This window comes from Chiroxiphia lanceolata, chromosome 29 (genome assembly GCF_009829145.1).
Source record: "Chiroxiphia lanceolata isolate bChiLan1 chromosome 29, bChiLan1.pri, whole genome shotgun sequence".
In the NCBI taxonomy this organism is placed as follows: Eukaryota; Metazoa; Chordata; class Aves; order Passeriformes; family Pipridae; genus Chiroxiphia; species Chiroxiphia lanceolata.
Genome location: NC_045665.1, coordinates 2426628 through 2693398, shown reverse-complemented (window position 1 = coordinate 2693398; position 266771 = coordinate 2426628). Strand labels below are relative to the sequence as shown.

The following is a 266771-nucleotide window of genomic DNA, read 5'->3' as shown; positions in this document are numbered from 1 at the left end:
GTTCTCTGAAGGACAGAGAGTAAAGCAAGGAAAGAGGAACGGCTCGAAAAAGAAAAGAGCGATGACAATTCCGAGGGAATGCTTTATTGGAGCAGAGGGAGGGACGGTTGGGAGGATAGTTCGGGGGCAGAGCTCTGTGAAGAACGTGCCAGGTAGGACGGCAGCCTCGAGGGACCTGCACGGTCACACCAGCCTCTGCCCCGGGCCTCACGGTCCCCGGCCGCCAACCCTGAGCACCGATCAGAACCGCCAGCGCCGCTCCCCGCCAGCGCCACATCCGCCGATCCGCCCGAGTCTCGCTGTCCCCGCCAGCCCCGGCTCTCGGCTCCGGGCGGGCCTCCTCCTCTCCTCCTCCTTTCCTCCTTTGCCTTCCTCTCCCTCGCCTGCCCTTCTTCGACAATTCTGCTCCCACCTGCTTTGGACTTCATGGAGATGCAGTGTCCATAATTGAGCACTGCTGTTTCCCTCCTCCTGCTCCTCTTGTTCAGAGGACCAGGGAACAGTCTGTCACCCCTGAACCTGATGTGCTGGAATCAGCACATCTGCAGCAGGTTGGGGGACACTCAGAGGTATAGCCAAAAGTTCATTCTCTTTCCCATCGCTGTCACCTCCGCAGGAGGACATGAAGGACCACCAGAGCAGGGTGTGATCTAGTGCCATGTGCACTGGAAAACCCAGGTCAACTCCCCAGGGCATTCATCCGAGACCCGCCAACCACTCTTGGTTGGCACTCACAATAGCACCCCTACTTCTAGCACTGGCTTCTCACCCAGCTCACAGAGATATCTTAGCCTTCCCTGGAGAGACACGGAAGGACTAAACAGGGTGTCTCTGTTTGCATTGCACAGACAAGTCTTGAGCACACACCTGGTGTTGGTGTGGGGAGATAACCCTAGAAAACACAAATGCTATCAGCCTCCTGGGGGAGCCTTGAAGTTATGTGGGACAAAGAGTGTCTTGGTGTCACATTGCATTTACGGTACTAAAGCCTGACAAAGCCCCTGGATGCAGTCCTGGGATGTGCTTCTGTGGACAGAGCTCCCCGTGTCCATTGCTCAGGTCGTGGGGCATGGCAGGTAGTGGTAGAGCAGGCGGTACCCCACAAGGACTGAGGTGCATCCAGGTTCCAGGTGCGGCAGCAAGACCCCTAGGAGACACTGCCCCTGCTGCCGTGTGTGTGCAAGAGAAAGACTCGTGTGTCTGAAAACCCTTGTGTGACCGAACAGTGAGCCCCCACCAGGGCACCACTTTCCAGTACTGCTATGCTATGCAGCATGTCATTCCCAGTCTGTCCGTACATCCGGGGTTGGCCCATCCCAGGGACCGAATCTGGCACTTGCCCTTGTTGAACTTCCTCTGGTTGATGATTGCCCAAACCTCTGATTTGAGGTCTCTCTGCAGGGCCTCCCTCTTCCATGAGGCCCTAGAGTGTCACAATGGTCCCTTGATTCCATGGGAATCCGCAGTGTTCAGTGTTTCGTGTGTTTACACGAGGCCCCATATTGTCACAATGGCCCTGAAATGAGAGAGGATCTTTCTAAACGACTTAGTAAATCAGAAGTTTTTTCCTAGATAAAAATCTTAACCAACAAAGGGATTTGCTTTCTTGTCGTGGTAGCCGTCTTTTCTTTTAAGACTACAGTTAGTTTTAGGAGAGAGAATGTAGATGATACATGGAAACGAAGAGTGTATCGCAAGCCCATCTTCAAGAAATCAGCTTACATGCCTCAGAGAACTTGTTTAATAAGAGATTGTTCCGTTAAGAAGAAAGTCAATTATACATTGTTTAGGCAAATGGGAAGTTATAAGGCTTCTGACTTTCAGGTAAAAATGTAGAAAAAGGAATAACAATTCTTTACTAAAAACATATAGAACAACAGCACCATAAATGAAAATTTCAAATAATTAAGTACTACTTCCCCTTTCAGTGCAGTTATAACCACACCCATCAAGAGGTGCTGGCAGGTTCTAGCAAGGCAAAGGTACAGCTTTCCCCAAGCAATTCAGTTGTTATTCGAAGGCTATTAGCTACTCTTTTGCATGGCTAACCCTGATTCTAGTGAACCACACACACTCCCCCTCCCAGTCTGTCAGCCTCGTTCTCAATGGTAATGGGAAAATTCAAGTAATAGTTTGAAACTTATGAGAGCACCATGAGGAGGTAAACTGCAGGGGGACAATTCTTTCCTGGCCCCTTTAGCATAGGAGCAATTCTTGGATGTAGGTAGTATTGGATGTGGTATTGTAATTTCAGTTTTGTGCTCCTAAAAGTGTGTCTCAGTGCTTATACGTGGGAAGGAAGGCAGCAAAACCAAGTGCTTCAGATGCAAGCTATAGGTGCTCATCCTAACGGAATAAAGCACGTAGTCCTAGTGTTTCTGCTGCAAATAATCGCGTACCCAGGGAATCAAAGAGAGAAAAACAATCTTTCTATCAGGCATCTTTTGTGTTGTAGAAATCTCCCAAGGTATTCAACTTGTCTAGTGGTCTCCTGAAATTTTTTCAATCTATTTAGTATGGGCAAGGAAAGCAGGTATCCCCAGTGTGGGTGTGCAGATGATATACTACCTTGGGGAGGTAATGACGAATAAAAGTGTTCTGGCACTTCTGCGTGGGAACGATTCCTGGATGTTTTCTACTTTGGAGACGGGGATCACAATTCTTTTGAGATGGGCTCAAAGTTCCTCTCTTTAGCAAGGGAATCATTTAAGGATGCACACACTAGGTGCTTTAGAGGTGAATTTAAGTGCTTTTTCTAGCATATGGTGCTATCAGTCAGAGCTGTTGAGCAGCTAGAGTGGGAATGTAAAAGGTAAGGTGTTGAACTTTTTGTCCTGGTCCCTTCGTTGTCTGGGCAGTTAGTGGTGGGGTTCAGTTTTAGATATTGACTGTGAGGATGTAGGATTATGAAGGTGTGATAAACACAGGTCATCCCAGGAAAGAAGAAAATGAACAGATTGTAAAACTTAATTGCATCCCCATAAAGACATAAAACAGACTAACCTTCCATGTCTTCCTAGCCAGGAATTATGTCCATACTGGGTCAGGTCAAAAAGTTTGCTGGTGCTTCTTATCGAAGAACATATGAATTTATAACTTGACGTAGTGATAACAAATTAGTCTTAGCTTTGAAAATAAACATATGTCGAATACCTGGAATAGTGATGTAAAGTGTATATGCATGTAATATAATGAATATGTATGGAATGTTTGAAATAAATATCAACCTCATACACTGTATCCTCATGGGAGATTCAGGAACCAAATTCCGTCTCTCCACCCAGCACTGCTTGCTTCTACTATATACTACAGAGTTTCCAAACTCTAATTTGGAAAAATTATTTTATCTGGAGACTCTGTTTCTCACAATGGTACAGAGAGCTGAGGAGGAAAATGCAGATACCGGGGGTGTGGTGCAGTTCATTAAATGGGTGCACTTTGGACGTGGAACCAGCAACAGCTCTCTCACCTCGCATTTTTTTGAGCTGCATTTTTACTGGGTATTTTCATTTTTGTAGCTGGACTCTGTGAGAGTGAAAAAATTTATTAGTACATAAAATAAGGATGGAGTTCATATTGCCTCTCAATTGTGATGTAAATAAGAATTTGCACATGAAATGGGAGATCAACAAAATCTTTTTGCCCTGAAATGTTCTTATCTGAAACCTGTGAGGAGAAATTTTCACCTTTGTAGCTAGACTTTGGGCTGGTTTGCGTATACACAGCGCTATCTGGTGGAGTTGTTGAACGGTGGCAGTGGGAATGTCCGACTGTGTACTTGAGAAACACTTAAATGTCTCACCCCAAACCACTAAATGTGAAAATCTGAATGTGAAAATGAGAGTTACCACTCTCGAAGAAAACGTACCAGAAGGGGACGGACTCCAAGGAGTGTGGTATACATCGAATCGTTTATTACAGTTCTTTCACCATTTATACACGCTGTTACATCAGCAATAAATTCCTATTATTGGCTTTTCTCTGTATCTACTTTTTCGTTAAGCATTCTCTGTCCATGAAAATTAACACTACAACAGTTTCCCACACACAATTATATATCTCACCACGTCTGCATTTATCTTGCCAAGTTCCCCTTCTAAGTTTCTCCCAAAGTCATATAATCTCTGTTCCCTATAGACCTTCCCTTCCATTTACAAACTTGTATTTGTACTACAGTCAAGTGGCAGTTACTTTTCTTTTGCAGCCAGTAAACTGCACACACAACCGTGGTGCACTCTGTTGCCTTAAGTTGGAGAAATAATTCTCTGCACAGTTTCGTGTATTACAAGGCAAAAAGCACTTCTTTAATTGTGGTGCCATTAGCACGCAAAAATATATTTCACACCCCACTGGCATAGGCCTTTACAACTTTATACTATCATCTAATTACAATATTCATTTTCTAATTACAGTATTTGGACATTACCACATCCGTTACATCCATCCCCAAAACCGTTCCTCCCATTGAACCACCCTCACCACACCTCCCGGGTTTGAGTCTGTGGTCTCAAAATGACCATCCCTTCATCTTCATCTTTGTCATCTTCATCATCTCTGTCCTCTTTGGAACATCTTCAAGACCTCTAGGTAGCTTGTACTACTTATATCAGAAGTGGTGTGACTCTCTTATATCTATTTCTTAGAACATTTCTGCGGATGGTAGCTCTTCAACTTGCTAAAATCTTTTGTCTGTTGGGATTCTTGACAAAGAATGTTAAACAACATTTTTAGAACTCTTATACAAAGATGCTTAGCAAGCTTAAAGTACTATCGAATAAAATCTTATACAATATGCATTTTGAGGCATCAACCGCACTTCCAGTCTCTGCTATATGTAGCCTCAAGCACGTTCAGTCTCACAGGATCTGAAATGTCCATGTGCTTCCTGCACAGAAAAAATGTGTCCAGGAAACTGCTTCTGTTTCGACATGCCAGGGAGTTTCCTTCTCTGCTTTTCCTACCATCACATTCTTTGCACTCTTGCAGTCTGAATCTAAACTGAACAGTTTCTGGCTGCATCTCACACAGCCAGGACAAAAAGCTCTTTCGGACCTTTCCCCTTGTGTTTGGAAACCTGGGCTATGAACTTTCCTTTCATACTCTATGTACTGTCACATTCTTTCAATCTTGCAGAGATTCCTGTCTTGCAGAGATTCCTAAACTGTCAGTCGTAAATATTGATCACAGAAGGTATCCACTCAGCAAGCTGTTGCTATCTCCACCTTGAACTCCCAGAAAAAAAAAACAGTGCTAGGCATCACCTTTCCTTTGCAGGCTGCGAACTGTACTACGCACACATGCACAAAGGTGTTTTTTCTTTCCAGATGAATGTGTCATCACATTTTTTTCACTCTCAACGAACCCGCTACAAACTGGCAAAAATCTCAATCACAAAGTATGCTAGATGAGAAAGATCTTGTTGCCTTGACCTCACATTTACTTCACATCCTTTGAAAAGCAACACACACCCTGGAGATGAGATAGGCACTTTTCTGCTCAACTTAATCATAATCTCTCAGTCTTGCAGAGCTCATCTTCAAAAGTTAAAAAGTCCAGCAATCACTCCCATATAAAAATCTTAGTAAAAAAGCCATTGTTGGCCTTAACTTTCCTCTTGCAGTTCATAAACTGAATCACACTGTGCAGTTCTCTGCATTTTCCTGCTCACATTATGTACTCTCATACACTTTCAGTCTCGGAAAGATGAGATATAAAACTATATCTGTTCAGCAGCTAGTCCCTCAGAAAATGTTCCAAAAGAAATTCAGTCCTGGACTGAACCCTTCTTTTGCAATTTATAAAACTTAACTGCCAATGAGACATTTTGCCTTCCTTCCCAGCTACATGCAGGATCACATTCTTTCAGTCTCAAGGAGCCATGGTCCAAAATTGAAACCCTCCACTAACTACTTCCACACTAATGGTGCCAAAACAAAGATCTTGTCACTGTCGCGGGTTCACAAACACCACACGATGGCGGTATGGACTTGCAAAAGAAGTAAATGTACCAGAATTATCGCTAAACCGGCTAAAGTGCAGATCCAAGTTGAACAAGTCTAGTCACTACCCTCAAACAAATCGTGTCAGGCCAGAAATATTCCACTGACCTTCCCTTTCCATTTGCAAACTTTTTTTTTTGTGTCACACTCAAGTAGCAACATGACCCCTTCCCAATTATATGCACCAGGAATTCTTTTCACTCTCTCAGAGTCCAGCTCCAAAATTGAAAATATCTAGCAAAACACAGATCACAAAAGTGCCAGATGAAAAAAACTGTTGCTGGTTCTACCTTCAGCTGCACGCACTGAACTGCACCACACACCTCGATACTCTGCGCTTTTCTTCTCAACTCTGTGTAGCATTATAATCCTTCAGTCTCACAGAGTCAGGATCCACATCTGAACTGAACCACATCTCTGACACTAAAAGACAAAAAGTTCAACAGCTTGGCTTTTACATTCCTGCTTTACCAGGTCAACACTTCCATTCAGTAACACTGTATATGGGGAAAAGTTATTAAATTCTCCAAAACACTCTTTAAATCACCCAAAGTGTGGATGCAAAATTGGTTTCCTTGCCAAAGAGAAGAACTATGTCCACACCTTCAAAATAGAATACATCCTGGTATTGTTCCCATACAAAGATAGCAGAACGCTGTTACAGGGGTTTTACCTCTCCTAGGCAGTCTATTCATCTGCACACCGGGTGACTCAAGGCTGGGGATAGCTGCTTACATCGACCACCTCTGAAATGTGGAGACAACCTGCAAAGTTGAATACATCGTGATATTACTCCCACACAAAAGGTGCCAGATAAAAAACTCTTGCTGTTCCTTTCACTCCCTGAGTACCCAATCATTTGCAGCACAAACACCGTCATTTCTAAGGAAGAGCAGTCATCCCCTTTTAGAAGTTGAATTTCAAAACCAACTCGATAATTGTAAATGTCGGGAACCGCTCTCACTCACAAAACGTATCAGGACAGAAAGCTGCTCATGGCTGCTGCAGCCTATCATCTGCACTTGGAACACTGGGTCCATGTCCTTTCCTTCCCTTCTGATCCTACCCCTTCCTTGTGTCTACTACTCCTCCCTTCCCCTGCCTTGCCTATGCCAAAGTTGTTTTGACTTGTCTTGCTTTACCTCCCCCTCCTTTGCCTTACCTTACCTACACATATTTTCTTTTCTTGCCTACCCCTCCCTTGCTTTCCCTTCCCTTCTCTTGCATTCCCTTGCATTGCCTTGCCTTGCCTACTCATTGCTTGCCTTTTCTTGACTACAACTCCCTTGTCTTGCCTTGACTACCCCTCCATTTCACTGCCTTGCCTACTCCTTACTTGCCTTACCATTCCTGCCACCTCCTTGTCTTGCCTTTGCTACCACTCTCTTGCCTTGGCTTACCTTGCCTTTCACTTCCTACCCCTGCTTTGCCTTTTCTTGCCTTCCACTCCCTTGCCTGGGTTTGCCTTGGCTTACCTCTCCCTTTCCTTCCTTCGCCTTGTGCCCTGGTTCTGGCCAGGGCGGGGTGAATTTTTTGCAGTAGGTGAAAGGTGGCATGGCTAGGACCCAGAGGTTATTTTATATCTCCTCAGGTCAAAACCAGGGCTGGGGGGAAGGAAGTTGCTTTTTTCCAGAAGGAAGGGCTCTCATGTGCTCGGGGCAATGTGGCTGTGGTTGGGTCCATGAGCCCCGTGGTGAGCGTTTTTTGTATGTGAATCACTCTCTCTTTTATTCGCTTTTTTTACTAATATTCTTGCTGCTACCGTTTGTTTCCATATCTTATTGCTGTTTTCAGTAAACTGTTCTTTTCTCAAGCCATGATCTTTGCCTTTTGCGTCTCAAGTTGGAGGGGGGCAGGGTGGAGTTGCACACGGTTTTAGTGGGGGTACCAAATTGAAGAATACCATGAGAAATTCATTTTGTGCCTAGTGTGTGGCACAAAGGTTTGAGATAACAACAGATCTGCCCAGAGTGGGTTGGAAACAAATTTGGTCTGAACATTTTTTGTATAGTTGCTGTTGATTGTATAATTAATACCTGGAAGAAGAAGGCGACTCCTGTCTGGTTCTATCCTCCTATCAGGAAGTTGTAGAGAGCAAGAAGGTCCCCCCAATCTTCTTTTTCTCCAGACTGAGCATTCCCCCCAGCTCCCTCAGCTGCTCTGATGACTGACTCTCCAGACCCTTCCCCAGCTCCATTCCTGGCTGTGGACATGCTCCAGCCTCTCTTGCACTGAGGAGTCCAGAACTGGACACAACACTCAAGGTGACTCACCAGTGTCCAGCACAGGAGGACTGTGTGAGACGCTGGATTATTATATTCATTATTGGCTCAGACCAACTCAAGTATGTGGGCTGGGGGGGGGATGTTAAGGGACAGGTTGAATTTCACAAAAGTGGAATAGTGCCCTGTTCCATATTCCGGCCCCTTGGAGCCCTGGAGCAGCTGTCAGTCACTGGCACAAGCAGGACCGCTGCCCCACACCCCATCTTGGAGCTCCAGTCCAGCCCCAGAGTGCTCAGTGAGCCAAAAGTCCCACCTGGGTGCTCTGGCCACAGAGGGCCAGAGCAGATAAAGCCAAAAACATGTGGTGTCCACGTGGTCTTGCCCCTGCCATTTCCCGAACTCCTGGGAGCTGGTTCTATGCTCTTTCTTTTCCTCTCTCTCTTTCTAATCTCTTCTTCTAATCTCCTTTTTTGATATTTGGGTTACTTAAAGCTGGAGGGGTTGAATTTTGTTGAACTGTGCAGGTTAGCATGTGCTAAGTCATTGCTTTGTGAAATGCTTTATTTTGGTTGAATGTTGCCCTTTAAACTTTCGCTAAGTCCCCTTATTTTCTAAAGTTTGCCAGTAAAAGTGTGTTATTTGACCTCCTGAGAAACGTGGGCAGCATTGGATTTGGGGTGAAAGGGTGATAAAGGTGGTGGTGGGCATAATATGGGGGTCCCACTTCTTTTTGGGGTGCTGTGGAGTTCTTCAATCTCCATTTCAGGAGTTTCCCTGAAATGTTTGCCTTTCCCCCTTCCGCTTTCTACTTTCTTCTTCATTTTGGGGTGTCCCTCCTTTATCTGGGGTTTCTGCCCTCCATTTTGTGTCCCTCCTTCCTTTTCAGGTTCCCCCTTCGTTTTGGGTCCCCCCCAGTGCTGGGGTGCCAATCAATTTCAGGATGCCTACTCCATTTTGGGCTTACTCCCAAATTTTGGGGTGTCACGCCTCCATTTCTCTGTCCCTGTTCTCCATTTTGGGATGTCCCCTCTCCAAGAGGCACCACTTTGGGGTACCTCTCTCTCCATTTTGGCCCCCTTCCCCCATTTTGGGGTTTCCCCTGCAGTTCGGAATTCTCCCTTTCCATTTTAGGTTCCCTCCCCACTTTGGGATCCCCTCTCCATTTTGCAATCCTTCCCTACATTTTTGTGTTCTCCCCCATTCTGAGTTCTTCCCCCTCCATTCTGGGGTCTTCCCCCTATATTTCGGGGTGGTCCTCTGTACTTCAAGATTCCCCCATCATTTTGAGGCCCCCCCTCCACTTTAGGGTCCCCCCAGTCCCCTTGATGTTGCTTCCCTCCATTTTGAGTGTGTCTCCCTATTTTAGGGTTCTCCTCAGAAATCTCACCTTAGGGGGCTCTGACATGGGAAGATGAGTACTGGGACCCTCCTAAGCCTCCTCTGCACCCCCAAACCCTGGCTTCGGGGGGCTTGGCCATAGGGGTGCTCAGGCCATGGGATACCCTGGTTGTAGTTGTTGCAGTTGGTCTGGGGGGCTGAAAAGGGGACTCACTGAGGGAGGTGTTTTGGGTTGCCTGTGTGGGTTTTAGGGTTTCACTAGGGAGGTTTTGGGGTGCCCCTGAGAGGTTTGGGATGTCACTGGGGCCTTGGAGGGCTCTGTCACGGGAGAAGGGGGGGCACCCTGGAGATGATCTGGGGGGTGGTGTGGTACAAAAGGGGTGGTCAGATCTCCAGCTGGGATCCCCCCAACACAGACACAGACACGGGGAGGGCGGAGACACAAGTGCCACATACATGTGAGATTGTGGGAGTGCAGGGGATGCTGGAAGGGGTTAGGCCTGAGGGCCTGAGCACACTGTGTGTGTGTTAGCACATGTGAGCATGCACAGCTCTGTGTGTGTGAGACCACGTGAGTGCACACAACTGTGTGAGTGTGCGCGTGTGTGTGTGTGTGTGTGAGCACCTGTGGAGAACCCTGTTACTATGGGGGAGGACCCCACAACAGGGGTCAATCCCGATAAGCCCCCTGCACCACCGTCCCAGCAATAAACCCCCAAAAAAGTCCCAAACAATGCCCCAAAATGGATGGGGGACCCCAAATAGAGGTGGGGGGAAGCAAAATGGAGCAGGACACCTCAAAATGGAGCTGGGAGGCATTCTCAGGGGCTCCCTCCCGCCCCCCGCTCCCCCCCCTGGAACCTGGCTGCAATGAGGGGGAGTTTGGGTATTTTTCGGGGGGAAAGGGGGTTGGGAGTCAGGGAATGTTTTGAGTTCAGAGGGGGCTGATGCAGTTCCTCCAGTGCAGAGATATTTGATTTTAAGCTTTTTTATTTAGGTTCTTTATTTTATTTTACTCAATGCTTTATTTTATTTGTCTTTATTCTAGCTTTGTATTTTAGAGTTTATTTTAAACTTTATTTAATTTTAGACTTTATTATTCATATTAGAACCATCACCCCAGAAGCATCAAATGTTCATGCAATGCATCACTATATGGACAGTATTCCTTATGAGAAAAAGCTTCAATTCTTTGTAAAATACATAGTTTATTTTCTCCTCATAACCAGTGTACCTTTCTGATATGTAACAATGCTTGTTTTAAAATACCTTGGAGAGGGCCAATAATAGAGCATTTTTTAACCTACTTTGTTCCAATATTTTAGTCACCCTGGGCAACAGTGGCACCTGAGAGCCATGAACTTGTCAGGTCAAACAAATGTCATTTGATGTAATTTGTTATTTGAATACTGAAAGCCTGACAGGTTAAAATCATACATGTGTTTATCCCTTGGCCCCTCTCCTACAAATTTTATATTTTTATACTATTTTGATTAGTTTTTACATTTTTTTTATCACATATAGGCTATTTTGGTTATTGACAACTCAGCACAGGACATATGCCTGTAGCAGACACTCTAATACTGCTGCAGCTCTGTCCCAAAGGGAGACACATGGAAGGTCCCTGTCGATGCTGTTCTCTCGGAAGCTTTGTGTTGAGTAGAGAACTTCTACTGCAGGTGGAGTAGGAGCTTCAGACAAAGTTTATTAGAGAAGCCCTCCCACTGAGTCATGAGGTGCAGAAAGGGTTCCCTTGCTTTTTAAACTCCTTCTCAGACAGGAGCCTGGGTGCAGCTGAATCCAATCTTAGCCACAGACTGCCAATGGTTTAAGGAATTATAGAGGTGCGATTGAACCTTTGTACAACTTTGTGCTGCAGGACTAAGGATGGTAAATCAGATATATTTATATAAAAATATTTATTATGATAAATGATTAGACATAAATATTTTAATCTGAATTATTTACTACACAGTATAGAAGCTAAAATTACTAGTATAGCGTAGTATAGTTCACTATATCCAAGCATTTATATCAAAGCTACCAAAAAAGAAAGAAATAGTTACTAATTAGAGGTTGATGTAACTCACCCATACCAACAGCTGTGGGTATATGTCTTTCACTCAGCCTCGAGGAGTAACCTTGAAAGATGTCCCCGGCTCAGGGGAGGAATCTCCACACACACACGCTCCATGGAAGGTGTATGTTAGAAGAACTTGCCGTATGAAAGTGGACTGGACCTTTATAGTACGAAGTGACTGACTGTCAGGCTCTGGCCCAACTGTGATAGCTTAGCATTTTTGGATGATACTTTACCGTATCTGCCAAATCTTTGCTTCACTATTGGGATGTTAACTTTGGGGTAATTTGAGGTAGATTAGTTTTAGCATAATTCAACACCAAACCCAGCATGATACACCCCGTCTCAGTCCAGCACTAACATCCTTGCAAATAGGGCACTGTTCCGAGTTGCTTGACCACATTCCAAGGACAGAGCATCCTGCTACAACTGCATTGTGGCTGTTCTTTCTGGCTGCTCTGTGCAGGGTTGAGGTGTGTTGAGGTACTGAGGGTTTTGTAATAAAATAAAAGGAATAGCATGACAGACACTGCCTTGCTTTGACCAATGTGCTCGCAAAGCTGCGTTGCCTGTGGCGCGCATGGAGCTGGAAATTGCTCCAGCCAAGGCTCACAGAAGGGGATTTCCTGCTTCCATGGGCTGTCACAGAATTGGAGCGAAATGATAAAGGGAATCACAGAACAAGACTGCTTCGGGTTGGAAGGGACCTTAAAGACCACCTAGGTCCAAACCCCTTCCAACAGGTTGCTCCAAGCCTTGTCCCACCTGGCCTTGAACACCTCCCAGAGATGGGGCATCCACAGCTTCTCTGGGCAACCTGTGCCAGTGCCTCACTACCCTCACAGGAAGGAATTTTTTCCCCCATATCTCATTCTCTGGACTTGTCCCTCCTTGCACACCCTTCCTGTGCTGGGGGGCCCAGCGCTGGAGGCAGCACTGCAGGTGGAGTCTCAGCAGAGCAGAGGGGCAGAATCCCCCCATCATGTGCTGCCCAGGCTGCTGGAGATGAGCCTAGCATAGCATTGGCTTTCTGGGCTCCCAGTGCACGTGGCTGGGTCACGTTGAGCTTCTTGTCAACCCACACCTCCAAGCCCTTCTCCCTGGGCCTGTGTTTGTGCCTGGGGTTGCCTGGATGCAGGTTCAGCACCTGCCCTTGGCCTCACTGAACCTCCTGGGGTTGTCACAGACCTACTTGCCCGCAACCCCCTCCTCCGCCATGGGCATTAAACACACAGAGCCTGAAACAACATGTTTATTTTGGGGCAAAGAGGAGAAGTTTCAGTCTGGAACCCTCACCCCAGGAGCAGTGTCCCCCAGTGCAGAGACACCAACAGTAACAGACTTTTCCCTATGTCCAGGGTTTTCTCCATCCCTCCCAGACTTCAGACAAACCTTCCCCGGCTCAGCCTCAGCACTGGGTCACTGCATTGAGAGCTCATCCCTGTGTCAAGGTTGAGGCAGCTGGTTCTCTCTGGTGGAGAGTCAACCCCTCACTCCTGGGCTGCTTCGGGCGCCGCGGGCTGCTTGCTTTGGTTGTCACCCTTCTTTTTGTGCCCCGACACGATATCATCAATACGGAGGAGGAGAACTGCAGTCTGCAGAGAAACCCCGCACCCAGGGCTCGTCAGGAGCTCAGCACAAAAAACAAAACCCAGCCTGCCCAGCTCACATGCCATGCAACCACCAACCTATGGTTCTTTCAGCACAGGAGAAGGGACACTGTGCCTTGCAGGCACGTGGGAGCAGCAAGGGGCTGCTTTACCCCCCACCACGGAAACAAGAACGCCCATCTTTTCTCGTTGACTGACAGAGAACAGACACAGTGTCCCTTTGAGGAACAGCCTTTGATCCAACACCAGTGAGAGAATGGCAGGATCTGTAATGAGGGGGGCAGCTGACACACGGCAGCCCCAGTCAGCATAAAGCGCCCAGGGCACTGACAATTCCAGCATGCTGCTGGCATGGGATTGCTCACATGCAGCTCTGTCTGGCCCTGGAAGCAGCCTGTCCCTGTGAGAACCATCTGGAGGAAAAGGTGGGATGGAATATGCTGAATTTTAACCACAGGACCAAAACCCAAGCTTTGGGAAAGCCTGAGTCTGGGCTCCCACATCTCTCATCATCTCACCTTTGACAGCAGCAAGCTCAGACACCTGCACAGCCCATGCTGGATGTGTGACACCCACCCAAGCACCCCAGTGCAAAGGGAGGGACATCCTCCTCTCGCAAGGGATATGCCACAGAGGCTCTGGAGTTCCCACCTCTCCTTACCTCCACGGCTGTTTTGTAGGTCTGCAGTTTGACAGCCAAGGGTTCCCAGATCCCTAGCTCTTTCATGTCAACCAGGGCTCCAGTCTCCCCATTCACCCCCCATGTCTGGCTGCCTTCCTGGGTGTGCTTGGCCTGGAAGCAGAAAGACAGGTGTAGGGTGAGACAGCAAATTCCCCTCTAGAAGCTCACAGCGACCATGGGCTCAGGAAACAGTAACAGGCCATTAGAACAGTCTCAATTTTGGAGTTCACACAAGAACGTTACTGGCAGCCTGACAAAGGCATTGCTGTGAAGGGTGACTGATCCCTAGGGCTGTGCAGAGCGGGAAGGGGCTGACTCCCTCCTGGTGCCCCATGCCTTACCCTGAGTGAGGTCAGAACACGGATGGTACTGGCACCACAGTTCTGGATCAGCGTCCGGGGAATGACCTCCAGAGCCTGGGCCACTGCACGGTAGGGCCACTGCTCCACACCTGTCATGCCCTTGGACCTCTCGGTCAGTGCATGGGACACAGCCATTTCGGTGGCTCCCCCGCCCGGCACCAGCTGTGGGTCCATGAGGACATTCCGGCACACCTGCATGGCATCCTGCAGGTTGCGCTCCACCTCCTGCAACAGGCACAGATCACAGGATTGCTGAGGTTACAAAAGCCCTCTAAGATCAGAGTCCAACCATTCCCTCAGCGCTGCCAAGGCCACCACTAACCCATGTCCCCAGGTGCCACACCCACATGGCTGTTAAACCCCTCCAGGAATGGGGACTCTCCACCACTGCCCTGGGCAGCCTGTGCCAGTGCCTGACCACATTTTCCATGAAAAAATTTTCCCTAATATCCAATCTAAACCTCCTCTGGTGCAACCTGAGGCCATTTCCTCTTGTTCTGTCACTTGTTACCAGGGTGAAGAGCCTGACCCTCACCCGGCTACAACCTCCTGTCAGGTAGCAGTAGAGAGACTCAGAGATCCCTGTTGGGACCCCCAGCTCCCTCAGCTGCTCCTTGTGCTCCAGACCCTTCCCCAGCTCTGCTGCCCCTCTCATTATTAACTGGAGCACCACATCAGCTGAAAGCTCAGCCCACAGTCTGCTGGCCATGACTTACTGACACCACGAACGTGGCTGGGACAGGAGGTGAAGCAACCCATGCTTACCCTCCTCACACTTACCGCTAAGATTTCCTTGCTGGCTCCCCGCAGGATGATAGTGCAAGCCTTGGGTTCTTTGCAATCAGTGATGAAGGCAAAATACTCATCTCCTATTTTTTTCACTTCAAAGAGCCTGGCACCAGTTCCCACATCCTCCTCCCGGAGCTCATCTGTGCGACTGACGATGCGAGCTCCGCAGGCCCTGGAACACCAAAACATCACATCAGACACTCACAGATAAGAACTGGGGAGAAGGAACAAGATCAGAACACGCCCATGCCATGCACAGCAGGAACGGGTTCCAGACAGGAGCCGGCACTCACCTGGCGATCCGGTTGTTGTCAGTCTTCCGCACCCTGCGGATGGCGGTAATGTTGGCTCTCATCAGGTAGTGCTGGGCCAGGTCTGAAACGAGATCTTTGCAAATTTAGTGATGAATCAGTGGTATTGTGACAAATTTTATGTGTTTATCAGTGATCAACTCAGCTATTCTAGTTCCAGTCTTTAAAGCAAAAAGGATTTTGGAAAAAACCCTAAACGTAGCTTCTTAAACCAGGCTGCAAGGCAAAATGGCAGCACAGCTCTCAAGAGTTTAAGACAGCCTCACTTGTATTTTGGTATCTTTCCAAAATGTTGAAAAAGCAAAATATTATTGTAAGAGTCCAAGTTCACATGGCAACGCCAAGGATCAACTTCAATGCCCGCAGTGTACAACTACTTGCTAGAAAGCTAAAATACAAACCAAAACTAGGTTCCACACCAGGTTTGGGGAGGAGTTGTGCTAATTTGCTCCTGGGGTTTTTTTTTGGTTTCTTTTCAAGTTTCTGAACCGTGAATTTAACACCATTTAACATCATGAACCTCAGTGAAATGAATTCAACACAAAGAAGGATCATGTGTGCTATTACCAGAAACTCCTTTTTCTGTGATGACCAGATCTGGCTTGACTCTTATCAGATCCTCACACATTTGCTGAATGTACTCCTCCTCCATCTGCAGGATGCGGGCAAAGTCTTCCTCTCGTGTAATTTCAATGTCAGTCTGCACAAAAGACATGTAAACAGCTCAGTGTGTTCATCCCAACCCTTCACCATGTTAAGACACACATCCCCCACGTCAAGCAGCTAAACTCCTCCAGTATCACCAGGGAAAGAGCCAGGGATGTCAAAGAAACTGTGACATCGTGTCAGCCGAGCCTTAGCATTAGCTCAAGCTCAGAAATATTTCTTTGGCTCTTTACCAGCACACAGATACACAAACTGTTGTAGCTGCTTCAATGAGTCAAACTGCTGTGGCCTCACTCCCGTTTTTCTGGACTCCACAGCAGAATTAGCCCACATGTGCAGAACGCCTTTGAGAGGCACAACACAGAAAGCCTTTCACCACTTGTGCTTTTAACAAGCCATCTGCATTTGTTCACTTTACATGTCCTAAATCAAGAGTGGTGGACATCTCCAACAGGACCCACATTACCTGGCTCTCTCCTTTCTTGTACTCTAGAGAACAATCCAGAAGGACAATGCGTGGATTCTTAATAAGACGACGCATTTTAGGATGGGTCACATCTTTATTCACCATGATTCCACGCAAAACACATGAGTCTTCACTAAAACCACCTGGAATCTGACAGACACAAGGAAGGGGGGAAATGAGACGAGTCAGTTTAGTCCACAAAAACCTGTGTATCTGAAGGTTTCTCCTGAAACTGTCTGTCCCATGTACAGAAAAGGGAAAACCTCTCCCAAGTAATCATAGCGCATCCAGGTCATGATACAAAGTTTAATTTTAAGTGCACGTTGACTTAGATTTCAAGTGAGAAGCTGTGGAAGAGCTTAAGAAACTTTTCACATCCTACTGCCTGGCAACGCGTTTCGTCTTCCATCTTCCAAATACAACTGAAATTATCTTTTTGACAAATATTCCAAAAGGGTTGAAATAACAGTCCCTCTTTGCAGTGCAAACCAGCGAAGCCAACAGCACTGACTGAAATATCTTTGAGGGTGGTTATGTCTGTGGACTGCAGAGAGGTAACACAAAATTCTTCCCACTGCACCCCACAGTCAGCTAGTTCAGAACAAGAAAGGGGGACACAGGGATAAGAAACAGTTCAGGACACACTCACCTTTTCTACTTTTGCGTATTTTTTAATATCAATTTCCCTTCTGCCATTTTCTTCAAACTCCACAGTCTTAACGGCATCAAGAGCGATGCTACAGGCCAAGTCAGACCAGCGGTTTATTGCCTTGGTGTTTATCGCACTCTTTATTATTTTAAGCATCATCTCTTTGTTGTTCACATCCACTGGAGTGCTGGGACAAAGAAAAAACAAAGAGCAAACTGAATATTACTCCAAGCTATTTGTCCCTTTGAGTCCCTCTCCAGTTATGTTAATTGTATTGTAACATAACCGCCTAAAGCAGCAGCTGCTTGAAGCAGTACAGAAAGCCCACATCCCTCCTTTCTAACTCCCACCAGCCCATACTTACCCAATTTTCTTCAGAATACTGATCATGTCATCCAAAGCCTTACGATAAGCCCAGATGATCACAGTTGGGTGCATCTGCTGTTCAAGAAAGTGTTCAGCAACAGAGAGCATCTCTCCAGCTAAAAAAAAAATTAAAAATAAATCAAAATCCCTCAGATAAATTAGGAGGATAACTGCCACTCAAGACAGAAGAGCAGCATACCAGACAAAATGTATTTTCTATCCATGCAAGGAGCTCTAACATTACCTATACCTTTCTTTACCCTTAGTGGTGGTTATCCCAGGGAAAGCACAGCTTCCCAAAGCATGGAGCTGATCACCTAAGGGTCTCATGAACAAAGCATGCTCTTGCACAGTAAAAAAAAAAAAATTATCCATTTTAAGGTGGGCAAATAACTCATTATGGGCCCTGATAAGCAAAGAGGGCGAACTCCAGCCTCTAAACAAACTGTCTGAGTCAGCCTCCTTACCAAGGATAATGACAGATGTGGTCCCATCTCCGACTTCTTCATCCTGCGTGCGGCTGATCTCTATCATTGATTTTGCAGCTGGATGCTGGACTTGGATCTGTGCAGGAGCAAGGGGTATGGATTTGTTCCAGAATACTAAAGCAGAAACATCTTGCATTGCTCAATGGAACAAATATCACAGCTTTAATACAGTTTTAAAGGCATTCTGCACAACCACAGCAAAGCTCTTCCTTCTTTTTTGACCAAACCCAAGCCTTTGAATTTGACAACGTTGTGTCCCTCACAGTTTTTCAAGCATTAGAGTTTTTTGGATGTTCTTTTAACAGCACTTGTACTAGAGAGAAAATAATTTCTTGGTATCATTACGTGGCATTGTGAACATCGCTGTCTACTCAGAAGATCTTGATGCAACTGATTATAGCTACAATTACCAAAGCATTTACATCAGTCTTATAAAAACTCCATGAAAACTTCCCATCCCAGGATCAAACCTACATTTCTGCAGAACAAGAGCATTTGCTGGAAATGTTTCACTCCTCCCCAGTGAGCACCTTTCTTGGTGGAGCTTATTAGTACTTGCTGGCTCTCAAGACAGATGAGATCATACAGCTCTATTGGCACCCAAGACTCCAGAATATTCCGACTCACGTGTTAAGCAAGACAACCCTTCAGGAGAAACTTACTTCTCTAAGAATAGCATTGCCATCGTTGGTCATCACAATGCCACCCATGGGGTCCAAAAGCATCTGCAACCACAAGAAAACCAATACTTGTGCTGCAACATTGGTGATGCAGCTGCCTAGAAACACCCCAGAGAACAGCGCAAGTTCTTACCTTCATCATAGCTCTTGGTCCTAAACATGTTCGGATAATGTCAGCAATGGTCTAGGGGAAACCAAAGAAATGAAGCACTACAGGTAAGCGTCAAAAAGTCTAAAAAAACCCCATAGTGGGTCTGAAACCAGCAGTCCCTGTGAAATTTAAGCGACCCAACAACTCTGCCATGGTTGAGATGCAGACAAGGTTTAAGAACTGTCTGGAAATGAGAACGCAGGGATTATAAGGGCACTGGTACTACACTGTATTATTATCTCAGTCAGATGTCAAAACCGAGGTGCTTTCAGACTTTGCAGAGAAAGGAGGTTTGGTGGGTTAAACCCCTCTATGTGCAGTTATAGGGCACCCCTTACATGAATAGTGCAGATGTTTTATTTTTTATACAGAATTTTTATATAAAAGTATAAAAATATCTTCTGTTAACACAGGAAATTATTTTCTATGTTGCTTCTTCTATTCTGGGTTCATATAGACTAGAGAAAATATGCTTCAGATCCAGCTTTCCCTCAGAAATATAAAAATACACACACACGGAGAAATAAAGAATAATCAAAACAGCCTGATACGAGAATTTGGTACCTTTGCAGCAGTGATGTTTCCTGTCTGGACTTTTCTTCCAGACTCACGTTTTGTGTTCTGACCTAAAGCACACAGAAAAAATGAATTTAATCAAGCACAATCAAGCACAGTGCAGTAAGGATGCAGCCACACTTCTCAGTCACACACATATGACATGTGACCTATTCTAAATTCAGAGATTACATTATAAATACTGCAGTTATGATGAGAAACACACTGACAGAGGAGCGTCAGCAAAAGCACTCCCTATTATAACAGAACTCCTTGTGAGCATCCTAACTGAGACAAAGCTCTGCAACCCTGAAACAGAAACCTATTGCCCCAGAAAATCAAACTGCAGGGACTCACTAGGATCTGCCAGATCCCACATGGCCGAGGAGGTGCTGTTGCACAGCACTGTTCAGTCACAAAAAGTTACAGAGGCCTAGGCACAGTTCAAAGAACTGGGCGAACATGAAGTTAATCCATTGACGTTGCCTTTGGCACATGAGGGTGAGCAGCCCCCGGGGTACCACAGGCTCACAATCACAGCTGCGGACCAGCTGTCAACAGGCTCTGCCCTAGAGCTGAAGGCTGCTCTTCTGCTACTACAAGCCTGGCCCAGGTACGCACAGATTTACTCAGAAGTAGGTGCATCCACATGGAGAGGTGTAAGATAGAACAAAAGGGGCCCTGGGCTCCAACAGTCTGCCTCCTAGACTAATAGGGAATGGAGCAGATCGAGAGATGGGAATGCGATACCCAAGCAGAAATAAATCCTCGTGTTAGAGAGTGGTGAGAGAATCGTAAAACGGTTTGAGTTGGAAGGGACTTAAAGACCATCTAGTTCCAAACCCCTTCCACGGGCAGGGACATCTTCCACTATGCCAGGTTGCTCTGAGCCCCGTCCAACCTGGCCTTGGAACACTTCCAGGGAGTGGGCAGCCACAGCTTCTCTGGGCAACCTATGCCTATGCTAGTGACTCACTTCCCTCACAGGGAAGAATTTCTTCTCAATATCCCATCTAACCCTGCCCTCTGGCAGTGGGAAGCCATTCTCCCTTGTCCTAAGTCCCTCTCCAGCTCTCCTGGAGCTCCTTTGGGCACTGGAAGGAGCTCTAAAGTCCCCCTGGAGCCTTCTCCTCTCCAGGTTAACACCCCCAGCTCTCCCAGCTTGGCTCCAGAGCAGAGGGGCTCCAGCCCTCGGAACATCTCCGCGGCCTCCTCTGGACTCGCTCGGGCAGCTGCACGAGCTTCCAATGCTGGGGGGCCTGAGAACTGGGGTTCACAGGGGATTCAAACGGGGTAGCACAAAGAAACTCGCTGAAAAGGCCCGACAAGAAACGGGAAAGAGAACCGGAGAGCTGCCGGGAAAGGCCTGACAGCAGCGGGGGCCAGAGATCTTCCGCGCAGGGCACATAGAGCGGCCAGGCCGAAGCTGTGGGTAGGGGACTACCAGAGGCAGTTCAGACGCGCCGGTGGCGGCAGCGGTGCCCGGCGGACCCCTGGGAGCAGAGCGGGCCCGCCTGGGCCGCGCTCCGTGAAGGAGCGCCCGGCCATGAGGGGACCCAACATGGCGGCAGGGAGGCCGAGCAGCAAAGCGGGGTGGGGGCGCGGCGCTGCCCTTCCCTCACCCTCCACCCTGGGACCCCGCCGGGGGGGCCGGGCCGGGGAGGCAGCACTCACTGAGGACCAGGACGGGGCGCGGGCCCATCATCGCGGCGGCTGGAGAGCGGCGGAACCTTCTGGAGCCCCAGACCTGCCGCCTCACGGGGCCGCCACGGCACGCACCGCCCCGCGCCCCTCGCCGGCCAATCGCGACGCGGGCGCGCGCCCGGAGGCCAATCAGAACGGCACCACCTCACCCCGGGAACGCCCACCGACCTCCGGCTGTTGAGTGACACCCCGGGGCGGGGCGGGGCCGCGAAGGAAGTGGAGTGCGCATGCGCATACCCGGGGCGCGGCGGGGCAGAAGGAGCTCCTACACACCGAAGGCCACCGGGGCCGAGATGCAACGGCCAAGCTCGCTCTGAGAGCCAAAGTCCTCGACATCCCCTTCCCCCCTCAGAGAGTGGTCCCGGGGGAGCGGCGGGTCCTGAGGCGGCCCCGCCTGTCCCCGCACAGCAGCCCCGCCCGTCCCGCAGCCCCGGCCCCGCCCGTGGCTCCGGTGTCCCCTCACGGCCAGGGCGTGCCGCCCCCCCAAACCGTCGGCAGCCATTTTGTGTCCCGGACGGTCCTTTAGTGTCGCCCACAGGGACAGCTGTTGACAACGGCTCAGAATTCGGAGCTCTAGGATGAAAGGGCATTGGGGCGGCACATGGAGCCAGCGAGGCGGCCCTGGTGAGGTGCACACGGGCTGTTCATGGGGGAATATGTGCATAGAGGCGGACCCGCGGGCCTTTCTGCCACCAGAGGCAGCTGCCTGAAAACACGGGCACAGGGGAGCTCTCGAGGCTCCCTGGAAATGCCGGCAGGTTTGTTTTGTTACTGCCTTTGCACCAGGGAGGTTAGGACTTGTCCTGATCTCTGGGGACCCAGAGGCTGGACCCTGTCTGGGGCGGGGTGAGTTAAGCAGAGCATCCCCAGTGCAGGAGGGGACAGTCTGGGGATCCGCGCACCTCATTCTTGAGGAATTTAAAATCCTCCTCCTTGCTCTCCTCCCACATCCCTTTACAGAGCCTCCATGGCCCTGGGCAAGCTGGTGTGACAGAGAACAGCATTGACAGGGTCCTCCAGTACTGCCCCTTCCGGTAGAGCAGCAGCTCTGACATCTTCTATCAAAACAGGTCTGTGGTGCACCAGAGCAAGCTCCTTCCCATAGGGCATGCAGCAACAGAGGGGCCCCGAGACAGGACACTCTGGAGAAGATACAGCAGGGCAAACGGGGGCTGGGAGGTAGCACAGGGGGCAGAGCCCCACAAACAGACCCTCTGGGCACTTACACACTCGTATCGCCGTGCCTACAGAGGAGCAGGGGGGGATTCCTGCTTGAAAGGGGCTGACAAAGCATTTGGGGGCTTTTAGTTGGGTTTTTTACTGTTTTCTTTGTTTCTTTTTAAAAACCCAGAAGACACCCAATCACAGCGATCAAGTCCCTTTGCCGAGAGGGTTGAAGCACAGCCCAGGCAATGCCTGGCAGGGGACAGTGCAACCCAAAAGCACCCACTGCTCTGGGGGGGTCATGACTGTCCTTTCCCGAGCTCTGGCGTGCTGGTGGCATTTTTCTCCACTCAGTTCTTTTTGGTCTTGGGGGTGTCATACTTCCTCTTGCTTGAGTACCACAGCAGCAGGGGGATCCCGATGGAGGGCAGGGTCATCACACCAAATGCTGCCCAATCCAACTAGAGGGAGAAAAGTCAAAACAAGTCAAGTCCAGAGGAGTCTTAGAGCAATGAGGCCAGAGGAGGAGACTGAGAAGAGACCTTGCCACAGCCTGCAGCTTCCTCACAAGGGGCAGCACCAATCTCTGCTCTGTGTGACAGGTGACAGGAGCTGAGGGAACAGCATGGAGCTGTGTCAGGGGAGGGTTAGGCTGGATATTAGAAGAAGTTCTTCCCCCAGAGGGTGATTAGGCACTGGAATAGGCTCCCAAGGGAAGTGGTTACAGCACCGAGCCTGACAGAGCTCAAGGAGTTTGGACAACAGTCTCAGGCACTTGGTGGGATTGCTGGGTTGTCCTGTCCAGGGCCAGGAGTTGGACTCCAGGATCCTTGTAGGTCCCTTCCAACCTAGAAGGTTCTAAGATTCTACTCTCCAATTTTCTGGCTCAAATCCCACAGTGCAGCTCTTCCACAGAGAGAGCTGGGGTGGGAACTCTTGGCTGCTTCTGTGATGCTCCTATGGAGAACTCACAGGGATTAACTGCAATACCACTGGAGCTCTCCAGGTGACTGCAGGACAAACCACACACACCATGTGCAGCAGGAAGCCACTGCGCTGGGCTGCAGCTGCTGCAGTGCAATTTCCATTGTCAGCTGAAAGGTACTTACAAAGTGAGGGGAGAACCTCCTGTCGAAGTCACGCTGAGCCAGGATTCCTCCTTGCCCGGGAGCACTAGTGAAACCAACCTGGAAAAGGCAGGGAAAAGACAAGCTTTACCACTTTCCTTCTTGGGGCAGAGCTGGGCAGGGTGAGAGCTCAGGGACATCACCCCGACCAGGCAGCTGCAAGAGCACTGTCAGGGGTATCTGCAGGGCTCCTCTAAATCGTCCACTTACCACGACCTGTCCTCCCTCCTGTGCCAGGTACGTGATGGTGGCAGAGGTGAAGTTGAAGTAACCAGCTTTGAGAGGCCGCAAAACCACGGTGTGGGACACGTTACTCGCTCTGGGAGCCGGGCGTTAAGGAAAACGGTTGGATTTCATTACAGGAGGAAAACACAGGTGGAAAAGTCAGTGCTGCTGACAGATCCGAATGCTTATGGTCACAGACAGCCCGACCCACCTCCCCCGAGGCTGACCCAGCTGCTCCTCCCCAGGCAGAGGAACTTAGGGACCTGGTCCTGTCTGCAAGGAGCTTTAATTTTACACAGCACCATCCAGAAAAGCAGGCATTTGGATTGGGCACCCTGTCCAGGCTCTGGCATGTGGGAATTTCTGGGACAGGGCATGAAGACAGGATGAAGCTGCAGGATGCTCAGGGGGAAGAAAATTTCAAACCATTAAAAGATACGGAGCGATCCTGTCCCACTTGACATTGAGCATGCCAGAGACGATGCCAAAATCCTCTGGGGGAAAGGAATCATCCGACAGTTCCACATCCAGGGCAGCACTGAACACAACAAAGGCAGGGATGAGAATGGAATCTTAAGACTTGGCATCTGCTCATGGGATCTGCAGCAAAGTGGGCTGACAGTTCCCTCCTGACCCAATGGAAGAACTGATTTGTGAAAGAGGAAAAGTCACCAACACAACATGGCGAGGAGAGCTGAGGTGTCTTATGGAGAGACTGCAGAGAGAAGAAGGCACAGCTGAGAGAAACAGCCACAAAGACAGGAAATACGCTGGTTTTTCCACAATAGAATTTGGCAGATACCATCCCACAGACACACGCTTTGGCCTAAATAATAAACAAATCCCACCTATAAAGTTACAGTATCTCATTAATATTGTACAAGTCCAATATTGCAACACCATAAATACTTCTCTCAGCAGTACTGCACTCAGCATACATGACTCTGCCTTTAAAAAAATCTAAAAAAAAAAAAAAAACAAACCACTTTAATACTCTCCTGCATTTTGTCCAATCAGCTTTTCATTCTGAGAATAAAGCGTTTTACCAGCATTGTGGAAGTTCTGTTTTACTTTTGTCAGGTCTTTAGAGAAGTCCTGACAGGAAAAAGGAATTTTTATTAAAAAAAAAACAAAAAAGTGCAAAAGAGCTCACAAAGCCAGTCAAGAGAGCTGTGTGCATGGGGAGCAGAGTGTCCCAGGACACCACAGGAGCTACATGTGCATGCTGGACTGACAGCTTGAGCAGCCACGAGGGGAAAGCAGGGACAAGGGAAGAGGAAGGGAAAGGCAAATTGCAGGGTCAACCCTCCAGGCACTGCTGGAAAGCTCAGAGTTCAAGGGAGCAAAGGCACCAGCACATCATGGAGCTCAGAAATCACCTCCTGCCTTGCAGCCACACACAGAATGTTTGCTCCTGGTTCGTACTGAAGCCTGGACAGGACTTACCTTGAGCCAACGTTGTAGATGTTGTACTGCAAAGTCAAGTCCTTGCCCTCCACCGCGTATCTGTTTAACAGAGATTTGGAGGCCAGGAGCCTGGCACCATCCTCACAGCGGGACACAGACACCAGGGCACACAGGGTGAGGAGCAGGAGCTTCATCTGGAAACACAGGTCAGTGGAATGTCACTGATTGTTTGAAATCTCTGAACTCTGTTCTGGGAGGCTGTAAGAACTGGCATAGCCATGTCCCAGATCTGCAGCCATGGAAGAAAAGTCAACAGTTTCCTCCCTTTTCAAAGCCCCAGCCAGTATCATGGCCCTTTACAGAATCATCGAACATTCTGAGTTGAGAGGGACCCACAAGGATCATCGCATCCAACTCTGGGCTCTGCACATCTCAGTAATGAGCAAAGCTCTTGGATCACAAAGCCTCTTCCAGTAACTTTGAAAGCTCTGGAAATTAACAGTTTCACCAGTTTTAGCACTTAACAGTTAATTGCCCTTGTGAAGCCTGGCTGCTTTCCAGCCCTATCTTACACAACAGAGTTAGTTCTTCGCAGAAAGCACCAGCTCCTCACTTCCAACATTTGTTCTTATTTACTATTTCCAGCCACTGAGGAAACACCAACTCCCTCCAGCAGCCTCATGATCCCCAAAAGTCCCTCTCCAAGCCAGGTGTCCCAATTCACCCAAACTCAGTGCCCCAGGAGCTGCCCTGTTGAGAGGACAAGACCATAGGGACATTATAAACAGGACCCGTGAGGACACTTGGTGGGGCTGAGAAATGCAAAAACTGCTCCAATGTCAGGGGCTCCACTCTCTACAGTCACAGAGTGGTTAGGCTTGGATGGGAGATTGTGAAGCCCATCCAGTTCCACCCATCTGCCATGGGCAGAGACACCTTCCACTAGACCAGGTTGCTCCAAGCCTTGTCCAACCTGGCCTTGAACACTTCCAGGGATGGGGGAGCCATAGCTTCTCCAAGCAGCCTGTGCCAGGGCCTCACCACCCTCACAGGGAAGAATTTCATCCCAGTATCCCATCTAACCCTGCCATCTGGTAGTGGGAAGTCTTGTCCAATCACTCCAGGCCCTTGTCCAAAGTCCCTCTCCATCTCTCCTGGAGCTCCTTTAGACACTGGAAGGGCTTTAAGGTTTCCCTGGAGCCCTCTCTTCTCCAGGCTGAACACCCCCAGCTCTCCCAGCCTGTCTCCAGAGCAGAGGGGCTCCAGCCCTCAGACCATCTCCGTGGCCTCCTCTGGACCTGCTCCAGCAGCTCCACGTCCTTCCTGTGCTGCAGGCCCCAGGGCTGGAGGCACCATACAGGGGCGATCTCACCTCAGCAGAGCAGAGGGGCAGAATTTCCCACCTCACGTGCTGCCCACACTGTGGGGATGAGCCCAGCACAGCGTTGGCTTTCTGGGCTCCCAGTGCACATGGCTGGGTCATGTTGAGCTTCTTGTCAACCCACGCCCCCAAGTCCTTTTCTTCTGGGCTGTTCTCCATCCATTCTCCCTCAGCCCGTGTTTGTGCTTGGAGTTGCCCTGGCTCACGTTCAGCACCTGCCCTTGGCCTCGCTGAACCTCCTAGGTTTGTCACGGACCCCCCTGCAGCGCTGCAGCCCGGCCGGCTGCCTGTGCCAGAGGCCCCTTTCTTCCCCCCAAGTCTTGCCCTGCTCCGGCCGCATAGCAGCGTGTCCAGCCCGGGTGGGCTGCTCCTGCCCATCCGCGCAGCACAGGGGCTCAGTCCGGGTTCACCCACCGCTGCCCGCGGGAGACACCGACCCTCTCCAGCGACAGAGCCTGGCCGGTCCCTCCCGGCCCCTCAGAGCCCACAGCCGAGCCTCCCCCATAGACCCTCCCCACCGCCTCCCCGTCCGCCCCGAGCGCCGAGGACACGGCTCCGATCGGCTCCGATCGGCCCCGGCGGCCGCTCCGCCCTCACCGTCTGTCTCCGCCGCCGCCACAGAGCCAGGTCAGCCCAGACGCAGCGGAAGTGACACACTGAACGGCGCCCCGGGGCCTCCCATGCCCGCCGGGAAATGGAGTCCGGCCTCGCCCTCCAGCGGGGACTCCGCGCCTGCGCAGAGCGAGAGTCCTGTGCTGCCCCCTAGTGTCGGAGGGCGGGACCGGGGCGGAGGAGGATCGGGAGCAAGTTCCGCAAGGATGGGACGCACGGCCTCCTAGACTGTCCCTCCCTGCACTGGGGTCGCTCTGCTTAATTCACCCGCCTCAGACAGGCTCCAGCTTTGTGCTGCCCTCGGATCAGGACGCGTCCCGACCTCCCTGGTGCAAAGGCAATAACAAAACAAACCTGCCAGCATTCCCAGGGAGCCTCGAGAGCTCCCCTGTGCCCGTGTTTTCAGGCAGCTGCCTCTGGTGGCAGAAGGGCCTCCCGGGGCCTCCTCTATGCACATATTCCCCCATGAGCAGCCTGTGGGCACCTCTTCGGGGCCCCCGTGCTGGTTCCATGTGCTGCCTCAAACGCTTCCTTGGAGCTCCCCACTCACAGTCTTTACCAACGACTCTACCTGCACCCTCTTTCCTCTTTCCCTGCTGCCCCGGGCAAAGCTCCTCCAAGCTGCTGACTATGGAAAGCAACCCAGAGGTTCAACCTCTGTTGGCCATTGAGGCCACATAACCACAGGTTGGGCTTCTCCCTCCCAGCCCGCCCCTCTGCAGGGTTTGCTGCAGCCAGGACAGGCTGGTCCCAGTCCTCAAACACTGACACAGCACCTGTCCTGGGCCTGAGACCCTCAGAGATTTTTCTGTGGAGCAGGAGCATTTGCTGGAAATGTTTCATTCCTCCCCAGTGAGCACATTTCTTGGTGCTTCTGGTCAGTATGGAATGGCTCTCAGGACACAAGAGGAGATCACACAGCTCCATTGGCACGCACAGAACCGTATTCCGGAAGATTCCGACTCCCATGTTAAGAAGGGATGACGCCACACACTAATCAGGGGTTCCAAGAAGGTAATGTGGTTGTTGGCTGTGTCGGTGTCTTAAGAGCGGAGAAACATGTGGCAGGTGTGTTAAGCAGTTCCCTTTGGCTTTGCAGGTGCTGTGCGGGCAGCCTTTGGAATTGGAGGAGCATTTGAGGTGAGCTGGGCCATAGCAAAGAGGAGCTGAGGACCGCTGATTCCTCGCAAGCACAGTGGTAGTTTTGTGTCTTTTGGTACCTTTGGTGCCACAGGCGATGACGGCTGCAGCATCCTGTGCTGGAATGGGCGCAGGGCAGGGGAGCAGGAGGCCATGGAGCTTTTGAGGCCAGGGTTGTTGTGGTGACGGATGTGATACTGACACTCCAGTGCGTAACTTTGGCTGGAAAGAAGCCCCAGTGCAGCACATTTTCCAGAAGTTGATGGCATTGCTGCTCCTTGTTGACTCTCTCCCTCCCAATGGCCCAGCAGGATCTCTCTTGAGCAGTGCAGCTCTGGCCAGAAGTTGTTCCTAAGTGTGGAACACAAAAACCCCTAGTCAAGGTAAAATCATGTGTTTTGGAGACTGAAAATTTAATGGTACTACTTCACAGCTGTGCCAGTTGAGCTTACTGCAAAAGGAAAATCAAACACTTCTATCATGGGAGTATCTTTCCTGGGTGTGTATAACCACACACACCCCTCTTCAGTACAAAGTGAGTTACTGATGTTTGTTCTTTATTTTACTCTTTAAAGTTTTACACTTCAGTTTTATTGACAAAGCAACTGTGGTGTGCAACAGCAGTGCAAGGACTGGAGCTGTTGGGGGCGATATCCATTTTTTCTGGAGAGGGGAGTGTGTCTGTTTTAGGCATTGTTAATTTAATGAGCTGCCGGTCATGGGAGCTCTTTCCCTTGTCTTGTGCCTCTTTGGGAGATTGGAGTGAGATGATGTCTGTTGAGACAACCAAATGTCAGAGTGAGGGATGGGCAGTGGTGCAGTGGAGGAGCAGGTGTGGGGAAGATGAGGGGGTCCATGGGGGACTCCCACCCCGAAAAGTGTCACAACCCAAAAACGCATGAAAATTCATGGAGAGTGTAAATAGAAGTAAGGCCAACTAGTCATTCTACACAAGTGTAAATACATATACGTAAATGTGTCTCTGTCTAAATAGTCTCATCTAACTGAAAATAGCTGAGATATAGAAATATATTTATGCCCTAAACCTATCTGTGTCTAAGGAGCTGTGTAAGTGTGAATGTAAATGTGTGAGTGGGCACAGGCAGGCAGCTGGGACAGCCACAAATCCATGACTGAAACATAAAGAGTAAATTCATTTCCCTTCCCTCACTAACTGGGGGATCCCCAAACAAGCCCCAAGCAGAGGCACCCAGGTGGGGACACTGCCATGGTTAAATTCGGTCCATGCCAGACGATCCCTAGCTGGTGTTCCCAGCGGCAAGATCACTGAGCCATGTCCAATCCTCCTTGCCAGTGTCCTGCTTTTAACCCATTTTCCCCCTTGCTCAAGAAACCGTGGCTGCTGGGGCTGGAGATGTGGGATAGGGAATTTACAGAGATGCATAATGAAGCTTAAAGAAAGAACAAACATGTAAACATATAATGCTCTGAATTAACTGTCTCATCCCTCCTGTCAAGGAATTAAACCACACAGCTAGTCAGGCATCACTGAGAGGTTGTGCGATTCAATGTATGAAGTCCTGAAGATGCTGAGTGTTGTCCTCCATGCTGTCTGATCCAGCAGTCCTGTCCAAGTAGCACATCCTCTCTAGCTCAGAACAGCATTTATGATGTTGAAGAGTGTAGCAGAATGCTCTGCCTGGATGGGAATAGAGCAGCTCAAACTTCATCTTATGTACAAGTTTTCAGTGGTGGATTAAGCCACCAGGGTCTGCTGGTTTTAGTGTTCAGGGCTGAGATCAACTTGACCAAACTCTCAGGAGCATATGCAGGACAAGTGCTCCCTGAGTGAGGCCAGGAGCAGCAGGGGTGTGCAGGATCTGATATGGAAGCGAGAGGCAGAAGTGTCGAGCAGGAGAAACCAAAGAGCTGATCACACCTTTATCAGCAGCAAAGCATATTTTGCTGAATAAGCCTGCCAACACATAATGTAAAAATTAATGTGACAGTCAATGACTTTATCCTATAAAAGGCCAGTCTCGCTTTTTCATGGTGAGGACTTCACTTCCTAAGGCATGTGAAGATTTTTCCCTTGAGTGGGGATGCCCCTCAAGGTTATGCCTCCAGGCCGAGTGAAAGACATTTGCCTACAGCTGCTGGTATGAGTGAGTAACATCAATCTCTACTTTATAATTGTTTTTTCTAACTTTAATATAATCGCTTCAATACTGCCTCAAAAATAGTACTCTGTGCTAGAAGTTACAGCTACCTGTCCTGTGTACTAGATAATTCTGACTAAGGTCTTTTTGTCTTAGCATTATCATTGTAATAAAATTAAAGAATTAATTTATTTTATTTATATAAATATATTTACTTTGCCATCCTTAATCCTGCAGGACAAAGGTGTATAGAGGTAGAGTTACACCTGTGTGATGCTTTAGGCATAAACTGTTGACCAAGTCCGGGGGAGGGACTGGATTTAACCACACTCAACTCCTCTATGAGAAGGAGTTTAGAAAACCAAGGGGTCCTTTTTGCACCTTGTGACACAACGGGAGGGCTTCTCTAATAACCTTTGCCTGAATCTCCCACTCTGCCTGTGACGAAGAGGGAAGTACTTCATCAGTAATCAATGTTGTAAGGTTCCTCGATATATAGCAGTTACTCCCAAACTTAAGGCAACAGCTGCCTTGAATGTCCAAGCTAAACCTTGCATGAGGCCACCTGCCAGCTGCTCCATAGTCACTACTGCTCTGAAAGAATAAGTTAGTTACAACAGAAACCTACACACAAGTTTATATATATTGGTCCTGCAGAAATGTATTCAAAGTATGTGCTTGCTCTGTGGCCTGCAAAACTCGAGAAGCCAGGTTGTGATAAGGGAAGAAAACAGGACTATCATCTCTGTCCGGTTATACATACAGTGTTACTCCAACTCCTCCAGATAATATTGCTTCAGGTTTGGGAACTTGAGATGGAGCAATTGGCCACAGAGATTGAAGGGCTGTGGTTTGTGCTTTTTCAGATTTAACTTCTATTTAATGTTGGGCTTGTGTTATAGGTTATAAATCCAATAAGAGCATTTTTCTTCCTCTGCTCCACTGTAAGAAAACGGAGTGAGTGGGGGGAAGGGGGTCAATTAGCCTTACAAAAGAACCTAGCTGGCCAGACCGCATTCCTAACGGATGGCCCATCAGAGGCTGGGGGGAAAGGGGAGGAGTTTTGGGAGGGGGTGGCTGGCTCTTCTCCGAGGGGAGAGATCGGACTGCGGAGTTCTCTCTCTGGGACAGAGACAGGGTCTGTGTCTGGGCATTTTTTGGAGAAAAGGCCTGGAAGCTGGTCTTTCTGGCTTTTCGTCCTGGTGAGGCCTGACCACCAGCCTCGATGGGCTCACATATTGCCTTGTGACTCCAGCCGGGACCTACGGCGTTTTCATCGGAGAGTTGTGTGCTCGCTGGGAGAGAAGGGAAGAGCCTTGAAACACCGTCATCTGAGAACAACAGTGAGTCCCGTGGGGGTGGACTGCTTTTCCTTCTGCCCTTCTTCCACTGGGGGAAGGGTCTCCGTTTTCTTTTCGGCTTCTCCCGCGATCCGAGACCACCCCCCAGACCCCCTCCCTGTGCGGTGACCGCCAGAGCCCGACAGCGCCCCCTGCAGGTCAGCACAGAGAACTGCAGGCTCTGCACCTCCAGCGACCCAACAGCGCCCCCTGCCGACCGTGATTAGAACTGCGCTAAAGGACAGAGAAGTATTCAGACTTTTTTCTTTTGTTTGAAGAGGACTTCTGAGTACAGGACTATTGTTTAGTTGTTTTTGTGTTCTGTTACTGTTCTTGCCAATATACATATATCTTTTAATAAAGGGTTGTTATTTCTTCTTTTTTTTTTCCACACTTCCTTGATTAAAGCCCCTTAATTTTTGAATTTACAATTGCTGAGAGAGAGGAGTTTGGTCTGTCTCATAACTCATCCTCTTTAGCAAACATTCCAGTGTCTTCAAACTGAGACAGCTTGTGACACCAAAACATAGTTCCAATGCTAACCCCCTTGATAAGGCACAGGAAATCATCTAAATACCTGAAATACAGGAACTTGAGAATATGATGCTAACAGAGGATGTAGAATGGGAGAACATGGAGTACAGAACCACACTGCATTGTCAGGGGTTGTTATAGGAATGGTCACTTACAGATTACTAAATTGCAGTCCCAGCACAGAATCCATTCCACTCACCCTGTGGAATTTTGGTAGAGATGCCATCTAGAAGAATTTCAGTCCTCCCCATGTTTTATACTGGAGGTGTAAAGTCACGCTATTTTGGCCTGTGATTCTTTCTGTTTCTTGCAATACTCAAATTACTGCTTTAATTCATATTTCCATTGGGTTATAATAGCAGAGCCTTGTAATGCCTTGGACCAAAATCCTATAGATTCTGACTTTTCAGCCTAGTTGTCTGCCACAATGCCCATGACAGTTTATCATCGAGAACTGTTACTTTCAATTCAAAAGGATTTCCTTGCCTAGAAGTATATAATTGGGCTTGCTCAATCAAAGCATTTTTGCAGGCATCAGAGACTTCTTTTTGTTTCCTGGTCCATTACCAAACAACTTTCTTTGTGGTCATTTTCTGCTGTTATAGCATCTTCCAGGTAGTGTCTCACTGTGACATGATGGGGGAAAAGAATTTTTTTGCATAGGCGCTAACTTTTGTCAATGATGAAACATTTTTGATGTTATGACCCTACTTATTTCTGATCATGGGACACTGGCTTGCACTAGATCATTCCACATTTGCTTCCTCATCACACACGAGATAACTCTTCCGTTTTGCTGGCTGATGGATGATTGCTACCCGCACAGCTGGTTCTGAAATTAGAGCCCAAATTTCCCCTGAAGTATTTGCTAGGACACCTATATTACCAGTAGCATTTATGACTGCTGGTATAATCAAGGGTTTCAGCAAAACAGATGCCCCTCTCAAAAGCTGTATTACGATACTTTTAGTTACTGCTGCCTCATCCAGACGAGATCCTGTAATTAGCGCATGAACTGCAGGAAACTAAAACCTTCTTCCTTGTACACCAGCTTCTGAGGGATGGCATTACTTTGGCAGTGTCTGCATATGCTGTTAAAACTGCTGCACACAACCATTGATACAGTGTAGGGGTGGCAACATTCTGCCAAACAGGACCCCTGATATTTTGTCACTGAGCACGTCCCCAGTATATCTGATCCTCACTGCCTATAGGGCTGAATAGATTTTTTCACCCATTAGTAAGTGGACAGACGCAGTGCCGCTATCCCAAACTTGCAAAATCCATGCCAGTATGCCTTCTCCTCTCTTCTGCTGAAAGATCTCTAAAAATTTCCTTTTGGAGTACAAGTGCTCCAAATGCGCACCCCTCCAACAGGCAAGATCCCTCTTCCCCCTCCATTTGTATGAGGGATGGTGCTTCTACCACCTCCCTTTCTGCTAAACCTAGCTCAGTCTCAGAGTCTGAGAAGTCACTCCAGATGTTTCCATCCGATTCCTCAGGATCCCATGAATATGATTGGGAAATCAAAACCTTACTTCTCCCATATCTGTACCTTTGTTTGTGAGCAATGTGTGCCACCAGCTGTTCTACAGTGCATTGCTGCTCGTAGCACCACTCTGCTTAAGTAGTAATTACATCTTCTACGACTGCCTTTACATCTTGTAAAGTCCTGACTTTTTTTTCATCTCGCACTTTGCTCTGCAGTGCTGTGGCTTCGTGGTCTCAGATTGGTAGCCAACAGAAATCCCCATCTCCCTGCAAATATGCAGGAAGACTTTGATGTCCCTTCCCCCCAGAATGTGTGCAGTAAATACTTCTGTGCTCGATCTTAAGACAAAGACAAAGGAAGCTGCAACCTGTGACTATAGATGATCCATAGTTTATCCATAGCTTATCCATAGCTTTAGGTTGTGGTATATCCAGGAAATGTGGCTCTGTTGCTCTTCAAAGCGTATCAAAGCAGGTGACTGGCACCTGAGTGGATACTGGCTTTGGGGGTTCACTACGCAGCACCCACATCTGCACACACATCCTGACTCTGAGTGGGGATCAGTTCCTGGCACACTAGGGGAAAGAGATCACTTTCACAGCGTTTTGGTGACCCTGATGGGGTGGCCATAAGACCTTGCCTGGATCATCCTGCTGCCCCTGAGAACGAAGAATTGACCCGAACAGGATTCCAGCATCCACTAGCCAGTTGGTTGGAGACTCCCCCTGAATCCTCTTCAGCATCATGACAGTGAGCAACTCCAAGGTGCAATGCTCCAGAGATATTTGAGCAAGGGTGGAAGGGGAGATGGAATTCTTGGATTGGCAAGTACACTGTCGTTCCTTTTTCAAATTCCTTTTGCAAAAACTTGTAGGTTTATCAGTGTGACCTATCAGTGGGATCAGTCTCCATGTAAGTCACAAGGAGACACTGGGCAGTGAACCTTAATCAATCAGTGGGATAGGAGCAGTGTAACTACTGAACATCCAGATCTAAGGGTAAAGGACTTGGGTAACTTAAATATTATTAAATTGAATGATAGGAACAAACCAATCCACAGTTCCTCCCTGTAGCCCTCTAGGATGCATACTGAAAAATTAGATTAAATTTGGGGGTGATCCAATGACAAAAGAAAAAATTAAGAGATTTTGTAGTCAATGGTGGCCACATTATTAATTGGAGGATGGGAAAAGAGGTCATTGCAGTTTAATATTATCTTACAGTTGATGTTGATTTGTCAATGGCTTGGTAAATGGGGTGAGGATTTTTTTATGTTGATGCTTATATGACATTGTATAGAGATCCAGATACTCATAGAAAGAGTAAATTGGGAGGAGATATAATGCTGTAAATTGAGGAGAAGGAGAAAAAGCAAGGGATTGTAATGTTGCAAAGGGGATGAGCTGGAAGAGGTACAAATGTTATCCCCCTCCTTTCCACACACCCTCCACCCCCCCATATAACACTGGGGTAGGAACAGATAAAGAGGACACAGAGCAAAACAAAAAACGTGCAAAATGAGATTTTAGTCCTATTGCAGGCCAGATTTTGGGACATCCCCAGGCGGAAATACAGGCATCTTTAAAACAACCAGTGGGGGTAGAGCTCTGCCAGTTTTTGTACATGTTCCTTTTTGCTGCTCAGGGTTTGTTGAGTTGGAAATCCTGGAGGAATATATCAGCTTTTGGCAACAGTCAGGCTGACTCATAACCTTACTGGGGGGATAGCAGGCTGTACTGAAAACTTTTTTACTGCAGAATGGTGTTAGAGAAGGAGAAAGAAGAGGAATGGGCAGAAAGTTTGGGGGTCTGAAAGGATCCACCCCCACCTTCCTTGACCTGAATATGCTACTTGTTGACAGGAGGGGTCAATTAGAAGATGTAAATGTTATGCTTATGGGAGGGTTTTGACGATGAGGGAAGGGGGCCATATACACCATGATGCCCCCTTCTCTTGCTGGAATGAGATATATTTTGTAACTTAAATGCACAAGCAGCCTTTTCTGAGATTTCCATGCAGCTTCGCATTCTACTTGAGACAGACTGGAAAGCTCAGATGTGCCTGTTAAGGGGTAAACTATGAGAGGACATCAGAGAAAATATTCCAGATGCCATTTCAAATACGGTGATCCTCACAGGCTTCAGAAAAACCAGGTAAAGCAAAGAGTGTGTCTCCATTTAAGAGAGAAAGCTCAGAAAGGAGAGCTAAACCATTAAGAGTAAACCAATATCCTATAAAGACAGATGCCCAGAAAAGTCTGGATCCATTGATAAACACACTCTTAACAATTCAGCATACTCAGACAATGTCAATCTGAATTTTAGATGCCTTCCTACTGGTAAAGAAACCTTGTTCTCAAGTGTATAGATTAGTACAAGACTTGAGAGCAATCAGTCAAATAAGCACAAATATACACCCAGCTGTACCAAATCCTTATACTTTGTTAGCCTCGGTGCTTGAAACAAACTCCTGTTTTACTGTTTTGACCTTAAAGGATGCTTTCTTTTGTATCCCAATTGTCCTGGTTAGAACAGCTGGGACCGATTCATCACTGAATGGGTATAGCCCAAACTGTGTATTCTATAGCCCTCCATGCCATTTCCCAGAAACTGTTGTCAGTAGAGGCCTGCGAGGGGGGGTGGGGGGGGGGAATGTTCCTGAGCACCCTCATATCCTTTTATGGAATGAGCACCCTCATACCCTTTTATGGAATTCCCCGCTCTGAGGGGAGGACTGAACATTCCCACCTGAACTGGAGAGTATATAAACCTGGAGTTTCGGAACCTTTGGGACCACTCGTGGGATCCAGAGGAGGACCGCAGCTCATCGCTCTCAACCTGCAGCTCTTCACCACCCTTGGCCGGACTACAATTACCACTTTTGGTTGGACTGCAGCAGCTCTCCCACCAGCAGGTTTTTCCCCTCTCCCTTTGTTTTGGACTCAAGGGGGGGCCCAGGTAGCACCGCTTCGTTTGTGCCCCGGGGTGCTGGGTTGTACATTTGGGTTTTGTGGGTTATTGCCTGTTGCTTGTCTGTGTGGTCGTACTTATTGTATTATTTTATTAAATTGTTATTCTGACTTGTAATCTCTCTTTGAGTTGGCTTGGTTTCCTCTGCTGGTTAACTTTCAAACCAGCACAATTTTTGGCGCCCACTCGTGGGGCAGAGAGAGAGAAGTCAGAATCACAATTTCATTTTAAGCATTTGTCTATTTGGATATAGAAACTCCCTGATTACCATGTTGTTTGATGCATTCACGTGGATGTTGTATCTGAGCATGTTCATATTTCCACAAATGGGGAACTATTTACCTGTTTTGATGCTCTCTTTAAAACCAGGGAGAGGGATCCAAATTGCTTTATTAGTTTACTATATTTATGTCATCATAACATCAGAAGCAATGAGTTTCATTGTAAATGTGTATTCAGTCCTGTTTGCCTGTCCTGGTTTGGGTTGCTACCTCTGGGGCCTCATTAAAAATCGCACCCAGCCCTTTGGGGAAACAGGGGGGAATGGTTGTTTCCAACCTCTCACCTCCTTCTTCCCCTTCAGACCTGCTACAACAGTTTTTGGAAATATTGAGTTCCCTTTTGATGTTAAGGACAGCATAATGTTATTGTTAGTGTTGTTTTGTCTGCTCTGTACTGTTTACACCATGTTTAGGGTCAGAACAGGGCCTTCTAGGGAGGTTGTTTGGACACCTACCCTGGGAGCAGATAATGCTGAGTGGCACGGGAAGTGGGAGGACATTGGCCAGTATTTGGAGAAGTTTTCTCCTCCAATGATCTGGAAATTCACCCCTGAACAACTGCAGGATCCTGTTAGCATGATAAGACTGGTGAAGGGAAAATGCTCTGGCAGCTCCAGAGATGGTCAGCTCACAGCAACCTGCTGGGCCCTGGCCACTGCCTACCGGACACTACTTGACATGGTACAGTGCTGTCAGGGGGAGGAGAGAAGGAGCAGATCCACAGGTACCACGTCCACCCAAACCACAACTGAGTCAGAGGGAGAAAGAAATGAATCAACCGGCACCGTGTCCACACAAACCATCGAGGAGCCAGAAGAACAACCCAAACCAATAGCAGTCGCCCCTGTCCAGAAAAGGAAATCAAAGACTAAATCAGTCCGTATAGCAAATGATGATGAAGAGGCAGGACCTTCACATCCACCGGAGGAGACAGAGCCAGAAATAATCACTCGGTCCCTATCCCTGGGTGAGCTACGTGAGCTCCGGAGAGAGTTCACACGACAGGCGAATGAGTCCATTCTGACCTGGCTGCTCCGAATCTGGGATGCCGCAGCTAACGATACAATCCTAGATGGGAGTGAAGCCAGACAGCTGGGATCCCTGTCTCGAGATGTAGTCATTGACCAGGGGATTGGAAGGAGGCAGGAAACTCTCAGCCTCTGGCGGCGACTGTTGTCCAGTGTGAGGGAGAGATACCTTTGTAAGGAGGACCTCCACGTACAGCAAGGACAGTGGAACACGATGGAACAAGGTATCCGGTGTTTAAGAGAATTAGCTGTACTGGAGATAATCTTTTCAGAGGATGAAAGATTCCCTAAAAGTCCAGATGCTGTACAGTGCACATCCCAGATGTGGTTAAAGTTTGCACGACTCGGGCCAGAAATGTATTCCCGCTACTTAGCAACGCTGCAATGGAGGGAAGGAGAGGACAAGGTGGGCGCGTTGGTCAGTAAACTCAGGATTTATGAAGACACTGTCACCGCTCCACTGCGAGCCCATGTCTCATGTGTGGAAACCAAACTGGCCGAACATGTTCGAAGCCTGGAAGAGAAGATTGAAGAGGGACACCAGAAGCTAAGAGAAGAAATTAAGGAAGGGATCTTCCATATCGCGCCAGGACAAACAAGAGTCTCTGCTATTAGGAGCCAGCGTCCCCCAGCTAAGGAGAGAGAACACACTCCACGTGGCAATCTATGGTTTTACCTCCGTGAGCACGGAGAAGATATGAGGAAGTGGGATGGGAAACCCACCTCTTCCTTAGCAGCCCGGGTACGTGAACTGAAAAGAGGAACAAGTACCACAAGGAACTCTTCAAGGGTAAATGTTGCTCCAGTCTCTCGTGGGCAAGACTCCAGACGGTACAGGAATGATGATACGTCTGATCCTCTTGAAGGGACCTCCAGGTCATACTCACAAGAAGAGCACAACGAGTACCATGACCGGGATTAGGGGTGCCCTGCCTCTAGCCAGGTAGAGGAGAGGGACAATCGAGTCTATTGGACAGTGTGGATTCGGTGGCCTGGCACACCAGAGCCACAAAGATATAAGGCTTTAGTGGACACCGGCGCACAATGCACTTTAATGCCATCAAGATACATAGGGGCAGAATCCATCTCTATTTCTGGGGTAACAGGGGGATCCCAACAGCTGACTGTACTGGAAGCTGAAGTGAGCCTGACTGGGAAGGAATGGCACAGACACCCCATCGTGACTGGCCCAGAGGCCCCGTGCATCCTTGGCATAGATTACCTGAGGAGTGGGTATTTCAAAGACCCAAAAGGACTTCGCTGGGCTTTTGGCATAGCTACTGTGGAGACAGAGGAAATCAGACAGTTGAACACCTTGCCTGGTCTCTCAGAGGACCCCTCTGCTGTGGGACTGCTGAAGGTTGAAGAACAATTGGTACCGATAGCCACAGCAACAGTGCACCGTCGGCAATACCGCACCGACCGAGACTCTGTGACCCCTATACATAAGATGATCCGTGACTTGGAGAGCCAGGGGGTGGTCAGCAAGACTCGCTCACCCTTTAATAGCCCTATATGGCCAGTGCGTAAGTCCAGCGGAGAGTGGAGGCTGACAGTGGATTACCGTGGACTCAATGAAGTCACACCACCCCTGAGTGCTGCTGTGCCGGACATGCTGGAGCTCCAGTACGAGCTGGAGTCCAAGGCAGCCAAGTGGTACGCCACCATTGACATTGCCAATGCCTTTTTCTCCATTCCTTTGGCAGCGGAGTGCAGACCACAATTTGCTTTCACTTGGAGAGGTGTGCAGTACACTTGGAATCGACTGCCTCAGGGGTGGAAACACAGTCCCAGCATTTGCCATGGACTGATCCAGACTGCACTGGAAAAGGGCGAGGCTCCAGAACATCTACAGTACATTGACGACATCATTGTATGGGGGAACACAGCGGGCGAAGTCTTCGAGAAAGGAGAGAAGATAATCCAGATTCTCCTAAGAGCTGGTTTTGCCATTAAACAGAGTAAGGTCAAGGGACCTGCTCAGGAAATTCAGTTCCTAGGAGTGAAGTGGCAAGATGGACGCCGCCTAATTCCAATGGAGGTAATTAACAAAATAGCAGCCATGTCCCCACCAACCAGCAAGAAGGAAACACAGGCTTTCCTAGGCGCTGTGGGCTTTTGGAGGATGCATATCCCCGAGTATAGCCAGATTGTAAGCCCTCTCTACCTTGTGACACGGAAGAAAAATGATTTCCAGTGGGGCCCTGAACAACAACAAGCCTTTGAACAAATTAAACAGGAGATTGCCCATGCGGTAGCCCTTGGGCCAGTAAGGACAGGACAGGATGTGAAGAACATGCTCTACACTGCAGCCGGGAAGAATGGCCCTTCCTGGAGCCTCTGGCAGAAGGTGCCTGGGGCGACCCGCGGACGACCGCTGGGATTCTGGAGTCGGGGATACAAAGGATCTGAAGCCAGCTATACACCAACTGAGAAAGAGATCCTGGCTGCTTATGAAGGAGTTCGAGCTGCCTCAGAAGTGATCGGCACCGAAGTGCAGCTCCTCCTGGCACCCCGACTACCAGTGCTGGGCTGGATGTTCAAGGGAAAAGTTCCTTCTACACATCACGCCACCGATGCCACATGGAGTAAGTGGATCGCTCTGATCACGCAGCGAACCCGGATAGGGAATCCTAATCGCCCTGGGATTCTGGAAATTATCACCAATTGGCCCGAAGGTGAGAGTTTCGGACTATCCTCTGAAGAAGAAGAGGAACAGGTGACACGGGCTGAGGAGGCCCCATCATATGATAAGCTACCAGCAGATGAAAGGCGATATGCGCTCTTCACGGATGGCTCCTGTCGCATGGTAGGGACAAACCGAAAATGGAAGGCAGCCGTATGGAGCCCCACACGGCGAGTTGCAGAAGCGACTGAAGGACAAGGTGGGTCAAGTCAGTTTGCAGAGCTTAAAGCCGTTCAGTTGGCTTTGGATATAGCTGAACGAGAGAAGTGGCCAAGACTCTATCTCTACACTGACTCATGGATGGTGGCCAATGCTCTGTGGGGATGGCTGGAACGATGGAAAAAGGCCAACTGGCAGCGCCAAGGGAAACCCATCTGGGCGGCAGAGATGTGGCAGGACATCGCTGGCCGGGTAGAGAAGCTGAGTGTGAAGGTCGGTCACGTAGATGCTCATGTAGGCAAGAAACGGGCTACTGAGGAGCATCGTAACAACGAGCAGGCGGACCGAGCTGCCAGGATTAAAGTCTCTCAGGTAGATCTGGATTGGCAGCACAAAGGAGAATTATTTCTGGCTCGATGGGCCCATGATGCCTCCGGTCACCAGGGGAGAGATGCAACATACAGATGGGCTCGTGACCGAGGGGTGGACTTAACCAAGGACATTGTCTCACAGGTCATCCATGACTGTGAGACATGTGCTGCCATCAAGCAGGCCAAGAGGGTGAAGCCTCTATGGTATGGTGGACGGTGGTCAAAGTACAGGTATGGGGAAGCCTGGCAAGTTGACTACATCACGCTCCCCAAAACCCGCCAAGGCAAGCACTATGTACTGACCATGGTAGAAGGAAGTACTGGATGGCTGGAGACATACCCTGTGCCTCATGCCACTGCCCGGAATACCATCCTGGGCCTTGAAAAACAAGTCCTGTGGCGACATGGCACCCCGGAGAGAATTGAGTCTGATAATGGGACCCATTTCAAGAATGGCCTCGTAGACACCTGGGCCAAAGAGCACGGCATTGAGTGGGTGTATCATATCCCTTACCATGCACCAGTGGCTGGAAAAGTTGAGCGGTGCAATGGACTGCTGAAAACCACCCTGAAGGCACTGTGTGGGGAGACTTTCAAACACTGGGAGCTGCATTTAGCAAAGGCCACCTGGTTGGTCAACACCCGAGGCTCCATCAATCGAGCTGGCCCTGCTCAATCAGAACTTTTACATACTGTAGTTGGAGATAAAGTCCCTGTGGTGCATATGAGAGGAATGTTAGGGAAGACTGTTTGGATTAGTCCCACCTCAAGCAAAGGCAAACCCATCCGAGGGATTGTTTTTGCTCAAGGACCTGGTTCCACCTGGTGGGTAATGCAAAAAGATGGGGAGACACGTTGTGTACCACAAGGGGACCTAATTTTGAGTGAGAATGGTCTGTAATGTTTCATTGTATATATATATATATATATGTAAGTGTATATAGTTTTAAGGAGACATAGTTTTTAAGGGGGTTAATTTGGGCATGACATGGACGGCATAGAATAAGGGGTGGATAATGTCCTGGTTAGAACAGCTGGGACCGATTCATCACTGAATGGGTATAGCCCAAACTGTGTATTCTATAGCCCTCCATGCCATTTCCCAGAAACTGTTGTCAGTAGAGGCCTGCGAGGGGGGGTGGGGGGGGGGAATGTTCCTGAGCACCCTCATATCCTTTTATGGAATGAGCACCCTCATACCCTTTTATGGAATTCCCCGCTCTGAGGGGAGGACTGAACATTCCCACCTGAACTGGAGAGTATATAAACCTGGAGTTTCGGAACCTTTGGGACCACTCGTGGGATCCAGAGGAGGACCGCAGCTCATCGCTCTCAACCTGCAGCTCTTCACCACCCTTGGCCGGACTACAATTACCACTTTTGGTTGGACTGCAGCAGCTCTCCCACCAGCAGGTTTTTCCCCTCTCCCTTTGTTTTGGACTCAAGGGGGGGCCCAGGTAGCACCGCTTCGTTTGTGCCCCGGGGTGCTGGGTTGTACATTTGGGTTTTGTGGGTTATTGCCTGTTGCTTGTCTGTGTGGTCGTACTTATTGTATTATTTTATTAAATTGTTATTCTGACTTGTAATCTCTCTTTGAGTTGGCTTGGTTTCCTCTGCTGGTTAACTTTCAAACCAGCACACCAATGGACAAGCAAAGCCAAACAATCTTTGCCTACGAATGGGAGAATCCTATGACTGGAAGAAAGGTGCAGCTCTGTTGGATGGTGCTCCCCCAGGAATTCAAAAATAAGTCCACCTTATTTGGTGATTTTGGCAAAAGAACTGGAATGATGGGAATAAGGTAATGGTGTTTCTCTTTTATAGTCTGTAGATGACATCCTAATTGGAGCTGACAAGGAACAAACCTGCTTGGAAGTGACTATAGGCCTGCAGAACTTTTTGGGACTTGTTGGGTATCGAGTTTCAAGGAAAAAAGCTCAGATTGCATAAAGATAAGACTAATACCTTGGCTTTAAGGTATCAAAAGGACAATGAACTCTAGGAGAAGACAGAAAAGAAGCAATATGCTGAATTGCACTTCCTAAGACTAAGAGATAACTAAGAGGATTTCTGTTAGTGGCAGAATTCGGCCCCATATAGATCCCAAATTTTGGACTAATAGCAAATCCCCTTTGTTTGGCCATCAAAGGCCCTGAAGAATTGCTGGAGTGGACCTGAGAATGTTGAACCAGCTTTGACATCCTAAAAAGGATGCTCATGGGAGCGCCAGCTTTAGATCTTCCAGATATAACTAAACCCTTTCTGTGATATGTGTGTGAAAGGCAGCAAGGAGCCTCTGGGGTGATGACACAACCGATGGAAGTTGGCAAAGGCCAGTGGTATCCTTTTCCAAGCAGTTGGATGGTCAGCATGCTTATGGGCTGTAGCAGCCACCACACCAATGATACAGGAGGCTGAGACATTCACTTTGGAGCAGCCTGTAACTGTGCTGGTCCCATATGCCATGCTGGCTGTTTGGAATCTAAAGAGACATCACTGGATCTCTCCAAGCCAACTGGCAAAATACCAAGTTGTGCTAATGGACCGAGGAGAAGTAGACATGTGTGTGACATCAACTTTAAATGAAGCCACTTTGCTCCCTACTGAAAAGCGAGAGCCTTTTCAACATGACTGGCTGCACACCATGGAGCAGGTAGATGCAGATTTAAGGGTTGGACCTGTACAAAACATGGACTGATGGCAACAACTTTGTGCAATGCAGGTAAGTTACCCCTGGAGGATGGAAAAGAGCAGTGGCATCCCTGGGGTCTGTGGCACGGATTCCTGGGATATAGTCCCATGGATCATCACCCCATGCCTGCAGGTTCCCTGCCCTCGCCCAAGATGTTCCCTTCTTGGGTATGTAGCACAAACACTGGTGGTGAGGGTGGCAGTGCCCATCCTGCTGGTGGTGAGGGTGGCAGTGTCCCCCGTCCTGCCCTGCACTGGAGGTGCTGGACAACACCACCACTATCCCCTATCTCAGCCAAGACTTCAACTGCCAGGAACAGGCTGAGAACAGTGACAGCAAACTGAAGTAGGTGGGTGGTACTGCAGCCACCCAGCAGTGAGGACAGGGCCCAGTGACAGCAGGATAGTGCCATGGGACAGCGGGAACAGGGTCCGGGTGGTGGAATGTGGCTGGAGCCCCTGCAGCGCAGCAGAAGCTCAGAGCCCCTGGGTGGGGAGGGGCTGGCAAATAAAGCACTCAGTCCTTGAGTTCATGGTGGTCATGCTGCCCCCGCCTCCATCCCTGCTGTGCCCCCAGCCGCTCAGTGTTCCCATCCCCAGCACCTTGGTGCCACCATGTCCATTCCTAGGGTGCCCTAAGCCCCTCTATATCCTTGTCCGCAGCCCTGTGGTGCACCCATTCCCATCCCTGTGATGCCCCCAGCCCCATGCTCCCCCCAGCCTCAGCCCCATGCTGCCCACCACCCCTTGATGACCCTATACCCGCACATGGTGCCATCTCCATTCCTATGGTGCACCAAGCCCTGTCCCTGTCTCCACAATGCCCCCAGCCCCTTGATGCCCCCATCTCCATCTCCATGGTATGCCTAGCCTTGTTCCTTGTCCCTGGGGTGCCCCTAGCCTTGTTGTGCCCCCCATCTTCACACCTATGTTGCTCCAAGTCCCTCGATGTGCCCAGCCCCACGCCTAGGGCGTCCCCTCCCCATCCCAGACCCTCAATGTCCCTGTTCCCAACCCCACAGTGCCTCCAGCCTCAAGCTGCTCAGGGTGGGGGGTACAGAATGGACAGACAGCTGGACGCAGGGGGGTCCCTGCTTCTCCGTTTATTAACAAGCAGCCTTCGTTTTAAAAAAAAAAACAAAAAAACAAAAAAACAAACACAGACATACAGACAGGCAGAGGCGGCCCAGAGGGGCGGGGAGGCCGCCCACCCATGGTTCGTTTGGTTCCTGACACCAGAGAGGTTCAAGTAGCCGAAAAGGTTCAAGTTCACCATAAGGCACTTTAAAGCCATGATAGGAGCGGAGCTCCCCCAGCCCCATCACCCCTCCCGGCACCCCATGGCAAGGGACAGATGTGGGGGCCGGGCAGCGCTGGCGGGTGGCAGCGGAGAGGCCGGGGGAGGGAATATATTACATCATCTTTTTAAATATAGATAAAACTCTTATTGTAGACAAATAGTGCCGGTCCCCTGCTCCCCCGGGGAGGCTGCGCCCTGCGGGGGGCATGTGCAAAGGGCAGAGGGGTGACCGTGGGGGCCCGGTCACCCCAGGGAGGTGGGTCCCACAGGGCCGGGGGGTTTCGGAAGGGGAACGGGGCCGGGGAGGGGCCGGGGCTGCCCCGCACCCGGGGTGGGCTCACCCGAATAGTGCAACCAAGAGAAAGCAGCCGGGAGTGCAGGGGCGAGGGGGGCTCGCCGGGGGGGGGGCTGCTCAGAGTGGGGAGAGGGGGACAAGCTATGCACAGCGCAGGGCAGTTGGTACCCCCACACTGGGGAGAGCACAGGAGGCTCTCTCCAGCTGGGGGGGGGGGGGTGTCTCGGTCCATGGGTGCCCCTGCCCAGTCCTGGCATCCCCGAGGGGAGTTTGGTGACAGGACACCCAAATCCTAATCCCCCCTTCAGCCACCTGGGCATGACCAGGTAGGCCTGGGCACGGCGGGGGGTGGTAGGGACCCCCCACCCCCTTGTGCAAATCGGCTGGGGGGGTTTCCCCCTTTGCATAACTGGGAATGAACCGTGATGGGAAAAACGGGAACAGAAACCCTGGTGGGCACAGCACAACTCAGCACGGCATGGCCATTGCATCGGCCCTATGCCGTCTCCACTGGCACAGTGCCATCCAGTTGTGGCCCTTCCTCGCCCTCCGGCTCCTCTTCCTCCTCCTCGGGCTGCCCTGGAGCCCAGTAACGGGCGATGGAGAGGCGCAGCCCTTCCAGCCGCCCGTTGGAGAGGTCGAGGCCGGGGGGACCGGCAGGCGGTGGGGGTGGCTCATCGCGGCGCCGGCGGCGGGTCCGCACCTCCAGGCAGTTCTGGCCCTTGAGGTGCCGCTGCAGGTGGTCATCCTTGGCGAAGGCCTTGTGGCAGAGGTTGCACTCGTAGGGCCGGGCACCTGTGTGCAGGTGCATGTGGTTCTTCAGGTCATAGCTGTGCAGGAAGCGGGCGCTGCAGTGCTGGCAGGAGTAGGGCCGCTCACCCGTGTGTTTCCGCATGTGGATCTTCAGCTTGTCGTTCCTGGAGTTGAGACACACAGGGAGACATTGGCACGGGGCAGCTGGCACGGCACCCAGCCACGGCAGGCAGGGAAACGGTGCTGGCAGCCCCATAGCAGGGATGCTCTGCAGGGCGCAAGGGTCCAGCTGCTTGAGGGGTAGGGGACCATTTTGCAGCTGCATGGCTGGGATGCAGTTTGGTGATGCAGGAGAGGTGCAGGGGGGACGCTGCTGGGTACCCTAGGGTGGTCTGGCAGTGCTTACGGAGGGCCGAAGACCCCACCCCAGACCTGCACCACACCATGCCAGGCTGGCAGAGGTGGTGCCGTGGGAGATGCCAGCAGGTATCAGGCCTGGGTTGCTCTGGCAGCACAGAGTGCAGAACATCCCACAGACCTGACTGCACCAGCATGGATGGCAGGGGGGCACTATAGGGGATGCTGCCAGGTACTTTGGGTCAGTCTGGCAGCACTCACGAGGTGCAGAAGGCCCCATGAACCTCACTGCACCATAACAAGGGCTGGCAGCGGGTGCCATGGAGGATGCTATTGGGTACCCTGGGTTGATCAGAGCACCCATGGGGTGCCAAAGTCCCCTTGGATCTGCACCGCACCAGTAGGGCTGGCAGAGGAGTACTGTGGAATGTGCCACTGGGTACCCCAGGTTGGTCCAGCAGCACTCAGGGGATGTAGAACAGCCCACGGACCATGCCAGGGCTGTGGCCAGGCCTCAGCAGGACTGACAGGGGGAGTGTCATGGGGGATGTTACTGGGTACACGTCCCGCAGGGAGGGTCCATCCAGCAGCACTCACCGTGTGAATCGGACCCCGCACACCTGGCAGGCGAAGGGCTTCTCACCCGTGTGTGTGCGCATGTGGCGAGGCAGCTTGCCGGCGCCGTGGATGACCTTGTGACAGACAGGGCACTCCTGGGGCATCTGCGAGCGGCGCTTGCGCACCAGCTTGTCAGGGCTATCCAGCCCAGGTGTCAGCGACTCGTGGTGCAGTGAGCTCAAGTATGCCATCAGGTCGGGGTCAATGGCATCATCGTCAGAGGTGGCCTCCTCAGGGGACAGGGGGGGCTGGTAGGGGAAGGGGAAGGAGTGTGGGGGCAGCTCTTCCTCCTCAGGCAGCTCGAAGCTGTCATAGGGCAGGGGCAGCCCCTCAGGTAGGGGGGGAGAGGGCAGTTGTGGGGGCGGTGGGGGGCTGCCGCAGCCCTCAGCCGCCTCAGCAGGTGGTTCCTCGGCATGGTTGTTGAGCCGGGCACCGGGGGCTTGCAGAAACTTGCGGGTCTTCTTGCTGCGCCGGGCTGTGGGGCGGGGTGGTGGCGGGGCAGGCAGCTCACCCTCGGGGAGGGCGGCAAAAGCCTCCAGGTAGCGGCGAGCACGTTCACAGTCGCTGTCATCGGGGCCAGGTGCCTCCAGCCCACTGCCCTGCAGGATCTCCACACAGGCAGCGATGACACAGGGGATCTCCAGCAGTCGGGCAGCGCGCAGCACCTCGCCCATGTTCGCACTGCTGATGGTCAGCGTGGCTGTGTAGGCGAACTCCAGCAGCGCACCCAGCGCCTCTGGCCCCACAAAGTCCAGCTCGCAGACCTCCTGCCCTGGCCCCGGCCCTGCAAAGAGCTTCTTGAAGTAGCGGCTGGAGGCAGCCAGGACAGCACGGTGGGTGCGGTACTCCAGCCCCTGTGTCTTGATGGTGACATCGCAGAGCAGCCCCAGCTGCCGCTGCTCGTTCAGGCAACTCAGCAGCTCGCTGCTGTGCTCAGGGAAAGGGATGCCGATGAGGTCGTCCTCTGGGCTGGCCATCATCCTCACCTGTGGGAAGGATAGGATGTTGCCTGAGCGGTGCACAAAGCACCTGGGAGACAGCGCTTGGAGGAAAACACTGCGGTTGGAGCATTGCTGTCGCAAAGCCAGGGTACAAGGAACCCTCCATGCACATGCTGGGTGGCACTGGGGTTTCAGTGGGACACTAAACCGGGGCAGGCTCAGGGCCTGTGGTCTGCCCTCAGCCCCTTCTGTTCTCTGTCGAGGTTGGCGGGTGCAGCCCTCCCGCCGCAGCCCCCCGCGCTTCCTCCATCAACACCAGCACCAGCCACCCGCACCACCACAGCAAAGGGGGAAATCTCAGCGTGGTGCCTTTGAACGTTGCCAAGGTGCAGCACTTCCTGTGTCAGCCCACCCACCACCACCCCCGGCTCCCCCGGCAAGGCCAGGCACAGCCACCAGCTCCCAGCCACCCCCACCCCCATCCTGGGAACGCGGGCCTCACCGGCAGCAGGCGTGGGTGGGCAGGCGAGTGCCGGGAAGAGAGCCCTGAGGGCCGGGGGCCGCCTCGTGGAGCCCAGCCGGGCTGGGAACGGGGGCCACGCTTCCTGCCACCGCAGATTAGGATCAGCACCCGCGCCGCCGGTTCCTGCCCCCGCTCCTGGTGGGGACTGGGCCCCCTCCCTCCCCCTGTGCCCAAGCCCGGGGCCACTCCTCGCCCAGCCAAGCCCAGCCTGCGCCAGCCAGGCCTTTCCCACGCTGTGGCTGGCAGGGCTTGGCTTTAGACCTAACCCAGTACTGCTGGCACTCACACCAGGGTCCTCACAGCACAGCACCAGGGACCCACGTGTTCCTCTGCAGCCAGCACAGGTGGGTGATGGAGCCTGTGGGAAGGGGGAGCCCATGACCCCACAACAACCTGCAGGCAGGGTACAGACAGCAGAGGCAGCTCCAGGGCTGCAACCTGTCTTGCGACACCACGCACAGCCATAGGCAATGCCCTTGCAGCCAGATGGAGCTGCTTGCTGACACTGGCACGGTTTGGTGACACCTGCATGGGAGTCCAGTGACTGCAGCTTGAGGGAGGCAGAGGCAGCACTGCCACGTTGTGGTTCTTGGTGCTGTCAGAGCCATGCCAAGCCAAGCCATGGTGGATGGCAGCATGTAGCACTGGCCGTTGCTGAGCCGTACAAGGCAGTGCTGAGCCACGCCAGGCCCATCCACCCCAAACCCACCACGGGTGCCAAGCCACACTGTGCCGTCGGCGGGCGGGTGTGGGGGGACGTGCCCCCTCTTGCCCATGGAGGGGTGGCGCGGCCGACGGCCCCCGGCACAGGGGCCCATCCCCAAGCCGGCCACTCCCTGCGCTTGGGCAGCCGCCAGCTGGGGCTGCCTCGGCAGGCAGCTGGGAACGGCCCCGGAGCAACTGGCTGTGGAGCCGCCCCAGCCGCTGCCGAGCAGGCCCGACCGGCAGGGCAGGCAGCAGCCACCCCTGAAACTGGGAGCCGGGCAGTGCCGACCGCCTGGGATGGGATGCTGGCGCCAGCGCCCATGGCTGAGCCCCCCTCCTTGGCAGGAGCCCGTCCCACCACTGGCCGGGGTCCCCTCTGCCTGCTGAGGCGGGGGTGAGCGGATTAGGGGTGATTAAACCATCAGGGCCCTGGGAGCCAACAGGCAGCGACAGCCCCTGGTGGGATTAGGCAGGATTAGCCGCAGGGGCAGGATTACAGGGGGGGGGGTGAGTACCCCATGCCACAGCTTGGGCAGCTGGAGAGGGATGACAGGGACGTGGCACCTGCCAAGGGTGGCCCAGAGCCCCACAGATCCCCAGGGCTGTCACAGGCAATGGTCACGGGATGGGGTGGTACCATGTCCTCTGTTGCTGCCTCCCCTAGCAATGGCACAATGACAGCCTCCCTCCTGCCCCAGTCCCCACAGCATCTCCAGCCCCACAAGACACCTGGGTGCTCACAGGACTCTGACAGCACCCACTGACACATGTCTGTGGGGGTGCCTGGGCGCAGGGCAGCAGCTGAGGCCCTGTCATACTCCAGTGAGGTGGCAGGGTGCTCTGAGGAATGGGCACAGCCATCAGCCTCACCATGTCACAGTGCAGGCAGGCACAGCCTCAGTGCTGCCAATGTCACAGAACATGCCAGCAGAGGCAGGTGACAGAGTTGGGACCCCCGTGAGCAGCCGCTGGGCCAGATGCCAGCGGACACAGCAGGGCTGGGGCAGGGCGGGGAGGGGGGTGGCAGTGCCGGCGGGCAGGAGGGGGATTTTCCATCACACCAAACCACCCGTTACGGTTCCTCCGCTGACACCCCCCCCCCCGCACATCCTCCTCACTGGAGCGAAGTCACATGCTGAGCGGGTGCTGCCGTCGAGGAGATCACCGCAGCGATAAGGAAACGGTGGGGGGACGAGGTGTGAGGGGGCCAGAGCCACCCCCAGCCCCCCAGTATTCCCTGGCCACTGCCAGAGATGGTGCCCAGGGGAAAGCAGGTAGCGATGCCCACCATGCCGGGGCTTTCTCAGTTACGTCAGTGCTGTGGCCAGGCACGTTTCAGCTGCAGCAGCCTCAGAGGGCTGAGGAAAGGGGGGAGTCACTCCCCACACTGAGCTGGCTCCCGTGCAGGGCAGGTTGGCAGCAGGAACAATGCTTGCCTGGGTCACCCTGACATCCCTCAGCCGGCCCGCGCTGCCTGGCACAACCATGGCCAGGCCCCATCCACCTGCCAGCTCCCTCCATCCTAGGGTCCTGGCCACCCCAGCAGAGCCATGCACAGTGGGGTGGGGGTCAAGCCCTGCAGCACCCATCCTGCATGGGGACAGGCTGCGTCCCATGCCACCAAGCCAGGATGGCACCCTGTGCAAGGGCACAGTGCCAGCCTGCACTGAGCACTGGCCACAGCTTGAGGACAGTGGAAGATGTGGGGTGGGAGGGGGTGTCTGGGGGGGTCTCCCCACCTGCTCCCTCATGCGAAGCGGGGCAGAGGTCCTGGGGAGCACAGACACCCCCTCCCAGGCTGCTGCCAAGTGCTGCTGCTTTTGGTCACAAGTCGCAAATGCTGTCGAGGGACTTCATAGCCACACTGGGGAGAATGAGTCACCCAGGAAGAGGAGTGCAGAGCAGTGTTGCCCCAGCCCCCAGCCCTGCAGGGCCCCTCGCCCTTTGGGAGCTGGGATGGGAGCCCAGGGGCCTGGGCTGTGCAACCCCACCCCCCCCCCACCGCCGCTGCCCTGCCTGAAGCCAACTGGGAGCAGCAGTGGCCCTGGCGCCGGTGGGCACAGCGAGGGCGGTGGCGTGGCTGCGGGGTAGGGGGTTGCGCAGCCCCTCTGCCAACCCTGAAGATGGCAGCTGGGGCCTGGCCAAACTGGTGACCCTGTGGCAGGCACATGCCAGGAGTCCCATTGCTGGAGGGTGTGGGAAAAGCAGCACTGCCCTTTGTCTTTGCTCGTTCTTCTCTTATTCTTTCAAAGGGAAAATGGTTTGGAGAGGGAAGAGGATAAACAGAGTCCCCCAGCCCACAGCACTGAGAGCAACCCCTGTGGCACCGCTCAGCTCCCCACTGGTCAGCTCACACGGAGAGCTCCCAGTGCCCGAGTACCTTCAGCGTCTCCCAGGCACAGCCGTTTGCTGCCGCCATGGCACATCAGCCATCGGTACTGAGGAAGGGGGTCGGAGCACTGTGGCCCAGGGCTGCCTCAGCACCCAGCTGGCACCGTGCCAGGGGCCCAGTGCCAGCCCAGCACGATAGCTGCCATGGAGGCTGGGCACAGGCATCCCTGTCACAGCAGAGCGGGACCAGCAACATTGCCAGTGCCAATCCCAGCACCTGCAGCAGGGACAAGAAGCAGAGTCCCCACGCCATCCCCCGACCCACTGGCACTGTGCTGGCATCCTGGCCCTCTCCTGCTGCCAAAACCTTTCCTGCCGCCACGTCTGGCTGTCTGGCATTGCGACTGTGGGGTGTGGGCCCTGCTCTGCCAAGCCAAGGTGACCCAGATCTCGCCACCTGTCCCTTCCTGTCCCATCCTATCCCATCCCAACCTACCGGAGCAAAGGCAGCGTAGGGCTCAGGCAACACCAGCATCCCAGCAGCCTCTTGGCTGGCACTGAAGCAGCTGGCCCAGCTTTTTTAGAGCCCAGTGGTACCACACTGGGTCCCCAATCCCCTGGCACCTTCCCTACCAGTGATGGCGGAGCGGGTGCGTGGCTCACCTGGCCTGTGTCCTGGTGTGGCTCGGCACTACGTCGCAGCCGGGCTGGCGGCCTGCGAGCGGCAGGGAGGGGAAGGCACGGTGCTGTGTGAACTTGGCCCTGCTCCCCACTGCACTTGAGCTCAGGATCCCACCTCAAAAGGAGTCTACGCCCACACCCCGGGTCACGCACCTCCCAGCCCCGCTTCCCAGAACACACACGGCATTAACCCTTTGTGGCCGGTGCTGTGTCGTGGGGCACCGACCCAGAACCAGGCATGGGGCATCCCCTGGCCCACTCCCACGGGAGAAAATGAGAGCACCACCAGGAGAGGTACCCCATAGCATAAGCATCCCTCTCCTGCCACCAGCATTGCCTCCAGGCCACCTGCCCCTGCCCCCCATGCTGAGGCATCACACAGGTCCTCACCTTCTGTGCCACTCCAAGGCAGGGCGCTGGGCACTGGGTGCTCCCCGCTGGCCGTGGCCGGCCTAGTTGAGCCAGGAGGGCACTTGCGCTTGGCAGGAGCGGGGCTGCCACCACGGGGCTGGGCTGGGTGAGCGTGCTGCAGCCTGCCCGGCCAGCCCCGAAGCCACCCCTCGGCCCTATGGATCTGTGTCCTGCTCTACCCTTGGAGCAGGTTCCCAAGGTCCCACGGGGAATGTGGGATGCGACGACAGCCTTGCTGGACTGTGCTGCCTGGTCCCCTCCACTCCCCCAGGCTGGGGCACCCATGGGCCCCCCTGGCCAGGCTGCAGGTTCGCGCAATCCCCCCCATAATTACACCCTCTGTGTCCCCAGCTAAACAGCAATTAGCAGCCCAGAGAGCGCGCCCCACACCCCACCGCTGGCACCAGCAGCCGCCCAGGCCACCCACGCCAGCCCAGCCAGGGGCACCTGCACCACAGCACCCTGGCATGGCCCCGGATAGGCCCCGGGCACCGTGCCGGTGCTGCTGACAGCAGGAGGCCAGCAGAAAGGGGAACAGCCCCACACTAGCCGGGTAAGTGAAGGGCCTCCAGCCCAGCCCTAGCAATGCTCACAGAGAGCTGGGTTATGCAAGAGCCCACAGGCGGGCAGAAGGGATGGCAGGCGGGCAGAGGGGCAGTACCAGCATGCTCCGGCATGGCATCCCACCTCCCCCATCACCACGGACTGTGTGCTGGGCAGGAGCTGGCTGTGGGGCTGCGGGTCAGCCCAGTGCCTGGAGCGCAGGCAGCACCCAGCCTGGGGCAGCAGGGCTGCAGGCAGCACTGCCCACTGCACTGCCACACTGCTCTGGGCTGACTGGCTGCCCCAGTGTGGGGCACAGCAGAGGGCACAGTGTCCCTGGGAGGGAGGGAGGGAAGAGGAAAGGGAGGGAGGGAGGGATGCGGCACCTGCTGCCAACCCTTCGCCTGCCCTTTGTTCCCCATAAAGGAGGGGAATGGCGCCAGCCCCCCTGGCCCAGGTGTGCCAGGTGCTAAGGGCGGGAGATAAGGTGGGCGAGGCGGGCAGGGAGGGGCACAGCATGGCATGGGCACGCAGCCCTGAGTCAGGGTTCCTTGCTGGTGGCCAGGCCCCACTGGGATGAGTCACCATGGCCCCCCCACCCTGGGGGTGTTGCAACCGCCCAGGCGCTGGCCACAAACTGCTGCTCACCCTGGCTGGGGGGCAGTGGGCTGCCTACCGGGGGGGACCAGGTGGGGAGGTGCTGGCCTTTGGGGCTGATGCGCCGACCTTCATCCATTCCTCCATCCTCCTCCAGGCTCCACCCTTGCCTTGGCCAGTGGCACCCTGACCATGTCACTAGTGATGGGACATGGCCTCATCCCAGCTCCTGCATGGCACTGGCTCCTCTTCTGATGGCAGAACAGGCACCACAGCCACGGGCATCCCCATTTCCTGCATCACATCCTGACCCAACTTGCCAAGGCAGGGGGTTCCATGGCCACATGCTTGCCCATGGGTGGCCAGTACAGATGTGGCCAAGGGCATGTGGCCCCCGTGGGTCACCCCCAGGCCCCCTAGCGCGCCAGGGAGAGGTCACACAAAGCTGGACATGGGTTGTCCCTGGCTGCTTGCTCCCTACTCAGGGAGATGGCAGGAACAGGCAAGGGGAAGGAAGGAGGGAAGGAAGGAAGGAAGGAAGGAAGGAAGGAAGGAAGGAAGGAAGGACGGAAAATAGGCACATTTCACCTGATAGCCAGGGGGACAGGACTGCAGTCAAAGTGAGTGGCTCTCAGAGGGGTCCCAAGCCCAGCCAGTGCCCAGGCCACCCCTGCCAGCACCAAGAGAAGCATGGAAGAGCTGGGCATCCTGCACAACCCAGCCTGGCCAGGACCCTACTGAGATGGAGCCAAACTCGGTTGCTCATGTGTCTCCCTGCAGCCCGGTCTGGGCACAGGGTTACTGGTGGCAGCAGGACGAGGCTCTGCCAGCCCCCAGCCTGGGACAGGCAGGCTTGCCTGTAGCTGGGCCTGCTCGCTGGCCCCAGGGTGAGCCAGCTCTGGAGCCGCTGGCCCTGCAGGAGTCATGGGAGCCCCTTGGAGGGCAGCCAGACTGCCTGGGTCCCACCACACTGCACAGCCCCAGGGGGTCCCCTTGGCTGGTGGCACCTCCTAGTCAGTGTAAGGTATGTGTCCTCACAGCACCTCAGGGACTGAGCATTGCCAGCGGCACCGGCCAGGCCCCAGCACTTCATCCTGGCACTGGCGCTGTGCTGGTCTTGGTGGGGTCACTCGGCAAGGACAGTGCCAGCCCACAGCCCCCCCCCTTCATACCCCCCAAAATAGCCTGGCTTTCCGCCCCCACGGCAGCTGCCTGCTGCCAGCTCCCCGCTGCCCACGGCTGATCCCAGGGAGGGAAGGGGGGCAGGCGGCTCTAATCCCCCCCCAAGCCCCTGTAGCACTGCCAGCGGGGACATGCCCGCCACAGCCACTCCAACCCATGAAGTGCCACTGGGGAGACCCCAGCCAGCCCTGCCCTGTGGGGAGGGCGATGGCCCCACAGCTCCATAGTGGAGCAGGGCCCAGGACAGTATCTGTGGAGCTCCACTGTGGGACACATGGCTCTCCCCAAGGCCCACCATAGCGGCTGCCTTGGCACCACCCGAGCAGGAGGGACAGGAATCCCTTCTCCTTTCCTCCTTGGCCTTGCAGCGAGGCAAAAGCTCCTGCACATCCTTGCCCCCAGCTCTGTGCCCCCAAGGATGCCCACAGGAGAAGAACCAAAGCAAAATTGCTGGGGTGCCACCGTGCCCAACACATGCCAGGCAGCCCAGCCACGCTCCCCATCCCGCCAGTATCTGGGGTGGATAGTGCCTGGCACCCACCCTGCCCAAGACCCAATGCCTGGCAGCAGGACCCCCTTACTCACCGCCCACTTCGGCCACTGCCCATGAGGCCTGGGGACACGGCAGGGACAGCCAGGCAGAGTGGAGCACGCAGTGCAGCCGAGGCTGCCAGGAGAGGCCAGAGCTCGCCTGACCTACTTCTCCTTCCGCATCACCTGCTTTCATTTTCCCTCACCCTGGCTGGTCCCCCCCGCCCGCCCATGGCCCCGCCAAGTCACGCCACCAACTCTGGGGACACAGGGCACCCAGGCCCCGTGGCTCCCACTGCACCAGTGTGCATGCCAACTGGCTGCCCATCCCTGGGCATGGAGCATGGCCAGGCACCAGGCACGCTGAAGGTCACTAGCCAGAGCCCTGGCATCCCCCCACTGCCTGCACGGCCACCCAAGCGTCACCTTCCTGGCACAAAGCGAGTTTGACGGGCTTCAGCCCAGCCCCTCGCCGGGTCCTCTGGCCACCCCAGGGCTTGCTGGGGTGTGGACACGCAGCTCCCGGGGCATGTCGGGGACGCCAGTGCTGCCACGGGGAGCCAGGCGGGCGCCAACCCTCCAGACGGGGCGGCCGCTCCCGCCGGCACCCCGCCGGCTCCCGCGGTGGAGTTACCATGGGAAGGCAGCTGTGGTGGCGCAGGGGGAGCGCAGGCTCCCGGGGGCTTCCGCCAGCAGTCTGTGCGCTGCCAGGAGAAATTTCTCCCTGGTTTCATCATCCACCGCCTGCCCCGAAGGAGAAGTCCCCGCTCCACGCACGGGACAGCAGACGCCCCTTGGGGCCTGGGGGTGCAGCGGGGGCTGCGCTGGCCCTGCACCCCCCGCTGCCGCCCACTCCCCGCCCCCGCGTGCTCAAGCCTGTCGCGCTCGTGCCACGTGTGCACTGAGGGTGCACGGCACCAGCTGGCAAAGCCACGCTGCCACAGCCCCAGGATCAGCACCGCAGCGCTGGGGGCAACCTGCGCCCGGGGAGGGGGTCTTGGAGGGTCCTCAGGACCAAACATCGATGTGTATGTGTCGCCCCACACCTGTGACCTTCCCGCGCTCACCTCTGCACCCCCCGTCCCCAGCACGGGCACTCCCAGCCCTGTTGCCCCACACTGCACTGCCCCAGAGTTTCCCCTTCTCCAAGCACCCGCTCCAAGTTCCTGAGCTCAGTCCCTCCCTCTGTCCCCGGCACCGGCATCACCACCGCAGCCTTGAGTCGCCGCAGTCGCCGCGTGCCTCCACCAGCGCGGGGGGTCCCAGCGCGCCCCCCGTTCCCACCAGCTGTGGTGGCTGGAAACTGAGGCACGGGGCAACTCACCCCACGGCACAGCCGGCACTGCGTCCCCTCGCCAAGTGAGCACAGCCACGGGTCAAGGGCGGCTGCAGCCCAAGACGTGGATCTACTCCGGCGGGAGGGTAAATACCGCACCCCGCCCCGGGCAAACAGTGGCTGGGGGCAGCCAGCCAGGGGGACGAGGACAGGTACGGCAGGGCTGGGCGCACGGGGCAGAGTCCACCGGTGTTCGGCAGGTGCTACCAAGGCACCGATCCCGGTGGGGACCGCTGCACAGCCGAGCAGTGAGCCGCCGCTGCCAGCGTGCAGGCCCGGGGGTCACCGGCGTGGCACAGCGTGTCGGGACACGGGGACACCCTCCGACTCTACTGGCACCGCCGCACTGGGGGTTCCCTGAGCTGCCTTCCCCGTGCGACGGTGCCGTTCCTGCCCGGTGCACCAGGGACGCCGCCAAGCTGCTCACCAGGTTGGGAAGGGCAGTGGGACGGCGGCAGCTCTCAGTCACCCGTGGGTGACCCACGGGGGACCCCGGCTGGATTTAGCAGCACCGCAATAGGACCCCAGCGGAGCCTTGGCAGCCTCCCCGGCACGCAACGGGGACCTGCCGGTATCACCGATTTCCCGCAGCCCTGTGCGCAGCCACTGGGAACAGCCCACGAGTGACCCCCCCCCCCGCCCCACGGGCGACGTGTCCACCAGCTCCGGCGGCGGGTGGAGACGGAGGGGACACCGCGCGGTGCCCCGCGAGCCGGCCGTGCCCGCCCACCGCATCCCGGATCCACGCGACTCACCGCAACCGGGCGGCAAAAAGCGGTCACCGCGCCGCTCCCGGTCCCGCTGCCAGTGGGTCGATAGCTCCGCGCAAACCCCCGCCGGTGGGTCTGTCCGCTCCCCACCCGACCGCCACTCACCTGCGCGCCCCGCCCGAGCCACGGGCCGCTCCCGGGGCCGCGGCCCCGCCTCCGCCTTCACCTGCCGCCGCCGCGCCCCGCCCGCTCCCCCCCCCGGGCCGCCGCCGCCGCCGCCGCCGCCGCCGGGGCTCCAGGAAGCGCCCGCCCCCGCTCGTCCATTGGGCAGCGCGCCGGCGCTCGCGCGTCCGATTGGTGGAGCGCCCCGTCAATCAGCCCCGCGCCTCGCCCCGTGAGGGCGGGGGCCGCGCGCGCCCCCCGGGACCTGGGGGGAGCTGAGTCAGAGCCGGGAACGGGGCTCGGCCCCGGACCTGGAGTGGGGGGGAACAGCCCGGGACGGCCCCGCCGGCGCCGAGCGCGGTGCCAGGCGCCGAGCGCGCTCCGCCCGCTGCGGCCGCCCCGAGTCCCGGGGCCAGCACGGCACGGCCCGGCCCGCTCCGCCCCGTGGGCACGGGGGGGGGCGGGGAACCGGGCATGGGGTGGGGGGTTTGAGAAGTGTGCACCGGAGGGGGAGTTTGGAGTACTGGGAAACTGAGCGTGGCGGGGAGGTACAGGGGTGGAGAGCCGGGCTTGGGGAACCGGGCACCGAGCAGCGAGCGTTGGGAGGGTTGGAATGCAGGGCACGGGGGGATGGAGAGCTGGACACAGAGAACGTGGCGCCGGGGGGATCCGGGCAGTCGGCGGCACGGGGGGCAGCCCAGCGTTCCCGGCGGCGCTGGAGCGAGCGCGGCCCCCCCAAACTCCCCCCCGGGGCGGCCCCTCCGCAGGTGCCTGGGCGCGGGCCCCGCGCAACCTGTTTGGCCGCTGCCGGCCCCGGGAGGTAGCGGCGGCCCCGGGGCTCACCTCGGCTCACCCCGGCCCCCCCGCGCCTGGCTCGGAGCGCGGCCGCTGCCCGGCGCTGGCGGAAAGTGTGAGGAGCCGCCGCCGGCCCCGGGGCTGCCAAGGCAAACAGGGCCCCGCGCAGACGTTATGTCAGCGGGCGGGGGGGCGGCGGCGGCGGGAGCAGGACCCCCACCCACCCTCCCGCCGGGCCCCGGTATCGGGCACCTGCCGCCGCGCCTCGCCCGGCCGCCCGCCCGTTTCGGTCCCCCCAGCTCCGTCCGTCCGTGCACCTGCATCCCTGCCGCGGGCACCGGCCCGCCGGGTTCGGGGCTTCCGCGGGGGCAGCGGGGGCGCCCCGCAGAACCACCCCCCCGCCTCGCCGCTCCCCGCCCGCCCCCCGGGCTGCCGCTCGCCGTGGCCGCTTCGCTCTGCCGGAGCCGGCGGCGACGCCCCCGGTGCCGTTCCCCCCGACGGCGCGGCCGCACTCACCTCTCGCGGCGGGGCCGGGGCCGGGGCCGAGGCCGGGCGGGGGCCGCGGTCTCAGCCGGGCCGGCGGCGTGGCAGGAAGGACCGGGTGGTCATCGCGGCCCACGGCGGCCGCCTGCAGAGGGCACTGCTGGTCCCCGGAGCCGAGCCCCGTGGGCGGCACCGACACGCGTGGGGACATGAGGGGTCTCTTGGTGCCGGCGGCACCGTTTATTGGGGTTAAAAACAGCAGACGCGGCATGGGAAATCGGGGACCCCCGCAGCTGCACTTGCCTGGGGTGTCCCTGCGCTGCCACGACGGCTGAAGGACCGCCCGGGGCCTGGCAACCCCACCTTGGGCGACTTTGCACCGACTCCTACCCCAGGGGTGCTGACCTGCCCCCCCATTCGCTCCAGCTGTGCTCACCTGCCCCAGCACCTGCCCCACACTCCAGCGGTGTTCACCTGCTCCCCACCCATCCAGCTGTACTCACCTGCCCCACACTCCAGCTTTGCTAACTTGCCCCACACCCATCCACCTGCCCCATATCCCAGCTGTAGTCATGGCCCCACCCCACCCCAGCAGTGACAGTTCACTTTCTTTCCCCTCGCTTGCTGTGACACCCACACAGGCCCACAGCCCGCCTCCTGCCCCCCACTCTGTCCCACTTCCCTTCTCTCCTGCTCCCCCCAGCCCATTCTGCCCTGGCTGCCACCTCCTGAGGCCTGGCCTGGCCAGCGGGGACTCCTGCCTCACACCTTGGGTTTTTTTGCAAAAATAGATAAATTAATATATATTTAACTATTAAAGTAATAAAATTAAAAGAATACATTAAATAGCGCCCTGTGTCACTGAGAGCCCCATGGTTGGGGGCAGCAGGTGCTGGCAGGGTGGTGAGCCAGGCACAGGGGGCACTGCCCCTCAGGGCTAGGGCAGAGGGTCCCCAGAGTCAGGACAGTCCTGCTGCAGCACAGCCCTGGAAGACAAAGGCTGGAGGGTGGTGGAGGGGCCCCCTAGCTTGTGCACCTGCTCTGAGCAAGCTCCTTGACATCCCCCCACAGGCCCCAGCCCCTCAGCGCAGCTGGTTCAGCAGGACCTCAAGCCAGCACGGGCACGAGGTGATGAACTGCCGAGAGTAGCAGGGTCCCCAGCCCTTGGCAAAGCTGATGCGGATGCTGTGGGGGTCGGAGGGCCCCTCCCCGGGGAGCCGCCAGCCCTCTTTGCCCCCCACCTGCTCATAGTCGAACACCTTTGCCGAGTAGCCAGGTAGCACCTTGAGGACAGTGAGCCTGCAGGCCCCGGGGGGGCTCAGGGTGGGCGAGCTGACGAAGATGGGGTGCTTGCTGCGATTGTAGGCCCAGATGCCGCCTGGCTCCCGGCTCAGCAGCAGCCCCCGGCCGATCTTGCCACGTGCCCGCCGGACAGCACGGCTGCGGTGGGCAGCTGGCAGCTGGGCCAGGCAGAACCCGCTGCCCCATGGCAGCTCACAGAAGACATTCACTGATGCCTCGTGCACGGCATAGAGGCGGCCCACACGTGTCCGGTGCTCCCAGTAAGCCAGTTTGCACCAGCAGCCATCCTTGATGGTGCTCTGTGAGAGGCTGGTGTCTGGCAGGGGAGAACAGAGCCATCGTCATGACCGAGCCATGCAGCTGGATGGGCTGAGGGGAGTGGGCACAGGGGGGTCTGCGGACAGAAGGGTGTACTGGCACCCCGAGGATGCCTCAGCACAGGCTCTGGCACTGGGTGTGAGTCACTGGAGCTGTTCCTGGTCCCCAGGGACCCTGGTGACGGGTGGGGCGGGCAGGGGCAGAGTGTGTGTGTGGTGGCGGCTTGGCAGCCTTGGTGGCCAGCGGCCAGGCAGGAGCTGTGGTCATGTGCGTCAAGGCACATTGTTTGTGTCCCCATAGGCAGTGCTTCCTCTGGTGAGGAGCCTGGCGCTGCCAAAAATAACAGGAGCTGCAGTGGGGGGGCCGAGCCCGGGCTGCCCCTCCAGCAGGAACCCCTCATCCCATGCTGGAGCCTTTTCCTCCTGCTAGGAGTGGCTGCTGGCTCTGTTCCCTGCTTTTCAGGTTCTGTCCCCTCCAATCTCTGCTCCTGACCCAGGGGTTCAGCCTTGCCCGGTGCCCTCCTGTCCTCTGGGTGTGGCATACACAGTGTGGTGGGACTCTCTTACCGTGCCAGTCCCCACCTTTGCAGCTGAACTCTAGGAGCTGAGTGCCAGGGTGCTGGGGCTCGTCTGGCCAGGAGGGACCACAGCATGCCTTCGAGTAGGGGGGTGGTGGGGTCTCTGTGGAAGGGAGAGAAAGCAGTGAGGGGCTGGGCATGCATTCTGCCCCTCTCAGAGGCCCCTAGAGCCCAAAGAGGGCCCCAGGGAGCACAGCTGAGAGCCTGGGTGGACAAGGGGGCCTCCGGTGTTGCCACCAGCACTCACCAGGTACAGCCAGGCGGCTGAAGTGGTGGGGGTTGCAGCAGAGTGCAGCCAAGTCCCCGCAGACCCCCCGGTGCCCAGTACAGTAGCAGAGGTGCTTGAGCTCATGGGGCTGGTGAACGTCGGGCCAGCGGAAGAGGCGGCAGAGCAGGACTTGAGGGGGGAGCCCCTGCTTGGCCCCTCGCACATCCCCCCGTGGTGCCCAAACACAGCTGGACTCCCAAGCGCCCCGGCTCTCCACTGCCAGCACCAGCAGCTCCAGCTCCTCATCCTTCAGCTTCTTGAAGAGGGCATGAGCTGCTGGTTTGAGGGTGCTGGGGCTGTCCTCAGGGCCTGCTGTTGCACAGCGCTGCCGCCACAGCCGCCGCACGAGCCCCGCGCGGCGGGAGCGGAACATGGGGCGGCAGTGGGGACCACCTGCAGGACAGGGACAGGCATCACCTCCGTCACCTCCCGTGAGAGGGCTGTGGCTGCAGGGGGTCCTGGTGGGGACCTGCTGCATCCTCCTGTGTCCTCCCACGAGGCTGCTTTGCCTGGATTTGCTGCTGCCTGTGCCCCACATTGCTGCCGTCCCCACCGCGAGGGCACGGCTCCACTTCGAGGGGTACTGGCATCCCGGAGACCATATCAGACGTGACTCCAAAAACAACCCTCCACTGCTGGGGAACCTGCCTGTGCTGACGGTCCCCGTGCCCCTGCCCACAGCACCCGCCCACTCCTCTGTGGCCCCACCGTGGGGCTGGGTAAGGGGTCCCTGGGGAAAGGGGTCTCACTCACGGTGGGTGGCGCAGGAGGGCGCGAGGCTCCGAAGCGGCGCATAGGGCTGTGCTCTCAGGGCGGCCGGCACTGCTCTGCCAGCCGTGCGTCACTGCCTGCACTTTTTCCTGTGCCGGGATGCTCTCCCCTCCCCCGGACCTCCCTGTTTGGGGAATTCATTGATTCGCCCCCTCTCGGCCAGCCCTGAGGCTCAACCACGGCCAGAGCCACCACACCAGGACAGGGCATGGGCACCAGACGTGTGGGCTCCAGTGGTCAGGGATGCCCAGCACTGAGCTACCAAGGCAGCTGGGCACAGCTGGGAGCCCAGACACCAGTTCACACCCACGGGGGCAGGGTCCGGCTGGAGGAGCTGATCTGGGCAGGGGGAAGTCATGTGGCACAGCAGCAGGGCACCATCCTCGCAGACCCTGTTCCCACTCATGTCCACACAGGGGTTGTAAGGACCACCTAAGCCCCTTATGGCACCTTGGGCAGGGGTCCCTGTCTTCCCATAGCCCTCGGCCCGACCAGGGCCCCCCACTGCGGGCGCTGGGTGAGGGTGGGAGCCTGCTCCACAACAAAAGAGCTAATGTAAACGGGACCCTTATCCCGTGCTGGGCCAGGCTTCCTGCTCCTGACTTCCCGCTGAGATAAGGGAGGCCACGCTGGCGCCAGTGCTGCCGCTGAGGACGAGGACGGGGTGTGCAGAGCCTTCCCTGCGCAGGCACCAGCACAAGGAGCATTGGGCAGAACGGGCTCAGGGACCCACAGCCACCCCCCCAGTGCCACCAGCCATGACCTTTGATGCAGCTCCCAGCCAGGCTGGGCCCATTGGAGACACTTTTTGCTCCTGCTGCTTCCTGCAGACTCTTGGCAGCACAGGACTGGGACGTGAAATGGCTGGAGAGGATGGGGAGGGGAAGCAGGAGATACTGGAGAGCCCCAGCTTCCCACTCCTGCCCCTTGGCCCCAGGGGATGTGGGGACCCTCAGCCCTGGGCAGGGGTGAGAGGTGGGCTGGGGTGCCTTGGTGCTACGCAGGGCGAGGGCTGGAAGGTTTGAGGACGCACATGCGCGCGCGCGCACACACACACACACGCTCTCTCCCAGAGCTCTCTCCAAACAGATGCAGCCAGTCAGGCGCTGCTCAGGTTTACTGGGGGTCTATGACTGTGGGGAGTGCAGCGTCCCAGCACCGGGGGTCCGTCAGCTCCATCAGCACGTGGCGACAAGCACAGTCCTGGGGAGGGCAGAGAGGCACAGCAGGTGAGGACCCACTGATCAGCATCAAGGCTGCGCCCCCCCCAGTCCCCAGAAGCAGCACAGCCAGGCCCCCTGTCACCCCCCAAGCACCATGACCAGGACCTTTTCGCCCCCAAGAGCACCATGGCTGGGCTCCATCACCCACCAGGCACCACGACTAGGACACTGTCACACCCCAAACACCACATCAAGTGGGCAGCTGCAGGCAGGTCACTCACCCACAGAGGCAGGGCGGGCAGGGAGTGCTGGAGGTCCTGCAGTACTGAAGTGGGGGGGAGGGGGCATTCCCTAGTCCAGCAGCTCACGGATGCACCAGCTGCAGAGAAGGAGGTAGACGCACTCCCGCAGCAGCCGCAGCAGCCAGGAGCCCAGGCGCAGCCCCAGGGAGGTGGTGGCGGGCGCTGGCACTGCCAACGCCCGTGGCCGTGCCCGCGGAGCGCCCAGTGGATGGGGTGCCGTAGTCCAGAGGAGCTGCATGGCTGATGAGGGATCAGCTGGATCTGATGTGAGCGGGAGAGGCAGCAGTGCAGATACGCAGGGCCCTGGCAAGCCCTGGAACCTGCTACATTTTCCATGCTTCCAAAACCTCCACAACAGTGGGTACAGCGAGGGGGGCACGGCCTGGGGACCCTTTTGTTCCTCCCACTCCTGCCACTGCCCCAATGGGGCCCTTGGGACCCAACGAGGCCACGCGCCAGCGCAGCGCAGACCACAGCAGGTTTATTCAGTGCTGACAGGCAGCAGGTTTATTCAGTGTCATTCCCGGCAGCTTTCCAGAGGAGCCTCCCAGAGCATGGCCTTCACAGCCGGGAGGTGCGCTCCTCTTCCTCGTTCTCCAGCTCGTAGGCAGGCCGGTAGCTCTCCCGGCCCCAGGCGTCGGTGCAGCGCAGCGCTGGGTTCTTGCGCGTGTTGGCCATGCTCCCCAGGGAGGTGTAGCTGTGGAGGGAGGAGGTGGCTGTAGGGCTGTGCCTGGGGGCATTAGCTGTGCCCACAAAGAAGGCAGCACTGGGCACTTACCCCTTGTCATAGAGGATGCAGTAGGGAACAAAGAGCTTGCGCAGGAACTCCCAGATGTCCCGGTAGGTCCAGTCCTGCAGGCAGAATTGAACACGGATTGAGGCAGAGGCCTCCAGGGAAGCAAGCTGGACCCTGCTAGAGCCAGATGGTCCTCAGAGCACCTCTTTCCGTCCCAGTGCCTCCTCATACACAGGAATAAGGCCTGCCCGACAGCACCAGGCAGCCTGGCTGCAGCAAGAGGTACCCAGAGCCACGCCATGGGGCAGCAGGTGTGCTGGGGAAAGCAGGAATCATGAGAGAAGCCCTCCAGGATAAGGTTGGATCAGTGCCAGCTCCCAACCCCATCATTTTACCTCTCCCAGGCCCCATGGAGACAGTCCCAGCCCCAAAGCAGGTGGAGGCCCCGTACCAGCAAGGGGTTCACCCGCATGTACTGGGGCCAGTCAGGGTCTGTCATGCACATAGGGGTCAGGGTGCATGAGTAGGGGTCTGTCCGCCGCGTTCCCATCAGGACGGCCTCCAGCTGTGGCTGCTGCTCCTTTAGGTGGGCCAGGGCCTCCCGGATGGAGCCCTCCACAGTACAGAGCTGGACATCGTACCTGCGCAGGCAGGGCGGGCAACTGTCTACAGGCAATGCTGCACACCCCCTGCCCGGCAGCCCACCCTGCTCTGCCTCCTACCTCTGGACAGTGGCCTGGATGAACTGCTCCATTTCAGGGAAGGGGGACACGATGCGGATGTAGAGCACTTGCAGCCTCTCCTGCCTCACCGGGAACCGCCTGCGGAGAGACCCAGCACAGCTGGGCCCTGGCCCACAGCAACCAGAGGTAGGGCAGTATCCAGTCCCCATCAGACAGGCCCCAAGAATCCACTCATTCCCCCAGAGTGGGGCAAGTGAGAGCCCCAGAGCCCTGGCTGGGGTGTGCGGGATCCCCCAGCCCTGCCCCAGGCTGGAGCCCTGTGGGCAAGTACCTCTGCACAGCAGCGTGGACAAGGTGCAGCAGGGCCGTGCAGTCCTTGCCCCCGTTGAAGCCCACGCAGAGCTGGGCCAGGCTGTACTGGTCCAAAGCCTCCTCAATGGTTTGTAGGGCTGCTGCCACCTTCTGCCCAAGGGCCGAGCCTGCTGGGATGGGACAGTTGGTGCCTGCCCAGGTCACGCTGCCTCAGCACGGCCCCAGAGCCTGTGGCACCTCACCATCTGGATGTCTTGTTTCCTGGCACACAGTGGAGCCACTGCTGGCACCGCAGCAGAGAGCTTGTGCAACCCAGAGGTCTGTGCCACAATGGGACAGGGATCATGAGGGCACTGGGGAACTGCAGCACTGCTGCTGTTACTGCACACTGTGCTCTCAGACTCTGCCACTGCTGACCCTAACTGGGCTTACAGGTCCCACTCCCACCTGTGTGGGACAATGCAGAACCAGCAAAGCCTTAGCACGCCCCAATGAGCCCCCCAGCACACCACAACAGGCAAGCTCCGCTCCCAGGCCAGCATTCCCACTGCCCCCAGCCCTCCTGGGCTGAACAGAAGTGCAGAGGCACAGGTACCTGACTCTGCCAGGCTATAAACTTCCGTAGACGCCCGAGAAACGCAGTCTGTCACCAGTGGCACAGCAACACCCGGTGGCAACTGCCTCATCAAGAAGCCATACGCCTCCTCCAGGTCCTGCTCCGACTCAGAGTCCAGTGTCAGCTTCACGCGGTAGTAGTTGCTGGCCCAGTCCGGGTAGGAGCCCAGGCTGACGCGGCCCTGGAAAGCAGCATGGGCCTGGTCCAGCACGGGTACGATGAGGAGCTCGTCGGCTGCCACGTAGACGGCGCGGGAGTGGAATCGGGTCCGCTCACTGCGGAACACGTGAGCAAGGCCGTCCAGGGCACGTTCCATCAGCGCCGGGATGCCCGGGAAGATGTACACGTTGCGCACGCTGACCAGCGGGTAGTCGAAGGCGCTGCCGCGGCCATCCGTGCCATAGTTGAGGCGTGCGGACTCGGGGACCCGGGCCAGCTTCATCTCAGGGCACTGCGCCTCTGTCCTGCCGAAGAACTTGTGCACCAGGGCCACCAGCTCGGGGTGGGGGACGACATTCTCCTCGAAGGCCTTGGCCACGGCCTCGAAGGTCACGTCGTCGTGCGTGGGGCCGATGCCGCCCGAGGTGAGCACGAAGGTGAAGCGGGCGGCGAAGGCGGCCACCTCGCTAGCGATGGCCTCCACCTCGTCGGGCACCACCGAGATCCGGGCCACCTTCACGCCTAGGGCGCGCAGCCGCCGACACATGAAGAAGGAGTTGGTGTCCTGAGTGTGGCCCTGAGGGGGGACGGAGACACCCGTGACGACCCCCCAGCCCCGTGCACAGATCCCGGCCCGCCGCCCCCACCCCCGGGCCTGCTCCCCCCACTCCCCGGGCCGGCCCCAAGCCGCACCTTGAGGATCTCGTCGCCGATGACGATGATGCCGGCGGTGCTGGCGGAGCCCCGGGCTGGCCCCTCGACCGCCATGGAGCGGAAAGCAGCGGCGCGCAGGGCCCCGGCCGCCCGCAGCGCCTCCCCCCGCAGCGCCCCCCACATGGACCCTCCCGGACACTCACCCGGGCCGCGGCACCTCCCCGCGCGCTCATCGGGCCATCCGCCCGTCCGTCACGGGGCCTTGCCGGCACCCATTGGCCGGGAGGCGGGACCGCGGGGACGGAACCATCGCCGGGGGGAAATGGGGATGTCCCCCCTCGTGGCCATGGGCTCGCCCTGCGAGCGGGGGCCCCGGAAGCGCCCCCACCCTCACGGCCCCGGGATTCTCCCCGGGGGACACCAGGAGTCCCCCCAGCCCCTGGGAAACCCTCTGCTATCCCCGGGAACCCAGGCCAAGAGGCTCCGCGGTCCCGGGAGCCCCTCGACCCCCCTAACCACCAACCACAGACAGGAGCTCCCAAAAACATCACTTTATTGAAGCTTCGGAGGCCTCGCAACAGGAAAAACCCCCGGCACCGGCGCTGAGTCGCCACGGCGGCGCCCAGGGCCAGGGGGTGAAGCCCCCCAGGAACGCCGAGAAGGAGGAGGAAGAAGGTGCTTTCCCAGCTCGAACGGGCTGGGAGCCCCGGCAGAGCGGGGCCCACTCACTTTTCCGGCTTCTTGGGCAGCGGTCGTCGGAAGAGCAGGATGTGGGGCTCTGTAGGGGGAGAGGGGCGGTCAGGCCGGGCCCTCTGGGCGCTTCCCGCCCCCCCGCGGGGCTCACCTGGCTCATGGATCATGTAGTGCACCCAGCCCTGGCTCTGCTGCACCCCCAGGTTCCGCCACTCCGACTCCGACAGCAGGTGGGTCTTGGGCACCAGCTTGGCGATGTCCTTGGGCAGCATCACGTGCCTGCGGCCCCCACGCGACCCCCGGTGAACACTGGGGCGCCCCCGGGTCGCCACACCCCCACACTCCCCAGGGACCCTGACCCGGTCACCCCCACAGCCTCTAATTCCTAGGATCAGGTTCTTCCCCTCGGGGAACCGTTAACGGGACCGACTCCGTGACCCGACACAGAGCCCTCAGCGGGCCCCCTCCGTTACCGCGATAACTTCCCTCTTGCTCCACAGGGCAACCCCACCTCGCCCACCACCCCCCTTCCACCAGCGAGCCTTTAACGGCCTCTCCCCCCACCATGCACCGTTACTGGGACATCCTCCCCTCACCCGTCCCCGCGGGAAACCGTAACCGAGCTCCCTCCCTCCTTACCAACCACCCGTTACCGGCCCCCCCCGCTCCCCCGGGAGGCCCTTCCCGTACCGGTACTCGAACTCCTCGTCGTCGTACTTGTCGGAGTAGTAGATCTGTTTGTGCGCCATGACGGGCCCTCCGCGCCCCCTCGGCCCCCCCCCGCCCCCCCAGCGGCCGTTGGTTCCTCCCCCGCCCCTTTTCCTGGGGCGCTTTTCAAACGCCGCCGCCCCGCGCTCCCATTGGCCGGCACCGCCCAGCGGGGGGGCGGGGCGCGAGCCCATTGGCCCGTGCGTGCGCGGCACTTCCCGCGGGCCGGCGCGCGGCCCCGCGATTGGCTTGGGTAAGGTCACGTGACCGACGGGGGCGCGGCGCGCGTGGGCCGGAAGTGAGTGGCGGCGGGGGCGCGCACAGGGTGGGGGGGCGCGCGCAGGAACGGCACCGGCGGGGGAGCGGCGGCGCGAGACCCGCGCGAGGCCGATGGTGCCCGGTGAGCGCGCGCCGGCCGGGGCGGGGCGGGGCGGGGGTGGAGGGGTCCCCCCCGCGCAAGCGCCCCCGCGGCCCGAGGCCGCCGCAGGCCTAGGGCCCCGCGGTGCCCGTCCGGGACTTGAGTCCGCACCGCTCGCCGCCGCCGTCCTTCTGCCGCCACCCTCCCGAGGTGCCGTCGCTCCCAGTGCCGCCCTTCCTTTCCCAGCCGCCTCGTGTTCCCGGCGCGGGGGAGCCGAGCCCGGGGCAGGCCCCGACCTTCCTGTACGAGGCCCGGCAGGGGCTGGAGGTGGCGGTGCCGATGCCGGGCTGTGCCGTGCTCCCGGGACGGTCCCGGAGTGACCCACCCGGCGTGGCGGCTGCCGTGTGTGCCCGGGGCTCGGGCTCGCATCGCCCTGTGCCGTGTTGGTGCAGGACACGGCAGGGACGCAGCTCCAGGGGCGCTGCGGGACCTGGGGAGACCCCCGAGCCCTGGACCGGCAGGACCTCCGGGACGGGGGCAATGGCTGCGTTTGGATGGTTCCTTGGCCGCCCTGCCTTTTGTGCCTCAGACCAAGGCGGGGTGACTTTCCTGAGCAGGCCGGGCTGTTGTGGGCAGGGGTGGCTGTCCCCCTTTGTAGGCCTTTGTCTGCTCCCCAGCGCTGCGTTGAGTCCATCTGTTGTAGGCTGTCTCTGCCTCTTCCCTTGTAATCATTGGATGGGGCCACCCACACGGAGTAGACCCCAGACATGGGTTCTGAGGAAGCATCACCAGGGCCCTGCTCATCACGTTGGTGTGACAGAAGCCTCTGGCCAAAGGGCAGCTCTTGGCAGTGCTTCCTGGGGCCGCCCTGGGCTCGGCCTGGGGCAGAGGGGCCAAAGATGCCATCCCTTTCCAGCCAAGTGGGGCAGAAGGACCCACCCTTTGGTGGGAGAATGCTGTGGATGGGCCACCTCAGGAGCTGCTCAGAGTAGTGTCCCCTCCCCAGGAGGGTTACTAGTGACCTTTGGCAAGGCTGAGCACCCTGGCTCAGGGCTCTGACACTCCTTCCCTGCCACCAGCCTTGGCCCCTGGTGTCCCAAGGGCCCAGTCACCACCTCTGCTCAGCAGTGAGGGATGTGACATGGTGCTGCAGGGGTTGATCTCTACTGCCAGTGCCAGGCAGGGCCCTCTTATCTCACTATCTCCAGAGCAAATAGCCACAATGCTTGCCTGGGCTCCAGATAAGGGTGTGATTGCTGCTGGGCTGTAAATCATTCTGCTGCCCTGGACTGCTTGGCTGTCTCAGCCTCAGCTGGGTGGTGGGGGTGGGAGCAGGAAGAGCAGCAGCTCCGGAGCTGCTGCTTTGCTTTCCTTGTTTTCCTCTCACAGACCTTGCTGCCTCTCCCAGCTCCCCCCTTGTAGCCTCTTTCCAGGAGTCCCTTTTTTGCTGCTCTGCTGGGAGGAAGGGGCACAGCCCTCTGTGTGTCATTCTGCATCAGGGATGGAGGGGGGGGGGGGGCAGCTCTGCCCCTGGGCTGCCTCTGCTCCCCCTCCTTGCGTGTGGCTTTCGGGCGCTGGTTTTTGGGCTGGGCAGGGGTCGGCTCCAACACTTGTCTCAGGTCATGGAGTGACTCTCAGCCCCTGACACTGTTTGCCAGTGTGGGTAAGGCCTCAGCAGAGCTAGGCTTAGCCTTGTGCTCCTGCTCTGCTGCATCCCAGCTCTGTCTTCCCTCTGATGGGAAGCAGGTAGCTTCCCTGGCTCTCTCGTCCTGTGTACCAGCAGTGTGTTGTCACAGCTGCCACGGCCCTATCCGACTGCAGTCAGCATGGAGGAGCAGGGTCTGCCTCCTGGTACCAAGGCCCCTGCATTGGCAGGCTGGGGCAGGGCTGGCTAACTCCCTGTTTGTCCCTGAACCGCAGGTCGGAGTGCCAGACGAGAGGGGCTGTGCGTCTCTGCTCCCTGCCTGGGGCCTGCCCTGCCCTCTGCCAGCGATGGAGTACGTGGTAAGGACTTCGGTGGAGGACTAGGTGGCTTTGGTGGTGGATCCTGCCTGCCCTCTCTCCCTGCTGGGAGGGCCTCAGCCTCCTCCGCGGGTCTCCACTGGCCGTCTCCCAACCCCTCCTCAGAGTGAAGGAGAGGTTAGATGTCGTGTGCTGCAGCTGTGATGTTTGGGGGGGAAAAAATCAGCTGTTGGCTGGATTTGAGAGTTTTCCTTTGCTTCCTTCCTGCCTTGGAGGCTTGAGTTTGGCTGTGGTTGGACAGAGGGGGGTCTCCTGCCCAGGGGTGCGGTTTGTACGTGCGGCCGCCTGTTCCTTGCTGCGATTTCTTGCCAAACCATTGGCGTGTTCCAGGTCTCTGACTCAGCTCCCAGTTTGTGTTTCCTGGGAGGATATTGGTAGTGGGGCCCTGAGCGTGCCCTCTCTGCTTCTTTTCCTTGCCCTTGGCTGGAAGTTCCAGTCCCAGGTGCCTAAAAGTAGCTCATGTCCCTCTGTTTCTCACAGTCCAATGTCTTTTTGTGGTGGCAGGGCACATGGAGCAGCTTCCTTGGGGACAGTTGCTCCAGCTGCTCTGCTGGAGGGGCAGGAACTCCTGCTGCCTGCCTGGCAAGGGATGGGGCTTGGGGCTGCCTGCTCAGGCAGGGGTAGGTTTTTTGTATCTCCACGCGCCTCCAGGTTTGCCTTCTGCACTGGGAGCCCACTGGGAGGGAGGGCTCTGATGCCCTGGGGTGGGCTCTGGGGCTGAGGGACTGTGGTGGCAGCACTTCTGGTCTCCAAGGGCTGGGAGCAGCAATGCACCTTGTCACATCACCACAGGTGATGTGGGCAGGCTGGCCTCAAAGGTCCTGAGAAAATCAGGAATTACTCCAGCTTATAAAAGCAGAGGTGTGTCTGAGCAGGGGCTGTGGCTGTAGGGCTCATCAACCCTTTGCTGCCTGGCAGGGATGGTGGCTCCAGGCCCTGAGGTGGTGGGAAGAGGGCGAGGAGACACTCCTGCCCCCAGGCAGTTCCCTTCTGCTCTTAATCCTGGCAGGCCCTGGGGTAGTGTCAGGGCCTGTGGAGCTGCTGTGCTGGATGACCCCAGCCCCACACCCACTAGTGGCCAGCCCCTTGTGGGCAAACCCTGCTGCCCCCGCAGCCATTTGACACCACCCAGCTGGGCTCCCCTGGCACAAGGGCTGTGCTGGCCCCTCACTGGGCGGGTGGCTTCCTGGCTCCCTGGCCCCAGGCTTCCTGCTTTTCTTTAGAGCAGTGGCGCTGCTGGCCACGGGAAGGTCACAGCGCCAGCCAGGGGCCCCTGGAGGGGATGAGCACTGTGTGGGACGGCCAGCATGGGCTCCCTGTGCCCACAGGACCCTTAGGCTGAGGTGGGGGCTGGCATTTGCAGAGCTGGTGTGTGTGGCCCAGGAATGCTGCTGTGACAGACCCACTGTCACGAGCCATAGGCCCTTGCATCGTGCAGAAGGCAATTTCCAGCTGCATTTTTTCCTTTCCCTATCCCTGTGGCAGTGTGCCAGGCTTTGGGAAGTGGGGCAGAGCAGCTGCCAGTGCTGAGCAGTGCTGGGTGAGGGCTCCAAAGCCAGGGGAGCCCTTCGCTTGGCCTGGATTTACCTGGTTTTAGTTTGGTGGCCATTTTACAGAGCATGTAGTGGTTGGGAAGGCTCTGGCCTGTGGTATGTCAGGGGTTGGTTCTGCCCGAAATCGCTACCTCATCCCACGGGTGGTGGAGGGGGAAGAGCTCTTATTCCTCGGTGGGGCCAAGGCTGTAGAGGACAGCATGGCCAGGCTGACCCAAGTTCCTGCTGCACACGAGTACCCCAAAGATGGGGGAACAGGGAAGACCTGCCCTTGAGCCCTCTGATCCACAGGTGGGAGCCCTGCCTGGCTCCCCGTGGCTGAAGGGGCCAATTTTTGCCCCCTGGCATGCTCCCGCTAGCTCCGCGTGTGACCTTGAGTTTTCTGCTCCAGATAGACGCTGGGTCCCCACCCCTCGCCGGGAGCCCCTCCTGCGCTGCGCCCCAGCCCCAGCGCAGCCCCCGCTGCGGGCAGAGCCTGCCCTGCTGCCCGTGAGTCAGCACTGCCCTTCCAATCAGCCGCAGCCCTCTCTTCTCCTCTCCCGGGAGGAGCCGCCGGGATGTGGAAAGCAGCAGCAGCAATGAGCTGCAGCCTCTCCCTCCAGCTCCCTGCCACGACTGGGGGTCCATGCTGAGACGCTGCCTCGCCCAGGGCACAGCCCACCTGTATCCTGCACCTGGCCGGCCCTCCAGGCGAGATCCGTGCTCTCTCAGGACTGGATGTCCCCAGCACTCCAGGCAGCTGCAAGCACTGGTGTCCTTTCAGCATCGCTGCTCCCCCCTGGCAGAGCCTGGCGAGCCAACGGCGGCTGCTCGCCGCCGGCACGTGGGTTTGCGTGGCGCTGGCCGCCACAGAAGGACCTTTTTCTTCCCTCCTGGATGGTGCTCAGAGCGGGGCTGGGCTGGGCTTGGATGCACTCTGTGGCAGCCTTGTCTCCGGGCTTTAAATATTCATGCTTTTGATTTCCTCTTAGCGGGCCGGCGAGCGGGTAGCTCAGGGGCCGGAGTGAGCGGCTGGGGCAGAGGGCGGCTGTGCCGGACCGAGCAGGGCAGAGGGAGCTGGATCCGGCCTCTGGATGAAGACAATGGGATTTGCTGCCGGCCTGGTGCTGGAGTGGCAAGGGGCTTGAGGATCTGCAGGCTGGGGACAGAGCGTTCTGAACTCCCCTTCCCGTGCCAGCGGCTCCCCAGGGGCATTGCTGCGGCCCCGTTTCCTCCCTGATGCGGCGTGTTGCTCTTGGTCTGAGCGGATCCGCTCATCCTCGCTGACGCCGATCGCGATCGATAGGCTGTGCCTGCGCCAGGCCGCCCCTGGTCCCGCTGCCCAGCGCCCCGGGCCCTGCTCTCCCTGCCAGCCATGCCGGGCTGGTGTGGACTTGGCGTGGAGCTCAGCCGAGGCTTCTGCTTGGGGGCAGCTTCCCGGGGGCTGCAGGCACTCAGACTCTCCGTGGGGCCCCTGTGAGGTCCAGCTGGCTGCCTCCACCCTGCTGCCACTCTGGACAGGGCGGCCCTGGCCCTTCTCACCTCTCTCCGCCATGGATCTCCTGCAAAAGAGCAAATACAGCCACCTGCGGAATGAGTCTGTCTCCTCTCTGGAGGAGGCCGGGGGGGAGCCGGGGGGCCCGTCCTCCCCTGTGGAGTCCCTTGCAAGCACGCAGTCTCTGCCTGGCTCCGTGTCTTCCTCCTCCTCCCTTGGCACCGCGGCGCCTCTTGGGGAGCTCTTACCTGAGTCGGAGGACAGCCCTACCACCCTTTGCTCCTTCTTCCCCAAAATGGCCAATCTGAAGCTCTCCAATCCTGCCAACCTGCTCAGCTTGCGGGGCTCTTCAGCTGGCAGCATCCCAGGGGAACCCAGGACCCCTGGGTTGTTGGCATCAGTGCCAGGGGGTGCTGCCAGCTCTGGCTCAGCAAGGCCTGTCACTGTCTGTTCCCAGGATATGAACAAGCTGAGCTGTGGGAAGAAGACACGTGTGGAAGGCGGCCAGCTGGGGGGTGACGAATGGACCCGCCACGGCAGCTTTGTCAATAAACCCACCCGTGGCTGGCTACACCCTGATGACAAGGTCATGGGCCCCGGGGTCTCCTACCACGTCCGGGTGAGTGCTGGGGACTGGGTCAGAGTGGGAAGGGTCACCATGGGGATTTGGGGACCTCCTGGCATGCTCCTTGGTGGGAGGGAGGGCAGTGGGGTGGGCGCAAGTGGGCAGTGTGATTCCCAGGGAGGTCACCACTGCGGAGCTGGGGTGCTTGGGGCCCCAGCCCCCTCCCTGGCAGCATGGGGGGTGAACCCCATTGCCGGCCAAACTCACCTTGCTCTCTTGCCCAGTACATGGGCTGTGTGGAAGTGCTCCAGTCCATGAGGGCTCTGGATTTCAACACCAGGACACAGGTCACCAGGTGAGCTCTGCCTCTCTCCAGGGGCTGCTGCTTTTGGGGAGGGGTGAGGGGGGTTATCTGAGTACCACGCAAGCCCCTGGTGGCATGTGGGGCTTTCAGTGGGGGCCAGGCTGCTGCAACCCATCAAACACTAACACCAGTGCGGTTTCCTCAGCTGGCGCTGCTGGGGGGGCTTCCACTTTGTCACCCTGTCACTCCTGTGCTGGTTCCTGTGTCCTCAGTCCCATGGCTGGGGGGGTCTTTGGGGGGCCAAGCTGTGGGGGACTGACATCTCTCTGTGCTCCCTGCAGGGAGGCCATTGGGTTGGTGTGTGAGGCTGTGCCCAGTGCCAAGGGAGCCGTGAGGAGGAGGAAGGTGAGGCCAGGCTGGGGAGCTGCTGGGGGAATGTGCATGGTTGGCTGGGCATGGGGCAGAGGATCAGATTCCAGCCTGGCTGGCTGTGGTGTGCTATGCTGTCAGCCCGGGGCTCTGATCTCCCACTGTGGCTTGGGCCAGGGCCAGTGGTGAGGATGAGGTGCCCGTCTCTGCTGAAGGGGTAGTGGGATGTGCCCTGTTCACGTGCCTGCTGGGCTGTGTGTGGCCTGAGGAGCCCCTTCCCACCCTGCCCTTTGCCCCCAGCCTTGTGGCCGCTCCCTGAACTCCATCCTGGGCAAGAGCAACCTGAAGTTTGCTGGCATGCCCATCACCCTGACCATCTCCACCAGCAGCCTCAACCTCATGGCCTCAGACTGCAAGCAGGTGAGAGCGGGAGGGGTGGAGGCTGGGCTGGTTTTGGACTAGCAGGAATCCTTGTGTCCTCCACCCCAGGTCTAGCAGGGGATGTCCCCAGCCTCCCAAAGGAATCTCTGGGTGGGCTATGTGACTTGCTGAGTGCCCACCTCCCTTCAGGCCCCAGGGCTGAAGAGGTGGGAGGAATATCCCATGTCCTTTGTGGGATCTCTTCTGGAGACTGTGAGACCCAAGTCCCCCTGCCTGAGGCCAGGTCTCCTGGTTTTGACCCTGCTCTCAGTGGCCCTAGTGATGTCCCAGTCCTTTTCCTGGAGGCCTGTGGCTCATAACCAGGGTTTCAGAGGCTTGTGAGCCCCCATGGCAGGCCAGCCCTGGGGGGAGCAGGACATGCCAGCCATGGCTGGGTGCCCAAGGAGCTCCTGACTGTGTCCAATGACCTCTCCACCTTGCAGATCATTGCCAACCACCACATGCAGTCCATATCCTTCGCATCTGGGGGAGACCCGGTGAGTATGCAGAGTCTCCATCCCTGCTCCCTGCTAGGGACTGGTGCCTCTCATGCCCTTTCTTGAGGTTTTGGGCCCTGTGCTCCCTGCTGGAGCCCTTTCTCACTGCTGGTGTCTCACCCACAGGACACAGCTGAGTACGTTGCCTATGTTGCCAAAGACCCCGTCAATCAGAGAGGTGAGGGTCCTCAATGCCAGAGCCCCATTTTGGGGGTGTTTAGGCCCAGCTCAGTGCAGGGGGAGGTGCTCGGTGACCCTTAAGGAAGCTCTGGGGTGTACGGGGCAGGCTCAGGGGTGAAGAACCTCACTGCTGGAGTTCTGCAATCCCATCCCACCATTTTCTGCTCAGCCTGCCATATCCTGGAGTGTCCTGAGGGTTTGGCGCAGGACGTGATCAGCACCATCGGTCAGGCCTTCGAGCTGCGCTTCAAGCAGTACCTGAAGAACCCCCCAAAGCTGGTGACCCCTCACGACAGGTCAGGGCAGGGTTGTGTGAGAAGGATAAAGGTGGGAGGGTGTCTGAGTTCAGTTTTGGAGAGGGAATGCAGCCTTGGCTGCTGTCGTGGACTTATCTGTGCTGTGCCTTCCCAGGATGGCAGGGTTTGATGGCTCTGCCTGGGATGAAGAAGAGGAGGAACCAGCCCCGGATCACCAGTACTACAATGACTTCCCTGGCAAGGAGCCTCCCATTGGGGGGGTTGTGGACATGCGGCTGCGGGATGGGGCTGCTCAGACCCCAAATCACTTGGGGGCCACGCTGGTGAGGCTCTGGGCACGTCCTCCTTGGAAAGCTCCATCTTACAAGGGAGATGCAGGGACCCTGACTGGGCTATTGGTTCTGCTTGGGGTTATCCCACCGTGAGAGTCATGGGATATGTCTCCCCAGTGTTTCTGGCAGCCCTGGGTGTGGGGAGTGGGAAGTGGAGGGAGCAAGAAGGGGAGTGGGGGCTCACCACTGCCTCTCCCTGCAGCCTGTGGGCCAGTCCAGTGGGGAGCATGACCCCCAGAAGCAGCACACTCCTGCCCAAGGTAACGTGACAGGTGTACCCCGTCCCAGTCTTCTTCCCTGGGCCCCGAGCTGAGGGCTGAGGTGGGCTGGAAACCTACTGACCCCAGTGCTCTTGGTTAGCAGGGAGAGAGAAATACCCAGCTCCAGTGGGCACATCTGGCCGCGTGGACCTGTTTGATGACCCATCCTATGTCAACGTGCAGAACGTGGACAAGACACGCCAGGCCCCAGCCACGGGCATCACAACCACAGCCAATGGCAGCACACAGAGGGACCTCTTCGACATGAGTGAGTGGGATGACAGCTGTGGCCAGGGCAGGGGTGGGTGGCTGTGGGCTTAATCATGGTCTCCCTGCTCCTCTGTTCCTTCAGAGCCCTTTGAAGATGCCCTGCGTGTACCCCCGTCCGTGCCCGTGGGGCTGCCCCCTGCCCAGGTGGTGGCCTCCATGGAGGAGCAGCTGAGAAGAGAGCCCTGGTACCACGGGAAGATGAACCGCAAAGAGGCTGAGAAGCTGCTGAAGGTGAACGGAGACTTCCTGGTGCGGGAGAGCACCACCACCCCGGGCCAGTATGTGTTGACTGGCCTGCAGGGTGGGCAGCCCAAGCATCTGCTGCTTGTCGATCCTGAGGGAGTGGTGAGTGCATGTTGGGGCCCAGGATGGAGCTCGGGACAGCTGGGGGGCATTAAAAGAGACACCAGGGCATTGGGGTTCTGCACCACTCATCAGGGGACAATTCTCAGCTGGCTTGGGGGATGGAGAGGGCCTGGTGGAGCGTGGGGGTGAGATGCAGTCTGTGCCCAGCCCGTGCCATGGAGGGGGGTGGCTTTAGCCCCCCGTGGGCTCCAACAGCCTCCTGAGAACCCCTTTCCTGGTGCCCCAGGTGCGGACAAAGGACCATCGCTTCGAGAGCGTCAGCCACCTCATCAGCTACCACATGGACAATCACCTGCCCATCATCTCAGCTGGCAGTGAGATGTGCCTGCAGCAGCCGGTGGAGAGGAGACTGTGAGCGCCCGGTGGGCCCCGTGCGCAGCCCCCCCAGTGCACAGCCCCCTGGCCCTGTTCCCTGCCCCAGGGAGCCCTCAGACTCTGTTGGGTGTTCTGCCCGGGACTGAGCATGGACTTGGCTGAGGACAGGGCCTGTCTCCCTTCACCCTGTGAGACTGGTGGCCATGGGGGGGCTCAGGCTGTGAGTGCCTGTGGGATGGGGGCTGCTATTGCACAGCCCCTGCCCCTCCACAGCCCCTGTGCACAGCAGCTCAGCTCCCACCAAAACCCAGCCCTGCTGCTGTGCCACAGCCACTCTGGTGCTCTCCAGCACGGGCTTGGGTCTGGCAGGTCTGAGCCCCCCCCTGAGCTGGAGGCAGCCTGGCCTTGTCTCTGGCCCCTGGGCCAAGGAAGGGGGCCCATGGGGGGCTCGACTCCCCCAAGCACGAGGCCTAGCTGGCCCCACAGTGACTGTACCGGATCACTTTACGTGTTAACTCTGTGCCTTGACCCCGCAGGTCCCACACACTTATGCAAGGGCAGGGGCTGGGGACAGAGTCCCCCCCCACTCCCCCCTGCACCCATCCCCCCTCCGTGCCGTGCTCATGCTCCAGGACTTGTGCCACGACATCCCCTCCCTGCACGGGCGGCTCTGTCAGCCTCGGAGGGGTGGCGGGAGGACCCCCCTGCATGCACAGCCTAACTCCCCCCCAAGCCAAAGCGCGGCCCTGCCTTCCTCGCAGTCCGGGGCCCCCTGGCCCCACTATACCAAAGGAACTGGTGGTTGTATATTAAAGTTGGTATTTCTCTAGGCCCTGGCTGGTGTGAGCTGGGGGAGGGGATCACCGTGGGCGGGGGGTCCCCCACGGGCTCTACAGCGGGTCCTTTCGCCTTTTCCTCCCCTTCCGGCCCTTGTAAGTGGTTCGGACCGTGTGTTTACCTCCCCTCCCCCTTCGCGCTTCACTTGGTTTGGTCCGAGCGGGGATGGGGGGGAGGGGCGGGGTACGCGGTAGATTGACGCATCTCGTGCGCGCCGTGATTGGCTCCGCGCGTTCGGCCCCGCCCTCTACGCACGGTGATTGGTCCCGCTCGTTCTGCCCCGCCCCCCGCGGGCCGCGATTGGTCACGCGCGGGTCCCGGTCACGGGCCCGGTTCCGGTTCCGGCGGGGCCATGGCGGCGGCGGCGCGCGCGCCCTGAGGGGCCATGGCGGCCCCGCACGCAGAGAAGCTGGAGGGAGCTGTCCCGGCCCCGCCGCCCCCGCCAGGGCCCCCGCACCCCGCGGGCAGCGCCGCCGCCGGCGGGCCCGGCCGCAAGCAGGGGAAGGCAGGTGAGTGCCGGGGCCGGGGTGGGTGGAAGGGGGGGCCCCCCCCCAGCCGCCGCTGACGCGGCCCCGCTTATCCCCGCAGGGCTGCAGATGAAGAGCCCCGAGAAGAAGCGCCGCAAGTCCAACACGCAGGTAAGGGCCGGGCCCGGGGGTCCCGGGGAGGAGTCCCCAGCAAAACCCTGACCGCCGCCTTCTGCCCGCAGGGCCCCGCCTACTCGCACCTCTCGGAGTTCGCACCGCCGCCCACCCCCATGGTGGACCACCTGGTGGCCTCCAACCCCTTCGAGGATGACTTCGGAGCCCCTAAGGTGGGGGCGGCGCCCGCCCCGTTCCTGGGCAGCCCCGTCCCGTTCGGCGGGTTCCGCGTGCAGGGCGGGGGGATGTCGCCGCAGGTGCCCCCCGGCTACAGCGGGGGGCCGCAGCCCTTGCGGAGGCAACCCCCACCCTTCGCCCCCGGGCAGATGGGCCCGGCCTTCAGCATGGCCCCCCAGAACCCCAACTACGTGCAGGGCGGGGGCCTAGGCTTCGCCGGGCAGCCCTTCAGCCAGTCTCTCGGACAGAACTTCAGCCCCCCCATGGGGCAGCTCATGCAGGGCCCCGTCGCGGGCTTCGGGCCCATGATCTCCCCCACCATGGGGCAGCCCCCGCGGGGTGGGGGAGACATGGGCCCCGGGCCGGCCCTTAACCCCCCCGGAGGGGGCCCGGCGGTGGCTCAGCGCTTCAGCCAGCCTGGCAACCTCTTTGGACAGTCGCCCCTGCAGCGCCCCGGGCAGAACATGCCCCCCCTGCCACCCACCGCCAGCCCCTTCCCCGGGGCCGACCCCACCTTCCCCGCAGGCGGCGAGGAGGGGGGCGGCAAGAATCCCCCGCCCAGCACCTTCGCCCCGGAGCAGCACTCGGGCTCTCCCGCCACCGTCAACGGGGCACAGCCGGGCTTTGCCCCCAGCAGCACCACCCATGGCACCAGCACCCCCGACACCAACAGCCTCCCGCTGCCGCCCCCCGGGAAGGCCCCTGGAGCCACCTCCAGCCACCAGCCACCCCCGGGGCTTGTGTACCCATGCGGGGCCTGCCGCAATGAGGTCAACGATGACCAGGACGCCATCCTGTGCGAGGCCTCCTGCCAGAAGTGGTTCCACCGAGAGTGCACGGGCATGACAGAGAACGCCTACGGGCTGCTCACCACAGAGGCCTCGGCCGTCTGGGCCTGCGACTTCTGCCTCAAGACCAAGGAGATCCAGTCTGTCTACATCCGGGAGGGCATGGGACAGCTGGTGGCCGCCAATGATGGCTGAGCTGCCCTCCTGACGCTGTGTACAGCTCCCCACGCCAACTTAGGACCAAACCCCCATTTTTTGTAGCTGTCACCCCCTCCCCCTGCCAGCTGTGGCTGCTCCCCCGGGCACTGCCAGCCACTGGGAGCCGCCAGGGGAGAGTGCCCAGGGGACCCGGGATGGATCTGGCTGTGCCATTGCCAGCCCTTTGGTATGGGGAGGGCTCTGGCCCTGGTGCACCGGCCCTGGGAAGGCTGAGGCTTCCCAGTGCCCCTCAGCACTGCCCAGTTCGGTCAGTGCCCTCTCAAGGGGCTCCTCCCGCGGGTGTGCAGCAGTCCCGGTGCCCCGTGTGCATTCACAGGGCAGTCTCGGTGCTTCCTGCTCCCTTGCCCACCCCCGGTGATCCTAGTACCCGCTCGCCCTCTCCTCCCGCCCCCCCCAGGTTCTCTCCGCTATAGCCAGTCGTTAAATGGAAACTTTTGTACCGTCGCTATAAAACTGTGAAACGCGCGTGTCGCTGTCTGTCCGAGGGGAGTGTCCGGGGGAGGGGGTCGGTGTCCTTCCGGTACCGGGGGGGTTCAGGGGGGTCGGTGTCTGTCTGGTACCGGGGGTGTTCAGGGGTGTCTATGTCTGTCCGGTACCGGCGGGGTTCAGGGGGGTCGGTGTCTGCCCGGTACCGGGGGTGTTCAGGGGTGTCTATGTCTGTCCGGTACCGGCGGGGTTCAGGGGGGTCGGTGTCTGCCCGAGGGGAGGGGCGGTGGGATGTTGCCCGGTCCCGGCGGGGCCGCGCGCCTGTCCCGCCCCCCGCGTGCTCCATTGGCCGCTCCCGTCACGTGTGCGCCCCGTTCCCGGGGGCGGTGGCGGCCCCGGGGAAAGTTCCCGGCGGGACGCGGCGGGCGCAGGTGTCGGGGCTGGGGGGCGCGGGCGGGACCGGCCCGGGCGGGGCCGCGTGGGGCGAAGCGGAGGGGGGATGTCACCGGCACCGCCGTCACCCCCGCCCCCGGGCCGCTTCTGGGTTCCGAGAGGCTGGGGCGAACGGGGAAGGGCGGGGGCTGCTCGAGATCCCCCTCCCGGTGCCGCTGCTTTGCTTTGGGGTGGTGGGATTTCGAGCGGGGTCCCCGGTGTCCCCACGCCGGACCCCGCGTTCCCCCGTGTCCCCACGCCGGGCCCCGCGTCCCCCGTGTCCCCACGCCGGGCCCCGCGTCCCCCGTGCACCTGCCGGGCGGCGTCACCGACTAAAAATACCCCGCGGCGGCCGCTGGGGTCGGGGGGGTGGCGCGGCGGGGCCCGTGCTCCGGGATGGCTCCCTGAAAGTTCCGGAGGGTCCCCGGCCACAGGCATCGCTTGGGGGACTGGCTTGTACCAGGACCGTGGCTCTCCCGGTCACATCCCGGGGGTACTGAGAGCAGCCGGGTCACGTCCCGCTGTCCATCCGTGTCCTTGCAGGTGGCTCCGGGCTGTCCTCATGGCGGAGAAATCGGACTCCCGAGACTCAGAGAGCAGCTGGGTGCTGGCGGGCAGCGAGGTGAGGGCTGGGGACTCCCAGGGCCCACCCCGCTGCTAGGGATCTCCAAGGCAACCCCCGCTGCTAGGGATCTCCAGGGATCTCCCTGGCAGCCCCACGCCTGGGGACGCCTGGGGCAGCGCTCTAGGGCTGGGAATCCCGGGGCAGACCCTCGGGGCTGGAGACCCCAGGGCAGCCCCGGATGCTTGGGATCCCCTGGGACAGCACCCCACTTCTTGGGACCCCCTGGGCAGACCGTCACAGCCTGCCCAGGGCTGTGGGCAGAGTGGGGCACACAGAACTTGCGGCTGAAGGTGTCACCCTGCGTTTCCCCCCTTCCCCCAGGGTCTGCCCATTGACGCAGTGGGTCCAGAGCAGGATTCCCACAGGACTGAGGATGAGGAACTGCAGGAGGAGGAGGAGGATGAAGGCACCCAGGGCACAGCCACAGGCAGGCAGACACCATGGGGATGGGGCAGGCCTGGTGTCACCCCCTGTGCCACCGTCTCACCCCCATGCTCTATCTCTCCCTAGCCATGACCACCAATGGTGCCACCACCTTCCCTGGCCAGACCCTGTCCCCCGAGGTCAGCGGGTGGAGTGTGAGCCAGGATGGGGGGCCTGGGGGGCTGCTCCCCCCACGGGGACACCCCACACACCAGCACCTGTGCCTGCAGGACCCAGAGGAGTGCACGGAGCCCGGGGCATGGGCAGTGCCTGCCCCAGATGGCTCCACGGAGCCCAGTGTGACTGAGGGTGATGAGCAGGAGGAGCCTGATGCTGAGGCTGAGCCACAGTCCTGCCCTGGCACCCCTAGAGCAGGTCAGGACCTCACAGGGCAGTGCTCAGAGGTAGACCCTCCCTGGAGGTCTCCCCATCCCCCATCAGGGCCACAGACAGAGGACGGGAGCTGCACCAGCAGTGACAATGACACAGAGGGGCTGCGGCGGCGGCAGGGCCACAAGCCCCGTCCTGGACCCCCTACTGCCACGCACGCCCTGCACCGGAGGACACCGGACACTGGTGACGAGGATGGGCTCAGCATGAGCAAGTACCTGCTGGGCATCTTGGCACTGGTGGCTGTGGGGGTGCTGATCATCACTGGTGAGTGGGGATCCTGGTGGCTGAGGCCCCAGGGACAGCGTGGGGTCCAGACATCCCCCTCATTGTCCCCTTCTCTCCTCAGGTGGCATCTACGACCCAGTGGATGGTGAGTATGTGGGACTGTCCCACCTGGGCAGGGGGACATCCCACAGCAGCCTGGACACTCGGACCCACATTCTCCTCCACAGGCCCTGTGGAAAGCGTGGGGAGCTGGGACTTGGCTGCTGGAGAGCAGGAGTCACTGCTGTCCACTGACAGCAATGTAAGGAGAGGCCCTGAGCAGGACTGAGTCAGGGCAGGGGACGTCCCAAGCGCCCCCAGGCCTCCCAAACTTCCTGTCCCCCAGGACTCACAGCAGAAGCCGCCTCTGCCAGATGCTGGGGACCCCCAGAGCATTCAGTCCATGAGCCAACTCCTGGACAAGCTGGCCAAGGAAAACCAGGAGATCCGGCTCATGCAGGCAGAGCTGCAGGTGGGTGCCTGGCGTCCTGGTGTTGTGTGCCGGTGGTGCTCTGCTGCTCCCACCTCTCTCACAGTCCCCTCTCTCTGCCCCAGGCGCACAAGGATGAGCTGCGGGCACTGCTGCAGAGGAGCGAGGGCCAGGCAGCTGCAGCGGGGGCGCAGCAGCAGGGCCTGGCCAAGGAGAACGCGCGGCTGCGCGCGGCACTGGAGCGGGAGGTCAGTGCGCTGCAGGACGCCCGGGCTGAGCTGCAGCGCCTGCAGGCCACGGGGACACCGAGCAGCCCCAGGGGGCCAGCAGCAGAGCAGCCCCATGCCACAGGTGTCCCAGCGCACGGCAAGGCCACGGCACGATGGCACGGTGAGCTGGATGTGCTGCGGCAGGAGCTGGCGGACACCCTGAAGCGTGTGCGGGGCTCTGGGGATCTCCAGGGGCTTGTGGAGGAACTGAGCGCCCTGGAGCAGCGCCTGGGCCAGGTGCTAGAGGCGGAGGGGGCCGGGTCCTTCCCCACACCCTGGAAGAAGCCGTTCAAGGTGGAGAAGGAGAGCAAGTGGCACAAGCAGCACAGTGCCAGGGGCACCCCGCATGAGCAGGAGAGAAGGAAGCATGGCAAACCCCAGGGGCACAGGAAGGACCCCCGGCCCCCCCGGGAACACAAGCCAGGCAAAGGCTGGGGGAAGCCATCTCACAGCCACCCCCAGCAAGGCTCCCGTGAGCTGCGCCTGCTCAAGCGGTACCGGGCACCACAGGGCTGCTCAGGGGTGGCTGACTGCGCCCGCAAGGAGGGTCGGGAGGTGCTGGGGGCTGTGCTGGAGCCAGTGCAGAAGGCGCAGTTCCTGCGGCTGCTGGAGAGCTTCATGGGGCGCCTGGGCTTGGGGGGGCACTTTGTGGGGCTGGCAGCACGGCTGGATGGGGTCTTTGGGGCTGACGGGGTCTTTGCCCACGACCGCCTGCGGTTCGTTGACTTCGTGGATGATGTGGAAGAGCTGCTGGAGGAGGTGGCGTGGCAGGAGGGGGGTGACAAGAAAGCGGCCGATGGCTTCGAGGAGTACGTGCTGCGGCACTACAGCGGGTGAGCTGGGGCAGGTGGTGCCAGGGGGCCTGGGGGATTTCCCCCCTCGGCACCCCATCCCACCTCCCCTTCTCTTGCAGCACCTCCAGGAAAGAGTGGGGCCGGAGAGCCCCACAGCACCACGGCATAGGGGGGTAGAGCCAGGGGACAGCACTGTAGTGTGCCAGGGTGGCTCCTCACCACAAGCCTTCAGTCACGCAAGGGGCCCCCCATGGGCTGTTTTTGGGAGGCTGGGAACTACTGTTGCACCCTGTAGGGCCGAGTAGGGCCAGGTCCCTGACCAAATGCACTGTGTGATGCTTGACTGCCACCATGAATAAAGTCACCACTGGGCAGAGCTGTGTGGGTGTGGGGAAAAAGGGGGTGGTGTGGGAGGGAGGGAAAGGGAGGGTGCTGAGGGAAGAGGGTCCTGGGGAAAGGGGGATTTAGAGGAGGAATAGGGAGTCAGGAGGAAAGGAGAGAGCAGAGGGGAACGGGGTGCTGCGGGGCAAAGAAGGGGTGCTGGGAGGGAAGAGAGGAGTGCAGGGGGGAAGGAGTGGGGGGGGGGGGGGAGAGGGAGTGCAGATGGAAAGACGGGGCAGAGGGGAATAGGTGGTGTTGGAGCAGAAGGGGGTTGCCGGGGGAGAAGAGAGGGTGGTGGGGGGAGCTGGGAAAAAGGGGGTGCTGGAAGGAAAGAGGGAGCGTTGAGGGGAACAAGGTACTGGGGAAAGGGGGATTCAGAGGAGAATGGGGTGTGTGAGGAGAAAATGGGGAAAGGGAGGGCACAGGGAGCAGAGGGGGGCTGGGGGTACGGGATGCTCTGAGGGGCGGGGCAGAGCTCGCCGTGTCCCGGGGGGGTTGCGGGGCCCCCTCGGTGCGGTGCCGGCCCCGCCCGGCAGGGGGGGCCGTGGGACGGGCGGAGTCACCGGGCCGGGGCGGGACCGGAGCGGGACCGGGGCGGGTCCGAGCGCTGATGGCGGCGCCGCGCGCGGTGCTGCTGCTGAGCGGGAAGAGGAAATCGGGGAAGGATTTCGTGGCCGAGGAACTGCGGAGCCGGTACCGGGCGGGGCCGGGGGCGGGGGCGTGGGCCGGAAAGGCCCCGAGGGCGAGTCCGGTACCGGAGGGCTGGGTCCGGTACGGGGGGATGGAGAGATCGGGACTCGGCCGAGCGGAGCCGGTGCCAGTGCCAGTCCCGCTGACCCCTCTCCCGCAGGCTGGGCCCCGACGTCTGCACCATCCTGCGCCTCTCCGGGCCCCTCAAGGAGCAGTACGCCAAGGTACCGCGGCCGTGCCGCACCCCGAGCCACGTCACACCGCGCCGAGCTGTGCCAGGACACTCCTTGCCGTGCTGTGCCGTCTAGCACCATGACATGCAGTGCCACACTGTGCCGAGCTGTGCCATGCTGCACTACACTGTGCCCCTCCCCACCATGCCGTGCCATGCCGTGCCATGCCATGCCATGCCATGCCATGCCATGCCACACTGATCTGTGCCAGGGCACGTACTGTGCTGTGCCTTGCCATGTGCGTGCCACACCACAGTGCCGAGCTGTGCTGTGCCATGCCATGCCATGCCGTGCCATGCTGTGCCATCCCATGCTCATGCCATACCACACTGTGCCATACTGAACTGTGCTGACCCATGACATATCACACCTGCCCTTGCTGTGCCATGCCATGTCATGCTGTTCTCCATGGCCCGGACCATGTGCACTGACCCTCCTCTCCCTGCAGGAACATGGCCTCAATTTCCAGCGGCTCCTGGATGCCAGTGCCTACAAGGAGATGTTCCGACAGGACATGATCCACTGGGGCGAGGAGAAGCGCCGTGCCGACCCTGGCTTCTTCTGCCGGGCAGCGGTGGAGGGGGCAGTGCACCCGGTGTGGGTGAGCTGTTGGGGGGCACGAGGGGTGCCAGGGGGGCACAGGGTGGGCGCTGAGGGAGCCCCCGCACAGGTGGTGAGTGACACACGGCGCCTCTCGGATGTGGAGTGGTTCCGGGACGTCTATGGGGACGTGGTACAGACCGTGCGGGTGGTGGCTACCGAGGAGACAAGGAAGAGGAGGAACTGGGTCTTCGTCACTGGTGAGCAAGTGAGGGGCAGCTTCGCCAAACACAGCACCAAAAACAGGGGTTGACCCACAGGCACGGGTCTGCTGCCTCCACTGCCACTCCTTGGCAGTGGGAGCCAGAGGTTTTGGATCCAGCCCCCCAGCTCTGGGGGGGGGGTGAGGCCACAGTGGGAGGGACAGACGGACAGATTGTGACTGTCCTCGGGGCCTCCCCGGGCTCTGCTGCTGCCAGGGGTGGACGATGCCGAGTCTGAGTGTGGCCTGGACCAGGGAGTAGCCTTCGACTGGGTGATCACCAACGACGGGGATGAGCTGGCCTTGGGCGAGCAGCTGGAGACACTGCTGCAGGCGCTCCACAGAAGCCTGTAGCTCCATGTCCCTCCACTGAGGCTTGGGGACCACATCCCCCCTCCCCAGCCCCCCAGCATCCCCCCCTCCACCTTTTGCCAGCACTTCCTGTTCTGGAATAAAGCTCCGATATGGAGAACCACTGCCACGCTGGGGCCGTGTCTCATTTCTGAAGGAGGGACACACAGGTGGTGTCCCCTCACCCCTGCCGTGAATTCACCAGTTTTTGAGGGCAGAGGTGCATTTTAATTACTTCTGCCTGGGCAAGCTGGATGCTTTGTGGTGTCTTTTAATAAGGTTTCCAGCAGCCAATTCCCTACGGATTATCTCTGCTTCCCAAGCTCCTACCCTGATATCCACTCCTCTCCTGCAACAGCTGGGCACGGCCGGGGGGGTGTTCCTGGGTGGGCTGTGGGGTTGTAGAGGGGGATTAGGGCCCTGTATACACATCTATAGCTTCATATCCCATACTCTGGATCTACCATCAGCCTGACCCCCACCTTGGGGACGTGCTGGGGCACACACGCACACACGCGCACACACCCCTGCCATCCATGGCGTGACCCACCCTCAGGATGGAAGCACACACTCCAGCTGCTGCTTGTAATCTCCAGCCTCTCTAAGGGGATTGGGGGGTTCATACAAGGGGAGGGGGGATGCCCATGGGGGAACCCAGTGGGTAAAGCTGGTGAGGGGTCGTTTGGGACTTGTGCGTCAAGGCACACCGGTCCTGGCACCCGGTGCAACCCCATGCACTACAAGTCCCGAACGACCCCGCAGAGATGCAGGAACCGGGGGTGTGATGAGGGGGGGAGATACAAAGCGGGGAGCGGGCGGGGATGATGTCAGCCTGCGGGGAGCCCCAGCGTGGCCAATGGCGCTGCGGGGCCGGGCCAGCGGCAGCGGCGGGGGCGGTGGCGGTGGCGGCGGCGATAGCGGAGAGCGCACGGCGCCCATTCATGATCCAGCGAACGGGGCCGGTGGCCAGTAAAGCGGGACCGGTGCCCTGTAAGGCGGCGCCGGTACCGCCGTTATGGAGACATCGGGGCATCTCCACGATTCGGGCGTGGGGGACTTGGAGGAGGATGGTCGGTGTCCCTGCCCGCTACCGGGGGATGAACGGTCACCGCCGCCGCCCTCCGCGCTGCCGCCGCTTCAACACAGCCTGTTGCACTCCTCGCCTGGGTCGTTACGGGCCCCTCCTCCTCCTCCCGCCGCCCCCGCCGCCCTCCACCCTTCCTCCCGCCACGGCAGCCAGCTCAACCTCGGCGACCACCCAGCGGGCTCTGGGGTGACGAGTGGCAAACACCGGCAGCCCAGCCCCTTGGTCCATCGGCGGGACAGCAACCCCTTCACCGAGATTGCCATGAGCTCCTGCAAGTACAGCGGAGGGGTGATGAAGCCCCTCAGCCGACTCAGCGCATCCCGACGGAACCTTATCGAGGCTGAGCCAGAGGCACAGCCCCTGCAGCTCTTCGGTGCTGGTGGACCTCCTGAGATCGTTGTCTCGCGTGAGGACAACCATGCGCCCGCCACCCACCGTCCCACCCGCCCGCCCGCCCGCCCGGCCCCTGCCACCTTTGCCAAGGGGCCCAAGCGCAAGGCACAAAACATCGGCTACCGGCTCGGGCACCGCCGAGCGCTCTTCGAGAAGAGGAAGCGCCTCAGTGACTACGCACTCATTTTCGGCATGTTCGGCATTGTTGTCATGGTCATCGAGACTGAGCTCTCCTGGGGGCTCTACTCCAAGGTACTGACGGGGCCAGGGGGCTGTGTGTGGGGCTGGTGGTACCAGACAGTGGCTGGTGGGGTGAGCATGGAGCTGTTTGCCCCGTCTAGTGTCCCACGGGATAAACACAGAGCCATTTGGCCCAGCTGGTGTCCCATAGGACAGACCTGGAGCTGTTTGGCCCATCCAGAGCGCAACAGGGTTGGACAGGCTGGCAGGGGACTGATGGAGTGTCCCCAGGGCCTTAGTGGATGCTGCAGCCACAGGTGTTGGACAGGCAAACACAGGACTGAGGGCTGCCAGGGCTGTGTGCCAGTGAGTGCTGTGCCGAGTCCTGCCCCACACACCCGCAGCGATGGGCACCGACCCACTGAGGTCTGCGGTGCCTGTTGCTGCCATGGTCAGGTGCTCCTCAAAGCGCCCTTGGTGGTGCAGCAAAGCACCCCCTCCCTCCTCCTCCTCCTCCTCCTCCACACCCCTTCCTTCCATTTTTTTTTTCCCTTCTTTTTTTGCAGGACAGTGTCTTTTATTTATAATTCTCCCCCCCACATCCCTTCCAGCTCCTGCTCCCGGGCTGCGCTGGTTGGCAGCGATATGAATAACTCTTTGTATAGACATCTGTCATGTTATTTATACCTATCCAGAGAGGGGAAGGCATCGGCACCGCATCAGCACCCATGGGCGTCAGAGGGACGGTGCTGCCAAGGGGGCTGGGGGGCACCCAGCGGGGGTCCGTTTGCCACAGTGCCACCGGTGGAGGGGAAGGAGCAAGGTGGGAAGGGGGTGCTCATCACTTCCTGCCATTATCCAGCCTGGGCAGCGGGGAGGGGAGTGTGGGTGGAGGAGGTGGGGGAAGGGAGGGACGTGGCTGGGGGTCCCGTGGGTGTGGGGGACCCTGCTGCCTCCCCACAGAGCTGCCTGGTGGGGGGGCTCCTGAGTGCCGTCTGTCCATGGCTTACAGCATCAGTGGGTGTGTGGGGGCTGCAGGCAGCAGTTCCACTGCTCTGTCCGAGGCAGTGGGAGGCCTTGGTGCCAAACTGGCATCCCTGGTTCCCCTGCTAAGGCAGAAGGATGCTTCACTGCCAGAGCCTTTTCCCGGTGATTCCCACTCTCCTTTGGCAGGAGCAAGGCCAAACCACTCTCCCCCACCTGCGCCTGTACCTGTTGAGCCGCGGCCACCCTTGCAGGCTCCATGTGCCTGCTTGCCTGGCACCGGGGGGACTGTCCACCCTCACCAAGCTGCCAGCAGCACCGCTGCCACACTCACTGGCCCTGGCACACTGGGCTGCTTTATCAGCTGGGGAAGACTCTGTGAGTCAGCGCTGCCACCATGCAGCAGCTGTGACCTGCTGCTGCACCCCTGCCCCACTGTGGTGCGAACGCTTGTGCTGACAAGCGCAGGGTGCAGGGGAGTCCCTGGGCCCTTTTCTCCCCAGGCCTTTGGCCAGATCTACAGCAATGGGGCTACTGGGTGTAAATTCACCCCCATCAGCCACCGCTGTGAAAACAGAGCTTGCCGGCAGGGACACAACCTGCCGGCATGGGAGCACCTATATAGGGTCAGGACCAGCTGCTGTTGTGCGGACTGTGATGTCGGTGCTGCTGGCACTGGCCCAGCTCCAGCTCTGCCCCATAGCCCCAGCCATGCTACCACATGCTCCCAGCCAGAGGGTGCCAGGGTTGATTTGGGAAGGGAGGACACAGTGGCCAGGGTTTGCCTGGTCCCTGTCTGTCACTCCAGTGTGGGCAGGACAGGGCCTCTCCTGCCTGTGGGACGGCACTGCTGCTTCCAACCACTTGAACGGCACTGCTGGGGTGAAGCACCTTGCCACCCACGTGGTGCAGTGGGACATGTGCTGCAGGTGCCAAGGTCTTGCCTCATTTCAGCCAAGATCCCATGTTGCTTGCTGCGAGCATGGGATCCCAGAACAGCTCTTTGGACCTGACACTGGCAGGAGGCATTGGTAAATGTAGTGGGTAACATATGCCAGGTGAGCCAGTGGATGCCCGTGCATCAGGCAGGGTTGGTGCCACTGGGAAGGCTCTGGCCAGAGCTGCCTTGCCACATTTCTGCCCTGGAGTCTGCCTATTAATAGCTAGTATTTGGTCCCAGCACTTCTCTCAGCACCAGCCATTATATCCACACAATTGTGCGGCTGGAGCCAAGTTGTTAACAATGCATCACCGCCTCCGCAGCAAATAGTCCCTTCTCCGCGTGCAAACACCCCTCAGGGATGAGGAACACCGGTGAGAAGGAGCCAAGGGAACCTGAAGGCAGCCCAGCACACTGGCGAGCCAAGGAGGGCCTGCTGTGAGCATGTCATGAGTGTGCCGGGTCTCACCATGGTAGGGATGGGGGAAGGGGGTGTGGGATGGGTGCAGCAGCAAGGCAAGTTGGTTTAGGGATAACAACGTGGTGAGCTGCTGCCAAAGCCCTTGCACTGGTGGAGTCAGTCTGTGGCTGCACCCACATGAGCTTACCGGTGTCCAAAGGAGACGGTGAATCCTGTTTTTCCCAGTGGGGTCCTGGGGATCAGCCACTTCGGCCACCAGTGAATCAGGAGCTGGTTTAATTTACATAGGACTAATTAGCAGGAGGATCTAGGCCACCCATTTGGGTGCCATAATATTGGGCTCAGGCTGGATGGGGCTAGGGTGCTGGCGTCACACATCTCAGTGAGGGGAGGCTGGGAACTGCACTCAGCACAATTAATTTTAAAAAAGAGTTTTGGAGGAAGAGCCCACGGTGCTGGTGGTACCAGTGGTGCTGGATGCCAGAGGTGCCAGTGATGTTGATGGTGCTGATGGTGCCCTCGCTACCATGCCAAGCTGCTTAGGGTGGGGGCTGAGGCAGCCAAAGTGCTATTGAGGGGGAGATAGTAGGTGTTGGGGGTCAGCACCTTCCTTGGGGTGTGGAGCCCAGGGCCAATAGTGTCCCACAGCTGCACACCCCCTAATGCCTTCCCCACTCTTGCCCTGCAGGACTCCATGTTCTCCCTGGCCCTGAAATGCCTTATTAGCCTCTCCACCGTGATCCTGCTGGGCCTCATCATTGCCTACCACACACGGGAGGTGCAGGTAGGTGCTGGCATCATCAGTGCCAAGTGAGGGGGTGCTGGGGTGGGCTGAGGGATTTTCCAGCCACCTGGGTGGGACATAGTATCTGAGCTCACTACCTGCGTGGAGCCTCCTCCCTCCTTGCTAGGGCCTTGGGGGGCAGTGAGCCGGGTGCCCGGTGGATCTGCTGGTGGCTGGGGGAAGCTGTGGCCAGGAAAGGCTTGGACCAGCCAAGGTGCCAAGGAAAACTGTGAAATCCTTACCTAATCAGGGCTGCACATTCTCTTCCTCCTTGGGAAGTTAAAGGGCTCCCAGTTTGTGACAGGAAGGCTGCACTTCCCCACCGTAACTAGCTTCAGCACGATGCCGGCCTGTTTTGGGCATGGGAGGAATGAATCACCAGTCAGGAGAAGGAGCATCCCGGGAAGGGATGTCGAAGCTCCCAGTCCTGAGTGTACCATAATCCCAACTTGTCCCTCTCGGGGCTGAGTGCCAGTGTGGCTTTGCCAGCATCCTGGTCCCTGCCCACCTCTGTCCCTGCAGCCCCCACTCCAGCTCAGCCTGCCTGCATGGGGACCAAGCCTGGGGGTGGGTTGCTCAAAACAAGTACTTGGGAGCTGTGGTTTTTGCTGGAATAATATTTACCCTGGGGTGGCAGCGGTCAGGGTCAACTGGGCGAGCCATGCCCTGGTGCTCGTGGCTTCCTCTGCTTGTTGTTCCTGGCAGCATGTTGTGCAAATACAGCGTCCACCCTCACAGCCGTCAGGTCATCCCCCCTCTCCCGCCTTGACCAGAGCCAAAATCCCACTGCTGTCCTTCTCCACGCAGAGACCAAACCTCACTAAAGTCCTGGCTGCTCTGGCAGGCCAGTTACACTGGCAAGGAGGGGAATGAGATTGGTTTGACTCGAGCTGCTCCAGGCAGAGATGTGCTGGCTGCTGATCACCCTATTATCTCTTAAGTGTTGTAAAAGCATTGCTGATAATCCAACTGGGGTGGAGTGGAGCTTCCAGAGCTGTAAATCCTCAGCTTCTTGTCCCTCTCACCCAAGGAGGGGGCTGTTCTCACACGGCCATGGCACTGTCAGACTTCCCAGCCTCCGGGAAACAATGACTTCAGTCTCTTCCCTCAGTATTCCATCTTTCTCTCTTACCCAGAGAAGCTGTGGCTGCCCCATCCCTGGAAGTGTCCGAGGCCAGGTTGGAGCAACCTGGTCTAGTGGAAGGTGTCCCTGCCCATGGCAGGGGCTTGGAATGAGATGAGCTCTAAGGTCTCTTCCAGCCAAAGCCAGTCTGTGATTGTATGACCCTACTAATTGTGTTAATTAGTCCTTTCGGATACTTGAAGATCTTTCTGTGCCTCAGTTTCTCTGGGGCTGGGGCACCCCAGCAATGTCTCTGGTGCTGGGTGGAGGTGTGGAATGTGCCATCCCTTGCCAGCATGCCATTATCACTACAACACATGAAGGAATGCAGTGCTGGCGAGTTTGCCAGTGCCAACCAAGGCGTTTGGGGAGACAGAGCCCCCCTCGTTCCCGTGCTTGACTCCCAGGGCTGTGTGCGCATTTTGGTGAAGCTTTTGTCCCCGTGCTGCAACTTAGTGGTTTCTTGGCGTTCACTTGTCTGGAGATGTGGTGGCTGACACACTTGCTCCTTCTCCTGCTGGAGCCAGTGATGCTGGGGATGCCCCTTTGAGTACCACTGGACCACACCAAGTTTCCACGGAAACCCACAATGATGCTTCAAAGGTGCAGAGCTGAGAGGGGCTGGCTCAGGGGACACCTGCCTGGATCCCCCCTTGCTCCTTCCCTACCTGAGTTGGACTATGGCAACCCCCCACTATGCAGTCAAAAGGCCTTTTTCCTCTTGCTAATTTGTTTATTTTAACACCCTTTTCCAGGAAGGAATGGGCTGTCAGCTTGCTAAATGCCTGAGGATCTCCCTTGACAGCTTGGAGCATTTTTATAAACATTTTCTCAAACAAAGCAGCTAAAAAGAGCAGAGCTTTCCCTACAGAAAGGGAGGTGGCCGGGACGGCCATTCCAGGAGTCAGTCCCAGTGGCTCCTGCTATCCCCAGGGAGAGCCCCAAGGGCCGTGCCCTGCCAGCGGGGTGGCTGGCACAGGTGCACTGGGGCCTCTGGGAGGGCAGGAGGATTGTTCCTGGGCTCAGTGCCAGCCGGAGCCATGCTCCCCACCCACTGCCCTGGCTGGAGTGACTGCGATAGGTCCTGGACCCCTGGGCACGCTTTGTGCTTGCAGGGTCAAGGACATGGACTGTAGCACCAGCTGCCACGTCCCCTTTGATCCCTTCCTGGTGGCATCTTTGCCAAGTGCTGCTTGCAGAGGGGCCCTGAGAACGTTCCTGCTGCTGTGGGTGACACCAGTGTCCCCATTGCACCAGGGAGAAGCCAATGGTAGCCTCAGAACAGACCTGCCAAGGCAGGACAGGGTGGATCACTTCCAGAGCTCTGGTGGCATTCCAGAAAGGCCAGCCCAAGCTGCCATCCCCCCCAGCTCCTGCAGAGACCCTAACTCCATCACTGATGGTGGGAGAGGAGCTGGTGTACCCAGGATGAACCGTCTGTTGCCATGACAACTGGATCCCATCTCTGCCAGCAGCTGGATGCTGTGACTGTGGTGTTGCCTCCCCAAAAATTGCCCTGGAATTCAGGGTGTGGTGGCTGTCAGTGACACCAGTGCAGCACCAGTGGGAGCAGAGGGGCTGGGGTGGCTCATGCTGGTGCTCTGTGGCCCCACAGCTCACCCGTCTCTGTTGCCTGGGTGAGGGGGCCATTCTGGGAGGTGGGCTCCTGCCAGCTGGTGTTTCAGTGAGCTGTCCCCATGTCATGCCTGGGCACATGCTCAAGGCCAGGCACCTTAAAGCCTTCTGGAGTGTCCCCAGCACTGCAACTATCCCTGAAACACACTGGCAGATCAGCAGAGGTGCTGGTGATGGCTCATTCCCACCCTTTCCTACCCTGTCCATCCTCAGTGCTCCTGGCCATGCCACACCCAAGCTCCTTTTGGCTCTAGTGTCAGACCCATGCTGCCTGTAGTGAGAGGCCAGTGGGGCAGGTTGGCTGGGGCCACCAGTAACCACGTGGTTTTGCGTCTCGGTAGCTCTTTGTGATCGACAATGGAGCTGACGACTGGCGGATAGCGATGACCTATGAGCGCATCCTCTACATCAGCCTGGAGATGCTGGTTTGTGCCATACACCCCATCCCTGGGGAGTACAAATTTTTCTGGACAGCCCGCCTGGCTTTCTCCTACACACCTTCTCGGGCAGAGGCGGATGTGGACATCATCCTGTCCATCCCCATGTTCCTGCGCCTCTACCTGATCGCTCGAGTGATGCTGCTGCACAGCAAGCTCTTCACCGACGCATCCTCACGCAGCATCGGGGCCCTCAACAAGATCAACTTCAATACCCGCTTCGTCATGAAGACACTCATGACCATTTGCCCCGGGACGGTGCTGCTGGTCTTCAGCATTTCCCTTTGGATCATCGCTGCATGGACAGTCCGTGTGTGCGAGAGGTGAGAGAGGTTTGGAGTGCATAGTGGTTCAGGATGGGCAGTGGTTTTGGAGATGTAGCATTTCTGGATGCTTGGTCGATCAGGATGCTCAAGAGTTCAAAACGCTTGGTAGTTTGGGATGCTCACTGTTCAGGAGGCACATCAGTTCAGGATGCGTGGAGGTTTGGGATGCGTGGCGGTTTGGGATGCGTGGCGGTTTGGAACGCTTGGCAGTTTGGGATGCACGGTAGTTCACAATGAGCAGCAGTTTGGGATGTGCAGAAGTTTGGGATGATCAGTGGTTCAGGATGTGCAGCAGTTCAGGGTGATGTGCAGCAGCTCTGGATGGTCAGCAGTTCACGGTTTGGGATGCATGGCGGTTTGGGATGCTCAGTGAAGCTGCGATGTCCCAGCACCCTGTGGGAGGGATGCAAGGCTCTGGGGCCTTGGCAGCCACGGGTTCCCCCCACCAAGCCCTGTCCCCAGGGCAGGAGGTAGAGCAGGGTCAACCCTGTCCTCGCAGCACAGTGCCTGGGCCAGGGGACGGTGTGAGGTGCCAGGAGCCCCGAGAGTGTGGGTGGGGGACATGGAGAACAGCAGGAGCTGGGGGACTGTGTATGGGGAGAGGCCAGAGGTGCCGCTGGTAAGGGGCGGGGCCTGGCTCAGGCTCTGGCATCACTGTGACTGACTGCCATGACAAAACTGCGGTGAAAAACCCACAGCCAGATGGCATCGTGCCAGCACTGGCGTGCCTGGTGGGTACCAGTGCATCTCCATCTCCCGAGGACCTGCCACCACTCTTTGTCCACCAAGGGAACCAGGGGGCTGTGGTGGTGGCATCCCCAGTGCTGTGCCAGAGGGTTTTCTCCATGGCCATGGTGCAAGGTGCCGGCAGCAGACGTTCGTCCCCTGGCAAGGAAGGCAGGTCTCCTGCAGGGTGTCCTGTGTCCTGTTGTGGCAACTTTGTGTCATCCTTGGAACTGACATGCAAGGGATTACACCCCAACTGGCATTACACAAACAGGGTCACCTGGGACACCCAAATTGCTTCCAGGTGCTTGCAAGACGAGAGGAAGGCCACTCCTCCTCTTCCCCGGGGTGAGACCTGTTGCTCTGGTCACCCACAAAGAGGCATTAGGGCAGATGTAAGTGCTGTGGTAGAGGTATAGGATGGCACCCTGAGATTTTCAAGCTTTTACAGGCTATGTTTGCCTTCCTGCCTCCCTGGATCCAAGCTGGATCCTTGGGTGCTGCTTAACTGCGTTTGGAGATTGTTGTTAGTGAATCCTAAATAGGGCACAGGCTGACAGGCACCCGGGACACACACAAGAGGGGTCATCTCACATCTTGCGAGGCTTAGGCAGGAAAACACAATATAAATAAAGAACCATTAGAGACCAAAAAAAAAAATCCCAGAAATGACACAGATGAGGTGCTGCAGATCACCAGCACAACAGTTGGCATCACCTCCCTCTGTCTATAGGGTGGCAGAAGCGAACCCAGGTGGTCTGGAGATGCATCAGCCCTGGGGGAGGCAGGACTGGGGGATGCAGAACCTCTGGGACATGCTCCACGTGAGAAGGACACACTGTCCCTGGGGCATGCACGAGCCCTGGGTGTCACACAGCTCCCACAGGGGCCACCCAGAATGTGTCCCCCTGTCCCCACTGATGGCAGGTTGCTGCACCAGCACTGGAAACCAGTTTTCTCTTCCTTGCAGGACCATTCCCAACCAGCACCTGCCGGGGGCCAGGCAGCTCAGAGGTGGTTGTGTCGCTCCAAGACATCGTCCCCGGGGCTGGGGGTGGCACGGCCATGGCACGTCCCCTCGGCACCGTGGGCTGCTCCAGAGCCTGTGGGTGCAGCATCCTCCCGTGCGCGCCGGGGGGCCGCAGCTCTCCGAAGGCAGCGAGTCGCTTAGCAACCTCGCCCGCCCGCTCGCCTGGCCACCGAGCACAGCCGCCTGCGGTGCCTGCGCTGCCGCCAGCGCTGCCGGGCCTGCCCGCCGACGGCGCGCGCGTGCGCCCGCACGTGTGCTCGTTCGTGCAGCCAGCCCACCCCGGGGCACCCACCGGGGCTGGGGCTGCCCAAAGCCGTGGGGTTAGTTCAGCCGAGGTGGTGCTGCTGCGGCGTCTGGCGGCGCGGTGCAGGCGGGGGGTGACACTTGTGTCAGCCACAGCGACGGGGTCGCTGTGGCCTCGAGGGGGGGCAGGCGGGCGAGGGGACAGTGGGAAGCAGTACTCAAGTCTGGCTGATTGCAGCAGTCCTTTGGCATGAGCGGGTGGCCCCTCTTCCTGCCCACACCAGCCGTGGTGAGTGCCAGCCTCTGGTTTATCAGCTCCTTCTGCCTCAAGTGCTGGTCAGAAGAGAAAACGTCCATCTGTCCAGCTCGGCTGTAACCCCCTTGTCCAGCCTGATGCTCTCGGGGTCATCTCCCAAGACATTCCATCCAATGTGATGAGCTGGGCTCAGCCCTTCACAGGGGAATACACTGGCCGGGATAGGGGGTGCATGCCACTGCTGGCGCTGGGATTTTGGGGAGCCCCACTGTGGTTATGGGCTATAGCTCCCCTGGCCAGCTGCCCAGAGCAACTCTCACCGTGGCTGAGGGTGCTTTTTCCTGCACCAGGATCTCATTTGAGTATCCAGTTACTTGAGGGAAAAACATTTCGGAACAGGAGAAAACCCAACTGCTCTGGGAGCAATGAGCCGGGAGCTGGGATTGCCAAAAGCTCCATCTGTTTTCCCTCTCATGACTCCGTGAAAAGGCTGGGAGAAGACTTGCTGGGGAGGCTGAAGGGCAACTATCCTATCCATGGGGGGACAAAGGTGCTGCCTGCCCCTGCCCAGGGCTCAGGGCCAAGTCCTGCTGCAGACTGGGCCAGGCCCCGCTCTGCTGCCAGGAGTCAACGCTGCATCCCCCGGGAAGCATTACTTGCACAGTTTGGCCAGGTTTGCACCAGCCCTGGGGAGCAGGAGATGTCTGGGGCCCCCACGTTTGCTGGAGGAGCTGCAGCCGACGTCCAGGACGGCCAGAGCAGTTGCTGAGCTCATAGCTCAGCAGGGACATGACCTGGAAAGTTTGCAGCACATCCCTGAAGCTGCAGCCACTCCACGTGTGCTGTGTCTTGAGTGTGTGAGCCATTCCCCTGCACCATCTGAGAGCCAAGTGGATGCTGGAGGCTGGGTAGAATCCGTCCCTGGCGGTTCTTCTGGGGCTGCTGACGGCAGTCCCCTGGGGCAGCACAGCCCAGGCTGCAGCAGCGCGAGGAGCAGGGGAGGACAGCAGCAGTGGGGCTCCTGCAGTCGAGGGTTTTGCAGAGCCACAGCTGTTTCTCCCATCAGCCGGTTCTCGCCACAGCACCACATGACACTGGGGACACAGGGAGCGGGATGGGGATTTGGTGACAGGTCTGACTAAAAGCAGAAGCCCTTTCCATTGAGTTTTTGCTCTGATTTTGTCCATCTGGGTTTTTCTGCACCAGAAATTGTGCAACCACTGCTGCTATGGGACGTCCTGCTGTGTTGTTCCTAAACCCCAGCACAGCCTGTGCCAGGGGAGCCACTGTGCCCAGGCACCCCTGTTTCTCCCACACCCATCCCTGTCCCCTGCTGTGACACTCATGTCTGTGTCTCCTTGGCAGGTACCATGACCAGCAGGATGTAACCAGCAACTTCCTGGGTGCCATGTGGCTCATCTCCATCACTTTCCTCTCCATTGGCTATGGTGACATGGTCCCACACACCTACTGTGGGAAGGGAGTCTGCCTCCTCACTGGCATCATGGTAAGGGCTGTGCCAAGCCAGCTGCCCATCCCACAGGTTCTGCCTGTCCCCATTGCAGCAGTGGGGCCACTGGATTTTAAGGGGACCTATTTCCCAGCTGTTTTGTCCACGTACAAGGTGTGAGGCTTCAGGTCTGAGGTCTCACAGCCTGCAAGCTGATGGAGCAGTCCCAGCTGGTGAATTTGGGGTGGATTTGGACCCGCATTCAGTAAGTGTGGAGGGAGCCACACACAGTAGGGCCAGTGATGTGCCCAGGGAGAAGAGGGGCCCCTGAGCATCTCTTGGCCTTCCTGGTGCACACCACCTTCTGTCACTCAGAGTGATTCCAAATGCTGCTGACTCCTGCTAAGAGCTGGAACCAGCTGGAAGCCCTTCACCCCCTGCCAGCATCACTGCTCTGCCATGGCTTCCCTTCCTTCTGGCCAAAACGTCACCATCTGCCAGGGCCTCAGGCATACCTGCTCCAAGGTGCCCATGAGATCTCCCAGCTTGTGGGACTTACCAGCCAGGGCTGCTGAAGGAGTGGCCAGGGGCCTGGTGGCCATGGCTCCTCCAGAGATTTATCCCAACACCCAGCACTCCGGCTCTGCCCACCTTAGCTCCAGGCCCTGGGGATGGAGCCATCCCTGTTCCCAGCTAAGGGCAGCCCCATGAGAGCCTTCAGCCAGGGCGGCTCCACCATCGGGGATTAATTTTATATTATCTGCAAACCCTTTGATCCATCTCAGATGAAGCCGGTTCTATTGGTGGGAGCCAAGCAAGGGAGAACAATTCCCTATGGGTGAGGGCCATGCAGCGATTCCCAGCAGGGGAGCAGCCACTGGCTTGGCCAAGGGGGTCCCGGGGCCACAGGCTCCCAAAGCTGTCCCCCAGCCCACAGTTACTTTGAAGTGAGACACCATCCTTCAAAGTGTCCCCCATCCCCAGCACAGCAACACCCCCCCCCCAGGAATGCAGATCCTGTACCCACTGAGGCTGGGGGCTCTACTGGGCTTCCCAAGCCACAGCACCAGGGGTGGTTGCCCCACCGTGAAGAAAGAAATGGTAGGAGCTGAGAGAGTGCAGTGGTCCCACTTGCGAGGATACGGAAGGATTCAGCTCAGGGCATCATGTTAATTAATGACTCTATTAAATTAAAGAGCGCTTGCCAGGCTGGCATGGCTCTGCCAGAACGCTGGAGGGAGCGGTTCAGCCGGTGTGGGCAGCAGTGGGCAGAGCTCAGGAACACAGCAGGGAGGCTCTGGAAGGAGCACCTTGGCTTTCCAGAGACAATGTGTGCTGGGGTTGATGGCTGCTGCGCAGATCCGGCCCTAACAGCCAGGATAAGCAAGCTCCCAGCTGGTGCTGTTGGAAGCTGTGGTGATTTGAGGGGTCCTGATTTGGGGCCCCTTCCCTGCTCTCACCGAGGTTGCCTGGTACCTCCCCACCGCTCTCCCACTCCCCCCTCTTTGGAGTGGGGGGCTCCCCATCCTACAGGGCACCAGCATGGGGCAGATCCCTGGCCTGTGATGGCACAGGCTCACCACTGACCTTGTCAATAGCCTTGGTCTCTCCCGTTAATTACCCAGTCCCCCATCAGCCACTCAAGGACACCCAAGCTCTGTGATATCTCCTTGTTAGGGTAATGGGGAGAGCGTGTAGCTTTAGTTAATTAGGGGATTGCAAGGGTGAGGGTGTAAGTGCTGCTGTTAAAGAGGGTGACAAACCATTTCCCCAACTGATATCCCTGAACAGGGTGCTGGCTGCACGGCACTGGTGGTGGCTGTGGTGGCCAGGAAGCTGGAGCTCACCAAAGCTGAGAAACATGTCCACAACTTCATGATGGACACACAGCTGACGAAGCGGGTAAGGTGCCACGGGAGGGCAGCAGGAGCAGGGGGCCATGTCATCTTCAGAAGCTGGGGATTTGGGATACCATGGCAGGAGGAAGGTGTCAGCACCTCTGGGTGTGGGTCCTGTGGGTACCACAGTGGAAGAAGTTGTCCAAGTGCTATGGGCGCAGCTCAGGTGCAAGAGTTATGCTGAAAGCAAACACCGTCAAGCTCTGTTCTGGGAATTTAGGCAATGCAGGATGCTCAGTCACACCCCAGAAAGGAAAAGCCTATTTTTTTTCCCTCTTGGAGGATACAGACTCCCTCCTTTTGCAGAGCATGATCTCACTTCTGTCGGTGTCAGGAGGACAACCGGATTTTGGTAATTCAGTGCTCACTGCAGACAAGAGCCACTCTGTGAGGCTCCTGCCATTTCCATTCCCAAGGAGGGACCTAGAGCCTGCAATGGGGGATCTATGGGGTCGCTGTCATGCCAGGGTCTGGTGTCACATCCCTGGTAACATGTGGGGGCTGCAGGAGGTCTCTGGTCTCAGTAGCCTCATCATGGCAAAACACTGGCAAACCAACAATGGCATATGATGTAATGAGAATGGAGCCCCCAGCAGAGCCACATCCCAGCCAGAGCCCTGACACCCCAGGGGCAGTCAGGACCTTGGTGTGACTGAGCCGGAAAAGCAAACAGCTGGTCAGCCCTCTCCTCTGGCCATGGATATGGATCTCTCGGCTCCATGCCAGGCAGACGGCAGCCAACTCCTCCTGGAGTGAGAGCAGCAGAGATGCGGTATAGCCAGGGAGCCTGCGGAAGTTGCGGACCGACCGGGACCTGCCAAGAGTGGCAGATGGATGCAGGAATCGAGAAAAACTTTGGGATTTTTTTCTTTTTCTTGAACCTTAGGGTACAATTTCACATGCAGGCGAGGAGCCCAGTGCTGAAGCATCAGTGCAGAGCAGGGCGGTGGTGCGGGTGCCAAGAGCTCTGCCTGCCCTTGCTCTTGCTTGAGCTGCCCATCATTCCTTGAGAGGCTGAGCGCCTCGCTCCAGCTGGGGCCAGTCAAATGCTCTTGCGACACCAGTTCATGGCAGAGCCAGACAAATGTCTCTGTGAAATCCCACATGTTGGGGCCTGGTGACCTGCAACCAGCTCTTGTTTTGCAGATCAAGAATGCGGCAGCCAACGTCCTGCGGGAAACATGGCTCATCTACAAGCATACCAAGCTACTGAAGAAGATCGACCATGCCAAAGTCAGGAAGCACCAGAGGAAGTTCCTACAAGCCATTCACCAGTAAGGGACCACACACTGGGCTGGGGGCATGCTGAGCCCTAGATGAACTGAGGCCTAGTCCCTGGCAGGGGTGGGGGGAGAGTTTTCCATTGCCTAGGATGTAGGCAGCTCTCCAGCTGCACTTTGAAACTGGGTAGGTGTGCAACCATGTTGCTCTTTCCTTCTCCCCAGGTTGCGGAGTGTGAAGATGGAGCAGAGGAAGCTGAGTGACCAAGCCAACACCCTTGTCGACCTCTCAAAGGCAAGTCCCTTGTGGCTCAGCCAGACTACCCGAGTGTTTCTCTTCACTCAGAAAAAGTAAAGCAGACCTGGCTGACCGCAAAATACTCCAGCTTAGTTGGTGTCAGCCAGGAATAGCTGCTGTGGGATGGCTGCCCTTGGAAGGCAGGAGGAAAAACTCATACCCAAGCCAGGGGCTCCCTGCACTCGCTTTTGCAAGGGGTGCCACTGCTCAGCAACACAGGGCTGGCAGAGTTTCCTTGCTGTGATGTCCAGGGATGAGCCAAATCATCGTCACAGAAGCCTGGGAACTCTCGGGGCTAAAGGGGTCAGCTCTGCCAGCAGCAGCAGCACTAACCCCTCCAGCCATGGTACTAACCCCTCTGCTATCCCCTATGTCCCCTCCCCAGATGCAGAACGTGATGTATGACCTCATCACGGAGCTCAATGACCGCAGCGAGGATCTGGAGAAGCAGATCAGTGGCCTGGAATCCAAGCTGGAGCAGCTCAGTGCCAGCTTCAACTCCCTGCCACTGCTGATGGCTGACATGCTGCGGCAGCAGCAGCAGCGCCTGCTCACTGCCGTCCTGGAGGCGCGGGGGGTTGGAGTGCCAGTGGGCACCCCCCAAACGCCTCTCTCTGAGAGCCCCATTGGGGTTAGCTCCACCTCCTTCCCCACCCCTTACACAAGCTCAAGCAGCTGCTAAAATGCAGCCCCTCAGCCCCCCGTGGACAGGGGAAGCAATTTCCATACAGGTCACAAGGTCTCCGTGAACTTTCTTCTGGTCCTTGAACCGCTGCAGGACCCTTCAGCCGGAGCCGGTGGGACCAGCAGTGCCGAGCAACGCTTGGAGCTTTGCCAACGCCTTGGTATCGGGAATCGCATCCCTGTTCAGGTGCCTCTACACGTGGTGAAGGAAAGGCGACAGGAAGGTGATGCCTCGGGCCATCCCATGCCGTGGCGTCTGGTGGCAGACAGAAAACCCACGCTCAATCTCAGGTCTTCACATTTGAAAACAAAACAAAACATCAAGTCAGAAGCACTGAAGCAACGGAGACACCAGAGGGAGAGTTTTTCGCTGTGGGGCACTCCCCTCTCACCACCGCCAAGCCCCACCAGGCAGATGCCAACGTAGGGATTCCTTACACAGGCTCTGGCCGATGCTGCCCATGCTCCATCCCATATCCTTGCCAGGACCCACAAGAACCCCCCCTCACGTTGCCAGCTGGGTGACAGTTCCTGGCTGTAACCTGCCTGGGGGGTTCTCTGGAGCTCTGAGTGTTTTCTGTCCGGGGAAGAACAAGGGACACTTCTTTCTGGTCCTCAGTGTCGTATCCTGTCTGGAGACATGTGCCAGAGCCGGGACAGCAGTGCCTACAGCGTGCAGGGCCACGCAGGGCTGCCCCTGGCCAACGCGCCGGTGGCCAGTGATGGGGCTGGCGGGCCAGCCCTGGCGCCAGAGAGTCTTCAGGTGCTCACATCACTGCCTTCTGGGAGTCCCCCAACACTTTGAGAAGGCAGTGGGTTCTTTGAGGCAGCCTCAGAAGTACTGGATGGAACACTCCATCAGCTCCAACCATCTCCACTTGTACCAGGAACATCCACACTCGAGCCCAGCTGGCAGTGTCGAATCCACCGGGGCCAAGCGGGACCTCACTGGCAAGTGATGTGGTAGCCAGGGTGGGTGCTTCATCTGTTTAAAACAAAGCCCATCGCCTTCATGCCACTTCTGCTGGGTTTGGTGGGGAGCAGCAGCACCCTCTGGAACCGTCTCGGCAATGGCACTGCCACTCATGCCTGACAAAGTGCAGCCCCTCAGGCTCCATTTTACTTTTTTACTGGTGTTCAGCTTCCTGAGGTACCCTGGGCATCATTTGGCTGCTTCTGGAACCAGCTACTTTCAGTTCTTCTTTCACCGTTTCCCCCTTTTTCCTCCTCAGTTCTGCTTTCCAGAGTCCATGCATGGAGCCGTGCAGGGCTCTGACTCTGGGGCTGGTGTTTGCTGCTTTCCATGAAAACTCAGCAGAGAATATTTATATATTTTTAAACAGATGAAGGAACCGCGTAATTACTCTGTGCTATTAATTACACCTCACTCAGCAGTGTCAGTAATTGTAATCAAAGTCACTGTGTTACTCCAGGTATACTCAGCCTGTAATGTTATTCTTTGTAACTTTTTCCCTTCCATAAATAACGCTGAATTTTGTGCACATGCAGGGGCAGAGGCACACCACCCTCTCACACCACCACCTCCCCACAGCCAATGCCGAGGAATTTCTTTGCTGCCGGTGGTGTGAGGTGGTTATACTCCTCGTGCCCTGCAATTAGAGTTGCATAGAAAACAAGCAGTAGTTAGTGAGGAGGGCTGCCAGCCCACTGGCCCCAGGAGGAGGAGGACGAGGAGGAGGAGGAAGGCTGCAAGGCAACAGCAGGAGTTCTGTGACATTAGCTCCCAGTGCTGCAGAGGTGTTGGTAGCAGGGGAGCAAGTATGGTCATCCCCATCCTTCATGTGGCCATCGCTCCTGGTCCTCGGCCAGCAGGAGATACTTGGCTTCTGAGAACTAGCTGCTCTTTCAAGCTCTTGTAATTAGTGTCATTGATCTCCTAGGATGGCTGGGAGTGCCTTGGCAGCCCCCAAAGGTCTATTTTTAGCCCAGCTGCTGCTCCCTGTGTGCCTACGGGTGCCCCCCAGTCCACCTTGTCCAGCAGAAGCTCCTGCCCATCTCTGTTGGGAGGTTTCCAGAGTAACAATGGAGAAAAGGTTACAAATTCTGCGAAAGAGCCTGAAACGCAGCATTTTCCCTGGCCTGCAGGCAGCCAGTGGAGAAAAATGCTTCCTGGGCCTCAGATCGAAGCAAACTGCCCATGGAATGTAGCTGTGCATGGGGTGAGGTGCAGAAACGTGTTCTGGAGTGTCAGAGAGCCAGAGGAAGCATAGATACTCAAAGATCGATGTTGCCAGCAGGAATCCAGGAACCTCCCTACAGGCTCATGATCAAGTCTGGGAAATCCAACCGAGTGAGACAAGAGGCCTGCTGTCAGCTCGCAGGCCTTGAGGTGCTAGAGGGGGGAAAGACCATGGCGAGAGGGTTGGGATCACAACCGGAGCAAGAGACCCTTGTCCTGGAGCAGAGCTGCTGCTGTCACAGGATTTTGACAGAGCTGGGGGGGTGGATGCCTGCACACCCCACACCCTGCATCCCCTGGCCTCATGTCAGCACAACCTGCACCCCAATGACCCTTCCGCCTGGGGCCTGGCAGCCCTGGGTCTGCACCCTATGCCCTGCATCTTGCATCCTACCCACCCCTGCACCCCCATCCCACACTCACACACCCCCACCCCACCCCTGCATCCTGCACACATCTGTATCCCCATCCCACCCCTTGCATCCCACCCACCCCTGCATTCCCCATCCCACACCCATGAACTCCCATCCCAACCCCCAGAGACCCCATCCCACCCCTTGCAGCCCATGCACCCTGCAGCCCCCACCCTGCACCCCTGTATTTCACCCACACCCATGCCAGTGCCTCAACACTGGTGCCAGTAGCCCTGACCCATTGCCGTTGGCACTGGATTCCACCAGGGCCAACACTGAGACTAACCGCCATCCAGCCCTGCTGCCGGGACTGCAGGCCACGGGGAGGGCAGGCACAGAGGAAGCCATCAGTGCAATCCAGCCCGGGGTGCCCACCCAGAGCCACCCTGCTCCCTGCCAGCAGCTCTCGGTCACCAGCAGCCTCAACTGGCAGGACTCCAGTGCCTGGCTCCAGTAAGTGCTCCCCAGCTGGTGCTGTCTGCACACTTGAGATCATCCCTTTGGATGCCCCAAACGGCATCGGGACAAACAGAGAGAAGAGCTGGGATCAGTGACCAAGGTGGAGGAAAAGCACAAGAGCAAAGCTGCAAGTTCTAATCACAAAGAGGTGCCGACCTCCTGCAGCTGAGAAGCATCCGACCCCATGCTCCAAAAGGGGTCAATCCCTGACGCCCCTCCAGGACCCACCTAACCCAGCCAGTCCCATTTTTGGCACAGCCTTGGGGTTTTTTTTAGCTCCACGACTCTCCTTCCTGCGCCGCCTGCAAGGAAACATCCTAGAAATACCAGAAAAATTCCTCGTCCCCTCTGCAAACTCATGGACGGTTCTGTCCAGACTTAAGGAGCTTTGACCTGGGTTTGCAACTTGCCTCTGTACTGCTCGCTTCTTTTTTAATGATAGGGGAAAGCATAATAGTTTATTTTAACTATGAAATATATTGCTATATTATAATGGTTATGGTAACTTTCAATTATGCTTTTGTACCCAACACAGTTGTCGGCAGGCAGCGATGCCAGGCTGCTGCCAAAAATGTCTGTTTCTGAGTACAGCTGCTGCTGATGGTGAGGATGGAGGACAAGGGGCAGGGAGGGGCATGGAACCCCAGTCGTTATCCTTCATCCCCCAGGTGTTCATTCCCATTACCTGGAAGCTGACCTCTAGCAGGTCTGGATCTGTGTAGCCCACTGGCACCAGAGCTTTGCTTCTCCCTAGGAAAAGGTCTGACACCCTTTTCTCCCTGGAAAGCCATCTCCACCAGGTTGTCTTCTCCAACTGAAGGAGTGACTTGGCTCCCTGGGGAGCTGTGCAAGAGTCAAACCTCCCCCTTTCCTCCAGAATGGAGGCTCTTGAGGAAACAGTGGTGCAAAGCGTGCTGCTTCCCTCCTCTAGCCAGGCTCTTGGCACATTTCCATAGAATCATGAAATTGGTTGGAAAAGGTTGGAAAAGTCCCCTAAGATCGTTGAATTCAATTGTTAACCCAATACTGCCAAGGCCACCACTAACACATGTCCCCAAGTGCCACATCCAAACATCTTCTAAACCCCTCCAGGAATGGAGACTCCACCACTGCCATGGGCAGCCTGTGCCAGGGCCTGACCCTTTCTTACTGGGAAGAAATTTTCCCAATATCCAACCTAAACCTGGTACAACTTAGTGACATTCCTCTTGTCCCAATCTCTTCTTCCTCATAACAAGTGGACATGGCCAGTTCAGGCTTCACTCCCTGCCCTGGAGAGCTGCAGCTTTTACTCAGTCTCAAGCTGTGATGGCGTAGGAGGATGAAACCCTGAGCATGAAAGAGAAATGCAATGAGGTTGCAAGGACTGCTCCATCTCAGCCTTCCAACTGGGAACAGGCTGTCCTGAGTTGTGGCTGTCCCATCTCATAGAAGTGTTCAAGTCCAGGTTGGACAGGGTTTGAAGCAACCTGGTCTAGTGGAAGGTGTCCCTGCCCATGGTGGGGGCGTGGAACGAGATGAGCTTTAACTTTCTTCCAACCCAAACTGTTCTGTAATTCTGTGATTCTGTGGACAGCTCGAGCCTCAGAGAGCACCTCTTCCTTACCGCCAGCCCCTGAGCTGCTGGACCTGATCCCCATTGGATCGTAAGTCTTAAACTGCTCTTTGGCAGCCCTAACACTTCTTCCCGGCCAGTCTAAACATATGGAACATGACATGTCCGGGAATGAGCAGCACCTATAGGATCAATTCCTGTTGTTTTTGTCCAGAGAAAGCCTAAAAGCCCCTTCACTGGCCCTTCCCAATCAGAGCTGCAGTCACTGCCATGCTGTCACCGTTACCACTGTCACAGCTGTGCTGGCCTGATCCTCCCAGGCCAGTCAAACCCAGTAGGGCCCTAGCAGCAATGAGCTGCCTTGAGTTCTGGAGGCTCCTTGCTGGACTCCAGAACTGAAATCTCCCCACAGAAACCAGCTCTGATGGAGGAGAGGGGCTGGTTCCTCTAGGAGGCCAGGGCTAAGCCTCCACTGCTGCCAGCTGAGTCGAGGGGTGCCAGGGCATTTCTGGAGTTCTTGGCCCTCTGCACTGCTCTCCCTTGGGCTTCTCCGGCCCAGCATCTCCCTGCCAGCTCAGAGCCCTGTGCCATGGCCACCAAGTATGTTTGCTGGGGGGGAGGAGATTCCTCAGGAGCTTGAGAAGGGGAAGATGCTGCTGCCAGGCTCTGCACTGGTCCCAGCTTCTCCTCGCTTGACTCCAAGTTCCCTCCTGAAAGGTATCCAAAGGCCTGAAGGCTGTAGAGAGGGGCTTTTGCAGGAGAGAGAAAAAGCTTCTCTGTGGCATTATTTATTTTCCTGTGGGATGTGCCACCTCAGAGCCCTGTGGGGCACTAGGCAGGGCTCCAGAACCACCTGCCCAGTGGGTGCTCTTGGCCAGGGGCTCTGGTGCTCCAGGTGCTGCAAACTGTGCACCCAGCTCTGCTCTTTCTTCTACCTAAAGTGTTCTTCCCCCTGCTGGGGTCTCAGTGCTGCCGACACGCCCGCCAGCAGGAGCTGCTTGCATGTCTCTGTGGTCAGGATCCGGCCCTGGGGTCACGTCCCTCCTTCAGGGCCAGTCTCTTGGCTAGGGGTCAGGAGCGAGGACTGGCCTATGTGACAACAGCCTATCCCCATAGCATTGCCATAAACCTGAGCTGTACCCAGAAACAGGCATGTTTTAAACTATGGCTTTAACCTGTTCACTGTAAAAAGTGCCTTGGACTTTAATCTGAAGAGGTCAGTATCTATAAGTATTTACCTGTGCGGGTGTGTAAGGATGCAGTTCTCTGTGCAGAGTTACACACACAAATATATGATCTATACGTACCTGTGCCTTGGCCCCTCTGTTCCAACAGCCGTGGGAGCTCTTTTCTTTCTGCTGCTGGGGCTGGAGGTGGAGTGATATCGGAGGCACTCCTGCCGCAGGGACCCCTTGCCGAAGTGAAACTCTGCGCTGCGAGGGTTGTGCTGGGTGCAGCTCAGTGGAGCTGATCTGTCCTGTGCATCCCCAGGAAGCAGTTCTGTGCTTCTCCATGTCTGTCTGTGTGCTTTGGGAAGACCCTGGTGAGGGGATACATCTCCATTCCCTTGCAGAGGGATGCTGGGGCTGGGATCACATCTCTGGACTGCCCACGCCAGGAGCTGCTGGGCACTTTGTAAAACCACAGATGCTTGTTTTATGGGAGCAGCAAGGGGTTTTCCAGCCACCTTCTCCCAAAAGGGAGTTTTGGTTCCCATGTGCTTGGGCTGTGGCTGAAGGGGGGAGCATAGGAGGTTGATGGTGTGGCAGATGCTCTGTACCCTAGCTCTGCATTGAGGCTCCCCATGCTCATCCAACTCTGCCCAAACATCAGAGCAACACCCCTCACCTCTAAAGAAATGAGGATAAAAGTTATTTGGGGTGCAAATGGCACAGAACCAACTTTCCCAGAGGAAATGCATTGGTAGAGATAAGGGGAAGCTGGATCCTTCCCACCAAGCACCACTAAATCCAGGCAACAAGTCTTTCTCAGAGCCTGGCAACGCAGCGCCACTGTCTAAGGGACTGGTGCCCCAAAATCCATTCCCATATACGTGGGCCAGGGGGGTGCCAACAGGAACAACTCCCGTGGCTAAGCATGGCTATGATTGTTGTGAAGCCAGTAGAGGAGAAAGAGGAGGAAGGTGGTGTGCAGCAGTTGAATCATGATGAATTGATAAATTGGACTTTTTTGATTTTGAGCTAATACCTCTAAATCCTAAAAATACCTCCAGCAGTCCGGGGGACTCTCTAATAGGTGATTAAGCCCCTGGAGTTTCATTTCCAGTATTAATGGCTTAGTACAGCAGAGCCCTACTGTACAAAGGCAGCTTTAGTTCTGATACTGCCCACGAAGACAAGGCAAAATGCATTCAGGCTTTGTGTGCAGCATGAAATCTGTTTTTAATGGCTCAGGATTAAGGCTTCTCCAAAGAGAAAGGGAGTCATAATCATAAAGTGGATTTCCATCTCCCCATGTCCATTTGCCTTTTGCTTTCCCAGTTCCAGGAGTGAGAAGGAGGGAGACGGTGCCATTGGTGTGAAATTCTGGGCATCTTCACGCAGCCCAGTGCAATGTGTCTGCAGCAGCACCGGAATGTGCATTGCCAGGAGGGGAAGTGCACTTTGGAGAAAAAGAGGGGGGGGAAGGGAATAAAAAAGAAAGTAGCTATTGTTTTGCTCAACGGCTCCTTACAGATAGAAGTTTTTATAAGCAGTGGGAAGCTACTGGCCTTCCACAAGGGAGGGGAAAACCCCAAGCAAACAGCTCCACAAGGCAAGGGTTTGAATCGGCATCTGCCTGCTGGGAGTGAGCAGGATGTGGGAGGCAGCTCTCGGGGGCGAGGGAGGGGCAGGCAGGGAACAGGGGCTTTGGATCAGGCTCTGCCTTTTCACGAAGGCAGGAAAATGCTCTGGCGCTGAGCTACGGCCTCTGCACGCCAGCACTTCCCCAGTCAGGAGCCGGGAGCCTCACTCCCTGTGGAGAAGCTTTTGCTTCCAGCTGGACAACCCAGATCTGCTCCCCAGCTCCTGAACCCAGGAAGAAAAACCTCCAGGAAACCCCCTCCTGTACTTGCTGCAGAGCTAAAATGAGCTGGGGAGCTGTTTCCATCTCAGATGCACTCCTTTTCCAAGGCTGCTCCACTGCTAATTCATCTCCCCAGCCTTGGGATTCCAGGCACCAACAGGCTCATTCGTTACTGTTAATTATCGGTGCAGTGGTGTGAGGTCTGCAGGCCAGATCACGCCTTCCAAGGGGCCTGGGTAACATCAGCCAAACAGCTTGGCTCTGCCAAAACAGCTCCTGGGTCCTCCTGAGCCCAGAAAGGGAGCCCCTGCTCCTTCTCCAGGCCATCCCAGTAGGATTCATTAATCGCTGGAGCCTGTGAGGGTGCCACTTTTGCAGGGTCCCCTGCCTCGTGGTGACAGCAGGGCTGAGGGTCCCCTGCCCAGGGTGACAGCACGGCTGGGGTTGCGTACAAGGGCTGCTGGGTGACTTTTACCTTCTGGGCTTCCGGCTCAGCCGTAGCGTTTGCATATCAGCTTCCTCTTCTCTCCCTGCAATTCCCGGGAACACCCATGAAGGATGCAGCTGCCTGATGAGATGCCAGGCTAGTGTTTAATGGTATTTGTGTCCCTGTGCGTACTAATGGGATGGAAGAAACCACCTCAGTTTCCCACAGCCTGCTGGCCTGGTGCTCGCACTATAAGAAAGGTTTCTCAGCAGGGACTGGCTGGCAAATGACATTTTGCTACTTAAATGGGTATTTTGGGGTTTCCTGCTGGGGAGCAGCAGCTGTGCTAGAGCAACAACAGTCATCACAAGCCAGCTGGTGGCAGGGGCTTTGCTGCAAAACCTGTAGACAAGTTGTCACTTCATCCACGATGATATTTCAATAGAACCAGTGACCCAGGGCCAGGAGTGGGGTCCAGTTCCTTGGTCTGCTGGGGAGAAGCTGTAGGGGGACAGGAGAGCCCACACCAGAGGAAGCTCTCGCACATGTCACAAGGACCAAAGAATTAAACCCATAAATTGGCACTTGAGATGTGGTCAGGTGCTGCAGGGGGTGAGGTTTCACGTCACCACCTAACCTGGAGCAGCCAGTGCAGAGCCTGGTTTCATGGAATCACGAACTGGTTTGGGATGGAAGGGACCTTAAAGCTCATCTCATCCCACCTCCCTGCCATGGGCAGGGACGCCTTCTACTAGACCAGGTTGCTCCAAGCCCCGTCCAACCTGGCCTTGAACACTTCCAGAGACGAGGCAGCCACAGCTTCTCTGGGCAACATGTGCCAGGGCCTCACCACTCTCCCAGGGAGCAATTTTCCCCAGTATCCCATCTAATACTGCCCTCTGTCAATGGGGCATTCCCCTTTGTTCCCTCCCATGTCCAAATTCCCTCTCCAGCTCTCTTGGAGTACCTTTAGGCATCAGAAGGGGCTCTAAGGTCTCCCCAGAGCCTTCTCTTCTTCAGGCTGAACTCCCATTCTGTCTCCATAGCAGAGGGGCACCAGCCCTGGGAGCACCTCCATGGCTTCCTCTCGATTCTCTCAAGCAGCTCCATGTTCTTATGTTGGGGCCCCAGAGCTGGACACAGCCCTGCAGGGGAGGGTCTCCAACCCATGCAAGGTTTTGGACCTCCATTCAACACTTAAGAGGCAAAAAGCAGAGAAGTCATTTTACTGCAAATGAAGTTGAGTTCTTTTCTATTTGAAAAATAACTGGATTTGGGTGAGAAGCAGTGAGCAGTTCCCAAGGGAGGTCAGGCACAGTCACAGAAATCCCCATGAAGTCTCAACTACTTCAGATAATCCCACCCAAGCCCTTTGCTGCAGCTTGGTGTGCAACAGACACTGCCATGACTCCATCCTGCTCATGCTGCCTCAAAGAAAGTTGTAGGAGCTGGAGGCTGCCCCTTTTCCCAGGTGCGGAAGAGGCACTGTCAGGCTTGCATGATTCCCTGTGGCTCCTCTCTTCCCTCCATGCCAAGCTGCACTGGCACAGGGCCAGGGAGGATGTTGCTTGCTCTAAAGCTGGCACTGAATGTTGGTTGAGAGCAACAGGTTTTGTACTAATTAAAGACGAATCAATTAGGCTGTAAGATATTCAGTCACTTGGTGCTTCTGACTATTTTTTCCTGCTCCTTCTCTTTTTTCCTTAATATGCTGCTGCTGCCTCCAGGGAAGCCATGAAAAGAAGCAAGACACATTCCAGTTTCTTGCTTTCTTTTAGATTAAAAAAATACTGTTTGGGAGGAAATCTGTGCCAGGCTGACCAATTACAGTGCTGTACATGCCCCCATGATCTGCAGCCGGCATCTCCTCTGCCATCCATCACTCCCTCCAGCCAGCCTCCTGCATCTCCAGCAGCACATGGTGCTGGCTCTGGCAGCAGTTCAGTTTGTGCTGCATGAAAAAAGAAATCTGCAGTGAATAAAGAAAAAGCAGCGAAGGAGGTGTAATGGGATCCCGTGGGAGGCACGAAGGAGTCCTACACGCGAGGAAGCCCTTTGGAGACCCAGCTGTGCCAGGTTTTCCCCTGTGAGACGGTCCATTAGAGTCTCTCTGTGCTCAATAACACATAAATCAGGAGGAGCAGAGAACAGCAGCCGCTGCCTCGGGCAGCCTCCAGTTAGCCAAGTGCTGACCTTGAAGAAAACAGGGGCTTTAGCAAGTACCACAAATGACACAGGCGAAAATCAGGCACTGGTGTGGTGAGGAGTGGCAGGGGAGCAGGGGGGGAAAGCCCTGTCTGGGATGCACAGGATACTTTTACCCTCAAGTTGATGATTTTCCCACCTATGGCTCTGCCTCGGGGATGGATTATGAAATCCTTTCAATTTGTCTGAGCACATGATAAAGCCCTCTTGCAGATAAATCAGATTTAATATTAAATATGAAAGGGCAAAAAGGGGAACCTGGGCTTAGATGACGATGTAAAGGTCACAGGAGGGAGTATTAATGCCATGTCAACTGACACATATTAGGAAGATCTTTGAATTCCGGCTTTAGGGAGGATTCATTAATTCAACTGATTCACTCCCTGGGAACCACATCAGATGTGCCAACTCAGAGCAGTGACAGGAAACCCCTTCTCCTTGCTGGTCCCCCTCCAAGAACAAGCTCTGAGAGGTGCTGCGTGGCTCGTGGTCTGTCCAGGGTCCCCCCTATCCCTGTCTGACCCCCTGCAGCAATGCTTTGGCCATCACCCAAGAGTCGACACCTTGGTAAGGGAGGGGCTGACCAGCCTGGAGTCCAGACAGATACAGTGTCTGATGTGTGCTTTGAGCGGCCAGTCTTCCCACAGCCCCTCTCTGAGCCAGAGGAGCCACTGGTCATTGTGGAAGGGAGGAGCCACCAAAGGGTAGTTTTGGCCGCATAGATGCTGCCATGGCTCTAAAACCACGTGGAAAGAGCCCCTGAGCATCCAAGAGCTCGGGGTGAAGGCCATGCTCACGAGGCACCTCCTGCCACACAGGTGGCTGTGCTGCAGTCTGCCTTCTCCTGCCTTTTTAGCAAGGGTACGTTTTGTACCAGCCAGAATAAAACCGTGCTGCTTCCCACCGCTGCAGCTGCCGTGGGAGTCAGCATGCCGGCTCCTTCTCCTGCTGCAGCTGTGTCAACCCCACCTGCCCTCCCCTGCCGGGCTGCAGCTTCCAGCAAAAGACAAAGGCCGTGGGAGCACAGTGTCCATCCCTGGAGCACACTGGTGCCCGAGGGGGATAAGCATCGAATAGACAAAGGTGCCAGGAATCTCCTCTTCCCCTCTGCTCTGCAGTGGGAGCTCTCAGGATGAGTAATCCCTGCTGACATCTCGGGAGCACAGACATGGCAGCTCTGGGGCTGTACCAGAGCTCAGGTTCACTCCACTCAGAACAGCGAGGCAAAAGTTTGTGCAATTCCCTGGATAGCTCTGCTGCTTCCCCAGCTGGGAACCTGACTGTTGGGAGCAAGAGAGGGCAAAGCAGGGGGAGAAGTCCCTTTCTGGAAAGCAGCCCCTTGCTGTGGAGGTGACAGGCTCAGGATGGGGCAGCACCTCCTGTGCTGCTCCTCCTGCTCCATGTTTATAGCTAAAATAAAAATCCATTGGAAGAAAATAAACCTTTTTCCCCCTCCAAGGGGAACTGATGCTCTGGATTTATGGAGATTTTCCACATCAGTTCCCAGCTGTGTCCGCAGCCAGAGAGGAGAAAGTGCAATGCTTGGAAGGACGTGGAAACCAGCTCAGCCCAATTCCTCACTCCACACAGAAAGAGCCTGGAGTGCTTGACAGGCACTTCTGCAGGGAGGCCAAACCCTAATTGCACCTCTTGCCTGTGGTGTGAGAGCAGAGCTTGGCCCTAGGGCGGAGGGGAGTAGGCACCGACAGGGTCCATGATACAGCACCACTCCCAGGGCTGCCGTCCCTTAGAAACCCCTGTCAGCTAATCAAGGACTGCGAATCTCTCGTGTAGGAACAGGCTGCCTCCAAGAGTGAGAAAGTGATATTTTAGAGCATCTAATAAAAGAGTTTAAAATGAAACTGTGGAACAATAGCCTGAGCTGAGAGCCAGCATCAGAGCAGAAAGTCAGGCGGGGGAGCTGTGTCACAATTTATTTCCTCTCCTTTCCTTTCCTAAGAGGGAAGCAAAACAAAGCAGACACCTGAGGCATCTCTGGCTGACACTGGAGATTTAGTGAATACTGCCATCCCGCGGGGAAGCCTCTGCTCAGCCCCGGGGAAAATCATCCTCTGCCAAAATCAGCAGAGCAGCCTCATGTAAGCTGGTGATCAGCTCCTTATCTCCAGCACAAACCATGCTGTTTTCCCGTGGCTGTGATGTCCAGAGGGTGCTGGAGCTTCCAGCAAAGCCAAGTAGATGCTGTGGCTGTGTTAATGCTGGGCCTTCAGCAGCTGGAGGTCTCCCATCTCCCAGCCCCTTTCCATGGAAAAAGGTTGGGAGTCTGCCCAGTTTTCCAGAAAGGAGAACAGAGAATGAGCTCATATGGATGAAGTGGCTGTTTGTCACATTGAGGGTGTTGCAATTCAAGAGGACACATGACTTCACAGGCAGCCTCTGTCACACTGAGGAAAGCAGCGCTGGAACCTTCCCATCCCACCCTCACACAGGCCAGGATGAATCACAGCCACCCAGGCTGGGGCAAAGCCTGGGAGTGATCACCAGAAATTAAAAGGGGGTGAAAAAAAAGGAAAGAACAGATCAAGGAGTCGTTGTCGTGTGCCGTGGAGTTACTTGTGCTTCAGCAAAGTGGGTGGGAGACATTGCTTGTGTGGATTGTGACCCCCATGTTTGACAGGAGGGTTTGTGCTCCCAGATCCTCCAAGGAACAAAGATATGACAGCTTCAGTGGGCATGCTGGGTCCCTTTTTAGGCAAGGAGCCTCCCCATTACCAGAAAAAACCCCACACCAAAACCACGCCAGGAAACACAAGCCCCAAAATCTCTAAATCCAGAAATCACCTGAAAAAAAACTCTCCCAAACCCTGAACAATCCACAGCTTCAGCTTCAGAAAAGCATCACTGAATGTGAGCAGCAGATGAGCCTGGCAATTCTGGGGCCTGACTCACCATTTCTGCACCCTGCTGTGACCCCAGGATCACTGAAACACCTTTGGAATGCTGCAGTGAAGAGGCCATGGTGGGAGCAGGGGCCCCACCTGAAGGCACACACAAGCTACCATTCCACTGGACACACAGACCAGGGTCCTCTGAGGAGTTTGTCTTCGTGTGTTTTGCCCATTCATAGGCAAGTGTAGGCAGATGGACCCCTAAAATTCATCCAGACCCCTAAAATTCATCCAGACTCTGTGCCCATCCCTGCCAGCTCCCCTCCACACCCACCACACTCGCAGAGGAGGGTCTGGGGGCTCACAGATGATGGTCCCAGATGTGACAATTGCTCATTGGTTGTTATAGAATCATGGAATTGTTGAGGTTGGAAAAGATCATTGAGATGTTGCCTAAATCAGAGAAATAATTCTCTGGACAATTTTGAGTATAGAAAGGTAGAAAGCAGCTCTTTAATTGTGGTGCCTTTGGTGCACAAAATATATTGCACATACAACAGTATAGGCCTTTACAATTTTTATAATATCTAATTATAATATCTGGGCATTACCTCATTAGATACACCCATTTCCAAAACTGTTCCTCCCTTTGTCCCACCCTCACCACACCTCCCAAATTTGGGTTGGTGGTCGTAAAATGACCACCCCTTCATCCCCATCCTCCTCCTCATCTCTGTCCTTCTTAGAACAGCTTCAAGGCTTCAGAGTAGTTTTGACTTGGTTATATTCAATGGTGTAACCCTGTTACATCCTATTATGTCTTATTCTGAGTATATTTTCTACAGATAAGATGTTTTTCACCTTGCTAAAATCTTTGTCTGTTGGAATTCTTGACAAGAAATGTTTAACAACACTTTAGGAATCTAATACAAAGGTGAGATACTGAAAGAGCTATACTAAAATTTTATATAATATAGAGTTTAAGGCATCAGAGCCCAGCTGTTACCCCAGCACTGCCAAGGCCACCACTAAACCACATCCCCAGTTACCACATCCATACCTTTTTTGAACACTTACAGGGATGGTGGCTCCACCACTGCCCCAAGCAGCCTGCTCCAGTGCCTGAACACCCCTTCCACGAAGAAATTTTCCCTAATATCTAATCTAAACCTCCCCTGGTCTTGTTACCTGGGAGAAGAACCCACCCCACCACGGCTGGTCCAGACGTGCATCTGAAAGCTTGGCTCCCAAGCCTTCTGGTTTAAGAATAATCCATACCCACAGGCACAGGTACCACTGTGCCCAAGGTGCTGCTCCAAGCCACTGGCAGCCTCTGAGCCACGGGAGCCCGGCAGTGCCTGTGCCAGATAGGAAATGACACACGGCAGACAGGGACAATCTGTTCTCTGACGGTAGTTTTCTAACTCACACGATCTCGTTTGGAATGTGTTCGCCTGGGAAAGGGAGGATCCACCGGCAGCAGAGTCCACGCCTGGTTTGGGGCTGGGGAAGGGAATTGTCTCCGTCCGCCTAGAAGGAACCTGGGACAGGGTGGGACATGACCCGGGGCACTTCTAGCACTAAAAAGCATGCATAAAAACGGGGGTGACAGCAGTCGGACGGGAAACGGGGAGCCTGTGGAAAAAAGAGGAGCCCCACACTGGGAAAGGAGAGACTCTGGTGGGGACCACAGGGGGATGGGGGAGCCCCGACGGGGAAGAGGGGGTCCAAAGGACACACGGCAGACAGAGGGCCCACAGAGAATGGGGGTTCCACGGGTCACGGAGGGGCCTATGTAGGAGGGGAAACCCCGCAGGCCCCGCGGTACCGAGGGCCAATGGGGAGCAACGGGAGAAAGGGGGAGAAGGGGGGGGGGGGAGAGAGAGATACTTGCTGCGCATGCGCAGTAGGGCCTATGCGCGCCGCCGCCTCGGCGGAGCGCTCCTATAGCGTAGGCGATACCTCGGGACACAGCGGAAGCGGCGCTTCCCCCAAGCCGGAGGAAGGGGATGCGGTTGTGCCGTCTCTCCCACAGCGGAGCGCCCGAGCCGGGCCCCACTGGGACGGCGGCGCCGGCACCGCCAAGCGCTGCCCTGGTCAAACATGGCGGCCGCGCTTTGCCCCCAGTCAAGATGGCGCCCGCGCGGCTCCCTCCGCACTTTGCGCAGGCGCGGGGGTAAGTGTTCGTCATCACCGTGCGCCGGCAGCGGCGGCAGCGGCGGCAGCCGCGGGGTAAGGGGGCGCGGGGGGGAGGGGCGGCCTCGGGCCCCGCCGGAATCTCGAGGGGTCCTCCTGGATCCTTCCTGGTCCCTAACGTCTCTACTGCCCGCGGTGTGTCCTGCAGCGGCCACCAGGCCTGATGAGGCGGCGGGACTAGGCCGCGTTGCAGCCTCGCGCGTGAGCGGCCCCGCGGGCTTCCGGAACGCGGCGGGACCGTGTCCCGGCTGTCCAGGGGGCTCTGCCGGGCTCGAGCTCCGTGGGGCGGAACGCGCGGAATAAATCGCTCCCCTCGAATCCCGGCTCTCGGTGCTCGCCGTCCCTCCCGTGCGCGGTGCCGTCCGGGCGAGCCCCTCGTCACTCCTTCGGCCCTCAGGGGGACGGAGTGTGACCCGGGTGTGAGTGGCACCCGCCCTGCGCGGTCCCCGGGGTCTCCCTTGGGGCTGCAGCTGAAGGTGACGGCTGTTCCCGCAGCCCTTCTCTCCGAGCCGCCCCCCTTGTGCCGACCGGGACCCCACGAGTGCCGGGGCTGCCTCTCCCAGGCGCCGGGAGAAAGAGCTGCCCCACGGGGTTCGCCTTCCCGTCCCAGGTTCCGGCGCTGAGAAGGAATCTCATGAGCGCTCTCAAAGCCAGGCGGTGTCTGAGAAAGCCCGAAACTCGGCCAGTCCCCGCTGCGAGCGCCTTGGGCGGGGCTGCTGCGGGAAACGAAACCGAAATGGGCCTCACAGCCATCTTCGGCGGTTGCCCGGCGCCGCCTCCCCTCGTCGGCACACCTGCGGGTGGGGGTTTCTTTTTTTTTCCCTCTTTATTTTCTCATAAAATAATTTGGCGTGCGGATGAGACTGAGGTAAGAGAGTTTTTTTCCAAACCCCTCTTCCTGCCCTTCACTCGGAGAGCACTTGTAAAACGAGGTCACTGAGCAGGGGCTCCCCCCGAGTTGGGGAGGAAGGAACCCGGCTCCCCGTGTTTATTGGAAAATAAGTCCCATGGTGGCAGCCGAGTGAGGCGGTTTAGTGAAAGGGAAATTTGAATTGGCCTCGGGGTATGTTTGGTGAAGACGGGGAGCTTTATAAAGATGGGACTGGCACAGGAAGAACTGTCTTTGTGACGATGGGTCATGAGGGAGCAGGCAGGTCATGAGGGAGCAGGCAGGATGGGCCCTGTCTCGTGCTCCATGTCTTTATCCTCTCAGTTTCACAGCCAGCTGTTGTCAAAGAATTGGAATATATGCTGTGCTGGGTTCCTTATTTTTAAAAAGCATATTGAAAGTTTAGTCTAATGTCCTGCACCCTGGGGGAGCGGCACAGCTGTGTGCGATAGGAGTGGAACTTGGGTTGCAGTCCAAAAAAACTGTTGCCAGCTGCACACCTGTCCCAATTTCTGTACATGTTATCTGCGTGTGTAGTGTGATGCTTTACCTCCGCAGGTCACCTAGTGCCCAAGGAGAAAAAGACACTTGGGGTTTCAGACTCCTTTGGCCAGGAGTCTGAAAATTATTGTTAGCCTGTTGCAGCTCTGCTGTCTGACCACGTGAGCTGCTCCAGTTCACCTCCTCGTGCTTCTGTCTGTTTCTCAGGTTGCAAAGCACGTGTGAGATTCTACTCTCCCTCAGGGCAGAGAGGGAGTGGAGCTCACTGTGTTTGGGAAGCGCATCTTGAACATCACGTGCTGGAATCTCGTCCAACAGAAGCAGAGGGTCACTCTTGGCAAAGTTGCTTCTCATGGTTGACTTCACCTGCTGGTGCTATGCTGGGCAGACAGAGTTTGCTGTTTATGTTTGCAGGAATAATTTAAGACTCCTAGAAAAGTAGAAAACAGGCTTGTAAGGAGAAGATGCTTGAAATGCCTCAGTGTCAGGGAAGCTGTTTAAACTGCGTTTTTGGAATCCTGTAGTTGTGTAACTATCACCAAATGTGATGAAGGAAACTTATCCAGCACCGATTTGATGTGATTAAGTGACACTTCTTTATTACAGCGCTGGGAACACGGGGGAATCAGCTCCTCCTAAACGTGTTCTCCCAACAACAAAATTTGTACAGTTTATATACTTTATAGTTACATAAGTTTCTATTCTTCTATTTCTTTTTATACTTGTCATGCCTAACTAAGTTCTGTTCTTCTATTTAGTTATATAGTAGTTATGGTCCAGCTGCTCCACTCTTAAATCTAATGAAATGATGACGAAATGAATGAAAATCTTTGAAATGATTGGTTCTTTCAGGTATATAGCGTTATTCTACAACAATCGTTGGTCTATGCTATTTAGCTATACTAGCTGGGATAGGCAGTGTCCAGACCAAGACAGGGAGAGTGTAGGGGACTTCAAAGCCACTTTGTATGGTCCAGTGAGATTCCTGTGGTTCCATTCTTTCAAACACAACACCCCTAACAATTCTGGTGCACTGTGCTTCTCTACCTTTAATCACAAATACTTCTTTTATGTTATCAAATCTTGATTATTTTGTCAAACTGTTTGCAACACAACTGCATCCTGAGTTGCTGCATTTTATCTCCTCAGGGCAGGCAGCTCCACTCCTGGCGTGCCAGCAGCCCGGGTCCCCCGCGTGTCCCAGCGGAGCGCTATGATCAGAGGTGCTGGGCGAGGCAGAGGCTCGTATCTGACTCGGGCAAGGCATAACCACCCCGGCACTACGCGAGGTTTTTATAACCACCCTTGTACCCCACAAGAAACTAACCAGGGCACCTTTTTGCACCAGCAGTTCCTGACGGAGCAGGACACTGCGGTCTGCCCGCTGCAGGGGCAGGGACCACACGAGGAGGCTGTGGCACCGGCTCCTGCAGGGACACATCGGCCTGGCCGCGGCAGGGCAGGGGGCTGGAGGTTCTCTAGTCAGCGGCAATACCGTGGGAATTCACCACGGTTTTGCCCTCCACGGCACTGTCATCAGGAGAACCCAGGGAGAGACTCTGACACTATCAGGCTGAATTTCCAGAGACTGTCTCTTGCCAGGCAAGACTGCGAACAAGAAATTCTGACTATTTTCAGGCAGCTCGGGGAGGGAAGGACTTGCACAGTTCATGATCTCACACACAAACTTAAAACTCAAAAGAAAGAGGTCAACCGCATTTTGTATAAGCTCCTCAGAGAAGGCAAGTTGCACAAGGGGGGAGAGACGCCACCGCTGTGGAGGATTGCCAGCCCCAGCTCAGGGAGAGAAAGAAACCCTGCTGACCACAGTGCTGGCTGCACAGATCCAGCTTGTGAAAGCAGAGGAGGAGAGAGGAGCACACTTGGCTCAGGAGACACAGAGATGGCTGAGACGAAGGAGAAAATCTGCAACTACTTGTTCAGCGTGCCAGAAACAACGGCACTCAACCTTGCCAAAAACATTGGGTTTTCGAGGGCCAAGGACGTTAATGCATTTCTCAGTGCTCTGGAAAAGCTGGGAGATGTCCACAAGCAGAACACAACCCCCCCACGGTGGTCCCTGACAGACAGGAAACGTGAGAGGATGCAGATGAGGCTGAAGGCCAGCACATTAATACAGAAGGTGAATCCCACACCTCCTGAGTCGGGTCCTCCCCCTTCCTCTGTCCCTGTGTGTCCCCAGGAGGTGACAGCAGCTTTGCCAGCAGCGATGGCATCAAAAGCAGAAAGTGTAGAAAATGGACAACAGCCTTTGGGGCAGCCTGGTCAGGGCAATGGCAGTGACACGAGAGCGGACACGGCTGAGGACACCAAGCCTGAGTTCTCCAGTTTGAGTAATTATGATAACTCGGAAAACGGCAAGTGGACCACGGATGATATCCCAGATAATCTGAACACTATCAACAAGCAGCCTGACAAGTCAAAATGCGTCATGAATTCTCAGTCTTCCCCCAGTTATGCTGCCCAGTTTGAAGCCGCTTTGCCATGTACGCCCGTAGAGAAATTGATGGCTTGTCAGGAGAAGAACCCAGTGAGTGGCCTTACTGAATATTCCCAGTACACGTACCAGCACTGTGAGTTCATCATGCTGGAGCAGAGTGGACCCTCTCATGAGCCACGGTAAGAAAATGTCCTACCTTTTCTGAGCTCTTTTTGCTTAAGATGATCTGACTTCAACTAAGTTCACCTTCTCAGCTCTGTCCTGAAGGGCCTGCTCATTCGTGTTTCTTTCATTTCAGAAGGATTAGCCTCGTTGATTCCTTGCATCAGCTTAAGAAATAAAACAAGGCTAAAATTTAACCCGAGGTAGCCCAGTTTTGGCAATCCAGCACCTCATCCTAAGTAGTGAAGATGGGATTCATCTCTTCACTAGGTCCCATCTCATTTAATTACTTGCCTTCAATTTGATCGTATAGAGGGAAACTGGTATTTCTGAGCTGTCTCTCAAGATGTTCTCACCCTAGAAATGGTATAAAAAGAGCTCAGAACAAAGTGTTTGGGTGTAGATGTCCTGGGTTAGCCAAAGTGGCCCCGCTCTGAACGTTTCTGTGGTGTAGCAGGTCAGAGCAGATTCTGGGAGCCAAGCACATATAGCATGGCACTAGAGTTGGTGGAGTCAGTCTCTAGAGTCCTGCTTTCCCTTGCAGAATCATGGCTGTTCTGGAGCACCAGGGAGAGGTGAAAAGCACCATATGTGCTATGCTGGAATATGTCAATAGATCCACTAGACAGGAAAATTGCCCTCATTTCTAAAGACAGAGTCTCAGGGGTTTGTTGTTTCAGTTTTAAGGAGGGATCTGAATGGATTCAGCCCAATAAGCCTTCTCTAGATCTGGTTAGATCCATTCTCCTTGGAAGCAGGTTTCCAGGGCTGGAGGACAGAAGATAAACTTTGTTAGAGTTCACGGGAAGGAGAGGGACAGAAATGTCAAAGACGAGAGGTTTATGTGAGGCAGCACCTCTCTGAGATGGTGTGAATGCCCTGGGTAGCCAGGGAGAATGCCAGAGGGAGGAGTGACCCTGAATGACCAGGTGCAGATGAAACAGTACAGGCTGCTTTCGAGCTTTCTTATTACTGGGCAGGAGCCACAACAGAACTACTGTCTGCATACAGCCATTACCTGTTCCTGACACTTGTGGAACAAGGCAATTCCTCCTGTTCCTTCAGAACAAAACCTGGAGCTGTTCCTCTGTCATGAACAGCACTGGAAATGTGATGAAACGAGGCTCAGATGCAGCGCTGTTGGCGTACCCTTGGTGTTTGCCTTCTGCACACGGCTGCCTGGGTTTGGTCTTCCAGTCAGGAGCTGGCTGTTCCTCCTCCCTTCAGTTCCAAGAGCAGCCTACTTGCCTGCTCTGAGAAGACCACACTTTTGCCTCTCGATTTACTTCTTTGGTTTTCTCTTTTTAAAGGTTTAAGTTCCAGGCAGTGATCAATGGGCGCCAATTCCCACCAGCAGAAGCAGGGAGCAAAAAACTGGCTAAACAGGAGGCAGCAGCCAATGCCATGAAGGTCCTGATGAGTGAAGCGGAGAATGGAAGGCCCAGTGGGATTAAATGTGAGGAGCCGCTTCCCTCCGACAGCTCAGAACTGGAGTTGGTAAGTCCTGTTTTCTTTACCTTGTGAGGCTGCTCAGGCAATGTTTAGTCTGAGACTGGTTTCCTCTGTCTACTTTGCAGCCAGAGCCAGAGCTGTCATCTGCAGCAGCTCCCCTCAGCCTGCTTCCTGGGAAGCACCCTATCAGCATATTGATGGAGTATGGACAAAAGTCAGGGAACGTAATTGAGTTCCAGCTGCTGTCTCAGGAAGGCCCACCTCATGATCCTAGGTATGGCATATTCTTGTCAGCTTTGGGGGAGGATGGAAACTCTTTCTTCACTATCCTTACCCTTCAGCATGCTACCCTCGTTCTTGGACTTGTCACTGACCTAGCTGAGTGCTCCTCTTATCCAAGGATTCTGGGCATGGCTCCTCCAAGACATCTGCCTCCAGAAGGAGACCCAAAGCAATGCCCTTTCTCAGAGAAAAAATGCTGTTTCTTCTACCAGAGCAGAAGCAGGTTCCAGTCCTGTACCCTACCTGGTGGTGCTCTAGTGGAAGTGTTTAGGGCCATAATAGTAGATTTCAATTGGAGATAAGCCAGAAGGATTTATCTGGAAGTGGGAAAAGGGGATAATAACCAGATTGAGGCACCTATGGTTAACATTTTTCATGTGCTATAATGTCCTGTCAGGTTCAGCTACTGTGTGAAAATGGGTGACCAAATTTTCCCTGCTGTGGTAGGAAACAGCAAGAAGGGAGCAAAGCAAATGGCAGCTGAAGTTGCTGTGAAGATTCTTTCTGGAGAGTCTGTACCCCATGTCTTGCCTGAACAGGTACAAAGAGCTTCTTTATAAGACCCAAGCGTTTTGAGTTGAATGTTCCCCGTCTTTTATTTCCTATTCCACTGGATTTCACCCCAAAAGGTCACATGCTGGCTCTAGCAGAGGTTTGCTGCTGCTCTTAGCCTGCCGTAAATCCAGCTGCTCAGTGTTTAACAACCTTCTCCTGTCTAACTCCACTCTAGCCTGTCACGAAGCCCCACAGTGACCAGTCCGTGCGCAGCTGTGGGCCATGGATTGCCGCTCCAGATGAATCCAAGGTGGTGAAAGCAAAGGGTGTTGGGGAGCTCATCAAATATCTTAATGTCAATCCTGTCAGTGGCCTGCTGGAATATGCCCGCTCCAATGGGTTTGCTGCAGAGTTCAAACTCATTGACCAGTCAGGACCTCCCCATGACCCCAAGTAAGTAGCTGCACCTGCCCGGGAGGAAATTTTGCACTGCTGCTGTTGTCCTGGAGAAAAGACAGAAAGATCAAAATTGCAGTTTGAGATGGCAACAGGGCAAGCTGCTGCCTCTACCAAACCTTATGACTGGATGACAATAAGCTCCCTCCACTCCCCTCCTCTCTCCACTGAGAGAATTTAAAAACCAGACTCAAATGCACAGGTTTCTTGGTTTCTTCATAGGTTTGTCTATCAGGCGAAGGTTGGAGGCCGCTGGTTCCCGGCTGTGACTGCACACAGCAAAAAGCAGGGCAAGCAGGAGGCAGCGGATGCAGCGCTGCGAGTCCTGATCGGGGAGTCGGAGAAGGTGGAGCGCATGGAAGGGATGAACATCACTGAGGTAAATCTTCTGCCACAGGTGGGACTGTGTTTGTAGCCCTGCCTGTCCTCCTCCCTTCAGTCCAGCAGAAAAGTGCCTTCAAAATCAACTGTGATGTCTTTGTTCTCTGCAACTGTAGATAAGCTGATGTGGTTTTCCTGAAGTGGGTTAGATGTTTCCTCAGGGCACAGGCCTATCCTTCCGTCCTACTGGCTTCTGCTTTAGGGCTAAATTATCATCAAATTCTTCCTCCAGCTACTCAAGTGTGTTCCTGTGGTAGAGTAGGAACATGCTCATTTTTAATTATGTGACTTTTTTTATTACTTTCAAACTCCTTCGTGCTGCTTTAAAAATGGTGTGTCAGCCCATAAAGACTCATGTATCAGATAACATAAGCAAAACTGTCCGTTGTGTCAGGATGGCTTGTCCCAAACCTGGGCTGCTTTAAATCGCCCTTAGAGCATTGTGATCTCTGAAAAGCCGCATTCCAGCCGACACAGCTGAGCACAGCAACTGGGGCTCTAAATAGCAAAGCCATCAGGGAAAATTTTGTCAGTCAGCAGTGCTGGAGGAGGTGAGTCCATCTGCAATGAGAGTGACTGTGCACTCTCCTCACAGGCGGCCAGAGGAGGAGTTCCTCCAAAGCCAGGAGCAGATTTCCTTGGCTGAGTCTCTGGGAACAGGCAGGATGGGTTTGTTGCTTTGCGCTGTGGATTTTCCCTGGCATTCTCGGGGGGCCATTCCTCAACCTGTGCCTCTTGCTGCCAGGAAGACAGCTTGCTGCTGTCTCTGATGTGGCCAGAGCAGAACTGAAAGCCTTGGACGAGGTTTTCCTAGAAATACCCAAAAGAAGTTCACGCATCCCTTGACACAGAAGTGTCTGTGTAACAGCTCCAAACTGCACTGCCCAAAGCTCGTGTTTTCTGCGTTCTGTCCTCTCCTTGGAAAGCTGCACTGTGGGTTAGTTACTCCTTGAGCTGTGGTGTTGTGTGGCCTGCTCATGATCTGTGGTGGTGTGTCCCCACCCCAGCTCCCTGTGAGTGGCAGCACCCTGCACGATCAGATGGCCATGCTGAGCCACCAGCGCTTCAACAGCCTCACCGCTCGCATCCAGCACAGTCTGCTCGGGCGCAAGATCCTGGCTGCCATCATCATGAGGAGAGCAAATAAGGGCTTGGGAGTGGTGGTCAGCATTGGAACAGGTATGAACAGCTTCCTCCAGCACACTCTGAACTCTCATTTCCGTGCAAGATTTCCTGTCAGCCACGGCTCAGAAATGGCTGTGGCTGTGAGCCTCTTCAGAGAGGGCACAAAATGTTCCTGGGGCTCAAGTGGTGTCACAAGCGATCTAGTTAAAGAGAGAGAACAAAGCAAATGTGCCTGCAGCTGTATTGCTCTTAATCTTCACTTGCATTGCTGCATGCTAGTCTGTGCATCAGAGCGTGGATTCCTCGTGTGGTACAGCACACGATCCCTCAGCTTCTCACAGCTGCATGTACCTTATCTCCCTCCCTACTTAGCTGCCAGCCTTCTACCAGGAGTGGTGGGCTGCAAAGCCCTCATGAAGGGTCAGTGCCCCTGAACCTGTGGCACTTTTAGTCTGTCTGTCCCTAAAGTAGTGTGTGCTTTTTTTCCCTTTATTTTCCTAACTGCTTGGATCGAGATAATGATTTAATAGCCAGGGTGCTGCTGCTGCTCAAGAGCCCAGAGAAGTAAGACTTGACGCAAGATGAACCTCTCCCTCTGTCTCTGAAGCTGTGTCTTGACTTTGACACTTGCCCTGTTATTTATTTATTTATTTCAGGTAATCGTTGTGTGAAAGGAGAAGAGCTGAGCTTGAAGGGGGAGACAGTAAATGATTGTCATGCAGAAATCATTTCTCGAAGAGGCTTTGTGAGGTGAGAAAAGAGGAAATCCAGAGGAAATGGAGAGGCCTACCAGGAGATGCTGACCCATTCTGGAGGGGTGAAGCTGAAACAGTTCCTTGCTGCACTGAGAGGTGCTGTGATCCTCCGACACTGTTTATCCATGTGTTGTTGAAAAGAGGGAGGTTATTTCTGATAAGAAGGGGCCATGCCTGAGTGGTGCCCAAATTAGTACTGAATAGGAGAATTGCCAGGAGCCCAAGGACTGCATCCGAAGTTATTAAAATAGAGCCTCCTGCTGAGGCTGCTGGACCATCGTGCAGGGTGCTCTCCAGCCTCAGCACAGCTCCCACCACCAGCCAAGCACTGCAGGCTGGGTCCTCTCCTGGCCTTTCTGGGTCTGGGTATAGAAGGATTCAGGAAAACATACTGCATCTGTTTGCCTTGATAAGTCAGCAGTCCTTTTTCAGAGGCTGTAAAGGGTTTTCCCAACTAAACTGCACAGTTGTCTTCTCTGTATAAACATTCACTGTGACACTTAGTTTTTAAAAACTGAAGTGAGATGAAGCTGGACTGCCTGTTCAATGTTTGCCCTTCAGTTCTGAACAGCAAAGCCAGCTGCTTCTTTCAAGCCTTCGTGAGCTGCCGCTGTGCTCTGCATTCCTCAGCAAGGGAAAGTGTTGAGGGCAGGTCCCTGGGAAGTGATGAATCAGGATTGTGTCTCACTTAATGTCTGTCTCAGCTGTTAATCTTGACAGCGATGGCTGCTCTGGCATAGCAGAGCCTGTCAACATGCTCCACCTCTCCTTGCAAAATCAGTCCCTGCACAGGCTCTGCTCAAGGACTCTCTAGGAAGCTGCAGTTTTTCTTTAGTCCTTGACACTGTGTTGGAGACCTCAAGGTTTTTCCCTGTCCAGAAGCAGCCGTAAAAGACCCTTATGGGGTCGTGGTAATACCACTTGAGTTCAGCTACCCACAGGGCCATTTAATCTTAACACAAACTTGGTGCTGATTAAAGGTGTTGGTTGAAGACCTTGAAGTCTTCTTCACACTGGGAACAGATGCATGCAAGCAGCAGCCAGCCAGGCTCCTTCCTCTCCTGCCAGTGATTCCCCCTGCTCCCTGGACAGGATACTACTTTTCTACCACTTGTCCTCTTCATGGCAGAAAATCTGCTGGACTTTTTGCCCTTTTTGTGCATCAAGCACTGTTTGCTGGCCTCCCAAGCATCCTTGGCTACAGCTCCTAGTCTCCACTCTCCCATGCAGCAGGAGTGAGGGATGTGGGAACCTGCCTGTTGATTGAAGCACTCCTTGTCTGAGGACCAGAGCAGCTTTTTGACAGGATGGTGTTCTTTTCAGGTTTCTCTACAGTGAGCTGATGAAGTATGACCTGTCTAATCCTTCCTCTGCAGAAGAGAGCATTTTTGAGCCAGCAGGAGGAAAGAGGCTCAGAATAAAGAGCAGTGTTACCTTTCACCTCTATGTCAGGTTTGTGGGGAGGGGTTGGGTGACCTGTGTCAGCAGCACTGTCACCCCCCCTGGCCCTGGCTGTTTCCTGACAGTCAGTGCTAATGGAGGAGGGTTTGTTTTCTAGCACAGCCCCGTGTGGAGACGGAGCCCTCTTTGATAAATCCTGCAGCGACCAGGCGAGCGTGGTGGGGCAGCCCCAGCACCAGCCTCTCTTTGAGAACCCCAAGCAAGGCAAGCTGCGGACCAAGGTGGAGAATGGTGAGTGCAATCACTCCCTGCATGGTGAGATGGCTCCAGTCCTCTCCTCTGAGCCTTTCTGGTGCTCCAGAGCTTCCTTGCCCTTCTCTGTGTGCTCTTGTGGAATCTGAAGCACTCAGGAACCAAAGGAGGTGGGTGGATGGAAGAGCATTATCAGAGTCCCTTCCCTTTCCCAGCTCTGCCCGTTGGAACTGCCACACTTGTGAAATTTGCTTCTGAAGTTTGCTGCAAAACTCCAATGTCTCTGTCCTCTTTTTCAAGCGCTGTTCTATTCTGCTTCAGCCATGCTGAAAATTACTCATGTGTATTCAATACTGAATGCCAGATTGTTCCCCGAACCTGGTGTCAGACTCGGAGGTCACTCTGGGTATCCAGAAGATTCTTGTGCGGTTTCTGATGGGATTTGATTTACTGAATATCTGACTCTGTACAGAAAAGCTTTCTTTTCTCTCGTGCAGGGGAAGGTACCATTCCCGTGGAGTCAAGTGACATTGTGCCCACGTGGGATGGGATCCAGCACGGGGAGCGGTTACGAACCATGTCCTGCAGTGACAAAATCTTGCGCTGGAATATACTTGGCTTGCAAGGGGCACTGCTGTCACACTTCCTGGAGCCAGTTTATCTCAGCTCTGTCACGCTCGGTGCGAGATCCTCTGACCTTTCGGGGGCGGGGTGGTACAACTGGGCTGCAGTGACAAGTCACCTCCCTCCCCTGTGTGATGGCAGAGTTTGTTCGTGGAAGCTGTGGGAGTAACAGACTGAAACATCATTCTTGGCTGAGCTGTTTGGAAGTGAAAAGGGAGTCTGTGGATTTTATGCTGTGGGTGGAGTGGGTTCTGGATTTTTAGGAGGCACATGTGATCTAGGAGAGTGAGACAAAAACTGTATGTTTATGTCTTCAGAGAGAAATGTAGTCTGTAAACCTATGTCTTACACACCCAGGGTACACACAGCTGTGCTGATCCACGTGCCATGGACTTTCAGGAGCCTGTGAGCAGTGCTGTGGCTCTCAGGGCTTGGCTGGTCCATCACCTGTGCCACCTTCACCTCTATCTCCACAGGTTACCTGTACAGTCAGGGTCACTTGACCCGTGCCATCTGCTGCCGCGTGGCGAGGGATGGGAACATACTAAAGGAAAAGCTCCAGGCTCCATATCACATTAACCATCCTGAGGTACTGCAGCTGTGGCACCTCTTCACCCTGTTCCTCTGCCTGTGGGTTCTGGAGTCCCAAGGCGCTCTGCAAGGGGGTCACTAGGCAGCAGTCTTGGGATATCCTGAGTTGGGAGGGACCCACAATGCCTCATCGAGTCCAACTCCTGGCCCTGCACAGGGCAACCCCAAGAACCTTCCCTCTTTGTCACCCCGCAGTTTGGGGGTTACTAGCAATGTCTTGGTCTGGCAGAAAGGAGACCAGAGTTGCCCCTGTAACCTTCAGCTTAGTAAGAACCTCATCCTCAACGCTCTCTGAAGTTTAGGATGAGCTGAGGGATGGAAGGGGCAAGAGGACCAGGTTAAGGAACCCTCCTGGCTCTCCCGCAGGTTGGGCGAGTCAGCGTGTACGACTCTGCCAGGCAGACGGGCAAGACCAAGGAGTCATCGGTGAACTGGTGTCTTGCTGATGCAAGCGAAGTTGAAGTCTTGGATGGCACCAAAGGGAAAGTAGATGGGTAAGAAGAGCCTTTCCTGACACTGCTTTTCTTGCTGAGGAAAGGGGGGCAACTCTGAGGTGGAGAGTACACTCTGCGCTGTTACAGCACCCTACACGTGGGGAGGGCTGGAGGGAGGAATTTCAAACGGACATGAGCAAGCACTCCTGAAGGAAAACAAGAGTTGCCCAGCCTGGGCCCTACCACAGAGCTCTGCTGAGCCCAGAGTTCCCCCATCGTGGGATTTTCCCCAAGCCCTGTGTTCCTTCTGAGTGTCATGTCCCTCATTGCTGCCTGTGTCTTCCTTCTCAGCCCAAAGCTGGAAGTGTCTCGTGTGTCCAAGAGGAAAATGTTCTCCTTGTTCCAGCAGCTGTGTGCCAAGAACAACCGTGAAGACCTGCTTAAGCTCTCTGTGTACTCTGATGCCAAGGAGGCAGCTACGCTGTACCAGGCAGCCAAGCAGTGCTTCTTCAGCACGCTGGAAGAGCTGGGCTATGGCAGCTGGATCCGCAAACCCCAAGAGGAGGAGAATTTCTCTGTCCTTGATACATAGGGAAGCGCCCTGCAAGGGGTGGGAGGTGAATGTACACAGTCTGCACTTGTCCTTCTTCCACCACCACCTTCTTGGAGTGGAGTCAGGAGCGTGCAGCAGTTTCCCCATAGGCCTGGCTGCCTCCTCCCTGACCCTCAGACCTTGCCTTTTTAAAATGTGCATGTAAATGATTCTCCTTTTTTTAAAGTGAGGGCAGGCTCAGTCCCCCTTAGCTTTTGTAGTTTTGTCTCCCCTTTTTTTGTTTTTAAAAGAAGGCACAAGAAACCAAAGGGATTCTCAGACTGTGAGCTTGAAACCTTTGAACCGTACACTGCAGATCCCTCTGGCAGGTTTTGAGGCAAATTTTCTCTTTTGAGGGGAAAAAAAAAACCCAAACAAGCTGCCTGGCTGGCTTTCTCTGTCTCTGTTGGAAGGTGACTGGCAGCCTGGCCAAGCTGGGACACAGGACTGACCTCTGCAAGGCGCAGCAGGACTAGCATAACATTCTCCATTAATAACAAATTTCTGTAGTATTGGCCATGGGTGTGTTGATTTCTGCTGAGGGGAAGAGGGGCCTGGGGTGGGGTTTGGAGAAGGACAGAGGTGTGTTAGCATTTGCTAAACAATCAAGGAAGCTGGGTAGAGCTGTGGAGCCTCTTGCCTCAAGCGAGGGGCTCATTGGGCAGAGCTGAGCCCTCCGGGGGCTTGGGCCAGCCTGGAAATACAGGGGCAGGGCTCTCCCAGCTCCTTCCCCAATGCTGCCTCTAGGATGGCGTGTCTCTTTTCTAGTCTCAGGAGGCCAGTGGTGGCTGCGGGCCCTGTTGTGTGTCTGAGCTGAACCACATGCCAGATGTGCTGGTGGAAGGTGAGAAGCTGTTGGAGCAGCCCCTTTCCCTGTGCATGGCCTGTGCCAGCTTTGCCTGAGGTGAGAGATGACACTAGTAACTAGGACAGAGACCAAAGAGCTGTGGGCATGGAAGTGCAGCCCAAAATGAGGAGGAGAAACCCTGAGTCTAGGAGCAAGGCCCCAACTCTGGCTGTAGATCTCCACAGGACAGCCAGAGGCAGCCAGGCTGGGGCCAAGCAGGGTCAGTGCTGGAAGTCTGGCTGTCATAGGTCCAGCCTGTCTGCAACTGCCCTCAAACACAGAGCTGTGAGGGGTGGAACTGCCTCGGCACAGAGAAGGGCAGCAACAGCACAAAGACAGAGCTGGAGGCTCTTCTGTCTGTGGCTGCCCAGGGTGCTGTACCTGAGGCTACTGGGGCTCCTGTTGTGCTCCCCACACCCTCCCAGGACTCCAGTCCCTACTGGGGTGCAGCAGGACCCCCCTGTGCTGCACTGACCCAAGACTGGACCAAGAGCAGAGGGAACACAAAGGTGGGATGAAGTGGGACAAGCCCCTGGTATCGGGCTGTTTTAGGGGCAAAGCTCCTAATACATTTAAGTACTGGGGTGCACCCTGAGAGCAGGAGCTCCAGGACCAGCAGCTGGAACAGCTGGGATTTCTCAGGCTGGGTGAAGTGCTGGGATTTAAATTAATTTCTAGCGTGCAGCTTCCCCCAGCCCTGTGTGCTGCTAGGCCCTGCCAGCCCTGCTCCCCCCAGCCACAGGGATTAGTGGTATTTATAGCAAACACTCCATTTCAGTTTTCCCTGATGAGGCCAATTCCTGCCAGTCAGGGGAGCGCAGGGAGCACTGCCGGCCCAGCCACAGCCGCCAGCCCAGTGACCCACGGCTGCCAACAGCTCCCAGCTTGTGTTGATTAATTGTATTTTCCCTTTCCTTGCATCTTGTATCTGCTCTTGGCTCCAGAGCATTGAGCCTGGAGTGGAGCAGAGGACAGTGTCAGAGCTGGAGCAGCCCCTGGCACTCGCTGCCCTGGCCCTGCCTGCAGGTAGGACCTAAAAATAGCCTCCTCCTGCCTGGTCCATGTGCTCACCTCGAGGAGCCAAGGCTGAGCAGCTCCATCCCCCTCCCCGTGCCTGTGTTCCCTGTCAGTGAGGCTCTACCAGGCTCCTGGGAGTCCCAGGAATGGCACAGGGGTTGGCAGGGCCAGGCAGGGGCCAAGGGCTGCCCGCTGGGGCTCTGGCTCTGCATGGCCTGGCAGGGTGAGGTACAGGGAGCGGCTGGTGCTCCTCGGAGCAGAGGAAAGCACTGGGCATGTCCCCATGGAGCTCCCTCCCTTGGCAATTGGCATTTTCCTCTTCCAGAGCCAATTTCTCCCTGTCCTCTTACATCAGTCATGGGCAGCCAGAGGCCCCCTGACCCTGAGTGCATCCTGCTCCCTCTGGCCCACAGAGCACAGAACTGTATGAAATGACACCAGATGGCACCAACCCTGTCCTTTGTGAGTATTTATTGGTTTGCAGGGGCTGCCTGAGCCCAGCACCCGGCCCTCTGGCCCTGGGACTGGCCGTTCCCCGCGCTATTTGGAGGTGGGGGTGCCCTGGCCAAGCTGCAGCAGGGAGTTGGTGGCGTAGTTCTGGAAGAGGGGCTGGAGGAACATGCCAATGGTGCCAAAGACACAGACGAAGACGAAGATCCACAAGAAGAGGCGGTCGATGACCATGGCCACGTACTTCCAGTCCTCACTCACCTGCGCAGGACCGGGAGAAAGGCCAGATCAGGCTGGACCTTGGGCATCACCCGTCACTGCCTGGACTGGGAGTTTGGCAGCTCTCAGAGCCCCAACTCTGCTCCCTCGGCAATGCAGCTGCCCGGGCTGCCTGCAAGCCTGCTCTGGGCCCCACGGGGCTTGTTCCCCCCGCTGCCACCAGCACTGCTGAGCCCAGGAATCTCATCTCCCCAGTGAGCAGAGTCGGGACGGGGACTCTGCCAAGATCTGCAACCGCACAGTACCATACAGAGCCAGGCCTCCTGGCACCCTCCAGGCTCTTTAGAGCAGCTGCTTCAATCTGGGGCTGCAGTGGTGGGTCGGAGACCAGCGTAGGACCCTCTACCCAGGCAGAGGCTGTGATACATCTAGGCATGGACCCTCTTAGTGCTTGTGCACATCCCTTCCCATGGAGCAGCCACGAGCCAGCACACATTCTCCACCCCACGGCCCTGCCTGCACCCCACAGCTCTGTCTGCACCCCATCACTCTGCCCACCTACCCTGAGCCCTGCCCATCTCCAGGTGCATCCCCCGACTTACGCTCTGGTCATCGTCCTCGCTGCGCATGTGGTCAGCAATGAAGCGCACGCCATCCACCGCCTCCTCCAGCCCACAGCTGCAGCTGGGTGTGGGGGCCGGTGCCTGCCCCTGCCGCTCCCGGTAGCCGTTGAGCCCCTCAGCCTTGGCAGCGCCAGGGTTGGCGTAGCAGGCGCAGGTGCGGGTGCCAGCACGGAGGAAGAGGGTGGTGGCGGCTGCGCGCTCCTGGGTGTGTCGGCGCTGGCGCAGGCGCTGGCGGGCACAGTTCTGCCGCGGCTGCTTCATGAAGAGCAGCACCGGGAGCTTGTGGAGGAAGAGGGTGCGGACCCAGGGTGGCATGGTGTGCGTGGTGGGTGAGCGGTGGTGCACGTTGAGGACGCAGACACTGGTGACAATGGAGAAGGTCACCAGCACCATGGTGAACATGAGGTACTTGCCCACCAGCGGCACATCCAGCGAGGTGGGTGGCACGATCTTGGAGATGAGCAGGAGGAAGACAGTGAGGGCAAGCAGGACGGAGATGCAGAGCGTCATCTTCTCCCCGCAGTCGGACGGGAGGTAAAAGACAAGGATGGCCAGGGAGGTGATGAGGATACAGGGGATAATGAGGTTGATCGTGTAGAAGAGCGGCTTGCGACGGATGATGAAATCGTAGGTGATATCCACGTAGGTGGAGTCTTCAGGGTTCTCGTTGCGCCGCCCTGGCAGCGCCACAATGTCCCACTCGCCACTGGGCGTGAAGTCATCCAGGCTGGCCACCTCGCTCTTCAGTACCAGGTCGATCTCAGTACGGTCGTAGGTCCAGGAGCGGAACTTCATGGTGCAGTTCTGCTGGTCGAAGGGGAAATGCTTCACCTCGATCTTGCAGGCGCTCTTGTAGATGGCGGGTGGCAACCAGAAGATGCTGCCATCGTAGGAGATCACAGCATTCGAGTAGAAGGACACCTCATACATCCCATCGGCACTGGGGCAGAGAGATGTGCTGTCAGTCCTGGGGGTGTCCAGCCTGACATAGCCCCTGGCCCTGCGTGGGGTCAGGGCATGCAAGCCTCCCCCAAAAACCACCTACTTGTTGTAGAGCACCACATCAGGCAGCCAGATGTGCTTGGAGGGCAGGCGGACCTTCTTCATGTTGTCAAAGTCCTCTGGCTTCCAGGTGAGGCGATAGTCCTCCCACTCCTGGGGACAGGGGCCATCAGCCCAGCCCGGCCACAGAGTGGAGGGGGGGACAGGGCAGAGGGGACATGAGGGCCCAACACAGGAGGTATGGGGGGCTGGGGCGGGACAGGGTGAGCATTAGGTCCCACACAGGGTATACTGGGGGTCCCCGTGACAGGGCTGGGCAGGGGGATAGGAAGTCTTGGGTCAGGGTAGACACTGGGTGTCCCAGTGCAGGGGGGCCCAGGACAGGATGCGGGGGGGGGATCCCAGGGCCACAGCAAAGTCCAGGTTGCCCACCTGGGTCAGCCAGACGTTCGTGGTCATGATCTGCTCCCGCTCGTGCTGCAGAGAGAGGGGGGGGCAGTCACTTAGGGTGCTGGGGGGGTTCAGGACCCCCTCTCTTCCCCAGCAGGTGGGGAAGCAGAGCCCTGGTCAACTCACCACGCTGATGAGCTGCGCCAGCGACACCATGAGCTGCACGGTCACCAGCTCGGAGCCGTTGGTTGCTGGCCGGATCAATTTGTTGTACCGCGCGGGGTCCAGCAGATATTCCACCAGCCGCTCCTCCGTGTCCGTGCCCAAGCTCCCTGGGTGGGGCACAGAATGAGCGCCCGGCACAGGGGCCGGGGACAGAGCCTATGCCCGGCCCGGGGCTCGGGGTGGTGGGGTGAGAGGGCGTGGGTGTCATCGCCGGACAAGGAGTGGGGAGGGACAGGGAGGGACGGAGGAGGGGCCCAAGGGACGGCAGTGCCTGGGGACGAGCAGCTTGGAGGGGGATCTGGGCAGGGCTGGGGGCTCCCCTCTGGCCTCCCTTGCCTGTCCCTCCTGTCCCTGCCCGTCCATGACACCCCCTCCCCCGTCCCTGCCCGTCCCTGCCCACCCCCGGCGAGGCCCCGCAGAGCCCCGAGGGGGTCGGAGAGCGCCAGCGGCACCGAGGCCGGTACCGGGTCTGTACCGGGTCTGTGCTGAGCGGTCCCGTGCAACAAGCGCAGCCTCCGGGCCCGGCCCGGTCCTGTGCCGGTGCCCACCCCCCCGACCCCCGGCACTCACGTCTGAGCGCGGCGAGCAGGCAGAGGACGCGGAGCAGCGCCATGGGGGCGGCCCCGATGCCGCCGCCAGTGCCTGGCGCTGTCCGCGGTGCTGACCGGGCGCTGTCCGCGGTGCTGGAGCCGGCGGCGGCCCGGGCGGGGCGGCCCCGGGCGGGAGGCGGTGCCGGGCGCTGCGCCGGGGCCGCCCCGCGCTCCCCGCTCCGCCGCCGTCACCGCCGCCGTCACCGGCCCCGGGGCCGCCCCCCCTCCGCCCCCGGGACGCGGCGGGGGGTCCGGGCTGCTCCAGCGGGGTCCCTGCAGCGGGCGGGGAACCGAGGGCGGGGGAAGAACCTGCGGGCGGATCCTGAGACCGGAGTCCTCCTGGGACCCACCGTGCAGCGGGAGGGGGGGCCCAGGCACCAGGACTCCTCCGGGCTTCAGAGACCCCCTGTGCCTGCTACCTCCCTATGCCCCGGTGCGCCCTGGTCGTCTCGGTTCCCCCCGGTGCGCCCCGGTCTCTCCCGGTCCCCCCCTATGTCCTGGTCCCCTCGGTCCCCCTGGTCCCTCCTGGCCCCCCCGGTCCCCACTGTGCCCCGGTCCCCCCAACTCCTCTCCGGCCCCCCCCGGTGTCCCCTGGGCTCAGCCCGGTGACCCCCGGTTCCCCCACGTGACCCCTCCCGGGTGGAGGTGGGGCTCCCCACTGACCCCGCCCCCTTTCCCCGCTCCCCGGGTGCTCCCCGTCCGTCACTTCCGTTCCCGTCGTACGGCGCTTCCGGCGGGCTCGGCCCCTCCCGTTCCGGCAGCGGCACTTCCGGGAGCGGGGCCGTCCCGCCGCCATCTTGGGCCGGCTCCGGGGCTGCGGCGGCGGCGGCGGCTGGAGCGGGTCCCTCCATGGGAAGATGCAGCGGGCGGGGCCGGAGGAGGCGGCGGGGGCGCAGGCGGCGGCGGGGGGGTCCCGGGCGGAGCGGCGCCGAGGTGGCGGCGGCCCCCGCCGGGCGGCTCCTGAGGCGGGAGTTGCGGCTGCTCGAGTCCATCTTCCACCGCGGCCACGAGCGGTTCCGCATCGGCAGCGCCTGCCCGGACGAGATCAGCTGCGAGTTCGTGCCAGGGGCCGGAGCCCGCGCCGGCGCCTCCGCCTCCCGGGGGCCGCCGCCGGGGCCGGTCCGTATCCACTGCAACATCACGGTGAGGCCCCGGGGGGACGAAGGGCCCGGGGACTGCGAGGTTACCGCGGGGGCTGCCCCGGCCCGGGCGGCTCCCCCTCCGCCGCGGGGGCTGTGCCCTCGTTCTCTCTGCCTCCCATGGTTTTGTTTTGGGGGTCCCCCAGGGGGGCCCTGACCCGCCTGGAGAAGGGGCACCCGCGGCTCCTCCCGCCCGCTCTGACTCCTCCTCACTGGGCTTTTAGGGATTCTGGGTTGCGGATCCCCTCCTGTGTCACAGGTTACAGCTGTTTGGGGGCTCCGTGTGAGGAGCAGCAGAGCCTGGGAAGCACCCGGCGCAGAGTCTGTGTCCGAGATTTTCCAGAGGGGCGGATCGGGAGAGCTGCCGGAGGCTCTGTTCCGTGTTAAAGGTGCTGCCGGGCTCTTCTCCCGCAGCCGCTGGGGTAGAGCTGCGAGAGGAGGGGCCCCTGGGCAGCCCGGGATGCTCTCGGTGTCCTGTCTCAAGTATCGATGGCCCCGCGACCACTGGGGGTCCAAAACGCTGCCACCTCGGGCTGGGGGATGGGAACAGAACTAGCCGAGCACGGTCAGAGGAGGGCTTTGCTCTGCCCTCAGCCCCAGGGTATGCTCTGCCCTCAGCCTCCGGGATTATCCTAGAGGGGGGATATCACCTGTGGCCTGGTCTCTGGTTTGTGGGGCTGCAGCCCCCACCCAGCCCAGCTTTGTCTCTGCCATGGCCTCCCTGCCACCAACACTCCTTCTCCTCCTCCCAGGAGTCTTATCCAGCTGTGCCCCCGATCTGGTCTGTGGAGTCGGACGATCCCAACCTGGCAGCTATCCTGGAGAGGCTGGTGGAAGTCAGGAAAGGAAACACGCTGGTGAGACGCCGCTGCCTTGGGAAGGGGAAGGGGGGGCTGGCTGCTCGTGGGGGGTAAATCCCTGCTTGTGTGTCCTCTGCCACCCGAGATGGGGGTGTGACTGCTCTCCAGAAATTTGAGATGAGCAGCTCTGGCTTTTTTTGGTGCTGGGGTGGGGTTTTGCTGCTCCGAGCAGGAAGGAGCAGCCCCGGGGCCTTCCCTCATTCACTGCAACGCTGGGGCTCAGTTTGGTGGGGGGGGCCCTGCACCTCCATGACCCTCTCTGCTCTCCCAACAGCTGCTGCAGCACCTGAAGAGAATAATCTCTGACCTCTGCAAACTTTATAACCTCCCCCAACACCCAGATGTTGAAATGCTGGACCAGCCTCTGCCGGCAGAACAAGTGAGTTGGCTCGGGAGGAGGCTCCCAAAGCTCAGCAAACCAGGTCCCTGGAGTATGCATTGGATGCTTCTGGGGGTTACCAGAGGAGGAACACGAGTGAGGGGTTGGATTTCTGTCCTGGGTGATGCCAGCCAGCTCCACTGACCCTTAGGGCTGTTTCCTGTAAAGGCTCTTGGTTCCGCTTTGCTTTTAATTTGGTTCTGCCTGTACACCCCTGTTTGACCTCACCTTGGAAGCACCTGGGGTATTGCCCCAGGATGCTGACCGTGCCATCTCTGTCCTGTCCTCACAGAGCACACAGGAAGAGGTGTCCTCTGAAGAGGAAGATGAGGAGATGCCAGAGGTAAGTGCCCTCTTGCTGTAGGAGGAGATACGCCGGAGAGCTGAGCACAGGGAGGTGCTGAGAGGTGTGAGGGCACAGGGCCAGTGCCTGGGAGGAGCTCCTGGAGTGCAGGCAGGGAATTTTGATTTAGAGGCTGGATAGTTCTCAACGTTTTGATGCTGAGCCATATCTGGGAGCCACCTATTCACAAACCCCACGGGAGTGCAGAGGCCAAGTGGCACAGCCGTATCCTCCAGAGGCATGTGGGTGAACTGTGAGCAGAGCTGCTTGGACAATATTTGCTGTTCTCCAGAGTCTGAAATTCCCTCAGGAGAGATGGGATTTCCAGGTTGCTGTTGCTGGCAGGGGAGTCACCGTGCAAATGGGACTCCCACAGGGGGCTGAGTGAGCCAGTGAGCTGATTGCTGGGAGCAGCAGAGGCAGCCACCCTTCACTGCAGGCTGGGGGCATCGTGCTGCAGAACCCACAGGCTCTGGTTGTTTGGTTTGCAGTTTAGAGAGCTCTAGAAGTGGGTGGAATAATCTTGAATCTCCATGGTGACATTTAGCGATGCCTCACACGCTCCTCTGGGGTGTGAGCAGCACTCCTCTGGGGTGTGAGCAGCACGGGCACTGAGTCAGCAGTGCTGTGGAGCCTGGGGGCAGGTCACTGAGCAGCAGCACCCAGCAGTTTGGGAGGGGTTTAGCAAAGTTAATTGATTGCTAAATCCGGGCTAGGCTTTGCCAGGGGAACAGGAGAAGGGTTAAACTGGCACCAGCATAAGCTCAGGGGTCTACAGATCTACTGCTTTGTGGTAAATCAGTGCTGTGTGAGGCCTCATGCTCCTGTGGGCTGGAAAATACATCCCCAGGAGCTGAGCATTCCCCCTCGTGCCTTCTGCTAATGCCAGGTGTCATTGTGGAGGGGAAACACTCTCATGTAGAGCAAAGGTTTTGTGCTGAGCGGTGGGATTTGTTGGGCTGTGTGGAGCAGCAGAGCTGCTCCCTGGCACAGAGATTCATTATGCAGGTTAATCCACTCGAAGGATTTTCTAGGAGGATCTGTTCTCCTGTGTGACAGTCTAAAAATGTCAAAGCCCTTCCAAAAATGCTGCTCAACTAGAATAGCTATGGGCAGCCTGGAGAGGCCAGAATAAACACTTGTTCTGAGGATTAGTGCCAGTGCTGAAGCTGTGCATTATTCCCACAGTCATTTCCAGGCAGCTGAACGCTGTGTACATGGGTAGAGATCTCTGCAGTGGGCCTAAATGGCTGCAACTGGTTTTTACTGGTTATTCACATCAGGTTCTGCCATTGATGAGTGGTGGTGTGGGAAGGTGTAAGGGGCAGAGGCTCTGCCAGGGTAAGGTACCACATTGGGGGTGTGCTGAGCTGATCTACAAAGAGCCCTCAGACACACTGAAATGTCCCCTCTTGTTGAGGGAAGAACAGCTCTTATTGAGCTTGCATGAGCCTAGTGCAGTGTCCAGGCCTTGTGTGTTCCATTCTTTTTGTGCCTCAGGTGAGGACTGGGGGCTTCCCGGGGTGAAAGAGTTGCACTAGGAATCCTTGCTGGGTCAGGGCAGCTCCGTACTCAGAGCAGGGAGGAGCCAAGGCGCATCTCTTTGAGGTCTCCTCTTCCCTTCCCAGGACACTGAGGACTTGGACCACTATGAGATGAAAGAGGAGGAGCCGGCAGATGGGAGGAAGACGGAGGATGAAGGCATTGGGAAGGAAAACCTGGCCATTTTAGAGAAAATAAAAAAGAACCAGAGGCAAGATTACTTAAATGTACGTGTCGCCTGGCAGGCAGGCGGGTTGGGGGAGCAGAGGGACCCAAGGGCAAGAGCGACTGAGGCACCTGCCAACCCTTCAGCCCTAAATCAGGGGCCATCCCCAGCCAAAGGTACAACAGTGGCTCTCAAGAACTGGTGGGGCTGAAGCAGAGAAGTCTGTGATCTGTCTCTGCAGCTCCCAGAGGGTGCCCCCAAGTCGTTGGTGCTATGTGGGGTGGCCCTCCTGTGGTGAGATTTGGGCATCCCCTCTGCCTCCAGGAGCTGCACCTCACCTGAGGCTCTAGAGGCAGCTCTTGGATTTTGCTTTTGTACCTCTGGGCTGAGATTTTTAGACAGTAGAGAGCACACGAAGGCATTTCTGCTGCAGCTGTGCTGCCTGGGGTGGCGTATTTGGAGCAAGGGATGGACTGAGAAGTGAGGGGCAGACTGGTCTGCTACAGAGGCTGGACAGGGTTGTAGCTCAGGTGTTGACCTCGTAGAGCAATGGCCATGGTGGGTGCAGCATAACAGTGCAACTTCCCCCCTCCCCTTCCTCGCAGGGTGCAGTGTCTGGGTCTGTGCAGGCCACCGACCGGCTAATGAAGGAGCTCAGGGATATTTACCGATCACCAAGTTTCAAGGGCGGTGAGTGCTGTGGGGACCTCCAGGGAGGAGAGTTCCTCCTTGTTCTGGGGGCACCTAACGGACCTGGGAGCTGTTCTGCTCAGCTGGGGGGAGGGTCTCTGGCCTTTGGTGGCTGTGGCTTTGTCAAGAGTGAGTGAGCAAAACCTCTCTGTTGCCCTCTCTGTTCTCTGCCATTGCTGGGTGGAAGTGAGGAGCATGCTGTGGGTTGGAGGATTATCTGGCTTTGAGTGGGATGGTGCTCCAGTCCCTTTTCTGAGCGCAGGGACTCAGGGAAAGAAACTGCTGCCCTCAGGACTGTCCTGGATAAGTGCTGCTTTTCATGGAGGCACTGCCCAAGTGAGGTAGTGCTGCAGGGTCCAGGGGATTTGAAATCTGGGTAACCCCTCGACCCCCTCTCTGTTTTCCCCTGCAGTGACCCACCTCTGTTCTTTTTGCAGGATACTATGCAGTTGAACTAGTGAATGACAGCCTGTACGATTGGAACGTCAAACTCCTGAAGTAGGTGGCCCAGCTTGGGATTGTGCAGTTATGGTGGGTCTTGGTGGTGGGATCAGAAGGTCCCTGTGAGCAGAGGGGACGTGAGCAGGACAGGGCAGCACCCAGCAGTTCTTGGGTTAGCCTCTCTCAGGCAACTGGCTTGCTGTCTCCGTGTCAGAAGGGGGCTGATACCTCCAGGGAAAGATGAGATAATGTGAGGGCTTGCAAGTCTCTGCTGTTCCTAGAGTCCGGAAAGAGGTGCATCAGACAAACCCCAAGCTTTCACACCCTCCAGACACCAGTGCTGCCTTTTCCTTGGGCCAGGCAGTCTTTATTTTTAAGCTGGCAGCATGCAAAAGGGGTGTGATGGTCTTCTCTGCAAAGCAGGAGCAGAATGCCAGCAACCCGTGCTGGCACTGCCCTCGGTGAGGGCCTGGGGCCCGCAAGGCTGCCTGGCAGTGCAGGTACGGCGGCTCTGGGGTGAGCTGACAACACGGCTGACCTGAGGTGTCTGGCCCTGACTGACTCTCTGGGGTGTTCCTACCGCAGGGTTGACGAGGACAGCGCTTTGCACAACGATCTCCAGATCCTCAAAGAGAAAGAAGGAACAGATTTCATCCTCCTCAACTTCTCCTTTAAAGTAAGGTTCCCCCTCCTCAAGAGGCACCTGCCTGGGTGAGGCTTCAAAGAACACCTTTCTCAACGGCTTTGCTTCCCTCCTCTCGTTCCAGGATAACTTTCCTTTTGATCCACCGTTCGTAAGGGTTGTGTCCCCAGTGCTGTCTGGGGGGTGAGTAACCATTTGCCTCTCTCTGCTCTGCAGAGCTGCTTCCTGCAACAGTTTTCACTGGCTTTGTCCAGCATCATGACCTCCCTGACATGGGTTTGCCGTAGGGAAGCAGAGACTCAGATGGTGGATTTTTTTTTAGTGTATTTCTTCCATCTGAGATCTGATCAGAGATGTTTCACCTCTGGAGCAGTGGGTGGGTGTGGCTGCATCCGTTTCTGCAGTAATTTTGTCTGATTCCTTCCCCAGGTATGTTCTGGGTGGCGGTGCCATCTGCATGGAGCTGCTCACCAAACAGGTGAGTGCTGGTCCCTGCAGAGGCTGGGGGAGCTGCTCTGCCTGCCACGCTCCGCATTCCTGCCGGATCCTACTATACCCTTGCCTGGCACAGCTGGGGGAGGCTGTTTGGTTGCATTGAGGGGCACAGCCCCTGAGGTGGGTCTGGCCTCACTGCATGTTGCTCTCCCAGGGCTGGAGCAGCGCCTACTCCATCGAGTCGGTGATCATGCAGATCAGCGCGACGCTGGTGAAAGGGAAAGCACGAGTACAATTCGGAGCCAACAAGGTAAGTAAGACCTGGCTGGTACAAGAGAACGGTGGGTGATAGGGGAGAAGCAGATGGAGGCATAGCCAGCTCTGGCTATGGGATGGCTCGCCCGAGGTTCCTGCTGGACTGATCATCTCTCTGCCTTCTACTGCAGAACCAGTACAGCCTGACAAGAGCACAGCAGTCGTACAAGTCCCTGGTTCAGATCCATGAGAAGAATGGTAAGGGCTGAGGGAGGGGACCTGTGTTTCCCCTTGCTCATTTGGACTCCCCAGACGAGCTGCTTGAGTTTTATCCTACTCCAAGTGCAGAGGTGACCTGGAGGCAGGGGCACCTGTTGGAATGCAAGGTGTGGGTGCAGCATGCTGCTGCCCTCCCTGATGCCCAGGGCTGGGCTCCTGCGGCTGTAACTAGAGGCAGCACCTCACTGAATGCTTGGACTTGATCTGAGAGGTCTTTTCCAACCTAAACAATTCTGTGATTGTCCATGGTGTCAGGAAGTAACCCAGAGGGAAAGCTTTCTGCTAATCGGGGAGACGTGGCCTTTTGGAAGTGGGAAAGCAGCTTTTCCAGGCACAGATTCCCATTGCCCATGCAGCTTCCTCCCTCACGGATCTCTCTCCTCATTCCAGGCTGGTACACACCACCCAAGGAGGATGGCTAGTGCCGATGCTGCAGGACCAATCTGATTATCTTCTGGATGCTCTACTTGGATCTTACTGATGCCTCTTGGCTTTCTCCCAGGATGTAATAGCTCTGCCTGTTGCGGGACAATACTGGCTGTTCAAAACTCTAAATAAAACTGTTTAAGGAGTTGGACTGCCCCAGAACACTTGCTGGGCCCATGCTAGCAGGCATTCTTGTTAAAACAAACTCGAGCCTCTTGTATCGCTGGAAACTTTTGACTCTACTCCAGTCTAGAGCGTCCTCCTTACCTATGCTATGGATTTAATTTATTTTCTTATTTCATGTACACTGCTTTTTTTTGTTACAGTGTATGATGGATGTGTATGGAAAATGTATCTTTGGAGAAAAATTACAGTTTGTTAATTTGAGAATGCTGGTCTAACTCATTCTTTGCAAGCTGCTGCTGGGTGGGTTGTGCCCTAAGAACTCTGCTGCAGCCCTGGTGCCAGGGTGGGGAGATGGATGGAGCCACGGTGGGCTCAAGCCCTGCAGGAACGGCTGGAGCAACTGCCTTGGAAGAAGAAAAGCCTGTCTCCCCTTGGCCAAACCCATCTCTTCATAAACTGCGAACTTGCAACTCGAAGCACAGAGGGGGAGATCTGAGGCTGTCCTTTGCCATGCAGTGGAGGACGGGGTTATGGGTGCAGCCCAGGACTGCCGGCTCCCACCCCAGCTTTTCTTTCTCCTCTTGCCCAGCAGTGAGATGAGCAGAGGCCCAACTGTGCCCAGCCCAGAGCTATAGCCCTTTGTCCTCTTTCTCCCCACTAGCTGTGGGTGGGGTCTGAACCCCTCGCCCCAGTCCCTGCTGTGCTGTGGATGCAAAAACTGCTGCGGGGAGGGGAGTGTGGGCACTGCTCTGGCCACCACTGCTCCTGACCAGGACCTGCTCTGGCAGCGAGCACCTCATTCTATGGTGGTTTGTTTTACTTTCCCTCCTCAAGCTCTTGTTCCTGCTCACCTTGGTGCTCCAGCCCTCCATGGATGGTGTTGCTGCATTTGTGGCCTGTTGCCTCGAATCCCCCCAGCTCTGTCTTAAGTCTGCTGGAAGGAAATTTGGGTGTCAGAGCTCCTCTAACTTGGGCTGTGTCCTCGGTTGGAGGGCAGAGCTGACGCACTAGTGTCAAAGCTGGGACCATGGGTATTAATTCACTGTGTTCGAATAAAAATTATTAGAAAATCAAAGGGCCTCAGAACTCCATTATCTACTTCAGCAGCTGGTCCCCTGTCCTGCTCGAAGCCTTGGAAATAAAAAAGATGCTGTAGGAGGGGGATTAGTAATGGCTCTGGCATCAGCTGGGGACTATTTTTAAATGCTTTGCTGAAGGACCCAAGAGTTTGTGATGCTGAGCAGCTCTGCCCTGTTTCCTTCTCCACCCCGGACCAGAGGCTGGGGGGAGCTCTGCTCTTCTCTTTAGCTCGGGAACCTGCTGGGTGGGGTGTTAAGCTGATTTAATGATGGTGTAAAACATTTGTGGGGGTTTCTCTTTGGCGAGGTGTGGACTACTCTGCCGAGCCTAGGGTTGGGTTGGGATTGGGTATGCTGAGTTGGCTAGGAGACCTCGTGGGCGCATGCTCTCAAATCCTGGCGGCTTTCTGGGCTGGGATGAGCAGAACTGAAGAAGGCCCTGCAGGACCCTCTCTGTCAGTGGAATGCTGACCTGGTAGGCATTGGGGCTGGAAGCACAGCAGGAGCAGCCTGAGCTGGCGTCTGGCAGGCACCTACCAGTCCTGTTTGTTTGCACCTGCCTGTCCCACTCCAAGCTGGGTTTGGCACTCGTCACCCCTGTGCTGGCTCAGCGCTTGTTTTGTCTTCTCAGGGAAGCAGGTGCATGGTGGTGGCATCTGTCACCACTGCCAAAGGCAGTCCCAAAGCCTTTCCCTGCAGGAGCTGGTAGAGGATAAGGGCGCAGGGGAGACTTCCCGGAGGAGGCGCATGGATGGCATATCACTGGTTGCGCTGCTGCAGCACCAAACCACTGAGAGGGTGCTGCCTGTGCATCTGTCCTGTTGAGGCCCTGTAAATGATTGAGGGAAACTTTAAATCTGCCAAGGAAAGAAAAGGAGCTGGCACCCAAGGGAAGCAGAGTTTTCCTTGAGCTCGAGAAGGTAAAACTAGAGCCTGCTGAGATCCCACTGGCAGTTTGGGTGCCAGCCCATCCCTGCGAGGCACATCCTACCCAGCAGCGCCAGCAAGGAAACTGCCATCACTTCCTATGCAGTGCCAGCACCAAGCACCTCCCTGCACCTGGATTTGGGCAGCACGTTGGTGGTTGGGGTCAGTTCTCCCAGTGATCCCTCACAGAGAAGCCTCCCCCGGGAGGGGGGAAGAAGGCAGAGAGGAGGCAGCTGGTCTGTGGGGATGTTCTCTGGCTCCTGCAAGGAAGAGGAGCCTGTGTCCTGATCCCAGACTCCCACCCTGGGGACTTGGGGAGCAATTTTACCTGCAAAACCCCCTCCCCATTCCGTGCTGTTGCAAAGGCACGGGTAAGTGCCCCCCAGCGCTGTGCAGCCCGGCAGGAAGCCAAACCGCTGGGCTCAGCTGGGTTTTTCCGGCAAGGTGTCAGCACAGATCTTGGCTGGTGTGGCGTGAACCGCGGCTGCGGCAGCAGTGAGTGCATTGGCGCTGTGCTTGTGACCCGTTAGGCTGTGCACGGGAGGCTGTGCACAGGGTCCTTGTACAGGGGGCTGTGCACAGTCTTCATCCATAGGGTCCATAGGATCCACGCCCAGGCTTAATTCATAGCGCCCACGTTCAGATCTCATCCGTAAAGTCCATAAATTCCACCCATAAGGTCCACTGAGTCCATGCGCAGGCTCCACCCATGGGGTCCATGCCCAGGGGCTGTGCAGGGGGCCCGCGCACAGAAATCTGTGCTGTCCGTGGGATCTCTGTGCGGGGGTCCGCACACAGTGTCCGTCAGTGGGTTCCATGTGCGGTTCCATGTGCAGTTCCTGTGCCATCAGCCGGGCAGGGTCCCGAGGTCTCCCAGCCCCTTTGGGACGGGCCCCCCACCGAAGCTGCCCTGCCTTCCCTGGGCTCCTCCTGTCCGCCGGGGCCGCGACCGCCTGCCAGGCCGGTCCCTCGCTGTTCCCCGGGGCCGCCCCCTCCGGATCTGGGCGGGGAGCGCCGGCCCCACCACCCCCTCCGGCCCCTCCGGCCCCGGCCCGGCTCGACCCGTCCCGCCGCCGCCGCATGGGGCCCCCCGGGCCGGCCTGACCCCTCGCCGAAGCCCCGTCGCCCTCGGAGACGGGCCTCGTCGAGGAGCAGCGACTGGATCCCCCGGCTGCCCGGACCCTTCGGAGCACGGAGAGACCCCTCCCGGTCCCGTCCCCGGCGGCAGGGGACTCCCAGAACCACACAAGGACTGCCCAGGCCGGACCCCCTCGACGCCCGGCGAGACCCCCCTACTCGACCCATTGCTGGATCAGAGAGCCCGGCCCCTGCCGGAGCCCTTCCGAGGGGCGAGGAACCCCCGAGGGGACGAGGTCCCTTCCCCGGGCCACGGGAGCCGGCACCCCTGGGGACCCACCGGTTGTCCCCGCGGGGGCGAAGGACGCCTGGAGCCCCCTACGAAGGCCCCGGCCCCCCGGCCCTCATCCCCCGTCCCGGGCTGGCCCCCGGCCTCAGAGGATCCCGTCTCCGGGGCTGGGGGCAACCGGGCTGCCCAGTGCCCCCCGGCTGAGCCGGCCCTGAGCCGGCGGGGTGGCCGTGGGGTGTCGACGAGCCCCGAGGGGGCTTCGGCACCCTGCAGCGCCCGGGTCCCATGGCGGCCAAGTGGTTCAAGGAGTTCCCATCCAACCTGAAGACGGTTTCGGAGAGGGCTCGGCCGGGCAGCGGGAGCCTCGGGAAGAGCCGCAAAAATTCAACTGCTGAGCTTGGGGGCTGCCGGGCGGCAGGGGGTGGCAAGGAAGGGGGCAGCCGGCTGTCACGGGACAACCTGCAGGGTCTGCTCCAGGCTGCCACTGGGAAGATGCGGAAGAATTCTCGAGCGGAGGGAGGCACGCCGGAGGGACCCCCCAAAACCTGCGGCACCTACATCAACCGCCTCATCAAGGTGGAGGCTCCCGAGAAGAATGGGAAGGGATACCCTGGCCCCCTGCCCGCTGGCCTGCCTGCCCCCGAGCAGGACAAGGGAAAGACCCCCAAGACAGAGACGGTAGGGAAGGGACCGAGGTGGGGGAGGGGGAGACGCACTGTGGGGAGCCTGCAGCAGTGGCAGCTTTAACCGCTTTGGGCTTCTGACTCATTAGCCCGCTGACTCCGGCCTTTCATCCCACTCGGCTCCACTGCTTTCAAATCCCTTCAAAGCTGCCTTCATCCCAACTACCCTTCATCAGCCGGGCAAGGGTGAGAGGGGTCGCCGGGCCCCCTTGCCACGTCCCATGTGTCCCATCCTGCCCTGACCCCAGCACTCGGCTGCTGGTTGAACAAAGGCTGATGTAAAGCTTTTCTGGGAAGCTAGACTTTCACCCCTGCACAGCCTTTGGGGGACAGGGAGCTAGATGGGGGGCGGGGGGAGGGGGCGTTGCTGTCACACAAAAGGGTCCCAGAGTTCCCCCCAGGCTCCTCCCCACCGCTGAGGTGCATAGGGATGGACACTGCCCCCACCCAAAGGTACCACTGGATGCACCCTCCTGAGGTTGTGACATGGCTCCATTTACCCCAGAGGAGCCGCCATCCTCCCCTGGGGACCCCAGTCTCCTGTTCCCAGCTCTGTGCCAGTGGCATCCCTGACACCCCTTCTGGGTCCCCTGCCCTGAGGCCAGCAGTGCCTGTCCCCTCATCAGGTCGTCATCCTGGAGGACTATGCTGACCCCTACGACGCCAAGCGCACCAAGGGGCAACGGGACGCTGAGCGCCTGGGGGAGAATGACGGGTACATGGAGCCCTACGATGCCCAGCAGATGATCACAGGTATGTGCCATGTTGAGCTATGCCACGGCACCGCAGCTGGCACCACTCCCCAGCCGGGAGTGCACAGCAGCCCTTGGAGCCACCCGGCACGGGAGGCTTCAGGAACAGGAAAGCTGCTCACTGCTTCCTGTGGCTGTGTGGGGCCAGATAAGGAGTGGGAGCAAGGCCGGACACTGACTTGTGCCCGCCGGCCCCTTGACCGCTGCCATGACCTGCTGCCACCGCCTGATGGGTGCATATGGCCAGCGCAAAACTCTCAGTGACCCCAGTCATCCCAGGGTGGGGGTACCGCCCCCCTGAGACTCCTCCGTGGTCATGCCCCCCAGATGGTGACCCCTCAGGGCCGGTGTGGCGACCGTCCAGCTGGCCACAACAACAGGAACTGACTGGGCCGGAAGCTGGAAATAAAAGATTTGCTGCTGATGGTTTTTTTCCGTGCGGGGCAGCCCAGGCTGTTTCGTGGAGACTGGTGCCGTGGGGAGAAGCAGGGGGTCAGGAGGGGCGAGCCCCCCGGGGTGGCCTCCCGCGTGGCTAGGCTCCAGCCTGGGGTGTAGCATCCTGCCCCTGCAGGACCCAGCTGGCCCCACCACCATGGGGCTGTGCCTGTGGCGCCAGGGCCGCGACAGCAGACCAGGCGCCATGAGGATGGGCCCCTTCCTGCTCCTGCTCCTCCCAAGCTGGTTCCCAATGGGGCGTTCCCAGTATGGGGTCCCCTGTGCACATCCGTCTCCAAGGGCTGGTATTGGGAGTGGGGGGGGGCCTAAGGGGACACATCCTGACCCACCATCCCTCTTCCCCACAGAAATCCGTCGTCGGGGCTCCAAGGACCCCCTGGTCAAAACTATCCTGCTACTGGACGGTCCTGGCGAGCCGGGGGAGGGGGGTCCTAAACTGGAGCCGGCCAAGTGGCTGGGGGGCAAGGAGGTGGCAGGGAAGGGGTCACAGCTCTACGACACCCCCTATGAGCCTGGGGAGGGGATGGCTGGGGGGACCCTGGAGCGCAGGGTGAGGGCCAGTGACGGGCGCCTGCCCGAGAACGACGAGCGCCCAGCAGGAGAGTACGAGCAGCCCTGGGAGTGGAAGAAGGAGCAGATTGTCAAAGCATTGTCAGGTAGGGGACAGGCATGGGATGGGAATGGGGATGACAACAGGGACAGGGATGGGGACAGACTTTTTAGCAGGACAAGAGGGGATGGTTTTAAACTATAAGGGGAAATTTAAATTAGATATAAGAAGGTTTTTGTGCTGGAGGGTGGCGAGGCACTGGCACAGGTTGCCCAGAGAGGTGGTAGATGTCTGCAAGGTCAAGTTGGATGGGGCTCTGAGTAACCAGATGTAGCTGAAAATGTCCCTTTTCATGAGGTTGGACCAGATGGGAACAGGATGGAGAAGGGGATGGAACTGGGGCTGGGGAAGGTGCCAAGGGGATAGGGACAGAGCTAAGGGTGGGGATTAGAAGTAGAAGTGGCCTAGAAGGGCTTTTGGAGGCTCATATCTTATCCTTCCCAGTCCAGTTTGAGGGCTCGGAACGTCCCAAAGAGGAGACGCTACGGCAGCACCTACGCCAGAAGAGCTGGACCCCCAAGATGCTGAAGCCGGCGGGGGCCGAGCACAGTGAGGGGGAGCGGGTGGACCCTGCCCTGGCACTGGAAAAACAGCCGTGAGTTGCAAGGCCAAGCCATGTGTGAGAAACGGTGGGCAGGGGGGGCAGGGTGCCCAGGGCTTTGCCTTGGCTCAACATCCCTTCCTCGGTGTCCCCCCACAGCTGGTACCACGGGGCCATCACACGGGCTGAGGCGGAGAGCCGGCTGCAGACATGCCGGGAGGCGGGGTACCTGGTGCGCACCAGCGAGACCGGCAGCGGCAAGTACTCCATCGCACTGAAGTGAGTGTCAGGGTGGCCACAGAGTCGGGGGGGTCCCGGTCCCAGCGGGGGGAGGGGTCCCGTCCTAGGGGGATGTGGTGAGGGGTCCCACCCTGGGGGATGCTGCATCCCCACTGGTTGTTCACACCTGAGCCCTGATGGGAAGGGAGCACCCAGATCCCATGGTATGGCACCCCCAGACCCACAGGGGGACCCCAGGCATCCTGGTGTGGCACTGGGGCGGGAGGTGGGGGGTGGCGTGTACCCCTCCCCGGCACATTGTCAGGAGCGCCAGTGGCGTTTCCTTCCTGAGGAAGTGGAGCCCCTGGAGCTGAAACAATCAGAGCAGGACGGGAACAAACAGGGGTGGATGTGGCCGCGGGGCAGACGGGCGCCGGGGGGGCCGGCGGCAAAGCTGATGCCCGCTGGCCACCCAGGACCAGCCAGGGCTGCGTCCACATCATTGTAGCCCAGACCAAGGACAACAAGTACACGCTCAGCCAGACCAGCGGCGTCTTTGCCAGCATCCCTGAGGTCGTGCACTACTACTCCACTGAGAAGCTGCCCTTCAAGGGGGCCGAGCACATGGCCCTGTTGCACCCTGTTCACTGCAAGCTGCATTAGTGCCCGCTGATGCCCCCCCAGACTGATCTGCGACCTCCACCCCTGTCATATGGGGCAGGTCTGCCCACGGAGATGGCCACATGCCACGGAGATGGCCACATGCCACAGGGAGGGTCCAGAGGGAATGCCTCCGTCAAGTCATGACCTTGATCCTGGACTCCAGTAGGGCTGTTGGGATTTTGCCAGGACAAATCCTGACCACCCTGTGCCAGAGCTGACAGGCCACGGGGCTGCCCAGGGTGGGGGAACGCAGTGAGACTGGGATGTGTAACAATATAGTAAAATAAATTTGTTGGCTGAGAAGGGCCAGCGGTCCCGGATGGCTGGGATGGGGCTTGTACCAGGAAGAGTCGCCACAGTTTCGGGGCCCAGGGGTACTGGGGCTCCCCCAGCCACACATCTGCATCCCGCTAGGCTTTTTATAGCAGGGGGCCGGTGGAGGGGAAGGGGAACGCTGTCTCCAGGGCGCCTGAACACCCGCTACCCTCAGCCTGCGGTTTCCTCCCCGGGTGCAGCTGCAGCTCTCTGGGGCATTGCACAACCCAGTGTGGGGTGGGCACTGCATAGAAAAGGGGGCATGGCCTGAGGGTTCATGGCATGGGGTTTGTGGTGGAGGGGGTGCACAGCACAGGGGATACAGCCTGGGAGGCACTGGAGGTACAGGAGCAGTGGGGTACACAGTGCAGTTGGGGTACACAGTGCAGTTGGGGGGCACAGCAAGGCAGAGGGTGCATGGACTGGGGCTACACAGCCCACTCTCACCTCCCCACACTGGAGTCACTCCCAGGCAAGGGGGCGCTGCAGTGATCCCTCCATTACTCCCCCCCACGGCATCCATTCCGGTACAAATCCAAAGCATTTATTGGAGTCACATTGTCTTATTTCCCCAACATATGCTTTAAAAAGGAGCCCCGGGGGGGTCAGAGCAGAAGTATGAGGCTGATCCAACCAGGCCCCCCCCTCCCTCCCTGACCCCCTGTGGCACTGCAGGGACTAGGCCCTTCCCCTGGGATCCTCAAACCTGACCCCGGGCCGGCTCCCACGCTCCGGCACAGCCGTGTTTCCAGTGCTGCCACCACTGGCCATCCCAGCTTAGCCATGGCTCTGAAGGTGCCCTCCAGGACCCAGTTTGGGGCTCCCCTCCAACTGCTTCTCCACAGGGGTGGCACTGATTCCCCTCCTCAGAGGCTGCTCCCAGCCACAGAGCCACCGGATAGTGGGGGGAGCTGCTCCCAGAGCCACATCACAGCCTTGGGAATCCTGGGGCGAGCAACCCCCACCTGACCCCCAAAGCACCTGCCAGCACATTCAGCCCCTGGCTACTGCCTTGAGGAGGAATAGTCCAAGTGGGTGACATGGAGCATTCCAGGGGCCTTGGGGGTGGGGCATGAGAGCAGGGGGGTGTCACTGACTGGGGGACTAGGGAGGCCCAGGGGGACCAGCATATGCTGCCCCTCGCCCTCCGGCTTGGTCCCCCGCTGCCTGCCTGTCCACCACATCTGCCTGTACCTGCAAGGGCAGAGAGTCTGGGTCAGGGGGGCCAGACAGAGCCCCCTGGCCAGGCACCCCGCAGCACTCACCTCACCACGATGCCAACAAAGAGGGCAATGCCCAGGAGCAGGCTCCCCCCAGCCACCAGGAAGGCATAGGGGGATGCCACAGGGTGGGCACTGGGTTCCATGACAGACCCTGACACAGAGAGAACGGATGGGCTCACTGCATGGATGGGAGACCTGGGTGGTGTCCCAGACCCCCACCCCCAACCCAGGAACCCCTCCTCACCATCAGCACCATCAGCACGGTCCTCCCAGAAGAGCTCTGGGGGCAGTGTCACCTCATAGCTGTCATCTTCCATGGGGAACTGCAAAAGAAAGCAGGGGTGCACAATGGGATGGGGCAGCCCCCACGCCCTTGGTATCCCCTTGTCCCACATGGGGACAGGAGTATGTGGTAGCCCCCAGGGCTGAGGCCATCCCACCTGTGAGCTGAAAGGTCCCTTTTCAGAGGTGAAGTCCCTGGGGTCTGCAAGACAAGAGGCGAGTATGAGGCTGGGGCACCCCACACAGAGCCTCCACCCTCAGGGCTCTGTGTCCCACTCATACCTGTCCAGGGGGTGCCCACAGCCTCCCGACTCCACTCGCTCCATGCGCCATGGCCAAACTCATCCTGCGCCCTCACCTGCACCACGTGCTTCGTCCCCCGCCACGCATCACGAATGTCCAGCCACGTTGTCATCACCTGATCCACCTAGAGGGGACACGGGGCTGGGGACAGCCTGGACAGGGACCAGCAACAGCTGGATTCTAGGGAGAGGGGTCTCACCTCCATGAAGGCTGGGGCAGGCTCAGGGCGGTAGCGGACCTGGAAGCGGAGCCAGTAGAAACGGGGGTCCCAGGACAAGGGGTAGGACCAGTTGACCCGCAGTCGCTGAGGCGCCTTCTCCAGCGCCTCCACCGTCACATTGAGGGGGGGATCAGGCTTCACTGCTGGGGAAGGGGGCGCTCAGGGCCTGGCACTGTGCCCTCGGCCACCCCAGCCCCCAGCAAGAGGGACAGCACTCACGGACACCGCTGAGGGTGATGATCTTGTCTTCGCCGGCCAAGCCACTGGCGCTGTTGCTGACACATGTGGACACCACAAGGTGTTTGGTGTCCTCGGTGCCAGGTGGCACCTTCACCCGGCAAACAAACTTCCGTGCCTTGGAGAAGTAGCGGCACCGCTGCTCTGTGGCGTTCTCAGCCGTGAACCTGTGGGGCCACAGCTCAGTGGGGGCTGCAGCACGCACCAAACCAGGCATGGGGCAGCTGCAGGGGATGCATCCTATGCTGTGGAGTCCCAGGCAGCACAGGGGAAAGGCTCTGTGGGGAGGGAAATGTTCCGTGCCATGGGGTCCTAGGTAACATGAGGGAAGGGGTCAGTGGGGAAGGAACACATTCCATGCTGTGGGGTCCCAGCTCCCAGTAGCTGCTAGGGAAAGGGTCTGAGGGGAGGGAAGCATCTTGAGCCGTGGCATTCCAGATGGCACTGGGGGAAGGGTCCATGGGGACACGTTCTGTGCTGTGGGGTCCTAGCCCATGGTGGATGCAGCAACAGTGGCTCACCTACGCTTCACCCAGAGCATTGCCCGTGTCCCCGGGGATGGCTTCGTCTGCTGTGGCCACTCGCACAGGACATCCTTGTCATGGCTCCGTCGGTAGCAGGACACTCGAGGGGTTTCGGGGGGCTCTGCAAAGCAAGGAGGTGCTGAAGGACAGGGGCCATAGCGGGCAATGCTGCCAGGGACATCCCTACCCCGGTGTGGACCCACCTTCTACCAGCAGCTGCAGGGAGCGCAGCAGGCGGTTCCCCACAGAGCAGATGTAGCGCCCCGAGTCCTCGTAGCGCAGCCACCGCAGGAGCAGCACGTTGCCCTCCGCTAGCCGCCGTCCACGGCCCCCCGGCACTGCTGCTCCCTGCTCCTCCACCTGCCACCACACTGTGACATTTGCGGGCACCTCGTCCCCGCAGATCAAAGTGATGTTGGCTCCCAGGCGGCCCAACACCACGTCCTGTGACAGTCCTGTGAGGGCAAGAGGGGGTCAGGTGATCAAGATGAGACCTCGAGTGCAGTGAGTGTCCCCAGATGAGGGGGGCACCCCATCATCTGCTCCCCACGTCCAGTGGCTGCTCAGGGTCAAGGCACTGAGCTGGAGAGAGAGGCAGCAGTTCCCCACGGAGTGGGGCACCAGACCACCGTCACCGCCGTAGGGACGGGCACCGCGGCATCAAACGCGGTGTGTATTGAGGGGTCTGGCGATGGAGAGTACGGCTCAGGGAGGTGGCAGACCGGGGCGGGTAGTGCCGGAGGGGTTAAGCGGCAGCGCTGGCTGGCGGCCCCAGTCAGGCCTGAGCTCCCTCCAAAGGTCAACGGCCGGCGTGGACCTGCTGTTCCCTTCGGCTCCTGCTGCTGGGAACGCACCCTGCACCCAGGACACAGCACCCAGGACACACCATAGGGCATCCAGCACCCACCCAGCACCAGGACACAGCACTCAGGACACAGTCCCCCAGCCCCAGCATCCACCTTAACCCCCCTCTCCAACACCCCCAAGGGTGCCTGGTATTCCCACCCGCCAGGCTCCTGCGGGGCAGGTAGGGAACCGCATGTGTCTCCTCGCCGTGTCCGGACCCGTGAGGCCCCGGTACCCGGAGAGGGTCGGGTTCTCCACCCCCACCCTGCACGGTGCCGGTAGTACTCACCGGAGGGGCCACAGGGCCGCCCGGCGGCGGCGAACTGGAGGAGGAGAAGGAGGAGGAGGCGGGGGAGGAGGAGCGGCCCCGACGGCCTCGCCATGCGCCCGGTCCCGGACAGAAAAACATCAGCGGGGCCGCCGGTGCCCGCGCTTGTGAAACCGGGCGGAGGGGCGGGGGCGGCACGTGCGCCCGGGGGGGCGGGGACAGCGGCACCGGGGGGCGGACCGAGCCGCCACCGCCCCCTCCCATCCCCAGATCCTCCCCCGGTATTCCACCGGACACAGGACACGGCAGAAGCTACTCAGAATATTATTTTCTTTTTTAAATAAAAAAAAAAAAGCTGGCTTTTGGTTCTTTTTTTTCTCAGTGGAGCCATAAAATGATACAATTCCGCCACACAGAAACGAGTAATAAATTATCCACCCCTCCACCGAAATAACCCCAAACAGCCCCTAAACCCCCTCCAGACCTCACCAACACCCGCCTCAACAGGCTCATCTTTGGTATTGCGTCCCCGGGACCCCAACACCCCCGGAGACCCCTGGGGGATCCCCCAGTGCCCACCCACAGCCCAGGAGCGCTCAGTCCCGCGGGAGCTGGCAAGGAGGAGGGAGGAAGCAGAGGCCGAGGGTTGCGCAAGACCCCGCGTGGGAGTGAATCACGGCAGCCGCCAACACCCCAGTCCCTGTAGCACGGGAACGCTTCCCCTTTCCCACCCGGCACCCGCTGTCCTGCTGTACCCCGAGGTGGAGGGACAAGGAGGGTGACCTTCCTCCCCTCCTCGTTGTCTCCTACCCAACTGGACAAGAAACAAGTCGCTCTGTAAACTCGGAGGGCTTTTCCTTCCTTTTTTTTTTTTGGTTGCTATTTTTTTTTTGGTTGCTATTTTTTTGTGGGTGTTTTTTTCCTTTGTTTATATAAAAAGAAGACACGTGGGTGAGGGATGGCGAGGGGGCCACAGGCCCCCCAGGCCCCTCCACCTCTGGCATGGATACATTCGTGTGTGATGGGGCACTTGCACTCTGTGGAAGTGAATACTGACAGAGGAGTGAATGGGGGATGAGGTCAGTCTGTCTGTCCATTCGCTCCAGGGAGGGAAAGAGTATATTTTTTGGCTACAGTGTGATAGTCCAGACTCCTCCAAACCTCAGCATTGATGCCCACACGACCTCTGCTCCCACCATGGGACCCTCTCGATGAAGGGCTTTGCCCTCCCCAGAGTCAGGGGGAGAGGAAGGGGGGCCTCGGCTGCACTGGAGGGGATGTGACCCTCCACCCTCACACCTTGAGGGTCTTGTCAGCTGTGCCACTGGGACTGCCAGCACCGCTGCCCTCACTGCTCTTCTTCTTCCACAGTGTCTCGATCCAGCTGGTGCTGGGGCGGGAGGCAAAGCTAGAGAGCGCCAAGGAGCTGAGCCGCATGTTCTTGCCGGACATGATTAGCTCTCCGAATCCCTCCTGGTGGGAGAAGGCGTAGCCGGAGCGGCGTGAGCCCACATGCCCTGCGTGCCGCACGCACCGGTGCTGCGTCTTCTGCTTCTTCCGAACCAGCTGAGTGTAGCGCACCTGGGACACAGGGACAGGGTCAGGGACCCGTGGAGACATCTGGCCCCAGGGAGAGGGCCCCACGTCCCCGTCCCTATGGCCACGCACTCTCACCGTGTCCGAGAGTTCAGGTTTCAGGTCCAGCTTGAGGAAGCGAAAGGCCACAACAGGCATGATGCAGACCACAGTGGTGAGGGCGATGGTCAGCCAGACTGTGGGCTGGGCTAGCGTATTCTGTGCGTTGCCTGTGGGGGGGAGCATGAGTCCAGCGAGAGCCAGGCTGGGGCAGCACCCTGCTGGGGTTGGGGGCATAGGGCAGCCCTCCAGGGACTCACCCACGAAGCGGAACTGGTTGGGGAACATTCGGAAGAGGCCGTCACTGTGCATGGTGAAGAGGATAGCGAAGTAGGCGGCCAGGCTACCCCAGATGAAGAAGTGGTTGATGGCTGTCCAGAATCCCGTGTCCAGCCCAATCTGGAGGGATGCAGGAGGAAGCAGGGCAAGGGGATGCCCAAGGTGCCTCAAGGGACTGGGGCTGAGCAGCCACATCCCTACCTGCACACTGACAACAATCACAAGGGAGGTGGCAACGGTGACGGCAAAGGACTGGTAGTCAGCCAGCTGGGCACCGTCGTCACGGGTGGCATCAGCGAAGACGCCGTAGGGGATGAAGAACATGAGGACGGATGTGTAGATGCCCTGGGCGATGCAGATGAAGAACTCCCGCTTGTTGAAGAGCAGGTTCAGCTGCCCAGGCTCGTAGAGCTTGGGGTACTCCATGCTCCGCTGCTCTGGCACATCCTGGGGGAACAGGATGCTCTGGGCACCTCCCTTTAGTTGCAGGCAGGCTATGGTCCACAGAGGGACAAGGACAGCCTGGCCTGGGCACCCAGACAGCCCTTCTTCCCACAAGAGGGGCACAAAGGGGAGTAGGGCCAGCTCCTCACACACCCACGGACCCTCTCACTGCTCCCCGCCATACCTGGTCAAAGACACCCATGGCAAGCACGGGCAGCGACGTGTAGACAATGTTGTACAGTGTGATGAAGTACTGGTCATACACGGTCTGCATGGAACAGAGCGCTCAGGGGGGCATGATACCTGCCCACCCTGTGCCCCACCCAGCCCCAAAGTCCATGTGCCCACACTTGCAGGGACAGGAGAGCCGCCTCCAGCCCCCTGGGGTTGCCCACCCTGACATGGGCTCCTCGCACCCACTACACGCTGGATCCTGGGCTGTGCCTGCTGGCTCAGGATGAGTCCCTAGGGGACCTCAAGGATCAGGACCTGCTTTTGAGCCAAGGGGTCCTGCAGGCAAACCCTCTCCAGCTCTGAGTGTGAGAAGCCACCAACTCACCTGTGCCGAGAAGCCGCAGAAGAAGCCAAACCAGAAGTGGACCATGGTGAAGGCGAAGTTCTTGTAGAAGAAGTAGCAAAGGAACTTGCACATGCGCAGGTAGGACCAGCGCCCGTGCACCAGGAGAAGGCGCTGCAGGAACTTGAACTGGGAGAAGGAGTAGTCAGAGGCCAGCACGGCCTGGATGCCCTCCTGCCCGCTGATGCCCACCCCAATATGGGCAGCTGCAGAAGAAAGAGAGACTGGAGTGAGGAGGGGGCTGCCAGGAGCACAGGGTACAAGAGTGGCAACCCCAGCACAGGGACTGTGTTCCTTTGGGGCACAGAAGGGTGAGGACAGAGGCTGCCATAGGCCTCAGGGTGGTGCAAGGGGGGCCCTGTCCCTCCCATGGTCCCCCAGACCCCATGCCTTACTCTTGATCATGTTGACATCATTGGCCCCATCCCCAATGGCCAAGGTCACAGCTTTCTTGTACTTCTTCACCAGCTCCACCACCTGGGCTTTCTGCAAGGGTGTGACACGGCAGCATATAACAGCCTTGCAGGCACACGCTGTCTCCAGGAATTCCACCTCCATGTCTGCCTCCAGCGCGTGGGCCTGCAAGGAGAGCAGGGGACAGTGAGGTCAGAGCCCGCAGCCGGGCACAGGGCCCTGTCCTGCCTGCTGCTCCCAGGGCCCTACCAGGCTGTGCCCATTGATGACCAGGGCATATTCGCCTGCAATGGCTTCCAGCACAGAAGTGAGCTTGGAGGAGGAGAGTTTCTCCTCGTAGGAGAAGCCATTGCCCACAGAGCGCGATGCATCCATCATTTTCTCTCGGGCTTTTCTGAGGAGAGAGGAGGGATGGGGGCCATGGGGCCCCGACTCAGGGCCCTTTCATATCTCCAGCTCCCCCAGTTGTAGCTGTGCCCCAAACTAGCTGCATGTGTGTCCTCTGCCCCCCGACCCTCACCTGAGCTCCTCTCGCACCTCCAGCACAGTGTGGCCTGTGACCACGAACACCTCTGTCATGTCATCTGTCAGCATCTTGCAGGAGTAGCCAATGTTCACAGCTGTTTCTGGGGACAGGAAATCAGGGGATGAGCCAGGGTCGGCTCAGGAGAGAGTGTCCATCCCACCAGCCCCCAGGCAGGTGGGATCCAGCCCCCAAACGTCCTCATCTCCAGCCAGACCCAGACCCTGCCCCAGCCATGCCTCACCCTGCTTGTCCCCCGTCAGCACCCAGATCTTGATGTTGGCCAGCGTCAGAATGGCGATAGTTTCGGGGACCCCCTGCTGCAGTTTGTCCTCAATGGCTGTTGCTCCGAGCAGCTGGGGGACCCAAACAGGCAGGAGGTAACCAGGGACTGCCCCCAGCCACCATCCACTCCTCAGTCCCCAGCCCACCTACCATCATATCATGCTCCACCTCGTCGTAGAGCCGAGCCAGGCGATCCTCACGGGCCTCAGAGGCACTGCCAGCCCAGCGCAGACGCTCCGACCAGTCCCTGTAGTAGCTCTCCTCCAGGTCTTTGTAAGCCAGCACCAGCGTCCGCAGCCCCTCGGCAGCATACTCCTGCAAGTGGTCAGAGCTGGGAGTGCTGGCAGACCCTGACGGTGTCCCCAGACCCCGACGGTGTTCCTAGGACAGGGCACAAGCATGGCTCGGTGCTCCTGGGCAGCCACTCTTCCCTCCCCACCCTGCCCCCAGGACTCTGCCCCACACACATTGAGGTGGTCGGCGGTGACGCTGGTCAGGTCGTGGTTGACAGGGTGCAGCCGCTCCAGAAGGATGGTGTCAGCGCCTTTGCAGTACAGCCGGATCCTGCCCTCAGGGCAGCGGACTACAGAGTGCAGGGGACAGGATGCCTGGCTTAGGGGTGAAGGAGCAGGTCCCGCTCTGACCCCCCAGCCATCACCCAACAGTCACATCCCCGTTAGCGTGGGACTGGTCCCCCAGCACACCGCACCGAGCCCCGCACCACAACCCCACGCAGCCTTCCCAGTCCCTGTGCCACACACACCCAGCACCTCACCGATGACAGACATGCGCTTGCGGACGTTGTTGAAGTCCAGGATGGCCAGCAGCTGGTAGGTGATGGCTTGACCCAGCTCGTGCACCGTGATGGTCTTGGGTGTGCGGAACCGGAAAACGAAGCCAAAGTTTCTGGCAGCCGTGACCAGCGCTCCCTCGTCCGGGGACTGTGCCTTGTACAAGAGCTCCCCTGGGGACAGCACGGGGGTCAGTGCCAGTGTCCCACGCCCCACAGGGACAGGTCCTGCCCCACGCCCACCTTCGCTCTTCTCCTCGGACATGACGGTGTGGCAGAGCGAGAGCAGGCGGAAGAACTCGTGCACGTGGGGGTCTCCCAGCTTGACGGCTTCCAGCAGGCTGGGGTCCCAGAACTGGAACCGCGGGTCCGCCAGTGGGTTGAAGGAGAAGTTGACTGGCTCTGGCCCCTGGTGGGGGCAGGGACAGGGTTACTCCCCTGTGGCACGTGGCGTGGGCAGACACCAACCTGGCGGCATCCTCACCTCTCCCAGCTCCGCCTTGTGACCCAGCACATCCTGCATGTCACCTGTGAACCAGGGTATGGAGTTAACCACGACAGGAACCCAACGCTGCTGCCCCACCAGCAGGCACATCCACGGGGGCCACGGGACAGCAGTAGCCCCACAATGCTCCAGTTGAGCCCTCTTGTCCCCTGGCTGCCCCAAAAGGTCTGCAGGAGAGGAGTCAGTGCACCCCCACCCTGAGGGCAGCCCCAGCATGCTCCAAGCAACCAGCGCTCACCGTAGCTGTGCCCGTTCACAGAGCACTTGCTGAAGACCATGATGTTCTGGGTGAGGGTGCCAGTCTTGTCAGAGAAGATGTACTCCACCTGCCCCAGCTCCTCATTGAGGGTGGTGGTCCGGGCCTCAGCTGGCGTCCGGCGCTTGGCACAGTACATCTTCTTGTCCCAGTTGATGAAGTAGCTGTGCCCAAGCCGGATCACCTCCACGCTGTGAGGGGCATGGCCGGGTGTCACTGGGGCAGGGCAGCACACTGTGCTGAGCCAGTGACGGGCACACACACCCCCATCCCAGACCCTCAGTGCTCGGGACACCCCGGCACCCAGGGTGCCCTTCCCCAGGGCTGGCCCGCACCCGCTCCTACCAACAGCCACCGCCAAGACAGGGCCTGGCACCAAGAGGGTAGCCCATTGGGCTCCCCAGGCACCTCACATACCTACGCACCCCAAACGCCCTCCCCAGCCCCCAGGGCAGACAGCAATGAGCTAGTGGGAGGGGTGGGGGTGACACGTTCTTACCTCGGGGCTAAGGGTGACAGAACCCATGCTGGGGAACGAAAAGAGAGAGAAATTAAAAGAGAGAGAGAAGGGGACTGTACAGGAGCCTGGGAGCTGTAGGAGGGCAGAGCAAAATAACCAGCGTGCAGCCAGGGTAGAGAGAGACGAGCAGCCAGACACACACAGCCGGGAGAACCCCGAGGGACCCGTGGGGTCTCAGGTCTTGGGGTGTCCCTGAAGGCAGACATGACCTGTCACCAAGACAGCAGCCCACACCCACCCCGAACACACAGGTCTGCTTATGGGTCTCCATCCCTGTGTTCCCCCCCCAGAGGGCACCCCTAATTCCTCACACACACCCAACCCAGCCCCTCGGCCCCTGCCCTACCTCACGTAGAGTGAGATGGGCACCACAGTGTTGAGGATGATGATGTAAGACCAGAAGGAGAGGAAGCCAGAGAAGAAGGCACTGTGCACCCCCTCGTCCCAGGGCAAGTAGATCTGGAAGCAGACGCCCACCTCGTGCTCCCAGATGGCATTGCCAATGGCCAGGATCACTCCCATGCACACCAGAAACCCAAAGATCTGGGGATAGGACAGGACAGGACAGGACATCAGAGCCCTGACTGGGCCAGAGGCAGGGCCCCCAAGATCTGCCTTCTGCATACCCAGAGCACCAGTGTGTTCATCAGCCGGTCAATGCTCGTCCGCTTAAACTTGGTCCGGCCACTGTTCTGCATCAGTTTCGTGTCGGGCCCTGGGGAGCAGGAAGGCATCAGGGGGGTCTCTTCCTCCCCTCTGTGCAGTGCAGTTGCGCTGCTGCCTCAGCCTACCTGCAAAGATGACGAGGCCAAAGCACCACTCGGTGTTGCGCAGGACACAGCCTCGCAGCAGCATGTTCTGGTTGCTCAGGGGGTACTTGTTCTCCTTCCAGTACAGTGTCCCACTAAACTTGTCAAGCTTGTTGTTGGGGGGTTCACAGACCACCTCACCTGGGTGCAGGGGATAGCTCAGCTGGGCCTTGCCTTCTTCACATGGCCAGCTGCATCCAGTGCCCCAGCACCATCCCAGGCGCCCCAGAGATCTGCTTCAAGCCGCAGGACAATGCCGTGTGGCTGATCCTGGTTTCTCCAGGGTGGTGGAGGAAGGAACGTGGGGGCTGCCCCGTGGCAGAGGGCTGGTCGCGGGCACTCACCGTCAAAGCGAGCCAGCTTGCTGGTGTCCCTCAGCTCTGCGGTGACAGGTATGGCCTGGCGCACCTTCATGTTGGTCTCTCTGCAGGCAAGGAGGCACCACATTAGGGACAGCCTGGTAGGGAGGGCCTTGGCAGGTGCTGCCTGGCAGCTCCCACTCTGCCCACAGCCCACTCTCTCACTCCCAGCTCCTGCCTTCCCCGGCCCTGCAAGGTGAGCAGGGGCACCCACCCATCCAGCTCTGCAGTCTCTATGTAGCACAACCCATGGGGTTCGCTGCTGGAGAGGAGAAGGAGGTCGGCCTGCTGGGAGAGACACGTGAAGGGTTGTGCCGACACCAGGGCTCCATGACACCCTCCCCAGGGAAGCTCCTGGCCCCTGGATGTCAGCAGGGTCCCTGAAGCCTCTGCAAAGTCTGTCCCCAGCCCATCCCTTGCACCCAGGCCTTGCCATCATTGCCCCAAACACCCAGATTCCCAGAGTCCAAACAAGGCTCCGACTCTCCAACCTAAACACAGCTTCCAGGATGAGAAGTCCCTGATGTCCCCACCCCAGGAGGTGATGGAGGAGCACAAAGGCAAAGTGGGTGCAGCACCATGTCATTATTCAATCCCTATATGCCACCCAGCTGGGACCATCCTCATCTCAGGGCCGCACTCACCGCCACAAACTGGTTATTCTCCAACTTGATGATGTCTCCAACACGTACATTCATCCACTGCTCCTGCCGGAGGCTGTGCAGGGACAGTGGACTGGAATCAGGCCCTGCCCACTGCCCTGTACCACATCCCGCAGGGCCCCGGCCCCCTCCCCACTGTCCCATCCCTGTGACACTCACACTCCACCGATCAGCACCTGAGACTGCCGGTTGTTCACCTGGTTGTCGCTTTTATGGCGGAACTGGAAGTGGGGGGAAGAGACAGCAGCATCAGCTCCTTGGGGAGGGGCTCCTGTGTCCCCCCCACCCTCGCAAATGCCACGGCCCTGCACCCTCACACCAGCGTCCCAACCCCCCGCCCAGCATGCAGAGGGGAATGGGGGAAACCACTCACATAGTCATCAGTGGCATCTTTGACAGCTGTGATGGTTAAGACAAGAACCAAAGGCACGATGGTGGTGAACCAGGAGAGCGAAGAGATCTGTGGGATCAGCTGGGGACAGGGAGCAGGAATTACAGGAGAACTGGCCAGCCCCAGGCCCATGCTGCCCCTGCTCAAGGGTGCCAAACCTCCACTATTCCAAGGAGTGGGCGTGCCTGGAGCCCTCCTGGATGCCCAGGTAGGGAAGGAGAGTGTGAGGAGCTCTGCCTGCCCCCCAGCACTCACCTGCAGGATGAGGAGGAAGAGGAAATAGGTGTTGGCTACTTCCTGGAACTGCTCAAAGAGGTTGACAGGCAGGAAGGTGACAATGTTGTACTTTGAGGTCTTGATGCAGTTGCTCTGGGGACGGATGGGGCAAGAAGGCAGTTCACAGGCTGTCGAGGCCCCATAACCCCCACCCTTGCTCTGGAGGGCAGGGCTGTGGCTCACTGTGCTCTTTGGGGGGCTCTGGGCAGCAGCCTGGACTCCCAGCTCCTGTCCCTGCACTACCTCTGGCACCTTCCTTGGGAAGCTGATTCCTCTGCCTTGGTCACCAGACAGGGCCCAGCCTCCTCCAGCAGTGCTCTGCAAGGGTGACCCCAACCCAGACCCCCTGCATTCCTCTCTGCAACCAGCCTTGGAACAGCCAGGGATAACCTACAGCTTTAGGGGGAGGCCAAGGTGAGTGCTGTCCCTCCCCCAGCACCTTTGGAAGCTGGTCCATAAGGGATGAGGGGCTGAACCCTTCACACAGAGCACACTGTGACCCCTAGCCCCACAGCTCCCTTGCCATTAATGTCATCAGCACAAATTTCTCAGGGACAAATATCTATTTTTTTGTCATAACAATAGATATGTCATAACATATCTATTTTTTTGTCATGACCTGTGGGTGACTCAGGCCCCAGCCCCCACAAACTTGCCCAAACACCCCTGGGAGGGGTTTCAGCTCCCTTCTCACTCACCGCGTACTGGAACTTCTCGTTGTACTCCCGCGCGTTGGCTCGCACTCGCCGCTCCTCTTCTGCAACAGAGCGTCCCATCAGTCCTGTGCACCCTGACACCCCCTGAACCCCGACCGGCCCTGCATTCTGACACCCCCCGCACCCCAACCCCCCTTCCACCCTGACACCCCCTGCACCCCAACCACCCCTGCACCCTGAGAGCCTGCCAAGCCAGTCCCAAAGACCCAGAACCCAGGGAACAGAGAAGCTTCCCAGCTGTGGCCCATGCCAGGACCTGTACTCCTGCACCTGCAGAATCCCAGTGCTGCTTATCTGTACTCCCCACCAGCAAAACCTGCACCCCCAGGCCCCCCAAGCCTGCACCCTAGACCTCTGCTTATTTGCATCCCCAGAGCCCCAGATTCTGCACCCCCCCCATGTCTTGTTTGTCTGCTCCTCCAGCTCGGCACTGCCAGGGTGCCAGACCCTTCCAGCCCTGCACCCCCAGGATGCATCTCTGCACCCCCAGCCCTGCTGATCTGCAACCCCACAACCTCAGTTTAGAACATCCAGATTCTGCACCCCTAGACCGCATCTCTGCTCTCCCAGACACCCAGACCTGCTCAGCTGCACCTCTGGATCCACAGCCCTGCAGCCCTAGCCCCCCAGATTCCACATCCCCAGACCTGCCCAGTCCTGCTTGGCCGCATCCCTGCACCCCTATCCCTGCACCCCCAATTCTGCTCCTCCGCGGTGCCCATGCCGCACCCACCCGGCCCGCCGCGGACGCGGACCCGCGGCCACTTCTCGGGCATCTCCCGGGGCACCGTCATGGCCCGGCCCCGGCCCAGCCCGGCCCGGCCCGCCCCGCCGCTGCCGGCCCGGGCCCGCCCCGCCGCGTTACCGGGGCAACGGCCACACCGGGGCCTACTGGGGCCCGACTGGGCCCCGCCGCGGCCTCCCCGGGCCCCGCCGCGGCCTCCCCGGGCCCCACCGCGCCTCCGGCCCCGCTCACCCGGGGCCCGGCGGGCCGCGCACCGCTCCATGTCCCGCGGCCCCGCAGCCCATGGGGAACGGGCGGGCGGGCCGGGCCGGGCCGGGACCGGTTCCGCTGCCGCCGCCTCAGCTCCCCATGGCCGCGGCGGCGCCGGGCGGCGGCGGAAGTGCGGGGTGTGGGCGCGGGGGAGCGGCCGAGCGCGGCCCCGGAGGGTCCCGGAGCTCAACCCCGCGGGTGCCCCGGCCGGCAGGGCGGCTCCGGGTGGGTCCCGGAGGGCCAGAGGCAGCCACAGGGGATAGCAGGGCGCAGTCCCGGGTCCCGGTGGGACACTCCCCCCCCTACCAGCGTGTCACCCAGGCTGAGGTCTCTCTGCAGCCAGGCCTGGCTGGCCTGCCCCCTGCGGGGGGCTTGGAGCCGCTGCCTCCCCCATACCCCTGCACACCCACGTCTAGAGACGAGATGCCGCATGACCTCAGGACTCATTTAATAATGTGAGGGGGATGGTAGTGGGGACCGTGCTGCTGCTGCGGGGTGGTGGAGGGTACCCGGTAGGCACTGTTCCCCCAGTGTCCTCCTTGGATGACACCCCAGTGTCTAGGTCAATGTTTTTGTTCTCCAGGACGATGGAGCCGTGCTCTTCCAGGGCATCGCCGTCCTCCTCCGGGTAATGGAAAGCCACGAAGAGCTGGTACAGGTATGTGCCCACGGCGGACCCCAGCAGCGGTGCCACCAGGGGCACCCACCACCACCCATTGCCCCTGCTGGGGAGGAGGCAGGGTGAGCAGGGAGTCACCTCTGCCACCCCCACCTCACCCCCTTCCCTCTACTTACCTGAAGACCTCTGGGCCCCAGCCTGCCAGGTAGGTGAAGAGCCGGGGCCCAATGTCTCGTGCGGGGTTCAGGGGGCAGCCGCAGTTGGCGCCCATGGAGAGTTCAATGGAGAGCACCAGCATGGCCACGACCACTGGTTCTAGGCCCTTGGGGACACCCTTGTTGCGGTTGTCCATGACACCCATGACGCCCACTAGCAGCACCCCTGTGCCAATCACCTGCAGGGTGACATGGCAGCTCAGCACCACGGGGACCGGCACCATGGGAGAGGGCTGGGGGAGCTGACAGTGGCACTCACCTGGTCCAAGAAGCCATTGGCGACAGACACGTAGTCAGCTGGGTAGGTGGCGAAGATGGAGGCGGTTTCCCGGGGGCCGGACACGGTAAGGGTGCCATTGCTGTAGTGCCAGATGGCATCTGTGGGGCAGAGGCAGAGCCTGTCTGTGAGCCTGGCCAGCCTGGCACTGCCGTGGGGTTCCCCAGCCCAGTGCTGCCCTCCCATACCGTAGTAGAGGATGTAGACAACTCCGGCAGATAGGAAAGATGCCAAGGTCTCCACGAGCATGAAGATGGGAAACTTCCACCAGGGGAACTGCTCCGTCAGGCACATGGCGAGGGAGAACGCCGGGTTCATGTGGGCCCCTACAACCAAGCAGGGAGAGGGGCTAAGAGGAAGGGGTCCTGGAGGACTCAGAGCTGGGGGATGGCAGGAGCTGGTACCCCCTCCTCAGCCTCACCTGAGATTCCCCCTGCTATGTAGATGCCCACCATGACAGCCAGGGCACCTCCCAAGAAGCTGGTGAGGATGTCCCCCTTTGTCTCTTCGCTGGTGACCTTCTGTGCGGCAGCGCTCAGGGTGATTGTCTGGAGAAGAGAGACGTGCCCATCTCAGCCCCACCAGCCCTGTGCTGAGACACCGCCTCCACTGACAGCACAGGGCAGCGAGGTGAGGGCTGTGCCGGTGCCGCCTCTGTGGTTTTGCTCCCCGTCCTTGGACATCGGACAGGCACTGGCAGGGAGGCGCTTACTGCTCTCACTTGTGGTTTTGACAGCAAAGCAATCAAATTATTAGCAATTAAGTGAACTGCTTCCCTGGGGAGGTGGTGGGGAAGAAGTGCTATGGCACAGCCATGGGGACACCATTTGCCATCGTGGGATGTAGCCCAAATGCCAAGAGCAGCTCCAGAGCCCCAACCTCTGCCTACTCCAAGGCAGGAGGAATTGTGGCACGTGCTGCCCGGTGCCACACCCTGATTGCAGCGGAGCCGCAGCACAGGGCGAGCCATGCCACAGGAACAGGGTCCAAGTGGAAGGACAGGCAGTGCTGAGTCGCACATTCGAGAGTGGCGCAGCGCCAAACACCCCCCACCCCAGCAAGGGGCAGGCAGTGGAGCCCTGGGACCCCTGGCCCCTGCCAGCACCCCATCGTCAGCCCCATCCTACCCACATGACCCCCCCCATCAGCCCCAGCCCACCCGTTTGCCCCCCACAGCCAAGCCCATCCCCGCTCACAATGAGGACAAAGGTGGAGAGCAGCTCAGCCAGGCATTCCCGTATCAGCTGGTTCCGAATTCGGAGCAGACGCCGGACCCTTGTCAAGAAGGAAGCAGAGCCCATGGTGCCAGCTTGGAAGGGGCAGCTGTGACAGCGGTGGCAGCAGTGACAGTAGTGCCTCGATCCCAATGGATTTTATGAGCTCTGGGGCCAAGTGGGTGATAATGTGTAGACTTTAAACCAATCAGGGCCACACCAAGGGAGACACCCGGCAGGGACCGGAGTCCCACGTGGGGCTGGGGAACCTTGGGACACCTCGTGATGATGCTGCACCTCAGTAGGGCCAGGTCAGATCCCCAACCAGCCACGGGGAGCCCAGACCTCACTCAGGTGAGTGGGCACAGGCATTTCCCAGCCAGGAGCCCCCTTCTCCCGCCACATCCTTGCCCAAGCTGCAGCTGCAGTCAGTGCTAATGAAGAGGGCCCTGGCTCAGCACCAGGCAGTGAAATAGGAGAGGGAGGTGAGCAGGGAGCAGCGCAGGCACAGGAGTCTGGCAACCACCTGCATCCCTCAGGCAGCCCCCCAAGAGCCACCCTGGCAGCCAGGGCAAATCTGCTTCCAAACCCACGAGATTCCAGCCTGAAGGAACAGAGCAGGTCACTGTTTAGCATAAATAGACTTTATTGCTCTGTACACACACACGCATTTGGCCCCCACGGGGGTTCCTGTGGCTCCACAGCACTCCTGAAGGAAGGCAGCCCCCAGCCCAGGTGCCAACTCCCAGGAGGATCTGACCCACCTACAACAAAACCAGGTGGTGAGAAGACACTGCTGCCCAGTGTCCACTTTGACAGCCCCAGCCCCTGAGCCGTCCCCACGACCCTGGGGAGCCCCGGGGTCCATGCCCTCTGCACATGTCAGACGTACTGGGTGCTCAGCCAGGGCCGGACACAGCTACCAGCTGGAGAACCAGTGTCGGAGGAAGCTGCTCAGGATAGAGGACGGGTCGCTCGGATCGGGAGGGCGGAGCTCGTCCCGCCGCGGCCACGAGCCTGCAAACTGCGCCAGCTCCCCTGGAGAGGCAGGGAGAGCCCCCTCAGCCGGGCGCCTCCCGCCCCCCGCGCCCTCCCCCGCCCCCCACTCACGGTCGTCCATGTTGAGCACCTCCTCCCGGTAGTCCTTGCCCTGCCCGTCCTCCTTGGTGGTGGTGATGAAGGCCTGGTCCCCCCTCCGGCGCGTCACCGTGGTCTCCCGGCGGCCCTGGCTGTCCTGCACGGTGCGGCGCTCCTCCACTGCCTGCACAGAGTGCCGAGCCCTCAGAACCCCCGACCCCGACCCCCTTCAGGCACCCGCGGAGACACTCACCCCGTCAGGCAGAGTCACTTTGGTGACAGAGACGCTCTGGAAGTAGGAGCGGGACTTGGGCTCGTCGGGTCTCAGGATGGTCCCCAGCCCCGCGGAGAAGACCTGGGAGTCCAAGTCTGAGGGGAGATGTGACACGGTGACCGCGGGTGTGGGGACACGCCCCGGCGGCCGCGGCAGCGCAGAGACCCCGGGGCCCCACTCAGCACACACCTTGGTCTTCCTTGAGGCCGGGAGGAGCCGGGCGAGCATCTTCCAGCTGCAAGGCAAAGCCACGCGCCGGTGACGTGGGAAGCAAACCCCAACACCAGGGCAACACCGCGACAAGCACCGAGCGGCACCAGCAGGGTGCGACGGCTGCCACGGCGGAGGCGGACCCCAAACCCCTCACCCACCCCCAGGAAGGGTCTCCAGGGCCGGGCCGGGTTTCTGGCGCCCTCGGGGCCCGCCGGGGCCGCGCTGGCGGGGAGGCTGTCCGGATGTTTCAGCATCGAGTCCCGCAGCGGCCGCCCCTCGCCGGGGCCGGGCGGAGCGGGCGCTGCGGAGCAGGGGGAGGTCGGTCAGGCCGAGGGGCTCCGAGCGGCCCCCACAGCCCCGCTGAGCCCGGCCCCGCCTCCCCATCCGTGCCCACCGAAGAGCTGCGGGGGCCCGGCCCAGGCTCCCCCGAGGGCCCCCAGAAGCTCGCCCATGTCCCGGAACAGCTCCTCGAAGCTTCCGTGGGACGCGCCGGGGCTGAACCCGAAACCGAAGTCTTGTGGGGGCTGCGCCAGGCATGGGCCGTCATCCTCCTCCTCCTCCTCGTCCCACGCCGCGCCGCCGAACAGCGGGTCCCGGGGCCTGCGGGAGCGCAGCACTGAGACACCGGGACGGGGGCTGTGCGGGCAGGGCCGGGCGAGGTTGCGGTACCTGCGCCGCCCCGGGAACCCGAAGAAGCCGCGAAAGGCGTCGTAGAAGCTCATCCCGCTCCCGGGCCCTCCCGGTGCCCCAGGCCCCGGGGTCGCGCGGCCGCAAAGCGCCGCGGCCGCAAAGCGCCGCCGGGTGTCGTGAGGTGCTTTGCGTGGCTGGTCCCGTGTCCCCCCGGCCGGGCCCGGGGGCAGCGGGGGCTCCATCCTGCACCCCTGGCGTCCTGCGGCCCTGCGCTGTGCCCCCAGCTGAGCTCCGCCGGCCCAGCCCAATGCCCTCCCGCTGCCCCACTGGGACCCACAGCACGGGGAGATCCGGCTTTGCCTCGCCCCCCCCCCCCCCCCCCCCCGAGCCCTCGGCCCCTTAACCATGCAGCTCAGCAGCCACTGCCGGGACACCCGGGCCTTCCTGCCACCCTCATGGTCCCACTGCCCTCCCCAGCGCCCGAGACTCCCCTCCGTGACAGCCGAGCCTGTCCCGAGCCCCTCCTGGGGACGTGGGGGCTGGGGTGGAGCCCCCAAGCTCCGAGAGGAGCAGTGGAAGGGAAAAAGTGGAAGGTGGGAATCTCGGGGAGAAGGACTCTGACCTTGTCCCTATGCTGGGATCCTGCTGCTGCCCAGAGCTGCAGCCGGGAAAAAAATCCACAAAACGAGCGGACAAAAAACCCCCACAAACCAGCAAGACGGTGGGGAGAGGTAGGGGAAGCATTGCCACCCCCGCCCCTCCAGGGCCTCCCCCCCCTGCACCAAAAATAGGGAACCAGGCTGAAAGGTGGGAAAAATACACACATCACTTTGTGATCTTTATTCTCTTCAGTAAATCCCTGCTTGGGACTGCAGCTGAAGGGACCAGGTGGAACCGAAAAATACAAGATCTGGACTGCATAGAAAAAAAAAAAAAAAAGAAAAAAAACCCAACCCAAAAGCAGAAGATACTTACAGCGTGCAAGGGGAGCAGGACCTGCACTCAGGGCCTGTGAGGAGGGGAGGGGCACGCAGATGGAGAATGTAAAATACGGGGAGGGGGGAGGAAATGAGAGAACTAGAGGACGGCATGGGGTTTTTGTTTTTATATACAAGACACATTTATCCATTAAATTTAGAACACGGTACAAAAAAAACACTTCAACTAATTAATCTTACAATGCTGCTCATATCAATTACTGGTCTTATTCCTAATAATAAGGGGGTTTGCTGTAGGCGACTCGCAGCTTCCACTCCTTTGAATCTGAGAGGTTCTGGGGCAGCAGAAGGGGAGAGGGGACAGAAAGGAGTAAAAACCAAAACAGGCCCCTACGGCAAACGGTTCAGATCTGAATGCAGAGAGAAAAAAAAAGGAAAAAAAAAAAAGAAAAAATACAAATTCTATATTACATACAACAGGAAAGTGGCTGAAGACAGACAACGCAGAGGCGCCTGCGGCCTGCCCTGCGGGGCCCTGCCGGGGTTGGGGGCCTGGGCGCTCCCCACCACAGGGCTCTCTCCTCCCTGGGATCCTTCAGCATCATCGGGGTAGCTGGGATTCTCTTCCGGAAGCAAAGTGGTGGTGGTGGGGCCCGGCCTCAGTTGGCACCCCAGCTGTAGCTGTTGTAGGCGGATTTGTTGGCCTGGGATTTCTGGGGGATGGAGCTGCCTTGGCTGCGCTGCCCGGAGCCGCTCTGCAGGAAGGGGCAGAAGGAGAAGCGGGTGGTGAGTGTGGGGGGAACCGGCCCCAGCCCACTCTGCAGGACGATGCCTCAGCCCTGCCAGGCACTGCGGCCACGGCGGCTCCTCGGCGTCCGCTGCTCTGCCTCCGCCCAGCCGAGCTCCCAGTGCTGGGGCACTGGGGCTGTCCTGTCTGTGCCCTGGCAGCCCCAGCACCCTCCCTCTGCTCCATGCCTTCCTCCAGGCCAGCAGCACACAGGGCCAGGGGCAGCAGGGAGGGGGAAAGGGTCAGCGCAGGAACGTGTGTGTCTGCACGTGGGGGTGGGGGGGGTGTGTGTGTGTGTGCACATACCGACTGAGGGCATCTCTCCTCACCTTGTGCGGCCACGGGGGAGAAGGAAGAGGCTACTTGAGCCTGGGCAGCCTTAGGGGCAGGGGGGAGACCCAGGGCAAGTGCAATGCATTATCAGAGAGTTCATTACCTGATCTTCCTGCTGGCGTTGGCAGCACAGTATCATCTGCAAATATTGGAAGCTGTTGCAGTACCAGGATATGTTAAAATAAAGGGACAAACTATGACAGTAGAAATCCACGGTTAGACCTGAAAGCCTCCGGCAGGGTCATGGCTGTGGCAAGTGACCCCTTTGCTGCTTGGCCTGTGGGGCTGCCCCTCTGAGGACAGGGGGATGATCGGGAACGCCCCGAGTGTGTCTGCGTGAGGGGCACTACCTGGCCATTCCTAGTGCAGCCTGGCCAGCATGGGGGGGTTGTGCCAAGTACCCCCCCAGCAGAGCACACCCCGGGTGTGTCCTCACCTCATCCTCTCACCTCTCTGTGTGTATGTGCAGGTGTGAGTGTGTGTGTGTCACAGCGTGTGTCCGCTGCAGGACACGAGGGAGGGAGGAGGGGGGAGGGACAAAGCTGGAGGGGGAGGAAGAGCCCTAGGAGATACCCAGCAAGGGCTGGAGCACGGGGGGCATCGCTCACCTGCCCGTCCTGCTGCAGGTGGTGGTGGAGGATCTGCGAGTGGGGCTGCTGATGCGGGGGTCAGGATGTGCATGAAGGGGGTGGGGGGATACGCCGCCGCCGTCGCAGGGTTGATGGGGCCACCACTGCCCAGTGCCGAAGGCAGGTTGAAGGAGGCTGCCGGGGTTCCAGTGTGAAATCCCTGCTTCTCGAAGGATTGCTGAGGAGAGGATGCCAACAGTGGAGTAAGGGGCTGGGAGCCAGGCTGGCAGTGTGCCCTCCCCAGCTCTACGCGTCGTGGGCCCAGAGTCAGCGTGTGATGCAGGAGAATGGATGGAGTCTCTTCCTATGGCTCTTTCTGGGCTTAGAATTGCTCTAAACTGGGGAAGGTCCCTGGCTGACCAATCCAAGGGAAGAGACCTTTATTGCACAGGGAGGCTGTCTCAGAGCTCAGTTCCTCTCTGGAACCACGCAGGGAGCACTCACAGACACTAACCTGAGTTTTGGAGTAGACAGAGCCCGAGATGTCTGGCACGCCTGTATTACTGGATGTCACGGATACACCTGCAGAGGAGGGAGAGGCAGGGAGAGCGTTAGGCAGCAGCCACCGGTTCAGCAGGAGCTGCTGACAACCAGCAGCACCTGGTGGAGAGCTCTGGTGGCCAGGGAAGGTCTAAAGATAGATCCGCCTGGGGAGCAGGGTGCTGGCATGGTCGTGAACAAAGCGCCCATACAAATTTAAGTTCTTCTGCTCTGGACACGCGTCCAGAAAGCAAGCGAGGGGCTGGAAAAACACACAGAGAACACACACAGAAAACAGCAGCTCTGAGGAGAGCTGGGGAATGCAGCACAGAGACACGGAAACAAACCCCCAGCATGGAACACGGCAGCAAGAACAGCCTGAGAGCTCCTCATGTGTATAACAGGCAATTGCATGTAAAGGCAACTCCGCTGTGGGCTGGGATAGTTGGTGCAGTGATCGCCAACACAACCTGCACAGGGCTGTCTGTAAAACAGGGTGGCCCAGAGGAGAACTCAGTGACCTGTAAGGTGCAGAAAAAGTGCTGAAATCAAGGAGGTTTGAAGGACTCAGCACAAGATGACCTGGTACAAAGCTGAAGGACCTTCACAAATAGGAAACAGTATCTCGAAGGGCTCTAATGTAGTGAAAAGAAGGACAAGGGGAATTTAAAGGCTGGAAGAGGGACCCAAATGCACCCCTGTGTAAGTCAAGCTGGAGGCCAACCAGTGAAACCAGTACCAAGACAGGCGGCAGGTTCACAACCTTCCTGCATCTTTGAATCAAGGACACCTCCCTAGAAAGTGTCTACCAAACACTGGTGGGAAATGAATTCAAATCCAGAATAATTGCTGTTCTATTGATCACAGAGTGGCAGTTAAAAAAACAACAAATCAAATAAAACCAAACAATTCAGCTTCTGACAGGGGGTCAAGGCCCCAGCCACTCGGACTGTGGGGCCACAGAGGAGGGCATGAGGGCACAGAGGAGGGCTCTGTATCTCCCAAAACCGCTCCAGATGTGGATACAGAACAATCCTGGGCCTTTCCAGGGATAAATGAATGACATGAGAGTGGCACCCCAGGCATTCTCCTCCCTTACTGCCGGAAGACAGCAGTCCCCAGCACAGCCAGGGAGACTGGGAACAAGCCCTGCTACCGTGGGAAGGTGCTCCAACAGGTCTCTTACCAGTGCTGTACCCATGAGAGCCAGTAGCCACTGGGCTGTTGGAAGGGGGTCCGCTGATGCGTTGACGCTGACATTCACACATGCTGCTTGGAAGAGGTAGGAGCAACTACAGAACAGAGAGGAGCAGAGTGAGGAGAGGCTTTGCTGTGCAACCCCCCTGCCCAAATCCCACACCTTGCCTCCAGGAAACTCACAGGGAACACGGCGGGCACCATACTGGAAGGTGCTTGGGAGCCCTGGTACCCCTGTGTAGTACGGCGACATGGTGTAAACTGTAGCCAGGAGGCAGACGCCGGGTTCAGGACGTCTGCTGCGTGGTGTGATGGGTCTGGGTCTGGCTCTGCTGAGGCTGTGCCAGAGTTGTTGCAGGAGCAGGAGGAAGGAGGCATCTCCTCGCCAAATTTTGTTAAGTCACCTGAAGTAGAGGAGGTTGAGAGTGAAGAACACAAAGTGCCAGATCCTGGCCTTGTTCCAACTCAGCCCAAAGCTGACCCAGCCTTTTGATAAACAGCTACTTGAATCAGTTCCTCCTCCTGCCACTGCAAAAGTCTGCTGCCCTCACAAGACTCAGAACCTTTGCACGTTGATAAGGCAAAGCTGTTAATTACTCTTGGCCCTGAGAGGACTACCGGGGGGAAGGGGAAGCCCACAGTAGCTCAGCTACTGTGCTGCACTGCCTGACGTCAGCCCACAATCCAGCACTGGATAAACCTGCTATTGGCTGCCTGTGCAGCAGAGCCTGGTGCTACAGCTCTCCTTCATCCCTCTCTGTGCACCAGCAGCAGGACTGAACACAACCCAGTTCCCTGCCTGGGCTGTGGAGGGCTTGGCTGCAGGGCTGGGGGAAGCTCCATTTGCTGCTCTTCATGGAGCACCCGCTTGGTTCTTCTACGCAAAATCTCTCCAGTTCAGAGCTCACATGGGGCCACACTCCAAGCTTGGCATTTAAGCCTCAGCTGGGCAAAAGCACTTCCACACAAACTGGCTCCTGCTGAAGCCAGGGAGAATCAGTGCTGGAAAAATAGCAAACCTCAAAGTGCAACAATTCCTAAAGCTGTGGAAAGCTCAGCACAGTTACTGCCCACTGCAGTTGGCAGTGCATAAACGCATCTACCAAGGTCAGTGAGTGGTCAGGCACCCGCTGAGTGCTTGGTCCCCAGTGTCCTGCTGGTTTCCTTGATAAGACTGTCCCATAGATGAAAAACTTAATTTCTCCATATTTGTGCTTCTTTGTATTTTTACTCGCAAGTGCTTGAGTGCTGGCCTCACCACCACCTGGAAAGCAGTTTCCCCAGCTGTACTCCTCGCTGAATCTTTCAGCCCTTCCTCACTCCCTTTCCAACTGCACACTAACTCCTACTCGCCCACCTCTTCCCTGTAACAAGCCTTGACAAACCAGATGTCCAAGGACCAGACAAGGAATTAGCTGCGAGACTTGCTCCAAAACAAAGGCAGTGCAGGAGGCTGGTGCAGATGTAGCTCCAGCAGACAAAGGCACAGGGACACCAGTAGCAGCAGCACAACCTGATGGAATGGGATTTAGAGCAGATTTTTCCCTACCAGAGTATGGATTGCTGCTCAGGCTGCCATCTCTTCAGTCAGCGGGGTGGTGGGTGTGGGGAATGGGATGCTGTAGTAATCCTGATGAATAAAAACAAATGGAGATATTTTATCAGCTCTGTCTAAAGGTGCAAAGCAGTATCTTTTGGGATAGAGAATTTCCGTCCTGCAGCTGCAAGATATGTCAGGGTACCACAGTTCAACCAGCCACATCCAGGCTGATCACGACCTACAGCAGCCCCAGGTTTTTGTAGCATGCACCGTCCCCCTGATCTGGCTATTAGAAGAACCAGATAAGGTCTACTGGTATGCAGTCTTTAAACTGCCTGGACTTTCCCCCTCTGCTTCAAAGAAAATGGACATGTCCTATCACTAAGTAAAGCCCATTCTAAGAAGTATTTAGTCACTGCCTAAGTCAAGGATCAGAGGTGAATCTCTACAACAGCCCTGCTGCTGTTCTCATGCTTCCTGGCCCCACAAGAGATACTGCTGATGAGTAACTCATGCAACCCAAATTCCTACGTGTCAAGGAGCAACTGACTAACTCTGATAGCTGTCACAGAGAAGTGCAGCCATCCAGCACCCCATTTTTCCAGCTCTTCGGGACTACCCACAGCCTGACCTGTCTATAACCCACAGCACTCAGAGCCAGCAGAAGTGGTGTGTCCCCTGTCACTCTGCACTACTCACAATGGGAATCTCGTCTGGAGCATTTGCAAGTCATCGTATCCGTACACCTGTGGCTAGAAAAAGAGCAGCAGATGACTAGATAAAGACACTTATCTAATTTTAGATTAACATTTAGATAAACATGAGATAAGCCAAACAGCAGCTGGTCAGCAGCCCATGACCCCCCAGGTGCAGGCAGCCACTCCCTATAAAGGCTGATGCTGCTGGGGGTTCCGTGAGCTGCTCAAGAGGACAGTGCTCCAGACCACCACAGCCTTGAGCAGTTTTTCCTCAAATCTGTTCTCAACCCTAGGAGAGGGCTGTGACACACCCCTAGACTTCGTGGGAGTCACCACCCTTGCCTGACTGTGTTTGCCCTTTGTCACAGCATGTTCTAACACAGCTCCATGCTCCCATGCACCATGCTCTGCCAAGGGCTGCTGCTCCCCAAAGGCTGGGGAGGCTGCTGAGAATAGGTACAGGAGACTCTGCTCTGGGGTCACGAGGACAGACATTTACAACCCACGGGCACGTGGATTTCATGAAAGCAGGAGGTTCAAACCCACCTGTCCAAGGCAGCCCCACCGAGCTATGTCAGTTTTTGGTCTCCCCACCATCCTGCATCCCTCCCTGCCTGCAGAGGGAGCTGGGAGGGATCTGGTGGCATGACATTACCATAAAGCATTGTTCTACTCACTGGATAGGCATGTAGGTAACCCTGGAGCCATGATGTATGGATTAGGCACAACGGTGGGACTCAGGAGGGAGATTAGGAGGAGCTTTTCCTGACAAAGGAAGAGAAATTTCCACAGTAGAGCAAAGCAAGCAGAAACTCACTCTCTTAGCTCCTGTACAGCAGGACCCAGGAAAGTACCTGATGTTGTTGCAAACGGAGCTTCGAGTGGAGGCCGTCACCGTGGAGTTGCTGCTGATGGCTGAGGCCCAGGCTGCTGACGCTGCTGAGGCTGGATGAAACACTGACCACCGGCGGCGCGGCCGACACCGTGCTGGGCGGAGGTGGAGAAAGTGCTAGCCGAAGAATGGAGGCTCGCTTCACTCTCCACACTCGTGTGCTAGGGAAGGAAGGGAGGAGAGTCAGGGGACCAGGCAGGTGGAACAGAGTGCACAGGTACCCACAGGACACTGTCTACGAAAAATACACGCTGTGCCGCACCTGGTGTCCTGCAGGGAACTGCTGCAGGCTACAAGGAAACCTGCTTTGCACCTGGCTTAAGTCCAAAGTCCTGACAGCAGCCAACCCCTAATGTTTTCAAGCCTCTCCTGTGGCTGTGCCCCAACAATCTCTCTGCTGGGGGAGCAGGGCAAGACACCAACATTTGTGGCAGGGGAGATTATTCTGCTGCAGAAGCCGATACCCAGGGACTCCATACTGTGAGAGCTCCAGCAGTAGAGACATTTGGTAGCACTGCATCAGCTACCAGTTTGCTCTGACATGGTTGTGAATCTGTAGCGCTTTCAAGGGCTGCTACAGACCCAAAGAGCCACTGCTCAGCCAAGAGACAAGCAGGGGGTCAACAGCCTCAAGCCACAGGTGCACAGGCAGTGTTCTGACATAAACCCCCCCCCCCCCGTCCTCTCTCCACACAGCACCCAAACTCCAGCAGGACAGCCAGCAGCCTGGCAGGTTCTGTCACAACCACAGCCCCAAGGTCAGGCACCCAGAGAACCTGGCCAAGCCAAGTGGGAACGGGCACAGAGCGCGAGACCACACCCAGACTCACCAGGAGAGTTGAAGTTGATGTTCGCCCAGAGGATGTGGATGAGGACAGACGTTCTGCTGGGTGGGCAACGCACTGCAGGAGGAGAAATAAAAGGTTGTCAAACCAAGGTGAGAGAGTCACTATTAGTGGCACTATCCCATTTCCCATCTACTCAGATGGGATGAGTCATCTCAGTCTTCCTCACTGCACGAGACAGATCTCTGATGTCTAGTACGGATTTCTGCTTCTAGTTCTGCTTCTCCAGAAATCCAACCCCTGAGCTCCTCACCTGCTGAGCTGGGCAGTGGTTGTAATGGGAGCTCCTCGCTGTGGCTCAGGCTGGCTCAGAGCTGTCGACGTGTTGGCTGGCTGTTGTCAGCAAGGACGATGCAGGACACCCCAGCACTGGGAGGTGTGATACTGGGAGCAGAGGGGGAATCGGATTTCACTGCGGGGCCTGTAGCACCTAAAAGAAAAGCTTTGGGTTAGGGGCAGCTACTGGCAACTTCCAGAGGACCCAGCAAATGACTCAGCCAAAGAAGTCAGGAGATCTGGGGATTCCTCACTGCTGCCAACCAGTTACACACGTTGTGTATTCTATGTCTCACTTTACACTGCCCTTGGCTCTACAAAGAGCTTCAAGACCTACAGATGTCATTCTACAAAAAAAGCAGAATAAATTATGTTCATTGGTGACTCATCAAGGATCTCATGGATCCATCAACAGAAAGCTCAATGTTTCAAGGCAAGCAAATAATCTAAATGGTAGCATTAGTCCAGCGGGGAAAGGACGTGCTATTAGCACAGATAAAGCTTCTCATCCGAAGCAGAGGAACACGAGCAGCACAAGAGACACCGGTCACCTGCTGTGCTGGCAGACACTTACCTTCAACGGCCTGTGTGGTTTGTAACGGCGCGGGCTGTACAGACTGAAAACCCTTCTGAGAAAGAGAGAAGAAAAAAGGAGTACTGGGCCATCACAGCTGCGCATTTCCAGAGGCAGAGCTCGGTGTTAGCTCCCTCCCACACTCCTTCCTCAGTTCAGAAAAGGTCCTGCTACCAACACGTGTCACCCAGACCTGTGCTGGGGTCCGTTCCAAGGTCAACTAGCCCCATGACCGCACGACCCCCACGTGTATATTTGAGAAAATTAGTGCGAGAAGTTTCCTCTGCTGCTGGTAGTTTAAGACACCTCAAACATCCTCAACCCACGTTCATTAGCCAACCTGATGTACTGAACTGGTGTCAGCATGCAAGAACCAAATCTTTAAGAGGAAATAAATCCTTCGCCAGCACGCCCCTGTCTAGCAGGGTAACTGCGTGAGACACAACACACACCTTGCAATCAACTTGACATCAGTCCCAGGTACGCAGCACAGCTAGGGGCTCTGGGAGCAGCCGATGAGAGCTCTCATAGAGAGCTCATGAGCCAACAGTGAGGCTGGAGAACACTTGATAACCCACTCAGCTTCCCCCGGAGACACTGCTTCACACACAAGGCTCACTCAGCACAAACAGGTGATAAAAGTTGTTCTCTTACCTTAGCCTGGGTCAGATCTTTTTTGGGGCGAGGGAGGAGATGGAATTTGGGTATCGCCTCGTCTGGGTGGATCTCTGTTCATACAGTGGGTCCCTGAGCGCTGTTCTGGGAGGTAATGTTGCTTGTCTGTATTGTGCCGCTCTGGTAACCAGACTCCTGGCTTTGATTGGATGAAATCGTGGATGAAGGATTCACTATAAAGGGGGGGAGAAAAAATATCCAAGATAAAGAGCCCCAAGCATCAGCATAAGGCACCGCATGAAGCAGCCAAGCCAAGAAACACACCCAGAGAGCAGGTGGTGGGAGGAAGCTGGCACCCAGCCACAGCCCTGCCTCACACACTGCCTAGCACTTAAGAGACTCGGCCAGCTACTGATGGGTCAGCCCAAGAGAAGACAGAAACATATCGCTTTGGCAAGGCGCCGTAGATACACCTATCCCGCTGTGTCCCAGTTTGCCAGGCAAAAAGCAGGACAAGCACTCAATCTGTTCACCGGGGACACAGAGCGGTTGTGCGGGGGATTCCCCTCTGTGTTTCCAGCAACACAGTTTAAGGGCAGCAGGAAAACTCTGCTTTCTGTCCAAGTGCCGCAGGCCGAAACAAGCCACAGAGCTGCCCGATAGAGTCTGCTGGCAACTACGCTTTGCTGTTGCATACGCTGTCCCCCCTTTGTGACCACAGCGCGCAGTCAGAAAGGGTCTACTAGTATGCAGCACAACTCAAGTCCATGGGATCAACGACATTCAAAGCGCCTGCTTAGATTTAAGGTTCCTGGCGCTCACCCTGGCCGTGCTGGTGTACAGGCTGCTCTGAGACTGGCTAATGGCAGCGCTGGTTGTGGGCGTCGACTCGTACTCAGCGAGAACAGGCTCCGAACCAACTGTAACGCCCCAAACTGCAGGTTTAGCCCCTGGAGATATCCGCCGAGCCAGGCATTTCCCACTGCAAGTGCAGGAATCTGCAAGGGAGGAACAACAGAACGGCCCCAGGTCGTTCCCTGGGATCAGCACAGAGAACTGCTTTAGTGCCCATGTCTGCCAGCATCACAATGGCAGTTACAGGCTTGCAGCCTCTGATTACGCCTTCAACCCAGGCTGGCGTGTAACTCCATCACCCCCACAAACACCCCATGCTAGCAGCAGGAACGGCAACCCCAGACCTTCCCTCACCAGCCCAAAGGGATGCTTCTGTAGCTCTAACACAATCTGACACCTCCTTCCCCACCATCAATCCGCACCTTTGATGTTAATGATGCTTTTTTCTTCTGCTGCTTCAGCTTCGGCTGTGCTGGCTGGGGACTTGAGGACTGGGTTATCCGAGGACCCTGGGGACATCTGGGGCACAGGATTGGTTTTGCTGGGCAGCGGGAGGATGGGGTGCCGGTGGTGGTTGTGGATGGCCGTCACCACAGGCTGTTTCTCCTGCATAAACACTTCTATCATGGTCGAGGTTGACGTGAAGGCCTGTCGCTTAGTGAAGGGACTATGCACGGAAGAAATCTGTTGGGTTCTTGAGATCTATGGGATGACAGAGGTGAGTTAGCAGGGTATGTTGCCTTAAAAACTAAATCAAGTTCTGACACTTACCAAGAAAGATAAATTTGTTTCCTACTAGGAGTCATCCTAGTTAAACTCAGAGAGCAGAGATCCCCAGCATCTCCACTCCCAGCCTTGTGCTCTCACCACCACCACTGCCAAGCCTTTTTAAGCTCTTCTCCCCTCAGCTCCTTCCACCATCTCTACAGGACAAAATCAGCTTGCGTGGCAGAAGTCCTCCATTCTCCAAGAAAAGCTGGACTCCAGAGTCCCTTGTGTGGAGACACTGCACCAGCCTGATGCCGCTTCCTCCCCCCGTTTCTACCGGCATTCCAGTATTCCATTGCCTGCTCCTTCCCCTGCAGGGACTGGGTATCTCCAAGCAACATCATTGCTCAGGGCTGCCACCCTCAGGTCTTTGCACCACCTTCCTCCTTCCACTAAGCCTTTACACAGCTTATTAAAAAACAGCTTCTATTCTCTCCAACTCTCCTCTGTGGCTTCTTGTCTGAGAAGATCAGAAGCTGTCAACACTCACTGTCACTAGGACAGGGCTCGATTTGTCTTCAGCTTAGATTTGAACCAGAGCCATTTCCCTGCAACAAGCACAAGCTGAAGGAAATGGCACTAGCACTTGACCACAGCAGAGCTCTGCACCTTATCTGAAAAGAGCCTCTCAATCCCTGTTTATTCCCTCAGGCCAGCCCAGAGTAGAGTTACTTTTTGGCATTAACAGCAAGTCGAATTCCCTTAGAAGATAACATCAGGTCAGCAAGAGAGGAGGAACTGACAAGTGTTGGTATTCAGGACCTATTCTCCAGAAGTGCCCTTTCAGACCTTTTCTGGCACAACTTTACATTAGGAGGTAGTTCTGCACACTGTGAGAGGCTCAGGAATGCCAGATCCCTGGCCTTGAAGCATGCTGGAATGATGGATTCAACTGCTCCAAGTATAAAAGGAACAGGGGGAGACTCACACACACTATTATATTTTGGTCTCACAAACTTGCTCCCACAGTTCTATTCATTTCTCCAGCTCAGCTGGCTTGGTTGAAACTTGTGATCTCCCCCTCTGCTGAGTCCCTTCCCCTGCTGCCTCTGCAGTTCCAAGGGGGAACACACTCTCCCCACTCTAGGGGGCCATGCTGCTTTTCCTTTTCCTTACCGTACTGCACCAGAGACGAGGTCTGCGTAGTGGATCCCATGTCCCAGGAAGCAGCAGTGGTGCTCCCAGCAGGCTGGGTGTGCTGAGCTGCCAGCTGAGCCAACGCCTGGGCTGTCTTGAACTGCTCCAGAACTGAAGACCCTGTGGTATCTGCTGCCTTTGGCCTCCCCGACATCTCCAAACCCTTTCCCCAGCATGCTCACCTGCAATTCAGCAAGGAGATAACAAAGTCAACATCTCCCAGGGCTTGGAACTTGGCTCAGAGGACAGGTACATCTCTTACATAAACCTGAATGCACTGTACCCTGCTGCTTCTCACTGGGTGCCTCAGCTTAACACTCCTGAGCTCCAAATGCACACACATGCTGGCAGAGAGGGCTCATGCTTCTCTCCCAGCCTTCCATCATGTGTGAGTGCAGGCATGATCATCTCTCACCCAACTCATAGCATGGTACAGCCATAGAGGGCTACAAAGAAAGCTAACAGACAGAATCTTAAAAATGTACTCAATTATTCTCATGCATTCAGTTGCGCTAAAAAAGAAACACCTGGAGATCTTGGCTCTATGTTAAGGTGGTTTTGAAAAATCCTTCCTCAACTACCTCACCAGTAAGTGCACAATTTTTATTTCTTTTTGCTTAAGTTACACAATGCAACATCTGCCCAGATCCCTGCACATCTCTGACTCTGACTCAATGCCTCCTTCCCTCTCCTGCCAGTAGATGCCAGCATTCCATCCCCCAGTTCCATCCAACACCAGTTCCCAACCACTTCCACTTCTCTCAAATTGTTGAAATTGCAAGCCCTTGGACCATAAGAGTTTTTCCTTTCCTCTGAGCAGGAAAGAAGCACGTGTTGCAAATCACAGATAAGGGCAACAGGGGGGGGGAATTATCCCAATTATTTCAAGTTGAGCAATGAACTTCAGGCCTCTGCATTTGAAGCAGACTGGCAAATTACCTGGCTCTGCCAGTCCCAAGCAGCAAGCAGGTGTCAGGACTGCATTTCCCACATTACCCAAACAGACAGAGAATGTCAGGGAAGGAGCAACCCCCATCAAATCTCCACTGGAAGAGACCAGCATTTCCTTACCATGCTGTGGTGAGAGAAGGAGTTTCCAGAGGCAGGCTGGGACAGAGCAGTCCTGCTTGGAATTGCTGGAAAACCAGTGGCTGGGCCAGAGAAGGAGTCTGGGATGACTCCAGGTTCGTGACTCGCTCTCCATAGAAGACCGGTGTCTTTCCTAGCAGGACTGCAAGATCGATCCTGCAAAGAGAAAGAGGATAACCCAATAGTTACCATGAGCTTCCGCTTCCATTACAGCAGAATTCCCCCTCCAGCCTCACACCTTTAACTTTACAAATGAAGCAATCTCAGAACATTAACTCACAACCTGCCACCATCCACTCCTCAGTCCCCAGCCCACCTACCATCATATCATGCTTCCACCTTGTCGTAGAGCCGAGCCAGGCGATCCTCACGGGCCTCAGAGGGCACTGCCAGCCCAGCGCAGACGCTCCGACCAGTCCCCGTAGTAGCTCTCCTCCAGGTCTTTGTAAGCCAGCACCAGTGTCCGCAGCCCCTCGGCAGCATACTCCTGCAAGTGGTCAGAGCTGGGAGTGCTGGCAGACCCTGACGGTTGTCCCCAGACCCCGACGGTGTTCCTAGGACAGGGCACAAGCATGGCTCGGTGCTCCTGGGCAGCCACTCTTCCCTCCCCACCCGCCCCCAGGACTCTGCCCCACACACATTGAGGTGGGCGGCGGTGACGCTGGTCAGGTCGTGGTTTGACAGGGTGCAGCCGCTCCAGACAGGATGGTGTCAGCGCCTTTGCAGTACAGCCGGATCCTGCCCTCAGGGCAGCGGGACTACAGAGTGCAGGGGAACAGGAGCCTGGCTTAGGGGTGAAGGAGCAGGTCCCGCTCTGACCCCCAGCCATCACCCAACAGTCACATCCCCGTTAGCGTGGGACTGGTCCCCCAGCACACCGCACCGAGCCCCGCACCACAACCCCCACGCAGCCTTCCCAGTCCCTGTGCCACACACACCCAGCACCTCACCGATGACAGACATGCGCTTGCGGACGTTGTTGAAGTCCAGGATGGCCAGCAGCTGGTAGGTGATGGCTTGACCCAGCTCGTGCACCGTGATGGTCTTGGGTGTGCGGAACCGGAAAACGAAGCCAAAGTTTCTGGCAGCCGTGACCAGCGCTCCTTCGTCCGGGGACTGTGCCTTGTACAAGAGCTCCCCTGGGACAGCACGGGGGTCAGTGCCAGTGTCCCACGCCCCACAGGGACAGGTCCTGCCCCACGCCCACCTTCGCTCTTCTCCCTCGGACATGACGGTGTTGGCAGAGCGAGAGCAGCGGAAGAACTCGTGCACGTGGGGGTCTCACCAGCTTGACGGCTTCCAGCAGGCTGGGGTCCCAGAACTGGAAACCGCGGGTCCGCCAGTGGTGTTGAAGGAGAAGTTGACTGGCTCTGGCCCCTGGTGGGGGCAGGGACAGGGTTACTCCCCTGTGGCACGTGGCGTGGGCAGACACCAACCTGGCGGCATCCTCACCTCTCCCAGCTCCGCCCTTGTGACCCAGCACATCCTGCATGTCACCTGTGAACCAGGGTATGGAGTTAACCACGACAGGAACCCAACGCTGCTGCCCCACCAGCAGGCACATCCACGGGGGCCACGGGACAGCAGTAGCCCCACAATGCTCCAGTTGAGCCTCTTGTCCCCTGCTGCCCCAAAAGGTCTGCAGGAGAGGAGTCAGTGCACCCCCACCCTGAGGGCAGCCCCAGCATGCTCCAAGCAACCAGGCGCTCACCGTAGCTGTGCCCGTTCACAGCGCACTTGCTTGAAGACATGATGTTCTGGGTGAGGGTTGCCAGTCTTGTCAGAGAAGATGTACTCCACCTGCCCCAGCTCCTCATTGAGGGTGGTGGTCCGGGCCTCAGCTGGCGTCCGGCGCTGGGCACAGTACATCTTCTTGTCCCAGTTGATGAAGTAGCTGTGCCCAAGCCGGATCACCTCCACGCTGTGAGGGGCATGGCACGGTGTCACTGGGGCAGGGCAGCACACTGTGCTGAGCCAGTGACGGGCACACACACCCCCATCCCAGACCCTCAGTGCTCGGGACACCCCGGCACCCAGGGTTGCCCTTCCCAGGGCTGGCCCGCACCCCGCTCCTACCAACAGCCACCGCCAAGACAGGGCCTGGCACCAAGAGGGTAGCCCATTGGGCTCCCCAGGCACCTCACATACCTACGCACCCCAAACGCCCTCCCCAGCCCCCAGGGCAGACAGCAATGAGCTAGTGGGAGGGGTGGGGTGACACGTTCTTACCCTCGGGGCTAAGGGTGACAGAACCCATGCTGGGGAACGAAAAGAGAGAGAAATTAAAAGAGAGAGGAGAAGGGGACTGTACAGGAGCCTGGGAGCTGTAGGAGGGCAGAGCAAAATAACCAGCGTGCAGCCAGGGTAGAGAGAGACGAGCAGCCAGACACACACAGCCGGGAGAACCCCGAGGGACCCGTGGGGTCTCAGGTCTTGGGGTGTCCCTGAAGGCAGACATGACCTGTCACCAAGACAGCAGCCCACACCCACCCCGAACACACAGGTCTGCTTATATGGTCTCCATCCCTGTGTTCCCCCCCCAGAGGGCACCCCTAATTCCTCACACACACCCAACCCAGCCCCTCGGCCCCTGCCCTACCTCACGTAGAGTGAGATGGGCACCACAGTGTTGAGGATGATGATGTAAGACCAGAAGGAGAGGAAGCCAGAGAAGAAGGCACTGTGCACCCCCTCGTCCCAGGGCAAGTAGATCTGGAAGCAGACGCCCACCTCGTGCTCCCAGATGGCATTGCCAATGGCCAGGATCACTCCCATGCACACCAGAAACCCAAAGATCTGGGGATAGGACAGGACAGGACAGGACATCAGAGCCCTGACTGGGCCAGAGGCAGGGCCCCCAAGATCTGCCTTCTGCATACCCAGAGCACCAGTGTGTTCATCAGCCGGTCAATGCTCGTCCGCTTAAACTTGGTCCGGCCACTGTTCTGCATCAGTTTCGTGTCGGGCCCTGGGGAGCAGGAAGGCATCAGGGGGGTCTCTTCCTCCCCTCTGTGCAGTGCAGTTGCGCTGCTGCCTCAGCCTACCTGCAAAGATGACGAGGCCAAAGCACCACTCGGTGTTGCGCAGGACACAGCCTCGCAGCAGCATGTTCTGGTTGCTCAGGGGGTACTTGTTCTCCTTCCAGTACAGTGTCCCACCAAACCTGTCAAGCTTGTTGTTGGGGGGTTCACAGATCACCTCACCTGGGTGCAGGGGATAGCTCAGCTGGGCCTTGCCTTCTTCACATGGCCAGCTGCATCCAGTGCCCCAGCACCATCCCAGGCGTCCCAGAGATCTGCTTCAAGCCGCAGGGACAATGCCGTGTGCTGATCCTGGTTTCTCCAGGGTGGTGGAGGAAGGAACGTGGGGGCTGCCCCGTGGCAGAGGGCTGGTCGCGGGCACTCACCGTCAAAGCGAGCCAGCTTGCTGGTGTCCCTCAGCTCTGCGGTGACAGGTATGGCCTGGCGCACCTTCATGTTGGTCTCTCTGCAGGCAAGGAGGCACCACATTAGGGACAGCCTGGTAGGGAGGGCCTTGGCAGGTGCTGCCTGGCAGCTCCCACTCTGCCCACAGCCCACTCTCTCACTCCCAGCTCCTGCCTTCCCCGGCCCTGCAAGGTGAGCAGGGGCACCCACCCATCCAGCTCTGCAGTCTCTATGTAGCACAACCCATGGGGTTCGCTGCTGGAGAGGAGAAGGAGGTCGGCCTGCTGGGAGAGACACGTGAAGGGTTGTGGCCCGACACCAGGGCTCCATGACACCCTCCCCAGGGAAGCTCCTGGCCCCTGGATGTCAGCAGGGTCCCTGAAGCCTCTGCAAAGTCTGTCCCCAGCCCATCCCTTGCACCCAGGCCTTGCCATCATTGCCCCAAACACCCAGATTCCCAGAGTCCAAACAAGGCTCCGACTCTCCAACCTAAACACAGCTTCCAGGATGAGAAGTCCCTGATGTCCCCACCCCAGGAGGTGATGGAGGAGCACAAGGCAAGTGGGTGCAGCACCATGTCATTATTCAATCCCTATATGCCACCCAGCTGGGACCATCCTCATCTCAGGGCCGCACTCACCGCCACAAACTGGTTATTCTCCAACTTGATGATGTCCTCCAACACGTACATTCACCACTGCTCCTGCCGGAGGCTGTGCAGGACAGTGGACTGGAATCAGGCCCTGCCCACTGCCCTGTACCACATCCCGCAGGGCCCCGGCCCCCTCCCCACTGTCCCATCCCTGTGACACTCACACTCCACCGATCAGCACCTGAGACTGCCGGTTGTTCACCTGGTTGTCGCTTTTATGGCGGAAACTGGAAGTGGGGGGAAGAGACAGCAGCATCAGCTCCTTGGGGAGGGGCTCCTGTGTCCCCCCCACCCTCGCAAATGCCACGGCCCTGCACCCTCACACCAGCGTCCCAACCCCCCGCCCAGCATGCAGAGGGGAATGGGGGAAACCACCTCACATAGTCATCAGTGGCATCTTGACAGCTGTGATGGTTAAGACAAGAACCAAAGGCACGATGGTGGTGAACCAGGAGAGCGAAGAGATCTGTGGGATCAGCTGGGGACAGGGAGCAGGAATTACAGGAGAACTGGCCAGCCCCAGGCCCATGCTGCCCCTGCTCAAGGGTGCCAAACCTCCACTATTCCAAGGAGTGGGCGTGCCTGGAGCCCTCCTGGATGCCCAGGTAGGGAAGGAGAGTGTGAGGAGCTCTGCCTGCCCCCCCAGCACTCACCTGCAGGATGAGGAGGAAGAGGAAATAGGTGTTGGCTACTTCCTGGAACTGCTCAAAGAGGTTGACAGGCAGGAAGGTGACAATGTTGTACTTTGAGGTCTTGATGCAGTTGCTCTGGGGACGGATGGGGCAGAAGGCAGTTCACAGGCTGTCGAGGCCCCATAACCCCCACCCTTTGCTCTGGAGGGCAGGGCTGTGGCTCACTGTGCTCTTTGGGGTGCTCTGGGCAGCAGCCTGGACTCCCAGCTCCTGTCCCTGCACTACCTCTGGCAACCTTCCTTGGGGAAGCTGATCCTTGCCTTGGTCACCAGACAGGGCCCCAGCCTCCTCCAGCAGTGCTCTGCAAGGGTGACCCCAACCCAGACCCCCTGCATTCCCTCTCTGCAACCAGCCTTGGAACAGCCAGGGATAACCTACAGGCTTAGGGGAGGCCCAAGGTGAGTGCTGTCCCTCCCCCAGCAACCTTTGGAAGCTGGTCATAAGGGATGAGGGGCTGAACCCTTCACACAGAGCACACTGTGACCCCTAGCCCCACAGCTCCCTTGCCATAATGTCATCAGCACAAATTTCTCAGGGACAATATCTAGTTTTTTGTCATAACAATAGATATGTCATAACATATCTATTTTTTTGTCATGACCTGTGGGTGACTCAGGCCCCAGCCCCCACAAACTTGCCCAAAACACCCCTGGGAGGGGTTTCAGCTCCCTTCTCACTCACCGCGTACTGGAACTTCTCGTTGTACTCCCGCGCGTTGGCTCGCACTCGCCGCTCCTCTTCTGCAACAGAGCGTCCCATCAGATCCTGGCACCCTGACACCCCCTGAACCCCGACCGGCCCTGCATTCTGACACCCCCCGCACCCCCAACCCCCCTTCCACCCTGACACCCCCTGCACCCCAACCCACCCCTGCACCCTGAGAGCCTGCCAAGCCAGTCCCAAAGACCCAGAACCCAGGGAACAGAGAAGCTTCCCAGCTGTGGCCCATGCCAGGACCTGTACTCCTGCACCTGCAGAATCCCAGTGCTGCTTATCTGTACTCCCACCAGCAAAACCTGCACCCCCAGGCCCCCCAAGCCTGCACCCTAGACCTCTGCTTATTTGCATCCCCAGAGCCCAGATTCTGCACCACCCCCATGTCTTGTTTGTCTGCTCCTCCAGCTCGGCACTGCCAGGGTGCCAGACCCTTCCAGCCCTGCACCCCCAGGATGCATCTCTGCACCCCCAGCCCTGCTGATCTGCAACCCCACAACCTCAGTTTAGAACATCCGATTCTGCACCCCTAGACCGCATCTCTGCTCTCCCAGACACCCAGACCTGCTCAGCTGCACCTCTGGATCCCAGCCCTGCAGCCCTAGCCCCCCAGATTCCACATCCCAGACCTGCCCAGTCCTGCTTGGCCGCATCCCTGCACCCCTATCCCTGCACCCCCAATTTCTGCTCCTCCGCGGTGCCCATGCCGCACCCACCCGGCCCGCCGCGACGCGGACCCGCGGCCACTTCTCGGGCATCTCCCGGGCACCGTCATGGCCCGGCCCCGGCCCAGCCCGGCCCGGCCCGCCCCGCCGCTGCCGGCCCGGGCCCGCCCCGCCGCGTTACCGGGGCAACGGCCCACCACCGGGGCCTACTGGGGCCCGACCTGGGCCCCGCCGCGGCCTCCCCGGGCCCCGCCGCGGGCCTCCCCGGGCCCCACCGCGCCTCCGGCCCCGCTCACCCGGGGCCCGGCGGGCCGCGCACCGCTCCATGTCCCGCGGCCCCGCAGCCCATGGGGAACGGGCGGGCGGGCCGGGGCCGGCCGGGAACCGGTTCCGCTGCCGCCGCCTCAGCTCCCCATGGCCGCGGCGGCGCCGGGCGGCGGCGGAAGTGCGGGGTTGTGGGCGCGGGGGAGCGGCCGAGCGCGGCCCCGGAGGGTCCCGGAGCTCAACCCCGCGGGTTGCCCCCGGACGGCCAGGGCTGGGCTCCGGGTGGGTCCCGGAGGGCCAGAGGCAGCCACAGGGGATAGCAGGGCGCAGTCCCGGGTCCCGGTGGGACACTCCCCCCCCCTACCAGCGTGTCACCCAGGCTGAGGTCTCTCTGCAGCCAGGCCTGGCTGGCCTGCCCCCTGCGGGGGGCTTGGAGCCGCTGCCTCCCCCATACCCCTGCACACCCACGTCTAGAGACGAGATGCCGCATGACCTCAGGACTCATTTAATAATGTGAGGGGGGATGGTAGTGGGGACCGTGCTGCTGCTGCGGGGTGGTGGAGGGTACCCGGTAGGCACTGTTCCCCCAGTGTCCTCCTTGGATGACACCCCAGTGTCTAGGTCAATGTTTTTGTTCTCCAGGACGATGGAGCCGTGCTCTTCCAGGGCATCGCCGTCCTCCTCCGGGTAATGGAAAGCCACGAAGAGCTGGTACAGGTATGTGCCCACGGCGGACCCCAGCAGCGGTGCACCAGGGGCACCCACCACCACCCATTGCCCCTGCTGGGGAGGAGGCAGGGTGAGCAGGGAGTCACCTCTGCCACCCCCACCTCACCCCCTTCCCTCTACTTACCTGAAGACCTCTGGGCCCCAGCCTGCCAGGTAGGTGAAGAGCCGGGGCCCAATGTCTCGTGCGGGGTTCAGGGGGCAGCCGCAGTTGGCGCCCATGGAGAGTTCAATGGAGAGCACCAGCATGGCCACGACCACTGGTTCTAGGCCCTTGGGGACACCCTTGTTGCGGTTGTCCATGACACCCATGACGCCCACTAGCAGCACCCCTGTGCCAATCACCTGCAGGGTGACATGGCAGCTCAGCACCACGGGGACCGGCACCATGGGAGAGGGCTGGGGGAGCTGACAGTGGCACTCACCTGGTCCAAGAAGCCATTGGCGACAGACACGTAGTCAGCTGGGTAGGTGGCGAAGATGGAGGCGGTTTCCCGGGGGCCGGACACGGTAAGGTTGCCATTGCTGTAGTGCCAGATGGCATCTGTGGGGCAGAGGCAGAGCCTGTCTGTGAGCCTGGCCAGCCTGGCACTGCCGTGGGGTTCCCCAGCCCAGTGCTGCCCTCCCATACCGTAGTAGAGGATGTAGACAACTCCGGCAGATAGGAAAGATGCCAAGGGTCTCCACGAGCATGAAGATGGGAAACTTCCACCAGGGGAACTGCTCCGTCAGGCACATGGCGAGGGAGAACGCCGGGTTCAGTGGGCCCCTACAACCAAGCAGGGAGAGGGGCTAAGAGGAAGGGGTCCTGGAGGACTCAGAGCTGGGGATGGCAGGAGCTGGTACCCCCTCCTCAGCCTCACCTGAGATTCCCCCTGCTATGTAGATGCCCACCATGACAGCCAGGGCACCTCCCAAGAAGCCTGGTGAGGATGTCCCCCTTTGTCTCTTCGCTGGTGACCTTCTGTGCGGCAGCGCTCAGGGTGATTGTCTGGAGAAGAGAGACGTGCCCATCTCAGCCCCACCAGCCCTGTGCTGAGACACCGCCTCCACTGACAGCACAGGGCAGCGAGGTGAGGGCTGTGCCGGTGCCGCCTCTGTGGTTTTGCTCCCCGTCCTTGGACATCGGACAGGCACTGGCAGGGAGGCGCTTACTGCTCTCACTTGGTGGTTTTGACAGCAAAGCAATCAAATTATTAGCAATTAAGTGAACTGCTTCCCTGGGGAGGTGGTGGGGAAGAAGTGCTATGGCACAGCCATGGGGACACCATTTGCCATCGTGGGATGTAGCCCAAATGCCAAGAGCAGCTCCAGAGCCCCAACCTCTGCCTACTCCAAGGCAGGAGGAATTGTGGCACGTGCTGCCCGGTGCCACACCCTGATTGCAGCGGAGCCGCAGCACAGGGCGAGCCATGCCACAGGAACAGGGTCCAAGTGGAAGGACAGGCAGTGCTGAGTCGCACATTCGAGAGTGGCGCAGCGCCCAAACACCCCCCACCCCAGCAAGGGGCAGGCAGTGGAGCCCTGGGACCCCGGCCCCTGCCAGCACCACATCGTCAGCCCCATCCTACCCACATGACCCCCCCATCAGCCCCAGCCCACCCGTTTGCCCCCCACAGCCAAGCCCATCCCCGCTCACAATGAGGACAAAGGTGGAGAGCAGCTCAGCCAGGCATTCCCGTATCGCTGGTTCCGAATTCGGAGCAGACGCCGGACCCTTGTCAAGAAGGAAGCAGAGCCCATGGTGCCAGCTTGGAAGGGCAGCTGTGACAGCGGTGGCAGCAGTGACAGTAGTGCCTCGATCCCAATGGATTTTATGAGCTCTGGGGCCAAGTGGGTGATAATGTGTAGACTTTAAACCAATCAGGGCCACACCAAGGGAGACACCCGGCAGGGACCCGGAGGTCCCACGTGGGGCTGGGGAACCTTGGACACCTCGTGACGATGCTGCACCTCAGTAGGGCCAGGTCAGATCCCCAACCAGCCACGGGGAGCCCAGACCTCAACTCAGGTGAGTGGGCACAGGCATTTCCCAGCCAGGAGCCCCCTTCTCCCGCCACATCTTGCCCAAGCTGCAGCTGCAGTCAGTGCTAATGAAGAGGGCCCTGGCTCAGCACCAGGCAGTGAAATAGGAAGGGAGGTGAGCAGGGAGGCAGCGCAGGCACAGGAGTCTGGCAACCACCTGCATCCCTCAGGCAGCCCCCCAAGAGCCACCCTGGCAGCCAGGGCAAATCTGCTTCCAAACCCACGAGATTCCAGCCTGAAGGAACAGAGCAGGTCACTGTTTAGCATAAATAGACTTTATTGCTCTGTACACACACACGCATTTGGCCCCCACGGGGGTTCCTGTGGCTCCACAGCACTCCTGAAGGAAGGCAGCCCCCAGCCCAGGTGCCAACTCCCAGGAGGATCTGACCCACCTACAACAAAACCAGGTGGTGAGAAGACACTGCTGCCCAGTGTCCACTTTGACAGCCCCAGCCCCTGAGCCGTCCCCACGACCCTGGGGAGCCCCGGGGTCCATGCCCTCTGCACATGTCAGACGTACTGGGTGCTCAGCCAGGGCCGGACACAGCTACCAGCTGGAGAACCAGTGTCGGAGGAAGCTGCTCAGGATAGAGGACGGGTCGCTCGGATCGGGAGGGCGGAGCTCGTCCCGCCGCGGCCACGAGCCTGCAAACTGCGCCAGCTCCCCTGGAGAGGCAGGGAGAGCCCCCTCAGCCGGGCGCCTCCCGCCCCCCGCGCCCTCCCCCGCCCCCCACTCACGGTCGTCCATGTTGAGCACCTCCTCCCGGTAGTCCTTGCCCTGCCCGTCCTCCTTGGTGGTGGTGATGAAGGCCTGGTCCCCCCTCCGGCGCGTCACCGTGGTCTCCCGGCGGCCCTGGCTGTCCTGCACGGTGCGGCGCTCCTCCACTGCCTGCACAGAGTGCCGAGCCCTCAGAACCCCCGACCCCGACCCCCTTCAGGCACCCGCGGAGACACTCACCCCGTCAGGCAGAGTCACTTTGGTGACAGAGACGCTCTGGAAGTAGGAGCGGGACTTGGGCTCGTCGGGTCTCAGGATGGTCCCCAGCCCCGCGGAGAAGACCTGGGAGTCCAAGTCTGAGGGGAGATGTGACACGGTGACCGCGGGTGTGGGGACACGCCCCGGCGGCCGCGGCAGCGCAGAGACCCCGGGGCCCCACTCAGCACACACCTTGGTCTTCCTTGAGGCCGGGAGGAGCCGGGCGAGCATCTTCCAGCTGCAAGGCAAAGCCACGCGCCGGTGACGTGGGAAGCAAACCCCAACACCAGGGCAACACCGCGACAGCACCGAGCGGCACCGCAGTGGGCGACGGCTGCCACTGCGGAGGCGGACCCCAACCCCTCACCCACCCCCAGGAAGGGTTCTCCAGGGCCTGGCCGGGTTTCTGGCGCCCTCGGGGCCCGCCGGGGCCGCGCTGGCGGGGAGGCTGTCCGGATGTTTCAGCATCGAGTCCCGCAAAGCGGCCGCCCCTCGCCGGGGCCGGGCGGAGCGGGCGCTGCGGAGCAGGGGGAGGTCGGTCAGGGCCGAGGGGCTCCGAGCGGCCCCCACAGCCCCGCTGAGCCCGGCCCCGCCTCCCCATCCGTGCCCACCGAAGAGCTGCGGGGGCCCGGCCCAGGCTCCCCCGAGGGCCCCCAGAAGCTCGCCCATGTCCCGGAACAGCTCCTCGAAGCTTCCGTGGGACGCGCCGGGCTGAACCCGAAACCGAAGTCTTGTGGGGGCTGCGCCAGGCATGGGCCGTCATCCTCCTCCTCCTCCTCGTCCCACGCCGCGCCGCCGAACAGCGGGTCCCGGGCCTGCGGGAGCGCAGCACTGAGACACCGGGACGGGGGCTGTGCGTGCAGGGCCGGGCGAGGTTGCGGTACCTGCGCCGCCCCGGGAACCCGAAGAAGCCGCGAAAGGCGTCGTAGAAGCTCATCCCGCTCCCGGGCCCTCCCGGTGCCCCAGCCCGGGGTCGCGCGGCCGCAAAGCGCCGCGGCCGCAAAGCGCCGCCGGTGTCGTGAGGTGCTTTGCGTGGCTGGTCCCGTGTCCCCCCGGCCGGCCCGGGGGCAGCGGGGGCTCCATCCTGCACCCCTGGCGTCCTGCGGCCCTGCGCTGTGCCCCCAGCTGAGCTCCGCCGGCCCAGCCCAATGCCCTCCCGCTGCCCCACTGGGACCCACAGCACGGGGAGATCCGGCTTGCCTCGCCCCCCCCCCCCCCGCCCCCCCGAGCCCTCGGCCCCTTAACCATGCAGCTCAGCAGCCACTGCCGGGACACCCGGGCCTTCCTGCCACCCTCATGGTCCCACTGCCCTCCCAGCGCCCGAGACTCCCCTCCGTGACAGCCGAGCCTGTCCCGAGCCCCTCCTGGGGATGTGGGGGCTGGGGTGGAGCCCCCAAGCTCCGAGAGGAGCAGTGGAAAGGGAAAAAAGTGGAAGGTGGGAATCTCGGGAGAAGGACTCTGACCTTGTCCCTATGCTGGGATCCTGCTGCTGCCCAGAGCTGCAGCCAGGGAAAAAAAATCCACAAAACGAGCGGACAAAAAAACCCCCACAAACCAGCAAGACGGTGGGGAGAGGTAGGGGAAGCCTTGCCACCCCCGCCCCTCCAGGCCTCCCCCCCCTGCACCAAAAATAGGGAACCAGGCTGAAAGGTGGAAAAAATACACACATCACTTTGTGATCTTTATTCTCTTTCAGTAAATCCCTGCTTGGGACTGCAGCTGAAGGGACCAGGTGAACCGAAAAATACAAGATCTGGACTGCATAGAAAAAAAAAAAAAAAGAAAAAAAAAACCAACACCCAAAAGCAGAAGATACTTACAGCGTGCAAGGGGAGCAGGACCTGCACTCAGGGCCTGTGAGGAGTGGAGGGGCACGCAGATGGAGAATGTAAAATACGGGAGGGGGGAAGGAAATGAGAGACTAGAGGACGGCATGGGGTTTTTGTTTTTATATACAAGACACATTTATCCATTAAATTTAGAACACGGTACAAAAAAACACTTCAACTAATTAATCTACAATGCTGCTCATATCAATTACTGGTCTTATTCCTAATAATAAGGGGTTTGGCTGTAGGCGACTCAGCCTACCACTCCTTTGAATCTGAGAGGTTCTGGGGCAGCAGAAGGGGAGAGGGGACAGAAAGGAGTAAAAACCAAAACAGGCCCCTACGGCAACGGTTCAGATCTGATGCAGAGAGAAAAAAAAAAGGAAAAAAAAAAGAAAAAATACAAATTTCTATATTCATACAACAGAAAGTGGCTGAAGACAGACAACGCAGAGGCGCCTGCGGCCTGCCCTGCGGGGCCCTGCCGGGGTTGGGGGCCTGGGCGCTCCCCACCACAGGGCTCTCTCCTCCCTGGGATCCTTCAGCATCATCGGGGTAGCTGGGATTCTCTTCCGGAAGCAAAGTGGTGGTGGTGGGGCCCGGCCTCAGTTGGCACCCCAGCTGTAGCTGTTGTAGGCGGATTTGTTGGCCTGGGATTTCTGGGGGATGGAGCTGCCTTGGCTGCGCTGCCCGGAGCCGCTCTGCAGGAAGGGGCAGAAGGAGAAGCGGGTGGTGAGTGTGGGGGGAACCGGCCCCAGCCCACTCTGCAGGACGATGCCTCAGCCCTGCCAGGCACTGCGGCCACGGCGGCTCCTCGGCGTCCGCTGCTCTGCCTCCGCCCAGCCGAGCTCCCAGTGCTGGGGCACTGGGGCTGTCCTGTCTGTGCCCTGGCAGCCCCAGCACCCTCCCTCTGCTCCATGCCTTCCTCCAGGCCAGCAGCACACAGGGCCAGGGGCAGCAGGGAGGGGGAAAGGGTCAGCGCAGGAACGTGTGTGTCTGCACGTGGGGGTGGGGGGGGTGTGTGTGTGTGTGCACATACCGACTGAGGGCATCTCTCCTCACCTTGTGCGGCCACGGGGGAGAAGGAAGAGGCTACTTGAGCCTGGGCAGCCTTAGGGGCAGGGGGAGACCCCAGGGCAAGTGCAATGCATTATCAGAGAGTTCATTACCTGATCTTCCTGCTGGCGTTGGCAGCACAGTATCATCTGCAAATATGGAAGCTGTTGCAGTACCAGGATATGTAAAATAAAGGGACAAACTATGACAGTAGAAATCCACGGTTAGACCTGAAAGCTCCGGCAGGGTCATGGCTGTGGCAAGTGATCCCTTTGCTGCTTGGCCTGTGGGGCTGCCCCTCTGAGGACGGGGGAGATCGGGACGCCCCGAGTGTGTCTGCGTGAGGGGGCACTACCTGGCCATTCCTAGTGCAGCCTGGCAGCATGGGGGGGTTGTGCCAAGTACCCCCCCAGCAGAGCACACCCCGGGTGTGTCCTCACCTCATCCTCTCACCTCTCTGTGTGTATGTGCAGGTGTGAGTGTGTGTGTGTCACCGCGTGTGTCCGCTGCAGGACACGAGGGAGGGAGGGAGGGGGGAGGGACAAAAGCTGGAGGGGGAGGAAGAGCCCTAGGAGATACCCCAGCAAGGGGCTGGAGCACGGGGGGCATCGCTCACCTGCCCGTCCTGCTGCAGGTGGTGGTGGAGGATCTGCGAGTGGGGCTGCTGATGCGGGGTCAGGATGTGCATGAAGGGGGTGGGGGGATACGCCGCCGCCGTCGCAGGGTTGATGGGGCCACCACTGCCCAGTGCCGAAGGCAGGTTGAAGGAGGCTGCCGGGGTTCCAGTGTGAAATCCCTGCTTCTCGAAGGATTGCTGAGGAGAGGATGCCAACAGTGGAGTAAGGGCTGGGAGCCAGGCTGGCAGTGTGCCCCTCCCCAGCTCTACGCGTCGTGGGCCCAGAGTCAGCGTGTGATGCAGAGAATGGATGGAGTCTCTTCCTATGGCTCTTTCTGGGCTTAGAATTGCTCTAAACTGGGGAAGGTCCCTGGCTGACCAATCCAAGGGGAAGAGACCTTTATTGCACAGGGAGGCTGTCTCAGAGCTCAGTTCCTCTCTGGAACCACGCAGGGAGCACTCACAGACACTAACCTGAGTTTTGGAGTAGACAGAGCCCGAGATGTCTGGCACGCCTGTATTACTGGATGTCACGGATACACCTGCAGAGGAGGGAGAGGCAGGAGAGCGTTAGGCAGCAGCCACCGGTTCAGCAGGAGCTGCTGACAACCAGCAGCACCTGGTGGAGAGCTCTGGTGGCCAGGGAAGGTCTAAAGATAGATCCGCCTGGGGAGCAGGGTGCTGGCATGGTCGTGAACAAAGCGCCCATACAAATTTAAGTTCTTCTGCTCTGGACACGAGTCCAGAAAGCAAGCGAGGGGCTGGAAAAACACACAGAGAAACACACAGAAAACAGCAGCTCTGAGGAGAGCTGGGGAATGCAGCACAGAGACACGGAAACAAACCCCCAGCATGGAACACGGCAGCAAGAACAGCCTGAGAGCTCCTCATGTGTATAACAGGCAATTGCATGTAAAGGCAACTCCGCTGTGGGCTGGGATAGTTGGTGCAGTGATCGCCAACACAACCTGCACAGGGCTGTCTGTAAAACAGGGTGGCCCAGAGGAGAACTCAGTGACCATTTAAGGTGCAGAAAAAGTGCTGAAATCAAGGAGGTTTGAAGGACTCAGCACAAGATGACCTGGTACAAAGCTGAAGGACCTTCACAAATAGGAAACAGTATCTCGAAGGGCTCTAATGTAGTGAAAAGAAGGACAAGGGGAATTTAAAGGCTGGAAGAGGGACCCAAATGCACCCCTGTGTAAGTCAGCTGGAGGCCAACCAGTGAAACCAGTACCAAGACAGGCGGCAGGTTCACAACCTTCCTGCATCTTTGAATCAAGGACACCTCCCTAGAAAGTGTCTACCAAACACTGGTGGGAAATGAATTCAAATCCAGAATAATTGCTGTTCTATTGATCACAGAGTGGCAGTTAAAAAAACAACAAATCAAATAAAACCAAACAATTCAGCTTCTGACAGGGGGTCAAGGCCCCAGCCACTCGACTGTGGGGCACAGAGGAGGGCATGAGGGCACAGAGGAGGGCTCTGTATCTCCCAAAACCGCTCCAGATGTGGATACAGAACAATCCTGGGCCTTTCCAGGGATAACTGAATGACATGAGAGTGGCACCCCAGGCATTCTCCTCCCTTACTGCCGGAAGACAGCAGTCCCCAGCACAGCCAGGGAGACTGGGAACAAGCCCTGCTACCGTGGAAGGTGCTCCAACAGGTCTCTTACCAGTGCTGTACCCATGAGAGCCGTAGCCACTGGGCTGTTGGAAGGGGGTCGCTGATGCGTTGACGCTGACATTCACACCATGCTGCTTGGAAGAGGTAGGAGCAACCTACAGAACAGAGAGGAGCAGAGTGAGGAGAGGCTTTGCTGTGCCACCCCCCTGCCCAAATCCCACACCTTGCCTCCAGGAAACTCACAGGGAACACGGCGGGCCCATACTGGAAGGTGCTTGGGAGCCCTGGTACCCCTGTGTAGTACGGCAGACTGGTGTAACTGTAGCCAGGAGGCAGCGCCGGGTTCAGGAACGTCTGCTGCGTGGTGTGATGGGTCTGGGTCTGGCTCTGCTGAGGCTGTGCCAGAGTTGTTGCAGGAGCAGGAGAAGAGGCATCTCCTCGGCCAAATTTTGTTAAGTCACCTGAAGTAGAGGAGGTGAGAGTGAAGAACACAAGTGCCAGATCCTGGCCTGTTCCAACTCAGCCCAAAGCTGACCCAGCCTTTTGATAAACAGCTACTTGAATCAGTTCCTCCTCCTGCCACTGCAAAAGTCTGCTGCCCTCACAAGCCCTCAGACCTTTGCACGTTGATAAGGCAAAGCTGTTAATTACTCCTTGGCCCTGAGAGGACTACCGGGGGGAAGGGAAGCCCACAGTAGCTCAGCTACTGTGCTGCACTGCCTGACGTCAGCCCACAATCCAGCACTGGATAAACCTGCTATTGGCTGCCTGTGCAGCAGAGCCTGGTGCTACAGCTCTCCTTCATCCCTCTCTGTGCACCAGCAGCAGGACTGAACACAACCCAGTTCCCTGCCTGGGCTGTGGAGGGCTTGGCTGCAGGGCTGGGGGAAGCTCCCTGTGCTGCTCTTCATGAGCACCCGCTTGGTTCTTCTACGCAAAATCTCTCCAGTTCAGAGCTCACATGGGGCCACACTCCAAGCTTGGCATTTAAGCCTCAGCTGGGCAAAAGCACTTCCACACAAACTGGCTCCTGCTGAAGCCAGGGAGAATCAGTGCTGGAAAAATAGCAAACCTCAAAGTGCAACAATTCCTAAAGCATGTGAAAGCTCAGCACAGTTACTGCCCACTGCAGGTTGGCAGTGCATAAACGCATCTACCAAGGTCAGTGAGTGGTCAGGCACCCGCTGAGTGCTTGGTCCCCAGTGTCCTGCTGGTTTTCTTGATAAGACTGTCCCATAGATGAAAAACTTAATTTCTCCATATTTTGTGCTTCTTTGTATTTTTACTCGCAGTGCTTGAGTGCTGGCCTCACCACCACCTGGAAAGCAGTTCCCCAGCTGTACTCCTCGCTGAATCTTTCAGCCCTTCCTCACTCCCTTTCCAACTGCCACACTAACTCCTACTCGCCCACCTCTTCCCTGTAACAAGCCTTGACAAAACCAGATGTCCAAGGACCAGACAAGAATTTAGCTGCGAGACTTGCTCCAAACCAAAGGCAGTGCAGGAGGCTGGTGCAGATGTAGCTCCAGCAGACAAAGGCACAGGACACCAGTAGCAGCAGCACAAACCCTGATGGAATGGGATTTAGAGCAGACTTTTTCCCTACCAGAGTATGGATTGCTGCTCAGGCTGCCATCTCTTCCAGTCAGCGGGGTGGTGGGTGTGGGGAATGGGATGCTGTAGTAATCCTGATGAATAAAAACAAATGGAGATATTTTATCAGCTCTGTCTAAAGGTGCAAAGCAGTATCTTTTGGGATAGAGGAATTTCCGTCCTGCAGCTGCAAGATATGTCAGGGTACCACAGTTCAACCAGCCACATCCAGGCTGATCACGACCTACAGCAGCCCCAGGTTTTTGTAGCATGCACCGTCCCCCTGATCTGGCTATTAGAAGAACCAGATAAGGTCTACTGGTATGCAGTCTTTAAACTGCCTGGACTTTCCCCTCTGCTTCAAAAGAAAATGGACATGTCCTATCACTAAGTAAAGCCCATTCTAAGAAGTATTTAGTCACTGCCTAAGTCAAGGATCAGAGGTGAATCTCTACAACAGCCCTGCTGCTGTTCTCATGCTTCCTGGCCCCACAAGAGATACTGCTGATGAGTAACTCATGCACCCAAATTCCCACGTGTCAAGGAGCAACTGACTAACTCTGACAGCTGTCACAGAGAAGTGCAGCCATCCAGCACCCCATTTTTCCAGCTCTTCGGGACTACCCACAGCCTGACCTGTCTATAACCCCACAGCACTCAGAGCCAGCAGAAGTGGTGTGTCCCTGTCACTCTGCACTACTCACCAATGGGAATCTCGTCTGGAGCATTTGCAAGTCATCGTATCCGTACACCTGTGGCTAGAAAAAGAGCAGCAGATGGACTAGATAAAGACACTTATCTAATTTTAGATTAAACATTTAGATAAACATGAGATAAAGCCAAAAGCAGCTGGTCAGCAGCCCATGACCCCCCAGGTGCAGGCAGCCACTCCCTATAAAGGCTGATGCTGCTGGGGGTTCCTGTGAGCTGCTCAAAGGACAGTGCTCCAGACCACACAGCCCTTGAGCAGTTTTTCCTCAAAATCTGTTCTCAACCCTAGGAGAGGGCTGTGACACACCCCTAGACTTCGTGGGAGTCACCACCCTTGCACTGACTGTGTTTGCCCTTTGTCACAGCATGTTTCTAACACAGCTCCATGCTCCCATGCACCATGCTCTGCCAAGGGCTGCTGCTCCCCAAAGGCTGGGGAGGCTGCTGAGAATAGGTACAGAGACTCTGCTCTGGGGTCACGAGGACAGACATTTACACCCACGGGCACGTGGATTTCATGGAAAGCAGGAGGTTCAAACCCCACCTGTCCAAGGCAGCCCCACCGAGCTATGTCAGTTTTTGGTCTCCCCACCATCCTGCATCCCTCCCTGCTGCAGAGGGAGCTGGGAGGGATCTGGTGGCATGACATTACCATAAAGCAATGTTCTAGCTCACTGGATAGGCATGTAGTAACCCTGGAGCCATGATGTATGGATTAGGCACAACGGTGGGACTCCAGGAGGGAGATTAGGAGGAGCTTTTCCTGACAAAGGAAGAGAAAGTTGCCACAGTAGAGCAAACAGCAGAACTCACTCTCTTAGCTCCTGTACAGCAGGACCAGGAAAGTACCTGATGTTGTTGCAACGGAGCTTCGAGTGGAGGCCGTCACCGTGGAGTTGCTGCTGAGGCTGAGGCCCAGGCTGCTGACGCTGCTGAGGCTGGATGAAACACTGACCACCGGCGGCGCGGCCGACACCGTGCTGGAGGAGGTGGAGAAAGTGCTAGCAGAAGAATGGAGGCTCGCTTCACCTCTCCACACTCGTGTGCTAGGGAAGGAAGGGAGGAGAGTCAGGGGACCAGGCAGGTGGAACAGAGTGCACAGGTACCACAGGACACTGTCTACGAAAAATACACGCTGTGCCGCACCTGGGTGTTCCTGCAGGGAACTGCTGCAGGCTACAAGGAAACCTGCTTTGCACCTGGCTTAAGTCCAAAGTCCTGACAGCAGCCAACCCCTAATGTTTTCAAGCCTCTCCTGTGGCTGTGCCCCAACATCTCTCTGCTGGGGGGAGCAGGGCAAGACACCACATTTGTGGCAGGGAGATTTATCTGCTGCAGAAGCCCTACCCAGGGACTCCATACTGTGAGAGCTCCAGCAGTAGAGACATTTGGTAGCACTGCATCAGCTACCAGTTTGCTCTGACATGGTTGTGACTCTGTAGCGCTTTCAAGGGCTGCTACAGACCCAAAAGAGCCACTGCTCAGCCCAGAGACAAGCAGGGGGGTCAACAGCCTCAAGCCACAGGTGCACAGGCAGTGTTCTGACATAACCCCCCCCCCCCCCCCGTCCTCTCTCCACACAGACCCACAACTCCAGCAGGACAGCCAGCAGCCTGGCAGGTTCTGTCACAACCACAGCCCCAAGGTCCAGGCACCCCAGAGAACCTGGCCAAGCCAAGTGGGAACGGGGCACAGAGCGCGAGACCACACCCAGACTCACCAGGAGAGTTGAAGTTGATGTTCGCCCAGAGGATGTGGATGAGGACAGACTGTTCTGCTGGTGGGGGCAACGCACTGCAGGAGAGGAAATAAAAGGTTGTCAAACCAAGGTGGAGAGTCACTATTAGTGGCACTATCCCATTTCCCATCTACTCAGATGGGATGAGTCATCTCAGTCTTCTCACTGCACGAGACCATTCCTCTGATGTCTAGTACGGATTTCTGCTTCTAGTTCTGCTTCTCCAGAAATCCACCCCTGACGCTCCTCACCTGCTGAGCTGGGCAGTGGTTGTACTGGGGAGCTCCCGCTGTGGCTCAGGCTGCTCAGAGCTGTCGAGTGTATGGCTGGCTGTTGTCAGCAAGGACGATGCAGACACCCATCACTGAGAGGTGTGATACTGTGAGCAGAGGGGGGAATCGGATTTCACTGCGGGGCCTGTAGCACCTGAAAAGAAAAGCTTTGGGTTAGGGGCAGCTACTGGCAACTTCCAGAGGGACCAGCAAATGCTCAGCCAAAGAAGTCAGGAGAATCTGGGGATTCCCTCACTGCTGCCAACCAGTTACACACTTGTGTATTCTATGTCTCACTTTACAACTGCCATTGGCTCTACAAAAGAGCTTCAAGACCTACAGATGTCTTCTACAAAAAAAAGCATAATAATTATTGTCATTGGTGACTCATCAAGGATCTCATTGGATCCATCAACAGAAAGCTCATGTTTCAAGGCAAGCAAATAATCTAAATGGTAGCAATTAGTCCAGCGGGGAAGGACGTGCTATAGCACAGATAAAGCCTCTCATTCCGAAGCAGAGAACACGAGCAGCACAAGAGACACAGGTCACCTGCTGTGCTGGCAGACACTTACCTTCAACGGCCTGTGTGGTTTGTAACGGCGCGGGCTGTACAGAACTGAAACCCATTCTGAGAAAGAAGAGAAAAAAGGAGTACTGGGCATCACAGCTGCGCATTTCCAGAGGCAGAGCTCGTGTTAGCTCCCTCCACACTCCTTCCTCAGTTCAGAAAAAGGGGTCCTGCTACCAACACGTGTCACCAGACCTGTGCTGGTGTCAGTTCCAAGGTCAACTAGCCCCATGACAGCACGACCCCCACGTGTATATTGAGGAAATTAGTGCGAGAAGTTTCTCTGCTGCTGGTAGTTTAAGACCACCTCAACCTCCTCAACCCACGTTCATTAGCCCAAACCTGATGTTACTGAACTGGTGTGCAGCATGCAAGAACCAAATCTTTAAGAGGAAATTAAATCCTTCGCCAGCACGCCCCTGTCTAGCAGGGTAACTGCGTGAGACACAACACACCACCTTGCAATCAACTTGACATCAGTCCCAGGTGCGCAGCACAGCTGAGGGCTCTGGGAGCAGCCAGATGAGAGCTCTCATGAGAGCTCATGAGCCACACAGTGAGGCTGGAGAACCACTTGATAAACCACTCAGCTTCCCCCGAGACACTGCTTCACACACAAGGCTCACTCAGCACAACAGGTGATAAAAGTTGTTCTCTTACCTTAGCCTGGGTCAGATCTTTTTGGGGCGAGGAGGATATGGAATTTGGGTATCGCCTCGTCTGGGTGGATCTCTGTTCATACAGTGGTCCCTGAGCGCTGTTCTGGGAGGTAAATGTTGCTGTCTGTATTGTGCCGCTCTGGTAACCAGACTCCTGGCTTTGATTGGATGAAATCGTGGATGAAGATTCACTATAAAGGGGGGAGAAAAAATATCCAAGATAAAGAGCCCCAAGCATCAGCATAAAGGCACCGCATGAAGCAGCCAAGCCAAGAAACACACCCAGAGAGCAGGGGTGGGAGGAAGCTGGCACCCAGCCACAGCCCTGCCTCACACACTGCCTAGCACTTAAGAGACCGGCCAGCTACTGAGGGTCAGCCCAAGAGAAGACAGAAACATATCGCTTTGGGCAAGGCGCCGTAGATACACCTATCCCGCTGTGTCCCAGTTTGCCAGGCAAAAAGCAGGACAAAGCACTCAATCTGTTCACGCGGGACACAGAGCGGTTGTGCTGGGGATTCCCCTTCTGTGTTTCCAGCACACAGTTTAAGGGCAGCAGGAAAACTCTGCTTTCTGTCCAAGTGCCGCAGGCCGAAACAGCCACAGAGCTGCCCGATGAGTCTGCTGGGCAACTTACGCTTTGCTGTTGCATACGCTGTCCCCCCTTTGTGACCACAGCGCAGTCAGAAAGGGTCTACTAGTATGCAGCACAACTCAAGTCCATGGGATCAACGACATTTCAAAGCTGCCTGCTTAGATTAAGGGTTCCTGGCGCTCACCTGGCCGTGCTGTGTACAGGCTGCTCTGAGACTGGCTAACGGCAGCGCTGGTTGTGGGCGTCGACTCGTACTCAGCGAGAACAGGCTCCGACCAAAACTGTACGCCCCAAACTGCAGGTTTAGGCCCTGAGATATCCGCCGAGCCAGGCATTTCCACTGCAAGTGCAGGAATCTGCAAGGGAGGAACAACAGAACGGCCCAGTCGTTCCCTGGGATCAGCACAGAGAACTGCTTTAGTGCCCATGTCTGCCAGCACACAATGGCAGTTACAGGCTTGCAGCCTCTGAATTACGCCATTCAACCCAGGCTGGCGTGTAACTCCATCACCCCCACAAACACCCCATGCTAGCAGCAGGAACGGCAACCCCAGACCTTCCCTCACCAGCCCAAAGGGATGCTTCTGTAGCTCTAACACAATCTGACACCTCCTTCCCCACCATCAATCCGCACCTTTGATGTTAATGATGCTTTTTTCTTCTGCTGCTTCAGCTTCTGCTGTGCTGGCTGGGACTTGAGGACTGGTTATCCGAGGACCCTGGGGACATCTGGGGCACAGGATTGGTTTTGCTGGGCAGCGGGGAGGATGGGGGTGCCGGTGTGGTTGTGGAGGCCGTCACCACAGGCTGTTTTCTCCTGCAATAAACACTTCTATCATGGTCGAGGTTGACGTGAAGGCCTGTCGCTTAGTGAAGGGACTATGCACGGAAGAATCTGTTGGGTTCTTGAGATCTATGGGATGACAGAGGTGAGTTAGCAGGGTATGTTGCCTTAAAAACTAAATCAAGTTCTGACACTTACCAAGAAAGATAAATTTGTTTCCTACTAGGAGAGTCATCCTAGTTAAACTCAGAGAGCAGAGATCCCCAGCATCTCCACTCCCAGCCTTGTGCTCTCACCACCACCTACTGCCAGCCTTTTAAGCTCTTCTCCCCTCAGCTCCTTCCACCATCTCTACAGGGACAAATCAGCTTGCGTGGCAGAAGTCCTCCATTCTCCAAGAAAAGCTGGACTCCAGAGTCCCTTGTTGTGGAGACACTGCACCAGCCTGATGCCGCTTCCTCCCCCCGTTTCTACCGGCATTCCAGTATTCCATTGCCTGCTCCTTCCCCTGCAGGGACTGGGTATCTCCAAGCAACATCATTGCTCAGGGCTGCCACCCTCAGGTCTTTGCACCACCTTCCTCCTTCCACTAAGCCTTTACACAGCTTATTAAAAAACAGCTTCTATTCTCTCCACGCTCCTCTGTGGCTTCTTGTCTGAGAAGATCAGAAGCTGTCAACACTCACTGTCACTAGGACAGGGCTCGATTTGTCTTCAGCTTAGATTTGAACCAGAGCCATTTCCCTGCAACAAGCACAAGCTGAAGGAAATGGCACTAGCACTTGACCACAGCAGAGCTCTGCACCTTATCTGAAAAGAGCCTCTCAATCCCTGTTTATTCCTCAGGCCAGCCCAGAGGTAGAGTTACTTTTGGCATTTAACAGCAAGTCGAATTCCCTTAGAAGATAACATCAGGTCAGCAGAGAGAGGAGACTGACAAGTGTTGGTATTCAGGACCTATTCTCCAGAAGTGCCCTTTCAGACCTTTTTCTGGCACAACTTTACATTAGGAGGTAGTTCTGCACACTGTGAGAGGCTCAGGAATGCCAGATCCCTGGCCTTGAAGCATGCTGGAATGATGGATTCAACTGCTCCAAGTATAAAGGAACAGGGGGAGACTCACACACACTATTATATTTGGTCTCACAAACTTGCTCCCACAGTTCTATTCATTTCTCCAGCTCAGCTGGCTGGGTTGCAAACTTGTGATCTCCCCCTCTGCTGAGTCCCTTCCCCTGCTGCCTCTGCAGTTCCAAGGGGGAACACACTCCTCCCCCTCTAGGGGGGCCATGCTGCTTTTCCTTTCCTTACCGTACTGCACCAGAGACGAGGTCTGCGTAGTGGATCCCATGTCCCAGGAAGCAGCAGTGGTGCTCCCAGCAGGCTGGGTGTGCTGAGCTGCCAGCTGAGCCAACGCCTGGGCTGTCTTGAACTGCTCCAGAAACTGAGACCCTGTGGTACTGCTGCCTTTGGCCTCCCCGACATCTCCAAACCCTTTCCCCAGCATGCTCACCTGCAATTTCAGCAAGGAGATAACAAAGTCAACATCTCCCATGGCTTGGAACTTGGCTCAGAGGACAGGTACATCTCTTAACATAAACCTGAATGCACTGTACCCTGCTGCTTCTCACTGGGTGCCTCAGCTTAACACTCCTGAGCTCCAAATGCACACACACTGCTGGCAGAGAGGGCTCATGCTTCTCTCCCAGCCTTCCATCATGTGTGAGTGCAGGCATGATCATCTCTCACCCAACTCATAGCATGGTACAGCCATAGAGGGCTACAAAGAAAGCTAACAGACAGAATCTTAAAAATGTACTCAATTATTCTCATGCATTCAGTTGCGCTAAAAAAGAAACACCTGGAGATCTTGGCTCTATGTTAAGGTGGTTTTGAAAATCCTTCCTCAACTACCTCACCAGTAAGTGCACAATTTTTATTTCTTTTTGCTTAAGTTACACAATGCACATCTGCCAGATCCCTGCACATCTCTGACTCTGACTCAATGCCTCCTTCCCTCTCCTGCCAGTAGATGCCAGCATTCCATCCCCCAGTTCCATCCAACACCAGTTCCCAACCACTTCCACTTCTCTCAAATTGTTGAAATTGCAAGCCCTTGGACCATAAGAGTTTTTCCTTTCCTCTGAGCAGGAAAGAAGCACGTGTTGCAAATCACAGATAAGGGCAACAGGGGGGGGAATTATCCCAATTATTTCAAGTTGAGCAATGAACTTCAGGCCTCTGCATTTGAAGCAGACTGGCAAATTACCTGGCTCTGCCAGTCCCAAGCAGCAAGCAGGTGTCAGGACTGCATTTCCCACATTACCCAAACAGACAGAGAATGTCAGGGAAGGAGCAACCCCCATCAAATCTCCACTGGAAGAGACCAGCATTTCCTTACCATGCTGTGGTGAGAGAAGGAGTTTCCAGAGGCAGGCTGGGACAGAGCAGTCTGCTTGGAATTGCTGAAAACCAGTGGCTGGGCCAGAGAAGGAGTCTGGGATGACTCCAGGTTCGTTGACTCGCTCTCCATAGAAGACGGTGTCTTTCCTAGCAGGACTGCAAGATCGATCCTGCAAAGAGAAAGAGGATAACCCAATAAGGTTACCATGAGCTTCCGCTTCCATTACAGCAGAATTCCCCCTCCAGCCTCACACCTTTAACTTTACAAATTGAAGCAATCTTCAGAACATTAACTCACAACTGCCAGTAGCAACCTCAAAAGGAGAGAGGGAGATCAAGCAAGACCCTGCATAGCCTTTGATTTTAAATCATGTTTTTCATTAATTTAACACAGCAAAATGCCCCCAAACCTGAAGAACCAGCAGCAGAGCCTAGGAAAACTCTAATCCAAGACTAGGACCCAGAAATTACTAATTCAACTTCTCCATTTAAATCCACCTCATCTCGTTCAGAGCTGCTGAATTTTAGCTAGCTGGCAAGGTTTAGTCAAAGAAGGGAAATTGCTCCAGGACTTGTGTGCCACTTTTCCCAGGTAAATGGCATCGCCATGGGCACTCACCTTTGTCCAGCTGTGATTGTCACATTCTCAGCAGGCAGAGGCACTGAAGACACATTGGAGGCAGTGAAGATCTTTGTCTCTGACAGCTGAAAGATAAAAAAGGGAAAAAGTATTCAAAAGTGAGAACAGTGCCTTGGAATAGTGCCCTTGACATAAAGTACACGAATGTTTGAGACAAAAGGCCACAGAAAAACTCAAGAAATTCAAGTGTTTAGACTTAAACTTCCCTAGCATTTGGCTCCCATCAGAATCAGCTTTTATTTGTTTCTTCTCGGGCAAGTGCACAAATCACCTGCCAGTGAAAAAAAACCAAACCCTAAAATACTTCCACAAATTCCCACAGTCCACAAACCCACTGGGGCTCCTGGGGCCCTGGGTTGGTGCTCTGAGTCGATGGCACGCAGCGAGGATCTGCCAAACCCCCTGCACAGATAGGTGCAAGCACTGGCACAGAAGCCAAAGGAAGAAACTTTGGACCCCCACTTAAGCTTCCAATGATTCAGGCTCACCTGGATGACCAAGTGACCAACAGATCTACTTTAACTATGGAAGGGAAAATAACATTGCTCAAGAATAGTTGAAGAGGAAGGCTAGTGACCACCTGTGATTTAGTCTGGAACATATCTGAACATGAACAGCTTCTATTCCAGGCTGAGGAACCACCAGAAACTGAAGTGCCAGAGTTAAAAAACTAAATCCGGAACCCCTGGGGGCATCTCATACACACTGAAGGCAAGAAGGGCTCTCAAAGGCTCCCTTCTAGCAGAGACCTGACTGAACAAAGAGAAACTGCTCCTGTCTCCAAACACAGCAGGAGCTCTTCCCTCAGAGAGTGCCTGGAAAGCAAACGCTTCCCCTCCTTGCCCAGTCTGTTGGTTGAGCCAAAATGAGCATGCAAAAGTAACAATCATACTAAAAAAGCTCAACCCTGCTCCCATCTGCAATAACAGAAGTCCTCCCTTGATTTGGAGAGGGACTGAAGCCCACTTCAGAAGAAACTGATATAGAGGCATTAAAAGCTGGTGCTAACAGCATCCATTCTCCCCTGAAGGAGACATCAAGTAGAGAACGAAAGGTGGCAAGACACGCCAAAGAGCAAGTCAGAAAGTCAAGAGCTTCTGTTCCATCCAAGTCACAAGGACAAGCAGAGGCACATGACATGCAGGAAACCACTGCTGCCTCCTCCATGGCACATGGTGGGATCAAAGGTAAACCTTCCCCAACTTTCACTCCACTGAAGGGACAGAGCAAGAGTCCTGCGTGGAGTCAGGCCAGTTTTTGGAAGAATTCCATTGTACAGTTACAGGAAATGAGAGGACCAGCCTCAAGGCCCTAGGAGATCCCTTTCTGTCCTGGGCTCCTATGACAAGCTCTACTACACATATCTTTTTGAAGCTGTGATGATTACTTATTCCTCATAGCTCCTGGAACTGGGAGCCTGACTGGGGTTCTGCCCACAGTCTGGGGGAGGATGAGCTTTGAGCTCCCCCAGAGCTCTGTGTACAGACAGGACAGCAGCCTGCTGGCAGATGCACGGAGGAGAAGGGTTTGGAGAGTACCTACATCTTCATTCCAGTCCTCTGTGCCCCATTCTTCTGTCGCTGCCCTCCACGCACCTACAAGGACGACAACAGGTACAGAAGTTATGTATTCATCAAAGCTCTGCCTCCGAGAGCTGGAGAAGCACTGGGGAGCTTTGCAGGTAGCCAAGAGGATTTCTATTTGCCAACCAAGCAAGTTAAAGCAGTAGACCCCAACCCATGCTTCCTGGGCAAGGGCCACCTCTGCCTTGCTGCCCCCAGGCTGAGCTGAAAGAGAGGGACTGCTGGGCTGGCAGATAGGGCAAACACACACCTCCCAACACCCAAGAGGGGAGTTGAGCTTAGCAAGGAAGCTCCAGCACCATCCCCAGCCTCCTTGTGCCATTTTCCTGACTTCCCCTTGTACTGCAGGAGCTACAGCTTTGTGCACCTGGGAGCAGTCAGTGTTACCCCAGCAGCTTGGACAGAGCACCTCCCTCACAGGTTTCCTGCCAGCTCTGGCACAGGATCTCACCACCCAGGTAAACCTTACATTCCTATAAAACCTAGGGACAGCTGAGCATTCCTGTGATTCATCTTCTCTCCCCAGCCAAAAAAAGTCTTTAAACCTCAGTGCACCAGGACCTCCTGTGCACATGCAAATGGGATTCAGAAGGGAAAATTTGAGGGGTTAAGCAATTCCTGCATTTTCTGTGACCAGCTGCAGAGATATGCTCAAAGCACTGGGGAGAAAAGCTGGAGACCTCAGCCACAATCCACAGCACAGTTTAGGCAAGTAAGATTTACCAGAAAATAAAAAGAGTTTTCCCTGACTGCATCTTCAACTTGTTCTGACCCTCGCTTCCATCACAGAGTTTAACCTCTGTACTTCAAACATTATGTGGCAACTTCTGTATCCATTTAACAACTGAAATTTGGGTTGGGAGGAGAGCAGGAGATTTCACATCTGCAAAAAACCTCAGAGCATAAAGCCAGCCCTATTTGCTGGTTTCCAGTCCACGCAAACCAGATCAATAAAACACGACAGGGCCAACAGGGTTAATCTTGGAGACACTTACAGGGACGGAACAAGCTGGCATCAGCCTTTTTATAGGTTGAAAGCCTTTTAGAGCATAAAACATAGCATGCGGGGAAGAACATTGTGGATTCTTCTGCAGGACACACTTTAACTGCATATTTAAACAACTGCCTGTCTAGAAGTGGGGAATTTAGTGCAAGAAATAAGTATTTATCAGTGAATTATTATTTTTTCATTGTTGTTTTGTTTTGCTTGACAAGTTGAGCCAATTCACGAAGCCTTCCAGGATTTATTTTCTTTATATTCAAGTTTGAAATAGAGATACTAATAAAACATGACTTCCCAGAGTGCCAGGAATCTCAGGGCACACTAGTCTACCCCTTCCTTCCCAGCCAGAAGCATCAGGAGTTCAACACAGTCAATGTAAAACACATCTGGGGTTTAAAAACCCAGATTCCCCCATTTCTCAGATTTCTGTGCCCTCACAGCAGTAGCAAGAGGTTGCTTTCCAGATTTTAATGGATCAGAAAGATCCTTCCAGCTCAAACCTTACCCGAGAGGTGGAATAGGGAGCTGGATGTACCTGCAGGTAGCCAACAGAGCAGGAAGCCAATAGAGTTGCAGCAAGAAGATTTTGTGCAAGCAGGAGCACAGCATAGGGCTCTTAAGTATTGCTTGTTTGGAGAAACTGAGAAGAAAAGCAAAGCAACACAAAAAGTAGAAGGAAACCCTGCAGATGAAGAGCAGCCATTGACAGGGCTTTCCCGGCAAGTCTACTCCAGTACTGGACACCAACTCAGCACAGCTTATGCTCCCTGCATACAAAGGGGCAGATGGAAAAACAAAGAACTGCCACGTACAACCAGGCATTGACCAGGAATGCTCCAGAAAGCACCCAGCCAGCACAGTGGGAAGTTTTTTTTTAAAGAAACCAAGCGTATTGCTCTCCATCGAGCTCTTCCGAAGGGGAGAACTGCAACACAAGCAATACTCTGACCCTTCTAACACCATTTCAGAAGGGTTGTCTTCTGAACAGCGAGCCCTTCTCTCTGCTTTCAGAAAGCCCTTCAAAGAGCTGCTGGTCTTTAAGGTCCTCAAACCAGGAAGAGAGGAAAAAATACAATTAAGCCAACAACATGTGCCAATATGATTGTGGTGAAGGAAAAAGATCCCATTGTGTCTCCAAGATGTCCACATCCCTCCTCAAACACAGTCTCTTCATTTTAAACTGGGAGATGAGCACCCAGCTTGCTCCTTCCACAGCCCATCAGGCAGCCTGCTGCCTCTCAGGAACTGGATACAGGCCTGTTGCCTCAGCCTAGAAGGGTAACAGACTCAAAGGCCCCCAGTCTGCACCTCAGAGGAATGTAAATCCAAACAAAGCCAAAGGGCAGCAAAACCACAATGGCAGCTCTGGAGCAGATGGCCTTGTGCTGCCTGGGGAAGTTAAAGATTAATCCTGAGGTGAGAACCAAGAGACACTGTCTGCCTGCCAGTTGGGCCCCTGCTAAAGAGACTCCTCAGCCTCAGCACTCCTCCTCCTGCCCTGACCTTCAAGAGTCAAGTGGTCAAGTCCTCTGGAAGGTTCTTTAGTCTCAACTTCAAGACCTCAGGTTAGATAGAGGAGACAGTCAAACATGATGTTGGCCTTGTTATGGACACCAATGGGATTCAGCAAACTGGATCATCTCATGGGTGTCTCTTGGCTTCATAAGGCATAAAGGTGCAAGAACAGAAAATAAAGTAGCCAGGCACTGAGTAGCCTTAACATCAAGCATCCCTGTCACCTCAAAATCCGCCATCATCTTCAACTGCAGGGAGGCGAGGAGAAGCAGCTGGGCAGCAGGAACATGCCAGAGCAGCCACTGGGTACTGCTCACCCAGCGGTGGCTGAGCAGAGGCAAAGCACAGAGAGAGTTTAACCGGACCCATTCCGCTTGCAGCAGTTGTGGCCCTGAGCAGGAACAGCAGGGAGGCTGCAGGAATGGCACGGGGGCAACAGCAAGTCACAGCTTTTCAGGATGCAAGACAAAGGGAATACAACTGAGCTGCCTCAAGCCTCCTGCCCTCGGGTGGGATGCTCTGTCACCAGCACTGTGGACACGGAGCTGCTCTGGGCACCAAGAAGCAGTGGTTGAAGCTAAAATTTGGAGTTGGGGTTAGCCTCTCCCAATTTATATTCAAGGTGTCAGCATTAGTAAAAGCACAGTCAGAACAAATGTCAAATATTCATTAAAATGAACAAATTGAGAGAGAGAAGAATTACATATCCACAGATATTTCAGGGTTTTTTTAAAAAGCTGTAAAGTAAAGGTATCCGGGGCAGTTAGTGCGCCTGGATGTATCGTACCAGGAGCAGTGTCAAATTTTCGGGGATAATTTGACCCCTCACCCCCAATGAAATCAGTCCTGAAACAAACAAAAAGAAAAGAAAGACAACCAGTGAAATTTTGACTTAAAGAAGTGAAGGTGAGTTTCATTGCCCCCACATACACCAGTCACATTGTACCTGTGGATATTGTTAATTTAAAGAGATGCCTGTGGCTACTAAACTGGAAAAAAAAATGACCATGCACAACACAAGTGACCAGCAGCATTGCACGATAAACTTTACAGTTACATTGCAGTACTAGAGCAAATTCAACTTGTTCTGTCAGAAAAATCTTCAATTCCCCCCAACCACACTCTAATCCACTTTGTTCCACAATTCCACAAAACCCCAACACAGAAAAAAAGAAAACCATCCCACAGAAGCCTGTTCCCACTAGACAGTTAAACTTCCAGCATATAGAGCTTGTCCACTCCCATCCCTTTTCCTGCGGAGCCAAGTGCACCCACTGCCCTCAACACATGCCCACACTATTCCCTCCGTTATTTAAAACCCTTTTTCAACTGCCAAGATGATCACTCAATCTGCTGGTGTTTTACAAAAAACAGGCTTATTTTTTCCCCCTTCCATAGCTTTCTGTTTTGCAAAAAAAATCCAAACAAACAAAAAAAACCAAAACCCAAACAAAACCCACCAAAATACACACAAACAAGCTCCCACCCCCTCCCCGACACTAACAATGTTCAGTAAAGGTATCCCAGTTTACAGGACTTTAATTCTCTTCTTCCAAAGCTATCAGTTTTTCAGCTAATGTGAGCAATACAGAGGTGGCCAAAAGCACTATCAACATGGGTGTGAACACTTCTTACACCCAAGTATGTGGTATTTACTTGAATACTCAGAAATTGTGGAAAAACAGTTTTGACTTCACAGTGGTGCAAGACTGCTCCAAAAAAAAGCCAACCAAACCACCACTCTGAAACTCACTCCACAAACAGGTTACTTATGGTCAGTGCAACTGCCCCATTCTCACACTGCAAAATCTGAGTTTGCTGTATCTCACAATACTGTGTGTATGTGAAACAAACCCCAGGGCACCAGTTTTCCAATGCAGGAGAACGTGCAGGGGCAGCTGGGCATTCAGAAACCATCCACCGAACACATGCGGCTTCAAAAAGGGAAGGAGGTCAGATTCCTTTCATCTTGTTTCTGTAACAAAGTCTTGCCCCACCGCAGTTTGAGCAAGATGACCATGAAAGAGAGAATGCTCCTAGTACCGAAATCAAGAGCAAGATATTTGACTCCAAGTAATATTCTCTGGAGGATGCGCCTAACATCAGGAGAACTTGGACCTGTTTAATACACTACAGTTTATAAAAAAAACCCACTTTTCCAAACAGTAGCATGGTTTCTACTGGAAAACAGAGGTGAATGTTCCTATGCCTCTGTCGTGCACCCCACAGCAATCATCCAGCTCCCCATTTCCAGGGCAATCACTAAAACATGTGCAAAGGTGCAAAGAATTAAGGTCATTGAAATTCATCTCTGAACTAACAACCCATTCCTCCATCCCTGAGCCTAAGACCTGCCCAGAACCTCCTCAGCGCAACTGGATGAATGCAAAATCCACTCCCCCTCTCAACACAAACCAGCACATGTGCGTTTGACACTTACTTGTGCCATCGTCCGGCTCAAAGCTCCCAGTGTTGTTCCACGTGTTGTTGTTGTTATTCCCATAGTTCTCATCCGTGCTGGCTGGCTCAGCATAGTCAGCAGGGTTTGAAAGTTCTATAAGAAATACAAAGATGGAAATGTTCACTCTCTCTTTGGCTAAACATTTTGAAAGCACGGATGTTATTCAGACCCACGAAACATCTCAGAGTCTCACAAGGCAGTTCTTTCAGCACAGGGATGCTTCAACTATGCTAGCCACCCCCAAATCTAAGTTAGCATGATGCAGTTTGGGCCTTATTAACAAAAAAAAAAAGGGAACACAAATGACTGACACAAACAGTACTATTCATGCACAGACTTATCTTTGCTGTGGTTTGTGCCAGCGAAACTTACCCCATGCCTTGGGCAGAAAATCTTCCCCCTCGCCGTCCAGAGCCACCTGTAAATACACAGACATAGGCACTTCTGAGCATCTCTTGGCTCTATGTCACTGGAAAAAGAAACACTTGAACAACATACAGAGTTCTGATGCCCAGAATATTAAAGTGGAGGGGACCTTCCTGAGTTGATGGGATTTCCAACAGCATCTTTAGGACAGATGGAATGACCTCCGCTGGCTGGCAGCATGATTAGCAATGCATGATTCCAGCTCAGATAAGGTTTCCAGCTGGCACAAACCGTAAGTACTGAATCCCAGGTTCTGATTTTTGCAGGATGTGACCTCAGCAACAATTTCTGAGCAGTAGATTTTGTGGAAAAATTAATTTCTGCACCAAGTATTTAAAGCTCAAGCCAGTGATGGTGCTCAGACACACATGTAAGAACAAGGATGCAGGTTCTGTTGCAAACAAGCCATTGACCCACCTGCCAAATAGTCATCTTGGGTTTTTAACTTCCCACCTCTGTAACAAAGCTCGATTTTTGTTCTAACTCCACAAATGGGATGCAAGAACTAGGTGATGTTTCTAGCATGCTTAGGATGGGGAAGCAACATGTAAACACTACTGATAAGCGCAAGGACAGGAAAATTAAAGCGTGTATTTTCAGTTTGGCAATTCCTCCCATAAAAGAGGCTTTGGAACCTCATGGAAGATAGATACACTGCTGCCATTCTTCTCCTCCCACCCCCTCAGACCCCAAACCCCTTGTGTACCTCGGCCTCGGCCACGTCCCCGCCTCCCTCTTTCTGTGCCTCTTCCAGAAGATCCTCCACTCTTCCCACCGTCTAGTCCATTCTCCTGGCCCCGAACTGAAAGACAAAACAATGCAAAGACAATTTCAAGACTCATTCTCCTTTAGTGGGGGTACAAGACCAGACCTCAAACCCCAAAGTGCAGTGGCTGTACAGGGGACCATGTCACCACAGGCTCCCAGAACTTTTGATTTAATCTGATGGTAGTGAGAACGCATCAGATCCACACACACACATACGAATGGTTTTCCTCACAGATGTGCCTGCTTGAGAAGCTTTACAGACAGCTGTTACACAGCACTAAGTGCTTCAGTGGGAGAGTTTTGGGGGCTATGAAAGGGCAGGTCCATACACTCTCTTCCACGGCTGGCACCTCGCCCCCGCCTCGGTGGCCCACCACGTCGTCTGCTGAAATCCCGCTCCCGCTCCCGGTTTTCTTTGCTTTCTTCACTGGGCTCTGTCTGTCCACTCTCCTTCTGTCCTGAGACACCCTTCTTCTTCCCGACCATTTCCCAGGAGTGCTGAAGGTTTGCAGAGGGGAAAGAAATTAATCATAGCTTTATCAATGCAAGATGCAAATACACAGAGATTTAAACATGCTACAGAGTATATAACAAGGGCTTCTGAAGAAATGGTTTCCAGACCAGTTTTTTATTTGAGGAGTCTACACACAGCATAGCTTCTTCCTTCAAGAAAAGTTTTCTCACAGCTGACTGGTATGCAGTTTGAAGTAACAGGAGATGACTTTTTCTATTTCTGCACTAAAATTCTTCAATAGAGAGGGCATGATATTTCCAGAATTGAAAGCATGGATAAATTTACCTTGTTTAGGGGAAAAAACCCTGCCATTTCACACAGATGACCAAGAGCTCTCAGAATAACCCAGGTAAATGTTCCATAGTGCTCTGCAGTCAACATTTTGGAGTAAGTTCTTCTCTCACATGCAGAGTGATTAACAAAACCCCTCCCGAAACAGCAGCTCAGATGGAGAGAAGCATCACAGAATTCAACTCATCCCAAGTTCAACCGTAAAAAGTTAAGCATGCCTCCAGCTCACTGCCATGGGCCTGCACTCATATATTTTATGACAGTCTGCAACAGTTTCATACTCTTAAACCGATGCTGCATGCTGGTGAAACAATTAAAAATAGTCACAAGTCATTGACAATCACCTGAAAACACAACTGGCAGGCAAATCAACAGCTGGTTTTGGATGGCAGCATGCAGGGACAACGACAAAACACCCAACAACATAGTGGCACAAACTGCCATCAAACCCAAGGCTCCCAAAGTCTTTCTCCATAGGTATCTTGCTTTAAAGAAAACTTACAAAAATGTTTACTTGGGAAATGTTTACTTGGCATACTGTAATTTAAACCAAACCTAACCCAATTCTAAGGTCACGCCTGCTCCTTTACTGTTTCAAATACATTACCAGTAACTAGCTCAGCAGGTAAGCTGTCCTCATCAGCACCAGTGCACCCAAGCAATTAGCAGGGCTGTTTTCTCTCTAAAAATTCCCTTTCCAGGATTGCTGCACAAGCTGAATTCAGGCCAGAAGTAGCTCCAAGACACTTGACCAACGGCAGTGCAGGGGCTGCCTGTGCTCAGCGATGTGGCAGCTGCAGGGCCACAGGGTTGGACCAGTGGCAGCCCAGGGCTTTCTCCACCTGCTCCCTGCCTGCCTCTCCACACCCTGCCCTGCACACCTTGTGCTGCTGCTGGGCCTCTCAGCTGCTCCCATAAAGGAAGTGCTGCTCCACAACGCCGGGTGCTGCACCCTGTCCTGGATGCTGCTCTCCTGAGCAATGTGTTTCTCTAGGAAATTAAATTGCTGTGATGGCAGAGGTTTGTTCTCTGACTAGAAGTCACGGGTTACAAGAGATCTGGAGAAAAATACAATCATGGCAGAACTATGCCTCAGTAATGCACATCCATATTATTTCCCTTTCTAAAAGGCTTTTCTAATAGATCTTTTGATCCGTTGTCAATGGCAAGGGCTCTCTAAAGACAAGGAGGAACGGGTACGTGCACTGTATGGAACTTGGCCGGTGCCAAAGCAGAGCACCTGACACTGGGGAGCAGCTGCGATACACACAACATAGTCTGGGGCATCCAGCTCACCCACCTGTCCCCAAGGGTTCATCACAGGGGAAAAAAATGAGCTAATAGATAATATTGAGAAGTGATATTCAGAGCCTCAACTCTACAAGGAGTTGAGTTGGCTCCAGCCAAACCAGGGTGCCAGGAGGATACCTGTGATCAGTGACAGTTTGGGAGGATCTGATACTCATAGGCTTTTTTTCTGGGCTGTAAGAGAACTTGCAAATCTGCCATCTATACCACAAAAGGAATGACGCCCCACACACAGGCAGAAGGTTCCTCTTAAACAAGCGCTCACTTGTTCTCGGAGCTGACCTCGGCTTGCTTGAGAGAGGCACCTGTGTGAGGGACAGCAGCCAAGCCCGATTCCACAGAAAAGAAACCGCGAAAAGACCCTCAAAACCGTGGCATGGGCAGCAGCGCACAAACCAGTCAGGACATTGCTGAGAAGTGTTTAGGGCCAGAGACAAAAAAACTACGTTACTCTGACAGAAAGGACCTGACACATACCTGCCTTTCAACACAGGTCACACAGCCCTGGTAGGGAAAGGTACGTCCCTTCACACTCAGTGGTGTGAAAGCACATAGAGATGCCACTGCACTGTTGTCAAACTGCTTGGATTCAAAATGAATAGGAAGGAAATGACTTATTGCATTTCCCACTCTATTCCTTCGAGCCTAGGGCCAAGCTCACAGTCCGTGCAAGGCCACGGAGAGCAGCGTTCAGCAGTCAGGTCACAGTCATGTTTTGCATGCTCCTGTGGAACTAGTCAGTCGTGGCTCTCCTTATCTTGACATTACAGGATGCCTCACCTGCAAATATGCAGTGACACTGAGCTAGGCCTCACCAGATTTACAGGCCCCAATCCTACCGTGTCCGGATTGCCCTCCAGCAGCACGTTGATGGCTCTGTTGACATCCCCATTGCAGTCATGCAGAGCAATCACGCACTCGTCCTGGTTCTTGCCTGTGATGTCAATCAGCTGTAAAGAAGACAACACCACAGTCAACATGTTCCAAACTAAGATGGCACCAAAATCTCTATGGGTCTCTCAGGAGGCAAGTTGAATCCCAAACCAGAAATCCCTAAAAAAAAAAAAAAATTCAGGGCTTGGAAGTCTCCCCAGCCTTCTCAGTCTAACTATGTCCCTCAATGAGGAGTAACCGAGGGTGTGAATTTCTGAGTTACTATTGTTTCACCATGACCCAACCCATAACCCCCTTTTCTCAGTACAACACTGTCACCTGCGGGAACAAACTGGAAATTCAGCAAGACAAAAGGTGCTGCTCCTGCATCGGGGCAACCTCAAGCACAAACACAAGCTGGGGAAGAATGGATGGAGAGCAGCCCAGAGGAGGAGGACTCAGAGATGTGAGTTAACATGACCTGGTAATGTGCACTGGGAGCCCAGAAAGCCAACTTTCCTGGGTTCATCCCCACAGTGTGGGTAGCACGTGGGGGGGGGGATTCTGCCCCTCTGCTTTGCTCAGGTAAGACCCCACCTGCGTGCTGCCTCCAGCTCTGGGGCACCCCAGCACAGGAAGGACGTGGAGCTGCTGGGGCGGGACCAGAGGAGGCCACAGAGGTGCTCCAAGGGCTGGAGCCCCTCTGCTCTGGACACAGGCTGGGAGAGCCATGGGTGTTCAGGCTGGAGAAGAGAAGGTTCCAGGGAAACCTTGGAGCCCCTTCCAGCGCTGAAAGAGGCTCCAAGAGAGTTGGAGACGGACTTTGGACAAGGGTCCGGAGTGACAGAACCAAGGGGAAATGGCTTCCCACTGCCAAAGGTAGGTTGGATATTGGGAAGGAATTCTTCCCTGGGAGGGTGGTGAGGCCCTGCCACAGGTTGTCCAGAGAAGCTGTGGCTGCCCCATCCTGAGAAGTGTTCAAGGTCAGGTTGGAACAATCTGGTCTAGTGGAAGGTGTCCCTATGGCACGAAGGCCCTTTCTGACCCAAATCATTCTATGATACAACTCTGTGAAATCAGTCCAAGGAAATTCAGGAAGTAGCCAGACGTGTCCCTCCCACACCCCCCAGCATTCACAGTTCTTCCAGTATTGATCTTGCCTCCCCGTCAGGGTTCAACTTCACTTTCCACACTCACTTGTTTCACCTTCTCCTCAAAGTCAGCATCGTTGTGGTCCGAAATCATCTGTGCAAGTCGAATCTGTTCCGCAGTGGCCTAAAGAAATCAGATGGATAGAGAGAGTATGGTCAGAGCAGCCCATTTCCAAACTGTCCTCCAAAGGCCATTCCACTTCCCTGAGATCTCTGGAAAGGAATCAGTATGGTAAAGAAAAGGTGCAAACAAGGGTCAGAAAAGGACAGGTCCAGGGGGAAAGTGGATGAAAAAGGAACAGGGGAGTCTGAAAGAAAGGGAGGTACTGCTGGTTGGCCTTATGACACCAGGGGAGCAACAGCCACCTGAACCACTTCTGTTTTGGGGCAAACCTTACCACCACCAGAACACCAAGACCCACTGCAGGCAGCTTCTCAGCCACTTGCATTCACTAAAGCGAGGAGGGAACAGTCAGATGGAAACAAAACCAAATCTCAGCGTCGGGTCCCACTCGGAGACACTGACACAAACACCAGCGTCAGTGGCTGCCCAATTAACCTGGCTCTGGCAGTTCTTAGGCAAGCCACCCATTAGCACCAGGCCAAGCAGGAGAGCCAGGTCTCCACCTCTAAGCTACCTGGTTTCCACAGACACTGCCCTTACCTGCGGCCGCTGCTTGTGCTGCGTCTGGCTCTGTGTCTGTGTCTGCTCCCAGTTCCCCCGGGTTCGGTTAGTGCCCACCGATGTCATCATTTACAGTATATACAAATAACAGTATTTACAAGGTAGAACTCTGTGGTGGGTCGGGGGAGAAGAGAGAACAGACTGTTAGAAACCAAAACCAAAAGGCAGCACCAGGACCGAACAATCGCACGGGCAACACAGTCAGAACACCCGTCGGAGGCCCCCACCCTCCCCACCACTTCCCTAAAACCATGGCAGGCCAGGCTGCCATCACCACGTGCTCCCAGCACAAAACAGCCACTTGCACTTCTCGAGGTTCCTGTGCCAATTCCATGGCAGGTTGTTCCAAATGAAACATTTCCTGCATCCAGATGGGAGCAATTGGGCCTCAGGAGCAGAAGTAGACTCACAGAGTCAGAGTGTTTGGGTTGAAAGGCACCTTAAAGCTCATCCAGTCCCACCTCCTGCCATGGGCAGGGACATGTTCCACTAGCTCAGGTTGCTCCAAGCCCCGTCCAGCCTGGCCTTGGACACTTTCAGGGATGGGGTAGCCACAGCTTCTCTGGGCAACCTGTGCCAGGGTCTCACCACCCTCATTGTAAAAAACCCTCTTCCTTCGCTAATCTAGATCAACCCTCTTTCAGTTTGAAGCCATTTCCCAGACTTGGGGCAAAGGCTTTAACGACTTGCTGTTGAAACACATGTGTGAGCGAGCACGGATTTGCCATGAGCTCATGGTGAGTCTGTGGCCATCAAATGGAGCAGGAATGCTTGAAGAAAGCACCAAAGAAACTTCACTTAAAGAACAGAGCAACTCAGAGCCTCAGAAACTTCAACTACTTCCCCTTCTCCTTTCTTGCCTTCAAAGCAGAGCAGGGGAAGCAAAAACACTCCAGGAATAAGTGGTGCTACAGGCCTATGGAATTTTTTTTTTAAAGAAAACCTGCCCTTGCAGAACTGCCTATTTTTGCATGCTTCAGTTATTCCCCCAAACTGGAAATATTAAGTTTTCTTGTTCTGAGTATTCTAGATTAAAAACATACCAAAAAGCGAACTAGATGTAGCAAGGAACAGCCAGTAACATCATTAGATAAATGCTTGAGGCAAAAAATCCCAGGAAAAGTTCAGGCCAATGAGCGTCCAAAGCAAGTGGAGTTTTCTAACCTCACACCGGGCCTCAGGGCAGAGCCCAAGCTGGAGGTGAGGGGAGGTGGTTTAGAAGGGGATTGGCACTGAGTCGTTTTACCCTGCCTAGTGCCTTCCAGGCACAAGGAATGCCAGTGACATCCCACGGCACTTGGCAGGACTCACAACTTCCAAGCCCCCGAAATCTCAATAATCACAGAACTCAGAGTTTTGTGTTTCATTACCAAGAGCATGAAGCCTTCCCCCAAAGCAGCAGGGCCTGCTCCAGACGCCTGGGACAGGGGAAGGAGCCATGGATGGAGCATGAGAGCAGGGAGGAAAGCTGAGTGGGACAATCAGGCCTGTGTACACAGGCAGGGCAGCACAGGGAGAGACCTGGTGTGCCAGGCAGGGAAGCTCAGCAGCAGCATTAGCAAACACCCCAGGAAACACTGGGGAATCTCCTGTGGAAGTCTGCAAGTACCCGACTGGGTGAGAAATGCTTCCTGAGAGCAGGGAGACCCCAATATTGCCCTGTACTGGATGCATACCCCCCATGCCAGCTCCAACCTGTGCTCAGCATTTCTCCATAGGCAAGTTTTTGTGCCATTGCTCCCACAGTTCCCCACAAAACCCCTGAAATCCCCCCTTTGTAGTCACCCACACCTAATGGCAACTTAATACTACAGTATTCCTACTATACAGTGCCAAGGTCTCTTATCAGGAAATGATCCAAGCTACCTGTGCGGCCATCAGGAGACCCCAAGCTGTGGGGGAAGAGCCTCCAGCCCCCAGCCATCCCCTCCGTGCAGGCTTCTTCCCCGTTACTTATTTTTGCTCACCATCGCTATGTCTCCTCCAGCTTCAAGCTCCATGCACAATTTGTCATATTAAACCAACCTGGCAGCAGAGGGAAGTGATCCTGCATGTCCACAGGAACCCAACCTGCAGCTTCCCTGGGTCACAGTTCCAGCAGGCTGAGTTCAAACCTTGTGCAGCACCCAGGCATTTTGTTCAGTAGCTCCCACGCTCTGCTCTGCCCAGCTGCCATCACTGCCACAAGTAACACCAGTGTTTGGGTCCTCTAACGTGCAAAAAACATCTACAATAGAAATCTCAGCCAGGCCCTGACCCTGCCAAGGCTGTCAGGTGAGGGAGTGCCCCCATGCAGACTCCACAGCTGCCTTAAGGAAAGAGAACTTTGGCTAGTGATAACTTGTTCCTCAGTGGGGGAACTTGAGCCTGGCTTAGGGGTAGCACTGAATCATGGAACATGGCTATTCCGACGCCTGCACAGAGTTTTCCAGTTTGGAGCTGTCCTCACCAAAAGCAAAAGCCAGTCCACACCAGAGCACTGGCATTAAAGGGGGCAGCTACAGGTCAATGGGCCAGTGTTGCGCTCGGACAGGGCTTAGGGAAAACAAAACTACAGGCTACAACACCCTCTGCTCAAAGACACTGCACCAAACATGACGTGCTTGCTGTTACCCCTTTTCCTTCTCAGACCACACCACTGCCTGCCTGCCAGGCCTAGGGAGGAGAGCCTCAGTTACACAGGTGAAGTGTGGAGTCTCCAGAAGAAGAGGGGATACAAAAATGTAACAAACTGTTCATTTTATTAGAAACATCAGGTAAGTTACAGATTCAGAACCAGGATCTGCGGGTCCCATGGCTGTGCCAGATCTGCTGGCTGCCGCTGGGCGAGTCCTGGCACATCCCAGCCTCAGTTTCCCTCATCTGTTTAATACAGAAAAATTGGTATTTCCAGCCCATTCCAACAACGCTTACTTAACAACTACAGAAGGCTCCGAAGCCCCAGAGAAAAGGAGCAGAGAGGGCAAAGAGCATTTGGAAAGATTTTCCCGCACTGTGAGGCAGAAAAAGCACCCAAAAGAGGGTTATCGGTGTGAGAGTTTTTTCCCCGGAGCAAAAACACGGCAGCTGCAGACCGAGTCACCCCCCGCACGTGCAGTGCACGAACTTTTGGGGAGATACCTCCGGATATGCCATCAGAGACCCCGTGGTGGTACCGATGGGCAGCACTACTTCACCGGGGAGACTCTCCGGTCGGAGGGCGCAGGCAGAGCCCCCCGACCGAGATGGAGGGACCTGGACGGCGGGCCGCGCTCGCGGGCCGGGGCTCCTCCAGGACCCCCGGACCGGCGTCGCCCGGGGATTTCCCGTGGGCCGCGGGGCCAACCCCGGCCACGGCCCCCGGGGTGCCACCGAGGAGCGGTGCCGGCCAGCGGGCCCGGCGGCCCGTGAGGAGCCCGGTGGGGCGGGAGTGCGGCTTCCATTGTTACCGGTCGGCACCGGCGGGGCCGGGCGTGCCGCGGGAGCGCGGCAGGGCCCGGAGCCGCCCGACCCCGCGGCACACAATGGGGGCCGAACGGCCGGAGCGAACCGGAGGGCGTCGGCGGGGCCGGGGCGGGAGCCCCCGCGGCGGCGCCAGGCCGGGCCCGCACCAGGGAGGCGGGCGAGTTCGGGCCGCTTCCGCCCTCATGGCCGCGGCCGCCATTTCACCCCCCCCTGCCGCCCGCCCGCCCGCACCCGGCCCGCCCGCCCGCCTCACCTGCGGCGGCCACGCGCGCTACGCCAGCCCCCGGCCGCGGCCCGGCCCACTAGGCCGCGCGGGGCCCAGCGGCGGCGCCGGGGCGCGGAGCCGCCTCCGGAGCGCGGCGGGGCCGGGCGGGCCGTGGGGCGGCGGTGGCGGTGGAAGGGCCGGGAAGGCCGTAGGGCAGCGGCAGGGGGGGAAGGGGGGGGGGGGGGCCTGGCGGGGAGGGGGCGGGTTCGGGGGCCGCGCGGTACCGGAGCCGCCGCCGCCGCCGCCGCAACTTTACCTGGGTCCGCCCGCACTGACAACTCCCCCGGCCCCGCCCCCGGCACGTGACCGTGCGGGGAGGGGCCGCGCGCGCTGCGCTGGCGCCGCGCGGGGACACGTGACCGCGGCTCCCCCCTGTCCTCCTCCTCGATCACGTGCCGCGGGCCGCAGGGCGGGTTCGCGGCCGCCATGTTGTGCGGCCCCGGGCCAGGCCGGGCATGGCGGGGGCCGGCAGCAACTGGCTCTCGGGGGTCAACGTGGTGCTGGTCATGGCCTACGGCAGCCTGGTGAGGGCCGGCGGGGCGGGCCGGGGCCGACGCAGGCTGGCGTGCCCGTGCGGGGCGTTCCGGGCGTGTCCGCGGAGCCGGGCCGCTCGTGTCCGTGCGGCCCCGCTGAGGCCGCTCTCGGCGTGTCCACGAGACTCCCGTGGAGTCCGTAACGCGCCCGTCAGGCAGGTCTCGGGCTGTTCGTGGGGAACCCCTCGGAGCCTGGCTCGGGGCCCTCAGGGGCCTGGGCTGGACCGCCCGTAAGCTCCTGGCGTCGGTAGGGCGGGGGGAGGACGTGGGTGGGAGCCTCTGTGGAGGCTGGGGGTCTGTGGGGCCGAGCCGGGTGTCCGCGAGGCTCCGGGGGGGACTGAAGCCAAACCCTTGTGCCCGCTGGGGTTGGAGGGCTGAGAAAGGGGAGTCGGTGGGCTGGGTTATCTGTGACACCCCCCGGCTCATGCTTGACCCCCCGCCCCGCTGTGGCTCCTTAGGTGTTCGTACTGCTGTTCATCTTCGTGAAGCGCCAGATCATGCGCTTCGCCATGAAATCCCGCCGCGGCCCCCACGTACCTGTGGGACAGCACGCCCCCAAGGTGGGTGCACTCCCTCCCCTGCGCTCTGAGGAACGGGCAGGGGCTGCTCCAGCGGCAGAGCTGCCACCGTGGAGTAGCAGTGGGGCAGCGGGGAGGGAGCGGTTTGTGTAAGGCCTGTTCTCATCCTCGTGATCCCACAATCTTAAGTGAACGTGTCGGGTTTTTTCCTGCTGTGCAGGATTTAAAGGAGGAGATCGACATTCGACTATCAAGGGTGCAGGACATCAAGTACGAACCACGGCTGCTGGCTGAGGACGACGGCCGACTCCTGCAGTTGGAGACACCAGGTACTGTCCCACAGTTGTTCCCCTGGGGCCAAGTTGCATCTTTGCTGCTCACGTTGGTGTCCTGTCACACGAGATGGTGTCTCTGCTCCCGTTTTCCCTTTCTCCGCCTCCCTCCAAGGTTTGCAGAGCTCTCAGTTTGTTCTTTCCCGTTTCCCAGGCTGCTATAACTACCTGTACAGGATGAAGGCACTGGATGCAATCAGGGCATCAGGTAAGGGAGCTCAGAGCAGGAGGGTGCAGAGAGACCCTGAGTGAGGGAGATGAGGGTGCCAACAGCCCTGTGGGGTAGGCTCCAGGTCCTCGCTGGAGAGTAGCAGTCATTTCTCCTCCCCAGGGCCGATGGCCTGAGGGTCAGCCTGCCCTGTGCTCTGGGGTCATCCGGCAAACAGGGGCAGTAGGTGTGGAGGGAAATTTATCCAGCTAGCAGCTCCTGACTGTGGGGGTGAGCACAAGCATTTCCACCTGTGCTTCAGCCAGTTGTGTTGTGCCTTTTTACAGAAATCCCATTTCAAGCAGAGGGCCGGTACCCAAAGTCTTTAATAGGGAAGAACTTCTGTGCCTACCTGCTGGAACTACGGAATTCCAGCGCCTCCTTCAAAGGCATCCGCAAAGCCTTGATCGACACCTTGCTGGATGGGTACGAGAGTGCCCGCTATGGCACTGGGGTGAGTGCTGGTGTGGCATTGCCGGCCCTGTGAGATGTTCCTGTGCTCCGCCGTGGCTGCATCCCTTGTTCCTGCGGCCTGGCTTCATCCTTCTCTTCCTGTGCTCCAGCCTGGCTGCCGGGGTTGAGGTCACACTGTAACCTCAGCTGGGTTTTCCGTATCTTCTCTGTTTGTATCCAGGTCTTTGGGAAAGCAGAATATCTGAATTACCAGGAAGCTCTGAACGAGCTGGCAAACATGTAAGTGCTGCTGCCCAGGCACAGTGGTGGGTTCCTGGTCCATAGCAGCCCATGGGGGAGGTGTGAACAGAGACAGGTTTTGGGGCACATCCAGTGTCCAAGACGGGGGCTGTTTGTGCCCGTCCGTGCCTCTGAGTTCACTCCCTCCTTGCAAACCTGCCTGTTAATGGAGTTTTGGGTTTGTTCCATGGTCACAGTCCACATTCCTGCTTGTCCCTGGCACTTTGAGCCAGGGCTTTGTGCATGACCACTGGCCTTAGATTTCAAGACCTCAGTGAGCGCCGTCACCCCGAGGGCAGAGTTACCTCGTGTCGGACAGACGGACGCGCAGCTGAGCGGCTTCTCTGGGCGGTGGCAGCGGTGACGGTGCCCTCTTCTCTGCCCACAGCTCCAAGGCCCGGGGGGGCAGCAGCCAGCGGCAGCACCAGTCCAGCAGCAAAGGACCTCACCCTGTCCCCTGAAGTTTCCAACCCCACCACCATCCAGGTCACCTACCTGCCTTCCAGCCAGAAGAGCAAACGTGCCAAACACTTCCTGGAGCTGAAGAGCTTCAAGGACAACTACAACACGCTGGAGAGCACCCTGTGAGCACGTGGGGCCTGGTGCAGTGGGTGTGCAGGCAGCACTGGGAGGAAGCAGCTGCGCTCTCAGATCTCCCCTTCGTACCACATCTCCGTTCCAACTGCTGGAACTCAGCCCTCACCAGAAGCCCATTCCAGAGCAGTGTACCTGCCTGCTGAGCCCGAGGGGATTGGCCCCACAGCCTCCTCTGCCACTGACACTCCAGGCTTTGAGTCCTGCACCGTCTTGGAGTCCTGCACCGTCTTGGACCTTGTGAATAAACTGATTAGCTTGATCTTATTTATAAAGACACAGATCCCAGCCAGCGCTCCCCTCTGCCCGTCCTTCGCCACAGTGGCTGGCAGGAACTGATGTCTGTCCGTTCTGTCCGTGTGGGTCTTGGGCTCTGGAGCCACCTGTCTGTCCTTTCTCAAGGGTGAACACTTTTCCCCATGTCCCCGTTGTTCCTCCTGTCAGCCCTGTGTGCCCAGCCTGCCTGTGTGTCCAGCTGGGGTGTAAATAGTTTGGTGCCCGTTCTCAGCACCGCAGCCAAGCTGCTGCTTCAGGCTGCAGTTTCTACTCCATTCGACTGCAGCTGGGCATTTGGGACTCTTGAGAGGACAAACCAGCGTCAAGTGTCCCATCTGTCCTGCCAAGGGGGTGTTTGCTCCCACTCTCACCAGCGCCTCACGTGCCAGCAGCTGCCAAGCCCCCATGGCCGAGAGCTAGGTAGCCCCCACCTTGAGTCGCGTCTGCCAGCCGAGGCAGTGCCAGCAGCTCACCCGTCACCACGGCACGGGCAGCACAGGGTGGAGGGCACAGACCTCGCATAGGCCTTGGCACTTTTTAATTACTGTTTAATAAAATGACAGTTTAGCCTGAGCAGATTGCGTGCCACCAGCCTCTGACTGCAGGGGCCCATTGCTGCTGGATCTGGGGCTGTGTCCCTCCGAGGTGCTGCTACAAAGGTAACCAGGATGCTGTTTGTGGTGGCCAGGTTTGCTGCCATTACAGCTGTGGTAGTTGGGATGCCATTACAGGTAACCGTATGCAGTTATGGTAACCAGGATGACACCATTCCAGTAACTGGAATGCTGTAACAGGCTGCCGTTACTGCCAGGGTATCCAGTGGGTGTGGCCCGTGTAGAGGGCAGTTGCAGGGTCCCTGTGGCACCAGCTATGGCAGTGCCAAACAACCAGAGCTGCTCCCTGCAGGGGGGAGAAGGTTGACGGGGCAGGGGCTGGGAAGGTGGGAGCTGTCCTTGGGCTCCTGGGAGCAGGTGGAGACAGTGGGGTGCTGTGTCCCTTGGTGCAGGTTAAACCCTAGGCCCCACAAATGTGCTCTTTGGTTGCAGGTCCAGGAGAAGGGGAGTGCTGGCACAGGGCTGCAGGAGAGGTAGAGCTGGCAAAGAGCCCTAGGGGCCAAACCCCCCATGCTGGGGGTCCATGGGTGATGGGGGAGACATCCCCGGGCTGCCCACTCTCTGTCTCCACAGCTGTGGGCAGGGGCCCAGGGAGCACCCACGGTGCTGGGCCTCAGCCCACGGGGTGCTGCAGTGGATCGTGGAGTCGCGGCTGAAGCGGCACGTGGAGTTGGAGCTGCATCTTGCGGGCAGGGAGCAGGCAGCGGTGAGGCCTGGTGTTGGTTGGATGCAGCTGGGTCCTCCTAGCGCTGTGCTGCTGTGGATGGTTGGGATGGCCCCTTCGTCCTGCTGCACCCCATTGTAGGGGACAGTGTCCCCCAGCACTGGTGAGCCAGGGTGATGTGGAGGTTCAGCACAGCCCCTGTGCCCAGCAGATCCGCCAAGATGCCCTGTACCAACTCTTCCAGGATGAGCATCAGCAGCACCAGCAGGAGCTGAGCCGGCTGGGGAAAGCCTTCTACGTGGAGCGGCTCTGAGTACTCAGCCCAGCGCAGCACTGGCCTGGCATCCCCTGGCTTCTGGCTGGGAATAAAACATGTTGAGCAAAACGGGGGCTGTGTCTGCTGCATGTGGGGCGTGGGACAGCCTGAGGCGGTGGGGGGGGGAAGATGCAGCTCATCACGATTCCTGTGGCTCGGGTTCAGACATGTTGCCCACAACCCTCCACGTGTTGCGCCCTGCACACTTGGTCCTGTCCATGGCTGTGCCAGGAGATGGCAGCACGGCCAGCATGCCTTGCCAGCCCCGGTGCTCCGCGCTGGGTCCCACTCCTAGCACAGGTCCTGCCGTGCCGTGTGCCACGGTGCTCCTGGCCATGTGGCACAGCCCTGCAGCAGCAGGGAGAGGAGTCTGGCTGGGCTGGGTGTGATGCTCCCTGTTCCCACATTCAGGTGCCCCCGGACCCCTGTCTGCTCCCCAGCTGGGGGGGACCTGTCCCTGGCCTCCTGTCCCTGCTGCCTGTGCCCGACCTTGGTGTCTCCCAGCCCCAGGGCCCATCAGTGCCTGCCCTGGCTCTGCTTATTGACAGGGCTGGGGGCTGCCGGGCCGGCACCCCCCACCCACCGCCCTTCATTAGCTCAGCTGTCGGGCTGCATCACATCAGCTGCTGCCGCACTCGCGCCCCCGGCTCTGGCACTGCTGCCGCCACGTGTGTCCCTGCTGTCCTCACTGCCACCTCACCTTGCGGCCACCCCGTGGGGCCAGAGCCCCTGACCCCCCAGCCCAGGCTGTGCCCCTGTCCTCCCCATGGCACTCAGGGCTCTGGCTGCCCCACATCCTGGCCCACTGATCACCCAAAGCTTGGGCCCCCACAGAGCCCCCAACACCATTCCCAAGGTTGGTGCATCCTGCTGCAGCAAAGCACCGCTGTGGTGTGGGGAGACACATGCCCCCAGCATCCCAAGACACCCCGTGTGCCCTTGTGGCTGGATGTCACCCCCCAGGTCCCAGTGGCCACCCCAGTGTGGGGCAGGGTGCTGCCTCTGTCACATAGCATGAGAGGGGTCACATCTCTGACACGGGTGGGGCGGGGTGACAGCCCCTCCAGCTGCCCCATGGAGGAGACGCTCCTGTGGGTCCCAGCAGCTCTCCCAAAGCAAGGGGATGTGGGGCACAGCCCCCCTGTGCTGATGGGGCCCGTCCTTGGGCAGGGTCGTGCACAGCCCCTAGGTGTCACAGGGCCCGCAGGCCAGGGCTGGCCCCTGGTATCGACAGCCTTGCTAATGATGGGGAGTGTGACTGGAGGCAGGAGCAGGCGGCGTGGGGCCATCGACCGCATTGACTGGCACCGCTCAGCTGCAAGGGCACGGGGGTCCGCGGAGGGGCAGGGGGACGTCAATGGGTGGTAATTAATGGGAACGAGGCCACGTGTGCAGGGCTGGGGCGCTCGCTGGCCGCATCCCCCCGCCGGGTGCAGCCCAGTGCAGTTATAAACAGCGGCCAGGCGACCCCCGAGCCAGAGCACTACGGAGCCCCCCAAGCCAGCCCAGGTAAGACGGTGATGGATGTGGGGTTCCCTTGACCCCGGGTGGGCAGCGTGGCCTTCCATGGCATACTGTGCTGTGTCAGTCCATGGCATGGCTTGCCCTGACATGCCATGCTGGGAGACTGTGCCTGCACTGTCCTGCTTCGGCTTCATCCCAGCCGCAGGACACCTCCTGCTCTGGCAGTGCATCCCGAGCAGCCCAGTGCCAGTGCACTTGCCCGGCAGGCTCCAGGTACTGCAGTGAGGCCAGGTGCTGCCTCCGCAGTGCACCAGGGGTTATGCCTGGATACCACATCCCCCCTAGCTCTCAGCCTTTCCTTCTCTCTTTCTCTTGCAGGCAGCTGAGCTGTGGTTCCTCCTGCCTCCATCTGCCCCTGCCTCTGTTTGATATGTTTGATATTAGGTTGTTTTATTAGAAAACCAACTAAATATCAAACATATTCTTACAGCGCCAGGGATGCCCAGCGCTGACTTGGCCAGATGCTACCTCTGCCCTGCCCTGCACTGGGGGGTCCCTCTGCACCTCATCCTGCAGCCCCTGCCAGCCCTTTCACTGACGCAATAAAACCTGTCTGCCCATCTCCATGAGCGTTTGAGAGGGGGAGGCCAGAGCTGTCCTGGGGACCGGCGGAGGTTTGGGATGGCAGCGGGGTCAGCACTTGCCACCTGTCCCCTTGCTCACGCTGGGGATGATGACAATACAAAGGCCCGTGGCCCCGTGCCCACTGCTGGCTCTGCTGCCCCAGCACAGGGGTTATTTATGGAGGTGCAGCCACTGCTCGGGGCCCTTGGTGGGTGGGCACTGTTCCCCCAGGGCCCTGCCCAGGGTGCTACGAGCTGTCACCAGGTCTCTGTCCCCCAGGTCTGTAGGTGCTGACTCCTTTAGCCCCCAAAATCTGTCATCGGGTGGGAGCAGTGAGTCTCTTCCATGGGAGATCTTACACTGGCTTATGGGACCTCGGGGCCGGCATGAGGAGGCCATGAATCCCCTGGTTGTGGATGGAGTGCTGCTGCGTGCCCTGAGAATTCCTCCCTGTGCCTCGGGAATCTGCTCCTCCAGCTGCCAACAGCATCCTCTGCCTCAACACCAAGCACCAGCATGGCTGGAGCTGGGCTCAGAGCTCAGCAGGCTCCTGGGGGGTTCTGCCCCTGGTGCCGGGCTCAGTTTGTCCCACTGCTCCTTGCAAAGCCAAACACTCTGGGCCAGGGGCTGCTGCCAAACCCCTGCTCCCAAAATAGCACCAGGCTGAGCTCACCCTTTTCCATGCCACCCCCAGGCAGGGGTAAATGTCAGCCCAGGGCCACCAAAACACCCTAAGCCCCTGGTGGAGGGCAAACGCAGCAGGGTAAGACTTGGTGCTAGTGCTGCATGGACTCAGCTCAACATCCTGAAGGAGCGCTGGGTGGGAGCACAGTGTCCTTGTGGCACCAGCCAGAGTGTCCTGTTGCATGGGGGGCAGGGGCGCAGCTGGGACAATATAGGACCCCCTGCTCCGAGACCTGCCACTGCTTTTTATAACACTCCAGCTGTCCTCAGGAGCCCAAATAAGGCCGTGGCCACCCGGACCCCCTGGGGCGGACAATAGGTCCCGAGCACAGACTTTTTGGGAAGGTGGGGAGGCGGCTCAGCCCAAGAAAGGCAAAGCCCTCGGGCTGGGCAGAGCTGATAAACAGGCAGTGGGGCACAGGCAGCACAACTGCCCTGTCCACCCCTTGCCAGTCCCGCATTCAGCTACCCGCTGCTGCCCGTGTCCCAGTGAGGATGGAGGCCATCAAGAAGAAGATGCAGATGCTGAAGCTGGACAAGGAGAATGCCCTGGACCGGGCAGAGCAGGCGGAGGCTGAGCAAAAGCAGGCAGAGGAGCGGAGCAAGCAGGTAGGGCAGGCAGCAGCAGCCCCCAGCCCATGGGTGTTGGGAGGCGGCTTCTGTTTGTGTCAGCTCACCGTGAGCCCAGACCCAACACCCAACACAGACTCTGGCTGGGGTATGAGGGTGCCACAGCTGACACTGTCCTGCAGCTCAAGGGCACTCCGAGGGCTGCCTAGGACTCAGCCCCTGCCAGTTGGTGGGGTGTGGGAAAAGGACAGACATTGTGGGGCAGTGGTGGTCCCAAGGATGGGGCAGAAGGGATGCTGTGGGCCAGAGCTGAGCCTGGGATGGGGCAGGCAGGGCTCTCTCACAGTGCAGGGGTCCAAAGTGGTGTCCACCTGTGGTGACATCAGTGCCCTTCCAGCTGGAGGACGAGCTTGCTGCCATGCAGAAGAAGCTAAAGGGGACAGAGGATGAACTGGACAAATACTCTGAGGCCCTGAAAGATGCCCAGGAGAAGCTGGAGCTGGCAGAGAAGAAGGCAGCGGACGTACGTATGGGGTGCAAGGTGGAAGCTGAGGGCTGCCCTCCCCTCGTTGCCTTCCTGATGGGACTGCAGCCCTTCCCTATGCCTTGGGGACACGGAAGGTCCCTGTCTGGATCAGTGCATTCCCAGCAAAGCTGTGTGGGTGTCTGGGAGCAGAGAATGACCCTGTGAAGGACATGTCCTGAGGACAGAGCCAGGCAGTGAGCAGCCCCTCAAGAGTGAGACACATGTCCCCAGAAAACTCTGAATCACAGTTGTGGGCAGAGGAGTCGAGCTCCTGAGCAGGAGGAGGAGGAGAAGGAGGAGGAGGAGGAGGAGGAGGAGGAGGAGGAGGAGGAGGAGGAGGAGGAGGAGGAGGAGGAGGAGGAGGAGGAGGAGGAGGAAGACAGGTGGAGACGCATAGGCAGTGTGAGGATTGCAGAGCCCAGCTATTGTCTGCCACTGTTTACAGGAAAACAACGGCACCAGCCGTTCAGGGTTTCACCCACTGGCCGCTCTGCAGCCATCACGAGGCATCTGGCCCTGCTCATCACTTGCCAGGACCTGGCAGCCAGGGGCCACTTCCCCGTGGGGCTGGGATGTCTCAGGGTCCAGCGTTGGGGCGATGCAGCTTTTCCCTCCTGTGGGAGCTGGGAGAAATCCTGCAGCTCCTCTCCCTCGATGGGCAGAGGAGGCAGGAACTGTCCTCTGCCACTGTGCCCATAGGGAAGTGCCTGAGCCCCGGCACAGCACCTGGGCTGCTCTCATTGGCACATTCTGGCTCCATGCTGGGGGTCAGGGTGTCATTGGGAGCTCTGGAGTCCTTCTGGAACTCTGGGACGTTTGTCACCCTGCAGCTTTGCTCGCGGCTCCCTGTCCCAGCACGGTGGCAGTGCCATCCCTGCACTGGAGTCGGCACATGTTCAGTGAGGCATCGCAGAGCTCTGGGATCCCTTTCCCTCCCTCACACCCTTCCTGCTTCCCTCTGCTCCCTGTTGGCATTTTCCTGCTGTCACCACATCCCCACTTGCTTCTTTGTGGATCCCTCTCCGTGTATCTGGAGCCCCTTTTCCTGGCTGCTGCCACCTCAGGGTGGCCCTCGGGGCTGCCCCAGTTTCCCCCTGGTTCCAGGCAGTGGAGGGACTGGATGGGCAGAGCTGCCTCCCAGGTGCCTCCAGTTCCCACCTCATCCCTGGAAACGTGCCGTGCTGCACATGCCACACATGCCAGCCCAGGCAAATGTGGCCCTGCAGCATCCACCTGCCCAGCTGCTGAGGACGTCGGAAGGCAGCAGCCTGAAACCCTTCCCTTCTATCCATGTGCCCGAAGCCCTGCCAAATGGGCTTTGTGGGGAGTGAGGGCAGCAACGGGGCTCGGTGGTGTATTTACTGAGCTTTTGGGGGGCTCCAAGAACCCTCACGGCACCAAGAGACACGGCTCCTGGCTCCAAGGAACACTGATCTTGGCAGTGTTGGCTGCACCATCGTCTGCCCTCAGACTGGAGGGTTCTCAGAGGGGCTCAGGCCGTCGAGATGCTGGGGTTTGGCACATGGGAGTAGAGCAGGAGCCCGGCAGTCACAGCCCCAGTCCTGGGCGGGAGGAGGGACCAGGATCTGCCGCAGGGCTGTGGGGTCCTGGGGGTTGCAGTGCCGGAGTTCAGCCCCTGTGGCCCAGCAGTCCCCAAATGTGGCTCGTGGGGCTGAGGGACGGGTGGCACTGAGGAGTCCGGCCCCATGGAGGGGGGGCCCGTGTGGGGTCAGGCCTGGCTCCTCCGGACCCTGTGCTCCCCAGCATATGGGGCCGGTCCCAGTGCCCCCACGCCCATATGGCGCAGGTCCCTGTGGACCCAGGTGCCTGCGGTGCAGATCCCGGTGTCCCCCCCGGCCCGGTCCCAGTGCCCCTTTCCCACCAGGTCCGGGTCCCAGTGTCCTTATTGCCGCCTGGTCTTGGTCCCGGTGTCCCTTCCCCACCTGGTCCCAGTCCCAGTCCCGGTCCCGGTGTCCCAGATCCAGGTCCCAATGCCCTAGGCCCCGGTGTGTCCCGATCCCGATGAGTCCCGGTGCCCCAGGCCCCGGTGTGTCCCGATCCCAGAGTGTCCCCGGCCGCGGTGTGTCCCGATCCCGGTGTCTCCACTCGGTCCCGGTGTGTCCTGGTCCCGGTGTGTCCCGGTCTCGGTGTCCCCGCCCGGTCCCGGTGCCCCAGGCCCCGGTGTGTCTCGGTCTCGGTGCCCCAGGCCCCGGTGTGTCCCGGTGTATCCCGGTGTCCTCACCCGGTCCCGGTGTGTCCCGGTGCCCCCCCCCGTCTCCCCGGTAACGCTCGCGCGGGGCGGGGCGGAAGTGCCGTCAGTTCCGGGCGGCGGGACCGGGCGCGGTCCCGGGGGGTGCGGGGGCGGCGGCGGGGCCGGAGCTGACGGACCGAGCATGGCCGGGGCCACCACCATCGAGGCGGTCAAGCGCAAGATCCAGGTGCTGCAGCAGCAGGCGGACGATGCGGAGGAGCGGGCGGAGCGCCTGCAGCGGGAGGTGGAGGCCGAGCGCCGCAACCGCGAGCAGGTACCGCCGGGGCCGCCCCGCTGGGGCACGGCCGGGGTGGCGGCGCGCCCGGGGCCAGAGGGTCCCGCTCCGAGCCGCGGGGAGCGCCCGCGGGGTCCCGCGGGGTCCGCTGCGCCCCGGGGGTCCCGCCCCGTGGCCGGGGGTCTCTCTGGGTCCCTGGGACCTGCCCGTGTTGCTGAGCGGGGAGCGGAGCGGGGTGGGGCCGGCAGGGCGTCGTTTCGCCGTTCCCCGTGTCCCGGGGCTGACCGCGGCCGGGGGGAGGGGGAGGCCCCGGCCATCTTGTGCGGCCCCGAGCCCGGAGCTGCGCGGGTAAGATGGAAGGGAGGAGGGAGCGGGGTCCCTCGGCTGCGGCCGGGCAGAAGCCCCTGGAGCATCTCCCGAGCCCCGCATCCTGGCCCCGGGACCGGCAGCCGCGGGGGGAGGCGCAAGGGGCTTGGCTGGGATGGCCTGGAAGGAAGGAAGGAAGGACGGACGGAGCAACCACGGCAGGATCTGAGCTGGCAGATCCGGGGGACGTCGATACGGCTGGGGACGGGGATGGGGTGACACGGGCAGCACCTCAATGTGCCCGGCTCCCTTGGGCCGGGGGCACAGGCAAGGCCGGTGTGTTGTGGGCACAGGGATGGGGTGACACGGGGCCAGTCTCGGCTCGAATCCGAATGTGGTTCTCAGTGAATTTGCAGTGACTTTGCTGAAGTTGAGCCCTCTCCCCTCGGTGCCCGAGCTGCGTGTCTGTGACAGCACTGTGTGATTGGGCTCTGCTGCCCAGGCCCATGGCAGAAGCTCTTGGGCCTCAACTGGGCTCTTTTTTCACAGCCACATAAGGAATTCTCCTTGTAATAGCAGCGTTGTCATGGGAACACGCGTGCTTCTCCCAGCTCCCTGAGCCTCCTTCAGGGGAGCCAACCAGTGCTCCCAGTTTGGCACTGATCCCGGGTCCTGGGGAGCCCTCTTGGATCTCTGTGGGCTGGGGAAGCGATGGTGAGTCCCAAAAGCCGGGGCGAGCTCCTCCCTTGGCTTTCAGGGCTCCAGGTGCTCCCTGGTTCAGGGCTACCTTCCTGAAGGAAGCACAGAGTAACAGGAATGTGCCACTTGCAGCAGGGCTGCCTGGAAGTCACCTGGAAGTTCACCTCATGGTCCGGGGAAGCCTGACAGTTTTGGCTGCATCCAGGGAGGAGCAGCAGAAGGGGAGGTGTAAGGGCCCTTCTGCAGTGGGGGAGAGGCACTTCCTCAAAAGCAGCGGTGGTTTTTGGGTGGGTTAAGCCCTGCCTGCAGGAAGTCAGGGCTAAGTGATGCAGTTCAGAGGGTGAAGAAGCAGAGACCTGCTGTGCTGGCGAGTCCCCACCCCCTGGGAGAGGGAAGGTGAAAGTCATCCACCTCAACAGCTCGTGTCCCCTTTAATTGGCAAAAGATATGTCAGGCAGTCTCCTTCCCAGTTCTGTTTAAGGTATTGTTGTGTTCCTCTTCGGGCAGACCACTTCCCCCTCAGGCAGGGCAGGTTCTGGCTCTGGGCACCCACAGGGGTGTGGGCTTCTTGGGTGAGGAGTGAGATGTGCCTGCATGGAAGCTCCTCTGCTGCTTGTGCTCTCCCAGCCCGGTCTGGAAATGTGGTAGGGGGTGCCTCAGTGGCAGAAGGAGGGGGAGAGCTTGGACAGCCCCTCCGGGAACTGGATGCAACTGGTGTTGGGCTCCACTGTAACACTGGTGCCTTTCATTGCTCTGCTCCTCCCTCCTCGGCATGGTGAGGAGCAGTGTGTCTGCATAGGCTGCTTTATTAACATTCAGCTAGGGTATTTCGTGTCTGTCTGGCATGTGCCTGTGCCCAGGTCTCTGTAGAAGATCACAGCACTGCCCTGGAATGACCACAGCCCTGTTTGCCTTTGTCATCCTGTTGGGGAGCAGCATTCTGAACTCCCCAGGGGGCTCCGGTGGGATGTCAGTGTCCTCAAAACATGTGGGCTCCCCTGGTCTCTGTCTGGGGTTAGCATGGACGGGGCTGTGAGAAGGGGCCTTGTGGCTGATCACAGTGGCTGGGAGATGGGACAGCCCCTGATCTCTGCTGGTGTTTCTGTGGTCACATTTCTGGCAAATGCCTGAGGGCTGTCAGCAGTTTCACCAGCTCCTGGTGCCTATGGCTGAACCGAGGTGGCTGTTGCTGGGGAACCGCCTCCTCAACCTGTCTCAGGACTGGAGGAGGCTTTTGCTCCTTCTCTGGATTGTTAGTGACTCACTGGGAGGAAGGAGGCCTCGAGCAGGGCAGGCTCTCTTCTGGGGCTGTGGGCACTGCAGTGATGAGCCCCTGGGTTGGGCAGCACTGGTGGCCCACCTAGCCTGCCAGCACCTGACATAGCTTGGCACATCCCTGAACCTGTTAATCCTTCTCGCCTTGCTGGTGAGAGGGTTTGCCTTAAGCAATGCTCACTGGTGTCCAGATGTGTGAGTAAACTGACTCTGTGCTAAGTGGCAGCTGTCACCACGCTCTGGCATGGTGGATAAACAGCTGTGATGGATGGCCTGGCAGAATCCCAGCAGCTGCAGAGGCACCCCTTGGCACAAGTCATCTCCTTAGTGTTTATGGCTTAAACTGTCAGGACAGCTCAGGCTGGCAGGGAGAAGGCTGCAGGAGGGCTGCAGCATGGACAAAGCATGCAGGAAGTGTTGTTAAGCTAAACGTGCTGCAGGCATCTGGGAGAGGGGCTGAAGGTTTGCTTAGGGCTCCCATGTTGACCCGATGGCAGAGCTCAGCTGCCCTGCCTGAGCCGCTCAACCTGCACAGGCTGAGTCCCCTCCTCTGCTCCCTCCAGGCTGAGGCAGAAGTGGCATCTTTGAATCGCCGTATCCAGCTGGTAGAGGAGGAGTTGGACCGAGCTCAGGAGCGCCTTGCCACGGCTCTGCAGAAGCTGGAAGAGGCAGAGAAGGCAGCAGATGAGAGCGAAAGGTGAGCAAGGGCTCCTGCTCACGCTCTGTCAAACATCTTGGATATGTTTCTGATACCATCCAACCTTTCGGGCTTCCCAGAGTGGGGGAAGGAGATCCCACATCAAGGCTGGATGTGGGAGTCGGTGCCTGCTTACGCAGAGCAGCTAAAACAATGCTGATGGCCTTGAGTGTCTTGGAACCTGAGGCTGCTGATGGCCTTGAATGTCTTGGAACCTGAAGCTAAGGAGCAAGGAAGTGCTGTGTGCTACCACGCATTCCTGCCTCCAAGGGAGGAGAAATGAGTGGGTTTGGAGACACCATTGCCTTGTGAAGGTGGGGCAGCCTCTCTTCCTGCCGCCTCTGCCAGCATCCTCCCGGCTGGCAGATGTCCCCTGACCTGGCCTCTGATTCAGCGGGTAGTGGTCCCCTTGCAGCTGGCTGATGTGCTTCCTTAGTTGCACACACCATGGTGAGCAGCCCGACCAGGCTGGTGGCCTGCCGTGGAGATGGCTCTTCCTGCATTCCAGATGGGGAAGTGCTTGACTTGGCTTTGCTGAGTTCCTAAGACAGCCAGGCTTGTTCTTCTCAGCAACACTGCACTTCCCTTGACCCAGGAGCCCAGTGAGCTGCTGGAGGAATGTTCCAAGGAACAGTTATTTCTGAGCAATTGAGTTTCACATCAGCCCAGCGGTATCTGCCTTCCTGTGCCACCCTCTGCGCTCAGAGGAGTCATGGCTTGTCGGGAAGCACTGTGGTTCCAGGATAACGCTGTTAATGCTCTGAAACTCATCTCAGCGCTGGCTTGTTGAGGGTTGTTTTACACACCTCCCCTCCCTGTGCTTACTTCTGGACAGAGGTATGAAAGTCATTGAAAACAGAGCTCTTAAAGATGAGGAGAAGATGGAACTGCAGGAGATCCAGCTCAAGGAAGCCAAGCACATCGCAGAGGAGGCGGACAGGAAGTATGAGGAGGTGAGACTCTTGGATGCTCTAGTGCAACTGACCTGGGCTAGGAGAGGCAAATCCTCTTCCTGCTGACAGGGCTTTCCTCAGCAAAGCTCGGTGCAGAGCCTGGCTCTCAGCAGAGCTACATCAGTGCTCTGCTTGGCCAAAAACCTCTGGCAGCTCCAGCAGCTCTTGCAGGCATTCATTCCATTCACTGGTGTGCACAGCCTACAAGTGCAAAATCATCCTCCTTCCTCTTGATTCTGGTTCTCCCTTCCAGGTTGCTCGGAAACTGGTGATCATAGAGGGAGATCTGGAGCGTACTGAAGAGAGAGCTGAGCTTGCAGAGTCGTGAGTAGTCCACTGGCATGTAACTGGCACATCTGCCTCTGCATGGGAACTAACACTGCATTGCTAATCTTGTTACACAAGGCCTGAAGCACCGGGTGGGTTTAGGTCCTCAGAGGAAAGGACTGGAAACACTCTTCTCCTTGAAAGAGGATTGGCTCCACTCAGGACAAGGAGTTTGTGATGTGATTTGCCTTGAGCATAGTTGCTCTGCCCCTTCGCATGGAGACACTCCCCAGTCACAGAGGCCAGAGAGCCCTTCTCCCCACTGCATTCACCAGCACTGCTTTGTGCGTGCAGTCACGAGATCCTTCACGTAGCCACAGGGCACAGTGCTTGCCCTAAAGCAGCAGAGGCCTCCTGGGCTGGGGACTGAAGCAGCACATGGGATGGCTGAGGGCAGAGCTGTGGCTGAGGCTGGTCTCTGGCTTCTGCAGGTATTTGCAGTAAGCACTCCAGGCTCCTGCACTGCTGAGCAGCAAGCTGGACTTCCTCTGCTCAGAGCAGAGGCACAGATCCCCTGGTCTTCTTTCACGTGTCCGGATGCTTTAGCTGATCCTTGAGGAGCTGGTCAGGACCTTTCCGTGCTCTGGGCCTTGTCTAACGCAGTTGGTGTGTACGCAGCAGCAGCAGCACTGTGCTTCCTGCCCAGATGTGCATGTTGTGACCATGACTTTTTTGTGTTTTCCCCCACCCCCTTTTTTGCTCTATGGTGTTGTGGTTTTGGTGCTCCTTTTGACCTTGCCCCCATCTGGCTTGTGCCATTGTGTGACCGTCACTAACAGTCATTGCCGGGAGCTGCAGGAGCAGATCAGAGTGATGGACCAGAACTTGAAGTGTCTGTCTGTTGCCGAAGAAAAGGTACTAACCTTTCCCTTCTTGAACCATTAAACCAGAACTCTTGTGGTCTCCTCACTACGCTCCTCCCGTCAGCTTAACTGCGCCTTTCTCTCTCCTGGAACGTTCTGTCCTCTCTGCCCATGAATATCCCTGTCTGAGTGGTGGTGCCTGTCCCTCTGTCTGTTGGAACAGCTTCCTACTGTACAGCACACTAGACATGCAGCTTCTCCTTGGAGACTCCAGGTCTGGCAGAAACCTGTGTCCACATCTCGCTGCTCAGCTTCGTGCCCTGTACATGTGCTGGCAGAATATTTAAAACATGAGCTCGGAGGCAAAAAGGGAACTTGCTTTCCGCACAAGTGCCTCAAAGCCGGGTTCCATCCAGTCTGATCTCAGACAGTCTCCTAAAGAACTTCCTGGTCTTCCCTGCATGTGGATTCATTTCTTGTCTCCTGTCTTTCCCTCCCACTTCTTCTTTTCCTTCCCCCCCCCCCCTTTCTTTACAAAACCCCACAGTAAATGTTCCGAGCTGGAGGAGGAGCTGAAGAATGTCACCAACAATCTCAAGTCTCTTGAGGCTCAGGCTGAGAAGGTAGGGCTGCCTGTCCCAGGGCCAGAAACATTGCTGTAGTGCTAGGAGGGTGTGTGAACAGCAGAGCACCCACTGGGATGGAAATGATGCAACTGCAATCCTAAGCAAGCCAGGAGAGCTGTGCTTGCTCTCCTGGGAGGGCTAATGGATTTCAGCGGAGGGCTGTGGAAGCTGGGGTGCAGGAAGCTTGGCTGCCCTTCCCTGCCTTGGGGCAGACTCCATCAACCAGGATGTTTAAGGTGCTAAGATGTTAAGATGAGAATTTTTCTGTGCCCAGGTTTGTGTTCTGTGCATGACGTGGGACTTGCTACCTGACCCAGTCCTGTTGGACACAGGCGGGGATGTGAACAATTCCCAGTTGGAAGTTTCTGTGGGCATGTGTGCTGCAGTGAGGAGTTTGTCTCCCTCTGTAGCTGTGGGCTTTCTGGAGTGGGAGGTACCTGGGGCTGCTGATTGCTAACTTCTTTTCCACAGTACTCTCAAAAAGAGGATAAATATGAAGAAGAGATAAAGATCCTGACTGATAAACTCAAAGAGGTGAGTGACCAATGTCAGGATGGCCCAGCTGGGTAATCTGGCCTCAGCTTGATGGGGGAGAGACGTGGAGAATGGGAGACTCCATGTCCTCAAGCTGATGCCCTTTGCTGTAGAGCTGTTGCACTAAGTGGCGTTTCCATCTGGCAGGCGGAGACCCGTGCTGAATTTGCTGAACGCTCTGTAGCCAAGCTGGAGAAGACCATTGATGATTTGGAAGGTACATTTTGGTGATAGGAAACCAAGGAATATGTGGTGAGGAGTGAGGAGCTAAGGAAGGCTGTCTCCCAGGTAGCTGGAGAGTGCAGAGGCTGCTGTACTCCTCAGTACTTGGATTATGACCTGACTTGGCCTCCAAGGTGAGGCTTGCAAGAGTCATGCCCTGTGTATGTGCTCTGAAAATAGCTCCCCAGCTATACTGCAGCAGATCTCAAGCTCCTTTTCCAGACACCTGCCTTATCTAACTGGCAGCTGGTGTGTTTTGGTGGTGATGTCCTCAGGAATGTAACTAGATCTCTATGCTCCAGCTTAATCCAATTTAAAGAGTGGCATAGGAAAGAAACACCTAAACTTGCAGGAATTAGTCACAATAACATCCCTGCATGCAGAAGGTCATGCACATGCTGGCTGCTGCAGACAATGTCCTGCCAGTCAACCACATGAGTCAGTGAGTCTTGAAACAGCCCCTGTGAAGACTCAGACTCCCCAGTGTTGATCCTGGATCAAGGTTAAATCACCAGCAGCCCCATCCACGAAGTGCGGTGGTCAGCCAGTGCCAAGGATGGGTTCCTTTCCTCCTGCCATTCCTTCACACAATCCTTCAGGAGCACTCCTGGGGCCAGCCATTGCAGAACCTTGCCTCAGGCCACAAAAGAAGAAGGTTCCAACTACCTCCCTTAAATCTGGGGTTGTGGCCAGATTTTCTTATGGATTGCTGTATCTGGAGTGGTGGTGCTGGTAAACCAAATCCCTTACAGGCCTTCTGCCTTGACCGCAGGTGTGCCTTTGTGGTCTTATAGTGCCAGGTCTTGGAGATACAAAGCCCCATCCTACTGTCTGGAGCTTTATTATCTAGAAATAGCAGTGGTGTCAGCTGAGCTGTTCCAGAACCGCAGCTAAGAGCAATCTGAGCTACCTCATGATCCAGGGCAAACTTCTATGGGGAACTGCAAAAACTCCACCACATCCCTGCATACTCCCCTTGAAACCTGTTAATTGAGAGTTGGCTCTGGTCTCCAGCCTTGCTGCTGAAGTGACCTGGTTTGTGACAACTGACAGAGCTCCCCAGGCTCTGTGAGGCTGTTAACAGCATGACCAGCTGTACTGTAGCCCAGGCAGTCCGAGCTGCAGCAGCCTGTGCCGGCTCTGCAGGGCTCAGGAGTGCATCAGCGCAGCTCCAGGCCCGCCCCTCCCCAGAGGCCATGAGCTGCCTGGCTGCTCCATTATCTGATGGAGAACACCGGTGTGGCTGGTCTGTTCCACTTGCCCTGCCTCACTGCCTCCTGCAGGACGGGAATTCCTTCTGATGCCCAGCTCTATTACATGACTGACTTCTCCCAAGCCAGTCTTTGCATTGAGACACAAGATGAGAAGAAAGCACCTCGATTGATCAGTGCCCTCCCTAGGTGTAGCAAGCTTCTCCCTAAGTGGATGAAGTTGCCCTTCCCTGCTGCTCCTCCTGTCACTGGTTCCTGCTGACCTAGCTGGGCAGCTTGTTTTTACAAGCTAATGTGGTTTGAGTGCTTGGCTCAGCTCCCCTTGGAGCTGGATTGTAATCCTGGAAGGCACTTGCTGGTCAGATTGTCCTCAGGCTGCTGGAACCCTCCTGTTTATTGTTGGGGACGAGCACAGAGTCCTGAGAGCTCCACATTTGACTTAATTTTCTTCTGTTCTTGAGTCCCACCTGCTTTTCCTGCCCCAGAGTGTTGGAAGAACTCCTCTGCCTTCCCTCATTGTTTCCCTTTTGTTCTCCTCCTAAACCTCTTCTAGATGAGCTCTATGCCCAGAAACTGAAGTACAAAGCAATTAGTGAGGAACTGGACCACGCCCTGAATGACATGACTTCCATGTAAATATGAGCTGGCTGGCGTTTGCCTCTCGCTTCAGCAGCCTGGGCCGCCAGCGCTTGCTTGGTTTGCTGTGGTTTCTGTAGTTGGAGAGTCAGTGGCGCTTGTGCCGTCCCAGGTTACTTCTACAGATCTGCCCAAGGTGCCCCAGCATGCTGTTCTCTAACTCTAGGTCCTCGTGATCTGCATGTGTAACCAAGTGCTGTGCTGGCCTGAAAGGGTTCTGACTTGAACTCCTGGAGTGCAATTCCCAGTCCTGCTGGGAAAAGCTTCCTGAGGTAAAGCAGCTTTGTTATCTGCTGGAGCCACTGGGCCATGATCTCGGGATTCCTTCAGGAAGAGGCTGTGGATAACGCTCAAGTGGATTCCTTAGGAATTGCCACAACAGGCTTGAGATGGGCTGGATCATGAACTGATCTGTGGAAGTAGCTGAACTCGTGTGTTTCTGCAACTTTGCTCCTCAGCTTTATGTTCAGATCTGCAGTGGGTGCTGCTCTAACAGCTGCTCTGCGTGGTCCTTGCACTAACCCAGGAGAGGACGGGTCCTCACCCCTCAGAGAAGAGCCTTAACATGAGTGTCCCAAAGCTGCCTCAGCAGAGTTTGCTGTGCACAAACACCGAAGCTTCTCTTAAAATTAGTGTCTCCTTCTGTCTCACACAGATAAGTCTTGTGATTCCAAACTCCACTTTGGATTTGTCTCTCTGCTTGGTGGCTTGATCTACATCTGCACTCTGCATTCACGCTCTCTTCATCTCACTTTGAATTCCAGTACCTTTTTCCAGTTACTGTACGCAGGGCATCCCTGGGAAAGGGTGCTGTAAAGACACTGAAGCTTGACAGCAGCAGCAGCCCCCCAGTTCTGCTGCTCTTGCTCCCAAACAAAGCTCCCTCTGTGTGACCTGATGTGCCAGACACAGCCTGCTCTGAGGGGCTGCCCATTCTGTGTTGGGGGAGCTGGGAGGATATTGTTCTCATCTGCATGTCTTGTGTGGAGCCATAAAGCTCCTTTTGTATTTCTCTTGCCTCTTACTCGAGCATGATGTCACCTTTTTTAAGGAAAACAGTTCTTGTATAAATGGAACAGAATGGCTGGTGCTTTTGAGAAGTGGGATTCTAGTGACCACTCGCTGCTTTAGCAGCAATGTTTCAGCATTGCTTTCAAACTAGTGTCACCTTCAGTGGAACACAGACCTCACTAGCATGCTGGATTTTCCCTTGGGTTGTGTTGCTGGCTCCCAGATGCAATGGCAGCACTGCAAATGGGGCCTGTGGGGTCAGACGGGAGGCTCGGGGTTGCAGCAGGAGACCCTGGAGCTGTGCCTGACTGAAGACACTCCTCATTCGTGCCTGCTCTGGAGTGTTCACCAGCACCAGTTGCCAAGCACTGGCTTGCAGTGGGAGGTCCCACACCTGGTAGTCACTAGGCCAAGGCGTGGAAGCCAATAAATATTGCATGAGCTCTGGCTGGTCTCCCGTGGGGCAGGACTGGTTTGGGTGTGAGGCTCTACCTGTGCCCAGAGAGGGATGTGAGGCCCCTTGCTTCAGGAATGAGGAGGCACTGCAGCAGGGCTGTGAGCACCCGAGCCAGGGAACCCATGTTTTGTAGAACCCTCCCCTTGCTGTACAGGGGATGAGGGCAGCAGGATCTTTCTGGGAGCGTGGCATGGAGCTCTCCGCTGGGCACTGCCACTGGGCTATGAGCACCTGGCGCGCGTCACTGCTGCGCTGTTGCTCGTTGTGTGGTATGATAAACACTGGTCAGCCTGTGGTAACGGTATGTGCTGCCTCGTGGGGGCTGCTCAAATACTTTTTCCTTTTTGGATTGATTCATCTGCCACAGTGCCCGAAGAGCCCTTCGTGAGCAGAGTTCTGGTGACATAGGACACCTGCCGTGGTTTCCTCAGGTTTGTGCCCCTCTGTTCTCCACACAACAGCACTGGCAGTCAGGATAGTCCAGGCATGCCCCAACCTGTTCTCACTCTGTCTTTGGTGCCAGGTCTGGGTGGGGAAGGAGGGAGCATTCCTGTAAGGAATTTCAAAGTACGGTCTGACTCTCCTGGGATGTGGGGCAGTAACTGTGCCCTGTAAGCACAAAGCAAGAAACCAGAACTCCTCAGTAACCTATCTGCAGCTGGAGTTGGGGGTCTGGGTCCTGTGGGAGGGGCAGGGCTTCTGTCAGTGTAGAGGCTTCCAGCCTGGTGTTCCATTGTCAACTGTTGGGACAACGGGGCCTTATCTGTGTTGGTCAGTCTCTGCAGGGAGGGTGTCAGATGATGGACCAGGTTCTGCTCAGTGGTGCCCAGCAATAGGACAAGAGGCAATGGGCAGGAACTGATGCCCAGGAAGTTCCACCTGGACGTGAGGAAAAGCTCCTTTCTTGTTTGGGTGACCAAGCACTGGCATGGGCTGTGCAGAGAGGGTGTGGAGTCTCCCTCACTGGAGATACTCCAGAACCGTCTGGATGCAATCCTGTGCTGTGGATGGCCCTGCTGGAGTAGGGAGGTTGGACCAGATGACCCACTATGGTCCCTTCCAGTCTCACCTATTCTGTGATTCTTACTGGGTGGAAGATGGCAGCCTGCCCTTGAGAAGTGCCTCTCTCCTCATGGGAAGGTCCTGTTGTGTTTGACTCATGCTGTGGGGAGCTGGTGGCTTTGCTCTGCACAGTGGTGTTCCAAGTGATGTTATCTGAGGCTGGGCTGTGACAGGGCCTTTCCCTGCTCATCTGGATAGAATCCACGCTGGGTGGTGGGTGTTGCATCATCTGCCCTGGGAGGTTTTGGAGGCATCTGGTCTGACTGGATTGCTGGGCTTGTATGGGCTGGTTGCTGTGAGCTGGGCTGTGACTTGGGAGTACTGCAAATGCAGATTAGCTGACCAGCAGGGCCGGGTCCTGGGGCTCCCTCAGTGGCAGGGATGGCTGGTGAGGCTGCCCTGGGGCTGGGCAGAGAGGAGAGCAGGCCTAACACTGGGGGTAGCAGCCTAGGCAAACATTTCATGTGGGGGAGCTGTTCCTGAGGTCTGGGAAAGATTTGCATGCCAAACACTCCAGTTTTCCCCCTCCTGCGGGTGGATCATCAGGTCCCTGTCCACAGGCAACAATGCTTGCTTTAAAGCTGTGAGCTGTTACACCAACTGACAGCCACTGGTCCTTCTGAGCACAGTTCACTCCCATCCTCTGCTGCTCTGGGGACCCAGGACCAGCCCAGATCACCTGGGGCTGGAGGCTGGCATCAGGGTGCCCAGCTGACCTGCTCAGAGCCAGCGTGGAGCCAGAGTCCTTAGCAGCAGTAGTAGCTGTTGTGCAAGGTGTGGGCCAGGATGGGGTGGGTGTACCCACAACTACCCTCAACTTCCAGATTGTGGTGGCACGGAAATCACTGGCTTCTCTGGCTCTGCCTTGGTCCCTTGGTGTCTTTAAAGAAGGGACAATCAATCAGCATTACTACCCTCTCCTACAGAGTGAGTTGCAGCTGGAGCAGGTCCTGAGGGCTGAGAGAAGCTGAGGGTGAGGCTGAAGGTGAACTTCCCCCTCTGTGTGTGGGTGTCACTCTGGAGAGACTGGGCTGAAACCCTGGGGAAGGCAATGTGCTTTGACTGTTCCATGCGAATCAGTTGACTGTCTGGAATCTTACCCAGCTAGATCTTCTTCAAGAGCAAAATATTCCTTGGTTGAAAGCAGTGAGGAATGGTGTAGCTCCCCTTCAGAGGGTGCCCAGGACCTCCTAGTACAAAGATTTGAGGAGAAGCCCAAGGCCCAAGGCCAAGGCTGTGCTCTAGGCTTGCTGCTTGGGCACAGGCAGCACACTGTGTGTGTCACTGCAGTTGGTGCTGGTCAGTTCTGCCAGGCTGGAAGCTGTTGTGTAAGCATTTTTCACTGCCTGGAATTCCCCTAAATGCAGGAATTGGAGCTGTCGGGCTGGGAGGACCCTGCCTGTGCAGATGGGCAGAGAGAGATGCTGAATGGGCTCTCTGTGGTGGCCAATTGTGTCAGGACATTGGCCATCCAGCTCTGAGAGATGATAAGTCCCGGGATGGGACCAAACTGGTTCTCCCTTTCCTGGAACTGCTCATGAACACATGTGCTGGGCATGAGCCTTGAGGACACGTGTGGCTGCTAGACCCCTGTGGGGCTGTAAGGGACTGGAGAGCCATGGCTGCAGAGACAGCGAGAGCTTGTGTCCTGCTCATGTAGTTCTTCTGGGGCAGATCTAAAAGAGGAGCCTGCACTCCAGAACTTTCTCTGTCCTGTACTAGAAGCAGTTACTGCCTTCAGTCCTGTCTGGTCTGAGTGGTTGGTGTGGTACCAGGTGTGTTCTCAGAGGATGGTCCTCCAGGGATGAGGTACTGTCATCCTTGTCCCACTGTGTCCTTGTCCCACTGTGCAGACCCTGTCAATCCTACTGCAATGTGGTGTGGCTCCCTCTGGAAGCTACTCCTGGTTCAGCTGTGGTAGGACTTGTTTCTGCAATGTGCTCCACAGGCTTAAAGTACATCCCAGGTCTCTGTCCTTACTGGGGTCCAGCCCAGCCTGCAGGCTCGTCTTCTGGTGTCTCCTTTTCCTTTCTTTGCCTTTGCACATCCTTGGCAGCACTTCCACTTCTGTCCACATTTGGTTTCCTCTGTGATCTTCCTGAGCTGAAGCACAAATTAGAGAAAGACAAACCTTTGTTCTTCCCAGCTTCACCTGAGAATAGCCCAGGCCATCCTTGGATGGAGACAAGCTTGTTTGATGTGTTCATCCTGGTGCTCTACTAACCTTCCCTTTCTCTTTTTCTCTCTTCTTCTTGTTTCCCTCATCCTGTCACTGCTGCAGAGCGCCTGTACAGCCAGCTTGAGAAAAACCGCCTGCTCTCTAATGAGCTGAAGTTAACGCTGCATGATCTGTGTGACTGAGAAGGGGCTCACTAATACCATAAATGAGCTTATTGCAACCACCAGTGCTGTGGACCACAGTGAAATCTGATCATTAAGACTGGCAGACTTGTGAATTTTATGCAATTGCCACTTTTTAATGGGGCACTTGAATTCATCCTATAATTTATTTAAGCATTTTTTTAACATATAAAGGTAAACTCTATTCTTGGTGAAGTAACCCCCAGAGTTGGCTGGTTTTTGAGCGGTCTTGTTTGCTTGTCCAGGGGGTCCTGCCTGGCTCCTCCATGGAACCAGAATGGCTGCACCCCTGAAATGAGGGGTGGGGTGAAGTTAGGCTTATGTCCGCTTGAAGCTGCTACAACTGAATTTGTGATTAGGTAAATGACTGTAGGATTTCCTGATGCATGGAATGATGGCTTCTGCCAATAAATGACCGACCTTGTAGTCTGTTCCTATCTAGTCCCCTAGATAGGAACAGACTGCACACCTGTTGTGTGTTCCTATCTAGGGGAGTCCTAACCGAGAAGGTGTGGGGTAGCAGTCATTTCCCGGGCCTGACCCCAATGCAGCTGCAGAGCCCTGGAAGGGTTGGGAAGGCTCGTGGATATCTTGGCAGCAAGTCCCAAAATGCACAGCCCAAAGCTGTGTCCTGGGTGCCTGCAGAGTGTGTTTAAACGCTGCCATTGCTCATGCTCGAGGAAGACTGTTCTCTCTCTGTGCACAATTTCTGACTCTGGGGAGGTTGGGAGTGGCTTTGGGAATCTGCCTGTACCTAAAGGACATTTTTCAACAGCCTGTCTATCCAGTGTCCCAGCGTGTGGATGTCTCCAGTGATATGGGTGGGCTCACCTTTGGAGTAAAGCCTACCTAGAGCACTAGCTGCTGATCTGCTCTCCTCCTGGCTTAAGGAACATGTGAGAATCGACTGCACAGTTGCCTGTAGTCTCGGGCAGGGTGCAGCTCCCTTGCTCCTTGCTCTCTGCCTGTCACTGCCCCAGCCCCTGCCCCACTGCCCTCCAGGCTGGCGGTCTGCTCCCTGCTGCTGGGCTTGGCATCCCTGCCCTGTGCTGAGGGAAGGGGATCATAGCCACCTTCTAGGGGTGATTTCCAAGTGTATGTTGCTCTCGGGGTGCCTTGCTGGGCCATGTGGGTCAGCTGTGGAGGTGTGGAAGCCCTGGGGAGAGCTGGCTGCAGTCGGAGGCACCTGCATGTGAGACACTGCCTAGGGCTCTGGCTGAAAGCACACCATGACTGTGCTGACTGGGAGCACCAGCAGTGTGAGAGGCAAGGGCTGCACACAAGCCAGGTAACCTCAGAGCTTCCAACTGCACCCAGCCAGTCACCCTGGCCCGAGGATCGCTGCGACAGCGTGCAGGGAAGGGGCTGGCACAAGCTTTCTGTGGCAAAGGAGTTTTGGTTGTCTGACACTGCTTTGTAACTCTCAACTCTTGCTTTTTGCCAGATAAACTGAAATCCACCAAAGAGGAGCATCTCTGCACGCAAAGAATGCTGGACCAGACCCTGCTAGACCTGAACGAGATGTAATAGATCCCTGCCACCGCCTCCACCACGCGATGCCGGGCCCAGCTGCTGCTGCCCTCTAACCCTGGGGACCAGAGTTTACGTTCTGTTGCCAACTTGACCAAACACAAATCTCCTTTGCCCCAGGGTTAAAGGCCACCAGGTTGGGCAGAGCTTCAAACAGCATCATTAAGGGAAATAAACAATGCAATAATGTTTGGGGAGCATGTTTGAGATGTACACATTTTGTAACTACCTTTTTTTGTAGCAACCATTGTAAACATTCCAAATATCGTGTGAGGCTGGTGAGCTACACTTCAAAGCTCTTGGCTTTAAAATTTGGTATTAACCTTCTGTTAATTGGCTCTAGGCCACCCTGCTTTGGCAGGGCAGGAAAAGGGTGTGATGGTGCTCGCTGTGAGTCAGAGTAGCCAGGCTAGGGATGGAAGCCTGTTGGGAAAACTTCCTTTCCAAGAGCTGTTTGCCAAAAGTGCAGTTCAGTTTCTCAGCTTTAAGGTAACTGTGTTGGGGAGGAGCAACTTGTGTGAAAGGTACTTTTTTTTGTTTTCTTTTTTTTTCTTTTTTTTTTAAGCCAAGCCAGTCATCTGAACAATTGAACCTTCACAAGGATTGTGTCCCTTCCCCCCCACCGTTGGCCACTTCCTTTCCTGGTGGGCTTAGAGCAGCCACGGCCCCTCTAACCCATTGCTACCCTGGGGCTGACTTTGCCTTCACTAAGTGCTGGTGCACCAAGCTTCACCGCTCATTGCTGTGTTACACTTAACAGCTTAAGTACAACAGCCCTGTATTCTTGGAGAAGTGTTTTTGCCTACCTGGAGGGAGGGAGCTGAGCCTTCCCTCCTGGCCAGGACTGCTCTTACTGTCTTAACTGAGTACAAGCCATCTCGCTGTGCATCGCTGGTGTTTCGTGGTTGTGAGGCGTGAGCGCGGTATTGCCACGTGAGCGCGGTATTGCCACGCTCGCAGCGTGTAGCTTGTGGTTTGAGCATGCTGCTTGGTTGTAGCAGTTTTAGGGGCCAATCTGGAGACAAAAACCCTATCCAGTGTTTTGATACTAAATTGAAAAATTGTGTTACTGTCTTTTGAAATAAAAACCGATCCCTCCACACCACTGCTGGCTGCAGACTTTACTGTGTGTGATCCACTCCATCTGGGCTTGTGGGGGATGAGGGTGGGGATGAAGGCCAGGGTGTGTGCCCATCTCCTGGGGATGAGACCAGGCAGAGGGTAAAGGTGGACTTGCCAGTGTCTTCCTAGGGCTGGAGCACAAACGTGGGACTGTGGGGTTGAGTCCCTCAGTCAGTTTGGAGATGACAGTGAGTTGCGTGGGAGTGTTGATCAGCTGGAGGGCAAGAAGGTTCTGCAGAGGCTGGATCAATGAGCCAAGGCCAGTGGTGTGAGGTTCAACAAGGCCAAGGGCCAGGTGCTGTCCTTGGGTCACCACAACCCCCTACAGGGCTCCAAGGCTTGGGGAAAAGTGGCTGGAAAGCTGGAAAAAGATCCAAGGATGCGGGTGACAACAGGTGAACACAAGCTGGTGTGTGTTCACACAGGCCCAGGGCAGTGACCATCCCCTGTACTGGGCACTGCTGAGGCATCTCCAGTCCTGGGGGCAGTTTTGGGCTCCTCATGACAAGACATTGATGGGCTGGAGCGATTCCAGGGAAGGGAATGGGGGTGGAGAGGGATCTGGAACACCAGGAGCCGCTGAGGGAGCTGGGGGGACTCAGCCTGGAGAAAAGGAGGCTCAGGGGGACCTTCGTGCTCTCTGCAACTTCCCGACAGGAGGGTGGAGCTGGGAGGGGTCAGGGTCTGCTCCCAGGTAATAAGTAACAGGATGAGAAGAAACGTTCTCAAGTTACGTCAGAGGTTTAGATTGGATATTAGGGAAAATTTCTTCACAGAAAGGATTGTCCAGCCATGGCACAGGCTGCTCCATCCAACCTGGCCTTGAACACTTCCAGGGTTGGAGCAGCCACAGTTGCTCTGGTTAATCTGTGCCAGGCCTCCCCACCCTCACAGGGAAGAATTCCTTCCCCATATCCCATCTAACCCTGCCCTCTGGCAGTGGGAAGCCATTTCCTCCTGTCCTGTCACTCCAGGCCCTTGTCCAAAGTCCCCTGCCCAGCTCTCTTGGAGCCCCTTTAGGCACTGGAAGGCTGCATTTTCCTGAGCTAGAGAAGGTTTGGAGAGCACAAGGAACCATCCTGAAAAAACCCAAACCCTGATCTCAGGATCTTCCCCTGGGGGAAGGGGTGTAGCTGTGCCTGTGAAGCAGGAGGCTCTTGCCTGGTTTAGCAGCCCAGCAGTCCCAGGGGCTGCTGCAACCTGACAGGGAGCAGGGGCCGAGGGGCTGCTGTCCTGCCTGTGCTGGGTGGGGGGATGCAGGCTTGTGCAGGATCAGGGGGGTTGTTTTCTGAACTCTTATTGTTGGCTGGTGTCCACACCAATACCTGGACAAGAGGGACTGTCAGCTGGAGCCTGTGCACTCCAGGACCTGATGGGTGAGGTGCTGGAAGCAAGCTCTCCCCAGCCCTAGGAGGATGCTCCGAAGCAGATCATTGCGGGAATAAACACTAGAAAGGGGATTGTTTTAGTGACAATATAAACCCACTTTTATTTATGTGCTCTGCCACCTCTTAAGGTCATTTAAAGATACAGGTCTGAGTGGAGGGGGAAAAACTAGCCCGCCCTCCTTCCCTCCCTCCCTTCCTTGTAGCTGTTGAGAAGGGTGCTGTTTGTTCCCCAAACCCTCTGGTGGCTGCTCTGCTGCGATGGCTGAAGAACATGGAAGGCAGTAAAGTGCAAATTCATTGAGCAGGGAATTGTATGCAGAAACGAAAACTTTCAGAAAGAATACAAAGACTCTGTGAGAACCTACAGGTCATGATGGTGCCTGTACCCAGGCTCTGTAGGGTAAGAAGTCGCTGATTTGTTCTTTGTTATTTTCACTAGTGCTAATTTTTCACCAGTTTTGAAGCCAGTCTGAGCCTGTAGATGCTGAATTAAGGATTATTTATTCTCCTGTTGACAGGCTGTTTACTCCATTGTGATGTCCTTGTTGATATGATAGCATTGAAATTATCTTCCAAATTTGAGAACATTCTGGACAATTCTCCCCTGGAGTTTGCCGTGAGAGCTCTGGACATCAAAAGATGTACCTGTGAGGTAAGCTCTCCCACTGTTAATTCCACAATTTTAACTCTTCCTGCTGAGAAAGAAATGCTTCTTATTGTCTTCATCTTTAATGGAAAAGGAGGCTTGAGTTTACTTATGTCAGCAACCAAGAGTCCATGACATTTAGTCTCTGTGTGAGTTCTCCTTCCTGTAGGTGATTATCGGATTCCTTTAATTTGTCAAATGAGCTTTTTGCAGAATTAGAACTTGCCCTTGAACGTTATGTCATCTTTGTGGATATCACCTTACTCCACCAGCTCAGCAGTGAGGACCAGTTGGACCTGATCTGCTGTGTCTTCCTTCACCAACCTGATTTGTAGTAAAAGAGACCGTGAAGGCAAATAGGACATTTTGGAGCCTAACTGTGAGTTTCTCTGAATGCTTTAACTTCACAGAGTAGTTACTTGCGCACTCTGAGGATGCCCATATTATCTTTTGTTAAATTGAAAATCATGAGAGAATTCCCGTAAAAGAACAAGGATCTTCACGTGTGAGCCCCAGCTGCTCTTAAATTGCACTGTAGAAGCTGGATTTTTAGGTAGTAAGTAAATTAAAAGCTCAATTATAAAACCTTCATGTTTCCTTTTTTTTCCAGGAATATACTTTCCCTCTGTAACTGCATCCATCCTGCTGGCAGTGGGCAGCTCAATCTTAAGGCTACATCTTTTCAAGTGCAGTGATTTGAAAACTGAAGTTGATGTTTCTCCACTTGATGGGCTTCTCTCTAAATCAGACTAATTAACTCCACTGCAGACTAACAACAAGGAAATGGGCCCTGGAGCTTGGAAAGCATGTGTCAGAATTGCCTTCATGCCACTTCTCTGCTTCTTGTTTTTGTTATGGAGTGTTTGGATTCAGGGTACTTGGATACTTGGGAGGATGAAGAACGAGAACACTTCTGCTCCAGTCCTTGATTCCTGCCCAGAGGAGTTTCACAGTGACCCTGTGCCTGTCCTCTGTTCCCTGCTAAAATCTGGTTTATGGCAGTGGGAAGATGTTTCTGTTACGGAAATCAGCATCACTGGCACTCCCGTTGCTTTGGGACAAAGCCTAATGCAAACTTCAGGTTTCCAAGCCAATTTAGGAGTGCTCCTATTATTAATCCCCAGATTAATAACTTCCAATAATAGAGTTGCATTTCTTAATGAAAATCATGTTACCAAGTTGCTGTTGATGGTTCTTGGGAGCCAACCTTGTGTTTTATTTCAAGTTTCACCATCTGCCCAGGAGACAGGAGGACGCTGGAAGTGGTGCAAGAGTATGTGATGGCTGTGGAAGTTTATGACACCGAAGTGTATTTATCTGATGTGAATGTGTGTTTACTTAACAACGAGCAGCTGCCAAAGGGAGTGCCATGGGGAATTGTGCTACAGATTTTAGCACTAATAAGGAAATGAGAGTGAGAAGGGAATTAACCCTTGTTGTGTTATCTCAGTCTCTCCTTCACACACAATTCTATTCCCATATAATCCCCAAAAATCTTCTGTGTGACAAACCACCAAAAATCTTCTGTGTGACAAATGCAAAATCCTGTGAGTATTTTTGGAAAGTGCATTGGGTTTTCCTTGGAAGGGAACACACTTTTCACTAATTTCTGTCAATTCACAGAACCTGAGAATAACTCACCATAATAAAACGTAGCTGGTTTCTGTTCTGCAGGTAAGAGGCAAAGGTGGCAGTAATTTTCTTCACATTTTTTTTTCTCTAGTCCAGTAGGTCATGTAACAACACTCTTGTTCATACCTATGTGAAAGCAACTGCCCTGTGCTTGAGGTTATACCATATTTCATACAAATCATAGACTCACAGACTGCTTTGTGTTGGGAGGGACCTTAAAGATCATCCCATTCCAATCCCCTGCCATGGGCAGGGACACTTTCCACTAGGAAAGATTGCTTCAAGCCCTGTCCAACCTGGCCTTGGACACTTCCAGGGATGGAGCAGCCACAGCTTCTCTGGACAACCTGTGCCAGGGCCTCACCATCCTCACAGGGAAGAATTCCTTCCCAATATCCCATCTAACCCTGCCCTCTGTCAGTGGGAAGCCATTCCCCCTAGTTCTGTCACTCCAGACCCTTGTCCAAAGTCCCTCTCGATTTCTCCTGGAGCCCCTTTCAGCACTGGAAGGGGCTACAAGGTTTCTCTGGAGCCTTCTCTTCTCCAGGTGAAGACCCCCAGCTCTCCCAGCCTGTCTCCAGAGCAGAGGGGCTCCAGCCCTCAGAGCAGCTCCATGGGCTTGTCTGGACTCACTCCAGCAGCTCCACATCCTTCCTGTGCTGGGACCCCAAGGATGGAGGCACCACTGCAGGGGGGTCTCAGCAGAGCAGAGGGGCAGAATCCCCCCTCACGTGCTGCCCACACTGTGGGGATGAGCCCGGGACAGCGTTGGCTTTCTGGGCTCCCACGTTCCCCATCAGTTTTCCCTAGACAATTCCTTCTGCAGTCCCTGCAGCTGTGAGGAGTCCAAGAGCTCTCAGAAATGCAAGAAACCAGACACTTGTATAAAAGTCCATGCTGCACTGGGGGATGCAAGAGGGGGTCTCAGCTGCACTGGAGGATGGAAGCAGGGGTCTCCACTGTCCTGGCAGATGAAGGGTCCATGCTGCACTGGGGGTTGTAGGGGATGGGGCCCTAATATCCTGGGAGATGGAGACAGGAGTCTGCACTGCCCTGGAGGACAGAAGCTCCCAGGAGCCTCTGCTGCACAGGGGAATGGAGGCAAGGGGGCTCTGCTGGACTTGGAGGGTCCCCAGGCTACAGAGTGGTGAAGGTGGGGGTCTATGCAGTCTTGGAGAATTGAGGAGGGGGTCTCTGCTGCCCTGGACAATGGAGATGAGGGGTCTCCACTGAACTGAGGATGAAGGTGGCTCTTGGCTGCATGGGATGATGCAGGTAGAGGTCTCCACTGTCCTGGGAGCCAGGGCTGGGGGCCTCCAGTGTCTCAGACAAGTGAGGTGAGGATCTTGGCTGTCCCAGGTGACGCAGAAGGGAATCTCCACTGTCCTGGCAGATCAAGGCAGGAGTCACCACTGCATCTCTATTGGACTTGGCGGTGAAGGTGGGGGGTCTCTGGAGCACTTTCTATTTTCAATAGAAAGTGACTTCTCTGCTGCCCTGGGGGATGGAGATGGGCATCTCTGCTGTTGTGAGAATGGAGATGGGGCTCTGCACACTATGGGAGAATTGCTGGGGGGGTCTGCATTGTCCTGAGGGATGGAGGTGTGGGTCTCCCTTGTCCTGGCAGATCAACAAGGGGTGCTCTGCAGTCTTTCACCACTGAGACGGGGGGCACCTGCCCTGCCACTCCTGCTCCAGCACTTCTTGTCTCCTCTTGGCCCTTAGAGCAACCTGCTCGAAAAGGGCACAGCGGGGGCTTCAAGGGTCCCTTCCCTCTGCAGCAGCTATGGAAGCACATGGCCATGGCTTTGGCTCTCTGCCAGCATTGCTCCAGGACATCCCTTGGCTCCAGAGGCTGGTCCTGCAGACCCCTCACATCCAGGGGTGCTGCCCCTTTACAGGGATGGAGCTCTACACAGTGTGGGGTAATTGCTGCAAGAATCTGTGCTATCCTGAGGGAGAGAGGGAGGGAAGTGGGGGTCTCTGCTGTCCTGGGTGCTCCATGCTGGGATTTCTGCTTTCCAGGGGGTTGAAGGTGGCCAGGGGTCTCTGCTTTACTGAGGGATGAATGTGGGGGTCTCTGCTGCACTGGAGGCAGGGAGGAGTCATGTTCACTGTCCTGGTAGACAAAGGCAGGGTCATGGAGAAGGGGATCTTTGCTACCCTGTGTGGAAAATGTAGGGAGACCGTCTAGCCCAACTGATAGTTCAGGGCTTTCTGAGGTGACAAACAGCATTGCTGAATTCTGGGTACCTTCCCAATGGCTCAACTGGCCAACACTTCCTGGCATGGCTTCCAAATTCCAGACCCCCTCCTGGGTCTCTCTGGAGCCACACTCCAGTGCCCTCAGCCCAGGCACAGAGCAGGGGGGATGTGGGCACCCCTTCCTACACCTCTGGTCAGACAGAACACTCAGCACAGACCTGGTCAGCCCCACAGTAAAAATGCTGCAGTATTTCATCCCAACCTGACTTTCCCAGCTTTCACTGGGGAAGGTTTGGAGAGGCTTTCACCCCTTTTTCAGCAGGTACACTGCTCTCCCCACAGACTGGCTCCACTGCACTGCATCAGTACCTCTGCTTCACGCTGATTTTGGACATCAGAACCTGCTTTTTCACTTTCACATCCCTCCACTGCCCTGAAATCCACCCAGAGTGGCATGAGGAACCCCGCTGCCCAAAGACAGTGCTCTGTTCTCATCAGTCACCCCACCGTGAGTCTGGTTGTAGTTGGGAGGCCATCACTGAAGCTCCCAGTACCCCCATGTTCCCCTTCACTTCCCCTGTGCCAACCTGCTCATGGTCCCCAAGTTCCTGGGCGAGGCAGCTTGGCTTTGCCTTCTCTGTATTCACTGCCATCTACCATGGTAGGGTCCCCCCAGTGTCCCTGTGCCCCCCAGTGGGGTCCTGAGAGTTGGTGGGCTCTGAGCCACCCCTGCTGGCACCAGGGCCCGTGGCCAACCTCTGGCACAACCTGATGGAGGCGAAACGCTCGATGGACTGCGTGGTGGATCTTCAGGTCAACCACACAACTGGTCTCTGGGAGGTGTCAATGTCCCCCCTGCGCCATGTGATGGAGGAGCTGGTGGTGAGGGGGGCCTGGGGAGGGGGCAGCAGGGGGCTGGGGGAGCGGGGCCGAGCCTCTGCGTGCGCGTGTCTGCCTGTGTGTCCCCGCAGCGGAGCGGGGAGACGCTGAACACGGAGATGCAGAACCTCTCACGCGCCTTCGTGGAGCTGAACGACCAGGTGGCCAGCGATGAGGGCTTCAACCTGCGGCAGGACAAGGACAAGGGCACCCAGCCGGCCCGCAGCACCCAGGAGCTGTATGAGAGGAAGACCAAACATCGCTGTGCCAGTGAGCAGGATGGGCAGGGGCTGGCAGCACACAGGGCAGGCGGCTGCCAGCCAGGGGAGGCTGTCCCAGAACCCTGTGCCAGCACCATGGACGGGGTCTTGGCCAGCGGGTCTAGGTCTGCACAGGTAGCTGAAGACTCCTGCCTCCCAGGTGTGATCAAGAGCAGCCTGGAGTGCTGTGAGGGCCAGTTCTGTGGTTGTGCTCTGCATTGGCCACCTCAAGAGTGACCCACCCCTCCCCAGCACCTCATGTCCCCATCCCCACTCACCAGCCCAGGTGGCTGCTGTGCTCACTGTGCCATGTGTGTTTGCTACAGGTGGACAAAATGCTTCCACTGCCACAGCCTGTTGTACAGGTGCAGCACACAGCTGCTCTCTTACTGCACTGGCAAACACCACTGAGGAGTGGCTTGCTGGGGGCACCAGCCCACCCCAAAACCCATCCCCTTCCATCTGTGCCAGGCTCATCTTGGGTTAGTACAAGGCTGTGATGGCAAAGCGCAGGCAGACCTGGGCCAGGCAGAGCAGGGCCAGTGGGCCAGGGGCAGGCAGATGCTCCAGTACTGCTGCCCTGTGATGCTGTGGGGATAGGGCAGGCTGGGGACATGGCACCAGTGTGAGTCCCCCTGCAGCACACAGCGTGGTCAGGCCCTGGGGCTGTGGAAGTCCCATTCCCAGTGGGGTTAGGTGTTGAAAGTGGCGTTCAGGGCCCAGTGGTGCTCTGCAGCAGCTGCACCATCAGGGACTTGGCCACCATGTTTGCAGACATGGTGGCTGTGGGATGGGAGGATGGGGAGGCTGGGAGAGGGTGGGGGAGGCCCTGCACTGCCACAGTGCACAGTGGGGCCCGTGGAGTTGCTCCCCAGGGCCATGGCCTCACTTTGGTAGGAACACTGCATGAAGGAATGGTTCTGGGTGACATTGAGAACCTGAAGGGGTCCAGGCCAGAGGTAAAGAGGAAGAGCAGAAGCAGGCTTCACCTGAACAGCTCCAGCACTTGCAGAGAGCAGGGTGTGTCACAGCCTGCTGCCCCGCAGCCCCAAACTCCCCAGCTGCCCCCAGCCCCTCACCATGTGCTTCAGCTCAGGCCACTGCAGGGCCAGGTGGCACAGGATGATGAAAAGCTGAGGTCTCGACCCGGAGTTGGGACAGCAGCATCTGCTTGGTCTGGGTGAGGGGCAGCAAGGCACATGCCAACACCTTCCACCATGCCAGAATGGTGCTGTGCAGGAAAGCAACTGTGAGGGCAGGTGGCAGCTGAGAGGGTGTAGAGGGAAACACACCTGGAGGGTTAGCTTCTCACTTTGTCTCAGGTCACAGGTGATCTCAAAGATGTAACCCATCCCATTTATGTCTGCAGGATGAGTGTAGATAGACGAGCCCCTGCTCCCCTCCACCTCTGATAGTGGCATATTAAGTCCAGCAGCCAGAAGAGGCTATGGTCAGCCAGAACATGGGCTGCACTCCATACTGGCACCAATCCTGCTCTGACAGGCACAGCATGGCTGTCATGAGAAGACAACAAAGAGGAAAGTGAAGGACAGCAGTAGGCAGAACAAGGAAATGGTGAAACCCAGGCAGGTGCCTTTCTCCAGCAGATGCAAGGTTACCTCCTCGCTCAGCTGCTCCCTTTTGTGGGCATCCAGCAGTGTATGGTGGTGCTCCTGCTGTGAGGAGGAGCCGCGGAGCAGGGCAGGACCTGACCCCCACCCCGGCCACAGGGGACAGGCATCCACAGGGTGCCCAGGCAGCCACCTGCTAAATGATGCTGGTGCTGAATTCCTGGCTGAGGCTGTGGACAAAGCTGTTCACCTGTTTGTGCATCTGCCAGCCCACGCCCACCCCATTCACCAGCACAGCAGTGTTTGCTCTTCATCTCGTAGTGGGGGCCCAGTGGAGGCCCAGTGTCCAGGTGCTGCTGCAGGTCACAGCCCTCCTCACTGGCCACCCGTCCTGTCCCCCTGCGGGTAAAGGCGGAGGTTGTTTTGAATCTCTGTGCGGTAGCAAGAGGAGTAATTGTGATCATGCAGAGGTCTTTGCAAGTAGAATAGTATTCATTGGCAACAACTGAGCTGACTTGAATTTTTGACTGAGCGAAACTTGCAATCAACGCTATCAAACCAAGATGTATCTGAGAGAAAGAAAGAGTAAAAAGCAGAAGAGGGAAGGGAGGCAAGGAGAGAGGGAGAGAGGGAGTGAGGGAGGCAAAGAGAAAGCAAAAGAAAAAAAAGAAAGAAGGAAAAAGGAAAGGAGGAAAAGAGAAAAGCAGAATAGAAAAAAGAGAAAAAGAAAAAAGAGAAAAGAAAAAGGAGAGAGAAAATAAATAAGAAAGGAAGAAAGAAAGCAAAAAAGCAAGAAAACAAGAAAAAAAAAACAACAAAAGAAAAAAAGCAATAAAACAAGCAAAGGGAAAAAGAGAAGGGAAAAAACCCAACCAACCAAACCAAAAAAACCCCAGGCTCTCACCACCCCTGGTTCCACGGCCGTACCCTACCCGCTGCTGCCACGCTCTGGTGCTGTGCACGCCTTTACCCCGAGCCGAGTCTTAAGGCCTTTGGGTCCCGCCCCCAGGGGCTGGTCTCAGCCCCGGTCAGCCCCTGCACATTTCTCCTTGACTGAGCCTTCTGGAAATGTCTCTGGGGGGTCCTTTTTGCGGCCCCACCAGTGTCCCGGAGCAGCAGCCGCATCCCAGCACGGTCCCCTGATTTGTGTGCCTCTGGATATGCCAGGTGGCAGGTTGTCCTGTGGAACATACAATTGTGAGATGCTGTGACCTACAGTAGCAGCAGTGGAATGCTCCTCTGGCAACTGTAGAACAAAAAAAAAATGGTGGAATGCTTCCCTGGAACCGACAGAAGCTGGAACTGGGGCTGGGCATGGCCTTCTCCATCATGACATGATGACCATGCTGCTGGTGCTGCCCAAGTGAGCAGCTGTGGGCCCAGGAGCCAGGAGGGTGCTGCGGGGGGGGTGTGTGCCAGTTCCCAGCTGAGCCCCGGGATTGCCCTGTCCCCACAGGGGAGGGGACGATGCTGCTGCTGGAGCTGGGCATGGCCCCAACATCCTGCACAACATGCCCCAGGCTGCCGAGTCGCTGTCATGGCTCATCCTCTGGATATGAACAAGGGTCATGCACACTGTGGAATTCATAGCAACCCTGTTCTACATAGGAGTAGCCACCCCTTCTGATGGCCTTTGAGCTGTTCCATCTGCTCTACGGTCAATGAAGCCCAGCAGGTCAGGCACCTCTGTTTTTCCCTTGTTCACCGCCTGGCCCCAAAGGGGGCTGCAGCAGCGGCAGGGCTGTGTGACGTGAGGGGAGTGTTTGGGGCTCTTGGCACCTGATTCTGAAGGGAAGGGATTGAACCCTGATTCTCTTCCTTGCTCTCCTCTCTTGTCACTTTACAGAGCCACCATGGATATGAACCTTCCTGATGGGCTGCCTATGTTGTAAATAACAACGGTTAATGGGATGGTACCTAACAGTCAGTGGACCAGTGGAACAGCGGAATGTTGAGAGCTCTGCAATCACCTATGGAACAAGTCAAACCAGCCCAATCCAGTTTGTTCAGGAACCTACTGTGCAGCTTAGATGAAAACAACACTGTATATGGAATATCAGGATGAAAACTCCGAAGTTCAGTGGCTCAATGACCCCCACAGGAGTCCCTAAAGACCCCCGAAGAAGACCCTCTGAGACTGACTGCACAGACTGAAGAGACTTAACAAATTAGATCCATGTATCACCTCAAGCCAGTCGTGCATGGCAGGCAGAGTCATCCTCCCCTGCAACCAGTGCTGCACCGATGTGGGGAAGAGCTTGATGCAGCGACCTGGTCCCAAGGCTGAGCTGGGGAAAGTCAGGGAATGATGGCAGAAACCCCAGAGGTGCCCCTGTGCTACAGGACGCTGATGCTGGGGCGAGGTCTCTGGACCAAAACTTCACCTGGTCCTCTAAGATGTTGTTTCAGGCTGTTTGTGTGATGGGAGGGTGGGGGGGAGGTGTAGAAAAGCTCCCCTGGGCTGGGCACTATTGGGGGCCCTGAGAGGGTGGGCTTCTCTCTCTCCCCACAACTCGAAGACCACGTCCGAAGGTTGGGTTTTTTCAGGGGCTGTGGTAGGTGACCCCAGGGGGTTCTGTGTGGAGCATTTCCTCATGAGGGGCAGGCACTGATCTCTGCTCTATGTGACCAGAGACAGGACTCGAGAGAACAGCATGGAGCTGTGTCAGGGGAGGTTTAAGGTGGATATAACGAAAAGGTTCTTCCCCAGAGAGTGATCAGGCACTGGGATAGGCTCCCCAGGGAAGTGGTTACAGCACCGAGCCTGACAGAGCTCAAGGAGTTTGGACAACAGTCTCAGGCACTTGGTGGGATTGTTGGGTTGTCCTGTCCAGGGCCAGGAGTTGGACTTCAGGATCCTTGTAGGTCCCTTCCAACCTAGGAGGTTCTAAGATTCTACTCTCCAATTTTCTGGCTCAAATCCCACAGTGCAGCTCTTCCACAGAGGGAGCTGGGGTGGGAACTCTTGGCTGCTTCTGTGATGCTCCTATGGAGAACTCACAGGGATTAACTGCAATACCACTGGAGCTCTCCAGGTGACTGCAGGACAAACCACACACACCATGTGCAGCAGGAAGCCACTGCGCTGGGCTGCAGCTGCTGCAGTGCAATTTCCATTGTCAGCTGAAAGGTACTTACAAAGTGAGGGGAGAACCTCCTGTCGAAGTCACGCTGAGCCAGGATTCCTCCTTGCCCGGAGGAGGAAACCAACCTGGAAAAGGCAGGGAAAAGACAAGCTTTACCACTTTCCTTCTTGGGGCAGAGCTGGGCAGGGTGAGAGCTCAGGGACATCACCCCGACCAGGCAGCTGCAAGAGCACTGTCAGGGGTATCTGCAGGGCTCCTCTAAATTGTCCACTTACCACGACCTGCCCTCCCTCCTGTGCCAGGTACGTGATGGTGGCAGAGGTGAAGTTGAAGTAACCAGCTTTGAGAGGCCGCAAAACCACGGTGTGGGACACGTTACTCGCTCTGGGAGCCGGGCGTTAAGGAAAACGGTTGGATTTCATTACAGGAGGAAAACACAGGTGGAAAAGTCAGTGCTGCTGACAGATCCGAATGCTTATGGTCACAGACAGCCTGGCCTCCCCAAGGCTGATCCAGCTGCTCCTCCACATAATCAAACCCAATGTACAAAATTATGGTATCTCATTAATGTTGTAAGAGTCCAATATGACATCATCATCATCAATACTTCTCTTAGTGGTACTGCACTCAGCATGCCTGAGTCTGCCTTTAAAAAACAAAAAATAAAAATTAAACATTAAACAAACAAACAAACCCCAAAAAACAAAAACCCACAAACCAAAAAACCCAAACCCCTTTAACACTCTCCCATACTTTACTCTTTCCCTGCTGCCCCGGGCAAAGCTCCTCCAAGCTGCTGACTATGGAAAGCAACCCAGAGGTTCGATCCCTATTGACCATTGAGGCCACATCACCACAGGTTGGGCCTTTCCCTCCCAGCCTGCCCCTCTGCAGGGTTTACTCAGCCAGGGCAGGCTGGTCCCACTCCCCAAACTGGGACACAGCACCTGTCCCGGGTCCAAGACCCTCAGAGCTTTTTACAAAGAAGAGACTTGAATTTATCTGCAAAGCACCTTCCTCGTGCAGCACCTGGCTGTCAGATGTTAATGCATCTGACCTACTCCTTCCCTATGATTTCCTTCTTGGCTGCCAGCTGCTGGATCCCTGGGAGCTGGAAGGGAGCAGGTAACAGAGGGGAAGACAAAGCCTTGTTGTGGAGCAGAGCGATTTGAGGGAGAAAAATGAGACAAACTGGAAGCTTTTCTGGGCACAGATGATGTGAAAGGGCAAATGGGGCTGGTTTTGTGCCCTCGGACCCTGTAATTAACACTGAACAACCAGATGGTCCAGAAATTGGAGGAGATCTCGGGACTGGCAGGAATGGGACAGTGCTGAGGAGCCTCTGCACCTGGACTCGTGCCTTGTAGCACTTGTGGTGCTCAGGGGAGTTTTGCCCATGAGCTGCAGGATCAGTGCCCTGGGCTGTGTCCTTGACGAGGTACATTCGGAAGAGTCATGGAATCATGGACTCTCTTGAGTTGGAAGGGACCCACAAGGATCATTTAGTCCAACTTCTGGCCCTGCACAGCCCCAACAATCCCACCATGTGCCTGAGAGCATTGTCCAAACACACCTTGAGCTCTGGCAGCCTTGGGAAGCCTGTTCCAGTGTCTGACCACCCTCTGAGGGAAGAACCTTTTCCTAATATCCAATCTAAACCTCCCCTGACAGAGCTCCAGCCATTCCCTCAGGTCCTCGAGTCCAGTTCTCTGGCTCAGGTGGGCTGTTCCCTTGATACAGCACTGTGGGATGGGAGGAGGGACAGGCCAGACACCTGGCAGAGCTGGGGCTGGAGGGGCTTTCCCTGGATTTGGTGGATTTTTAACTCCTTGGAGTTATGCCTGAGAATCAGAGAACTGAGACCATCAAACGTGCAACTCTCAGGGGTCCCTTCATGTCCACAGAGCGGAGGGCTCAGCACCCATCCTGGAGGGATCGGCCATCCCAAGCCCTGGGCAGTGGCAAGCCTGGTTCCATGTCATCCGTCCCAGCTTCTCCCTGCAACCCTCCCTGGGGAGGGCTCCCTTCCTCCTGCCTGGCCAACTGGTTCGTGA

At 56.9% G+C, this 266771-nt stretch overlaps 25 protein-coding genes, 2 long non-coding RNA genes, 2 other non-coding genes and 1 pseudogene across 80 annotated transcripts; 13 read left to right on the top strand and 17 right to left on the bottom strand.

Annotated features, from left to right (window-relative positions):
* Positions 1-12878: 12878 nt before the first annotated feature.
* Positions 12879-21205, bottom strand: CCT3 (chaperonin containing TCP1 subunit 3). The gene is made up of 14 exons (XM_032713138.1): positions 21092-21205; positions 19427-19488; positions 18845-18895; positions 18694-18756; positions 18011-18107; positions 17542-17659; positions 17178-17364; positions 16529-16678; positions 15964-16096; positions 15379-15460; positions 15077-15257; positions 14276-14521; positions 13914-14045; positions 12879-13237 (listed from the first exon to the last, which is right to left on the bottom strand). The coding sequence occupies exons 1-14, from the start codon at positions 21120-21122 to the stop codon at positions 13133-13135; spliced, it is 1638 nt and encodes a 545-aa protein (XP_032569029.1). The 5' UTR covers positions 21123-21205; the 3' UTR covers positions 12879-13132.
* Positions 21206-22429: 1224 nt separating this feature from the next.
* SSR2 (signal sequence receptor subunit 2) lies at positions 22430-27148 on the bottom strand. Its single transcript, XM_032713174.1, has 6 exons — positions 27023-27148; positions 25084-25238; positions 24077-24175; positions 23623-23731; positions 23395-23472; positions 22430-22746 (listed from the first exon to the last, which is right to left on the bottom strand). Exons 2-6 carry the CDS (start codon positions 25236-25238, stop codon positions 22636-22638), a joined length of 552 nt encoding a protein of 183 aa, XP_032569065.1. The 5' UTR covers positions 27023-27148; the 3' UTR covers positions 22430-22635.
* Positions 27149-44936: 17788 nt separating this feature from the next.
* On the bottom strand, positions 44937-57894 carry ZBTB7B (zinc finger and BTB domain containing 7B). 2 transcript variants are annotated; one of them, XM_032713179.1, is made up of 3 exons: positions 57828-57894; positions 47151-48157; positions 44937-46360 (listed from the first exon to the last, which is right to left on the bottom strand). In XM_032713179.1, the coding sequence occupies exons 2-3, from the start codon at positions 48149-48151 to the stop codon at positions 45940-45942; spliced, it is 1422 nt and encodes a 473-aa protein (XP_032569070.1). In that variant the 5' UTR covers positions 48152-48157; positions 57828-57894; the 3' UTR covers positions 44937-45939. The 2 variants fall into 2 exon arrangements, with proteins under 2 accessions (XP_032569070.1, XP_032569069.1); XM_032713178.1 differs by lacking the exon at positions 57828-57894 and adding an exon at positions 57708-57815.
* A 2238-nt stretch (positions 57895-60132) lies between these two features.
* LOC116799674 (mothers against decapentaplegic homolog 6-like) lies at positions 60133-62147 on the bottom strand. 2 transcript variants are annotated; one of them, XM_032712984.1, is made up of 3 exons: positions 61547-62147; positions 61289-61402; positions 60133-60720 (listed from the first exon to the last, which is right to left on the bottom strand). In XM_032712984.1, the coding sequence occupies exons 1-3, from the start codon at positions 62103-62105 to the stop codon at positions 60185-60187; spliced, it is 1209 nt and encodes a 402-aa protein (XP_032568875.1). In that variant the 5' UTR covers positions 62106-62147; the 3' UTR covers positions 60133-60184. The 2 variants fall into 2 exon arrangements, with proteins under 2 accessions (XP_032568875.1, XP_032568876.1); XM_032712985.1 differs by having other exon boundaries at positions 61304-61402; positions 61547-62146.
* Positions 62148-64268: 2121 nt separating this feature from the next.
* Positions 64269-67224, bottom strand: FLAD1 (flavin adenine dinucleotide synthetase 1). 6 transcript variants are annotated; one of them, XM_032712976.1, is made up of 7 exons: positions 67167-67224; positions 66130-66886; positions 65554-65704; positions 65262-65360; positions 64991-65180; positions 64582-64655; positions 64269-64500 (listed from the first exon to the last, which is right to left on the bottom strand). In XM_032712976.1, exons 1-7 carry the CDS (start codon positions 67194-67196, stop codon positions 64365-64367), a joined length of 1437 nt encoding a protein of 478 aa, XP_032568867.1. In that variant the 5' UTR covers positions 67197-67224; the 3' UTR covers positions 64269-64364. The 6 variants fall into 6 exon arrangements, with proteins under 6 accessions (XP_032568867.1, XP_032568868.1, XP_032568865.1 ...); XM_032712977.1 differs by having other exon boundaries at positions 65554-65701; XM_032712974.1 differs by having other exon boundaries at positions 65554-65701; positions 67003-67169.
* Positions 67225-67499: 275 nt separating this feature from the next.
* On the bottom strand, positions 67500-68610 carry CKS1B (CDC28 protein kinase regulatory subunit 1B). Of its 3 annotated transcripts, none has more exons than XM_032712982.1 (3): positions 68296-68610; positions 67808-67935; positions 67500-67741 (listed from the first exon to the last, which is right to left on the bottom strand). In XM_032712982.1, exons 1-3 carry the CDS (start codon positions 68556-68558, stop codon positions 67689-67691), a joined length of 444 nt encoding a protein of 147 aa, XP_032568873.1. In that variant the 5' UTR covers positions 68559-68610; the 3' UTR covers positions 67500-67688. The 3 variants fall into 3 exon arrangements, with proteins under 3 accessions (XP_032568873.1, XP_032568874.1, XP_032568872.1); XM_032712983.1 differs by having other exon boundaries at positions 68347-68492; XM_032712981.1 differs by having other exon boundaries at positions 67500-67935; positions 68347-68562.
* A 48-nt stretch (positions 68611-68658) lies between these two features.
* On the top strand, positions 68659-78736 carry SHC1 (SHC adaptor protein 1). 7 transcript variants are annotated; one of them, XM_032712970.1, is made up of 14 exons: positions 68740-68764; positions 70643-70726; positions 74229-74390; positions 74621-74691; positions 74982-75045; positions 75310-75429; positions 75873-75926; positions 76053-76104; positions 76276-76402; positions 76518-76686; positions 76898-76955; positions 77056-77223; positions 77308-77570; positions 77818-78736. In XM_032712970.1, exons 2-14 carry the CDS (start codon positions 70715-70717, stop codon positions 77944-77946), a joined length of 1449 nt encoding a protein of 482 aa, XP_032568861.1. In that variant the 5' UTR covers positions 68740-68764; positions 70643-70714; the 3' UTR covers positions 77947-78736. The 7 variants fall into 7 exon arrangements, with proteins under 7 accessions (XP_032568864.1, XP_032568861.1, XP_032568863.1 ...); XM_032712972.1 differs by lacking the exon at positions 68740-68764 and adding an exon at positions 69302-69317; XM_032712973.1 differs by lacking the exon at positions 70643-70726 and having other exon boundaries at positions 68659-68764.
* A 377-nt stretch (positions 78737-79113) lies between these two features.
* Positions 79114-81033, top strand: PYGO2 (pygopus family PHD finger 2). The gene is made up of 3 exons (XM_032713148.1): positions 79114-79252; positions 79332-79381; positions 79453-81033. The coding sequence occupies exons 1-3, from the start codon at positions 79129-79131 to the stop codon at positions 80542-80544; spliced, it is 1266 nt and encodes a 421-aa protein (XP_032569039.1). The 5' UTR covers positions 79114-79128; the 3' UTR covers positions 80545-81033.
* On the top strand, positions 79464-87215 carry LOC116799774 (phosphomevalonate kinase-like). Of its 3 annotated transcripts, none has more exons than XM_032713145.1 (12): positions 79464-79557; positions 81970-82048; positions 82373-82478; positions 82562-83131; positions 83214-83237; positions 83320-83393; positions 83478-83603; positions 83687-84663; positions 85856-85919; positions 86377-86529; positions 86599-86728; positions 86948-87215. In XM_032713145.1, the coding sequence occupies exons 1-12, from the start codon at positions 79538-79540 to the stop codon at positions 87082-87084; spliced, it is 2460 nt and encodes an 819-aa protein (XP_032569036.1). In that variant the 5' UTR covers positions 79464-79537; the 3' UTR covers positions 87085-87215. The 3 variants fall into 3 exon arrangements, with proteins under 3 accessions (XP_032569036.1, XP_032569037.1, XP_032569038.1); XM_032713146.1 differs by lacking the exon at positions 79464-79557 and adding an exon at positions 81334-81425 and having other exon boundaries at positions 86933-87215; XM_032713147.1 differs by lacking the exons at positions 79464-79557; positions 81970-82048; positions 82373-82478; ... (3 more) ...; positions 83478-83603; positions 83687-84663 and adding an exon at positions 85592-85698 and having other exon boundaries at positions 86948-87211.
* Positions 87216-88002: 787 nt separating this feature from the next.
* On the top strand, positions 88003-103212 carry KCNN3 (potassium calcium-activated channel subfamily N member 3). 4 transcript variants are annotated; one of them, XM_032713142.1, is made up of 9 exons: positions 88708-88813; positions 90989-91138; positions 91775-91870; positions 94970-95388; positions 99012-99153; positions 100888-100998; positions 102141-102268; positions 102440-102509; positions 102898-103212. In XM_032713142.1, exons 2-9 carry the CDS (start codon positions 91115-91117, stop codon positions 103192-103194), a joined length of 1287 nt encoding a protein of 428 aa, XP_032569033.1. In that variant the 5' UTR covers positions 88708-88813; positions 90989-91114; the 3' UTR covers positions 103195-103212. The 4 variants fall into 4 exon arrangements, with proteins under 4 accessions (XP_032569031.1, XP_032569033.1, XP_032569035.1 ...); XM_032713140.1 differs by lacking the exon at positions 90989-91138 and having other exon boundaries at positions 88003-88813; XM_032713144.1 differs by lacking the exons at positions 88708-88813; positions 90989-91138 and adding an exon at positions 89407-89564.
* Positions 103213-118527: 15315 nt separating this feature from the next.
* Positions 118528-131897, top strand: ADAR (adenosine deaminase RNA specific). 4 transcript variants are annotated; one of them, XM_032713083.1, is made up of 15 exons: positions 118528-118563; positions 121067-122557; positions 123851-124037; positions 124118-124266; positions 124672-124813; positions 125005-125222; positions 125448-125604; positions 126614-126785; positions 127388-127481; positions 128810-128938; positions 129045-129178; positions 129637-129819; positions 130240-130352; positions 130721-130848; positions 131198-131897. In XM_032713083.1, exons 2-15 carry the CDS (start codon positions 121131-121133, stop codon positions 131544-131546), a joined length of 3582 nt encoding a protein of 1193 aa, XP_032568974.1. In that variant the 5' UTR covers positions 118528-118563; positions 121067-121130; the 3' UTR covers positions 131547-131897. The 4 variants fall into 4 exon arrangements, with proteins under 4 accessions (XP_032568974.1, XP_032568976.1, XP_032568975.1 ...); XM_032713085.1 differs by having other exon boundaries at positions 118559-121158; positions 121269-122557; positions 131140-131897; XM_032713084.1 differs by lacking the exon at positions 118528-118563 and adding an exon at positions 118728-119395 and having other exon boundaries at positions 131140-131494.
* Positions 131898-133698: 1801 nt separating this feature from the next.
* Positions 133699-136859, bottom strand: CHRNB2 (cholinergic receptor nicotinic beta 2 subunit). The gene is made up of 6 exons (XM_032713079.1): positions 136724-136859; positions 136115-136260; positions 135971-136015; positions 135582-135691; positions 134516-135476; positions 133699-133955 (listed from the first exon to the last, which is right to left on the bottom strand). Exons 1-6 carry the CDS (start codon positions 136764-136766, stop codon positions 133785-133787), a joined length of 1476 nt encoding a protein of 491 aa, XP_032568970.1. The 5' UTR covers positions 136767-136859; the 3' UTR covers positions 133699-133784.
* Positions 136860-137512: 653 nt separating this feature from the next.
* UBE2Q1 (ubiquitin conjugating enzyme E2 Q1) lies at positions 137513-144728 on the top strand. Its single transcript, XM_032713080.1, is given in 14 exon segments — positions 137513-137648; positions 137650-137886; positions 138635-138739; positions 139017-139121; positions 139414-139464; positions 141093-141233; positions 141778-141862; positions 142300-142360; positions 142889-142979; positions 143071-143129; positions 143376-143424; positions 143596-143691; positions 143828-143894; positions 144306-144728. Coding segments are annotated over 14 exon segments (1227 nt in total). The 5' UTR covers positions 137513-137600; the 3' UTR covers positions 144338-144728.
* A 2837-nt stretch (positions 144729-147565) lies between these two features.
* Positions 147566-152102, top strand: SHE (Src homology 2 domain containing E). Of its 3 annotated transcripts, none has more exons than XM_032712933.1 (6): positions 147566-148517; positions 149149-149275; positions 150078-150386; positions 150785-150935; positions 151041-151160; positions 151609-152102. In XM_032712933.1, the coding sequence occupies exons 1-6, from the start codon at positions 148125-148127 to the stop codon at positions 151670-151672; spliced, it is 1164 nt and encodes a 387-aa protein (XP_032568824.1). In that variant the 5' UTR covers positions 147566-148124; the 3' UTR covers positions 151673-152102. The 3 variants fall into 3 exon arrangements, with proteins under 3 accessions (XP_032568824.1, XP_032568826.1, XP_032568823.1); XM_032712935.1 differs by having other exon boundaries at positions 147567-148517; positions 150078-150140; positions 151577-152102; XM_032712932.1 differs by having other exon boundaries at positions 147568-148517; positions 151577-152102.
* Positions 152103-152606: 504 nt separating this feature from the next.
* Positions 152607-165212, bottom strand: IL6R (interleukin 6 receptor). Of its 3 annotated transcripts, none has more exons than XM_032712929.1 (11): positions 165192-165212; positions 156003-156145; positions 155071-155322; positions 154865-154988; positions 154326-154510; positions 154086-154249; positions 153866-154010; positions 153742-153785; positions 153546-153624; positions 153344-153452; positions 152607-153272 (listed from the first exon to the last, which is right to left on the bottom strand). In XM_032712929.1, exons 2-11 carry the CDS (start codon positions 156094-156096, stop codon positions 153083-153085), a joined length of 1386 nt encoding a protein of 461 aa, XP_032568820.1. In that variant the 5' UTR covers positions 156097-156145; positions 165192-165212; the 3' UTR covers positions 152607-153082. The 3 variants fall into 3 exon arrangements, with proteins under 3 accessions (XP_032568820.1, XP_032568822.1, XP_032568821.1); XM_032712931.1 differs by having other exon boundaries at positions 153555-153624; XM_032712930.1 differs by having other exon boundaries at positions 154086-154246; positions 165192-165210.
* On the bottom strand, positions 156298-166506 carry LOC116799651 (phospholipid-transporting ATPase ID). Of its 4 annotated transcripts, none has more exons than XM_032712927.1 (27): positions 166399-166506; positions 165405-165463; positions 164686-164799; positions 164413-164511; positions 164199-164260; positions 164022-164094; positions 163592-163665; positions 163363-163442; positions 163001-163159; positions 162836-162924; positions 162556-162752; positions 161672-161880; positions 161413-161456; positions 161172-161337; positions 160914-161102; positions 160606-160721; positions 160289-160453; positions 160098-160209; positions 159851-159956; positions 159580-159724; positions 159312-159495; positions 158899-159122; positions 158524-158607; positions 158097-158342; positions 157877-158015; positions 157656-157786; positions 156298-157562 (listed from the first exon to the last, which is right to left on the bottom strand). In XM_032712927.1, the coding sequence occupies exons 1-27, from the start codon at positions 166427-166429 to the stop codon at positions 157275-157277; spliced, it is 3585 nt and encodes a 1194-aa protein (XP_032568818.1). In that variant the 5' UTR covers positions 166430-166506; the 3' UTR covers positions 156298-157274. The 4 variants fall into 4 exon arrangements, with proteins under 4 accessions (XP_032568818.1, XP_032568816.1, XP_032568817.1 ...); XM_032712925.1 differs by lacking the exon at positions 166399-166506 and adding an exon at positions 166156-166262; XM_032712926.1 differs by lacking the exon at positions 166399-166506 and adding an exon at positions 166156-166262 and having other exon boundaries at positions 163592-163662.
* A 93-nt stretch (positions 166507-166599) lies between these two features.
* On the top strand, positions 166600-168290 carry LOC116799655. Its single transcript, XR_004361105.1, has 3 exons — positions 166600-166871; positions 167000-167074; positions 167972-168290. It is a non-coding gene; the product is annotated as an uncharacterized LOC116799655 (long non-coding RNA).
* Positions 166848-171192, bottom strand: LOC116799654 (aquaporin-10-like). Of its 3 annotated transcripts, none has more exons than XR_004361104.1 (8): positions 170975-171192; positions 170700-170905; positions 170464-170606; positions 170282-170327; positions 170072-170187; positions 169871-170002; positions 169634-169779; positions 169368-169505 (listed from the first exon to the last, which is right to left on the bottom strand). XR_004361104.1 is itself a non-coding variant. In XM_032712936.1 (8 exons), the coding sequence occupies exons 1-7, from the start codon at positions 171175-171177 to the stop codon at positions 169661-169663; spliced, it is 984 nt and encodes a 327-aa protein (XP_032568827.1). In that variant the 5' UTR covers positions 171178-171192; the 3' UTR covers positions 169368-169505; positions 169634-169660. The 3 variants fall into 3 exon arrangements, 2 of the variants coding, with proteins under 2 accessions (XP_032568828.1, XP_032568827.1); XM_032712936.1 differs by having other exon boundaries at positions 169852-170002; XM_032712937.1 differs by lacking the exons at positions 169871-170002; positions 170072-170187; positions 170282-170327; ... (1 more) ...; positions 170700-170905; positions 170975-171192 and adding exons at positions 166848-167141; positions 167212-167429; positions 167510-167628; positions 167716-167853; positions 167949-168075 and having other exon boundaries at positions 168724-169505; positions 169634-169652.
* A 551-nt stretch (positions 171193-171743) lies between these two features.
* LOC116799632 lies at positions 171744-185162 on the bottom strand (annotated as a pseudogene).
* LOC116799902 lies at positions 177028-177162 on the bottom strand. The gene has a single exon (XR_004361139.1). It is a non-coding gene; the product is annotated as a small nucleolar RNA SNORA58 (small nucleolar RNA).
* A 170-nt stretch (positions 185163-185332) lies between the features above and the next one.
* On the bottom strand, positions 185333-191100 carry LOC116799631 (phospholipid-transporting ATPase ID-like). The gene is given in 15 exon segments (XM_032712882.1): positions 185333-185346; positions 185539-185727; positions 185796-185965; positions 186300-186509; positions 187188-187384; positions 187468-187556; positions 187633-187791; positions 187995-188074; positions 188224-188294; positions 188654-188726; positions 188830-188892; positions 189046-189143; positions 189319-189432; positions 190039-190097; positions 191033-191100. Coding segments are annotated over 15 exon segments (1617 nt in total). The 5' UTR covers positions 191064-191100.
* A 401-nt stretch (positions 191101-191501) lies between these two features.
* Positions 191502-193469, bottom strand: LOC116799630 (aquaporin-10-like). The gene is given in 10 exon segments (XM_032712880.1): positions 191502-191752; positions 191755-191783; positions 191854-192071; positions 192152-192270; positions 192358-192397; positions 192399-192496; positions 192590-192650; positions 192652-192717; positions 193366-193412; positions 193415-193469. Coding segments are annotated over 10 exon segments (984 nt in total).
* A 539-nt stretch (positions 193470-194008) lies between these two features.
* LOC116799629 (HCLS1-associated protein X-1-like) lies at positions 194009-197110 on the bottom strand. The gene is given in 12 exon segments (XM_032712879.1): positions 194009-194146; positions 194275-194420; positions 194493-194643; positions 194713-194828; positions 194923-194968; positions 195102-195113; positions 195115-195210; positions 195213-195247; positions 195342-195443; positions 195446-195545; positions 195615-195897; positions 197073-197110. Coding segments are annotated over 11 exon segments (1098 nt in total). The 3' UTR covers positions 194009-194146; positions 194275-194301.
* On the bottom strand, positions 196994-225665 carry UBAP2L (ubiquitin associated protein 2 like). The gene is given in 36 exon segments (XM_032712878.1): positions 196994-197260; positions 197729-197779; positions 198232-198429; positions 198706-198773; positions 199913-200018; positions 200107-200324; positions 201470-201551; positions 202161-202214; positions 202843-202889; positions 202892-202930; positions 203017-203197; positions 203199-203213; positions 203888-203947; positions 203949-203961; positions 204157-204193; positions 204196-204226; positions 204228-204331; positions 204753-204808; positions 205091-205104; positions 205409-205598; positions 206192-206358; positions 206637-206692; positions 206695-206821; positions 206824-206915; positions 208098-208299; positions 209188-209359; positions 209809-209894; positions 211372-211424; positions 216371-216476; positions 216478-216484; positions 216764-216809; positions 217524-217619; positions 217915-218083; positions 220538-220648; positions 221769-221846; positions 222387-225665. Coding segments are annotated over 36 exon segments (3318 nt in total). The 5' UTR covers positions 222477-225665; the 3' UTR covers positions 196994-197164.
* On the bottom strand, positions 201651-201785 carry LOC116799901. The gene has a single exon (XR_004361138.1). It is a non-coding gene; the product is annotated as a small nucleolar RNA SNORA58 (small nucleolar RNA).
* Positions 225666-226506: 841 nt separating the features above from the next.
* C29H1orf43 (chromosome 29 C1orf43 homolog) lies at positions 226507-229843 on the top strand. The gene is given in 8 exon segments (XM_032712923.1): positions 226507-226640; positions 227108-227209; positions 227388-227496; positions 227654-227707; positions 227995-228161; positions 228342-228400; positions 228789-228831; positions 228833-229843. Coding segments are annotated over 8 exon segments (759 nt in total). The 5' UTR covers positions 226507-226571; the 3' UTR covers positions 228989-229843.
* A 95-nt stretch (positions 229844-229938) lies between these two features.
* Positions 229939-230933, top strand: C29H1orf189 (chromosome 29 C1orf189 homolog). Its single transcript, XM_032712877.1, has 5 exons — positions 229939-230001; positions 230109-230210; positions 230317-230357; positions 230458-230590; positions 230760-230933. The coding sequence occupies exons 1-5, from the start codon at positions 229939-229941 to the stop codon at positions 230859-230861; spliced, it is 441 nt and encodes a 146-aa protein (XP_032568768.1). The 3' UTR covers positions 230862-230933.
* A 3182-nt stretch (positions 230934-234115) lies between these two features.
* On the top strand, positions 234116-253033 carry TPM3 (tropomyosin 3). Of its 20 annotated transcripts, XM_032712922.1 has the most exons (12): positions 234117-234245; positions 234604-234729; positions 240062-240195; positions 241031-241148; positions 241402-241472; positions 242826-242901; positions 243376-243438; positions 243586-243655; positions 245425-245503; positions 247343-247406; positions 251174-251294; positions 251843-253033. In XM_032712922.1, exons 1-11 carry the CDS (start codon positions 234132-234134, stop codon positions 251249-251251), a joined length of 993 nt encoding a protein of 330 aa, XP_032568813.1. In that variant the 5' UTR covers positions 234117-234131; the 3' UTR covers positions 251252-251294; positions 251843-253033. The 20 variants fall into 20 exon arrangements, 16 of the variants coding, with proteins under 16 accessions (XP_032568813.1, XP_032568797.1, XP_032568800.1 ...); XR_004361101.1 differs by lacking the exons at positions 242826-242901; positions 247343-247406 and adding an exon at positions 242255-242330 and having other exon boundaries at positions 234116-234245; XR_004361100.1 differs by lacking the exon at positions 247343-247406.
* A 1739-nt stretch (positions 253034-254772) lies between these two features.
* Positions 254773-255893, top strand: LOC116799647. Its single transcript, XR_004361099.1, has 4 exons — positions 254773-254838; positions 254957-255090; positions 255357-255463; positions 255695-255893. It is a non-coding gene; the product is annotated as an uncharacterized LOC116799647 (long non-coding RNA).
* A 3682-nt stretch (positions 255894-259575) lies between these two features.
* On the top strand, positions 259576-260297 carry LOC116799626 (E3 ubiquitin-protein ligase DCST1-like). The gene is made up of 3 exons (XM_032712876.1): positions 259576-259582; positions 259664-259803; positions 259893-260297. The coding sequence occupies exons 2-3, from the start codon at positions 259693-259695 to the stop codon at positions 260295-260297; spliced, it is 516 nt and encodes a 171-aa protein (XP_032568767.1). The 5' UTR covers positions 259576-259582; positions 259664-259692.
* The last annotated feature ends 6474 nt before the right edge of the window (positions 260298-266771 follow it).

Coding starts and splice junctions, on each gene's coding strand:
- LOC116799774 (XM_032713145.1), top strand. CDS start 79,538: ATGACTTCGGAGCCCCTAAG. Junction 82,049..82,372: donor GGGTGCTGGCGGGCAGCGAG/GTGAGGGCTGGG, acceptor CCCTTCCCCCAG/GGTCTGCCCATTGACGCAGT. Junction 85,920..86,376: donor TCAAGGAGCAGTACGCCAAG/GTACCGCGGCCG, acceptor CTCTCCCTGCAG/GAACATGGCCTCAATTTCCA.
- ZBTB7B (XM_032713179.1), bottom strand. CDS start 48,151: ATGATGGCCAGCCCAGAGGACGACCTCATCGGCATCCCTTTCCCTGAG. Junction 46,361..47,150: donor TGCGGGGTCCGATTCACACG/GTGAGTGCTGCT, acceptor TCTCAACTCCAG/GAACGACAAGCTGAAGATCC.
- ADAR (XM_032713081.1), top strand. Junction 125,223..125,447: donor GGACCTCCCCATGACCCCAA/GTAAGTAGCTGC, acceptor GTTTCTTCATAG/GTTTGTCTATCAGGCGAAGG. Junction 127,482..128,809: donor TCTCGAAGAGGCTTTGTGAG/GTGAGAAAAGAG, acceptor TGTTCTTTTCAG/GTTTCTCTACAGTGAGCTGA.
- LOC116799651 (XM_032712925.1), bottom strand. CDS start 166,216: ATGACGGTGCCCCGGGAGATGCCCGAGAAGTGGCCGCGGGTCCGCGTC. Junction 160,454..160,605: donor TCACCGCCGACCACCTCAAT/GTGTGTGGGGCA, acceptor GACCACTTGCAG/GAGTATGCTGCCGAGGGGCT. Junction 157,787..157,876: donor CAACCAGTTCCGCTTCGTGG/GTGAGTCCCTGG, acceptor TCCCCCCCACAG/GCAACGCACAGAATACGCTA.
- PYGO2 (XM_032713148.1), top strand. CDS start 79,129: ATGGCGGCCCCGCACGCAGAGAAGCTGGAGGGAGCTGTCCCGGCCCCG. Junction 79,253..79,331: donor CCGCAAGCAGGGGAAGGCAG/GTGAGTGCCGGG, acceptor TTATCCCCGCAG/GGCTGCAGATGAAGAGCCCC. Junction 79,382..79,452: donor GCCGCAAGTCCAACACGCAG/GTAAGGGCCGGG, acceptor TTCTGCCCGCAG/GGCCCCGCCTACTCGCACCT.
- SHE (XM_032712932.1), top strand. CDS start 148,125: ATGGCGGCCAAGTGGTTCAAGGAGTTCCCATCCAACCTGAAGACGGTT. Junction 148,518..149,148: donor AGACCCCCAAGACAGAGACG/GTAGGGAAGGGA, acceptor TCCCCTCATCAG/GTCGTCATCCTGGAGGACTA. Junction 150,387..150,784: donor GATTGTCAAAGCATTGTCAG/GTAGGGGACAGG, acceptor TATCCTTCCCAG/TCCAGTTTGAGGGCTCGGAA.
- CHRNB2 (XM_032713079.1), bottom strand. CDS start 136,766: ATGGCGCTGCTCCGCGTCCTCTGCCTGCTCGCCGCGCTCAGAC. Junction 135,477..135,581: donor GATGTGGTGCTCTACAACAA/GTAGGTGGTTTT, acceptor TCTCTGCCCCAG/TGCCGATGGGATGTATGAGG. Junction 133,956..134,515: donor GCGAGGACGATGACCAGAGC/GTAAGTCGGGGG, acceptor GGTCCTGCGCAG/GTGAGTGAGGACTGGAAGTA.
- IL6R (XM_032712929.1), bottom strand. CDS start 156,096: ATGGCGAGGCCGTCGGGGCCGCTCCTCCTCCCCCGCCTCCTCCTCCTT. Junction 153,786..153,865: donor TGTGGGCACCCCCTGGACAG/GTATGAGTGGGA, acceptor CTTGTCTTGCAG/ACCCCAGGGACTTCACCTCT. Junction 153,625..153,741: donor AGGGACCTTTCAGCTCACAG/GTGGGATGGCCT, acceptor TTTCTTTTGCAG/TTCCCCATGGAAGATGACAG.
- LOC116799674 (XM_032712984.1), bottom strand. CDS start 62,105: ATGTGGGGCACAGGCAGCAGCAAATCCAGGCAAAGCAGCCTCGTGGGA. Junction 61,403..61,546: donor CAGCCGCCTGGCTGTACCTG/GTGAGTGCTGGT, acceptor TCCCTTCCACAG/AGACCCCACCACCCCCCTAC. Junction 60,721..61,288: donor CAAAGGTGGGGACTGGCACG/GTAAGAGAGTCC, acceptor CTCCCCTGCCAG/ACACCAGCCTCTCACAGAGC.
- FLAD1 (XM_032712974.1), bottom strand. CDS start 67,146: ATGTGGGGGGCGCTGCGGGGGGAGGCGCTGCGGGCGGCCGGGGCCCTG. Junction 66,887..67,002: donor TCGGCGACGAGATCCTCAAG/GTGCGGCTTGGG, acceptor GTCCCCCCTCAG/GGCCACACTCAGGACACCAA. Junction 65,361..65,553: donor GTCCACGCTGCTGTGCAGAG/GTACTTGCCCAC, acceptor GTCTCTCCGCAG/GCGGTTCCCGGTGAGGCAGG.
- SHC1 (XM_032712966.1), top strand. CDS start 73,830: ATGGATCTCCTGCAAAAGAGCAAATACAGCCACCTGCGGAATGAGTCT. Junction 76,403..76,517: donor CTGGTGACCCCTCACGACAG/GTCAGGGCAGGG, acceptor GTGCCTTCCCAG/GATGGCAGGGTTTGATGGCT. Junction 76,687..76,897: donor ATCACTTGGGGGCCACGCTG/GTGAGGCTCTGG, acceptor CTCTCCCTGCAG/CCTGTGGGCCAGTCCAGTGG.
- CCT3 (XM_032713138.1), bottom strand. CDS start 21,122: ATGATGGGCCCGCGCCCCGTCCTGGTCCTCA. Junction 16,097..16,528: donor ACAAGAAAGGAGAGAGCCAG/GTAATGTGGGTC, acceptor TCTTTTGTGCAG/ACTGACATTGAAATTACACG. Junction 14,522..15,076: donor CCAGCAAGGAAATCTTAGCG/GTAAGTGTGAGG, acceptor TGCCTGTTGCAG/GAGGTGGAGCGCAACCTGCA.
- TPM3 (XM_032712922.1), top strand. CDS start 234,132: ATGGAGGCCATCAAGAAGAAGATGCAGATGCTGAAGCTGGACAAGGAG. Junction 240,196..241,030: donor GCAGCAGATGAGAGCGAAAG/GTGAGCAAGGGC, acceptor ACTTCTGGACAG/AGGTATGAAAGTCATTGAAA. Junction 243,439..243,585: donor TGACTGATAAACTCAAAGAG/GTGAGTGACCAA, acceptor TCCATCTGGCAG/GCGGAGACCCGTGCTGAATT.
- SSR2 (XM_032713174.1), bottom strand. CDS start 25,238: ATGAAGCTCCTGCTCCTCACCCTGTGTGCCCTGGTGTCTGTGTCCCGC. Junction 23,473..23,622: donor AGGAGGGAGGACAGGTCGTG/GTAAGTGGACGA, acceptor TGCCTTTTCCAG/GTTGGTTTCACTAGTGCTCC. Junction 22,747..23,394: donor GGAGGTTCTCCCCTCACTTT/GTAAGTACCTTT, acceptor TTCTCCCTCTAG/TTGGATTGGGCAGCATTTGG.
- C29H1orf189 (XM_032712877.1), top strand. CDS start 229,939: ATGCTGTTTGTGGTGGCCAGGTTTGCTGCCATTACAGCTGTGGTAGTT. Junction 230,211..230,316: donor ACGGGGCAGGGGCTGGGAAG/GTGGGAGCTGTC, acceptor CTTTGGTTGCAG/GTCCAGGAGAAGGGGAGTGC. Junction 230,358..230,457: donor GGCACAGGGCTGCAGGAGAG/GTAGAGCTGGCA, acceptor CTGTCTCCACAG/CTGTGGGCAGGGGCCCAGGG.
- LOC116799654 (XM_032712937.1), bottom strand. CDS start 168,828: ATGGGCTCTGCTTCCTTCTTGACAAGGGTCCGGCGTCTGCTCCGAATT. Junction 168,076..168,723: donor TCTCCACCTTTGTCCTCATT/GTGAGCGGGGAT, acceptor TCTCTTCTCCAG/ACAATCACCCTGAGCGCTGC. Junction 167,629..167,715: donor TGTCTACATCCTCTACTACG/GTATGGGAGGGC, acceptor TCTGCCCCACAG/ATGCCATCTGGCACTACAGC.
- CKS1B (XM_032712981.1), bottom strand. CDS start 68,558: ATGGGCTCGCGCCCCGCCCCCCCGCTGGGCGGTGCCGGCCAATGGGAG. Junction 67,936..68,346: donor GACGAGGAGTTCGAGTACCG/GTACGGGAAGGG, acceptor TGGGGGCCGCAG/GCACGTGATGCTGCCCAAGG.
- LOC116799626 (XM_032712876.1), top strand. CDS start 259,693: ATGGAGGCGAAACGCTCGATGGACTGCGTGGTGGATCTTCAGGTCAAC. Junction 259,804..259,892: donor ATGTGATGGAGGAGCTGGTG/GTGAGGGGGGCC, acceptor GTGTCCCCGCAG/CGGAGCGGGGAGACGCTGAA.
- KCNN3 (XM_032713140.1), top strand. CDS start 88,097: ATGGAGACATCGGGGCATCTCCACGATTCGGGCGTGGGGGACTTGGAG. Junction 91,871..94,969: donor ACCACACACGGGAGGTGCAG/GTAGGTGCTGGC, acceptor GCGTCTCGGTAG/CTCTTTGTGATCGACAATGG. Junction 100,999..102,140: donor ACACACAGCTGACGAAGCGG/GTAAGGTGCCAC, acceptor CTTGTTTTGCAG/ATCAAGAATGCGGCAGCCAA.